Source organism: Tachypleus tridentatus, chromosome 6, assembly GCF_004210375.1.
Source record: "Tachypleus tridentatus isolate NWPU-2018 chromosome 6, ASM421037v1, whole genome shotgun sequence".
NCBI lineage: Eukaryota > Metazoa > Arthropoda > Merostomata > Xiphosura > Limulidae > Tachypleus > Tachypleus tridentatus.
The window spans coordinates 45,883,634-46,171,991 of NC_134830.1; the positions used below are offsets into that span (position 1 = coordinate 45,883,634).

The 288,358-nt window shown below is 32.6% G+C and overlaps 7 protein-coding genes and 1 pseudogene across 21 annotated transcripts in view; 4 read left to right on the top strand and 4 right to left on the bottom strand.

Moving 5' to 3' along the window:
• LOC143252382 (serpin B6-like) overlaps positions 1-731 on the bottom strand; it is a 10,731-nt gene extending 10,000 nt beyond the window's left edge. Inside the window, exon 1 of the mRNA XM_076504391.1 lies at positions 1-731. This exon is cut by the window's left edge and continues 477 nt beyond it. Within this exon, the coding sequence (XP_076360506.1) occupies positions 1-603 (603 nt within the window). The 5' untranslated portion in view covers positions 604-731.
• A 6,541-nt stretch (positions 732-7,272) lies between these two features.
• Atg2 (Autophagy-related 2) lies at positions 7,273-120,248 on the bottom strand. Of its 2 annotated transcripts, XM_076504392.1 has the most exons (43): positions 119,945-120,248; positions 112,608-112,776; positions 106,147-106,299; positions 102,658-102,760; positions 101,224-101,428; positions 100,436-100,627; positions 99,144-99,240; positions 98,305-98,472; positions 97,926-98,075; positions 95,642-95,701; positions 92,187-92,472; positions 91,273-91,444; positions 90,717-90,824; positions 90,315-90,479; positions 89,383-89,462; positions 81,034-81,206; positions 76,516-76,618; positions 74,856-75,087; positions 71,276-71,418; positions 66,401-66,573; positions 63,583-63,758; positions 63,186-63,336; positions 60,233-60,432; positions 58,223-58,410; positions 57,337-57,429; positions 55,673-55,743; positions 53,089-53,156; positions 52,613-52,762; positions 49,485-49,611; positions 48,607-48,824; positions 46,892-47,108; positions 46,262-46,295; positions 43,577-43,823; positions 42,597-42,764; positions 42,126-42,227; positions 36,414-36,480; positions 33,495-33,729; positions 27,702-27,771; positions 24,904-24,986; positions 12,928-13,049; positions 12,367-12,521; positions 11,367-11,504; positions 7,273-9,792 (listed from the first exon to the last, which is right to left on the bottom strand). In XM_076504392.1, exons 1-43 carry the CDS (start codon positions 120,110-120,112, stop codon positions 9,553-9,555), a joined length of 6,420 nt encoding a protein of 2,139 aa, XP_076360507.1. In that variant the 5' UTR covers positions 120,113-120,248; the 3' UTR covers positions 7,273-9,552. The 2 variants fall into 2 exon arrangements, with proteins under 2 accessions (XP_076360507.1, XP_076360508.1); XM_076504393.1 differs by lacking the exon at positions 106,147-106,299 and having other exon boundaries at positions 119,945-120,242.
• A 2,587-nt stretch (positions 120,249-122,835) lies between these two features.
• On the top strand, positions 122,836-129,850 carry LOC143252384 (cholinesterase-like). 2 transcript variants are annotated; one of them, XR_013028972.1, is made up of 4 exons: positions 122,836-122,915; positions 125,595-127,127; positions 127,365-128,500; positions 129,741-129,850. XR_013028972.1 is itself a non-coding variant. In XM_076504394.1 (3 exons), the coding sequence occupies exons 1-3, from the start codon at positions 122,836-122,838 to the stop codon at positions 127,510-127,512; spliced, it is 1,761 nt and encodes a 586-aa protein (XP_076360509.1). In that variant the 3' UTR covers positions 127,513-129,850. The 2 variants fall into 2 exon arrangements, 1 of the variants encoding a protein (XP_076360509.1); XM_076504394.1 differs by having other exon boundaries at positions 127,365-129,850.
• Positions 129,851-132,900: 3,050 nt separating this feature from the next.
• On the top strand, positions 132,901-168,569 carry LOC143252385 (syntaxin-5-like). 4 transcript variants are annotated; one of them, XM_076504398.1, is made up of 10 exons: positions 132,901-132,978; positions 143,938-144,194; positions 145,436-145,515; positions 154,373-154,428; positions 156,254-156,366; positions 157,183-157,257; positions 158,218-158,274; positions 159,126-159,329; positions 166,529-166,650; positions 166,832-168,569. In XM_076504398.1, the coding sequence occupies exons 2-10, from the start codon at positions 144,132-144,134 to the stop codon at positions 166,989-166,991; spliced, it is 930 nt and encodes a 309-aa protein (XP_076360513.1). In that variant the 5' UTR covers positions 132,901-132,978; positions 143,938-144,131; the 3' UTR covers positions 166,992-168,569. The 4 variants fall into 4 exon arrangements, with proteins under 4 accessions (XP_076360513.1, XP_076360512.1, XP_076360511.1 ...); XM_076504397.1 differs by having other exon boundaries at positions 132,907-133,038; positions 143,935-144,194; XM_076504396.1 differs by having other exon boundaries at positions 132,914-133,038.
• A 6,387-nt stretch (positions 168,570-174,956) lies between these two features.
• LOC143252386 (uncharacterized) lies at positions 174,957-187,191 on the top strand. Of its 2 annotated transcripts, none has more exons than XM_076504400.1 (9): positions 174,957-175,661; positions 176,087-176,143; positions 177,362-177,436; positions 178,850-178,898; positions 180,089-180,291; positions 180,719-181,138; positions 183,208-183,316; positions 184,034-184,207; positions 185,223-187,191. In XM_076504400.1, exons 1-9 carry the CDS (start codon positions 175,518-175,520, stop codon positions 185,405-185,407), a joined length of 1,416 nt encoding a protein of 471 aa, XP_076360515.1. In that variant the 5' UTR covers positions 174,957-175,517; the 3' UTR covers positions 185,408-187,191. The 2 variants fall into 2 exon arrangements, with proteins under 2 accessions (XP_076360515.1, XP_076360516.1); XM_076504401.1 differs by having other exon boundaries at positions 185,227-185,413.
• Positions 187,192-195,402: 8,211 nt separating this feature from the next.
• On the top strand, positions 195,403-236,865 carry LOC143252387 (thioredoxin domain-containing protein 16-like). The gene is made up of 20 exons (XM_076504402.1): positions 195,403-195,840; positions 198,344-198,432; positions 198,867-198,937; positions 201,253-201,324; positions 205,050-205,171; positions 208,329-208,419; positions 209,547-209,733; positions 209,853-210,019; positions 212,161-212,248; positions 214,368-214,503; positions 218,525-218,671; positions 220,697-220,922; positions 223,484-223,620; positions 226,565-226,649; positions 227,256-227,400; positions 230,196-230,359; positions 231,797-231,887; positions 233,233-233,326; positions 233,996-234,181; positions 235,312-236,865. Exons 1-20 carry the CDS (start codon positions 195,642-195,644, stop codon positions 235,419-235,421), a joined length of 2,607 nt encoding a protein of 868 aa, XP_076360517.1. The 5' UTR covers positions 195,403-195,641; the 3' UTR covers positions 235,422-236,865.
• A 5,947-nt stretch (positions 236,866-242,812) lies between these two features.
• On the bottom strand, positions 242,813-243,355 carry LOC143251603 (mitochondrial basic amino acids transporter pseudogene; annotated as a pseudogene).
• A 12,592-nt stretch (positions 243,356-255,947) lies between these two features.
• LOC143252388 (striatin-3-like) overlaps positions 255,948-288,358 on the bottom strand; it is an 83,066-nt gene continuing 50,655 nt past the window's right edge. For 4 of the 9 annotated variants that reach the window (XM_076504404.1, XM_076504403.1, XM_076504408.1 and 1 more), the window contains 12 exons: positions 280,373-280,480; positions 279,147-279,428; positions 276,748-276,896; positions 274,527-274,585; positions 272,761-272,877; positions 272,398-272,445; positions 269,998-270,119; positions 269,408-269,575; positions 266,401-266,541; positions 265,849-265,959; positions 260,553-260,639; positions 255,948-258,450 (listed from right to left, as the gene is read on the bottom strand). In XM_076504404.1, the coding sequence (XP_076360519.1) occupies positions 258,281-258,450; positions 260,553-260,639; positions 265,849-265,959; positions 266,401-266,541; positions 269,408-269,575; positions 269,998-270,119; positions 272,398-272,445; positions 272,761-272,877; positions 274,527-274,585; positions 276,748-276,896; positions 279,147-279,428; positions 280,373-280,480 (1,562 nt within the window). In that variant the 3' untranslated portion in view covers positions 255,948-258,280. The remainder of the gene's footprint in view (positions 258,451-260,552; positions 260,640-265,848; positions 265,960-266,400; positions 266,542-269,407; positions 269,576-269,997; positions 270,120-272,397; positions 272,446-272,760; positions 272,878-274,526; positions 274,586-276,747; positions 276,897-279,146; positions 279,429-280,372; positions 280,481-288,358) is intronic. The other 5 variants (XM_076504410.1, XM_076504409.1, XM_076504412.1 and 2 more) reach the window with 3 other exon arrangements.

Genomic DNA, 288,358 nt, shown 5'->3' on the forward strand with positions numbered 1-288,358 from the left:
TTCGTAATTTTGTTTCAACTGATCATTAAACTTAGAAGTAATCTCGAAGTTTTTCTGAATAAATATGTTTCCTCCTATGTATAATTTAGTGTATATGTCTGTCTTTCGATTCAAATCTCGCAGCAAGAAACCTAAGCCATTCTGGATTTCGAATGCTGATGCAGGATTCCAATTAAGAACAGAACAAATTTCTTCAGCAGTGTGCCCTTTGGATCCTTCTAATATCATTGACAAACCAATAACCAAACTTAAAGGGCTAAATATTATGTTGGCATTATTCTCAGCCATTAAGGGCAAGAGCTTAAAGGCAAGTTTCGATGTCCCTAACTGGACTTCCTGTGTTTCTGGAACATCCTGGAGAGAGCCATGGCTCGCAGTGAACAGATTCCACCCCAGAAGGATTACTAAAAAGGACAGAAAAAATAGTATATGTAAGCCTGCGATAATCCAAATATTAACAGCACTGAGAGCCCAAAAAGGGGCGGCGTTAAAGGCTGAGGTTTGTTTATCAGAAAGTTTAATTTCAACACCCCAGTCAACATCTCTATTTAAATCATCTTCTTTCTTCTCAGATTTCTTTTGGGTAGTTATCGGTGGTTTCATGATGGAAAGCGTGCGAGATTTTGGAAGAAAACTTGATTTAAATAAGGGTATATATCTATCTTATTTATTCCGTGGTGTAACAGCTTTGACGCAGTGGGTTTGTCTTTCTAACTAACAACAGGTGTATTAGGGAGAAAGACTATCGTTGAATATTGGCACGTGAAAGAGTGTGTTATATAATTTCTATTGGCTGTTCACCACCTGTTGGTTCTATGCGTATTTCATGGGCTTACCACCTGTTCTGTGTTGTATATGTATTTGTTTACATGTGGATCAAATACTTGTTTGTTTCTGTACCGCTGTGTGTGAGATTTTAGTCTTAAACTAATCTGTTAGTATCGTAAATAACGTTCTAAAACAATCAACTGAATTGCAAACTAATCGTATTAATAGCTATGAGAAAACAACAACAAAAGGAAAATCGTTACTGAACAAATAATTATTTTTGATAAGTCATAATTACCAAAGAACAACAGCCATTTATTGATTTTGTTGCAAAAATCCAACCACACAACTTTATAGAATTTCACCTCAAATTAAACCAAACTACAACAATAATAATTTAGTTACAATTCATATCTATTTTTTGTAATACCATATGCCTTTATATTAAATTTTTAGTGTATACTTTTTATCACAAGCTTTTGGTGAAAAATGTCTGCCGTGAATCAAAATATGAAATCATATTGTCAAGGGCATGGCATGGCCAAGCGTGTTAAGGTGTGCGACTCGTAATCTGAGGGTCGCGGGTTCGCATCCCCGTCGCGCCAAACATGCTCGCCCTTTTAGCCGTGGGAACGTTATAATGTGACGGTCAATCCACTATTCGTTGGTAAAAGAGTAGCCCAAGAATTGGCGGTGGGTGGTGATGACTAGCTGCCTTCCCTGTAGTCTTACATTGCTAAATTAGGGACGGCTGGCACAAATAGCCCTCGAGTAGCTTTGTGCGAAATTCAAAAACAAACAAACAAACATATTATCAGAGCGTTGCTGGCAAGACTGTTGTGCGTGTTCGTTAGTGAGAAGCAGTTACAAATACGCACTAATATCAGAATAATGTAGGTTGAGTTGTCTCAATCTGTGGTTTAGCAAGATGAGTAACAATTCTACATTTTAATGAGCATGCGTGCAACTTTGTGTCAACTTGTCAGTTATAGTGCCAATGCGTATTACATCTAGATCGTTAGCAGTAAAAAACACAACGTCGAGCAAACTAGGTTATCTCAACAAAAAGCGTTTGCTCTTATTTCAATATTTATAAGAAAAAATAACAAACTATAATAGCCTCACTGTAGACAACTGATGCTTTAAGTTACAACGAATGAAAACTTTCCAGATCCAAATCACAGTTTACGGTGTGCATTTTGTGTTTATGATGTATATTAATTGGGCCATATTGTTGAATTTAAAGTACATAACTGAATATAAACATTACTAGTCAAATTTTGATTTAAAGGAACCTATATTTCACAAAGCATTTCATAATGTTATAATTAAATGCGTAGGTTTGTAGAACCAACCTCCTAGCATTACACAAAGGTTGGTACAAGCAAGGTAGAAAACACAAAAATATATGATTATAAGCTACGAATTCTTATTTGTATTATTGCATGGTTAGAGGGAAGGTTGATGTCTCTTGGATTAAGGCCTGGAATTACTTTTAAAGTGTTTAGAATAGTTTGAGCAGCATAAAACCCGAATTAGGCTAAAAAAGATGATTACTGAGCACATTAGTTCGTTGCATTGAATCTAAAGTTGCGAGATAATATTTGATCGAACTTGTTTATCTAATGTTGCGACTCTGAGAGTCGGTAAAATGATCAATATGTTTTACACAGCAAAAAAAATTAACCAGTCAGCGGAATTGGTATATTAGCGTCTAATGTAAACTCAAACCTATCAGTAAACACTAGTTAAGCAAACTTGTAACAAATAAAACGCTTTTGTTATCATTAAGTACAACGGTTTGTTTGTTTGTTTTAATTTTGCGCAAAGCTACTCGAGCACTATCTGCACTAGCCGTCCCTAATTTAGCAGTGTAAAACGAGAGGGAAGGCAGCTAGTCATCACCACCCACCGCCAACACTTGGACTATTCTTTTATTAACGAATAGTGGGATTGACCATAAGTTTATAACGCCTCCACGGCTGAAAGGGGCGAGCATGTATGGTGCGACCGGGATTCTTCTTTTTACAGATTAATTCACAAGAACCGACCAACAACAATAATCGTTACTACAACATAACTAATAAAATAGTGGATGTGTCATGCATTATGAAATGTGACGCATATATTTCCAAGGGCATTTTGTAAGGACATCGTTTGGCATTTAAGTTATGTTGATGCATGAACATAGCTTTAAAACTGTAGAAAGCGGGACTAAGTTTTAAGCACTTTGAATACACGTATAGTTTAAATAATTATCAACTCGGATAAACTTATAATTTTTAAAAATTACATTTACAGGTTATTTTAGTTAAAAATTTGTTAGAAATATTGATTTTATTTCCGTAAATTATTTTAAAAGCCCCATAGCTAGCGACATCTATGTGATGTTTCCCAATCCAGAATATTTCCAAAATAAGGAAATATGTTCGAAAAAATCCGTTAACTAATTTTTGAATTAAAGTACAAGTTCTACGAACTCATATAAAAAGTAAATATTCCTACCTGAACAGTGACAAGGTACCGAAGCATAAAATTAATTCCAGGAAACTACAGCTGCTTAGCTGCTTTTATACCAAGTCTTACATAGGTTTCAAGCTGATTTAGGGTTAGAAGTGTAACCATTAACATTACACAGCATTTTAGCTTATCTGCTGAAGTTCAGCAAGCTTAGTTTTGGAATTATTAAAAGAATGTAAAAAAAAAAGTAAATATTTGTCTGTTCTTTACATTTATTTTTAACTTTCTTAGACTTAAGCCGCTATGCGTGGGCAGTTTTCTGGTATGTATGACAGTTTGGGCCAATTGCAAACGCATTCCATTAAATATGTATATATAAATATTTGTGTGTTTGGATTATTTAAGTAGTGCTATTCGTTTACCTTTTAAAAAATAATATATATATGCCCTACTTCTCTGTAAACCTATTGTAGGTGGAATAGAACAGAATACCGAAAGATGAAATTATGCCCATGAAAAAATTAACTCACCTGAAAAATAAGATTTTAATGTTTTTGTTTCTGCTGGCCTCCACATCATGTTGAAATTAATATATATTAATTATACAAAACTTATTGAAAGTAATTATAAATAACACCACAAGAGTTCATTAGTTTAGAAATATAAAACTGCGAACCTCCTGGTGACGTAAGATCTCTGCCTTTTCTCAGACATTTATGTTACCAGGTTGTAAATAAGTTATTTTTTAATTATTTATTTAGATCATGAATATTGTTGTTTATGTAATAAAGAATTATATTCAGATTGTTACGTAGTTTAAGTGAAAGGTTTTATAACCAAAGCCCATATTATTGTTGTGTCTAATAATAGTTAGTGGCCAAGATTGCTGTGTATTCTTTTACGAAATTTTTTAAAACGCTTTGTTTGTTTGTTTGGAAATTTCGCACAAAGCTACTTGAGGGCTATCTGTACTAGCCGTCCCTAATTTAGCAGTGTAAGACTAGAGGGAAGGCAGCTAGTCATCACCACCCACCGCCAACTCTTGGGCTACTCTTTACCAACGAATAGTGGGATTGACCGTAACATTATACACCCCCACGGTTGGGAGGGCGAGCATGTTTAGCGCGACGCGGGCGCGAACCCGCGACCCTCGGATTACGAGTCGCACACCTTACGCGCTAGGCCATGCCGGGCCTTTTAAAACGCCAAAGAAATCTTACACACGGTTATTAATCATGTAAAGAAACGCAAATTGAAAAGTAAAAATGTATGACGCATCGTTCAAGAATATTATAAGCTAGTATAAACTGAATTAAAAGTATGCATTGAAACAATTTTGTTTTCTTGGCGGCTTTATTTTTGAATTTTCAGGTATATCTTGTGTAGTGGATTTTATTATTATTTTTTTTACTAACGGGAATGGTAGGGTGAACCACACTTTATGAAAAACAATGCTTCGAGTTCTTTACTGTCCCTGAAACAACTTATGGCATCATGGTTATTTCTCAGTTGGACAGTTGTGCGAGTTCGAATTCCAATCACACCAAACATGCTCGTACTTTCAGCCGTGGGGGCGTTATAAAGTTAGTATAAATCCTACTCTTCGTTGGTAAAAAGAGTAGCCCAAGAGTTTGCGGTGGGTGGTGATGACCAGCTGCTTTCCTTTTAGTCTTACACTGCTAAATTAGGGACGGCTAGTACAGATAGTCCTCGTGCAGTTTTGCGCGAAATTAAAAATAAACCAAATCTGAACATTTTAAACCCAATTCATCTAATGCATCAGGTTAATCCGTAAAGTAATTTTTCTCACGTTCTCCGTTCCGACTTGCCCTGTTCTCTCATTAATGCCACGGTTAAGTTAGACATTAAATTTGACTGGAGTTGAATGTTGGTTTTTGGCTCCAAGCTACTAGGAAACTCTGAAATAACCATCTCTAATGTTAACACAACGGGTTAGGAGGGAAGATAGCTGGTCAACGTCATCCACTCGTAGGTTACCGATTGCTGTTCAAATACTACAATCTGACCGTCATTTAGGGTCCAAAAGTGCTGATATTTTTTGTTGTTATTTCGATCACGGGGAGAGAGTAAATGTAAAACATCTAGTACAATGCAAAAATAATGTTTAAATTTATTAATCACACTCGGAAAGTCGGTATAATTGGTTTAAAGGAGCATGAATCTTCACTTTGTATAACATACTCTAAATTGTAGAGCGTTGGTCTTGATACAGCGCTATGTTCCTTACACTTGAATGGTCTGTCAAGTAGGGAGAAAAAATACAAAAGCTGTTAATCGTCTTATACTGTATCTATTTATGGAAAATTAAAACAACGAAACTGTAAACTTAAACGAGTTTTGTGATACAAAACCAATAGAATGACTTCTGCCTGTCTAGAATATTTGTAAAAGAAGTAACAAAATATTTGGATTACCTCTTCCCTTCAACTTTAGAAGTCTACGTGATCTTAAAAAAAAAAGATACGTGTTTAGAGCTGAAAAATATAGGAACGCCGAAAAGGGTGGAAGGGGATAGTAGGAAGTTGCCTCGGATCTCGTTAAAAATGGACAAAAAACAACGCCCGGTAGAAAGGGTCATAAAATATTACGAGTGGGCCCCAGGGCCATAATCAGTTTTTGGCAACCCCGATTGTGAGAACACTTTTTAAAAGTTTTTTTATGCGCCGTTTGGGGTCAGTGTCATGATAACACACGGGCAGCAGTAATTAGGTGCTGTACAAAGGGAGGAAAGGTCTTACATTATTAAGATAATGTATCTCTTCATTACAGTTGTAATTATGCCAGTAATCACTTAGACTAAAAAAATTATATCGTAAAGTTTTGCAATAAATAAGCAAGTGAAAAGACGTGATTTTAAATACAAACAATGAGAGATCCTTTAAGTCTTCACGACAAAGTATGATTATAAACTTAGTAACAATTTTATTAACATCAACCCCCAATGTTATATTGACTAAATACTAACTTCAACTCCCAATGTCATAATTACCATTTACCACAGAAATGAGATTGATTTTCTTGAACATCTAAGATCTAAATTTCTACAACTCAAAAAAATACTTTTTGACTTCTGTAGGGCTATCGTATAAGGATATACTGATCCTTAGCACAAACAGAAAATGAGTTGTATTTGAATAAGACTGAAACACAGGCATCAACTTCCTCAAACATGTACACAGAACAGCACATTGTAAGCCAACTTATTGACTTTAGTTGTGTGTGTATAAACACACCCACTGAAACTGGAAAAAAAAAGCAAATACGTAATATAATGACTATTTTTGCAGAGATTTGGTAGTCTTGTGTTGGAACCTCAGCTGATGACACAAACTAGTCAGATAAAGTTTAATGGAAAGTAGGGATGTGTACACAAATTGTTCATAAACTTCTCACAATGTACAACAAATTTGTATTGAAAACATTAAGCACTATTAATTACAAACTGTACATGTTTCTGACATTTTGGAAAGCAAAATGAACATTAGAAATAATAACTTTGGGCAAAACAAATGCTACAATTTGGTATTTGAATTGAAGGAAACAATGTCAGTTAACCAGTGCAAAACAATTTCTTCCAACTTAAAGGCTCTTTTTCTCTTTAAACTTGTTAAAGTAACATAACACACCATGTTGTCCATAGTGTCCTACTAGTTCTGACTGTAAGAAACAGTTGTGGCCTTCTACGGTTTTACCTGAAAATGATTTTCCACTCAAGTAATTTCCTGAATACAAGCTGTGAAATATATTTCAGACTAAACAATGCAGTCTATTACTAAAGTAAAACTTGTGAAACTTATAGCCAATCTCTGCCAAATTCAGTATCTTTTAAAACCTTTTCCTGTACTCATGTACTATATCTCATACAGGAAGCTTTGTCCAGTAAAGGAATATCTTCATTGTGAAACATATAACAAGATAAAGTGTAAGCACAAACATTAGTATATGTCTCCAAGGATCTGTAATATCATATAACCATTAGATGTGAACATACACACAAGTGGTTCAAGAAATACTCCACAAACATTTATTTTATTTAAAAACCTTTATTAAATATAAATACTGTAATCTAAAGTGTGCACACACATATATATAATAATAATAATAGCTCATACAATAAAAAATTGACTTTGCTTAACATCTCATGAAGAACACAACTGACCATGTAAATATTAAACTTTGTCCCAAAGTAATTTGTTAATAATATTGATACATGTCAAGCTTCAGTTAACTGATGTTACTCACTATAAAACAGAAACCTGTCCAAGCATCTGAATATCTTTGCAGTTTAATCATAAAATGGGTTATTGTTTTTACATTTATTTCACTTAACTAAACATTACTTACCATGAAGCATTAGAAACTCATGTCCAAACATCTGAATATATTTGTAGTTCAATCATAAGATGGGTTATTGTTTTCACATTTATTTTATTTCTTACAGAAAAAACATAACTATAGTGGTATTTTGTGTTCATACAATCTACAAATACAAATACTAAACACTGAAAAAGAGTTTGTTACCACACTAACAAGTTTTTATACTTATGTCTATGTTGATGTTTATACAATTTTAGTTGTTTAACAGAGCATTAAAGAAGATAATGATACATAAAATAAATACCATCTTTCTTCTTGTACAAGAACTAATGACCTTATGTTTGTTTATATATTAGTAAAATTACAAAGGCTACTTGATAAAAATCTTCCTAGCAGTAACTTACACCAAATGTTTAACCTAATACTCCTAGTTTATAAAGCAACAGTGATGACCTGCTTAGAACACAAAGGGAACAAAGACCTTATATATGCTGTTATATGTTCCATATGAGTTCTAATTTGATAAAATGTAGGACAATATGATAATGCTGTTTCAATGTATGGGTTAGCAAAAGAAAAAAAAAAAAGCAGAGTCAAATAAAGCTTGCATACTTAATTATATATGCATTGTCTGAATTGTCTTTTATTCACCACAGTGAGCCTATATTTGGGTGAACTGAATGACAGAGATTGGGTTTCATAAGTATTTTTTTTTATGCCAAATAGTTTCTATTTCTGAAAGTGTAATAATAGCAAAAACGTTTTGTTCTTTATCCACCAATGATGATACAACTAAGAATGGTTATCTTCAAATGAAAATGCTTTCTTTTAAAAACACCTGCTGGTTCTTAAAAGTAAAGTTCAATTTCATATCTAACATAAAAAAAAGAAAAAAAAAGTCAGCAGATATACCATTACTTGGGAAATGTAATAACACTCTTTATATATATACATATAGGCTTCACATTCACATATCAATTCAAAACACTAACTTTTCTAGCTACCTAGTTTAATGCATGTAGATTTAAAGAAAGGACGAGTCAGTTGAAATTTCTACTTTCCTTTCTCCAACATGAAAAGTATGGTAATGAACCAAAAAAATATCTTGAAAACTTTCAGCATGTAAGTAACTGTACATTCTCAAAAGTTAAGGTTTGAAAAGGTTATTATATGTGTATATATATATAATACAAACTTTTGGTATTTACAATTGACTTCAATACTTCACATTTAGCACCCTTCACTCAACAGTTTTATTTCACCAAATCTTAAAACGAAACATATAACCAACATCACCAAAGAAGTTTCCATTATACTCCAACCCAAACAAAATGTAATAACCTTAATACTGCATACAATGTAGCATGCTTTAAACCACTCATAAAGGAGCTTTCTGCTTATCAGATAATGTTTTAACAAGTGAGGTGAAGGTTAGAAACAAAAACTGAATGGTACTGGTTCCAGTTCAAATTAAATTTTGAATAATCACTTTCAAAATATCTAAGGAATACGTTTCAAAAACTATGACATACCAAAGGCACATAACTATTTCACTTTAAAATACAGATGCAGACAGAAATTAATTATACATTTATTATTTTATACTATAAATTACAATGTGTACTAAACACAATGCCATTCATGTATGCTTCACACTTTTTGATCAAACTGATCTCATTAACACTGAATGTTCAGTAACATATATTGAAATCTGTCTCACAATTTTGGTATTAATCCAGAGTCAAATTTTTGGATTTTTCTAAATTGTTAAAGAATATTTATTAAAATTTGTTTTATCCAAGAAATAGGGTGACTGTATACTGAACAGATCCAATATTATATATCACTTTATTGTATAATAAATTTACTTTCACAGACCTGAATAAGCATTTGAAGGGAAAAAAAAAAGGGTGGGGGTAACTGCTTATTGGCAAAATGATATGTGTTTGATGACTCCACCTACCTAAAACACAGATAAACAACTTTCTATATTATTACATGTTCTCGTTTCCTCCACTTTTCTTCAGCTTCTTTTCGAGCATCTGGCACAAGCTGGTTTCTCATCCCACCAAGAACATTGGAGGTAGCTTGTGTGGCAAGGATCACAGGTTTTACCACAGTTGGTGGAAGCTGTCGAAGAACTCCACCAACAGCTCCTGAGACTCCTTTGTGTTCGTGCTCTTCTGAAGCCACTTTCATGATCATTCGAGCAGCATCTCCGATACCCTGAAGGTTATGAACAGATCAAAACACATATACAAACTAGCATATAAAACAAAAGTAATTTAAAATAAGTAGTCAAAACTAACATACAGTAATAATAAAAAGCCAAATTAAAGCAACAGTTATGCACTTTAGGCAAGATTGCAGTGATTAGATATCAACTCTACTCATGGTAAATCTAATTAGTAGTTGTTTTTTTTCTAAACATTATTATTAGATACTAATTAGAAATTAGCATGTGTGTGTATGTATGTTTTCTCATAGCAAAGCCACATCAGGCTATCTGCTAAGTCCACCGAAGGGAATCGAATCCCCGATTTTTAGCATTGTAAATCTGTAGACTTAATGTATAGCAGGGACTACAAATTAGTTTGCATCCTATATTTAGCTCTTCCACTCAAGATATATAAGTAGTTACTGAATACTTAGACACTGAAATGACTGTAATGCAACGGGGTAGATAACACACACACATACAATTAGAAGAGGAATAGCCTGCAACACAAATGTAGGTATAAAACTAGCAGGAAATATAAACACAGGTGTTAACTAGGTTCTGTATTTCTTTTACCATATTTTGAAATGTTTTTCTCAACAAAATAACATTCTTACACTGCAAAAAATACAATTACTTTAATAAATTTGCATTTGAAAGAGCTTAATATATTTAATTTTATTAAGTATTCTCTCTAAATGCATAAATAATCAGAAGATAAAAGATGCTACATATGAGAATTAAAATCCAGCACTCAATGAGATCTTGAAATAGCTACCTACAAAAGTTGAAAATTGAGTTTTTTATAGCTTGAAGAGGCAGATACATGTGACACTTCCTGAGTTAGACTCACCTTTAAAAGTCAACAAACTGCTGTCTTAGATGGTCTTCATGTGTTACTTCAGCAAGCTATATGAATGTTATAACTACAGTTCTATTGATCATCTCACAATTTATCAAAGTGATCTTACCCAGGTTCTTACTCTAAATATTTTCAAGACTTAATAGATAATCTTCTTTCGCCAGGCAGCCCTGCTAGTGTGAAACTAACAAACAGAATTATGGATATTTATTTTGTAATATTTCTTACGAAGATGTTCGTTTGTCTACTTAATCTGGCAATCTTTTGAACAGTCTGTATTGTTCTTCAGTGATGTCGTTTCATTAACCAACAGCTATTTAAATCTGTACCATACCTGTACATCTTTCATTTGAACTATTAAGCTATTTCACAAAACTTTAATGTTTAAGTGTCCTATCTACTTTTCTCTCTATGTATTTTGAGCATTAACACATGAACAATCTACAATATGATTTTAGCTAAATTACTTTTACAAATACACTGCCACTCCCAACCACTTCAGTTAAGATGAAAGCAGCAGTTTGGTAAAGCTAGGTAAATGGAAGCTTTATCTCATTCAATTTCTTTAGTATATTTAGACCTCTTTGATACCTAGAATGATACTTTCTGACAAATGAGAAAGAACAAAATTAGTGAAACCCTATTTTAAATATTTTAAACTAGAACAGAATTTTATGACAAAATATATTACTTATCAATGAATAACACAATATCAAGTACCTCTCGAACAACATGAAATGCACTTGTCATGCCCTCTCTCAAGTCTGCAGGATGTGTTCCTCGTCTACGAAATCCTCGATGGTGCATCTTAACGCTAGGCCCAGGAGAAACCATGTCATAGGTAAATTCTGCTGCACTCTGTAAAAAGAGATTTGTGGTTTGAATTGGAAAAGTACAAGAAAGTTGTTCAAAATCAATAATATAGATAAAATAGAAAATATAATAAGAATGAAGAGAAATTATAACAGAGAAGTTAATAAGTAATAACAATATTTATAACAGAGAAGTTAATAAGTAATAACAATATTTATAACAGAGAAGTTAATAAGTAATAACAATATTTATAACAGAGAAGTTAATAAGTAATAACAATATTTATAACAGAGAAGTTAATAAGTAATAACAATATTTATAACAGAGAAGTTAATAAGTAATAACAATATTTATAACAGAGAAGTTAATAAGTAATAACAATATTTATAACAGAGAAGTTAATAAGTAATAACAATATTTATAACAGAGAAGTTAATAAGTAATAACAATATTTATAACAGAGAAGTTAATAAGTAATAACAATATTTATAACAGAGAAGTTAATAAGTAATAACAATATTTATAACAGAGAAGTTAATAAGTAATAACAATATTTATAACAGAGAAGTTAATAAGTAATAACAATATTTATAACAGAGAACTTTGTAAGAATTAACAGTAATTATATCATGCTTCTATATCAGTGACTAACAATTAAAGTTTGCAATATGAAACTAAATTATGCTCAGTCTAAAATAGGAGAAATAGTAACTAGTGAAGAAATGAAATTTCATTTATTAAAACATCAAGGTTTACAATGTTTACATGTAATAAAATGTAACTTAAAATGAAATAAAGTTAACAAACTTCAAATGTTACGTAAGAGGTATATTTAATGTATAAGAATTCAATTGGGTAGCTAACACTAAGCAGTGCATCTAAGTTATAATAACCCATCTAAACAAACCTGAATTGTTTCTACAAATCGACTTGTCAATTCCAAACAAGCCATTGCTGTAGAAGTTGTAAAGGAGCTGGCTCCTCGCTGAAGACCTCGAACAATGCGACCATCTCGTCTGTACTGTTCCACTGGAAGCCAGAAGAGGTCTCTAATACCTTGAACTGAAGATGCAACAGGAGTAAAGATAATGCAATCTGCTGTAAAACTGCAAGCTTTAAATAACTTAAAGTTAATAAATTTAATAACGTGTTTATACATCTTATAATTAGATATTTATTTAGTTATACCATATCAGTTGTACATATCTTAAGGTTATAAATTTGTTTTATAAGTAAATCATTATTCTATTTTTGAATTAATTATTAAGTCAAGTATTTTCCTTACTAAGCATTAAAACTAAGTCACTTTCAGTCTCACTTTGCTCACAAAACTTTGAAATAGTTTACATTTTACATAAACCAATGTTACACAAAACGAGAAAATTTCTTTCCATTTCAGAGAAACAGCTTGAGAGTTATTAAGTAACAACACCAACTACTTAATAACTAATACTTCATTTCTACTCACACAGTTGCACAATGGAGTGCATTGGGCCAACTCCACCAAGAAGACTGGGTAGTTGATTTTTCTTGATGTCTGTTAACCACTCAGACAAAGCATATGCTAAGAGTTTATCCACTCCCAACAATCTGGAAAACAAAATGGCCAGTCATTCTGCTGAAGACATTTAAAATAAATGTTTGACAATCATTGTCAGATTTGTTGATAGAATTAGTTGAAATGAGTAAAGAAGAAATTAAGTGCACGAATTCAATTATAAAATTGAAAAAAAATATTTGAGGATTTCCTAAAAATTAAACAGAACTCAAGATAAAAGGACAAAAAGGAAAGAAGATTGGCTGGTTGATTGCTTGATATTTACTGGTGTAAAACAAATAGGCTATCTGCATCAAATAACTGGTAAAAAATAGAAGTGAAAGTAAAATTATTAAAATATGTAAAAAGGAATCATGTTAAAACAAAATAAAATTAAAAAGACAAATGGCCTTTAAAAGTTTGAAAACACAATTAAGGTGTACAGTGTCACCATCTCCAATAACACTATCTAATGTCAGGGGTAAACCCAAAGCAAAAACATGTCTAAAATATTGCCGTCATTCAGGGTTGTAATGACAACATGACAGCTTTTCTGAATTGAGTGTCACACAAACTACACACTGATTTTATCAGTGTCTGATAAAAAAAACAATGAGTTAAAACTATGACCCATGCATAGTTTAGTCAGGACAACTTCCTCCTTCAGATCCTTATGGAAGCAAGACAGCTAAAAAGTAACAGAAGGTTTGACCTGGAAAAGCTTGTTATCACTTTTCTCACTGCAAGTCGACTGCCAACTAGCACAGGGCAGAGCCTTGAATACAGGGCCACAGTCCATGTATGAAACAGGGATGGCTGTGATAGCACCAGAGCAGATGGACTTAGCTGTGGTGTTAATGAGCTTGTTCTCTCGAATACCAATGTGTCCCAGTATCCAGAAGAACTGGATAAAAATGGATAATAAAGAGAGAAGGGCCACTTGGTTCTGAATATCAATGAGAACAGGATGAAAACTAACCTGAAGTGATTCCAGGGTGAGTCAAAAGCTAAGTGAGTCGGTATAAATAGTATAACTACTGTACTGCATAGCTTCTACATGAACCAGGGAAAGAGAAATGGTGTACAATTTGGCAGTGATAACAGAAACTGTCTGCAACCACCAAACCATGGCAGAGCCTACAGCATTACCTGATTTCAAACAATTGGCATAACTGGAAATAGAAGGATGATTTGAAAGATTTTCAGGAAACAGAAGATGGTACTCCCAATCAGGAGCAATTGCCTTCCTCAGATGACTCAAGGAAAGATCACAGGTGGGGATAGTAATAAGCCATGGTGGGATGGAGACAGTAGAGACATCAACGTCATCCAAGGACAGACCCAATTCAGCCAGCTGTATATCGACATGAAGGCCAAAAGGAACAACTGCAGACTGTCTATTCTGATAAAGCATGGCCCACTGAGGATGAAAAACACAACCCCAGGTGAGATACTGTGGTAAGGATCAAAATTTTAAGGTATACAATAAATACAGTTGCAAACAACAGAAGTGTAGAGAAAGTTCATAAGACTCAGTGTATACACTCTGAACTGAAGAAATGTAGAAAGCCCTGTGCAGAGATGAAGTCCAAGATGGTGAACAGGGTCCAACATCTTTAAGGCAAGGTCCTAGCAGAGTCATAAACCAGAGATCTATAGTCCAGTTTTGATCAAATGAGGGCACAATAGATCCTAAGCATAGAACATTGCTCCACTCCCCAAGAGGTGGAAGAGAGGACATGGAAGATGTTCAGTGCCCTTGATGTGCAGAATCAAAGTCAGCTTACAGTAAAATATAAGTCACAAGAATTTTACCTCAGTACCATAGGAAGAACAGTTTTACTGAGACAGATCTTGGGATTGAGGTGAATAAACCACTGGTGGCAAAAGTGAATGCAGTAAACAACCAAGGGCACTCTGTAGCCGCTGCTCAATAAATCTCATGCTTGATGACTAACACAACATGTAGAAGTTTTTGACATACGAGGGCTGTTCAAAAAATATGCGAACTGACGTCATAAAACAAAATGTACTTTATTTAGAAGTTACAGGTCTGGGACCCCTTCAAAGTACTCTCCTCCCCAACGCACACACTTATCCCAACGGCATTTCCACTTGTTGAAACAGTCCTGGTATGCTTCTTTTGTAATGTCCTCCAGCTCCTTCATCGCATTTGCCTTAATCTCGGAAATCGTCCCAAATCTTCTTCCTTTCAAGGGTCTTTTGAGTTTGGGGAACAAGAAAAAATCGCAAGGAGCAAGGGCAGGTGAGTAGGGGGGGTGGGGAAGAACAGTGATCGAGTGTTTGGCCAAAAACTCACGAGTTCTGAGGCACAAATTTCGCAGCAACGCGGTGCATCTTCAATTTTTCGGTCAAAATTTCGTAACAAGATCCAACTGACACCCCACACTCTTCAGCAAGCTCCCTGACAGTGAGACGTCGATTTGCCCGCACCAGGGTGTTGATTTTGTCGACGTGTAGGTCGTCAGTTGATGTGGAAGGACGTCCAGGACGCTCATCATCTTCAATAAACTGTCGACCATCATTAAAACGTTCATGCAACTTGAAACATGCCGTACGCTTCATAGCAACATCACCGTAAGCCGTGTTAAGCATAGCAAAAGTTTCAGTCGCAAATTTTCCAAGTTTAACACAAAATTTCACAGCAAGTCATTGCTCCTTCAGGTAATTCATTCTGAAATCTGCCAAACGAAAAAATCGCACTTCACTTAAAACTGCATAGCTAATACACAAATGAAGATATCTGAAATCGGGAAATGGCGTCGTAATCAGCTAATCTGTGCGAACCTAGCGACACCAAGCGGATTCCGCTGGAACCAACTGGAGCCGCGCAATTCAAACAGTCCGCGTATTTTTTGAACAGACCTCGTAGAGTCTGTTTGCAACTACAGGAGGAAGTAGTCCAACGATGGCATTAATGTTTATAATGAAAAGTGTGACAATCAAGACAGAGCCCTGAGGAACTCCAAGTTTCACACATCCCACGCTAGTGAAGGTCTCACAGAATGCCATACCTGCACATGGTATCACAAGCGATCTCAAGATAAAATATTACAGAAACAAAATGCTGTTGCTTGAGAAAGGCTTCCTTGATTGATGTTTCAAGTTGAATCAAGTGGCCCACAGTGGAGTGCTGTCATTGTAACTCACACTGGGTAAGCAAGAGGAGACAGTTTGATTTGAGGAACCAAACAAGATAAGCATTATTCATCCTCTCCAAGATCTTACAGATGGCTTGTCAAAGCAATTAGGCAGTAGTTTGAAGGAATTTTGGGATCCTTCCCAGGCTTAGGAAAAAAAAAGGGGAAGAAAATATCCTGATGCCAAGCATCAGGAAAATTATTCTCCTGCCAGATCTGGTTAGAAACAACCAGAAGAATAGCAGGAGAGAGAGCGCAATATCTCAAAGTGAATATTATCAGATCTGACCGATGCACTGCCAAAACAACAAACAGCAAGCTTGAATTCCATCAGTGTAAAGGGGTGATTACAGTCAAAGAGATGATTAGCCTAAAAGGAAAGAGACGATCACTCTGCTTGAGTCTCGATGGCTGAAAAGGTGGGGGATAAAGCAGAAGTGCTAGATACTTGAGAAAAGCTTTTGTTGAGAGCATCAAAGATTCTCTGGGCATTAGCAACTTCACAGCCATCAGACAGTAAGACAGAAAGAAGGGTGGAAGTATACCTTCCAAATCTTGTCCCATATGACTTTGGAACTGGTGGTAGAAGAGATGCTAGTTGTGAAAGTAATCCAAGATTCCTTCTGGTTTTGAAGTGAAAGAGCTTGCTAAAAAGTAATGTGGTTTGAAAGTGTGGAATAGCTATGAAAAGTATCCCAGGCCTGTGTTTAAGCCTTCCGTGCCATGTGACAGGGAGGATTCCACCATAGACGAGGACACCGTGGGAAATGTGTCAAGGTTTTAGGAATATATTAAGCAAATGCCTGGATAATAAAGTCAGTTGCTGCTGCCACACAGTCATCTATCGATGGTAGGTTCAAGTTCCAAGAAAGCAGGTAAAGAGGGCCAGCTTCCATCAAGGCAAGTGGATAGGGTGGCATCAATAACAGCCAGTCTCCCTCAAAATGATCACTTCCCTTTGAGTTGCTGTCAACCCTCTAAGAAAAAAAAGAGATAAGTTAAGGGGTCAGATAGAGAGATCAAATAGCAGTGAAAGTTTGACTAGGTGCATCAAAGTAAGTTTAAAAATCAGTATTGAAGAGAGAAAGGTTGTGATCCAAGAGCATATGCTCAATGGAACAATCCAACCCATCAATTTCAGCACCACCCCAAAGAGGATTATGTCCATTAAAATCCCCCTGGATTAAAAAGGGAGACAGCAAATGTTAAATAAGAGCATCAAGGTCTGATTAACCATAGGTCTCTCCAGGAGACAGGTAGAAAGAACAAACAGTGATGATACAACCCAAGAAAATATGAATGGCTACAACCTCCAAAGAGTCACCACGTACGGCAAACACGACAGTGGATGTTCAAATTCCAGAGGAGGTACAGAACCTTCTCTGAGAGATCCCCTCACCATGTACAGGAATTCATCTTGAGGGAAGAAAGAAGATTTAAAAAATCTGTCACTAAACACTATGATCAATAACAAATATGGAAGGTTTAACTGGAAGGTACTCAGGCAAAAGACAAATCCTTAAAAAGACATTAATGATACCCAGAAAAAGGTAAGTGAAAAACATTCTGAATATTTCATTATTTAAGAAACATACTTAGATTTTTTTTTTAAAGAAAGAAATACTGTATTTTGGAGAAGACTTTTCCAGAAAATGTTATATAAATAATAGAAAAAGGCAGTTCAAGATCTTCCCATTGACCACTTTCACATTTTGTGAAACAATTAATGAGGTTATTTGCAATAAGGAACAAGGTACTAGAACAAGACTATTGGTGGAAATATTGAGAACTGAAATTGAAGTTTGGCAGTTAGAGTGGAAAGTCAAAATATAAAATGAATGAAAAATGATTTGAAAATGTGAAATTTTATTTAACAAAAACTTAAAATGAAAATGAACTTTTGAAGTTTGGATGGAATAACCTATGTAGTATGATTGAAAATTCTTATAAAGGGAAGGAAAGAATCTTAAAAGATTAGAAGCAGAAAAGAATAAAGGCATTTTTACTACATACAAAAAAGATGACAGATATAATAGCAACAAAAATATGTAATTGAAGAGATGCTTCTATAAGAAATAATTATGTTCAGAGACACTTCAAGACAGAAAAATAAAAGATTTACACAGAAAAACTTTGGTGGCATGAAAGACATGGTACAGAGAGAGAAAGATATTTCACAAAAAAATCCATGATTCCAAAAATTTTGTCATATTCCAAAAACATTTAGATGACCAGGATCAGTAATTTTTTGAAGTCACAATTTTATTATACTGAAAATGTATTTCCAATAGGTACCTACCTCCATTCACCTTAGTGAGAATCTCATACTAAGAAGAAGAAAGGACTGGTACAAGGGAATAAGAGATACACTCACAAGTGTCTGAAGGGTACCCCTGACAATGAAAAAAATTAGATTCAAAGATAAGAAGAGGGGAACACCACTTCTGAGTCAGGTATGTTCTTTGCCCGTGTGTATAACATGTAAAACACAAGAGCAGAGGTGTAGGTTGGTTAGGGCACATCAGCAGGCCAACTACATCCAAAAACCTTCTTGCAGGGTGCCAACTTCTACTTGAGGATAGGATGAGTCTCATACCAACTTCAACACAAACCCAGTAATTGGGGATTAAGTCTCACACTAATACTGGCAATGACACAAGAATCATCATTACTTCATCAATCTGGGAATTGTCATTTGGCATTGAGAAGATGGTATCAATTCATGTGAACACTTATGTTGATTGTTTCACTCAAATCTAAAACCTCAATGCTAGGAACCAACATCCATGCAAAAGTAGAATAAGGAGTTCCAATCAAAGGGGTGAACTGCATAGGCAACAGATCAACTCATGTGTATTGAATGTTTAACAAGAAGCCACATCACCCAGCAAGGTGATAGATCAACTCTACTGTTTAAGTAAAATAATAGAAGAGGTTCAAGTCTATCAATCTGGTAGCAGATCAACTACAAGATACTGTAAAGGGTATAAGGAGGCTACATCCTCACAGATGGAGAAGGATCAACTCCAGTGGTTGGGGAAATTGTAACAGCAGGCCACAATATCCTTTAAGAACACAGACCAACTTCATATATTGTGATCAGGAGGCCAAATTTAGTGGTAAGGGGACAGATCAGCTTCTGTGGAAGCTGCTTTGCATATATGCTAGCAGAACACCACTGCCATATTCGCGACTTAATAGTTAGAGTTAACATTTTTGTGGAACTAATTTAGGACAGTGCCTACATGGCCAACCACCCTAGCAGTTTGCAAATGGAAAATGGTATGACTCCCATACTCAACTTGAGGAAGGAGGGTAAGAATACAGCGGAGAGCCTTAAAGAACATCATAAATGGAAACAGTGCAATGGGTGACTAAAAAACTCTATTTTGAAAAGCAGAACATACCAAGTTATTCACTAAAGAAATGGCAAGTATGGGCAACTGTCCCATTCTGCTTTATCCATGCAGTCAGTGGGTGGTATGATCTGAAACAGACATGTTTATGAAGCAGATAACCTTCCAGAGATCTTGTGGTACACCCCTTCTTGATGGGGAATGTGCAAACCCATGGATAAGACACAGCTCAAGTCAACATGAATTACAGTGCAGATTTGAAGTTAAAGAATATCTAGTCAAGCACCACTCATTATAGAGCAAGATCCACATGGTAAAAAAAGAGAGGAAAAATGAATAAAACTCTACAGTTAAAGTTGCATTAAAGTCTGGAGCATAGCCAAAGGTGGAATATCTCAACATGGATAAAAATGCTATGCAATGAAGATAGTGGGAGACGAACATACTGGGCATGGTCCACATGCCAGATTGTAGAATCTCCTCCAACGGACGAAGACGAAAAGCGAAAGTCTCTGAAAATAAGCCAATCTAATAATAACTCTGTGAGATAGATTCAGTGCAGTTGTGGAAGACAATTGATCCATTACTAGATTGAAAGCACCTGGCTCATGACATATGGTAAGATAAATGTAATATATATGGGCTCAACAGAAAAGATCCAATGTCCAAAAACACAGATCTGTGAAGTGGGTACCCCTTGGTAGTTGATATAAACCACAACTGAAGAGCTGTCTTAATGAACCATTACCATAGGGTTGTAGGAAAGAGAAAGGAAGTGACATAATGTCCAATAAATCACTAGAAATTTTAGAACATTGATATGCAAGGTAGTTTCATCTGAAGACCAACAGCTCAAAGCTTTGTGGTTATTGACCAAAGCCCCTATTCCTGAAGCATTCATGAAAAGATGTATATGCAAATACACGGAAGGAAGTGGCATGCCCATTAATGCATGGACTTTGTCTAGCCACCACTGCAGATTGTCTCTCATGGAAGAAGAAAGGGAAATTGTGGAGGAAAGAGGATCCTGTGCAAGGTTTTATTGTTTATGGTGTGTACATTGCAAGAATTTGATATGAGCATGACTAAGTGGGACCCAATGTGGTCACAAATGATCACATCCCCAAAAAGCAACATTAGAGATGTCAGTGGGAGATGTTGACAATGCTAACGCTTGAACACAAATGACTAAATTTTGTTATGTGTTTACTGATTAACACTTCGTTTCAGTATGGTCTTAAACTTTTGACCAGCTAGTATTTAGGCTAATTTTATAGTGTTCACATTTTCCCTATTAAATGCTAAAAACGTTTTTTATTTTTATTATCCCTTTTCTTATTTTCATCTTTTGAAGCTATACTCAAATAAGTGGTTGAGTCTAACAATGCAAAATGCATATTTTTTCTTTATGTTCATTGGCCTTAAGATTTTGGCCAGCAGTGTATGTACTACGAGCACAGAGATAGATATATGGGCTAATGTGGATGAAAGAAAGTGAAAAGCATCAGTAACAAATTCATCAGTATCTCTTTGTAGAGCCTCCAAGAGCAAATGTATGAAGAAATATACCTGAGAAGGTTACTAAGGGTAAGATAAAGGCAAGAATATTGGGCACATGCAAGACAAACAAGAATCAGGAACCACTCCCAAAGGGATAATAAGGAACCCAACAACTGTTGATCCAAAAGTGGATGGTTCACTCAATGGTAAGAGAAGGTGTACTTGGGGACAAAACACTGATCATTGGTGTGGCTTCCAAAGTAGTAACATTGACTTCTGAATCCACAACTCAAAAAATCTGCACAAAATTGTTTAGTGCACAAATAGTGACAATAACAAACTTGGAGAAAATGTTTCAAGGTATGGAGAAAAAGAACCACTTCATGCACAAATTATGTGCCATATGGGAAGCACTAAGCACAAAAGAAAATGTCTGTTCTCAAAAGCTACAAAACGAGAAGTGAAGGTTTGGTAGAGAAGTGCAAAGGGAGTCAGTCACACATACATCATGTGAACATGCTATGCTAGTATTGGTTAATAGATGACACATGATGATCTTCATGGGAGACACATTGAAATGGACTAATTTACAAGGAGGGAGTGCAAGTTTCATGGCATTTGTAAAGAAAAGTTTGCACAGAAGGACAGCAGTGAATAAGAATATATATGAAAATAAAACATGATAGTAACAAAAGTATTAGTGTTTATTCTCACAAATAAGCCTGCCAAAATACCATTGGTAAAAGACGTACAAATTTATTAAGAAATTAGAACATGAAGAATAATTTATATTTCAAATATAAATGAATCCCCAGTAAGAGTAAAATCAGATCTTTACAACAGCAAAGAACAAAACAAAATAACATATATAGTTACTGAAAAACAATGAAGGATAATTTTAAATTAATGGAAAGCATTTAAAGAAACTTAGAGATTTTAATTTGATATTCCAAAAAGTTATCAAACGTTTTTTACTTTTATTATCCCTTTTCTTATTTTCATCTTTTGAAGATCTACTCAAATATGGTTAATTATGACAAAATGATTCTATAATAAAACAGTTTATGAAAATTTAAACAATAAAAAAGTCTGTTAAAAATGGAAGGTTTAAATCGAAAGAGTTGCATAAATTCCATTTAAGCGAAATTAGTGAATCCTGTTAGTTTAATGTGAGAAAAAGAAAGAGAGAAATAAAGATTCTATTTTGTGGATATCAGAAACTGGTAACTGAAAACATAAGCATGAAGGTCACTCCAATTTAAACTAATATCAGTATATGTTTCTGAAGTATAATTATTTAACACATTACTTAATTATTTGGAAGAGATTATTTTATGATATGGAAGGATATTGAAGGTATTAGCAAGTTTACAGAATTTGATAAATAAGGAGATTAATTTTACTTTTGAATGTAATAAGGATACCTTATTATTTGTAGATTTGCTTGTCCAAGTTTCACCAAAAAAAAGAGATTGTATTTGTTTCTTCTGAATTTTTACATAAAGCTACTCAAGGGCTATCTATCTAGCCATCCCTAATCTAGCAGCGATAGACTAGAGTAAAGGCAGCTAACCAATACCACCCACTACCAACTTTTGGACGACCCTTAACCAATGAATAGTGGGATTGACCATCACTCTATAACAGGTATTTAAATGTGTGACCCTAAGATGGTCAGTTAAGCCCCCTAAGCACCAGTCCATGAGATTGTGACTAATATTTTTTTTTTTACAAATGCATACACTCATATAAATATGTGGTGTTTTTTTTTTAACAAAGGAGAAACAAGAGTCAACAGACTACTATAGCTAATACAACTGTAATTCAGTATCACTATCTGGAAAATGTCATTACTAAGTTTTAAAATTGCTAACAATAATTCCTTCATAATAAAAGTATTTTGGAAAACAAAGATAAGTAAATCTAAATAGAAAGTTCTAACTTTTGTGGTGATTCAATGTTCAAGTATTTCATTTGTTATCGCTCAAATAAAAGTTGTTTTCAAATATAATAAGTTTATAAAGACAATAATCTAAACATATATACAGATTATTCAACTGGTTTAAAAAAAAGATGTTACTAAGAATGTTTTTCAGTTATGAAAAAACTGTGCCTTATTCAATTTATATCAGAATAAAAAATACGAGAAATTTTGCTTTTCATTAATAATTTCTTTAATTGCAGTTCAAAAAATAGACCTCTTAGAATGTGCAAACAAACTATAGTGAATTCTATGTTGGTGAAACAAATAATTTAAGATACAAAATAAATGTATTTAATTAAATATTATAATTAACAAGAAAAAAGCCCAATATATGCCAGCAAACATTTTAACAGTTGTATTATGAATCAATTTAAAAATTCTGAAAGATCCATTTTCTCATGTGTTCACTTTTAGGGACATCTAATGCAAAACGTTGAAGCTTATTTTTTGAAAAATATTTCATAAATGTTTTTGGCATTTTAAACAGAATAAAGAAGAATAAAGTAATAATAGTTGAATAAGGTTAATTTTGAATTGGAAATTGTTGAAAATGCTACTGAGTATTATAGAAATGACACTAAAGTGTTTGTTTTTGAATTTCATGCAAAGCTATATGAGGTCTATCTGTGCTAGATGGACCTAATTAAGCAGTGTAAGACGAGAGGGAAAGCATCTGGTTATTACCACCCACTGCCAACTCTTGGGCTACTCTTTTGCCGAAGAATAGTAGGGTTGACTGTCACACTATAATGCCTCCATGGTTGAAATGGCATGTTTGGTCAGATTATGAGTCGATCGCCTTAACTACCTGGCCATGCTGGGCCAATACTAAAGTGAGAAAAAATATTTTAAACATACTGCTAAAGCCTATGGGAATAAACTGCTTTCTACAATGTCAGGAGAAAGTATAATGAGAAAAAGTTTATTCTAAAGAAACAAATGATAAAACAAGAAATGATGGAATAGAAAAAGGTTTACTTTATAAGTTAAAAAATTAATTTACATTTGAAGGTACTTTAACATAGTTTCTAAAAGGATTTTTTGTGTGTGTATACTTTCAAAATGTATTTAATTAATGTTATTTATTTTAGTTGAAAAAACTATATATAAATAAATGAAAATACTCTCTTTATAATTATATTCTGAGAAGTAATCTTGTAAAGTAGGTTGCAAAACACAAAGAAAATAATAAAAAAGATAAAATACAGAAGAGTTCAAGTATTGTTGTATTTTAATATATATTAGTATAGATAAAATCATACCAAAACCACCAAATTTTTAATGCTTTAAACATATAATACCATTACTTAAAGACTAGTAAATTACAAATAGATTACAAAAATACAATTCTTTACTTATAACTTACATTTCATATCACAGCCTTAAGTATTTTTCTACACATGTTGAGTTAAGGTTGCTTGTTGTTTATAAACAAATCATATTGGTCATATCTGATACAGAACTAGGTTTAGCAAAATTAAATATAATTGAATGACAATCTTTACTTTCTTATATAATAAATAAATAAAGGCCTTAGTAACATGAAGTTAAATAAAAAAACTAAAGAGGGCATATTGTTTGTATTCCTATAATGGGCACATGAAGTTAAAGTTCAAACAGTGTAAAAAGAAACATATCATTCCAAAACTATTACTGGATTTTTCTAAAAGTGTTTTTTAGATGGATTTTTACATTATCAGCTATTTACCAGAGGATTATACTGAAATGTTTCATGTTAAAGTGCTTACATACTAAACCGAATAAAATACATATTGGTTGCAACTGCTTAAAATAGAAATTTTTCCAATATTCATAGCCTTCACACAAAAACATGCATTTTCCAAGACTTTTCATACATATTATATGAAAAACTTAAATCCAGAAGCACTTGCTACATAAATCTTACCCTAGTCTGTAGCACAATCTCTTTAATCTCAGCTCAGAACAATTCAGTTGTCCAAGTCCCATCAACAGTCCTGCTAGAGCACCCTAAAAAAGATTCAATAAAAAAAATTAAAATCATAAACAACAATTCAGAATATTATCATAAAAATATTGTAAAAAGTATTCAAACATGCAGCACCTTACAGAAATATATAATCAAGTGATCCTTTACAGAATTTTAATACTCTTGTAGTCACTCTGTCACTTGTGACTTTAATGTATTCTGAAATGAGAATTTAATAATTCACATTCCTCTTTTCAAATACTCTTAAACAAACATGTTATTCATCAACTACTAACCTTGTTACATTTTGCAAAGGTAAATTATTAACAACAGAAATTCTTGGGCATAATTTCAAAAACCTTTGTGAATCACACTTTGTCTGTAAAAACTTACAATAAGGTTTAAATATTTGTTAAACAAGTATGATACAGAAAATTTAATCAAATAAATACCTTGTTTGTATAACATATGCAACAACTTGTATACCAAGCTTGCTTGATTTTGTTATGGCCTCTACTTGTGACTGACCAATGACTAGCTTTAGAGCAAGCTCTAGCTTTAGTTATTAAAACATTTCAGCCCATGGTATTGAGGCGACATCACGAAAGAGTTATATTGAAGAGAATGTTTGAGTGTAACTTACCTGATGGTGACCTAATTCTGTATGTCAAAACATTGTAATTATTAAAATTGGAAATTGCCAAGTGTAAAAAAATGCTGTTATTGTATTTTTAAATCAACTAACCAGTTCAGTAGGTTCCTCACTAAACATTAACCTAATAGTTTAAGGACATTTAATAAAAAGCATTTATAATTATGGAAGTGGCACTGTATCCCTGGTGAAAGTAATTTTGTTCTACTAGTTAAGTAGTGCAGTTGTTGTACTTCATTATAACTGCTCTGAAAATTGTTCATTATAGTGTTATAAAGTAACCCTACACATGACATCCAGGAAGATTACAGTATTCTTGGAGAAAAGACAGTTAACTTTACAAGAAGCTGCCATTCAATGTCACCATCAAAGAGAATAAGGAGAGACAAAAGAGCCTACAGGAGCATCTGAAATTGACAGTGATGACAAACCTGTAGCAGTTTCCATTGCAACCTTTTTTGTTTGTTTGTATAGGCTATATAGGGTTCACATACTTACCAATGATTTAACCATTGATAAGCATGCAAAAACCATACATCCTATTCTTTCAGCAAATAAGATTAAGGTAGAACCTGTAACGTTTTAATATATTTTTCTTCAGTATGTCAAACAAAAGAGATGGTATATTAATTAAAGTACAAGGATTACATGGACCAAAGAAAAAGGTATTCCAACTCTATGTGACATCTAGGATGTGTAGATATTCAATGGTAGATGCATTTGTTTGATGACATGATTGTATGATGGAAGTTAAGTGCACTAAATAAAGAGTCATCAACAATCAATGATGACAGAAGTGCAAAGAGAGTTGAAAACGTAAGTGAATAGATAAAGCTCACACTCTTGATTCTGATGTTATTTATTACAAGTGAAATGCAACCCTTCTCTGCAAGCAGTGAGCTGACAGTGGACTGTGCCACTTCTCTTATGGAAACTATAACCATAAATCTAGTAAAATTAAGAAATGATGATGGATTTGATCCAGTATGACACAGCAAGCTGGTGTGTACAAGCTGAAATACCAGGAAAACATGATTGATGAACATTTGCACAGCATCAGAGATACTTAACACCTTACCAACATAGGAAATTATTATGTAAACTATATATGCTATTCTAGATTTCTCTGCTCTCCATCCTTATTCAAACATTTTACTGGTGTATGAATGAATCATTCCTCTTGTAAGTGCAATGTGCATTGACTCTTCAACACTGAACAGGATGTGTGTGTGTGTTTTATGTGTTTTTCTTATAGCAAAGCCACATCGGATTATCTGCTGAGCCAACCGAGGGGAACTGAACCACTGGACAGGATAAGAAATGTACATATGACCTATCATGACACAGGTCCACTTGAACAATCTAGTACTAAAAACCACAGAACTAACAACCTCAAGAATTTGAAATAAGATACAGTTATAGATATTTATATTATTATGCATTGTGGAAGACTAATATTAAGTTGAATAGATTGTATACTAAGTTCTAAGCAAAATGAACATTTATTAATAATGTTATTACAACTGCTATTTTGACCAGAGATGTTAATCTTTACAGACAAATATAAGAACATTAATATATTATTAATTGTGCCTTTCATTTTTACACACATTGTAGTTCTTAAAATTTAAGTATTAAGTCATGAGACATCAACCAAATGTATATGGTTAGAATTGCCACTATACAAACTTGCTTGCAACAAAGAGAAGTAAACTGAGAAGCAACATTTTATGTTTCAGTAAAAAAATTCTGTTTTTATATTTAAAAAATGCAACAAACAACCTACTGGCTTAAAATACATCTTAACTGTTCATCTGGGTACACCATGAAGGAGAGCAAACATAGTTGTTCTTTAACAAACCAAATATGATACCAACATATGGTAAAGTTACAAAAAATTAAAATCTTAAGTGAATTGTATACAACTGCTCATTTAAGATTTAAATTAATGCCAATGATAAAGAAAGCTTCTATATAAAAAGAGTTTATGCATTCATAAGCAAAAGATACAACTACATTAATTTAATATGTTTCTCTTTATATTATAAAAGTATCAAACTGTATGTATAAACACAATGTTCATATACAACAATTAATTCCTTGCCTGTTCCATATCAACTCTCTTCCCATGATAGTCAAGCCGAATGGGAACATCAGGGGTTAAAATGAAAGACCTATAAAACAAACAAAAACATGCTTTAGACTTTAAGCTTTCCAGTCTGGTGACATTATCTTTTTCTGCTTGTAAACCTGCATCCATAGATATTAATGATGCATAGTTGAAACACAGGCACTTCATATGTAAAGCTTGATGGGCTTGTTTCATAAATTTACAACTTATCCTGAAGAAAAGTGCCCATGTGACAATTTTTCATTACACCATTATGTAACAAGCAAGTTGCACTGACCTAAAGCCAGGATTCATAAACACTTGAAAGTGAAATACAATCAAAAGATCTAATGATGTAAAGTGTAAATCTATTTTGCTGAAGAAATTCTGCAATTCAATGTTTTATATACCATTGAAGCTAATATAAATAATAACACATTACATTTTATTTTTTACATTTCCCCCAGTAATCCTTTTAGAATGATGTAGAACTGCTTTAAAAAGCTTCTCCTGTCATTTAAGCTAACGAAAGAATGAAGAACTGTTTGAAATTACAGACATGAGTTTTTATAAAACAAAAAAGAATTTCCAAAGTAACTACAAAATTATCAAACATATAGAAAAACCAAATAATAATGTATTTTATACTTTACTACTTTTATATAACAAAAAAATACAAAATTATGATACAGTTAAATAACTTTAGCAGTATATGGCTAAATAATATTCCTGACTTAGTAATTAAATGTTAGATATTTAGAATCAACATTGGGAAGAGAGGGAGAATTCTTGCACCTGAGGTTGAGACATCATACCATTCTAACAACAAATCTTCCTAACTGTAAAAGCTGTATCTTGTAACAAAATAATACTTAATCTGTCAGCAAACTCAAAATGAAACTAGTAATACAAACTACAGCATAAACTGAGTTTTGTTTGGATAATTTTGTTCTTTTTTGTGTCTAACGTCCAACCTTCCTAAAATCATACCTGTGATTCTAATGTCTTACCATTCTCAACACTCAAAACAAAACTATTAATTCAGGTACTTTGTTTAGAAATAAAATCATGCCATTAAATAATTTCATACAAGTATTTCTACCTTCAATCTAGTTTCAATGATGACATTTCAGGATCTGTATTAAGTTCTTCCTCAGGTTTGAGGAGTTAATTAAAAAGGGTTCTATAGATACGAAAGTGGCATGGTCCAGAGAGAAAGCTGGGAAAGAAAGGTTACATATGTGAGGCAGTAAGGTTCAATCTGTTCTTCCTAACTAGTGATTGAAACAGTGAACCTTGGTAGTGAGGCCTTGAGAATGTACTCTATTATTAATGTTGAGTTCTGATTAAAGTTAAGTCATTCTTAATCCAGTTTTACCTTTCCTTATAAAACAGTGTTCAATATTCTGATGGTTTCCAGTCTTTTCTCTAATAAACTTTCTTATAATATCATTTTGAGATTATCTAGCATTATTTAATGTCTAATGTGTTCTTCCTATTGCATTTTATGACCCACATTGTACACCTGCTCAGCTATGGCTGATTTTTCAGGTTGTAATTCCTATTACGTCTTTCTGTAATGCAGTCTTCACAATAGCTCTCCTCATTTCTATATATATATATATATATATATATATATATATATTTAAATATTGAAGTTTGTTTTGGCTAAATATATCTTTAGAAATGCATGTAACTTATAATGTTAAATCAGCATTGTGAAATTCCCACCTACTCAGTAAAGTTGTAATATATTCTCGACTGTAAGAGTCAACAATGTAATGTGTGTATATGTAAATGGTAGTGTATTGTCAATATTGTTGCCTTAACTGAAATTTCTAAAAACACTCCTCTCAAGCTTATAAAATTAACCTACACAACATGCCAAGAGACAGCATATATTGTTGTTTTGCTACAGTTGGTATACTATAAACCTCATAAACTATAGCTGAGATTAATGCTTATTAACTCGAAAGCTATAGATATTTGGCCAAGAACATTTCAAACTTTACAAACTGTTTAGCTTCAGTGGATTAATATCAGATGTAAGCATCTTTACGAATACATTACATAATGTCAGCAGAGAAAAATTCATGTTATCAATGAAGAACTAGCTAGCATCCCATTAAGTGAATTGCACCTATGTGAACTCTAAATTAATTTGCTCATTGTGAACCCTTGATAAGATACTAAGGAAGTTCTGGATTGGGTGGAAGATCCAATATTGTTTGTAAGTTTGTAAAACATTTGTATCTAAACTATTATTTATATATTAAAATATATTTAAGAAAAAAAACCTTGCATTAAAATCTTGTTGGCATAAAATCAATACATCTCTAGATTTAATAAACTTCTGCATTGAAATTACAATTTAACTCACTTGAAATCATCACACACAATATATTTTACAGTAACTGCATGCTACAATGCTACACTTTTAGTAGTGTTATACTGTTCCATCTAACATCCACTTTTTAAAAAGTATAATGCAAGCATAAAAACATTTTCATAATTTGTTTTCAAGCCACACTATCTGTTTATGCTCAATATAACCAGAAAATTTGTTTTCATGCCACACTATCTGTTTATGCTCAATATAACCAGAAAATTTGTTTTCAAGCCACACTACCTCTTTATGCTCAATATAACCAGAAAATTTGTTTTCAAGCCACACTATCTCTTTATGCTCAATATAACCAGAAAATTTGTTTTCAAGCCACACTATCTGTTTATGCTCAATATAACCAGAAAATTTGTTTTCATGCCACACTATCTGTTTATGCTCAATATAACCAGAAAATTTGTTTTCAAGCCACACTATCTCTTTATGCTCAATATAACCAGAAAATTTGTTTTCAAGCCACACTATCTGTTTATGCTCAATATAACCAGAAAATTTGTTTTCAAGCCACACTATCTGTTTATGCTCAATATAACCAGAAAACTTTTTAAAGAGACTATTTTCACTGTAGTGAGATGTTTAGATAGTCACATATAGTTTCAATAACTAAAATTACAGAAAAATTATTTATAATATACTGCAAGCTCTTGGTGAAGAAATGAGGCGATATTACAGTATGGTTCTAGATTTAGTGTGCTCATCAAATATAAGTTTAATTGCATAGCTTTAAGATAAGAGGTCAGAAGCTGAAATGATAAAAAACTCACAACAATAACAAATGAAATACCCGTGTTTTGGAAATACATTTTTCAGCTATGGTTTTTCAGAGAAAGACGATTTATTTTTTATTTGAGCAAACTTAAGTATGGGCTATCCACACTAGCCATCCCTTATTTAGTGGTGACAGACTAAAAGAGAGAGAGCTAGTCAACACCACCCAATACTAACTCTTGGGTACTCTCTTACTAATAAATACTGGGATTGACTCTCACATTTATAGAAAGGGTGAGTATGTTCTATGATGGAATTTTGAGCTTACATCCCCCAGTTTACAAAAGAGAAAAAACTATTTACAAATTCACAGTACATAAGACTTTTTACTATAAAGACTGACAACAAAATACTTTGTCACAAGCTGTATTTTGATGTAAACAATGTAATAGTAAAAAATGATACCTATAAATGTTAAGTATTTTAATAATGTACAATATTTTAACTAAATGCACCTTTACATAAAACAATAACTTATAAAGTATGCATTGTTTTCATTCAGTGATAATTTTTTTTTTAAATATATATACAGTGAACCTATGTTTATTTCATTATTAACTACACAAGAAGGAGGATCCACTGTAATATAATTGAAGGGATTTTCTACTAATATTTGAAAATATACAATTTACTGGTTCTATAAATGATAAGGTGACCACATACAATCTCTCAAGACAGGAACAAAGTAAACAAACACAGGGACCAGCTGCTAAATCACTGTGTGGTAGCAAACTAGAATATTTCTATATACAGTAAAAAGAGGGGAATATTTTCAATAAACACAGTGTTTTCATTCTTTCAATCAAAATTTGCCTGTAAGAACTCTAATGGTATCAAAATTCAGACATATTTTATATATTGGTTATTTACTGATTATGGCAAGAAAACAAGAGGACAGTTTCAGATTCTCATAAAATGACAATTCATAGTTTTATTGTCTTTAAAGTTGCTAAAATTAAACCAACCATCAATAAGGATAGAGGTAAAAGAGAAACCTGCTTATCTCTGAGTACCAACTTTTCTAAATGTTTGCATCTGTTGTATTTCATACAGTTTCTGTTCTCTTATTGCTTCCAGTGCTTTTATTAGATTGTATTGTGCAGATGTTCTGAAAATGAAACGGCACTTTTGATTTCTTTTGTTCTTTAATATTTTTGGACTCGAGAGGTGTCATTAACACCTTCTACTCAACAGAGCTGAAAGAAACTTAGTTTAAACTTACCTTAAAGTATCAAAGTTTCAGTTTAATTTTTTTTCTGTATAATTTTACTTAGTTTGTAAAATTTACAAAATATTGTTGTGAGATACTAGTTTGAAAATGTATTAAAATATTTCATCTTAGAATTTTAAATTTATATTGTTAATCAGAAAGTTACTTTTGTAATATATATTTCATTTTAATTTGCATTCACCAACATTTATTTTGACACTTATTTTGCCAACTGCAGTAGCTGACACTTCCAGCCATAAACCGTAAAAGCATAAAAAAATTAAAATACAAAGATTTATCAGTGACACAAGTAGCATCATCATTAAGCTAGGATATTTTTGATAAAAATATTTCTGCTTGAGATCAGGTTATACCCAATAAATATAAATTACTTTCAAAAGATAAGTTATTTTATTTGTGTATATTACTTGAAGGCAATAAACCAAATAACATAACATTATTAAGGACTTGAATCATCAGAAATTTTGCATTGCCAACTGCACTTGCTTTATCTTACTCAGTGTACTCAATATCATGTAATATAAGAACATTTCTGTAGATTTCAAACAAATATAATTTTACTCAAAAACAGGATAGAGTAAATGTCTACAGAAACTCTAAAAAATTTGCTAAGATTTGTGGTTTGTTCTTAAATGTTCTAAACTTCCCATCAGATATTAAACACTTCAGTTAGACACTATATCAAGAAACCATAAATTACCATTCAGATCACTTAACACACTTGAAATTGACACAGTTCTACCTAAACACATATACAAGAACTACTGTCAACTGCACTTCAGTAATAACTGTTCAGACCACATGCTGTGGCATCATATATGTATTCTTCTGTACAACATATTTATAGAACTAACAATTTAGCAATCATTATTATCAGTGTGAGAAAATAATTTAAAATGTATAATAAACCTACTTCAATATACACTGACCAACTGGATGAAGCAAGAATTTTCCAATCAAGCCTTTTACCTAAATGTACATTAAGTTAAAACTGTGCCTTATAAAATAAAGCATTTATTGTTTTCATTCACAGATAAAACTTATATAGTCTCACTGAATAACACAATTTTTGGAATTGTCTTAGGGTGAATGTATGTTCATCCATTTCATTATTAATTACATAAACAAGGGGACTGACTCTAACATAATTGGAGGGAATAGCACCAACAGCTGATTAATGGTTTCAACATTTATATTTAAAATTTTACACTTTATAACTTTAAATTATTTTGAGCAGCCTATAAATTACGTACACATAAACTATAGAAATCTGCAATAACAAAAAGGACACGTTCATACTTCTTAATGGGATGTTTTGGTATAGTGGCGGAGACATATAAACTTAAATTTAATTGGTTTAAAATTAAAGAGCAAGTTAGTTGACCTGAAGAATGTGGGACGTGATGGTACAGAGGCTGGAGTCGAAGCAGAAATTGAATTGTTTTTTTGGACATAAATGTCTTGAATCAAGTCTTGGGCTTCTTCAGTTGTTTCTTGAAGGAGGATCAAAAAATGGTCTGGTTCTGTTGGAGTAAGACCAGAAGAAGCAGGTGGAGCCATTCCCATTACAGGACTCTGATGATCGCTGGTTGATAAAGGATGCCTGGACACGTTACTATCTGAGTAATGATAAAATGTATTTATTAATTACAATATGACATATATCAAATTAATTAAAAACCTAATGATGGCATAAACATATGTAGTGAGTTAAAAACTGATGAATTATAAAATCTAGTCAAATTAATTAATCACTATCAACTATTACAAAAAACAAAAAAAACCTACCAAGCTTTAAAAAATAACCAAAAAACAATAAAGTTGCTTAAATAAATAAATAAATATATAATGAAATAACTTTATTAATACAAAACAGCAAGAGGTAGACTGTATATTCAACTATAATTAGAAAATCATTTTAACTATGCAAGTTCGAAGAATTTGGTATTTTAATGTTTGATCACAAACTGCCTTTTGGAGAGTTTTGTCCAAAATGATTCTTTGGTTTTGCCTGGACAAGTTGCATATAAATAACCATATGTAAATCCAACAAAGGCTGCTGAAGAAATTTTAAGCTTTTGTTTCAGTAACATTTTGAGTATGTCAGTCAACAAATTCTGCTGTAAAGGTTATTTGACTGTTTGTTGCAAGGTTTCCTTTACTTACCAAGAAGAAGTGCTGATAAATCTGTCTACAAATGCAATATATTACTTGATTTGAAATATACAGAAACCAATCTCTTGAATTTTAAATTTAAAATTTACAGCTTCCACTTTGTTGAGCACCATACCTACTTGAACTTGTTTCTAATACATATACGATGTGAAATAAATAAAAACCAAGTACAAAACATTATTATATTGCTACAGTAACGTTTTACTGAATTTTAAAGCATTCAAATATATACAATTATCTCACAAAGCCTAAAACATTTTATTAAAAATTCCACCAACAGTTTTTATTACAGTAGCAACTGATTATAACAACAATAACAAAGGTAGCAATTACTCCTAAAACTAATAATGGATATAATTACATGCACACCTTTAGGTCTTTATATAACCTCAAATGTTACTTCTCTCTATATATTACATTGAAACCAAAGGAAGATAAGTCACAACAAGTATAAAACATTAAGGTGTTTTAAAGTTTATTCTTAAAAATATTTGCTGCATGAATCACATTTTATGATCTAACACTTTCCACACAAAAGAAAACTCATACTGTAATTCCAGAACAAAGTTTAAGTTCTAGCACATGTTTACAACCAAAGAAACTCATAAATTGAACACATTACTGTAAAATAGCTATTTCATGATTTTCTTTCCAGTCTTAATAATCCACATTTATAAACAAGAACTGCTAACCAACACTTTGATAGACTTATTGACTTACCATAGCTAACAATTATCTCTGTTTATTTCAGAATTTTTTTAAATTCCATGATTAGTGTCAAGACTTAAAAAAAAGTTCATAATATTTAAACTGCAAAAAACAACATTAGCACATTTTGTATTCAATCATAAGTTTAAAAATAACAGATGTAAATGGTAACACCATAATGGAATGTTTGATAAACCATGTGGCACACTCATTTGATAAATAACATCGTCAAGAGAAACTATTACAGAGAAAGGCTGAAATATAACAATAAACATTATATTTTTAAAATAATAAATATCAACTTAAAAAAACTGAGAATCTGAATGTTAAAAAATAACATTAATTACATCAGCAAAAAGTTGATATTATTTAGTGTTGGGTGATTATTGAGAGGCTTTCTTTTAAAAACGTTTGCAATCTGTAGTTCCAGACTCTAAAAATGTTAAATGTTCTATATGTATGGGGTAGTCATTTTTCTCACTGAACAACTGGATACAAAACTTGAATGAATTACTTAGCTTACACCTTTCTTCCAAAACTTCCCATGTTCTCGTGTGCATGTAGATCTAAGGTGACATTTAGTTTTACTAATACAGGTAGCTTTAAAGTTACCATAATTGTATTTACATATAACCCACAAGTGCACAAGGAATGGATATAGAGTCTCTTTGGTTTTAAACATTTCTAATCGTAAGTGTTGATGTAAATACAAAAAACAGCTTAATTTGAGGGTAATATGTTTTGTATACATTATACACAAAAGATGGAAAAAAAACAATAACTCAGTTTTTTAGATGTTCAAATAAGCAAAATAAAATTCACAATCTATTACAAAGTAATGGTTATCTCTTTAATTTCTTACATTCTATCACACAAAAATATTTAGCAAATAAAACAGAACCTCCTAAAAAGTTGCAAACTGCCTCAAAATACTTATAAATTCTTATTCCTTTCATGGGCAGAAAAAGTTATAAATTCAAATACAAAATTCAAAAATAATCAAATCACATTACTTACAAATTCAGCTATGTTCAATATTTACATCAACATTTAGAATTATGTTTAACTCTCTCACCTCTGGGTATCTTTCACTACATGACTTTCCCTATAATAGCAATTCTTAAGAATGTTACTTTTTAAATGTGCATGCCACTCATTTTATTGTACATTCCAATATATTGTTACCATTTAAATCTGTTATTTCTAAACTTTCAACTGAATACAAAAACTCACTCAATGCTAATGTTTTACGTAGTTTGAATATTATGAACTAATTTTTTTTACATGTTAATGCTGATTATGGAATTTAAAAAAGTTTCAAAACATATGTATTAAAGATATTTTTTGGTATTACTATGTTTTTAATATTCATTACAAAACTTTGTTTTCCACATGATGAATAAGATAAAGATACACTTACAATGTCCAGTTTTAGAAGACACTCCAGCAATCTCAGAAAAAAAGTTCTGAATGAACAACAAAGCATCCTATAAAAAATTAGAAGGAATAATGCTTATGAAAAAGGAAAGACAATCTGTACCTTATAAGAGTCACGTTCAAAAGTTTACATTTTAAACTATGATGTTCATGACAAAAATATTATCCTACATATTTTGGCTTAATCAGTACCTATTAATATGATAATCCTACACAGCAAATAATAAACCCACTTGATTAATATCGAACACCTAAGAAACAAAAAAAACAAAACAACTAATAACAGAAAAAGAAAATAAATTATGATGCATGTGTTAAGCCTAATGAACTATTTTTCTTCCAATGGTTTGGAATTCATTATACTTTATAAACAACTTTAGGTCTTATTATAAGTGATAAATAACTGCAGTGATTTACCAGCTAAGTTCTTTCAGTGATCATGGTTCTATAGTATAAAAATGAGTTATGATTTAATGAAATATTTCTATTATTTAACGTAATCTTAAAATCACACTGAATACAATTAATGGCCTCAGAAACTGTGACTACATCACTGCATGACTGTTACACTAAAAAAGTTTTCAAGTAGGCTATATTTTATGTTCCTAACCCTGGAGGTTATCTAATACATGTAGGTAAAAGATTTCAAAGACACATAAATTCAAGGTTAGTATAAATTATATGGACATTAACCCTGGTTTTAGTATTTCTTTACAGAAAAGCTATTAAATCAAAAACAGTGATTTTAAAAATTTAGAAATGACACACAAAAAGTGTGATGTTTCATCATGACATAATATTACAACTAATCATCCAATTATGTAAGAGGAGAATAATGCACAACTCTTGCAAAGTTCCAGATGTCATGCCTTGCAAAAGGATTAAATATATTTATATATACTAACACTATGTATAATTTCAACACAAATTTTAAGTGCTTATGAAATTACAGTTTTGAACTTAGGAGGTCAAACCATTTTGATTAATGTATTTGACCACACCCAAGGTCTCACAGATTAATTTACTCTAATCCCACCTAAAAGAATTTTAATTTGATGAAAGCTGGTAGAGACCTTGATAAGTAATAAAATCAAATCAGGTATATGTACCCCACAATTCTTATTAATTGGTTGGCTAGTTGATTTTGTGTTTTATGGCACAAAACAGCAAGGCTATCTGCGCCAAACACCGGTAAAAAGTTAAAATTAAAGTAAATTCAGTAAAATTCATAAACAGAAATTAAGGTAAAATACAGTTTAAAAAACAACAAAAATAACATAAAACCAATGTTTACATCTATTCTACTTTAAGAGAAAAACTACAGTAATACAAGTTGTAAAGGAATTACTGTAGCATAATTCTAATTATCATAACTCGTCAGGAAGACTAACAGGTAAGTACAAAAACCACCATCAGTCACCTGAAGTTGGTCTTTCCAGTCCTGGTTTCAAATTACTTGATGTTATGGTCATTTTATAATTTCAAATCGAACTAGATGGACTGTGATTCTTAAAAGGGAATCACATTAAAAAAGGTATAATTTATAAATTAAAAAACTTTAATGACATTAAAAAGAGAGGGAGTTGTTCAGTGATGGCATTAATCTTTATACTGAAAAGTGTGACACTCAAAACACAGTCATGAGGGACTTCAAGTTCCCGTAGGAAAGAATGGAAAAGTGTCAAACCCACAAGAATTTGGAATCTCCTGTCCATGAAAAAGTTTTAATAAAAATGGGCAAATGGCCATGTAACCCATATATATGGAGGTCTCACAAAATGCCATACCTCCATGTTGTATCATAAGCCTTCTCAATGTCAAAGAATATTGATGCATGATGTTGTCATTTTAGAAATGCTTATCTGATCAATGTTTCAAGTCGAATCAGATGGTCCATGGTGGAGCATTGTCATTGGAACCCACACTGGATGGACGAGAGGAGGTTGTTCGATTTGAGGAAGCAAACAAGATGAGCACTAACCATCCTCTCTAAAGCCTTACAGACAGCTCGTCAAAGCAACTGGACTGTAGTTTGAAAGAATCTTTGGATCCTTCCTAGGGTTAGAGAACGTAAGGACAATAGCCTGGCACCAGGCATCAGAAAAAACATTCTCCTGCCAGATCTGGTTAAAAACAATCAGAAGAATAACAAGAGAAGCAGGAGATAGATGATGCAGCATTTCATAATGTACATCATTAAGTTTGATTGATGTACTGTCAGACTCATGAAGGGCCAGTTTGAATTCCACCAGTGAAAATGAATGATTATAGTCATAGAAATAATCAGCTCAAAAGGAAAGTGGAAATCATTCTGCTCGAGTCTTGATGGCTAAGTAGGTGGAGGAAGAAGCAGAAGTGCTAGATACCCGGCAAAAGTTTTCACCTAGAGTATCAGCGATGTTTCGGGTATCAGCTACTTCCTGGCCATCAGAGAGAAAGATCGAGAGGGGGGACAGAATTATATTTGCCCACTGACCAAATATTGTCCCATATCAATTTGGAACCGGTGGTAGAAGATATGCTGATTGTAAACTTAATCCAAGATTCCTTCTGGTTTTGATGTCTTACCCACATAGCTGGAAAGTGATGTGGTTCGAGAGTGTGGGTTATCTATGGAAAGTATCCCAGGCCCGTTTTTTAGGTTTCCATGTCATGTGGCAGGCAGGATTCCACTACAAATGAGGATATCATGGAAAACGTGTCGAGGTTTTAGGAATACATTGAGTAGCTGCTTGTATAATACAGTCAGTTACTGCTGCCATACAGTCATCTACTGATGGCTTCAAGACAATGGCAGGATCAAGTTCTGCAAGAGCAGTGAAAGAGGGCCAGTTTGCCTGATTCAACTTCCACCTGGGCATGTGGGTCGTGTGGCATCAACCACAGCCAGTCTCTCTCAAAATTATAGGAAAATGATCACAACCTCATGGGTTATTGTCAATTCTCCATGAAAAATGGGAGAATAGTGAAGGGTAGCAAATTGAGAGATCAATAGCAGTAAAGGACAGATTAGATGCATCAAAATAAGTAGAAGAACCAGTATTGAAAAGGGAAAGGTTGTGATCAGAGAGCATACACTCTAGAGAGCAACCCCTCCTATCAATATCATCACTTCCCCAGAAGGGATGATGTCCATTAAAGCCCCCCAGGATTAAAAAGGGAGATAGCAACTGTTCAATGAGAGCATCAAGATCTGATTGATCATATATCTTTCCAGACAACAGGTAGAGAGAACAAACAGTGATGGTATGACCCCAGGAAACACGGATGGCTTTGGCCTCCAAGGGTGTGTCAAGTGGCAAAGATAGGGTGGGCACATGCTGATCAACCAACAGTGCCACCCCTCCACGCATTCGTCCATCACACAACCTGTCATTTATGTGCAAAGAAAACTGCTGAAAGGTGACTGTATTGGTAGGTTTTAGAAAGAGTTCCTGTAAGGAAAGACATACAGGATGGTAGGAAGCAATCAGTATTTTGATGTGATCCAGAATAGAACATAAACCTTGACAGTTCCATTGTATCAAGGTGGCCATTTTTTATTTATGTGTAGGAGAACTGGGTGGAGAACCCTTCTGTTTATGACCATGTCTTTTTTCTTTACTGTCTTTATTCGAGGGAGGTCTATTAACCTCCATGGATCCTTCCCTGGGTCGATTCAGCAGGTCTTTGCTGTTGGAAGAGGATTTCAGTGACTGAGGAAGTGAAGGAATGATTGTTTTGTATCTGGGGTGGGATTCTTTTAGAGGCATTGAGAGATCTATCTGCACTCCCACTGTAGTAGTGGAATAAAGTGTAGCAGTATACTTCCAAGATGAAGTGGTGGACAACAACTTTCAAGCCTCAGGATAAGTAATGTTATGAATTGTTTTCAAATGCTGCACCTATTTCTCTCCAACCATTTAGGGCAAGAACAAAAGTAGGACAGGTGAGAGCCATTGCAATTGATGCAATGAGGGTCCTTTTTGACACTCATAGGCATCATGGTCCTTGCTACCACAACAAGCACACATCAAGGAAACACAACATGACATCTTTGAGTGACCAAACCACTGACACTGGAAATATTGTAGAGGGTTTGGAATGTATGGTTGTACCTTGCAATTTAGATAACCTGCCTTGATGGTGGCAGGTGGATGTGGTGATGTATATATCAGAATGAGGATACTGGTCGGCATTGTAATTCCATCTTTCCGAGTGGAGATATGCCTCACTGCAGAAACTCTTTGAGTGGAGAAACCAGCGAGAATCTCTGACTCAGGAATATTCTTCAAATCCCTCTCAACAACAACTCCTCATAATGAATTCAAAGTAGCATGAGGTGTAACCTTAATAGGTATATCCCCAACTGCCTTTGAATGCAAGAGGAGTTCACTGTGTTGAGATGTGGATGTTTCCACCAATATGTCACCAGATCAAAGCTTCTTTACTGAATTTGGAGAGCCAGCAAGTTCCTCTAGTCCCTTCTGAATGAAAAAGGGAGACATTTGCCCTAAAGGTTTGTCTGAAAAAAAATATAGGATAAGAAAATGAGGTATAACAGGTGTTACAGATGTTGAAGATTGCTGTTCAGAATCTTCAAGATTTTGTCATTTACCTATAGACTGTTTTTCTACTAGTTTATTTAAGTTTTAATGTGGAGGATCCATAATAAAAAAAAGGAAATTTTGGTGCCCACTGACCCTATCCACCATGGAGCCTACTAGGGGATGCACTACAGTGTCAAACAAGGACACTGCAGCAATGCCAGTGTTTTTGAGCACTATACCCAACTGCCAGCATCAGATACAATATCTGATGAGAACATCCAACACTGGTACTTGGTTGAACCGAGCTCAAGTGGACCAGCTGATTGGCCAAAGGGGAACACCCCAAGACCGCCCATCTACAGGAATTCAAGGCCAAAGTGGTGTGTTAGGGTTGGACCCCTTAACCACCAGGATCCTCTCATCCCCTTCATGGGTTGCCATGCACAGCAAACATGTGGGTGGATGCTTAGATCCCAGAGGAGGTAAACTGAAAGAACAGAATCTTCCCTGGGAGGTCCCCTCACCACATACACAAATCCACACCAAGAGGAATTCTTAATACAGGCAGAGAAAAATGTAACTTATAAAAGGGAAAGAAATGTCTCATAGATTAATTTACTCTAATCCTACCTGAAATAATTTTAATTTGATATAAGCTGGTAGGGATCTTAATGAGTAATAAAATCAAATCAGGTATATGTACCACACAATTCTTAATACTGGCACAGAAAAATGTAACTTATAAAAAGGAAAGAAAGGTCTCATAGATTAATTTACACCAATCCTACCTAAAAGAATTTAAAGTGCTGCAGCTATTTAGGATTCCCTATTGCTTAAATTTAGAGATTTTATGTAATCTGAATATCACATTTTGAAACTTGATCATTACAATTTTCCCCATACACACTTTTCATCAATAAGTTTCAATGTGCAGCACAACTATTATTTGTTTTGATATGAGAATCCTATTCTGAAAAAAATTTTACTATAAAAACTTATTATTAGCTGAACTAAAAAAAACCAAAAACCTTTGAATCCTGTTTTGGTAGTTTTCAGAAAGAAAAACAAAATCCAAAACATGTAAGCTTTTTGATGGTTTTGTACATATATTTAACTAGATATATAAAACAAAAAATTTTAAAAGCACAGGTTCAACAATAACTTACCTGGTCAATGTTTAATCTAAGAGGTTTAATTGACACCCTTAAGGAACATTCTTCAGTTTGAAGATTTAGATCTGGATGAATGTGAACTGCTTTAATCTCTACCTATAGAAATAGTTTGGAATACTTAGAATAGCATGCTTATTAAACAGACACTTCAAAATTATGCTTACCTAATAAAAGGACATTATTTAACAATTCCAAAACAAGACAAAAAAGAAACATTTATAATCATATTTGCTGTAAAATATTTCAACCTATTTTTGTTAACACTGTAGGTCACTGTTTGCTAAAAAAATTAACATTTATTTAATTCATGTGTATGTGTTTAAGAGTTTTGACTATACTTCGTTATCCAATAATACTAATTCAGTAAGTATAATTGTTAGTTTTCCTTCATAGTAATAAAATAAAAATTTTAGAAACACTTCATTAATAGTTATTTTAACATAGCAAAAAACCTAATAAATTTACCATATTGGCATGAGATTGTTTTGGCATAGCTTCAGATGTGTATTGATACAAAAATTTGTTAATTTGTGAACTAGCTAGACGGTCCCTTATCTCAACATCATGGATTAACAACACGTGACGTGAAGCTTGTTCACAATTCTCAGGGTATACTTCATATTGGAACCGCACCTGAAAAATATTAGCAAACATAAAACTAGAGATATTTCTACTTTTAAAGAGCATAAAGAGAATTTTAATTTCTATTCAACATAACTCCAGAACCAAGATTTTTTTTCTTTCACTTAAAAAACTAAAAATATTTTCAATGCTATTTATACTAATGAATACTTCAACTGCAAATGACCTACTTCATAATGGGAAAGTATATATTTCCCTGAAAGTGGACAGAAGGCCACCTGGAGAGATCATTTATTTTAATCACAGTAGTATGTTGTCTATCATTCAGTCAGTAGATGCTAAAATGGCATCGTGCAAGGGAAATTTAAGATTGCAATTTGTATCATTGTAATGCCAGTAAAACATGAGCATGCCATGAGTTACAAAAGAATCATGTACTGTGTAGGCCACAACACAGTGTGACGTATGAACTTCAAAAGTAAGAAACAGAAATAGTTATTACTTCTAACCTGGATTTTGTTTACCCTTAAAACAGAAAACCTTTGGGAACCCTGCAAAAGTACATCCAGTATTTATATGCATTCACAACCATATCTTATATATAATAAATGTTCATTTTATTTACCCATGAAATATTTAAATTGCTTATTGTTTTTTTAGTCGCAGCCAAAAAGTTTAAATGTTTCACTTTGTTTTCTTTTATTGTTTAAACCTACACCTATTCTATTCACTCTAATCACTTGGTGTTTTATATCAATAATTGTCTTTATTTTCTCTGCTATTTTAGGCCATTTCTACTTCTTGATTTCAATTAAAAGTCTGTTTTCTTTATTGGCCAATTTATATTCAGTTTGTCAGCTTACTTTATTCATTCGAAGTTCCATGTGGACATCATGACGGCGACCAGGCCCTCCATCAGTCAACCAACTTTTACCAGAATGACGAGAATGTCTTGGAGAGGCTTGAGAGTAAGTTTCCAAAGTAGGAGAATCAGTTCTACTTAATTTGCTAAATGAAACACCCATTCCTTGTGGATGAAAATGAATAGTTGGCCCCTTGTTTCTGGAAGTAATGGGTGAGTCTGGCTGGTCTTTACCTTTGTCAGATAACCTGAGGCATAAACAAATTTGTTTAACCTCGGAGGTAAATAATATCAAAGCTGTCAAGGTAATAATCTTTTAACATAAGTAACACAATGAAATATCGAAATAAAATTATAAATATTTTTGAGCACTTTTCTTTATAAACTGTTTGTAACTTTAAATTCTATAAATTACAAAAAATTACCTTGTCTTTGACAGATAAAAAAAAGGTACAAAATAATATTACAGTCTGACCAGGAAAAGGAAACTTATTTTAATTAGTGGCAATTTAAATGCATTAAAACAAACAACTCATCTAAATCACAGGAGTTGTTTTTACTATTTTATCTCTTTTTAACTAATGTGTCACTTGGTATGAACCTTTATATGTATGTAAGAACTTAACAGCTGATGAATTTTATTGAAAATCAGTTTTCATCTTACTTGGGAACTTTACAAAAAACCACAAAAAACTGAATATCAAGAAATACCCATAGGACAGAAATTATCTTATCACAGATCTTTAGTTGTGTGATGTTAAATCTGCACACTTAAAACACTATCTTATCATTACAAGGAAAACTACATCACAGGTCTTTTGTTCAAGTAATTGTATAAAGCAAGAAATTTATTTTGCATTTAATAAAAAATATTAATATTGTTTATTTGTGAAATAAATCTATATTATGCCAAAATACTTTGACAAAACCTACATCTATTAATAGCTGATACACAACTTTTCTTTCTGAATTATATCTCTACTGTTGACACATTTATATGCTTGTTTGTTTTTGAATTTCGCACAAAGCTACTCGAGGGCTATCTGTGCTAGCTGTCCCTAATTTAGCAGTGTAAGACTAGAGGAAAGGCAGCTAGTCATCACCACCCACCGCCATCTCTTGGGCTACTCTTTTACCAACGAATAGTGGGATTGACCGTCACATTATAACGCCCCCACGGCTGAAAGGGCAAGCATGTTTGGCGCGACAGAGATGTGAACCCGCAACTCTCAGATTACGAGTTGCATGCCTTAACACACTTGGCCATGCCACATCCATTTATATGCAAACAAACAATTTAAGGACAACAAAGATATATTTAGGTCCATTTTGGCCAGCCCATGTGCTAAACTAAACTCTCAAATGAAACACACACTAAAAGTCAGTCTTATATATATATATATATATCAAGCTTTCCTCATGAATTAACTACATCTGTAGTCTGAAGGTAACCCATTACAAAGACAATCCCACCTTGTAGAAATTAAAACTGTCTTAGATGAAGATGATCCCTACTTTTACAAGATCTATATTTGTGTTCAATGATCCTACCATACTTAATACCCATTATTAAGAAAAAAAAGATGGTGGATCAACACTGTAAATTCCATATCAGTCTTAAACACCTCAACCAAACCCCTCTAGCTTCCTTTTTTCAGTGGAAAACAATTTGAGAGATGTCAGCTTATTACTATATGACAACCTTTTTGTCCTAGGTTGTTTTTTGTTTTTTTTTAAATTTCGCAAAAAGTTACTCAAAGGCTATCTGTGCTAGCTGTCTCGAATTTAGAAGTATAATACTAGAGGCAGCTAGTCATCACAACCCACTGCCAACTCTTGGGGTACTCTTTTACAAACAGTGGGATTGACCATCATATTATAATGCCCCCATGGCTAAAACGGGGAGCATGTTTGGTGTGACAGGGATGTGAACCAGCAACCCCTTAACTCACCTGGCCATGTCAGGCCTTCTGTCCCAGGTATCATCATAGTAACCTTCCTCTTACCCTTTTTCAACAATTCAAATTTTGTTGTTCTTTCAATACAAAGTAAGAAAGGGTATTTTTTCCAGCTGTATTTTTATTCCATACATATTTCTATTTTCATGACAGTTTACTGTGCAATATGTTTTTGTAAGTCCTATAGGAAAATAACTCTAAAATGATAATAATTACAGGATACCATACTGCCCCTGGGGGCATTGCAAACTTCAAGAAGGGATGCAGTGCTTTGTTGACTTCAATGCTTATAAGTTTTTCTTTTCTTTTTTTTCCACAATCCCAATTACAGTATCAAAAGTGGATTGTATGTTAGATTACCATTACAGTCAAAATTACAGTAATAAAGAGGATTATATGTTGTATTACATTTGCTGTCACAAGATAAGCTTTATAAAAATATCAAGGGAGTGATAATTAGAGAGAGGGCTTAAATTAGAAGCAATACAGATATCTCACTTCAAAGATTATAACAGAATAAATATTTGTCAACAATTTCAAAAGTGTCTATTTTGGAGCTATGAATATTTCAGAAACATGTTGACAAATTTTGCAAAATATGTGAAATATCAATAATCATGTTTAGTACATCATTTTTATAACTTCTACATTTTTATTTTTCTCCTGTGCTTACAATATTTTTGCTCATACTTTGAAAGACAATTTTATGCAAATTAAGAAGATCTTACCGGTCTATGCTCTCTTGGCTACTTGTTTTCTTGGCTGAAACAAAATAAATTATATAAAATTTTTACAGTAAAAATGTAAAACTAACATTTATAATTACAGTTTTCTCAGAAAAAGTGTCATTCTTACTACATGCTGAAACAAATATTTTCTACAGTAAAAGTAATCAAAATGCCCTATACTTTCCACAATGTTTAAGACCATCTTAAATATGTATAAAGCATGTGCTAGAAGGTTAAATAACTGTTTATTATTATTATGTAATTTAAACATGATCTCATACTCAAAACATTATTGTTCCTAGAAAGAAACTGTAGTGAAGAAAACAACACAAAAGCAAGATTTAAATGAAACAATGTTTATTTTTTGATGATATCTTCCTGACTATACACAATTATTAGTTTATAGAATTATTTTGAGATACATTACAGACTAAGAAATATGCTGCAAGTGAAAAAGTTCCAGTCATTAAATATAATAAAAGTTCTTCTACTCTCTCATGTTCATACAATTCTTTGAACATTCACAACTGTTTTACAATACTTAAACAACAAACACTTTCAGAAAAATCATATACATTTAGAAGCTGTATGCAAAAACTAGTTTACAGAAGATGTATTAATGCCAAACACCTGTTTCTTTTCCTGAAATAGATGTGTCAAAGTCTTTTCCTCCATACATGTGCCACACTATTGACATTTCCCTCAGGGTATATCGCCACACTGCTGGTGGAAAATGTTTAGGAGCTCGTAATTGATCACTTTTACCCAATGGAACAGAAAAATGACTCTCCACCAATTTAACTGGTTCAGTTGTTAAACAACGTACTTGAGGCTCTCCACTTTTAGGCTGTTAAAAAGTAAAATAATGAATGTTTTCTTTTAATCAAAAGTTGTAATAAAAATTAGCTTAAAAATGCATTATGAAATTCACAGATTATTAATAATAAAATACAAACATCACTTTTAAATTGTGAATATTTTTTAAAAATCCAGTTCTCATGTATGAAAGACATTCTTTGCAAAATGTTAGGGAAACTAGAAATATATAATTAATGCAAGTATCTTACAAAACGTAACCGATAACACAGCTAAATAAATTAAGCAAATTAAAATGTGCTTACCCACTGATTCAGTTATCTATTAATCTTGGGATTCATAAAAATATCCTGCTGCATAAATGAGTTGTTTTTTTAAATAAATATGAATGAGATATAATTCCAATGCTTTTGAAAAGAAAGAACTACAAAATTTCATCTGTAATGTTGTAATGAAAACTACTAGACTTTTGGTATATGAAAATTTAGGTGTCAACAAGAAATTCTTACTCTGAAAGAAATACTTTAAATCAGTAAGAAAAGGTGCAAATTAGATATATTTATAAGATAAACATATCTTGCAACATATATCATAGCTACAGGATAACTTTAAATATCTGAATAAAAAACTAAAAATTTCTCTGCTCGCTTGCTTGTTTGTCTGCCACGTTCACTGTCCAGGTAATGTGAGGGTGTGGAAATTTTTTTTTTTAATACATGCATCTATTTGTTATCAGATCTGGTAATTTTATCACTAACATATACATTACACAAATAAATTCATTACAGACTTGAGAAATTTTTTGGCAAGTTTAAGTTAACATTTAATTTAAAATATAGCATTACACACCAATTTAGCTTTAGATCATTAACTATACATCTACTAATACATTATATATTTAACTTCACACCAAAGAAATGTATGCAGAATTAGAATGTTGTGTGTAAAAAAGTAAGCAGTAGACTTAGCCTATAAAATAAAATAATGCTGTATACCAAAAGATAGACTAGGTGAAAAGAGTCAGGCTTACATTACAATACTTAGAAACAGAACATAGAGAGAGAATAATTTTTATTTTAAAACCAAGGTAATGCTGCTAGTTATCTGTAAAACTTACTGTACAGCACACTAAACTTAAAAGTGGTATTAATGCAAAATGGAGAAATTTGTGAAGTTATTATTAAATATTAAAAAATCAATACTTTTATACTTTATGAACAACTGAAAGAAGACTCAGAAGATAAGAATTATAAGGGTAAAGACATCCAGACTTGTTCACTCAACTAACTACAATAATTTTTAGTTTAGTGATTTACTTCCTTACTACTCTGATTTTCAAAACTAGGAGGAAAATTATGAAATATTATAGTGTTAGGTACTGACGTTTATATGATAATATGATCTGTTTAATAATTATAACCTGGCTCTAAGATAAGTAACAGCTGTTGGGTTTATAAACAACAATAATAATGTTCTCCATTTTCATTTAATTTGATTTTGTTTTCCAATGAACTAAAGAAAGGATGTACCGTGATACCAATCCCTGGGTCATTTTCTAAAATACAGAATTCTTCATCAGCACCATTAGTTTCATCTTCTTCACACCTATCATCCTCATCAGCTACTTCTGTTTCATCTTGAAAATGATCCAGATTTACATCTACCACAATTCCTGTACCAGAATCTGCAAGTTTCTTTCCCTTAGTTCTGGTTCCATCATTACTTGCAGTGCTAGTTGGAGATTCTTCTGTGAACCATAAATTTGTATATCAACAGCACTGTTAAGAATAGCTAAAAACATCTGAACAGAAAATGTTAAACTGCTACATTTTAGTGTATCCACAATATGTAATGTAGTAAAACTTCACATATTGAGATGTCTTGTTTGGGGTAAGTGGTAACCAGCTAGGAAATCATTTTATTTAGCTTAAAATAACAGGTGAAAAATGTAGGGAGAAAACTCCAACATAGTTACTTGAAGAAAATATTTATTAAAGATACTTTCTGCAATGGTTAAAAACATGACTGATCATGAAAATAACATTTCTGATCTCTCATAAGTGTAACAGTTGTACATAGTCAATTCTGATTGAAGTTAATTTTAAGGATTTTATAGTTTAAATGAAAAAGGGCAATACCTATAAAAATAAAACTCATTAAAGGTCCCAACAAATTATCCACAAATCAATGATTAAGTGGCAAAAAAAAACTGTTCAGCATGTACAATGGTTATCAAAAAGAGTAGAAAAGAAATACAAGGCAGAGGGTATAAAGAAGTAACCTGAATTATTTTGTTCACAGACATATCCAGTAAATAAATATAGAACCTTTGAGAGAATTTTTCCAATTTCATTTCAACACCAAGCAGATAATTCTACATTATATAAATAACACCTCCAATATTTACCTGAACTACAGATGGAACCACTGGACTCTTCCATTGCTTCAACCATTAAATCATGAACTTTTTCAGCTTGGGTTTTAGTTACATTATTAGGACTTTCTGTGGAAGGCTTGGTAAACAGTACAGGAACCTGCAAAAATCAATGTTACCACAAAAACTACAGCAAAACTAAATATTTTCAAAGCCTTAAGTACAAATGACTGTTTAAAAATGTTTAGTTCTAAATTTTTTGTTTCTTCAAATTACTTAACCAGTAACTCTTTCAAAATTACTTGTACAAGATGTATTTTCTTCACACACTGAACATAAAAGGAAACAGCCATTTTGTTACAACAACTTTAGAAATTGTATATGAAAGAAAAAGAAATGCATCATCTACGTTACACAAAAACTTTGCTAATTTTCAAATGTCAAAGATCAGAAGAAAATAACATGGCAGAATCCACAAATATTGTACATGTAAATCATGTTGATCACAATTATCATCTCAAGTGTACAAAGTGTCCTGTTCTTTTAGCACTTTATTCTCATAATAGAACACTCAAATGTTGCAGTTTAAAATACACTGGCATTCTGTTTGAAAGATTCCCTACATGGAGGTTGGTTCTCTGAAACAAATATAAAGTTTGTATTTCTAGTCAATTTCTTAAGTTTAGTTCTTCATTTTTTACTCTTTTGCTATGGAAAGTTAAGAAGTATGAAAACTTATTTTGTTATAACTATGAATTAATTATTTAATATGCTACAAGTCTTTCATACTTTCATTATATTTGTTTCAGCAGTCATATTATTATACTGGTACACTATAACTTGTTTCCAAGTGAAATATATTAAATAATACTTGTTTTCAGTAATAACTGTAGATGGCTTGTAAAAAAGTATTTTGGTACATTTCAATGACTCTTGGAGAATAACAGTAGGTACATATTAAAATATTTTATCCAATCATGTATAAATTGAAGAGAAAAAAACCACCTGAACTTGAATTAAGTTGCATTAACCCTTCCACTACAGATTAGGTAGCATCTACCCAAAACATAACCACAAAAGTATCTATGAAAATAATTACACTATGGTTTTTGATAACGTACCCACGTTTAGATATTTTGTAGGTTACTGGTAAATGTAACACAAGGTGGTATTTGTACACAAAATATCAGGTTTTCAAATTAAGTATCAAGATATTTTAATTAAAATATTCAAATTTTTCTTTCAGAATGCTTAATATCCAACATACAGAGTAATTTTCATTGTAAGAATAAAAATACTTTTATGAAACAAAATGTTCAAATTTTGTGAAATCTCTATAACCTCCAAATAATTATCAAATATTTTTGAAGAAAACATTATATTTTATCTGTTATTTTCACTATCAAATAGGAATCTCTATGTATTTGGTAGATCTGACCAATCTCAATACCAAGATAAAAAATTAGGAAATGAACATAAATTACACTTTTTTAAAAAATCAGGATGACTACAAATAACTTAAAAACACAAATGTTTAGTCTAAATAGCTTAAATGTCATAATGTACATTTATATATGTTTATTCTTTTTAATAAAGTGTACATTTATATATATTTATTCTTTTTAATAAAGTGTACATTTATATATATTTATTCTTTTTATTATATTTACCTTACAGCAATTGCTAGCTAGCACCATAGAAGTTATGACACAGCACATATGCACTCATGTTACCGTATCCAAGAATATAAAACTGACCTTTACAAAGTGACTTGTTTGGGCTGTGTTTCAATGGACTAGTATTTTGTAAAATACAGCCACTTTTCAGTTATAATACATTTTGTGTGTGTGTGTGTGTGTGTGTGTATTATTACTGTTTACAAATAAGTTTTAAACTTATTTTTTTGAACATAGAACAGTAAATAAAGAATTAAAGCAAACAATTATATATTCTACTCATGACCTTGTACTCAGTTTGTGATAGGTTGCTAAGACTTAAGAAATCTTGTGGAGGATGTGAAATGAAACAACTTTAAGTTTTGTTTATACAGTTGAATAATCAAAAAAATCTTAAATTACTATATCAATACCATAGAAGTCTATTATAAATTATCATGTTTTAGTCTAAAATATGAAATTTCAAACAGATTAAAGGCTCAAATTACCAGTATGAAAATTTGTCTTTAAAGAGAGACACATCTGTTATTTTTGAAAAGGGTTAAGAAAACCACTTGTAAAATATTCTGAACTTTTGAATTGGTTATTCAAATGGCATATATAAAAATAAGCATATATAACAAACTGTTTCCAAAAATGGAAAGAGGTGAATGGAGCCACTGCATTTGATTCAGTAAATGAGAAATGACTCAGCAAACATAAAATTTAAGAGGTTCTGATTTTGCATTATAGTTGTTAAATATGAGTAATTTGAGATCCCAATTCATACAAAATTATTGACTTTGTACTTTGGGATCACAAATATCTAATCTGAACCAGTGTTTCATTCAGCATACCACAATACACAAATTCAATATCTAGGTGTGTTTTTAAATTATTTACTTTTAAATTAAGAAATAAAATAATGCACAAAAGAAAATTTCAATTATAATCACAACTTGATCCCAAAATTAACAACATAAATTCATGAAATAATTCAATATAATTTTCAATACGAGTCAACAAACATGATGACATGGCCTTTGGCTAGTATGAGTATTAAAACTTTAAATAAAATAAATTACAGAAAAATGTTTCAGCCTTCTTAGGTCATCTTCAAGTTAATAGATTATATTTAGAAGATAACATTTTTTACAAATACTACACCAGATCATGTATTTTCTAAAAAGGTAACTTATACTATTTAGAAAGGTTGTTATCAACGTTCATGACAATTTGATTCAATATTTTCTATTCATATATTCCATTTATTGTGTGCATTCATCACCCAGAAGATACAAGATGTGCGATTTTTGTATATGAAAACACATCATACTCCATTTTTAATTAAAATTCTGGTACCCCAACATCAGTTTTCTAATGGAATTATCCCAAGCATGAAGGAGATTGTAAATTTTGAAGAATAATACAGAAATCCTGGGAATATTATGAGCTTCATTGTGTAATTGATTTTTAAAATTATTATAAATATTACTTAAAACTCACCTCGCTAGGTCTTGATGAAAACACATCATCAGAAAGATCACCATCACTAGCAAAGTACGTGAGCAGACTCTGAAGAGCTTGGCATGAATCTGCACAGGTTCTGATGTAAACAACATTGTTTGATGCTCGAAGGTCTAGCCTTGGTTGAGGCTGGAGAGAGGATTGTATTTTACATCTCACAAATAAACAATCAAAAGAAAAAAATACACTTTAATCAAAATCATTATTGTAAATGTAATTAAATATATAACTAATTAAAACTAAACAACAGTTCTCTTTAAACTTTATAAACCATTCAAAATGCAACAATAAACAATGAAGCAACTGAAACCAAACATGCAGCAACTGTAATTTAGAAAAACAGAACTATGCTAGTCACATAACATTGTATAAAAGACTTCCTATTCAAGAAAAATTAACTTTAAAGATAAAAACCAATAAAAAACATTATTATCATCCTCAGATGACTAACTTACCATATCCATTCCATCAGTCATTCTCAACGACAGGTCAAACAATCCACTTTCCACCACACAAGTATAATCTAATAAAAAATATTTAAAAGAAATAATAAATTAAAAGTAACTAAACACTACTTGGAACAGAAGGTAACCATGAAACAAAAGAACTAAAATACAAAAATTAATATTCATCTCTTTAGAAATTTTTTTACACTTCTAAACAATTTGAGTAACTTGAATATTTGATTGATTTATCCAAATACTACCCAATACTAGTCAATAAACTACTTTAGAACAATATAGTATCTGCTACATATATACGTGTTCAATCTCATAAAATATTTGTACTAGATAATGTATCAAATTAAAAATGTTATGTATGTGCCTTTTTCTTTATTAAATCTAAAATAAGTGTAAATGTTAAGTGTGTACTCACTAATATTGTTCTACACATAAATAATACTGTAGCTGTGACCTTTTTTTTATAATCACCATGAGAAAAACCTATACAAGAGATAGGTGAAGAAAACTGTCAATGGCCATTGCTCAGTTCTTCACATTTCAAACACGAGAACAAAATGCACCCAAAACTACTATAATTTAACTATTTGTCTATTTAATGTTTAAATAGGTTGAAAAACTCTATTATTGCTCATAGCAATGACTTCACTCAACACAATTGTGTACTCCAGAATATGCTTTTCCTATTAATTATAAACAAGTTAAAATAAAAAATTTTCTAAAAATTAAGTATGATGTATGGATTGTTTTATCTCTTTCTTTAGAATTAAGCACAAAACTACTCAATGGGTTATCTGTGCTCTGCCAACTACAGGTATCAAAACATGGTTTCTAGTGGTGCAAGTATACAGACGTACTGCTGTGCTACCAGAGGGAATGTAAGAATATCAATGCTACAAAGCACAGAAACAAGGTAATACAAAAACTATACAAAACTCTCCAATAATAACTTTTATATACAACTAAACGTGAATTCCTGTAAGTTGTAAGAATTTAGGTATGAATAAAAGTATTCTAAATAAATAGTGCTTCACTCAATAACAATTATCTTGTATGACTGACTCAGTACTTGCCATCTCCTTATGTAGGGATTTTTGTATAGTTTTGTGTATTCATCCCTACCCTTATTCTCTACTTTTTTGGCACTTCTTGTTTTTGGTTTTTTTTTAAACAATTTCAGTGGAGTAGGTTGATAAGTGTACATCTGATTTATTTTTATAATTAAGTAGTAATATGTATCATTAACATCACATCAGTTTTGTTTGTTTATTGTATTTTGGATTACACTGTAACCAGTGAAGCTGGAATGATTTCTCCTAGATGGAACAAGTATGCTGGAGTGCTGGACCAATGTTAAAGGAATATTTACAGAATCTGTACTCAGTAATTTCATCCCAACTCACTACATGTGTATACAATGAATTCCACCACATGTGGGTCATGTCAATTAAAAATGAAGACATCATACAAATAACTAGACAATGAAGTATGAAACCACATGTGTGTGTGCTTGGTCTCACTGAAAACTTGAAGAAAAGTAGAATGTTATACAATGTATTGTTTGATTATCAAGAAACTGGCATAAAATCCACACAAATCTGTCTATTACACAAGTTCTTGATAACTTGAATATTAATTTAGATTCATTCTTTATTTATCTTTACTGAAACTGTTTTTCCAGATACCATTTTTGTTTAATGAAAAGTTATAAACAGTTATTATATAATAAGTCTGTACTTCCATCTCATGACCAGAAATGAAACCTTTTTTCTGAAATATAGAAATAATATTCGTTTATAAACTGAACTCGTTGCTAAGTAGTTTTCCTTTCATTATTTCTCCACAAAAATACGTGTGATACATAAACAGAATAATTTTAATATTATAGAAGCTGTGAAACATTCCATAATCTCTGACAATTAGGTGTTCAAATAATGTTATAACTCAACCTTAGCATTTATTTGAAAGCATCACACAGTAATAGAGTGAATGCAATAGCCATGTTTTTCACAACCCGTCCATATATACTAAACACTGCATGCATAAATATGTGGCTTAAAATGAATGACACAAAAGAAGGGGCTTCTGGAGCAAGTTTTACATATTAATTAAATAAAATAAAGGTGGTTTAAATTTTCTATACTTTGTTGTTAATATGTAAAGTTCATGTTTCTAATTGCTTCTGCACCACAGAAGCTGTACTGTTAAAGTAAAATGGGAGAGATCTGAACACAGGCATGTCAAGTGACAGAAGATAGTTATTTTAAATATAGCTTTTTCAAATTAGGGAACTAAAACTTAGGTAATATTAAAAGGTAGGTCAGAAACTAAGTTTTGATGCCAAGTTTATTAACATACAATGATAATAACTGTTTAATTAATGTTAAATGTAACTTTGTTAATATCCCAATAAAATAAATATCACTTCATTTATTTGTTATTAACTGTTATATTCATGTATGTTGCATTCAACAATATATTTGTAAATTCATATGTGCATTTTTTTGCTACACTTCTACTAACAAAAAGGTAACTTTTAAATCTTTTGTCATATAATATCAAGTCAGAGTTCACTTACTCTTTTTGAGATCTATTGCATCAGTTTCACCTTTATCAGAAATAAACAGACACATTTCTTCAGCTATGATTCTGTAAGATAATAAGAGTATTTCAAACACAATATACATAAAATAAATTCTATTCCAATTGATATTGTATTTACAAAGCACTTTCTTCCTTTAACAACATTTATATTCCAAATTTCACTCTAAACGTTTAAAATCACATGTAAAATGATAACTGGTAGTACCAATCAATTTCCAATTCTTCAGCACCCAGAAAAAGATTTTAGAAATTCTTGTATTTAAACGTTTATGATGAGATATTTCAAGTTTCCAAATTATTCAGCAAATAAAATGTTTAGAAACTTCTTTTTTTGAGAGTAAAAAATATACAGAACATCTTGATGCTAAAGACAGCAATTGTTTACTGCATGTCCTACATTTTAACTAAACAAGCTCCTTACAATATCCTGATTTTAAAAACTATTGAAAATAACAATTCCAGTTTCAAAAAGTTCCTCTAGTATTCCTCATGTTTAAAGAAAAAAATTAAGATCGAAACATAAGACATTATGTAACTTCAATTTACTGAATTCAGCCCAAAACATCACAGTAAAAATGTGAAATTCCACCATAGTTAAATATTTTTATACCAAAAAAGAATCATCAATGAACAGAAGGAGTTAGTTTTACTTTTGTAATTAAAACTGAAAACAACAATATTTATAACCACAAGACATGGTCAACATGGTGTTTATCTTGAAAAAAAAGTTCCTATTATTATCTAACAATCTGATTATCAAGCATGAAGTTTATTTGTTAAGTGTTGAAAAATTGGTTATACAGTGAATAACTTAAAAAGTAAACTGTGACTTCTAAAATAAAACTTGGTTTTATCAACATATTCTAATTCTATAGTTACAGAATTCATTCAAATTTTGCCCATTTCAATTTCAACTCCTTTATAAAGTTTACAATAATTATATCAAACAGTACAAAAATGAAGATATGCAACTTCTAACATTAAAAAAGTGTACTAAGGTACATGGATCAGCTGAGAAGACACTAATAAAGAGGTAATACATGAAGGTTTGAGCTTTAAGGTGAAAATATAAACCAAACACCACCAATGCTTGTAACTCTCAAGCCCAAAACATTCTTTAGTTTGAACGCAAGCAGATAGGATGTGAATTCAAGATTTTATCAATATGTATGTAAAAAAAATGTAATTAATAAATAAGTAAGAAAAGGCTAAACATAACCTTTTCTTTCTTTAGTGATTTGGTTATTGTTTTCATTACTTAAATTTTACAATGATGCAGAATTCATCATCTTCTCTTGAGTATTATTTATATGTCATCAGAAGTCAAAATCACTATTTTAGTGCACCTAGATTAAATAATTAAAAAGTGAAATCTCTTTAAATGCTATAACACATTATTTAGTTTTACTGCTAATATAATCAAGCACTGAACTGCAGGTGAGAGAAGCATATACACCTTTTTGAATAATTTATTATAAAAAAATAAAAATATATCAAACTGTATATTTCTATTTGATTTTATATGATTGTAAAAAAATGTAATTTTCTCAGAATGTTTCAAAAATAAGGATCTTTCAATGTAGAAAAACACTACCTATCAGTATGTAGTGAAATACAGAATAAATAATAGTTCCAAACCTCAAAACTGATGTTGTTGTGTGAGCAACAATATTACTAGAAATGCTGAAGTTCTCCATTGTTACCATTGCTCGTAAAGGTAAGTAGAGTGGCCTAAACAAAACAAAAATGAAACTCTGAGGACATATATGTAAAAACTGCTTAAAAGTGGAAATGTCCATGATATAAAGAAATCCACATTAAAATTTTCATCTTATTGAATAAACTCCGATATTATAGTATAACTTTGTCAACAAAGTTTACAGTGTATACTGAAAACATACTAAAACAACAAAAGTTATAAAACATAGTTTTTATATTGAGAAACAAAGTAACAAAGTTTAAGGAGAAAAAATCAAATAAAGAAGAATCTCATGTATGCCAACATTAAAAAAAAAATTATAATAAATCATCTTTAAATCAATAGTGTTGTTTAAAAGTCTCTATGCCTCACACTAAAGACAATATAATAATTAAAGCTACTATTAGAAGTTAAGGAAAAGCACAGACTGAAATTTATCTTTATCACGAAATATTCCAATCAACAAAATTTTAAAGGTTTTTCCATAATTATTACATTATCACTGAGCAAAATCATAAGTAAGGTTTAGAAGTTCTTGACAGTGTTGTCATCAAAGAAGTTTTAAGACAGATGTTCAGTGATCTGTATATTTGAAGAAATATGCAAAAACAGGACACAACTGAAACATGCTTGCACTTTTAATTATTCATGAAAAGTATTTAAACCAAGCAACTTTTCTTATTTATCCCACTGCTTTCAAGGATTCAGTTATTACACTAAATTTATTTTAATTTTATGAAAAAAAAAAGCTTCAATGCAAGACGATCTGTATTAGTTCTATGGTGAATAAATTAGAATTACATTTATAATTATATAATTCCTAACCTGTAATCTATAGCACAGCTCCACAAATGCAAATGTAGTTCTGTAACAATAGTTGGAGGCACATAGCCAGCAACAGGGTAGTCAACTACATCAAAGAAGTCAATGCACTGAGTCAGCCAACTTTCTGGAGTAGATGTCATTCTGTGACGTAGCGTAGCTCCTTGTATCCCCAAGGCCACTTTCAGAGTCTGAGAATAATACAGAATAACATCCCACAAAGTCTTGATAAATCTTCATAATAAACAATACATAAAAATTAAAACAATTCAACATTTTGATTTTAGAGATTGTTGCAGTTACTTAGGCTGGTGATTCTTGTTTTAAAATTTAAACTTAACTTGTAAAAATCTTATTAACTATCTCATCTATATACCAGCCTGATAAAAGCTAATGTGTGTTACATCACTTCATGCTCAATTTCTCGATACAGGAATAATAAAAACCACAATGCATTTATCCAGATAAAATAGTTCAATTACTATCTGCCCATTATGATTTTAGTGAGGGAGGTTCAAGAGGGCCAAGAAATCTTATAAGCACAGTGAGTATTGGTGTAATAAGCCTACAGCCAAGTGCAAAAATGTATCATGAAAATAAAAATATTGGTTCAGTTTTAAACTTAAATTGTTTCTAAAATAAGGTATTTTCTGCTATGTTCCCAATGTTTTTAAATGAAAAATAAATCTCTTTACTCAATGGAGATTCTAAGTTAAGTAAACAACAAATATTTCTCTAATTTTGTTGTTTATAGATATTTTATAAGTTCATTACATGGACTAACAACAATATTAGGTTATATTTTTACTGTTAAGCAGCATGACATAAAAGCTATTGTTGAAGCATAGTGTTACCAAAATGCACTGGCTTTTTTATATATTAGTTGTTAATCCAACTGATTTATACCGGTAATTATTCTATGAACATACCACAAATTTATTCCATAAATTATTTTATTTTTGATTGGTTCATAAATGAATATACCAATCTCTGACTACCTTGACTGCACTTTTCTTCCTTTTAATTATTGGTAACTTTTATTATTATGGGCTATTTAATATTTGAATATAAATATTTTTTTTTCTCATAAAAACGTTTCTACAGTAGGACATGACTGTATTTCACCTTAAATTAATTTAAACTTTTTATGGTATTAAGGTTTTGCTGTATAGGTTTTCTTAGATGCTGCAATATAACATAGCGGAGATGCAATCTCAAACACAAATTGGACATTGTATGTATATACATACTAAAATTTAGCAGCAAAAAATTTTACAAATAATAAAAGTTTACTTCTTAGATACACTTTTGGGCAAGATACTCAATGTTTTATTGGTGTATAATATCAAAGCTAAAAAGTATGATATTTATTAGAGTAATAAACATGGTGAGGCACCAAAATCAGATTGAAGATAATATTAAATATTACACTCTTTCAAATATTAATGACATTTTACATATTAGGTTTATCTATATATATTGTTAAAATCTCAGTAATTTAAGTTATATAATACCTATTTCAAAAAATTAATTGGTGTATAATCCAATTAAAGTTTAATTAATCCATTAAGGTTTAAGAAAATAAAACCTTTATATCAAAGGAAAGAAACCAATACCTTTGTGCTGCAGATGTTTCTTTGATCATTATTTTGAAGTTAAGCATACATTAAGCAGACCACAGTAATCGTTATTATTACAATAAACGCATTAAAAAGATGAAGTTGTTTTTTATACATGGCAAGATTAATATCCAGGTTTTATGCAGTAAAGTCGTTAAAGTAACATTATGCAGTAAACAAATGAAATACAAACTTTTATGATTCATTTTTTCTAGTAATAACCAAGAGAAATGTTTGTTGAGGAGAAAACTGCTCTTTATTTCTGTAAAAGTTCCTCAATAAATTAAAATAACACAAGATGCAATTTCTGTTTATATGAGTTCAAAAATATTCTACACCATATCTACGACACCTCATAACTAGTCTATCCAATATAGTTATACTTTCAACTTACTTTTATGGCCTGAGCTTCATCTAAGTTGATTCCTATTGATAATGTCATCATGTCCAAGCTGTCCCCACCAACACCAATTACACTGTTCTGTGACATAAGCACACCTGGTTCTGAACGATACACTGTAGAGTAGAGGTGAGAGGGAATCACTAACTGTGCAGGTTTCAACTTTCCACGTTCAGGGCTGGTTGATAACATTCCTGCAATAAATAAACCTCAACTGTTGTATAAATATTTTTACAAAACAAACTCAATTCAAACATTACCCCAGTTGATGTGTGTGTTTGTGTGTTTTCTTATAACAAAGCCACATCGGGTTATCTGCTGAGTACACCGAGGGGAATTGACCCTCAGTTGATAAAGCATCATGTAGTCACTTTACAATTATGTGAAATATGTACAAGCTTAACCTATGTAAACTAGATGATAAAAAAATATTCTTTGGAAATCTAAAATGTCTAACTTTATTTTGACACTACCTAGAGTAGCAGTTTTTTTTTGACATTCCTGAAATTAATAACTGAATGATAACTTACTGGAAGGTACAGAATAATAAATTTGAAATAATTTATTTAAATCATGCTAACTAATCCTTTTCCAGTTTTTCAGTGATATACTTCAGACACATGAAGACTCCTTGTTTCACCTGTACAAGTTCCAGTGGAGATCATCTTGGAAAAGTACGCATGTGATCCATCATTTACAGTGACCCTTTTGCTATGGGTCATGCGTCAATGACTATGTTATCACATTTGTTGATTTGCATTAACAATTTTATAAAACTACTATTTTATGAATTTATGTCAATAAGTTTGAAATCAAATTGTAGATTATAATTCAAATTTTAATTTTATATACAGGAGTTAATTTCTTAATTTAAAAGTAAATATCAAAATAACACACCTATATGCAGATTTTAGTGAGTCATGTGGTATGTTGAATGCAACACTGTTTAAAATTAGATGTTTGTGATGTCAAAATTCTAAGAATATAATTTTGTACAAATTAGGAACTTGTAATATTTACAACCTAGAATATAAAATAAGAACCTCATGTCATTATATTTTGTTGAGATATGGTTTATGTAATAAATCAAACACTATGGCCCCATTCAACTATTTCAATTTTTGAAATAGTCCTTTATATATTCTTACTACAGTATATGATACGTAAATAACCAATCAACAGCATAGAATGTCCCCAGAGAGGTATCTTCAGCCATTTTAATCGTTAAATGGCTACCACATTCTTTTGATCAAAGTTTTCAAGGAGGTAGGTTGTGTCTTTAGTATGTTCAAAATTCCATATTTTTTAAAATCTAAATATATCTTAGTTACTAAGCTTAATAAATTATAGTGGAATTTTATGGTATCAATGTAGTTATTAATGATTTTTTGGTTATTCAACTGTATAAATAAAACCTAAAAATATTGTTTGATATTCTCCATGTGTGAAATTTTAAAAGGCTTAAAAACCCATGTCCAGCAGCAACAAAGTACAAAGATTGTAGCAAGATGAGATAATTTTTTGCTTTACGTTTTGATTTATTGTTCTACATTTTGAGAAAAATAAGTTTAATAATTTATTTCTAAATAGTAATAATCTATATACATATATGTGATGTAAAATATTGAAATGTGACTCCATATTACAAAATACTAGTCCACTAAAACACAGTTAAGATAGAAAAGACTAAAGGTCATTTTTATATCACTGGATACATAACAAGAGTGCACATGCACTGCATCAATGCAAGATATGTAATGTTAGCAAGGCATGACTGGAAGGTTAATATATAGCATTATGAAACTTGAGCTACTTAGACTAAAATTTGTATTTTTTGTGTTATAATATGTAGTCATTCTAGCATGATAAAAGCATAATTTATATTTATTTTCTAACTTTTTTATATGATGGTTGTGAGGTTGGTCAAGTGACAAACCCCGAATAGTTAAGGTATAGAAAATAACATAAAACAAAGTCTTACTGACAACAAATGTCTGAAATGTATTTAGGATGTTTTACAGATTATGCAAATAATATTTTAGATTTTTAAGATGAAGATTTTTTAAAATCATAACATGTAATAACTTTTCAGTCAGACTAGTAAGGGAAAAAACTATATTTACAAACAAATCTTTATTAAAAACATTTCAGTAAAAAATCTGATTTTCTGTGTACAAAATACTTGTAATCTTCACTAAAAGTCTACCAACTTTTGTGAAGATACACATGCTGTTTCAAAAGTTAAAGTGTAAATACTTAACATGTGCAAATGTGTAAAAGAACTTGTGTATGTTATACTGAGCCCATAGCAAAAGGGTTAAAGTAAGAGCAAATAAAAATCAACAAAGTAAATTATACAGACCTGCATATTTATACTTCATAAAAATTATTTTGGTTCCAATAATGGATTTTCCATAATTCAACTATGAAAATTTTGAAAATAATGTTCATTTTTTTCTATCACATAAAGATTTCTTTACAGATTGGAAAGAAACAAAACTCTTACACAGAAGCAATCATTACTTTGTTTACCACAAAGAACATTTTTTATTATTATGTTTGGGTTATAGAACAACTGATAAGGCTCTCACTTTGCAATTGGTCTAGAGAAACCTATATTCACTGGTTGCCAACATTTTAAGCATAACAAAACATGACTTGATTTCTAGTAAAAGTATGTATGATATTTTGTGAAACATCTTTATACAACTGAGAAATAATGGGTATTTTTGGATTTACTGTACAGGAATTACTGTGGAACATGTAAAAATTTTAAGCCAGTAAAACCAGTGCAGGCCTGTGGTATCATAATAAAAAGCCTGACAAATTATTTTCAACAAATCTGTGCTTTTTTTAGGAGAAATTCTGTATTAGTCAGTAGTTTCAAGTGGTAACAACAGCATTCTTTACTACAACATTTTTATGGTACACAACTGTGTCATGTTACCTTTATGAAACAAGGTTGCTTTGTTCGACTGTACACACAAGTAACCTACATCTGGGTCTCCAAGGTAACGAGATACAACAAATAACATAGCATCTTCTGAATGGAGCTGAAACTCTCCCTGCTGACCAGGAACAACATTGTGACTGGCATCCTACAGCATTAGAATAAAGTATTAACTCTTCAAGTATATAATCTACTAGACTCTAAACAGACAATTAAAAAGTACATAAGAATGATGAAGTAGCCAAAAAAAATACAAAATGAAGAAATAAAAAATAAAGTGCAAAAATATCCACATTTTGAACTTAAAAATGTAAAGAAAAAATTTTTAAAATATATAAAAGTCAAATTCAAACCAAACTCTTCGATTTAAGTGTCTATATTTATAACAACATACCCTCAAAGGTGAATGAAAGGAGATGAGACCTTTATTAATATTCAGTGAAAGACACAGGTAGCTTTGACCTCTCTGTTTGTAATTTTGTTCCTTTAACTGCTTTCGTTTTTGTCGTTGTCTGTGTTCATACACTGAGTAGTACATTCCAGTACCTTCCTCAGAGTCAGAACTTGAATCTTAAAAAAAACAAACAAACCACAAAGCAGCAACTAAATAAATATTTTTATATTAACAATACAGAAAAAATTTGTAATTCTCTGCTGACAAAAAGCATAAACATTTCCTATAAGAATCAACAATTTAAATATTAGAAATTACATACTACAAAATAATGTAATGACCACAATATATTTAAGTACACATATTATACTATGAATTAATTTTGTCTTCTGAAAACAATGACTACTTATTTATTTAATTGAATTAACATAAGTATTTTATGAGTTAAAAAAATCAATACATTGAAAGACTAGTTTTACAGAGAAAGAACTGAAACCAAGCTTACCCAATATAATATTACTACATCTAGAAAAACAGACATTCCAAACATGTAGCTCATTCAATCAAAATTAGAAAAAAGTTAATTTATAAAATGATTTTTATAAATTTAAAAATTAAACATTTTATGTTACAAAAACTTTCAGTTTTTTTTTTTCATTTTCAGAGGAATTCAGAATTTATTTTATTGTTTAACCATGTCTGCAAAGGCCTGTCACTGGAGAGAACTTGTATCAAAAAATTAATTTTTACTATAATTCCAAATTTACTAGGTTTATCTTTAGGAAATTTGGTGAACTTTTAGTAATTATTACAAGTATGCTGCACCTAAGAAACAGATATTTTAATGAAGTACTTCTATTAAAGATTTGTCTGAAATTACCAAGTCATTTTGACTAGTTTGAGTGCAAGATAGTTTCATTTCCAGAATAAAAATACTTTCTTCCTTCATACAGTTTTCATGTTTCATTTTTATAATCTATGGAAACCCTACATGTAAAATAATTTTTTTCTCTACAACATTATATTTTCTCTGCCTAACACTGACTGTAGTGAACTCAGCAACACAGGGTAAATACAAAATAAACTGAAAGTATACATTTTTCTTTGTAGAATGACTGTATATTACAACAGAAAATTACAATTGTTTATATTAAACAGCCTAAGATTTGAAACACTTTACATCTGTTTTCATTTCATTTTATTTATTGCTCTTTGAATCATGTCTATGTAGCATTACAAAGCATTAAATCAAGCAGAGAACTTGTTCAAATTACAATTAACAAAATATTCAATTACATCATGAATGAAAACTGGTATGCATTTCTTGTGAAGAAATTTCCTGAAGTTTTTTTACCTAACGAGTTTTTAATTTTTACAACTTAGTTATTTTTACAACAACAACATAAAAGTATACATAGGAAACAAGAACTTTTCTACTGATGTATAGGCTCACCTTTGTGCCCTTAGAAGCTTAAAAGATGTAACCTTATATTTTTGTAAAATGTTTTTTATATATTTCAAATATGCAAGTTGGAAAACAAAATATTATCATGCACAATAAATAATGTCCTAAATCTATTATAATTTAACTGGCTCAGGACTGTCTCAATTGCTGACAGTGCCCTGCACAAGATAAAAATTCCATGGCTCTCCTGAAAAAACAAATTTTACAGAACATGCACTTACCTTGCCTTCAAAGATGCAAAATCTTACCTGTCCATAGATCGGTACACTGTATTCACACATCACTTACACTACCGTTGGTATGGCCCTGACCTGACTTTACAACTTAATTATAAATGGATTAATAAAATACCTTGAACTGGTCAAGTCAATCTTCACAATAGAAAAAAATGACACTGAAGCCAAGTATTCCAAAACCTATAACAAGAATAAGCTAGCCTTGTACAGAATTTAGTATATTAGAATTATTCTGTTGTTTATAAATCATCCAACTGCTATTGTTAGAGAGAACTATCACATTTTTTTATGAGATAGAATGCGTTAGTAGAGTGTGGTATGTGGATTTGACTTTCATGTTTGTAACTAAATAATACAAAAATATTATAGGCTAAAATCTTATATTATGGCTTTGCAATATCTATAACTGTAATTTGTAACAAATTTAGAAGTGGAAGAAAGAAAACCTAAAATTTGCACCTCTGAACAAAGAAAAATCCTCAGTAGAGAAGTGAATACTGAGAATTTTCTTTTGACATTAATAAAGCTAAAATTTCAATTACAAACTACATTTTCATGCCTAGTTTATTGGCATCCATTAATAACAACATTTTTAAATTAAATTTTAAATGAAACTGTGTATAAAGAGTGTGGCATGTGCAGCCAACCTACACACATACAGTTAACTACAAGGTTATATAAATGGGCTAACTATGCTGTGCCCACAATGGGTATCAAAATCTAACTTTTAGTGTTATAAAGTCTCATACCTAACACTGAGTCATCTATTGGCAGAAATAACAAAGGCAGTTTTTATCATAGCAGTATTTTGACTGTGAAACCAAAACACACAAATCAGTTATATATATATTCAAACAAGATACATCATTTCATGAACCCTCTTAGAGAACTGACTTTTACAAGCTAATTCGATCTTAAAATAACTGCATAAAAGTAGAAAATGCTTATTAACATTAACACTTTAAAATACATAATAACAAAAGTTTGTTATTAACTTACTACATTATTACACTGACACACAAGAAATGCTAACATACCTTATTACAAGGCTGGCTTCCTTGAGTAGAATGCTGTAAACATGTATTCAACACATGACAATCAACAAATCTATACCTACCATAGTGTAGAGCTGACTTGCACATAGAGAAGGTTTGCAGTCCTCCATCATTATCCCTAGCTAGTTGAGTGGTCAAATCTGTAGCAATGAACTGAGGCTGACCCATGTTAAGTTCAGAAGAGCAAACAGACTGAGATGCCACTGGTTCCCAAAGAAGTAGGTCAGTGCTAAATCTACCAGTAATAAAAAAAAAAAAAAGTTTTATAAACGTGACAAATTTTTACAGTCTAGTTATTTTTATAATAATAAGTAAAAAATATAGAGGAAACAAGAAATTTTGTACTTATGTTTGGATTCATCTTTTGTGCCCTCAGAAAGCTGAGGAAGAGTAACTCTCCCTTTTTTGTAAAATGTTAAGTGTTGACTAAAATGTGGGTTGCACAAATTACTAAATCAAACTTTCTAAAAATTATGTAGTTTCTGTGTTAAAAAAAGCACTTATTACATTTAATATTTCAAGGAATTTGTGGTTTCTGAAAGCTACACACATACAAAATGATAAAATCCCTGTAACCTAAGCACTTTCAAAAATACTCTGGTTACAAGGTTTTCGGTTACCTGTTCTGATCCTGTGGCCTGAAGCTTACATTTCAAGCACTCTAACTACCAACAATATGATATATGAACTTGCATTAGTTAAAATGATAGGCAATTAGCTGTTCTATTAATAAAGAAAGAAAACCAGATTTTAACAATTTTTCTAATCCATTTGGAACTAGGTCTGTTAAATTCATTCTGTGAGCTGCAAAAATTATTAAGTTAAATATCATAAAATTTAACATGAGCTTTCTAAAAATTATATAATTTCTGTGCACAATAAAAACATTTATTATATTATGTATTTGTAGGATTTTTTAGTTCTGAAATTTTAAATTTTGTTTTGAAATCTTGTTTTATCAAAAACAGTTTCTTTCACTTTATACTTTGATTTTGTTTTTGTGTCTGTAAGTGCATCTAATGAAGATTTGGTTTCAAGAACACTACAAATTTTTTGATGAGACTCTGTAGAATGGATGGCAACTGCCTGTTGTGAAGACACAAGTGTAGAGAATGACGTTTCAAAAATCTTCCACCTTTCTACCATTCTACCATTAAACAAAATGGTTACACTTCCTCCTTCATCAAAAACTCTTTGAAGACCACCATGACTGAAAGAAAAGATCAGAAAGTCACCACCACTACCACCATTTACCTACCATACCTGCAACATTTCAGTGAAAAACTAAACGCATAACCAAGAAATTCAACATAGAAATCCGGTTGAAATCCTACAATACCTTAAGGTCTATTCTGGTAAAAAACAAACAGTGACCTACCAAAGAGAATCTCAAAAACGTCATCTATGAAATTCCACGTTTCTGCAACGATACATACAATAGAGAAACAGGAAGAAAACTTGCAACAAGAATAAAAGAACAAAGATAGTACAAGACTCTTGGAAAACACAAAATTCAGCCATTGCAGAGCATGCCATGTCAACTGGACATAGAATAAACTGGAAGAAAACTAAAACCATCAACAAAAACAAATTCTGGAAGACAAGAAAAATCAAAGAATCATTTTATATTAATACTATTAAGCCTTCAATAAACAGAGATTCTGGATTAGAAGTGAGTAGTCTATGGTTACCATTAGTTGAATCTACAGGAAGTTTCTCCTCCAATCAGAAACAGTGATAATCCAAACATTCATAACATGGTCTCCACAATCCACCAGGACACAATAAAAGACTGACAACATCTTACACATCTTATGAAAGGCAGAAGACTTTTGAAACTTTATCCTCTACACTTGTGTCTCAACAACAGGCAGTTGCTGTCCATTCTACAAAGTTTCATCAATGAATACTCTGCCTAAACAATTTATCAAAGAATACAAATTTTTTATTTGAAGTAAATTAACACCAAATAAAATCTAGAAAAACTTACATATACAATCACTAACATACAAAACTGATAAAACAATATTTTATTATATTTATATGCAAAAACGGCTCGTTTGGGTTGAGAAAATATTTTACATAGAAGAGCAAACAACGTTTCGACCTTCTTCGGTCATCGTCAGGTTCACAAAGAAAGATGTAACTGACCGGAAGCTGACCACATGTTTGAAAGGGGTTGTGTAACTGTGTGTCGAAATGTAGAGGGCGGTATTAGATGTTTGAATATATAATTTTATTATATTAATATAGGAATAAAGGCGTTCCTTTATATTGGTTTATTTTGGGTTTAAGTTGTTGTATAAGTAAGGCTTCTTTAATTTTGCATTTGTTTATGTTTGTTTCTTTATTTAGTATTTGAGTGTTTTCTGTGGTTATGTTGTGTAAGACAGATCAGTATCTGGTGGTACATGTACTGGTCCATTGTTCTACCTATGTTGCTAATATCTCCTGCCGTCTCAGCAGAAAAACATTTCCAAACTATCACACTGCCTCCCCCATGCTTCATGGTAGATATTATGCATTGAAGTAAGTATCTTTCACCTTTCTCCCACTCAATGTACAACTTATGCTTTCAATCAAATATTTCAAACTTGGACTCATCTGTCTATCACATCCTTTTACAATTATCAACAGTCCTGTTTTTGTATTTTTAGCAAATTTAAGTCTCTTTACAATATTTGGAAACTGAAGTAAAGGTTTTTTAACTGATATACAACCAAGTATTCCATTCTCATTAAGTATCCTTGATACTGTAGACCTGGACACTTTGATACATGGTTGTTTATCTCATACTTGAGACCAGTGAGTCTTTCTTCTGTCCCAAAGGCTACATAAATGAAAAACATAATATCAGTATTAATGAGTTTAGGTATTCTGCCTCTTCCTTTCCTATTTTCAAATTTATCTGTCTTGGTCTCACAATCTGGGATGTAGTCGACAGTGTTTGGGGTGCATTTCAAGTCTGCAGCAATTTGTCAAAAAGTCCAACCAGCATCATAAAGATTTTATGTGAACTCTCTTCTCTATTGACAGTTCTCTATGACAACAAAACTTAATATATAATGTTAAACAATTTCTTTTATCAAGGTTTATTTGTGGAGTGTTATTAAACTAATTTCTTCTAGCATATACTGGTACTACATGGTAGCTTCTTTATGTATAGTATAACCACTACATGGGTTATCATGACAGTTATTGCAGAACATAAATTTGATCAGTATGTTCAATCAAGCAGAACCTCTATGACATGCCCTCGGTACAAGTATATTGGAATTCTAAAGAATGATAAGTATTCTGAGCTTGATCATTCAGTTGCCAACAGGGATCAGCATTGAAATTTATATTCTGTAATGGCATGGAAGAATTAGCCCCATAAAATAGAAAGAATGACAAAATATTCACTTATCATAACATTTTGCACATTACTGTATCTATCAAAGTCCAGTTGGGTGTTATTTGTAACACCAATATTCAAGTTTGACATGTGTAATTATCAGATTACTTCTTCAAAACTGGTAAAGGTTAAACCAGTAAAGCAAGGAATGATTATCAATTTTTTCTAGATGTTTTAAAGTTTAACATCTCACCGTTTAACAGTTTTTAGCATGAGGATTATGTATTTTTAAACCTGATTGAATTCAGGATGTAAAATATGATAGATTATGTTATAGTATCTTATATTCTTTACTGGTAGTAAGAAAATAAAAGCACAGTTCAGATGCCTATAAATATTTTTAAAGAATGATATTAAAATATTTTTTTAAATATTTATTTACAAAATTAACTAGATTATGTAATATTTGTTCTAAGAGGATTAACTGATGTCTTAATATTGACTAATTAAAATTTTATGCTTGAAGATTTTAATTTTTCCTAAAACATTAAGCAGCCATTTTAAAAAATCAGTTTTTGTAGGATTAACACTTTTGAATGCTATTCTTTTGATGTTTGCTTTGTAAACAGAATTAAATCTTAAAATAGTTACAAGTGCCTTGCATGCTGTCCTGTTGTGCAATTTTTTACACAGTCCAACAGGACAAAAGTTGTAGGCTAAAACTGTTTACCTTGAATCACTAGCTAAGTCCAAATTTGTTCATTAAAATTTAACTTTCATTGAGGAAGGATGTTTATGTCTCTTCACTGGAAGTGTGCTGAAGCTGAGACAGTTGTTGTCATTTTTTTCACTTATTTAATACAGAACAAATTTACAAGGTTTCTTTAAGACCAAGAAGGAAAACAGAATTATCTTTCTAACTTTTTAAGTTAGAACTAACTGTGAAGACTCTTCTTTCAAAACAGAGTAATTACATTTCAGCCAGAAATTATTTGGTGAATAGAATAGGAATGAGACATAATATTTCTAGGGAAAAGCAAAGAATGCACCTACAACTTGCACAAAATAAATTGAGTTTTTCAGCAAGATACTTTCTGCATGATGTCAACTAAAATACACTACACACACAATTATATATGTATTTAAACAACATATCATATGAAACAGCATTTATTCAAACTTTTAATGATATATTGTTGCAAAAATATTTGAATTTCCATATTAACACATTGTCATAAGTGATATTTAAAAGACTGGAAGTTATATCTTAGAAAGTTCTAAACCATGAGGATTGTGATTTATTTCCTTGGCCCAACAATTATAATCTACCTATCTCACTGAACATGACTTTCACAATTATTCAAGAAAAATATTTTCTAAAAATCACGAGTGAAGACTTGCTAAAATTCCAGTTATTTATTAAACATTTATAAATAAAGCTTGTGGTTAAAGTCATCAATACAATCTCACCAGCATAAAACTGAGTACAACATGACAAGAAGGTAAAAATAAAATCCATACAGCTGGCATTTTGATGTACAGCATCAAAAACTGCAGTTATTTTTAACTGCCATCTTTAGAACAAAATTAAAGTCTTTACCTGTTATACAACACTTCATAGAAATGTTTGCTGGGAAAGAAAAGACTAATGGTTGGAAGTGTGAATTCAAGAGAAATCTGAGTATTGTTCAAAGTCTTCTCAATAAAATCAGCAAGCTGGGCTTTGTCTGCAGGCATAATAACCTACAGAAAATACAAGGAAATAACAACAAATGACTTTCCCGCAGTATACCCTACATACTGAGAATGAAGAAATTAAAATTATAATTACAGAACATAGTCATCTTTTCCCCAAAAAGCAGATAAAACTAAATTTTTTCACTTTTTAACTACAGTGGAGAAAATATAATTGTTTCTTACTCTTAAATATGTTTTCTAGGAATAAATAACATAACACTTTATTCTTTTGTTTTTCCACATGGTAAAATTCCATGTGTTTCATCATTACTGTTGACACCAGGAGGAGGGTGGAATGTATGAAAACTGTTTTTCTACAGACTTTTGAATCTTCTCTTCCCTCAGAGACAATGTGAGATTTTATGCTGATTTCCCCCTCTCTACCCATATATTCAGATCACAATTTCATGTGCATAAAAATGTCATGGTAACATAAATGCAAAATATTACACAGATTCATTCAACGGCTATAAGTAATCTTTTCAAATAACTGTAGCTTTGCTTTGTTGGAGGCACTTGCCAATATCAGTTCCAACATGTTGAGAAAAGTAGAGAGTACTGAACCACTTTGAGATAAACAATGTTTCTAGTTTGTAACATCATTGGAACCATTCCTTAATACTAATGCAAAATTGATAAATCTCTATTTTGGAGGCACTTGCCAATATCAGTTCCAACATGTTGAGAAAAGTAGAGAGTACTGAACCACTTTGAGATAAACAATGTTTCTAGTTTGTAACAACATTGGAACCATTCCTTAATACTAATGCAAAATTGATAAATCTTCTATTTTAACCTTACGTAGTGGGTTATAGCATGATGAAAGGAAACAAAGCTAGATTAGAATTGTGGTCTTCAACTTGTATATTTACAAAGTAATCTTTCAGGTCCTCTCTTCAAAACTGACTTATCTCTATGTGCATTAAATATTGTTGGAAAAATTAATTTAAATTCCTTTCATCTATTTTACTTCTGCTGTAATGACAGATCTATTATTATTATCTCATAAACACGTTGTTCACCATTAATGGATACAGCATTTTTTAAATTTTGTTTTTATAAGCATAAAGATGGTTTTATAAAAGCAATAAAAACTTGTTGAAAAACTATTATAATTTTTTATCACTGTCAAGTTTTACATTACCATTTTCTGTTATTGCTTTTTATTCTTATATAAAATATTCAGTGACCCTTGGAACAATTTCCCTACCTATTTCTATAAAATATAAAAAAGGCTTAAAATTAGTAGCCTTTATACTGATACATATAACAACTTATAGATGCAACTCAGTTTCTCTAGAAACTATACATTAAACTTCCAAATCCTAAAATCAACTGCTACCAATATTAAATTTGAATCAAATATTTATAATTTTGTGGCTTACTCTTCTGAAAGCTGGAACTTTGAATTTAAATTGACTCAAAAATGTAAAAAAATGTATAGCAGAAAAGGAGTGTATAAAAAATTTCAGTTTAAAGAATTAATGTTTACATGAAGATATGCCAATAAAAGTTTATCTTAAGTTAAAATGAGTAACCTATTTCTATTTAGTTAGAAACATGCACATCAAAGCTTTTATGGACTACTGTCAGCAAGTTTGCACATTAAAACATTAAAAAAAACTTTACTAACTACAAGGTAGTAGCTGAGAGTTGCACAGTTAGTGAAATTTAATAACCAATTAACTGTTGGACTCATTAATAAATCACATTCAACTAACTGATTACACTATGTAACAAAATTTTTATTTTTTCTTGTTCCTGGGCACAAAGTGTTATTTCACAATTGCTTATGCCTAAAGTAAATGGAAAAGGCCTATTTTTTCTCTTCAAACTTTGCTTTTGTAACCTGGGAGCGTATAACGAAAACATGATGGGAGACTATATTTGAGGGCTGATACGTGAAAGTAATTTACATTAGAGTCACAAATCTAAAAAAAAAACAACTCACTTCTAAACATTTTTGTATAACTTTAGTATAAATACATGTAAATCTTGATTCATATGTTGTTTTATTCAGACCTTATGTAAATGAAAATGTGCAAATTTGCCCGTTTTAACATAGAAAATAGGCTAATTTCTAAATCTCATTATCCAGGTCACAAAAGCAAAGTCTAAAGGGAATAATGGCCATTTTCTGTACTTTTAGAACATAAGCAACTAAGAAATAACACACATTAACCAGGAACAAAATTTGTGTTACATACTGTTATTTTCATGAGACTTGTATAATTGGAATAATCAAAAATCAGTAATAACTGGAAACACTAATTTTGGTTAGTTGATTATTTTTGTAAGTTGTTGCACTAACCAATTAAGCTGAGCAAACTTGAATCAATCAAAAACAAATTTCAGTTAACCATTTTGCAACAAATTCAGTATCATATATACAAATTTGTCTTTATGTTTGCACTATAACTTTTGATACAGCACATGTATCTTCACAAAATGAAGTAAACTTTTAGTAAAGATTACAAGTATTTTTTTTATAAAAAAATCAAATTTGTAATAAAATATTTTTACAAAAAATTTGTTTGTGAAAATAAAGTTTACTTCGTTACTAGTCTGAGGGCAAAGTGATTTGATGTTTTGGTTAAAAAACTATTCAATGTCCACAGAACCTCAAATATTATTTATGTAACCTCTAAAACCTCCTAAATACATTTCAGACATTTGTTTTTGGTAAGACTTTATATTTTACGTTATTTATTATGGCATAATTAAGTGGGGTCTGTCACTTGACCAACCTCACAACCATCATATAAAAAAATTAGAAAATAAATATAAATTATGCTTTTATCATGCCATAATTACTACATATTATAAAACAAAAATACAAATGTTTAGTCTAAGTAGCTCAAGTTTCATAATGCCATGTATGAACATATATTATTATATTAACTCCAGTCATGCCTATCTAGCATCACATAATTTGCATTTATGCAGTGCATGTGTGCTCATTACATATCCTATGATATAAAACTAATTTTTAGTTTTGGTTGTGTTTTAGTGAACTAGTCTTTTGTAATATACAGTCATATTTCATTTATTATACATTATACAAATGTATACAGATTATTACTATTTAGAAATAAATTAAACTTTTTTTCTAAAAATATAGAATGATAAATAAAGTAATGCAAACAAATTATCTTTTCTAGCTATGACCTTTGAACTTTGTTGCTAGACATAAGTTGCTATGCCTTTGCAGAGAAAAAAAGAATACTAATTTGTTTATTCAATATAAACATACACCAACCTGATCAGTTGCAGAGAAAAAAAGAATACTAATTTGTTTATTCAATATAAACATACACCAACCTGATCAGTTGCAGAGAAAAAAAGAATACTAATTTGTTTATTCAATATAAACATACACCAACCTGATAAGTTGTAGAGAAAAAAAATACTAATTTGTTTATTCAATATAAACATACACCAACCTGATCAGTTTCAGACCCTGAATCTTGTCTTTGCTTTTCTTTGGTTTCTCCATGATCATAATGATTTGTCTCATACACAACCTGTCGTGAAGCAAAAGGAGATGGTTCTGCTGCATCCACTTGACAGATGAAAGAGTCAAAGGAGTTGCTGTTGTATGGTTCTTCCTTGTCAGAAAGGACCTCTGTCTCTAGTACAGACACAGACTGGAGGGGACTAACCTTAATCACAAGCCTATATATTTAACAAGATCACTCAAATTACAAAACCTGACATTCAAATGAGCATTTAGAACAGTTTCAAGATTGAAACATAAACTAGTTTAAGAAACATTACAAAGAAAGAGGTTATTTTAAATTTCAAGATCAATATTTCATTTTCAGTTTGGCTTATGAATTGGATATATTAACACTTGTTCTTGAAGTGACAAATAATAATAATTTTATGATTTGGTTTCCTTTTTCTTTATACTTATGTGAAATGATTTATGAATTCTTGAAATACAATTCTAAAAATGTATTTTTCACTGAAAGTTCTGGAATATAATTGTTTTAACTTAAAAAGTTAAAAAATAAACCACATAATCCAGTGTATATGTGTGTGTTCATAATCACTCTAATACATACAAAATAAAGTTTTCCAAGAGGATTTTTACTTTTAACTTTAAATTAAATCCTGATATATAGTCTAATGCCTGCCTCATTATAAAAATATTAACCCTACCCTACTTGTTATCTCAGGTTATTACAGAAAGAAAATGACTTCACCTTAAATAATCCCCTCAAATCAGCTCTGAAATAAAATTCTGAAATTTTTTTCTGATAACTTTTATTAACATTTGTTCTGGATGAAGTTATTACAGAAAAATAGAAACTTCTATCTTTATCCCTTGTTGTAATTTATACAAGGTGGTTGAAAACATTTAATTTCCTATGTGTGCAAATACAGAAAACTAACATATAACAATTCATAACTGTTGTTACCCAAATACTTGTTATCAGCAGACTAACCTAAATGAGAAATCTGGTAACTTTACATTCATTTAAATCATATTTTTAGTTAAATAATTTTAAAACTGTAAAAGTTTGAAGATTGTGCTATTAAAAGCTGCAAAATTCAACTACTCACATTTGTGTTTTCCAATTTACAAGTTTCTGAAGCCAACAAAATCATATGTATATCACATCTAAGATACAGAAATATTTTACTTCTCACAATCTACTTTTAGTCTTTCCTTTCTTACATAGTTACACTAGATTTGTTCCAAGGTATCTTGAAATTGAGACTTTTGTCTTTGTTTATAAGAACTCAAGTTTTGCAAATCAAAGTCATCAATTTGATTGCCACTTGGATCACATTTTGTTCTCAGTCCAAGGTAAAGGTAAGTTACATTTTTTTAACACATGTACACAAACTGGTATATTCTATGTTGAAAATAGTGTAAGATAAAATGAAGTTTACCCCAATTTTTACAATAACTGAGATGATTTTTCTATGACACCATTTTTTCCAACAGTATTCTAGCACATGATTTCGTGGGCCTACTATGGTACATGTCTGAAAAACTGACTTTTAAGCCAACATTTACATGAGTCATGCACATAAGTATAGTAAAACTATTTTTATTTTTTGCATATTTACAGTAATTAGATATATAAGTACCTTGGCCAATCAAATCCATCATCTCTGATACTTCCTTCACCTGATTCTGCACTAACCCTAAGAAAGGAAATTGGAGGCTCTGTTGGATTTTCCTGAAAAAGACCTTCAAACAAATATGCTTTAATATTTTATTTTTTCTATCAAGATGTATTACAAGTTATAATTCACCTTTGAATAATAATGAAAAGCATTTAAAAATATATATAAACCAAGTAGACATTATGAATGTACTTAACATATTTAGCTATAATAAAATAACCAAAGTAATGATATCTGAATAACTTGTTTTGATGAACTAATAGAATAGAAGAGAAATTACACTCTTTCACAAAACTTAAGCATTGAGACATAATAACCTTCTAGTACTCAAAAGGACATGCACCCTCTCTTTGAGAACCTTCAATGTTTCACGAAACATTTTTTACAACAAGCAATGAAGTTCCAGATCACACAGTGCACTTAGTCATATGTACATTCTGAACACATAATATCTATAATGCACAAAACTGGCATAATTCATACACTTTTACAAAATACTGTAAAGATGAAACAATTTTTTTTTAATCTGTGTATGATGTCCTCTTACACAGATCTGATACATTCTGGATCATAGCTTCAGTTTAATCTGTGTGTGACTTTCCCTGACACAGATCTGATACATTCTGGATCATAGCTTCAGTTTAATCTGTGTGTGACTTTCCCTGACACAGATCTGATACATTCTGGATCATAGCTTCAGTTTCAGTTTAATCTGTGTGTGACTTTCCCTGACACAGATCTGATACATTCTGGATCATAGCTTCAGTTTCAGTTTAATCTGTGTGTGACTTTCCCTGACACAGATCTGACACATTCTGGATCATAGCTTCAGTTTAATCTGTGTGTGACTTTCCCTGACACAGATCTGATACATTCTGGATCATAGCTTCAGTTTAATCTGTGTGTGACTTTCCCTGACACAGATCTGATACATTCTGGATCATAGCTTCAGTTTCAGTTTAATCTGTGTGTGACTTTCCCTGACACAGATCTGACATACTATGGATTATAGGTTCAGTTTCAGTTTAATTTATATACAACCTTCCCTGACACAGATCTGATACATTCTGGATCATAGCTTCAGTTTCAGTTTAATCTGTGTGTGACTTTCCCTGACACAGATCTGACATACTATGGATTATAAGTTCAGTTTCAGTTTAATTTATATACAACCTTCCCTGACACAGATCTGATATATTCTGGATCTTCACTTCAATTTCAGTTCAATCTGTGTTTGACAACTCCAGTGGATCATGACTTCAGTTAAATCAAAGTGCTACCATTCATACATGAGTGCAGTCTTAAGTTTCTGAAAGTTTTATGATTGCATTAATTATTAACACACAGTTGTCAATATCATATATCACAGATGAGTTAAAGTGGATTTAAACGAGATAAGATCACATGATACTCCTTTTTCAAGATATTCTAATTCCACTATCATACTATCCTCTGATACAACAGCCATCAGGATGAAAGATGAGTCATATGCACCTGCATATGGCCTCACAATAACCTGACAAAATCCTATTTATGCTTTCAATCAATCACTGTTTGTTTCTACAAGACATTTAAGTAGTAGAACTGTGTTAGCTAATGCTAACTCATGATTAGATCATCTTTAAAAAGCAGAAATTTTGTGTGTGTAGCATTCTATAGAATTATTCAATGTGGTTAACATATCACTGTGGTATGCTAAAAATAACATAAAGGCGTACTGGTCCACTGTCAATTTCACATATCCAAATACCCAAACTAGTCCATGGATTCAATGTCTTAAAGTCAAAGGTGGACACATGAATAGTCCCCTGCTAGTACAGGAGTAAGTCTGTGGACTTACAATGCTAAAATCAGGGGTTCGATTCCCCTCAGCAGACTTAGCAGATAGCCTGATGTGACTTTGCTATAAGAAAACACACACATATGAATAGCCTCATGGCATGTAAAAAAGTGATGTCTAGGTGCCCTCCACTTGTTTTTCCAAGAATATTAACTCTGTATATCTGCTAAAATGATTCCTGCAGACTTTGAGTATTGATAAACATATATTGCATAGTATTAATTGTAAGATGTTCATCCTGTACTACTGTTGTCAATCTAGACCTGCCATCTCCACATCTTCTTCGGTTCTATACATTATAAAGGTCCAGATAACATTTCAGGTTCTAATAATTGGGAAAACATCAATGACAACTATCACACAGAGACAGGATACTCCACTTTCAACAAGTTTAATAGGTCTTTTCACATTTTTGACTTTTTTTTGTTCTTGATGCTATAGCTTCACATGTGATAACTATCTTTAGCCAACAGTGCAGAGTATTATCAGAATGTTATGGTAACACTGAAATACCATGATTACCGTATTTTGTATTGTTTTACTAGTTTTATGGTTGTTCTGCATGACCTTATAGAACTACATCAGTGTATCGTGACCCAAAAACTGAAGAAAGGTGGGAAGTCTATACAACACAAAATGCTGGACCCCCTAGAAAAATGGGTTATGCTAGAGCACTCAGGGTTCTGTCTTAATACTGTAATTAAAATCTTAAACACAGATTTTGAATTTGAAAAAAAGAGGTTTTGAAGACAAATTGCAGAAAACAAGAACAAAGCATAAAAGATACAAGTCCACTTTCTCATTTGAAAAGTGAATGTTTGTTGTTATGAGGCATAGATGTATTCAAGCAACTACACCATGAAGTGGAAACCTAAAACATACAAAAAGACAAAGAGGGGAACAAGGTCTATCTATCCAGTCACGTAGAAAAGCAGTAAATTTCACAGCACAAACCAGGAATATCAAGCTAAGGAGGAAAAACTAAACAGTCCTCCTCACACACCTTTCCACCAACAAGAGAGGATCAGATTCAAAGTGCATAAATGAAACCCCCAAATGATTAATTAGAGAAAAGAAGTAGGAGGTGTGTGATCTAAGTTGGACTCATGAAAAGCCAACTTAGTAAAGAAAGCTGTCATAACAACAAAAGTCGAAATTCTCTCCAGAATAATCAGTATCAACAAAGGAAAGCAACTTTAGAAGACCCAAGAGAAAACACTCCCTGGCTGACTGAATGAATAGGGAAGGTTAGATTCGCTGCTGTGCTGACAATTGTAACATAGGAATTCACACCTGCAAACATCACATTCAATTTATTTTTTTAAAGAGGAAACTTTAATTATAAAGATATACACAACGTGACACAAAAATTGTAATCAATAATGAAATGACTTGTAGCACTTCAGAAAAAACTGTGACCAACACTTTGTTGAAAAAAAAGTGACTACATTATCTGAGTGAGTGCTAATATACAGTACCAGGAGAGAGGGTGCATTGGCATGGATAGAAAACTTTGTAAATTACATATTTCTAAGGGCATTTAAGTTGGATATAAAAGACTAAAGCAAGCAAAACCAATGCTCAGACAAGCAAAAACTAACATCAAGGAATAGCTATAGTGGCATCAGATGGTAAGTATGTTTTAGAAAACACCATACAAATATAGATTCATTGCCAGCACAAAATGTTCATGACCAAAGAATTATTTATCATGACAAGTAATGGTCTAAACTACAGTAAAGAGCATTTAAAAAAATACTGCTGTATTATCAAAGAAAGAACAAATACTAATCTGGATACAGTTATTATCAATTCCATCAAATGTAAAGAGATAGTTAAAGATTTGAAGCTATAACAGTGGAAATATTTGATTTCAGTAATCTTCACATGTCCTCCTTTTGATGGAGTTAAAAATTCTTTCATTAACCATTTCATGATTATTAAACAGTTCAAGTATATTAATTTTTTTCACTGATAAATACAGAACTTTCTACAACAATCTTAGTCACAAAAGTTAGAACTACTACACATTAAATGTATTATTACAGGTTATTAATGTTTTACTTAATAATACATTTGTGCAATGTGGTCAATATGTTTTCAAACAGAATTCCAACTGGAGGTAGCTTTAGCCTGTACTTTGCTAATCTGTATTTATCTGAACTAGAATTTTCATACATTACAAACCTTACTAAGGCAGACTAGGGTACAATTTTACTGGGTAGACAAACCTGCAGATATATTTATAGATGATATTCTAACAACAAGTTACAAAGATTTTTGACAGTCTTACAAATATATCCATCATACATCAGAACTCACTCTATAAAAAGTTTTTTCACTTCAAATAAAGCAAATGATTCAGATTTACACATCACCATTATCATTTGTCTTCAGTAAAACAAACATTTTTAACTCCAACCTAAGAATATTTTAAACAAGTTATTGTTTATTATCAGTGTTCTTGATACAACAGAATATGCTCAGCATTCTAAGATTTTGTGGATGGAGCTCATAAACTCACCTATATTTTTCAAAATTAAGATTTCTTGTTGCAAGAATTTCTCTTTGAAATAGCTATTAAATCTATATGTAAAGAAAATGTACTTCTATAAGTCTAACTTTTTAGATACTCTTACCATGAGCATCAAAACACTGTAACTCCCACTTGACCTGAGGATCTGTAGAGCTAATTGTAGTGGACAATGTTGCTTCACTGAGTTCTGCTATAAATAGATCTTTACGAAGATTATGCTGCCACCAAGGGACTCTGTCCATGTCATGTAAGGGACGCAAGTCTGGAATTGGAAACCTGATAATGATAAAAAGAATTATGTTGCATATTTTCATAGTATTGTATATTTCAAAAGCTGGTGACTTTTCCCTTAAAACCAAACAAAGTCTTCATGATTTCAAATATAAAGTATAAAACTAATAAATTCTTGAACTTGTAAGATTTCTGTAGTTCAAGTTAACTAGCAGATAATATGACAACTAACAATTTTTTTCAGCCATACCCTAATATAAATCAGGAATAATAATATTATTCAAGTACTTTTTAATACAGGCTCATCAATAGGAATATGGCAATCTGTCTAATAATAAGTGATATGCCTTAGAATTGGTTAATCAGAATTAGACTAAACCATATTAATCTAAATCAGATGTTCTCAGACTATAAATTGCAAACTCCCTGCAGATGGTTTGGGGAAATGAAAAATTTGTATATTCTAGAGAAAATGTGATGCTTGAGACCATGAACGTTCAATTATACAAGCAAGAAGAAAAGTTATAAATCACGTGGAAAAGTATAATACTCTCATTTATATAGCTTTTGAGTTTGAAAATATATGCTTTACTTGCAAGTTTTAATGCACTGCATAACAACTTTTGTACTGATTTCTTTATTAAAGAAAAGCACAGTTGTTTTTGTAATGAAATATTAATGCAACACTAAAAAAATAACTAAGAGTTTTGGATTCAATGAATTGGGCAGTACAAAGACTCACAGACAAAGCTTTTCATTTTCTGATACGATTTATTATAATGTACTTGTGCAAGACAGGATTTTAATCCATGTGGCCAGAAGATGTAAACAAAAACAGGATTAATGATTACCTGGCCTCATGCTAAAGCTGAAAAACATTACATACAACTTCACATAACTTTGTTCACAAGATCTGGATCACCTGTCACACTAAAACACAGAAATTTAAGTCTGTTGTTAATAAATTAATACAAGTTTTTATGCACTTATTGTGTGTCTTAATGTTATTTTCTTATTATGTGGTCTGCAAACATATAATTTGCTGGGTAGAAACAATAGAGCTGATGAATTTTTATTTCTACCTAAACCAAAACATGAAGAAAAAGAGTTGACAGACCAAAATACTGTTTTAGACATCTGTTTTCAAAAAAAATATGAAAATTTTTCAAACACTTTTGAAAAATATCTATCTCCTAGGCCTCACCAGCCAACTACAAATCACAAGACAGTGTCTAGAGTCCCTTATCATTCTGCTTGGGAATTTCAAAGAGCCAATAATGAAGTTAAAATTCCCTTCAAATCTCTCAATCTAGATTTAAACAATTTTCTACATGTGTAACCAGTGGTCTGTCAATTTCCTGTATCAAAACTATTTTAGGATCTAATTAAAAAAACCAAAAAACTTCAAAATTTGGTATGCTTTGAACTTTGTGAAAAGCTACATGAGAGTCATCTGCACTACTAATCTTTAATTTAGCAGTGACAGTCTAGAGAGAGCATGCTTGGTGTTGAAGAATCAACCCTGCAACCTGCGGATTGTGATCCAAGTGCCCTAACCACTAGGTCATACTAGTATAACACTGAATTGTTCTAACAAATTACAGGAATTAGTACATTGTATTATATACTGATTGTTATATGTTACACATTCAGCCCAAGTATAATTACATCTTAACTGATCATATTCAGTTTCATTCCTATTATACTTCACCAGAAGTAAGAATAACAATGCTTGACTGTAAAAACATTCAATATACGAGTATATATTTTCACGAAATATGATAGATATGGATATTTCAGAAGTTATTCCATAATTGGATTCGTTAATCAGTTGTTTGTTTTATAACACAAATTGCCAAAGATACCTGTGCTTGAAAAATAGACAAGTTAATCAAATATCAGTTTTTTTTTAGTAGCTTGTGTAGGTGCCCTCCCCTCAAAACTCTAGCACCCATGGATCAACTCAAAATTATCAATAAGAGGATTAAAGTGTTCACAAATTGTAAAAAAAATGATGACTTTTTCATGACTGGCCATTATTATTTTAAAAAAAAAAGGAAGTATAAATTCCAAGATGTAGCCTAACAAGTAACAATTTATACTTTATGGTGTGTCCAAAAATATTGGAACCATAGGTGATTAGCAAATTCTATTTATTTCAGATACATGACAAGTTATGGCCCTGTCGAAACACAAGAAGGTTGAATTGATCCTGTTGTGTGGCAGAGAAGGATGGCCCCAGCAGAAAACTGCTGCAAAGTTAAGGCACTTTATCCAGAAAAAGAAACAAATACAATTCTCATGTGGAAAGCTGCTAGGTGTTTAGGAAGACTCGCAGTGTGAACCAATGACAATGATATGAGCATGCTTCACAGCATTCAAAGATGATGGAAATATTGTCTCAAACTTGTTGTGAATTATAACATATGGAATATATTCTGTAAACTTTGTTGAAGTGTTTACAGTTCAATACTTTTTAGACACCTCATACTTTACCAAACAGTTTATACAATAAATGTTAATTATTTTTTACTCTAAAATAATAAGAAACTTCGTGAAAATCTTTTTCTTGTCCATGTCCATGGATGCTGCCCTGGGTCAACTGGGCAGGTCTTTGCTATTCAAAGAGAATTCCAGCACCTGAGGATGTGAGCAAATGATTGTTTTGCATCTTGGGGTGAGACTAGAAGATGTACCCAAGAAAATGCTCGTACCTGTAAACAAATGAAGTGGATCTTTGGATTTGCTGGAATGTATACTACAGACAGAGATGGGTGTTGAAGTTGATTCATGAAATTTTTTTAACCATGGAGGTCAAAATGCTTTTCATTTGGTTTGAGAACAATTCTTTTGGAGAGATTCATTTGCACTCCCACTATAGAAGTTGAATGAAGTGCAGCAGTATACGTCCGTAATGATGCGGTAGATAGCAACTTTCAAGCCTCAGGGTAAGTAATGTTTTGAATAATTTTCAAATACTGCATCTCTTTTTCTTCTGACTATTTTGGGCAAGAATGAAAATAGAATGGGTCAGAGCCATTGCAATTGATGCAATGAGGATCCATTTCTCACTCATAGGCATTATGGTACTTGCCACCACAACATGCATACTTCAAGGAACCATGACATGACATCTTTGAGTGACTCAACTGCTGACACTGGAAACATCTGAAAGGGTTTGGAATGTATGGCCATATCCTGCAATTAAGATAAACCACCTTGATAGTAGCAGAAGGATGTGGTGATGTAAATGTTAAAATTAGGACATTGATCGGCATCCTAATTCCATCTTTGCAAGTGGAGATATGCTTCACTGCAGAAAATCCTTGGGTGGAGAAACCAGCGAGAAACTGACTCAGGGATGGTCTTCAAATCTCTCTCAACAATAACATCTTGTGATTATTTCAAAGTAGCATGAGATGTAACCTCAATGGGTATATCCCTAATCCCCTTTGAATGCAAGAGGAGTTCACTGTTCACTGTGTTGAGATGTAGATGTTTCCACCAATATATCACCAAAACGAAGCTTCTTTACTGACTTTGGAGAACTAGCAAGTCCCTCTAGTCCCTTCTGAATGAAAAAGGGAGACATCTGCACTAAAGGTTTGTCTGAAAGAGAATGCAGTATAAGAAAAAGAGGTACAACAGGTTTTACAGATGTTAAAAATTGCTGCTCATAATCTTCAAGATGTGGTGTTTTTACCTATGGGCTGTTTTCTTCACTGTTTTAATTAAGATTTTATTTGGAGGATCCATAATTAAAAAAGGAATATTTCAGTGCTCACTGATTCCACCCCTCAAGAAACCTTACAAGGGAATGCACTACAATGCCTTACTAGGACACTGCACTAATGCCAGGATTTTGTGAGCACTATACCCAAACACCAGCATCACCTGTTAAGAACATGCAACACTGGTACTTGGTTGACCCTAGCCCAGGTGTACCAGCCGACTGACCCAAGGGACCTGTTTGCTGGAATTCAAGGCCCTTCACCATGCACAACAAACATGTAGGTAGAGGTGTAGATCCCAGAGGAGGTAAACTGAAAGAATAGAACCTTCCCTGAGAGGTCCCCTCACCACGTACAGGAATCCATACCAAGGGGAGTATTTCCTGATTTCAATTTTATTATATATTACTGTCAACTCCATAATAAATAAGTACCCAGTTTTTGCAAACATGTGGATTACTGAGATTTTTAAAAAACATAGCTTGAGATTACAAATCTAGAAATACTTCTGTAGTGACCTAATATGAACCTTTTAATTCTCTTCTTTAGACATTTTTGTAAGTTGTGATAATGTTTTAAACAGAATATTTGTTGTTACAACAATGAGCTAATTTGTGCTATACCCACTCTGAGAATCACAAAATGGGTTTTTAGCATTATAAGCCTTTACACTTACGACTGAGCCCTGTTATAAAATGAGTTGGAAAAACTTTTTTTATTTTATAAGTTTCTTCTTCAAGTTCAAGGTTATAGTATTAATGAATTATTACAAGCATGTATATGCAAACAGTATACCATATGCACATAGATTCTGGAAAATAATTCTTGCAGTCATGTTGTACAGAAGTGTGTCTTACTAGAAAGTTTATACTGTTTTTTTGCTGCTGTTTTATGATGCTTGGAAAAAAACACTTACGAAAATAAGTCATGCAACTTGTCACACTGCAGTTAAGGTCACTGGAATTTTTTATAGCTAAAGATATATGTGTATACCTAATAATCAAGACAGTTGCAAGGCTACAAAGCAAAAATTCACAAACAAAACAAATACAAAACAAACAAGAAATGATTCACAAACTACACATTTGATTTCAATTTAAAAGAAAACCACATAAAAAAATTTTAAAAATTATTGATTTTTACAACTTCTAGTTTTATTGGTAATTTATCGATTTCCAAAGTCTGGAAAATTTTCCATGATTTTTTAAGACTGTGCAAACAACAGATAAGGTAACAGTAACTAACAGATATTAACAACACAATATCCTGACAAACTTGTTATTGGCAACCGATTAACATTTTCTGGACTAAACGATTATAACTGATATTTCTTGATTTCTTTCCTTCTCACTGTGGAAATATTTAACTAAACACAACATACATTTAATTTTTCTATAATTTTTAATGTTGTGAAGTTCCCACCAGTTCTATTCTTAGTCATTACTAAAAAAAAATCCTTTTATCTTCATTTTTTTTTTTTTTTTATAGTAGTGTCTTACAAATTTAAACATCACAAAAAATTGTTTTGGTTTCAGTAATGTCTTCTCCATAATTCAGCCATACAGATTTCAAATATAACATTTTTTTTCTATCATATAAGATTTTTTAGCAGATCTGGAAGAAAAAAACTCTTACTTTAATCAAGTTATTTTGTTTAACACATCGAATATGTTTTCTTATTATTGTTTGTTAACAAAAATACACAAATCTTTATTCATCCTGATTTTGTTTGTGAAATTTATATCTTTTAGATTCAAAACTATGTGTTTTACATATTGTGTATGGAGCATCTTGTTTTAATGACCAGCACTAATACTTATGTTCCATCTTCCCTCTACATTTCCATGATGTCTTGATGAAACTTCTCTCCTTCTTCTCCAGTGATGGCACCAAAATTTTGAAGAAAATAGTTAATATGCAAGTGTAAGAAATAAACTTTCAAATTCATGTTACAACCCAACTCTGAATTTATTAAGCATGTTATTGACAATTTCTTGTAATCTGGATCCTCATTGTTTCCTAAACATTTATCAATAACATCTTTAAAGGCAAACAATGCATTTTAACTTCTTCATTGTCCTTTTGAACTGTTTATCCAAAGACAATTTTCGTTATTTAAGGCCCAACAAAAATCCCCTTTAAGTTTTACTTATGAAAGAGCTGAGAATTGCCCATATAGATACTTGAAACAGTTGCAACTTTTGTCTAAAGCCTTTACAAACTGTTTCATCAAGTCAGTGAAGTGAAGATGTCAACCAAACTTTCATGTTCAACGTTTTTCAGTCATGGTGTCAGACTGCAACATTGCTTCTTTAGTGAGTGCTGGTTTCATGCTCTACTATCCTATTCACACAAAAAACATGGAAACTTTATATAACCAGATATTTACTCAACAACATACAAAGAACTGTAACTCTCCATAAAGTACCAGCCATGTTCTTTGTATTTGACATTATTAAGAAGTTTGAGATTTTAGTACATTTCCTTCAAGTGAAACAAATGAGCAGTAGGAACAGATGTATATATGTTACCATTCTGATGGAGAATACCATTTAGACTTCTTATTGGAAGAATCAATGAATAACTGCCTCTCACTTGATTCACAAACTGCAGCTCTAACTCCGTTATTAACTCAGCAATATTGTTGCAATAAACCAGTGAACTTTCTTGCAAAAAGTATGATTTAAACTCTTTCTCACAATTTCTGTACTAGCAAATGATATCACTGGGGAAAGTATGTTCTTAACCAAAAATCTCTCAAAAATCCCTTGGAAGACCGAAACTCCCACCATATCACTTAGTTCACCTTCTGTAAAAGGTTTATTCCAAAATACACATAATACAATTTTTGATGAATTCTGTATGTTCTGCCTCTGTTTCTTTACAACAAATTTATCACAAATATGAGAAAAGATGTTTGATCATTCACGCAACCTCCTGTTGCCATAGCATTGAATAAATAATATTGAAAAGAAACAAAATAATGTCAAAGTGCATGCACAAACAAATACTATCCATTAATGACACATCATGCAGCCTATTAACTGTTTATATACTAGCAGTCTGTTTCTTATGGGTTCTAGAATGATTGATCAGGCTCATGTCTAGAGAAATAAGTGGCTGTTAACATTTTAAGCATAACAAAACTCAATTTCATGAAAATTATTCATTCATGTAAAAGTACATGCCATTTTGTGGAAAACATCTGTACATGATACAGAAAAATAGATATTTCACACTCAACATACATGAATTACTGAAGAACATATAAACATTTTAAATAATAAAACCTGTGTAATCGTTAACACATTTCCTTTTGTACTTTATTTTGTTGTTACATGAATCACCAATTCTGACAATGACTCATTAAAAACCACTAAAACTGACAAAGTTTAATTGGTGACGAGGAACCTGACTTTTCAAAATGGTGTTAGAGGCCAAGTTAAGCAAAATGTACTTTGTCGACATCACATTATATTATTTAAATATAGTTTCTGTACTATCACTTACCATACAAAGAATATCTAAGCTTAGCTGATGTCTTATCCTAGACACCTATTATAGTAACTTTCAAATGAATATAGTTTAATTTGTACAAAAATATTCTGGAGTAAAAATACATTTAACGGTGTTACAGATTGATATTAAAAACTGTTCCCAAATCTATGGTTTGTTCAGAAATCTCATCTTTCCATCAGACTATACTGTTTCTCTTGAGTAATTTATTGACTCTATATTGATGTAAACAGTTTATAATCTGCCTATCCAGTGGTAGCAAAACTAAACTGTGCCTGAAACTATTTTAAAAGTTAAGTTTAATTAGTAGTTATTTAGGTTGCACAATATAAGATCATAAAAGAGTGGGAATTAAAGGCCATACTAATAAACCCATGTTCGGACACAGGTGGAAAATTCTAAAACATCAATAAATTTATTGTTTATAGGGAAGCTGCAAAGATATGCAAGTTTCAACCTTTTTCATTTTTCTTTGCATAATGTAAAAACATGAATTAAAAACTATTTCTGAGTTAAATAATTTTGAAATAGTTATAATTGATATTTCAACTTAAATTTTGAAATTTGATATGAATATGTGTGTGCATGACATCTGAGAGCTAAGCACTTTGTGGCCCAAAAACAGTTAGCTAGTAATAAAAATATTTTCAGACCAATTCTTATTGAGTAAAATGTGAATAATGTTTTTTTTCATAAAAACATTAAAAAATAAAAATACCAAAATGAAAACTGCAAGATATCAGACTACTTGTGAAGCAAAAATAAAACAATATCATATTCACAAGCACAACTGTATGTAATTATTCTCAGTATTTTTGCTAAATATTGAAATTCTCTGTTGTAAATACTGTTAAGATAACAAATTAATGTAATCTGTAACAAAAAAGTTAAAGCAAAATGGCTTGTAAACTATCAAAAGATTAGTTCTATTCCTTGGTCCCTTTATACAAACACTATGTTCAAGATTGGCTTACCTATATTTTAGAATCACAAAAGGACTTGTAAAGTGAAGGAACGTTCTTTCACCTGGTGTAAGTGAATGGTCATCATCTTTCTATAATGATGCAGATATTAAATAGGAAATTTTCAGTAAAACGTCTTTACATGCTTCTGTTACATTACACCTAAAGTTTCAATATACATGTATATAATACATGTATGCAATAAACAGTATACTCATTTTAACGAAGATCTAAAATTTAATAAAGATGTAAAACAATAAAAGCAACCAGTAATTATGAAATTTATTTTTGTTTTTTGAACACATTATACTATAAAGTGTAACAAAAACTTTGCAAGTGCTAAAAATATTTTATACGTAATAGATAAAAAAATGGTAATTCAAATTCTATAAAGACTTTTGGAAATCAATGTGAAATAACAATGTCGTCTTGATACTTTATGTACCATTGTAAAACATTTCAATACTACAGGTATTTTGATTATAGCCTTTCACTTTTTATACATGTACACATACAAAAATACATTATTCACAACACTTTCTGAAAGCCTCTAAATGAGATTCTGATACCACATATCTAGTAAAAGTTACTTGTAGATTTTAATATATAAAAGATAATTGTAAATGAAAACTAAAAACTAATTAAAATCACAGAAAATAGTGTAAAAGTTAACTCTCTTTATTTTCAATTAATTCTTTCTACAATTAGTTTAATGATTCATATTGCTCCTTTAAATATTACAATATTTAAATACATAAATCTCATTAAATAAAATACCATAATTTTTTAAAAATTACACTACCATCAAATACAACTGTGAATTTAATCAAATAACACATTTTCTTTCTTACAAAGTTTACACTTCTATAATTACCAGGTGTAATACAAGAATAACACATTATTTGTCTTATTATTTAGTTACTGAAGATTAAATGTGTTCTTACCCAAACCTGGGAGGTTGGCTCTTCTTGTTGTTTCTCTACAACCTGACAGAGGGGTTGGGGGTTAAGAAGAGCATTGATTCTGTCCACTATGGAGATGTCTATCTCTGAATGAAAAGGTCCCATATGGATGCTAATACTGGTATGGGGATTCTTTACCTTGTGAGACTATAAATTAAAAACTAATTTCAGTAATGTAAACAACATTATTTTTATAGATATATACTGTTTCTTCAGTATGATTAAATAATTAATAGCTGATTATTTATATACACACAACCACAGTTTGATCAATCATAAATTATTTTATATGGATACAATTAATGACAAACTTTAACTGAAAAAAATCCACAATTTATGTATCACAATATTAACTTATTCAACATATCTGATAGATAAAGATACCTGAAATGCTTTTTCCACTTGTTCAAATTTCATTTTAAAACTGGGATCAGTCCATCCAGGTAAATTAATTCCAAGTGATTTCAGAGGCTCTTTGGAGAATGAAAGCAGCTACAAAATTTCACATACATTTATTATAGACACACATACACATCTTTCAAGCTGGGGCAAGTCATATGCTGTTACTGTTATGTGCAGTTGACTTTTTATATATATATACTCTGCAAATGTCACATTCTTTTCCACAAATTTTAGACCTTGGCCATTTATTATGCAATACCATTCTGTATAAGCATTATTATTAAAAATATTTTTCAAACCAAAACATGAAATGAATTATTTTGAGAGAAAAACAACTTACCTCCAGAGTTTTAATGCCTAAAATTTAAGCTAATAGTCCCATTTTTATAATGGAAAGTAAAGGCTATATATATATATATATATATATATATTCAAAATTGTCTGAATTTGAGGTTATAAAATAATACACTTGACAGTTAATTCACATATTACATTCTTTCAAACAGGCAAAATCTTACTAGATATATTAATCTGTTACCTCACTGTATTCCACACTCATGGTGTCTTTATTTGGATCAGTTAGGTTACTTTTTTTTTCAAACAGACACTCCACAACCTCTAAGTTTGCTACTGTTATTGACATTGAAAGAAGCCACTGTAATAATGAAGACTTTTCACTCCCTTCTAGTGTAACAGGAGCAGCCATTAATCTGTGTTGAAAAATTGTTAAATAACTGGAGTATTAAAATGTTTAATATTTATAAAACGCTTTTTGATAACAGGGACAAATATTCATTTATGTATATTTGTTGCACAAATACAGAAACATATATATACAATAAAACAAGTTAAATCATTTTCTTGCTGTGATATTTTTAATAGTAAAAAGAACACAAAAAATAAAAGTTCAATTTAAGTACTATAGCTACATGTAGACAGTTACGTACATCAATGTCAGCTAAACATACAAAAATATTTCATATATTTATAAACACTACTCTTATTGATAATTTAAATACAAATACAATACAACTATACCACGTTTTACCAATAGAGACAGAAGACAAAACATTGACAGGAATTATATCACAGATGAAGTCAGTTAGAAAATATTAGTAATGTTACAATTCATAGGTATTACTACACATCTGAAATTCTGTGCAATTTAAGTCTCTGTAATAAAATTTCAGGTAATTTTAAAACGTTTCCCATTTTACCACAGCTTAAACAGGTCTACAAAGCTTGTACTATTTTGTTTCACAATAATAACAATTCTTGTACATCTCAGATATCAGATTATAGTAATATCACTCAAAATACATAGTTTCTTTTTCTTATACATAGACAGAAAAATTATGATGAACTGACTTTCAACTGAAAATGAAGATGATCTCATCTATTACATGAACATTGCAGATTTTATAAAAACAAGCTAAAGATTAAAAAGCTTACCTCAAATGATTTATCTGACAAATCTGAGACAATTGATCTCTCATATCTTGAAAGTCTCTGAAGCTGTGTCCAGCCATAGTGACAGCTGCTAGGTCAGTGAAAAACTTATCTGCCATCATTTTCATTTGGGATACTGTCTGAGGGGAAGGAGTCATGGATCCACTGACAAGACTAGAAGATAGTGTCAAGATGTCATCATGGAGAATTATTAAGCACAAACTACCACACTGGCCTCGAAACTGTGTGAGTTCACAAACAGGGTCTTCAAGAAGACCTTGCACTGAACCTGCAAATATATGACACACAACTGGTCAATATTATGTTGACATTGTTCAATTCTACTGACACTCCATTCAAAAGTTTAAAAAGAACAGTTACAGTACATAAAATACTATACATATTTTCATACAAAGACTACATTTTAAGAATTACTAAAATACTCTTCCAATATACAAAATAATAAATCTGCATTTCATAGATTACTTTTTATACTTCACATGTCCAGATAACCAATTCTCTCAGTTTGTTGTTATTTGAATGTATATTCCTGGCTCTAATACATTCATAAATTAGGACACAAATGACCTACAATACATTTGTTCTACATCCCATAAACCTTAACTGAATAAGTTTTACATTCTAGAATTACTTTTTCATTGAAGAATAGATCTTTCATCCAAATTCTTTATACTGACAAATACCTTTTGTTTTGCATTTCTAAAATCCCTATACCAATAAAACATGATTCAAAATATCTCAAGAACTTGGAATGTTTCTTCGCAGTCACATAGTTACAGGTACAGAATAACTATTTACTATCTTATACAAGCAGTTACATTTCAGATCACTGATATACACATAAATATTAATATATTTGGACTTTTACAGACTATATTAAGCACATTATGCATTCATTGATCCACCTGGTGATAACTGTATTACAATCACATGCAATAACAGTTCTTTTGTTTGCAGAATTAACTGTAATTAAAATTTATTTGGAAGTTTGTTATGAAAGCACTATGGAAGTCATAACATTAAGATGGTATTAGGCTTAACTATGTGAATATGTAACAGCACTGGTGACTTATCAAAATGAGAGTAAAACAAATTTATACATTAAAAAAAACATTTGAGTATGGCATTACTTTATAAAATTATTTTAATATGGATATGGTACCTTACTTTATATAAAACAAATTGTTGTAAAAGTTAAATTGCTGGATTGGCTACCAAAGCAATTTAGAAGCTGCTCTGTTTTCAATATAAGTACACCCAAATAAAGTGGATAAAGATGAAAAATATTACACTGCTGTGTCAAATTATCATAACTAAACAAAATTTGATGAGTAATCTTCATGTTACACTTTTTTTAATTTTTTGAAATGAGAAGACAGTAGAAATACTGGATATCCTAATCTTTGTGCATTTATGTAACAACCAGCAACAAGTAAAGTGCAAACAACCTTCCCTTAAATAATTTTCCAGACTACAAGATAAGAACAGGAAATGTAGTGTTACAACTTGTTTCTTTGTTGTTAACTCTTTCTCAAAGATATCACATAAAATACATGACCCAGTATTGGGAATGATACAAGTGCAACAATACACACTACTATAACTCTGAGACTTCTTAAAGTATCCTCACAAATAACCTCAGATTAAGGTACGAGTTTACATAGCTGAAGCCCAGGGCCTCAAGCTATGACTATAAATGTATTGCATGTAGAGGTTCTTTCTCAAAGAGGTCTCTAAGTTGAGAAGCCTAAGGCCAATAAAACCCTTTATTTGGTCTTGCTCACAAAAATTGGAAATATGTTGTCAAAAATTACAAGTACCTCGTACACAAAGAATGATATTATTTTTTCTAACTATTTCTGATAAAAATGTTATTTATTTATTTACTTATTCTACTTATTTGCACTGAAGCTCTTAATAGTTTGCATGCAAGTTAATTTTCATTTTAAGTATAAAGACACTTTTCTTCACCTTATAGTTTGAGTTTAATTTGCATAACCTCCTAAATAACAACATTTTTTAAGATAAATTTTTACATTTCATTTTTCATTTTCTCTACAATATCACTATCTCTATATTATAAAAAAACATACCAGGTATTAAGAAATATAAAAAAATGTGCATATCTTTAAAGTTTTTCATAGAATATCTCAAAAAATCTTCTGGTCATAATTTCAGGTCATTTCCTTTTTAAATATAGTTAATTTTCAATGTTTTCCTTTCCTTTCCTGCTCATTTCCATTTATTACTCATATTGGCACAAATTAATGGTGCCCTTGGGGTATAATTACAGTATCTTCAGCAAAGATGCACAAGCCTTCAGCAAAATTATCTTACCCTCGTGCAAGATCTTAAGCATTAAGAATTGACACATAGTATGATGCGTATATTTAAAAAAATATTTAAATCTTTCAATTATGCATTTTAAAACAAATAATATAAAAGTAACTAAAATTTGTAAAAGTAAGACATAAGTATAATCTAACTGTCTTTCTAACTACAACATAGTTAGCTAAGAAAAACTCTAAGTGCTATTGTGGATAAAGCAACCAACAATATCATAAGCAGTTATATCTAAGTGATGATAACATTTGTGTGTCATTTCAAAATTACTGTCGTTGGATTATAGTGTAAAATGAGCTTTTTCTAACAACTATGTACATGTACATATTGTAACCATATATATTTTATAAAGTTCAAGTAAACGTATAGGTGGGTACGGCACAAATAAGGGATTGGCCAACGTACACATTTTTTCAACCATAATCAGCCAGAGAACTATGAAACTTACGTTTCAGTAGAAAATCTACACATACTTATTATATATATGTACATCTGCAGGACTTGCATTATCTTAAACAAGACTGAGAGTGAGAAAGTTGAGATTTTTCATCTCTTGTGGGTCATATGAAAACAAAACCCAAAGTTTCAAGTATTTCTCAAAGGATTCTTTATAAATGAATGACTTGAAACTTATATGACAAAAATTTGAATCATAACACACATTATGTAAATTTTATTGACATACATTGACAGTGAAGATAGTTTATTACATTTTAAAATTAATTCAGTGACTTGTGCATAAAAGTGTTTGAAACAATAGGTAAGTTAGAAGAGTTAATCATAAAACAAAATAATGGACTGGGTTATGCCCACCACAGGAACAGAAACCCAACTGTTTAAATTATAAGCCCTCAGGCTTATTGCTGAGATGCAAGAGGATGATTTTATATATAAAATTTAAAACAATGCCATAACTCATTCATTACAACTGAACAATTAGCCAGGTAGGTAAAGTTACAAAACCTTGTTTGGTTAACTTGTAATTACAAAAAAGAAAGCCATAGTGAAAATTACAGTGGCTTATAGATCTCCACTGGGGGTAGGAGTGAAACAGAAAAAAAATATATTAAAAATGAAAACATTTTTATTCTGACCTCTAGATTTTGTCGGTCTTGTTTTTCTCTTAGGTGCTGTTGATTTTTGTGAAAATGTTCCTAAAAATAAACAAACATATTTTAAGAGTATATCTTCTTGAATGAATACATCACAAATGCTTAATTGGTTTTTAATTCTGAAAACTTGCTTTAAAAATTAATATATCATTTATCAAAATTTCACCACTTAAGTGTTAACTTTCCTGAAATATATCATATTAATTATATTAACATGTTTTTCTCAGGATATGATATATTAAAGTAGAAATTAACTTATTTCAAATTTTACTTTCATAAATGTTTAGTTTTACTGTTAGTCAGTATCTTCAGTTACAAGCTTCTGTCAAGTGTAATTAAAACAATAGTGCTTATGACATAACTTTGTGTACAAAGTGCTAGTTTTAAAATTGAGAACTCTGAGCACCAATTAATTACTTGGAAGCCCAATTTATTGAATCAGAATCTTGCTATATATAAGTATCTAAACCATGTTTTAAATTCTTGGTGAAAGAGAGGATATGATATTTCTGAATAATGTAAGATGGTAATCAGTAAGTACTAACCTTAACACTTCTACAAAAAGTGGGGTCTAATAGGCCCCAGAGCAACTTGAAAGGTTATTAATATTAGGCTAATAATTTTGTATTTAAATTAAATTGCCATTTAAATCCATTAATGAATGGATTAACGAGATTCCCACTGTCCCTATCTACTATCTAGCGAAACCACAGCCAGGGGAACGGGCTTGGAGAAATCAGGACTAGAAATGTCTTTTCGTAAGAGTGTTAATTTTGAAAATGTTAAATAAGATAAACTGCTTTATGAGACAGTAACAAGGTATATTTTTAAACTTTCAAATTACAAACTTGTTTTATAGAATTTACTATTAGTGTATCATATTAAGCAACTTTATGAACATATCTGTTACAGTAATTAGTATAAAAATCTGACTAAAACACTGTGTAAATCATTAATGTTCTACATGAAATACGTGATAGACTTCATCATCAATCAGTGGAATTAATTACATGTAAAGTATATTTATTTTGAATTATTTTGTGTGACATATACATTATTATGGTATGCAACCAGTAAAATCACAGAGCCACAACCAATTTGATGCATAAACAGTTTAGGCAAATGTGTTTAAAAAAATCAACAAAGTCTATATGAACCTCTTAGTAATTCTGAAGTTGATGATGTAGTGTGCACATATACAACACAGTTCAAGACACTGTTGTAATAATGATGTCAGCCTGGGATTTTTCATTTTAAAATTTAATTATATTAAAGCTTAATTTGATGAGCAAAAAAACACAAATATAAATATAAGGAACTGAAAGTAAACGTATATTTTGTTGAAAAGCTTTTGGTATATTTGGAAGTTATATGGCATGTACTTGTTAATGGTTTTATGGATCAAATGTAAGTACTAAGTTTGGTGAGGACTTATCAGTGTAATAAGTTTATTGCTGAATTAGAAATACCAATATGAGACTGTTCATACCATGCCAGCAAACAAAAATGCATAACTGTACTTTTTTAAATTTCCAAAAGACTGTCATAAGATATATGTGATACTGTAGACTTAATACAATTGTATTAACATATATAATAATTCACATCAAAAGGCTACTGAGTTTAAAGCAACAAATCCATACAGAATGATAGGAGTTGACAAAGATAAGTCAACATCCACAATAATTAAGGTAACCAAAGGCCAATCCACATAAACAATAGTTAGGGTGAGCAAAGACAAAACCTTTGATTAATTTGCAACTCACAACTATTCTTAATCTTTAGAGCACTGAAAAAGTAAATTATAGCATCAGAAAACATTTTAATGACATGGACAATAAGTGCTTGTCATAAAATGTTCTTAAATTTTATAAATGAAACTGACTTCAATATTATACCTTCATGAAAAGCCATTTTAAAAATGTCTAGTGAGCTTTTATAAAATACAAACAATATCAGTGCCTAAACAGACATATACACACACACAAAAAAAAATTCATTAATATTACATCTGAAACTGATTTACGCATACACAAAACATTCTTTGTAAATAGTTTTATTAGATAAATATATGTATTAAAAACTAATAGAATTCTACTTCAACATGTAGCATATTCCAACTGTGGATTAATATAACATCAGCTGACATCTTAAATTTCCAAAGAGGACACATTTCCTCATTCATATTTTTGAAAACCAATATCAGTCTAAAATACTCTCTTTCATCAACTAAAGAAATCAGATATATTTTAACACAGATACCAACCAGCAGATGCAGAAGACTTAATAGTACCACTACTAGTACTACTACACTGAGAAGATTCCATTTCTGAAGCTATTGTTCCCTTATCAGATACTCCACTGCTACCCATTATACCACCTGTTGTCATTGGTAAAAATTCTTCATCTGAGTCATCTAAAATTCAAAAAAGTGTCTAATTAATTCTCAAACTAACATAAACATAATCAAATGCCTTTCTGAATAACTAATAATATTCAACAGTGCTGCATATACAGTTATAATCTTAATTTCAACATTGCATAAATTCTTTTAAATTACATATTTTTCTGCATTTTACAGACTTAAATAAAGGGCTATATTTTAATACTGTATTTATCCTAAAAATCTGTATTTGACAATTTACCAAGTGAATGAGTAGACCAGCCTTTCTGAGGAAAGAGTGCATGTGTTGGAAAACATGGCTGTTTCAGCTGCCGTTGAAGCTCTTGTTCGACAAGAACATAGTCTGCTGGGGCCATTGGCTTGCTTTGACTTTTATTGTTTGGTAAAACATTCGAAGTATCTTCAGTGTCTAACAGATAGAAAAGATATTACTTCATACTACAATATTTCAATTTTACTTCCACTCTACCCAATGTATTTAACAGCCAAATTAAGTACACACAAAGAAAATACATTTGTTTGAAGTTAAGCACAAAGCTACACAATGAATTATCTGTGCTGTGCCTACCATAAGTATCAGTTCTTAGCATTACAAACCTTCAAACTTACCAATAAACCACAGAGGAGGCAAAGGAAAAACATCCATTATGAACATTTCTCTTTACAACAGAATAACTAGAAATATAAACAGGCTAAAGTGATTACACATATGAAAGATATTAAATGTCAAATAACTGGTGTGCCAAGGAGAATAAAAATGTTCATTCTTGTGAAAGAATCTGATAAAATTGTTTTATTCCTGTATTATGGAACTCTCATATTGTGAAAGATTTAGTAACATATTAGTAACTCTCATGCTAACAATGAACTAAACTGTTTTCCTAAATATTAAGTTCTTTAATACAGTGTAGGTTATAATCTTCAAAGTATACCTCTGACTACTACTGCTGCAGAGTGAAAAGTACAAAGAATTTGAAAAAAAGAAAGATGTATGTCACATTGTAATGGAACTGTTAGGCTAATTTAGAAGTAATCATTCAACCTCTGAAAATCTACAAAATGTATTTCAGGTAAACATACCAGGCCTAGCAAGTCCTTTCATCAACTCAAACAGTATGTAAACTTGACGAGGCGTGAGTAATGCTGCCACTGGGCCAAAATGAAATTCAACTTCCACCTGAAATAATAAAATGCAAAAACTAATAGTAAAAAAACAAAACTAATACAAAGCATTGGCCCACAGGATGTATAATTTTGGCCACAGGTAAATTAAAGTGACTTCAAAGCTGAAGCACTTAACAGTCATGTGCATATACCAATAAATGTTATATCCTGGAACTCAGGTGCCTGATGTGAGCTTCTGAAGGATATCCTATTAAATATAACACAATACAGTAGCTTAAGAGATTAATGAAACAACTGCAAGTTCTAAAAATGTCCTCTGAGTATAGAAGTGTGAATGTGTAAAGATATTGAATATTTCAAGATTATCATTCGTGTTTGATGAAATAGGTTTTAATGATTGAGGATTGAGATGCAGAGAAGAAAATATAAGAACATAGCATTATTGATAATATTACAGTTTACTTATAAAAATATTTACCCTTTATCAAGTTACTTGACTTTTTTTTTATCAATGTTTACATGTAAATATTAATTATTTTAAAAATATTTTCACTCTTCCCTAATTTTGTAAATAACACACATATATTATTGTGTGTATTGCTCATCCTGATGTCCAGTAATTGTGACAACATAGTATCACTCAACAGCTGGAAATTTATTTGTTGTGAATAGCAATTATTACCTGTACATAAAGAAAGCCATTTCTTACTGCCTGTACTTACCAATGATTCACTATTAGACATGACCACATTTGAAATTAGCAAATTTGTAGGCTAAAGCATCCAAGTATCAATGCATCCAGTGCATACATGTATTTAAGACATATTGTAGGTGTGTCAGTGAAACACTTTAAACATTTATAATATTTTTCCACCTCTGTAGTGACAGCCTAAAATAATCCATATAATAATTAATTCTTTGCTTATGTCCACACATCAAAGTATATTCTTCATAATGAATCATTTTATATTATTCTGTAAAAATACTATTCAATTATTCAAAATACTTTTGACAGTTTCAAAAACAGATTGCATTTTACTGTCCTACACAGGATCACAGCTACTCTAGTCATGAGATTTGTAAGCATATTAAGAGTCATCAACTACAGATGTTTCATGATTTTGATGTTACTTTTCACATTAGTTTTGTTTTATTAACTGAGTTGTACAAACAGCCTTTACATTAAACTTGGTTTCATATTACAAGACTCAAGATAAAAATGTTTACAAAAATCCAAATAAAAGCACCTTTGGTCCTGAAGTTGTCTCATGATGTCGTAGAGTAAGTTTAATCTGCTGCCGACCAGACAATCTGGAGATAAGAATTGGATCAGAGTTAGATTCGGGTTCAGTCTCTGGGGATACCTTTTCATTACTAAGTTCTGAATGAGAAGGTGGCATCTCAGGTGAACTGGGGATGTTTGTAGTACCTTCAGACAACTAAAATAAGTCAAAATTTGACACCATTTTAAGCAAAATACTGAACAGGTAAAATATGCATTACACTCTTACAGATCTTATTAAGACACACAATACACTGAAAATTAAACCTTATTTATGTGAAAAGATGTACAAAATGATTGATAAAGTAATGCAATTAATCATTTGGTGGGCTTAAAAATCTACCACTCTGAACATACAAAAGTTTTAGGATAAGTGACAGTAACAAACAATCATAAAAGTTACAACTGAGGTATATATACAGTTTATAACTATATTGTATGGATTTCAACTTTGGGGATATACAAAGATATACACTTAAACAAAATGTTACACCATCACCCATACATTTTAGTGTCTATGTGCCAGAAAATAAATAATGAACAATTTATGAGTTATACAAAAAAATGGCATTTCTTGAAATAAGTCATTTTGTACAAGTCCTTTAACCAATATTTAGTAGAATACAGAACATTAGCAGAACTTTTGTGCTTATTTAAAATATAACATGTACTGCCTCATAAAGATGCAATGTAATAAATACATCTGGGTTTTTTATGCAGTAAATACACATCATTTTCTAAAACTGGACTAACCTTACATTCTGGAGAAGATCTATTTGATGTGGACATAGAACGAGCATAAGTCCGAGACTTGGAAGGGAATTCATCTGTGAAGATACTGGAGCCTTCCAGATAAAACCTCTTGACTGAATAAGCTGCTGGTTCATACACATTTCTTTGAGAAAAACTATCAGGGGAAGTACTTTCTTCTACCCCAGCCTCATCAAAGTAGTCAATCCTAGTAATACAAAACAGAAAATTACTGATCTGCTAATAGCACTTTTCTCAATACTAAGCAAAATCCTTTGTGATAAACAAGTAATATATACAAGTTCTTAACTCTATAATCAGCCTTTAAAATATTGAATGTGAGTGCAATTAGTCAAGTATAATATTTTTTGTGTGGTGATATTGGATGAAATATTTTGGTATGACAGATATGTTAATATATCAAGAGTTTTCTTGTGATTTTCATGTATTCAACAGTGAAACACTTATTTTAATAAAAGATTCAAATTCTTTGTGTGTTTTAAAAATTGGTAAAGGAACTACAAATACAAAGCTTAAAAAGTACTTCAAGTCTCAAACACTTTCATTAATTAATAAGTTTTTTCTTCCTACCTCCTTATCCTTACTGATAATGAAGCATTATAAAAAGAAAGTCCACATTTGCATGAAACTTTTAGTTATGTTTAACAATGTTCTATTTTACAATTATTTAAGACAATTCACTATGATTTAACCAGATATGAATAATCAAAGAAATTAGTTATTTATACTTACAGTAAAATGGGGGAAGGTCTTTAGCATTTCATGATTTTTTTTACCCTGCTCACAGTGAAAATACTTAACTAAATTGTATGAATCTTAGAGAAACAAAGTCTGGTGTTGGTTTAAAACATAAAATATTTTGATTTATGTGTATGATTTCTACCATATATTATGTAGTGAAATTCTCAAAAAGTTTAAGAGAATGTTTTGAAGTAAACATTAAAAACACTTCCTTTCATGTCATAATTTCAAAAAGTTAATTTAATATATATAATTAGTTTAAATTTTATTAATATACCATTAATATATTTCTTTCAATACTTATTTTGCCAGTTGCAGCAGTCATCATTTCCACATAAAATACACAGCAAAAACTGGAAAAGGTTTACTGGTGAAACTACAACATGATCTGTCAGTTCAGGCCACACAACAATATTTTTGCTAACTATTGTCTTGGTTGAGATAGATTTACCTATAACACACACAGAGTGGTACAAAAGACAAAAATTACTGCACAGTTAGGCCAAAAAACAGAAAACCTTACGATGGCAACAGAACCAAAATAATTATTGTCTGTTTCAGAGCAAGACACCAGAAATTAATCTGTTTTCTAAATAAAACAATTGTGTAATCACATCTGTCCATCCTATAGGAAAAAAAAAGAGAATTTATTTAGAAGAGATAGATAAGACATACTTTTTCACATGAACTTCAAGGGCTACTCCTGATTTGCTTTCTTGTGGAACATGTTCAAGCCGTATAACTGTATCAACAAACTGAACTTTGATCCGACAGAGGACTGAAATAAAAATAAATACAAAACGTTGTTCCACATAAGCAACAAGATACTTCATACAGCTGAAGCACAACTTAGAATAAAAAAACAATGAACTGTTTTCGATACCGATTTGTTTCTTTCTGCCACACTAATTCCATGCATCCATGATGATGAGAAACACATTTGAAGTGATAATGTATCTCAGAATGGCTGATATGGATATTAATACTTTTATTAATACAGCAGAGAACAATGTTTTGGCCTTCTTAGGCCATCTTCAGATTAACAAAGAGTTAATGTTGTTCTCTGCTTTATTAGTAAAAGCGTTAATACCCATATCAGCTGTTCTGAGATACATAAGGCTATGCATGATTTTTACTTTTTGACACTGGCATGAGCTCACTAGGAACTGTTAGTAATTCAGTATGTGATCTAGTAAAAACTAATCTTTTACAAAATTGAAATTAATGAACATTATAACAAATGATGAATTGAAAACACATTTGGGTACAATTCTAAATACTGTTTTTACTTAAAAGAGGAGTTAATCTTTATTAACTATGTGTGTGTGCATACAAAAGTTTAGAGAATTATCCTTGTAATATATTTCCCTTCACCTTTCATCCTTAAAAATGTTATGAATTTTAGATTCAATACAATACATGGACATGAAAAACATTACTGATATCATAAATGATACAACATGAAACAGGAATTTTTGACTGAATAGTGTCCTAAAAATTTAACCAGCTGCTTGGTTCATGGTTGATGGACAGTTTTAAGATTTTTTCTCAACATTTAGAAGAACATAAACAAAAATTATAATAATAACTTTAGTACTGTATATGTACAAGTAAATTATGAAACTTACAATTTCTAAAATGAACTTTATTTCTAACTCCTTCATGTCCAGGTGAGTTGATTCAATGGAACTGTTATACAGTTTGTTTTATTGCATTATACAAACCAAATGAATGAAATAGTTTGAAACTTCAGATAAATTTTCAATGTATTATATAGCTACTGCAAATCTACTTCTTAATTGTGCATCCCTTTGAAAACTGTACTCAATGATATACATGCCATTCTAATCTCTCCAACCTGTAAAAGGCAAATTTTCACAAGAAGGACTATGTTTTACTGAACAAGTCTTTCTTATGAGTACATTTCAAACAATAAATATTATATTTATTTTACATTTGCAAAATCAAAGGGTCATAAGCATGGAATTCCATGAAAGAAAGCTAGAGATTGGCCTATCATCTTGGCAATCCCACCTTTATTGTAAGTAACTAATTGTTATTAAATGCATAACAATTTATATATTTCTCTGTTATTCATGACTGAGTATTATAAGTTTATCTAAATAAGAAAGAATGAACATCTGCAGAAATTCTTCTGGGGGGTGGGAGAAGAAAAGTAGTGCGAAATTGCAAAGTGAGTAAAAAAACATTAGAATACATTCTGAATGATATAAAGAAGGATGTATGTTCCTCATTTTCTATGGTAGAGCAAGTACCCTCTCTAGCCCTCCAACACATACATCCATGAAAAAAATTAAATACAGAATAAAAGCAATTGTAGCATGATTAACCTTACTGATAACTAATAATGTACACACAAAATTACTATTCTAATACTACCTGAAAAAGCTTGTAAATTGTTTCTTACTATGTCAATATCAATGCACAAGTGATGCAGCCACCAATGAAATTATGTCTGTTGTGCCACATACACACATATTTAAGACTTTGCTCTGGAAATTTGCTGTAGAATTGTAGTAAGAACTTCTTTAATATGAGAGTCACTAATAAAACAGTGTTAACACAATCTTATTTCATCAATATATATATATATATATGTAATACTTTTCAATCCAAAGAAAAAAAAATTATTAAAGTGTCCCTCAAAATTTTCACTGTGTACCATTAATGTTGATACAAAACAACTTGACTGTAGAATTTAGAACTTGGAAACAACACAGATTTTATTTTATACATGATAGTTATATGAAGTTGTAGCTCTGGAAATTAAAAAAGATTTAATTTTGATTTTTTTAAAGAAATAATTAAAAATTGGGAAAATTACTGAACATATCTTTGGAAGTTAAAAAATATTTCATTATGATTTTTTTATTATAAAAACTAATAAAAATGCCTTCCTTTGTTGATTTTAATTGCTTATTTCATGTCTTCCTACTGACTTGTAACACTTTCCTATAAAGGTTTTACTTGATAGAACCAAATTTTACCATGTTTTGATTTAAAACACAACACACTTTCAGTGTTTGCAGTCACTGGTGTACAGTAAAAGTAACTTTTTACCATGCTTATGTGTAAGCAGTTTTCTCTTTAAATCATTAAAGAGTGTTTTATTTAATACAATTTATATTTTTATATTTCATTTAGATTATTTTAGTTGCCTCTTCAAGCAATTGCTTTGATAATGTAAACACAGCAGCTTTGTCAGCAAAACAAAACATTTTGTTGAGAGCAAAATGAGTTAACTAAGCCCACCTCATCCTGTTAAACAAAAAATTTATTTTTCTTTCAAAATAAATATCATAACTCAAATGAATTATAAAATTATAAAGCAAGTATTTTTGTAAGCTTAAACAAAATTCAGCAACATATAATTAAGCTAAGCTTTTATCACCTACTTCTGATTGCTACATGGAATCTTTGTTGAATCAGAAGCCATATATGCTTACTGACTTAACATTAAAAAGAACTAATAAAAGGTCTTTAATATGATCATGAGCCTATGGCTTCTTACAAAAACTGTGATTTGGGCAATTACATCATGCCATATCAACCAAGGCTGCAACAATAAGTTTGATAAAAGTAGACTTTTGTTGAAGTTACAAAATTCAAGTCAAATACTCTTTTGTTCAAAACTATTTTAAATTTCCTTTTAGAGGTTACAGAAAAAAAAATCAGAATATTCATGTCAGTAACATTTTTGTTTCAAGTGTGCTGAAGTCAACACAAAATCAAAATCAGTGATTTAAAAAATATTTTTATGTAAACAATTAAATATATAAAACTTTTTTATTGAATAAATTTATTCTTTAATTTATAAAAGAACAACTACAAATCTTTTTTCCTATAATTTTGGTAACTTAATGTTGCAATTTTATCTTTGATGTAGGTTGTGCAAATTGAAACATGACAGAATTATAAGAAATAAACCAAGCATTTACTTCTCAATACAAATTTGAAATATATCTATATACACTTAAATAATATACTTCTTACTATCTCTAAGTAAAAGATGAGTTGTTATGAAGTCTTAACACAGGTGCAGATTGTTGATAACATGTACACTGTCTTTTTTTATACATCTTTTACAAATGTTGGTTTGCTATATAATGTTACAGCCCCTGCAGAATGTGTAAACAGTTTTACCTGTTTCAATAGTTTGAGCAAACAGTTCTAGGCCCTCAAAAGGTTGAGAACTTTCAGCCTCTTTTTCACTTTCTGATGATTGCTGTTTTAAGCATTCTTCTGCAAGTTGCATACTGCTAGTCATACTTCCCCACATTGAGTCAAACATTGATACTGAAAAGACCCACCAAAATAAAGGGTTGAACAAAGTAGGAAACTGATATATGTATGTTCTAACCTATTATAAAAGGTGTGAAACAAATATAACTCCAAACACACTTAACAGAGAAAACTATTTTGTCACATTTAAATCTTCTGATAAAGTGTATAATAAGAAAATTTCAGTAGTATGGTTCTTCAGTACTCTTCTATATGATATATGGAGTTTAATGCACGAACTGATTCAATGATAACCCATAAAAACCCAAGCCAACACTCTGCAAAACTGTAGCTGAAATATAAACAAAAAATCCTAAATACCACACTTATTTAACAGGTACATGTCTTTCACATATTGAGGTCATCAATACCAAATCACTTTCTAAGACTACAAGTTCTCATATTTTACCTGTTGCCCTATACATTTTTAAATAGTCTTCCAAAAATACAAATCAATACCATGTTCTGAAAAAAATAACAAAAACAGAGGACATTTATATGAATTTCAGAAAACTGTTAAGATTTCTAAACCATTTTAAAGTGTTTTTTTGCAATAGCTGTTGTCATGTATGTAGAATATTACAGAAAGTCCCTTTCTTTGTCAACTATGGGTATCAAAACCCATATTTTATAATTATAAGTCTTTGGATTTACTACTGAGTTACTAGGGGGTAAAACAGGAAAGAGAAAGAACAGTAAACAATTTAAAAGCATTCAGACCTAAGTAGTTCATGACAACTTTATAAGGAAGAAAAATACATAATTTTGCTAAATTCATTATTTTTTTTATTCTTCAGTAATACCACTGTTTATTTCAAGTCAATAATTATCAAGATGAGCCACAATTCTGTTTATTATTTAATTCTGATACACATGTTTAGTCTAGGAAATGCCAAAATAAAGTTCAAAATTTCCAAAAAGTTTTAATTTTTTGAAATATTCTTCCTCTCAGTTTCTCATGGAGCTTAAAAATATTCTTAATACATTTTATTTGTTCATTAGCTTAAAAATAATACATGCATCTTCAAGCTTTGAAAGAAAATTACTGCAAAGCAAGTTGTTGTAAAGAAAAAGAAACGAACAAATCAAATAACTTATACTAGGAGAGTTGGTAAAAATTTAAGAAATATTTTATAATCAGTAAGTGGAATTCAGTTAAAGGCTCAGCCAATAACAGGTTATTTCTAAGCTAATGTAAATGTAAATTAAATGTTGCTGTGGTAAATGTTCTTGCCTTGACTTTTTCTAGATACCCCAACAGCATGTCTAGATCTTAGAAACTTTTCATCAAGGTTAGTATTGTTTGGATCACCTGCAGGTCTTACAACATATTTGTTACATAATCAATTCTTCAATGTTTCAAAATTTTAATTATCAGGAGATTTTTTTGTATTGTTAATGTCAAAAATAAGTGAAAATGGAAGTGGTATGATAAACAAGTAATTACTTTTTAAAGAAATTTTGAAAATAAGTAGGTATCTCCTTTACCAATGCTTTTTTCATACATAAGTATCATTATAAATAATTATAGTTCAAAATGCTTGTTTCTTGTATTTTTCATACCAGTTCCATTACTAGAAAAAAAAGTATAAGCCTCAAAATTGCTGGGTTATAGCCTAACTGAGCTGATAACTTACCTTAAGAAGACAAACAATGCTCTGTCAAAATGCAGAGTATGGATTAATAATTTTTATTATGCTTACAGCACAATTTGTTTCCATACACAAATACAAATAATCATTTGCAGACTTATTTAAGTTACTTTAGGTTTATATGATCCAGTATCATGAGTGGAACTGTACACAAGTGATTATCACTATAGGCCAGCCCTGACCAAATAGCCAAGGTTACACTATTTGAGGCTGGAATTAAGGGGTCTTGGTTTCCATGTCCCATGTTATTGGTCAGGGATATTGGACCACAATATCATAGATATATATACTTTTGACTGAATCCCAACTTGTAACCATGGAGTGATGTGTCACACCATTGGAATCACAACAAGTGAGCAACATAAAAGAGGACAAACCTTTTCTTCCACCTTAAAGAGACTGAAAGACAATATCTCAGGCTTGAAATGGCAAGACCACGTATGTCTTATTCAACCACAGCCACAGAACTCTTCCAGTATGGAATTATGAACATCCATCCTCACTCCCAATCAATTAGGCAGGGAGACTTCCATTTACCTCTAGAATTATGGGGAGGATGTGAAACAACCATGCTCAATCAAGAGCCCAGAATTGGACTACTTCACATTCAAAATTATGAATAGATAGTGTACATTCCATGAATAAATAATCTGAACCGATACTGATCAAAAAGAAAGGCAGTACACACCCAACCAAGCAAAAAATCTAAATTGATATGATAAGTAGGCTCATGCATAGGTTGGTGTCACTCCTACTAACATCTTGAAAAAAAGTCCAGGGATCAGGATAGGAGGGCCCCCAACTTCACCCTCTTCTCCAAAAGTGGAGGAATTCATCCAAACATTCTGGAGGAAAAGCCTCTATCCACCACCTCAGTGATCAGAAACTGTAAAATCTAAGAAGTACTGCATGTTGGAGAGTCCTGAGGAACTATGCAATAGATGAACAAAGTTCTCTAAATTTTAAAAAACAATCCAACCCTGATTTATTCAATCTAATAATCAGCAGGGATAGGAAGAATCCTTTTAGCTTGACTCATGATAGACAACTCATTTCAAGTCCAGCATAGTATAGAAGTACCACCTGGTTAGGTCCTAGGTGGTCTTATGAAACACCTTATTTCTATAAAGAGTGTTGTAGCCGGTCGTAATTATAGTGAAATAGTTTGTTGTATCTTGGGATTTATTATTGTTTGCTGCTGATTATGTTGTTGATCTAGATGTGTGAATACAATATTTTCAAAGGTTTCTGGGGGAAATTTGTTGATGTTGATGAAGTGTTGTTTTATCTTGTTGATTTCATCATCACTTTTATCAGGTGAACATAGTTTTATGGCTGTGTTTATTTGGTTTCTTAGTATGTTCATTTTTTATTTTGTTTCATGTGTTAAGTCTCAGGGAATATATAGTCCAGTATGGGTGATCTTTCTGTGGATTTCCGTTTTGAATTGTGTATTGGTTCTTGTGATCTTGAGATTGATAAATGCTAGTTGGTTAGTTTTTTCTTTTCACAGGTGAACCTAATGTTGGGGTGTATCAAGTTAACGTGTTTCAAAAAACGAAGTGTGTGTTCTGTAGATGTGAATCCTGCAATTGTATCATCAACATACCTGTACCACTACAGTGGTAGGTGTAAAGCTAAATTGATCACTTGAGATTCAATCTGTGTCATAAAAATGTTGGCTAGAACTGGTGACATGGGATTCACCACACTAAGACTATTTATTTGTAGGTAGTGAATTCTATTAGAGTTGCTAATTGGATGAGTATCAATGAGTTAGGATCTTGGATATAAAGTTCTAAAGCTATCTTGCAGACTTCAGTGGTTAGAACTTCTGTGAAGAGGGAGATTACATCAAAACTGGGTATTAAGATTTTATAATTTATTTAAGAATAGATCTAAAGTTAAAAGAGTCTTTGAAAAAGGAGCTGGCTGATGTTACTTATTTAGAAAATGTCCACATCATGTATATATTTACTGAGGTTCAAGTTAAATGATTCATTGGCCAATATTATGGGTCATAACAGACAACTGGGTTTGTGAGGTTTTGGGGTGCTGTATAGTTGTGGTGTGTGTGAATTGATCCTGTGTAGGTAAGAATAAAGGTTTACTGAGATTGTGATGGTTTTTTTACCATTTGTAATAGTATTTATTTTAACTGGTTTTCATGTGTTTTTGTTGTATTTGTGTGTATTAGTTTACATTTGTTTGTATCTGATAAGATGTTCAATTTTTGAATGTATTCATTTGTGTTCATTATAACTATAGCATTGCCTTTATCTGCTTTAAGAATTTTGATGTTGTTGTCTTGTTTAAGGTTGTTTATAGAATTAATATCTTTTCATGCGAGGTTGTTTTTTATGTTTCCTTTTCTGTAAACACTGCAAATCATATACACACAACATAACCACAGAAAACACCCAGATACTAAGTAGGGAAACAAATGTAAACAAATGCAAAATCAAAGAAGCCCTACTTATACAACAACTAAAACCAAAGGTAAACCAATAAATACCTATACTAATTAATAACCTAACATCTAATTGCAATGCCTCCTACAATGTTATCCTTAAGACATGTACATGCTGATGGTCAGTTGCAAACTTTCTCTTTTTGTATTCCTGATGACGACCTAAAAAGGTCGAAATGTTGTTCTCCGCTTTATTTTGGTAAAAGTGTTAAAACCCATACCGGCTGTCCTAAGATACATTTTTACTTCAAGTGGGTTCTTGTCACGAAATTTGAAGTTAAAGGCATACATGAGTGGGGTGACAAACAGGTTTAGATAAAGAGCATGTGACCTAGGATTTCACCACTGAGGCAAAGTGTAGATAGGACCCAATGACAACCAAATTGGGCATCTGTGATCCCAGTGAAAAAATAACACAGATTAAGAAACTATTAATATGTGAATGCTAGAGAATCTAGACACTGATATGAACAAAGACCAATGACTGGATACCAGCATCCTATTTTAATTGACTTAACTTCTAATACACCTAGACCAACCAGGCTCAGAGAGCTCTAGAACTAACTTCCAAATTGCACAAATAGCCCTCATGTAGCTTTGTGTAAAGTTTAAAAAAAATCCAAATCCTGATGAACTGCAGGAGACAGAAAACCTACAGATTAGGTGGATAGTGGTGGGGATATGAAATGAACGACCAACTTTGACCCAAGGATTTAGAGGTTTTCAACAAATGTTTAAAATTACCAAACATCCAAAAAATCTTGGAACTGAGTCCACACAACTCCTGAAGGTTTACAATAATCATTGACACTACTGGCAATACAACTAAGCAGTGGAAACCTTGGATACAGACTGAATCTATTCTGAGTAACCATGTACTGAGGAACTGATGTTGGGGATCACCTCTCATGAATAGGGGTGGAACTATGACTCCTCAGTAGAAGCCACTGAAAGTCAAAACTCCAACAATAATGGGGAAAAATGCAGAAGTAAAAAGTTGAATCAACATACATGCTGACAATGGATCCAGCTCATCCTCAATGATCGTGAGAGTCATCAAACAAAGTGAAGAAAAAGGAAACAAAATTATGAATTTGAATTGTGAGTCTGTTGATTTACTGTCACATCAGGTAAAATAGACCAATATAGGTGAATTATAAACGTTGCCTTAAAACCCCTGAAATTCAAGGAGCAAATATTATTTGAGAATTGGAAAAATATCTCCACCTGGTAATGGTAGGCAAAATCACAAAGCTCCAACAGTGTGTCAGATAAGGCCTAACTATCCCTTCATGTAACTAAGAAGTAAACCTTCCAGCAAGAGCAACAATTTCCATAAATGGAGAAAAAAAAATTTAATTTCCAGAACTTTCAGTCATCAGTTGGAGACTCAAAAGTAACCAAGAAAAAGCCCAAAACATCACACACTCAAAAACCCAATAGAAGAAAAATAAATCACACACAACTTATCCCAAATGGCTTCCTTTTTTGTTTTTCCATAGGACATTTAAAGACTGTGGTAAAGAAAGTTGTTTTGCTAGAGCAAAGCAACTACAGGCCATCTGCTGTGTCTACTCTAGGGAATCAAACCACAGACACTGACATTGCAAGTCCATAAACTTATCACTGGCCTGAAGGAGGGCTGAATATCTAACGAACTAAAAGAATGCACAGGAAAAAGTGAATTTAGCATCTGTTCAAATTGTCAAGGATTGCTTCAAATGCAGTCTCAGAGCCCCCACTCCAGCCCCAAAGGATCACCACAAATTCAAATACGTCTCCATCTCACTATGAATAAGATTATTGACAGTCTCAACCAAGAGTGACTAATGCTTAGATGGGTAAAGAAGAAACCCCAGAGGTCGAATAATGTGATAAGTGGAGGTAAGTATATTTTGTAAACATTACTTCAACAAAATTTTTAAACATTACTGCAATCTAAGAAAATATTATGTGCATAAAAATTAAATTAAATTTCAAGAATTTTTTAGACTGAAACTATACAGTATTTAAATGTTTGATGAACTGATTTCATTATGAGAATGTAAGAGACTGGTGGAGTACTTATGGCATCCCCAAGGTACAGAAATAGTTAAACAATTGAAAATGTAGCACATACTATGTATTCAATACAATATTAACTGTAAACCTACTTCTAAAATCAGAGAGAAAATTGTAGATGTAACACAACACAAACATACCATCTTCAGATCGCTGCTTGGGTTGGATTGTCATCATCAAACCAGTGACAACAACAACACTATTCTCTGTAAGCAATGCTGACCATGGTATGGACACTGATATAGAATTTATATATCCATCAACAAATTCAAGAGGTAAATTGTATGTTTCTCCAAGCTCATTTAAGGCCTGAAAGTAAAAAATTAAAGTTTTATTTCCAAGACATACACACACACAGAAAATTTTCTATTCCATTTTTTTTTTTAAATTGTAGGAACATTTTCTATGAATACTTGTACATTTTATAAACAATGTATGAGTAAGTAATAATACATAGTTATTGTACATACTTTTATATGTTAGTAACATAAATATGAAGAAGGAAAGATTGAATGAAAAATATTTACAATTAACATATGTAATAACCACATATTGTGTTTTAACTTGTTCTTTTTTTTGCAGGTTCTTTTATATGACCAGGTGAAAATAATTCAACATCCAGCCTGATAACAGTTGTAAACTCTCTACTCTGAAAATCTCTAACTGTTACCACTCAAAGCTTCATTGACCTGTTTATAAAACTAAGTCATATTCTAGAGAGTTTTAGAACTAATGTGAACTTAATGTCACATTACAGCTTCCTATAACTAACAGATTACAACATTGAAAATATAACTTGCAAAAGTAGGCCATTCCTAGATTGTGAAATCCTTTAAATAATCCTATTATAAAAACAAACTAATAGCAATAATATGAAAAATTGTGCCACACTATGTTGTCCATTAACCCAAATATTTGTGGTGGTTTTTCTCTTCTGAGGCCAATGGTAAATGGATGGAATGACATCTTGTCCCTTCTTGGTGGTGGAAAAGTTCTTTAAATGGGTGGTTGATGAATTCACTTCTGGGTCCACCCTTGATCTTTAGTTGTCCAAACAGAAATGTTTGGCTCTTCAACAGGTTATGTCCCATTGAGAAGCTTATTCTGGAATTAGCAGTTTGGTTGCTCTCTCACTGATATACTTCGAAAGATGATTCCTGCATGTGGCTTTCAATTTGGGCTGCCCCTCCTCTTAAACACCTGCTGTGGAGTTTGTTCTCTCTTGAAACAAAGAACTGATCAACCATTTCATGTCACCACAGTGAAATCCACCTTTATCAGCATTTACATAAAAACAATCTGCTGTTTTAACATATACTGATTAAGTCATCATTATTGCTCAAATCTACAATTTGTCCAACCAAAAACTCCTCAAAACTTGTCAAAGTATTCAGTGCTACTCTGTCCCAATGACTATTAAAATAATAATTCGTGGCTTCAGTGTTTCAACTCTCAGATAAGCAATGACCATTGTCCCTGTGTTCACTCAAAGTTGCATTCTGGGATAGCAATTGCTGTATAGTACAGAGAGATTTTCTAGTCACCAACTGTGAAACGTATGAAGTTAGCCAAAACATGTATTCATGTTATGTTTGAAACACCTATTTTGTGGTGGTTTATTTCCTATTTTCTGTTTAACTAAGTATCTGATTAATTCTTTCAGTTATTCTGTACTATCTTCAGGGAGAGCTGATGATTTAGTACCACAAAATTTGATATTCCTTAAAGTTCTTGTTCATTAAGTCATTATGGAGTCTACAAATTGGTCAAGTATCAAAAAGTGTTTGAGTAGTACAGCTGAATAAGCCTTTCCATGTCTCCTATGAGTTCAGCTAAGATACTTCCTTTTTCAATAACCTGTTGTATAACTCTGCTTTATATATTTTGTTTTGGTATAACGACTCCAAAACTGTTGTATCAGGAATCTACCAGTACTTGATAGTTGTTATGACTGTTAGCTTGAAGGCTGGTTTATTAATGTTGTCAAAGCTGGTTCTTTTAAATGGACAGTTTATGGTTCATTAATCTATCCATTTTCTCTGAAAGAGATTTCCAAATGAACTTGGTATAATTCACAGGGTACTTTCCCATCCTACTCTGTTGCTTGCTCAATTGGCCAATGTTAATTTAGCCAATTAAATTCTGATACTAAGCATTCCAGAAGGATCTTTTAGTAACATATAGTACAGTAGTAGTGGTAAGAGGCATAAGCGAAGTGTAACTCCTCTCCTATTTTATCTCTTGTTCTTGGTTGGAGTTCCTGAGCAAATTCAGAAGGTGTGGTTGAGTTATCTTTCAATTTAATAATTTATTCTTCTAGATGCCTTATTCTGTCACCAATATTTTTTTCTACCTAACTAAAAATTTTATATCATTCACGTTCTCTATGCTTCATTTCTGACTTCATCAATATACTCTATCACTTCTTCAATCAAGTTGTTGGAATATCTCTGTCTTCTATGGCTTCATTAATCTTGTCTTCAATTAGACTTATTTTATCTTCAATTTTTTTCTTTTAATATTATCTCTCTTTTAATTTTCTATCTCTTCTTGATTTTCTTTTATGGTGTATTATTTCAGGTCTTTTTTTATTTTGCTTTACAGTTGTTCCTTATTTTATTTTAATAATTTCATCATATCAAGCAAAGATTAATTTTACCTCTTTGTTCACATAGTAGTAATCTTCAGTTAAAATTCACAGTTTTTTTTCCTCCAAATAAATGCCACTTCTGAAACCAACTGTTGTAACTTAGTTCTTTTTTGTAGTTTATTTTAAATTATCATATGAAAATAATTCAGTGTCCAATCCAGTAACAGCCACAAATTAGTGGCTTTCTCCTTTAATTTTATTACAAGCTTGAACAACATTACAAGTTATAGGCCTATGTTTATAGCCACAGTAACTATGCTACACAACGTGAAAAACTTGTACAACTTAACATGATACCAAACAATGATAACAATTCTATATTCTGAAATAACTCTATTATGTGTATTATCTCTACTATTACTCAAAACTTCACTGATCCATGTACATAACTAAGCCTTGTTCTAGAAAATTTTAAGATTAATGTGAACTTGGTATCACATATTATTAACAAACTCATAGCTCCCTCTAGTTAACAAACAAATTTTAAAATTAAAAACACAGCTTTCAATAATACCATAAACTACAATATATACTGAAGTAGGAATATTAATTAAAAACTACAACTATAATTTTCTGAAGACATAATTTCATTAGAAGAGATTCACTTAAGCACAAAATTGAACTCTTTTCAATCAGTCCAATATAGCTTAATAAGTAAAATACATACATCTAAGTATAAACCCTAAACAAATACATATTATTATTCAGGTTTATTAGAAATGGCTCACAGCAGCAAAGCAACTGTAAATTTACCAGCTGGGATTGATAATATATAATTTGAAATAGATCAAAGCTTGAAAATTCTATCTACTAAACCCTGTTTTTGTAAATACATGCAACATTTACAACTGTATTTTTGAAAATACTGCTCTTTAATGATAAAAACTACATTAATGTTAGCATACATTTATTCAAAAATGTAGCTGCTTAAAAGTTAAAAATATACTCAAACACATTAATGAACCTAATTTTAAAAGCATACGATGGCTGTTCAAAAAATATGCGGACTGTTTGAATTGCGCGGCTCCAGGTGGTTCCAGGGGAATCCGCTTGGTGTCGCTAGGTTCGCACAGATCAGCTGATTACGATGCCATTTCCCGATTGCAGATATCTTCATTTGTGTATTAGCTACGCAGTTTTAAGTGAAGTGCGATTTTTTCGTTTGACGGATTTCAGAATGAATTACCTGAAGGAGCAACGACTTGCTGTGAAATTTTGTGTTAAACTTGGAAAATCTGCGACTGAAACTTTTGCTATGCTTAACACGGCTTATGGTGATGTTGCTATGAAGTGTATGGCATGTTTCAAGTGGCATGAACGTTTTAAGGATGGTCGACAGTCCATTGAAGATGATGAGCATCCTGGACGTCCCTCCATGTCAACTGACGACCCACACGTCGACAAAATCAACACCCTGGTGCGGGCAAATTGACGTCTGACTGTCAGGGAGCTTGCTGAAGAGTGTGGGATATCAGTTGGATCTTGTTACGAGATTTTGACCGAAAAATTGAAGATGCACCCCGTTGCTGCGAAATTTGGCCCTCAGAACTCGTGAGTTTTTGGCCAAACACTCGATCACTGTTCTTCCCCACCCCCCCTACTCACCTGACCATGTTCCTTGCGATTGTTTCTTGTTCCCCAAACTCAAAAGAACCTTGAAAGGAAGAAGATTTGGGACAATTTCCGAGATTAAGGCAAATACGACGAAGGAGCTGGAGGACATTACAAAAGAAGCGTACCAGGACTGTTTCAACAAGTGGAAACGCCGTTGGGATACGTGTGTGAGTTGGGGAGGAGAGTACTTTGAAGGAGTCCCAGACCTGTAACTTCTAAATAAAGTACATTTTGTTTTATGACGTCAGTCCGCGTATTTTTTGAACAGACCTCGTACTTTATATATACATGTAAAGCACTCTATTAGGATATACTTGAAACATGTTGTAAAAGTTATGCTTGAAACTGGATTCACATAAAAGCATGTACCAACATAAACAAAAAGCAGATTTACATACATTGTGCACAGCAATTCTGTTAAAAAAAATTAACATAACTAAAATATGGTGATACTTATTTTCAGTACTGTTATATCCAATTTTAAGAATTCGTTTCTACAAACTAACTGGCATTGATACTATTTTGGGCAGCTCAGTATATTATAAATTAATAATTTTCTGGAAAGTTTACTACAGAAAGTTTGTATCTGTCTCTTTTACTGATTCCATCCAGATAATGATTCTTTTCATCATTTTTAAATCTAATATTACATATTATAATCCAAAAGTTTAAAGTTTTAATATAAAGAAGTTTATATTATAAACTTCTCATTATAATCCAAAAAGCAAACCATTAGGTTTTATCCTCATCATTCAGAGATTCTTATATACTGTATTTCTCGATCCCATTCTCTTAAATCTTATAAGAAAGTTTTTACTACATCTAGTTCACAGTGTTCATGAACTTGTATGGCACATCTATCAAAGTTTATGTTTAAATCTTTTGAAACTTCTGCATCAGGGTATACCATGTGCATGCCTGGCATGCTTTTCAAAGTTTATGTTTATTAAGATGTCAAAACATATGTAATTTTACAATAATTGAATAAAAAATTTTCTAATGTGATTTATTTTGAAAATAATAACTATAGCATAATACATCAATGAACATATCGGTGATTAATCTGTGTCATGTAAACTAACTGGTAAAACAAGACAATGATTTAAGTCGATTGTCATAAAAATGATCAACTAATCAAAATTAGAATTTCTAATTGTTACTATTGTTCCACAATCCAAGTAATCAAAATACTGCTATCATGATTATTTCTTGTTGAGCATAAACCTACATAACAGATAAATCTGTGCTTTGTCTTATGAGTGGTGTTTCTTTTTTACTTCAAGCTTGTTTAGCTTTGGTGACTGCAACAGGAGGATGGAACTCTTGATTCAAGGGTTGGGTTTGTTTCCTATTGCTACTAAAACTAATCACCCTGTCTTTGTTATGTCAAAGTTGCTATGACCATCTGCCACAAGAACTTGTTCTGAACCACCAATTAGATAGAAAGCAACTGTTTTGCAGTACCCAGTGCCAACATTTCTTTGTATGTGTGCTTGTAGGTACCATGGTTTAAAAAAACTCTGTACTGATAAATTAATCAAATGCAATCTATTTATTGATTAGCAAATATCACTTATTGCCAACAATATTAGTAAAAAATAAACTAACATGTTACAGAGTGCTAAATGAGTGATAATAAGTATATATTTTATTATCAACCATCATATTATGAAAAGTAGCAATGAATTCAGTGTTTTAAGTTACCAGTAAACAGAAGTGAAAATACAAAAGAAAACAATAGCATCTTATTGTAAGGAATGAAATGTGAAAATAACAATTAATTGTACACCAGATATTATTATTATGATACTTCAAATATACTAATGCCATAATATTGTATGCCATACAATCTCACACAAACAGCAACCTTGTTCAACAGTAAACCTGAATATGTTGCATGTAAATTTTAACAATTTACTTATTGTATGAGTTTATATGATAAAAACAACAGCATAAACATTAATCAACAAAAGATAACACAAGTAAACTGTACAGAGATTAAAAAGATAAAAATAAAGCATCTTATCTTGCACTATATCAGCTATTTTTGATTAAATGTCTAAAGTATTTATAACAAGAATATAAAATTATATTCAATACTGCTTATGCATAAATTAGAGATAGCTTTGAATAATACTGTAAGATTAAATGGGAAAATATCTGAGATTTGACAATTAAAAAGCTAATGACAACACTATTCCATAAAATCCCCCCAGTTACTAAGTTGTAAGACTGTGGGCTTGTAACCGTAGAACATATAAACAGGTAAACAAAAAAATGATCACCTATGAAGGCCAAAACATTGTTTTGTATTTTAACTAATGTTTAAATACCCATACCAGCAGTCTTTAGAATACATTTTTAACACTACTTTTTGCAGTGAGACTGATACTAACTAACATTGATGTATTTCTTCAGAACAATGCCAACCAAAATGTTTGAGGATTAGTTTGTCACATTATGTGAACAATCTAATCAGTTTTTCTGCAAACAATCAAAAGTAGGAAGGTGGTGAATTATTTTGTCATTGGTTAGAAAATAAAAGTATAAAATAAAGAGTATTGAAGCCAAAAAGAGATTATAAAACTATAAACTATTTAAATTACTTGTTTAAATTATTGCAAGTTGTAACTAAGAAAATGAATAGCATATTTTTTCTTCCTGCTTCTTTTCCATAACTTCCCTTATGCCAATGTCATATTCTTCAGTCAAGGTTATTTGATTAACGGTTATGAAACTACAGATGTCTTCTTTAAAAGTCTGATCTTGGTATTATTTTTTGTTTGTAGACACATATTCCATTTTATGGTTTTAATAAATATTTGTTTAACCCTGATTGTAATGTTTTAATTTTTCTTATCCAGATTAAACAAATTGTTAAACTGTAACTGCTTACCTAATTATAAGTTGCCAAATGATCTAAATTAAATTACAACATAAATATATTAACTGATTTACTACACAAATGCAGACGAATGTAGAAACAGAAATAATAGTAAACTGGGGTCAATACGTAAACAAGGTTTATGATATGAAACAGTTATTTTAGAAATATCAAAACAAATAGTATAAACTTTGTTCGAATTTATATAAAATATAATTGCATTACACTTAGTTACTTTACTTCTCAAGAACAAGATACAAGAATATATGAGAAAAATAACATACGAAATTAAAATAAAATAAATAAAAGTTTAACACCTAACAACATACCTCCACATCCAAATACAAATCTGTAATAGTTCCTTTTCCACTATACAAATCAACACTAAGCTGGTCTAAAGAAAGCTTTTCATTCAAGAACTGACCAAGATATCGTTGAAGAAGATAACGACATGCCCTTTTTTTTATTGCATCCGACCACGGAAAATACCAGGGCATCTTGATAAATGTTTTTTTTTTATTCTTTCCTTGTAACAATTAAGTTAATGTGAGAGAAAAACTACAAACAAGAAAGAACGAAATCAGCTGATTATATCATAACAATCTTACGACGCCATTGCAGCTACTATTTGTGATGTAATTGGCATAAGTAAAGTACCTTTAGCCCCCACCAGAGGCATTAAGAATATTATTTCCTTCTGGTGCATCGTTACCCTCCAGTCTTTTCTTTTTTACTTGTTTTTGTTATATTTGAGTATTAAAACATTTTAATGTTACTTTTTTCGTGCTCTTTAGATAAAAACATGAGTTTAATATAAAATTTCATTAACACAAATAGTAACAATTATAATAGCATTGTTATTAAAAAACTAAAATTGCAAAAATGCTCAAATCGGTAGAAAAACTGTAGAAAAGTAAAAATATCCAAGTATTTGTTATATGATCTTTATTGAGCTGGTTTGAATAAAAACTGCTCGAGTGAAACGATTGTGCTTGTTATTTCATAACATTGATTTCGACCATCCCTGCTGCACGAACTATAAATCAATAGGTACAAAGTTCAGACCACAGTATACTAACGCACAATCTCTGCAATCTCAACAATCAGACGTTAAAACTGTAGCAATCTAAACTGTTGCTAACTTGTTAAGAGTAGCCAACTAGTAAGTAGCATGATTCAAGAGAGAATGTTTCTGTCTAAATCCTAAGGATCTCTGCGTTATGTGTTTTGTAAATGTTTTCATATCTGTCCTGTTAATTTCTTAAAAGTAGCCAATTAATAAGTATCATGATCCAAACTTGGAGTATTTCTGCCTGAAACCTGAGGTTATTTGTGTTACGTGTTTTATAAAGGTTTTCATATAGTCCTCTTTGATTATAAAAGTAGTAGTCTTCACGTAACATCTGAGCCGTCAATAACAAAGATCACCATCCATTTTACATAATTTGTTCTGCTTTACAACAATCATTCCCTCGATAAAACGCACCTGATACCATAGAACAATGACCTACAACGAAAGGCAACCAGGATAAATGGAATCTCACCACTTCCCTAACCAATGTTCTACTCTATGCCTACATACACGTGTATGCATAAAAATATTTAAATAAACTTAATATTTAAATAAAGTGGCAGAAAATATTCTTGTATAATATTATGTTAATAGTCGTATGAAATAACGAAAGTATTGAAAGGAAAGGAAAGGCTTTATTAGCTAGATAATAAAGATTTCTTTGGGTTGTGGAATTTCACGCAAAACTATTCGAGTGTTATTTACACTATATGTCCCTAATTTGGAAGTAATAGACAAGAAGGAAGGCAGCTAGCTTACATCACTCACCGCCAAATGTCAGGCTACTCTTTCAGTAATGGTTAGTGGGATTGGCCATTACATCATAACACATTAGAAAGCTTGTTTTTTAGTTTCTCGCAAAGCTACTCGAGGGCTATCTGCGCTAGCTGTCCCTAATTTAGCAGTGTAAGACTAGAGGGAAGGTAGCTAATCATCACCACTCATCGCCAACTCTTGGGCTACTCTTTTACCAACGAATAGTGAGTAGATCGTCACATTATAACATCCCCATGGCTGCAAGGGCAAACATGTTTAGTGGGACGGAGATTTGAATCTTTGACCTTCGGATTACGAGTGAAATGTCTTAACACCTAGCCATGCCGGGCGTCACAATGGAAAGAAAGAAAACTTATGTCTTTTAATGGGTTAGAATTTAGAACATTCTGTTGTTATTTTCATATCTGAGTGGTTGGTATGACACAGATTGCCCATTATGAAGCTTTTTGCTTATTTAAAACAAACAGTCTGACTAAAGTTTTGAAAAGTAAAATGTTTTGCATAAGATTTTCATGGCAATTACTCAGATGTGAAAATAACATACCGAAGACTTACCGCTGTGGCACTTGGGGGCTGGTCAGCTTGTAATGCAAAGCTTTTCTGCTACTCTGTCTGCGATAAAATTAATGATATGATGTAAATATGAGCATTTTAAGTTATTTTTTATTTCATTAATTTAATGTGAAACTGGCCGAATATTCACTTATTTTGTTATGAATGTGTGTATTTCTTTCTGTTTTTCTATTTTAGTTGCGCAGATATAGTAACTAAAGATTAAACAACACATCTATGCACAAAATAATTTTTTAATAATAGGTATTTCAACATGTGTTCCACCCATCCTTTCAAACAATCTAATTTTTGAACTTATCCTACCTACAAAACAAGTTTCAAACTTGGTCCTTATAGTTTGGCCAAAACTGGATAGAAAGCTCATTTTTCCTGTCACTTTGTTTTAACTTTCTCTTTGTTGAACAGTTTACTAGATTGAGTGATATGCAAACAATGACTCTTTTCATAGCGTTCAGAACTTTTTACCAATTATCACACGAGCTGTAAAAGTTTATTCAATGAGATTGAATGACCTTGGCAAAAATAATTAACTTTTCTCATAACTTCCTTTATCGTCGTAATAACCTATAAACCACAATTTCCGTAGAAAAATCTCTGTAGTTTTTATATACTATCTATGAACAATTGAGGCTAATGGTCACGTTCTGAATGTTGATAGAAACCTTTCATCTGTTTTTACAAACATTAATGCCTTCCGTATAATGTTTGTTATACATTTACATCCACCTGGTGGGTCACCTTCAAACTAAGACTATATAAATACGATGTATTTGTAAGTCGTATTTCAAAATTGCTTGGATGTTAGAAATATACAATTTTTATTTCTTTTCAGAGCTTTCCTTACAGCGCAAACTTGCTAAGAAATCCGAAAAAAAAAGGTAAATTCAAACCATATATACTTATACGATAATAAAACTTAAAAGACTTAAATGTGCATAACGTAAAAAACCATAATTTGAAATTAATTCGTGTTTCGTGTGAGTTTTGACAATCTACAATATCATATTTAGATTTTAATATGAAGTGTTTTTTAGGGGAAAAGAGGAAGTAAAAACTATTATTTGAAGCCGAAATTATATTTTATTTTTGAAACATTACTTCAAAATATTTTGATTACACCTGTTACAACTCATACATGAATAAAATTAAAAAAAGATAAAATTATAACAGAACGTAATATAGTAATTAATACGTATAACATTTTGAGTTTAATATGTACATACAGAACTGTAGCTTACTCTAAAAGTCTAAATGGATGAAAATATAAATCTATATAGTCTAGATATTTTGCACAAATTAATCTATATAAATACAACATACAATCGATTCATATTTTCTCATTTCTAGTTTTGGCTCTATCTTTCTTGAGTTCATTTAGCTATTGTAACTTTTTGACACTTGAGAAAATAAAAATATTATAGTTTGTAATAATGAAATGTACGACAAGGAAAAGATTAAACTTCAAACTTAGAAATATAAAATTTAAGTTATTTATATGTATAGCTTTGGAACAAAATATTAAAGATTTTTTTCTTTTTCATTTGAACGACAACTTATACTTAAATGGCCAAGTTGTTAAAAGCCATTCTAAAGGAAAATCTTTATTCTTCCCAGTAGAAAACTTCGGGTATTAAAGATCATAAGTTCAGAACTTAATTTACAGGTGATACTTCGGCCTAGCATGGCCAAGTGGTTAAGGCATTCGACCTGTAATCCGAAGGTGGCGGGTTCGAATCCCTGTCGCACCAAACATGCTCGCCCTTTCAGCGTTATAATGTGACGGTCAATTCCATTATTCGTTGGTAAAAAAGTAGCCCAAGAGTTGGCGGTAGGTGGTGATGACTAGCTGCCTTCCCTTTAATCTTACACTGCTAAATTAGGAACGGCTAGCGCAGATATCCCTCATGTAGCTTTGCGCGAAATTCAAAAACAAACAAACCGAAATATTATAGACTTAGTTGTTTTTACAACGAAACACTTCGCGTGATATTCAGGTCTTTGTTACTATTATTAGATATGTTACATATAAAGTTATACGTTTTTTCAGGCTGATTTAAATGTAATTATACACGTATTAACTTTGTAAACGTTAAAGAGTATAACGATACCGTCTCGGATTTATTACTGACATTGTTACGGTCAGTGCCATTATTCGTTGATTAAAGAGTAGCCCAAAGTTGGCGGTGGGCGGTAATGACTAGCTTCCTTCCTTTTAATCTTACGTTGCTAAATTAGGGAAGGCTAGCGCAGACAGCCCTCGAGTAACTTTGCGCGAAATTCAAAAACAGACACATGATACTTTATAAGTAACTAAAATGTTATTAGACACCGAAGGAAATTTTAGGCATTTTTATTGTTGTGCTTCTACTTCAACGTCTTTACTTCAAAACTATAACTGAAGTGAATTTTTTTAATTTACCCTTGAGCCTTATAAACTTATCTGTTAATTTAAGATTTGAAAAATTACTTAATTTTCAGTATTGAAAACAGAAAAAAAGCCTTTTAACTGGCTGTGTTGGTTTTGTAATTATGTATATTGTTTTAAAGTACATTTATTGTTTACGTGTTGAAAGCTCTTCACAAACAAGTGTAAGTTTCGTAACGTGCAATAATATTATTTGGTGTCGCAATAAAGGTTGTTAAAAATATTTTAAAAATGGAAAAAAATACAGAATTAGTTATTGATGAGTTTACGTTTGTTTCTGTAATTTTCTCCCAAAGCTTAATTCTGTAAAATAAAATTTTAAAAACTGTTTCATAAACTTTTAAATCCGAATAATATTTTAAATGCTGTAAATGATAACATTGCTTGGCATTAATAAATAATGAATAAATTTATCATACTATAAAATAAATATATTTTAATGGTGTAATGTCATAGTTTGAATATTTTTAAAAACAACATTTTAAATGACTTCAACTGCAATACACTTTTGGAACAAAATACACGTCTAAGATTACGATCAAGCTATACGATCTTGCCGTACTTCGAAAAAATTATAAGACTGCCTTTTTTAGCTATTTTTATGTTATTTTAGGTATATTTATTGTTTTGGCTGAAAACAATTATAGAGTTGGCTTTTTTATCAAGTGGGTTGAGCTTTGCACCATTTCGACCGAATAATAAAAATAAAAAACCTGCCCAATGATAGAAACTGGTACAACACCCGATCAAACACCTAATACAATTTTTATAAAATTGTTAAATTTATAGTGTGGTTTTTTATTATTTTAAGTTGTAAATTGATGTTTTGTTGAAACACACGTTTTTGTTTGTTTAGGTATTCATATAATGGGGATATTATGTATCTTTTCATTGCCAAAATATATGAACTTATATGAAGCTTGCATTAAAAGTAAAATGACAAAATTCGTCAAATGTGCAGTTAACTAACTAACTACTAAATATAAAACTGTATTTTTCAGTAAGTAATTATATTTGCTATACTATCGAATCATGTTTTATGTTGTTTTTTTGTGTAATTTCTCTTACATTCCTTTCAGCCATATATTTTCTGCTTTTAAATGCTAAAAGTAATTTTTGTTGTTTTAAACAGGCAACCTGGCCAACAACTAAATATGAAATATTATCTGTTCATGAGTGTAGTGGTTACCTTGTTATATAATGTTTCAGCTGGAAACATTGACGTCACAACTAATAGTGGTGAAGTTATGGGCTATGAACATATAACCATTTTTGGTGGAAAAGTCTTTGTTTTCACCGGAATTCCATATGCAAAACCCCCTATTGGTGAATTACGATTCAAGAAGCCGAAACCTATAGAAAAGTGGAAGGGAAAATTAAATGCTACATCAAAGCCCAATGCCTGTTTTCAAAAGACACTTCAGAAAGAAGAAAACAACAACAACCCTATACAAAACTTATGGAAGATGAAAAGCCAGATCAGTGAAGATTGTCTTTACCTCAACATATTTGTACCTGAGAATTCAACCTTGAGTAAAGGCTCAATGGATAAAAAAAAACCTGGTAATCTCCTGCCAGTTATGTTTTTCATCCATGGTGGAAACTTCCAAACTACTTCAGGATCTCTAGATATCTTTGATGGATCCATTCTGGCAGATAGGATGACCGTTATAGTAGTCACCATGAATTATCGTCTGGGTCCATTTGGTTTCATGTACAATAATGAAGACCTGCAAATGGCACCTGGTAACCAGGGCTTGATGGACCAACAGATGGCATTAGCATGGGTTAAAGACAATGTTATTAATTTTGGTGGCGATCCTAAAATAATAACCCTGTTTGGAGATAGCACTGGAGCTGCTAGCGTTGGTCTTCATTTAATGATGAAAGGAAGTAAAGGATTGTTTGCAAGAGCCATTATGGAAAGCATGAGTCCTTTATATCCAGGTATATCTCATAGCGAGGAAGAAGCAGTGAAAATTACTAGTATTTTCTCTAAAAAAGCAGGTTGTTACACTAAAACATCAGAAGATACGATGACATGTCTTCGCCGCATGGACCCAGAAAAATTGATTGTAGCAGCAGAAGAAGTAATGAAAGAAGGATATGAAACTCCTTTTCTACCGACGTATGGTTCTAAGAATAATATGATACCTAAACCTCCACTAGAACTGGCAGAAGAAAAGATGTTCAACACAGAAGAATTACTGATTGGATCTAATCAAGAAGAAGGATCAAGAGCTTTGACAACTATTATACCTGAAAAGGTTAATGGCATCACTCGTGAAAAAGCAACTTCCATTCTCCAGAAAGTTCTTCCAGTCAATAAGATTAATTTTGCTCCTAAGGTGGTTGAGCTTTACATGAAAAATATTGAATCTAGTGAAGATATGAACTTAGAAGCACTCAGTTACGCTCTTGGAGATTACTTTTTCTACTGTCCAACACTATTTTTTGCCGAGAAATTTAGTAAAAGTGAGAAAAAAGTTTACTACTACATGTTCAATTATCTTCCCAAACGATTTCACTCAACAAATGAATTTAGTCATGGTGATGAAGTTGAGTTCGTGTTTGGTGTACCGTTGAAGTTAAATGAATATACTTTTTCTGAAAACGAACTTAGTTTGCGACTGATGTTACATTTCACGACATTCGCAAAACAAGGGTAAGCTATAAAATCTCCATCTTTATATCTGATATACAACCGTAAAATATTTGTAAAAAAAAAACAAAAACGTTTTAACAGGTTGAAAATTTCATATATTTCTGCCAATCAAAAATCAGATATTTATATTATAGTACAAGTCTTCTTATCTATCTATAAAAGCGCGGAGGTGAACTATATTTGGTTACAAATTTATCTGACAGACATATTTAAGTAAAGCTTTTCTTTATTTTACAGTAATCCTTCTTTGGCGAGTGATGAGTGGCCTAGATTTCAGGAAGAATGGCCTGCATACCAAGAACTTAACACTCTCGTTCCAAATTTTAAGTTTGTCTATAACCATTTAAATTGTGACATATGGAGAGAAATTATCGATTTGAACTGAAAAATGTAACGAAGTGTTGATTTAGTTTTCTGTAGTGTCTTGCTTTGTATCAAATATAATACTGTCTAGCTGTATGCGTCTTTTGAAATTTTTGTTTTCTTTTTCATTATAATATTAAGAAGTGTAAATTTATAATAATAATAAAAATTATAAAGATGTAGCTTTTTAACTATTTGTCGTTTTTTACTCCTCATCAATATATAAATATATTTGAGTTATCTGTTTTCACTAAAGTATCAAATTTGAGATACAATTTTTGATTGAATGTTTAGCGTGTTTACTTTACTTTAATTTTTAAGGACATCCATTCATGTATATTTACTGAGCAATGACTTTATCAATGGTAAAAGCATTATTAAAGATGATACAAAGTGTATGAGTATTTTGTAAGTTAACTCTTTGCATTACTAAGAGCATTACACTTTGTTTAATTGCTCTGATATAGTTTATCAAATTACAATTGTTTCAAGCATTCTGTATTACTCTCCACAATTCAACTAAGTTGTTTGGTTGCGTTTTGACCTTCCCAGTTCCTACGTAAGTTAATACACTCTCAACAGTTTTCCTATTGGGACTTTGTACATAGTAAGCTGCAAATTGTTGTTGGTGTTCCTTTGGCCTCTTTTCTGTCAATATATTGTTTCTCCATACTTGTGTGTACTTGAACTCATTTTCTCGATGAAAGATGAATTTTCATCCAATAGATGTGTTGTGTTACTAAAGAAAGAACCTCGATGACAGGAAACCCACTTGAAATAAAAATGTATCTCAGAACGGATGGTATGGGCGTTTTTCTTGCCCTATTACCTACTAACCTGGACCATTCAACTAGAGTAGTACATGACTTTTCTCATGAAAAAGATTAGTGTAAAGTGAAACATACTATATTGAAATACAGAATGATGTTTTTCTATTTTCAGGTCAGATTATACCACAACTGAAAATGACTCCATGGGGTGGGCATTGTAGTACACAACCTTTAAGTAGGGTAAATGATTAGTGCAAGTTTACGACCCTCGTACATCCACTTTACAGTCAGAACACCCAAATAAAAATTTAAAAAAATATATATAAATATACAGAATAAATCTGTGCTCTGTACTATTTACGAAACAGGTGAAATTTAGTTTTTTCAACTAAGACAAAATTAAGGCGATAAATTTCAAATTCAATTTCTTTCGGATGGTAATTTACACACGTTTCTGTTTATTTCAGACAGAGTAAGAGGAAGTTTTTCATTCAAACATTTAACGCAAAGCAAATTTAATTTAATGATTTAAGCTTGGATATGAGTGAATATACATGTTATAAACAAGTAAGAGTATAAATAAATGAAAACAGTACTTTACATACAATCCTGATAAAATAAATGCATTTTACAAAAACGTATTGAAAATTTTCGAGAAACAAATGTTGTTTATTGAGACGAAACATTTGTATTTACTGTCAAACTGCTCGTAAATTATTTCTAACAAATTTCAAAAAAGAAACTTGTCGGTTTTAACCTACACACATTTTCCTAAATTTAAATATTTATCGTCTTGTAAGTGATAGCAAAGCCACATGGGGCTATCTGCTTTGTCCATTGAGGTGACTCGAACCCCTGATTTTAACATTGTAAATCTGTAAATTTACCGTTGTCCCACCAGGGGACCGTTTTGTAAGTAACTACAAATACAGTATTTACTTAATGCAATATCTTCGAGTAACAGTCAATTAACATTATTAGGGAAAGATTACTCAGTGTGTTTTTTGTGTTAAAATGGTAGGTTTTAACCATTTACTTTTCCAGTAATTAATAGGATCTGACAGTTCAATTAAACACAGTTATACTTATCAGGTGCTTTATATATATTATTGTCGTAATTGAAAGAACTGTTAATTTCACCCTTCCATAACAAGTAAGGAATACATCTTTTTCACTATTTCTTTTTTTCAGGTAAAATATTCTAAACTTTTGCGTAGATGTTCTGCACGTAATTAGTGACAATTCTGTAAAGCTCGAGTAAAAAGGTCATGAGCTCGCGCTAGTCCTGTAGCTTATTGGGACAAAAATTACATATCACAATGATTGGTCAATGGAGCTCATAGTTAAGTTTTATCTCCATCATACATAAGTAACGAGAACTCTTAAATGCAACAGTAGGATTTTGGTCTGACCCAATATTATGTTGTTGTTGTTTTTTTAAATTCCCATTTTCGACTGATGTAAACTTACTTTTCTCCAGCCCCAGTTGCCAGAGTTCAACACCGACAGACTATAAGAGCTTGCTGGTATGGGAGAAGCCCCGGTAATACATTGTATTGCACGAATAAAGATTTTTGTTCTGTTCTTGAACATGTATTTGCTTGTCTTCTTTTTCTTGCCAACGTTCATGTTACTTTCTGTCTAAAATTTCCTAGATCTGTTATGTAAAATGTGGTTCAGTAGCGAGAATACCAGGATTGTCAGTCGGAATTTCATAATTCGCATCCAGTCGTAGTAAAACAATTATGCTGCAGGCAGTAATTGCTTAAGATTTGTCAGTGGGTGCTCTATACTAACAGCCTTTCTTCTATTCTACCAGTTTGAAATTAACTTCCTCTCATTTTTGAAGAAAAATGAAAAAAAAAACAAACCAAACCGAAGCCTGCTGCAATGCTGATTGTAGACAATTTTCTATTTGTCTTGGCGAGGTGGTTAGGGAATTTTAGTTATGCTGGTCAACTGATCGAAACCCATTTCTGAATATGTTCAACGTGAGAACGTTATACTGTTAGAGTTGGTAAAAGAGTAGTCCAAAAGTTGGTGGTTGCTTTCCCTCTGGTCAATAGTTCAAGATTAGGGACAACGGCAAACAGTCTTAGAGCTTTTGTCATAAACAAAGTAAACAAACAAACTATGTGAAACCAATGTATCTAATACCTCATTTTTTAATTGCCAAAAAATCATGGTTTACGAACATGTTGATAATCAGAATGTTTTTACGAAAATAAACTGCAATGTTATAAATGATTAATCATGTAATAATTTGTTTAATTAGTTAAAGGTGCGGTACGGATAACTAAGATTTATGTGAAAGTGCAGTTGTAAGGATAATACACCAAAGTTAGTGTGAATATAGCCTTAGTACTATTAAAATTTTGTTTTACCAACATGTAATGCTAATGTTGTAGTAGAAAACAAACAATATGTTATGCAAATTATAATTTATGTCATTTTAACTTTTGAACCGATAAGTTTCTCGTATTTCCTATATGGATATGGATGAAACATAAAATTAGTTCATGACATATTTATTCTGTATATTTGAATGATTAAATAGATAATATATATATACAGATAAAGTGTAAAATATATTATCCCTGAGTCCCTTTTTGAAGTAAAACTGACGTAATTCAATAATGTCGCAAGCACTGTTGCTAACTTAGCGATTTTATCTCTATATTTAGCAACTTGTTTATTATTTTAGTGACAAAAGTATATCAAGCGACTTAATATAATATTCAGAAAAAGAAATCACTACTTTGTATAGTCAGAAAATCTCTCTTTCTCTCGATGTTTGGGTATTGTATGTTCGTACCCTGGAGGGTCAGGTTCTCTTTGACCTCTTCCTCCTCCTCGTACTGGCCCGGCATGGCCAAGCGCGTTAAGGCGTGCGACTCGTAATCTGAGGGTCGCGGGTTTGCATCCCCGTCGCGCCAAACATGCTCGCCTTTTCAGCCGTGGGTGCGTAATAACGTGTCGGTCAATCCCACTATACGTTGGTAAAAGAGTAGCCCAAGAGTTGGCGGTGGGTGGTGATGACTAGCTGCCTTCCCTCTAGTCTTACACTGCAAAATTAGGGGCGACTAGCACAGATAGCCCTCGAGTAGCTTTGTGCGAAATTAAAAAAACACAAAAAAACCTCCTCGTACTAATGTGGTCTTGCAGTATTTAATAGTGATAGTTACTTCATTTTTGAGTCAGAGTGAACTGAATATTACTCCGATCCTTTTCAGGGCAATGTCCATGTATTGTGGTACATATATGGTTATTATTTTGCCCTATCAGCTGGATGTCAAGTTTGTTGGTGGCACTTTTTTTTAAAAATGTTTTTTATCAATTATATATATATATATATATACATACATTTTTATTATTTTATTTATTTATTTTATTTTATTTATAGTTATTTATTTTTTATGTTTAAAATATATATTGACCAGGGAGAGATGTTTAGGACTAACTTCATCATTTATGAGGTACCTATCTAGTTCGCATAGTAATTCGTTTTTCATCCAATTTTTATCGAGTACGTCATTGTACTATGTAGGAGTCTATCCGGTGTGGTTGGTATGTTCGAATATTTGTGTACGAATTGATGTAGTTCTTGGAGCTCTGTATGCTGTTGTGAGGAGTGTGTTTTGGATTGTTTGTAGTTTGGTTTAAATTATTTTGTCGCTTACAGTTATCCATGCTGGAGCTGCGTAGTCTATTACTGATCTAATATATGTTTTGTAAATTTTTAGTATGTTGTCTGTAGATGCTTCACTGTTTTTGCCAGTTAGACTCCTAGCATAGCTGGTTCTTCTCCAGACTTTATTTTTAATTTCGTTGAGATGGTTAATCCAAGTTAATTTTGAATCATAGGTTAGACCTAAAAATTTTGCCGATGTGGAAGTCTGAAGCAGTGTTCCATTCATATATATTTCTGGCTGTAGTTTTTTTGTGTTTTGTTAATTTCGTAAAGACCACGAGTAGTGTTTTTGCTGTGTTTATTTTTATTTTTGATAGTATTCACTTATTCTATTTAGTTGCGGTTGTATGTTGGTGTTGCGGCACTTTTCCAGACTGCCACATCATCAGCGAACTGTCAAAAAATCTCTCATAATGATTGTTTGTTTTTTAATTTCGCGCAAAGATACACGTCCCTAATTTTACCAACGAATCGTGAGATTGACATTATAACGCCTCCGCAGCTGAAAAGGCGAGCATATTCGGTGCGCCGGAGATTCGAACCCGCCACCCTCAGATTACGAATCAAGTGCATTAACTACTTATCCAGCTGAATTTTTCACAAGCACCTCAGTGGCGTAAATAAAACAAATTTTCGGTGTTAGTTAACTCTTGAATATAATAATTCTATCATGTAATGAATTTTTCAGCAGCGTCTCCTCATTGTTTCGGAAATTTTTCATCTTTTGTACACGTATAGAATTACTTATAAATTCTTTAATATGTGTGTGTGTGTTTCTTTTAGCAAAGTCACATCGGGCTATCTGCTTTGTCCACCGAGGGGAATCGACTCCCTGATTTTAACGTTATAATTCTATAGACTAACCGCTATACCAGAGGCAGACTTTTATTATTTAGAATTTTTTAAAAATTTGTTTAGTGATTTTTTTAAGCAATTCAAATCTCTAAACAACGGCACCTAGCGAGTTACGAAGGTTTTTTGGCGAGTTCCTGGTTTGTGGAGTTGGCAATAGTGATTAACATTTACCGTGAGAGTTTTTATGTTCTGTTCTTGTATATCAAAAGGTTTATCTTTAATCGCAACAAATGTAAGAGTTTGCTTTTTAAATAATTTCTAATATATTTGGTTAAAAGTTGTAAGTATAGAATAAAAATAAGTAAACCGGAGTGTTTTTAGACATTTTATTTTATATATGGCAGATTCAATTTGTATTGTTGATTGTAGTTTGTTAGTGTAGCTTTACTGTCTTTAATAAGACTGTTGTATTCTCATTACTCATCAGCATCATTGAGTAAGTAGGTCTAGTACTGGTACTATTAGAAGTAGTAATACTAAGAAAGAACTATATTTTTAGTGTGTACGAATAACATCTAGTAATAATACGAGTATCATATATCATATAGTAGTTAGTACTAAAATAATAGTGATTTAAAACTTAAATGTTTATAATTATAAAAGCATTTAAAAAGTAAAAGCTGAGTTTTTAAATAAGTGTACAATAAACAGTAAAAGTCCCTTTTTGTGTAAACGATTGTTACACTTAAACTAATGTAAGTTAAGTTCGTATAGTATATACATTTTAAACATTACGATTTGAACACTTGTTTTAATCATGAGATCCATGTTTTTGTATTCTGTTTTGATAGATGATCAATGTGTTGGTTGTGATGGGGATTTTCTCATTTTATATCAAGACTTATTGAACTTGCATGTTTTTCTCACATCACAAATATTAATTGTAATGTACCTAAATTTTAGAGGCTGAAGCTATTTAGATAATTATTGTGTATATAACTTATTATCAGATGAAAATAACTATATGGCCATTGTTTATACAATTTAAACTTTTGCCCATATGCATGATCATGTTGGAATTCTAGGTATATTACTGATTAAAATTTTTCAAAGTTATCTATTTGAAGTACATGGTAATATACATATCACTTTCCACTGTATGTTTTGAGAAAAGTTGTGTATGTGTATGTTTGTGGTCTTTTAATTCTACCAACAGGTGCATGGCTGTAGTGTATATGGTCTTGAAAATAAACATAACTACAGGACTGCTATGAAAGTGATTCATAGTTTTGACAATATACATGACCATTTTAGATAATTAGAAAATTTTCAGTTGTAAATAAATGAGTTACATCCTAACCTAAAGTAAAAAAAAAAATTCCTGTCACAACTTAAACTAGCATAATCTGATTAAACCTAACCTGAATGACTTAGGAAGTGCATAAAGTATCTAGTATGCCTGTCTTTTTCTAATTATAATTCTTTGTGCAATCAGGTAAAGATAGATAAGAATTAATATTTCTACACTGTTACTTATACAAAAGAATAAAATGAAAAAACACATTACATCTTACAAGAGAGACACATCAGAAACAAAAGGTAGCTCTTGATTAGAAAACCCACATTATGCATTAGATTTGAATGCCCAACCCTGGTACTGTAAAGCCTTCTGTGCCACTGATTTTTCACACGTAAAAATCATTACTTTACTATTTCAGTAACAGATAAAGTATGATAGGAAATGAGATTTATCCCTGATAATATAATATGAAAATAATAATAACATTATTGTTATTTACAAAAACATAAACGATTTTTAAATAATAACCTTGGGCTACTGCTTTGTAATCAAATCACTTGTTATTATACACAACAGCTAAGGTATTTTTATATGATCTCATTACAGTTCATATAAAAGTCAACTACATTTGAAATTTAGAGTAATCATTTTACTTAACATATAACATTTTTTTCGAACATTATTACAATACTGTTAAGTTTGGCTTAGTTAATGTGTTGAAAATCAGTTAATAAATATAATATGAATTAACTAATAACAAGTCTATTTTCACACTTATGTGTGAAAGCTAACCAACTTGCTAGCCTCAGACTTTAATTGTCTTTAGTCTAACAATTAAACCATAAGTTTTAGTATGATATATTTACTTCTAATAGCATGTCATGGGTTTAATGAATTACGTGAAATTTATCATAAGATGATATTTTTGTGGCTTCTGAAGAATGTTTGCCAAGGCATCAAATAACTTGTAGTTTAGTATTAAATATTCTCTGTAAAGTATGTTGATTGATGTATAACATGCAGACAACAAAGAACCATTTAGTCAGTCTTTCAAGACTATACACAGCTGTGTTTAAAAAAATGTAAAACTTTGAGAGAAACAACATAAACATTTCTTTTATTACAACTATGGTTTCACTAGCAAAGGTGAAGTGATAATACCATTTCTGTTAAACACATCATAATAAGAGAAATATTATGTACATTATTTTTGTTTTACTCAGTTCTGTAATTATGAAATTTTCCTCTGAGTACCAATGTACATAAAATATAGGAATTCAGTCTCATACTTTATCCTTCATAGAGTTTTCAGCTCTCTTTTTAAACTCTTGTAAAGTTCTAGCCTCCTCTACTTCTGATGAAAACATTTTATAAGTCAGTCACGTAGTTAAGAAAATAAATATCCTAAGTGGAGTCTAGTCAGTATTTTTCATATATTTACTTGTGTCCTCTGATCTGTTTTTTCCATTATGTATATAATTTAAGGACAACAGTGGACTTGTTTAGATATCTACATCATCCCATCCATTAAACTAAATATGAGAACAAAAATAAAACACTAATCATTAAAGTATTTGTCAAACCTTCCTTTAAACTTTCTTAAATTTACTGCATCCACCATTAAGAATAAAACTTTTATTTGAAGATGAATTCTTTCCTGCTGAAATTTATATTTACATCCCATAATTCCACTGTTTTTCCATTAAATATGAAGAAACTATGATACATCAACACTGTCAATCCCATTAATGATCTTATTAAAGAAATCAGTCAAATCCTCCTTTTTTCATGAGAAAATAATTTCAGAGATTTTAATTTATTCTTGTATGACAACCTTTCTATACCATGTATCATCATAGTAACCCTTCCTGGAACTCTTTCCAAAAATTTCAATTTCATTGTTTTTCATAAGGTAAGGAAAACAAAGAAATCAGGGGTCTTATTATTAATAATTACAAGTTAAAAGATAAATTACTTATATTTTGCTTAGTAGTATTCTGAGATTGCTAGTCTTACAGTAAATGTTTGTTTTTAAATAGCTGATTATAAGTATTCGTATTCATAGTACTTTAGGATACTGAAGTTTTAAGATTGAAATAAGTTTAAAAAAGTGTTAGCTGAATATAATTTATTTAAATCAAGACTTAAAGGTATTAGGCTTGCTGTTATTTGCAGTTATTTTGTCACTAGTAAATTCTTTAGATAGTTAAGTGTAAGTAAATAGAAACATCTGTAGTTGCTGTACTAGTAATTAATTTAATATATATCTTCACAAAACACAACCAGTGAAACAGCAGTATGACTGTGAGCTTACAATACTAGAAACCAGGTTTTGATATACCCATGGTGGGCAGAACACATATAGTCCATTGTGTAGCTCTGTGCTAAACAGAGAAAACAAAGCATAACAAGCTTTTAGTAAAATGTATAAGTCTGTTGTACAAAACATCTGCACCAGACTGACAAGTTGGAATACAAGGTAATGTTCAAATGAAGAATAAAAATATATTTGTCCACCATAAATTTTCAAGTTATATTCTCCTAATGTTTACAACCTTCTGAATTCAACAGTTTTGTTGATTATCCTGTACATTGTATCTGTTGTTTACTCTAGTCTAGCACGAACAGTTTCAAAAGTCAGCAATGTAAGGTAATATGACACTTTTAACTCTGATATTAAAATGCATAATACCATGTTGGATGGTACTGCACGTACACTTTGATCCCCACCCATGCATATAGGGTTAATAATATCAGTTACAATAAATATAAATAGTGTATTCTGCAGTAACTTAATGATAGTTAAATTTACAAATATTATGTAGCTAGATTGATAATACTAATAACAGTGAATAGGTCTAATATTGACTTTAGTATTCTTAGTAGTTCAGGTGGAGTTTGTGTAGAGCTCTGGTTTACCAGGACTGTGTTATGTTTGAAAAATCTTATGAGATCAGTGTTGTTACTACTTGGAACATCAATGCAATAATTGTAAAAAATTTAAATTTTAGTTATATGAATTGGGATTGTATGGAATCGAGTTGTGAAGAGAGAGAGGTTTTGTATATCTAATTTTCAGATAGCCAGCCAAAATAAGATGCAATTATATATTTATCATTAACTACTGATGATGATGTCATTATTAGAGTTGAAGTGTGTGCATGAGGGATATTTGAGTGAATAATTTGTATTATTGGGTTTGATGTGTTTTTACATATTGAAAACAAAAATATATTTAGTTCCTAGTTCTTAGAAAGCTGATTTTGAGGTGAAAACACAAGAATTTTGATTAATGAATCTGGATGAGTTCAAAGATGGAAGAAGGTTCAAGTAGCTAATAAATAAATTTGTTTTAATTTAAGACAAGTATTTTACAAACAGGATGATAAACTAATAGATATCAAACTTAATTGGCATACTAAGGAAATACACCTGAAAATCAGGACAGGTACTCTAAGTTTATGTGGAAACTATGAAGTTTGAATTTACAGTTGAGGGGTAGAAGATATTTAGAATTAGAAGAAATGTGTGAATTTTATTAAAACAGAAAGAAAAATAGCTGTCTGATAGTATTAAAACTAACAGCAGTGAATTTTTAAAAAAAATATGGTATAGGTAAATAAACTTATATTGGGCCCTTAAAGGATGATAACAGGATATCTGTCAGCCAAGAATTTTTATTTTATGAGTTCAGATGATTGGGCATTCTGGTTTTGTTTAACTGTTATGTTATTTATTACAAGTGAAGATTTTAGCACTGTTCCTTATTCTGAACATTCTTTGGGAAATAATTGACAAGAATCATGTTGTAAGTATTAATCCACTGATATAAAGTTCAACTATTTGAGAGGGTTAAAAGATAAAGCATCACAACCAGTTTATTTAAAAATCCTGCAAAAAAAAAAAATCAAAGTTCAGTTATCTGTCTTCCTTGCTTTTTGTGGGTCAACAGACAGTGGGTGGCTACCCAAGGTTTGGGTAAGAGTAAGTATTGTCCTTATTTTTACAGGAAGTGATTAATGTGGACCTGGAAATTTCAAGTTAAACTTTTATAGCTGGAAAATTTTCTTGGAAAACTTGTAAAAGAAGTTTTGTAAAATTTAGTGAAATATAAAAGAAAACCAACATGGATTCACAAAAATTAAACCTAGCCTTAAGTGATCTGGTAACTTTCTGAGAATATTACTTGTTAGCTGGATGATGTAAATGGTTTGATTTTAGTATGCTTGGATTTCCAGAATGTATTTTATAAGTTGCCACAAAGAATAGGGGCGTAGATGATTTACACTTGATGGGGGGGATGATTTTTGCAACCAGTTACGTGGACTGTTCAATTTGCAAATTGGTAATCTCTGATTACATGAACCTGAAAGCTGTAAACATTCAGTCACAGAGTAATCTTGTTGCCACAATACTTGCATGTATACTTAGGCCAACTGACTGATACTTACAAACTATAACTTAGATCAAAAAGCTTAGAAGCACGCCTATATTAGAGATGTACATTTCGGCTACTGAAAAAGCCTGCATCTAGGCTTAATTATGTAATTAGATTGGTAAGAACACGAGAATCACAAGAACAAACACAATTTGTAGGCCTGTGATGCAATAAAACAATTCAACAGACCAAACTGTAGGGGGGGATAATTGTATGCACCATACCCCCCACCTAAAATGAAGGGAGGATGTATGCCACCCATTCCCCCAAGATCTATTCCCTGACAATGAAGATTAGTCAGGAAAATCATTGGTGATGAAATAATGGAAATAACTAAATCTTGTATAAATTTAGATAATTTTGATATTACAATTCAGGGTTATAGGCTAGTTAATAAGGATAGAGCACTAAAAAAGATGGGGTAGATTAGTTTTGTGTAAAATCTGAATTACGTTTTATTAAAGTTGAAGATGTAATAGTTGAAACTATTTGGATTTCTATCAGTGGTTATAAGGGGGAAGGCATTTAGTTGGAATTTGTTACACATTACTCGGTGAAACTGGTGAAATGAATGAGAAACTCAGCAGTGAGTTAACCATTTTGTAACAGGTCACAGGTCATTTCACATTTGCTGACTTGCATTCAAAATTTTGTTTAACTACTATTTCACGAATTTATGTCAATAACTTTGGAATTAAATTGTAGATTATAATTCAAATGTTAACATATGTGAGTTAATTTCTTAATTTAAAGTAAATATTAAAATAACACACCAAAATATAGATTATAGTGAGTCGTGATATGTTGAATGCAGCACTGTTTAAAATTAGATGTATGTGATGTCAAAATACTAAATCTGTAGTTTCATACAAAGTAGGAACTCCAATTACCAGTATTAACAATCTGGAATATAAAATGAGAACCTCATATCTTTTTATTTTGCTGAGATATGTCTTATGTATTGAATCACACACAGTGACCCCATTCACCTCCTCCTTACATATACTTACTTCAATATACGACATGTGAATAACCAATTGACAGCTCACAATGTGCCCCTAGAGGTTTCCTCAGCCATTTTAATCTATGAAAAGGTTGCCATGTTCTTTTAAACCAAGATTTTAAGAAGCTAGATTGTTTTTAAAGTGCTTGAAGTTTCATGTTTAAAATCTAAATACATCTTAGATACTAAGTTTAATAAATTATAGTGAAACTCTGTGGTGTTAGTGTAGTTGTGCATGATTTTTTAGTTATTCAACTGTATATATAAAACCTAAAAAAAAATTTGTTTCGTATCATCCACGCATGAAATTTTAAAAGGCTTAGTAATGTATGTTCAGCAGCAACTGAGTCCAAAGGCTATAGCTAGAAGAGATAACTGTTTGCTTTACTTTACTTATTGTTCTGTATTTTAAGAAAAAATAAGTTTAAAGATTTATTTTGAAATAGTAATTTATGTACATATATAATGTATAGTAATTGAAATGTGACTGTATATTACAAAATACTAGTACATTAAAACTCAGCCAAGACAGGGAAGCCAAAAGTCAGTTTTATATTATAGGATATGTATCATGAGTGCTCATGCACTGCATCAATGCAAGTTAAGTAACGTTAGCTAAGCATAAGTAGAAGGTCAATATAATAAAATAATAAATATATAAATCTATAGTATTATGAAACTTGAGCTATTTAGAATACACATTTGTATTTTTGTTTTATAACATGTAGTCATTCTAGCACAAAAAATACAATTTATTTCCAAATTTGTTTGTGATGGTTAAAAGGTTGGTCAAGTGAAAGACTTCATAGTTAGGGTATAGAAAGTAACAAACTGTAAAGTCTTGCTGAAAACAAACATTTGAAATGTGTGTAGAAGATTTCAGAGTTTACTCAAATAATATTTTAAATTTTGGAATAAAAATAGTTTTTTTAATCATAACACGAAATCAATTTGCACTCAGACTAGCAATAAAACAGATTCAATATTTTCACAAACAAATCTTTCAGAAAATATTTTATTAAAAAATCTGATTTTTTGTGCTCATAATTTTATGAAGATACATATGCTGTATCAAAATCTATAGTGCAAATACTTAGTGTGCAAATGTGTAGACAAACTTGTGTATATTTTACTGAGCCCTTTGCAAAAGAGTTAAGTGATTCATTTATTAATGAGGGCACATTTATGGGAATTTTAATTTCAGCAGATGAATTAGAAAATGTTCAGAGTCAAACCATAAAGAAAGTTCTTTTACAAACAGTAAGATTGTTTTGTTCACCAGTTGGTCAGGTAATTTACTGGAAACGATATTTTGATTTATTGTTAACAGCTAATAGAGAAATTGTCAATAGGGTTAAGGTTGGAGGACATTTGGGAAAAAGTGATCATTGCTGTATCAGATCTTATATTTTATATAGTATCAATTGACCCAATTTAAAAAAGTCGGGTCCTAAGTTGCTGATAAATCTTTGTTTCTGCAGTGCTACTGTAGTCAACAAAATAGTATGAAAGTAAACTTGTTAATGAATATCAATAGTTAAAACTGATTGGATGTATAAAATGCAAGTTCCTGATCTATATTTAAAAATTTGAAATTTGAAACTTAAATGAGTAGCTTAGTTTTATCGAAACACTGTTTCAAAAAAATATGGAAATTATGAAATTTCACAACATAAAAACTAAATCAGTCAATATGACGTTTTTTGAATGATAAAAAAATTGTTGTATGCTTCATGTAAGAATGAAAAAAACCAAGGGACATCAGTAACTTGTCCAAGTTCAGAAAGGGTTATTATTTTCAGTATTTTCATCAGTATTGAGGATGTTTAGTTAGGTACTAAAGAACAATTTAAATTGGATAGTAAATTAGACAAATAATTGTAAATTGATTTTTGACTAAGTTCAAGGTAATGCATTTGGGTTATTGTAATTTAGGTCACACATTTAATATAGATGCATACTGATAGAAATATCTGTCATTGCAACTAGATATCTACATTCCTGAAAGCTGAGAGCAAATCCTACTTGCATAGAAATGTGTAGTGTTATGTAATCCACAATTGTGGCTTAAAATATTTATTATTAGAGTTTTATTTAATGATTAGCCTGGTAGAAAAGCTGGTTATTACTTGTGATATTGTTCATAATCAGTTTTCCTATACCTTGGATGCACTTAATGATAGTTAGTTTACTTGTGGTTTTTTCCAAATAAAGTTTTACTGGAAATAGTTACTTGTATGGGAAAACAATATGGTTGCATTGTGCAGTCATATGTTGAGTGAGCAGTTGATATTTATATTTTAATATTTAACATGTTACTCAATTGAGTAACATGGTGAGTTCATATTTTCTGATGCATGTTGAAATAATTCAGTGATAATTTTCATAACAGTAATGTTGCATAAATATAAAATCAAATTCCTTGTATCATAATTATCTGGTGGGTTGTTTACAATTATATTTTGTCATTTCATGAGTTATTTGAATAAAGAGAATTGTACTGCATTTGCTTTTAAAAAGTAGAGACTGACTGCAGTGCATTATTGGTAAAAATATTTGGGTTTTGATGCACTGGATGCATCAAGCAGAATATAGTTCTCAGGTTTGCTAAGTAGCTGTGGGAATTTTTTCCTTTGGATGCCATCATTCCTTGTAATTTTACTGAGTGAAGAAAAGACATTTACTGAAATGAGTGTTTTTTGACAGTTATCATTTCTGTGAGAAGTATCAAAAGGGAAATATTTAATTCAAGGAAATGTTTTTGACATGGTACAAAAAGTTGTGAATTTATGCAATACCAATATTATAAAAATATATATATATATATATATATAAACCAAACAGTAACAAATATTCTCAACCATGTGTTCTCTTATGCATTTTTTTTCCTCTGTTCATTCTTCTATTCAATTAATGGAAAAAGGCCTATTTTTGTAAAATCTGCTTTTCATAAGTTTTACTTATTGAACCTTCAACACATACAAAGATTAATGTATTAATATGAATACGAAGCTTTAGAATTGCAAAAGTGAATAATTTTTTTGTGATGTATCTTGAAAAATAAGCATTTGGATGTATACTTTTTTTCCATGATTAATTGTTCAAAAGATAAAGCATGACTGACAGGTATTTGGATGTGTGTGTGTGTGTGTATATATATATAGAGAGAGAGAGAGAGAGAGAGAGATTGATGTTTCAAAAGGCTAGACTAATATATGAAATTGTTACTTTTTAAAATGCTTTCGTAGATCATGGTGTCCTGTAGGTAAATAACAGTTCTATCTACACAGTAAAATTTTAAATAGTTTAAGGTAAAATTTAGTTTAGTGAGTGCTTTGAATTACATTTTCCCACAGAACTGAAAAGAATAAGGGTGTTTTATGTCAATAATCTAAATATTTTGTTACTGTATTCAGAATTTTGTGTTTGCTAGTATTTTGATATTAACTGCAGAATATATCGTAATGAAAACAGGGCTTTATTCTGTTGTTGAAAATAAATGTTGTGAACTTCAATAAGATTACCCTTTCCCTTATTTTTTCAATAAAAGATAATTTAAGAAATTTTAACATATATCTGTAAGATGACCCTTCCTTCCTTAGAATCATCCTTGTAGCCCATCAGTCAGCCCTTTCCAGTAAGTCAACATCCTTTCTTAGGAAATGAGTTCAAGGCTATATACAGTTTTTAAGTGAGGCCTAAATGTGATTTGTATAAAATAATTAGTTCTTTTGTAGCAACAAAGTGATAACTTGAGTGATTTATCTTCTAATACTCCAAGGTTGTTTTCTTCAGCCATAATAAATTGTACTCCAGTATTGTAGAAATTGTTAAACTATTAAAACTGTGAAAAAGATTACATTTTCTCCTTATGTCCATTACATTTTATCACATTTCACTTGATCACCTGGAAACGCATCACGACCCCTTGGATTTATAGTGAGTAGTTGATTATCAGGGGGTTTTAAGCTGGAAATTTATAATTGGCTTATTACATTTATCTCATTTGAAAGGAACTGCCACAGTTGGGTTTGGCAATTTCAAGTATTTTTCATTTCCTGGTTTAATTAAAAATCAAGTGTATACTTTATTTTGAAGCAAAATACTGCACTCTTTTGTGTTATGTATGTAATAGTTACAACAAATTAAAATTCATTTCAAAGCTGAGAACAAATGTGCCTAACCTCTGGCATATGTAGTACAATACATGTGTATGTATAATACAATAGAAACTTCTGAGACCTAATTGTCAAAAAGTTTTAATAACATTAAAAAAAATATCATTTGACTTCTAGTATCAAACATCTTTTAAGTGTTTCATACTCTTATTTTTGGTTAATTCAGTGGGCAATTTGTAGTTTTATTCCTTGTTTAGAAGATTATTTTTTTCTTTAACACACTGCATTATTAATGCATACATTTTTTCATGTAAATTCTTCTTAACAAGTAGGCTCTCTGAAACCTTCTCGGCTTTTACTCCTGATGATTACAAGAAGTAGACAAACTGGATCAGAGAATTGGAAAAAAAGAGGCTCAGAATTGAATGTGTCTTCTGCAGTTATTTCTTCTACAAAACCACATAACTGATTTAGAACCTGTTGGGACTGTTTGCATTTTAACAGTGCCAAACCATAAGAACTGGAAATGACGAGTAGAGATAGAACGGCAGAATTTATTTCCACTGTGAAACTAATGCAAAGCAGAGTGGTAAGATATTGAATTACCTTTATGTGATATATACAAACCTATTGAAAACTTTGATTTTATGCTTTAGCAAATAGCATAAATAACTGAAAATTTGTTGACTCAAAAAATTTATCTTGAACGGGTTATTTTAAAGGTGTGCAGATAATGATTTATTATTGAAATCCAAGTCTTAAGAAATCCTTCAAGTGTACATTAGCTTGTCTCTTGTTTAAAATCAGATGTTTTACATTTGTGTTGGCAGTTTTGACAGTTCTCTTCAGGATGTAATAACTGTTCTAATTTTCTTGTGAACAAAACTATGGATTTCTAATCTTTCAGAAGGTACCCTTGTTCTTGTGGCTGTATATTTCAAGAGGACTTTGACCTTAGTTTTTAGGGATCCAACTTTTTTTTTAAAGCACTTTTATTTTGGATGTCAGACTGTGATGAATATGTTGTACTGGAGTAGATGGGTCCTACACTTTGATATGATTCCATAAGAAGCACTGTGTGAGGAAAACTGTTATGCATTAGTGAAGACAGGATGGGACTTATCACTGAGAACTCTCTCCCTCTCCTAATTCTCAGGTTGCTAGAAATGTCACAAGAAAACCTAGCAGATCATTGTGAAGCACTATACTCACATTTCCATTTATTACAGACACTTCACATTATGGATGATTTTTTTTTCTTTGAGATGTTAAATTTTTCAGCTGCCTACAATTGAGGCCTTCAGTTTGAATCTCATTTTTCTTCACCAAAGTACTCTTGGTTGTTTGCAACAATTTGCTGTTAATGAACCATTTTAGTACTCAAAATGAAGTTAATGAATCCTGAGATTTGTAGTAATTATAAGATTTTAATATTGAGCATTTATTACATGCAACAAAAAGAACTGTATATAATATTATACTAATCGAACTAATAAATTACAACTTCTGATATTGTAAATTTCAGCACAGATTTCCAAATTGTGTGCTTGGGGGGGCATACTTGTATATTAATAAAAGAAATTAAAAACCTACTACCAACATTTCAAGCACACTCATGAGAGGATTGAACAGAAAGCATTAATGAGATCTTTTTGTAAGATTTCATGACATTCAAGTACTATCTCTTGGACCTTACTAAATTGAAAACTTTGGGAAAGATTCATTTATATCAAAATTTGTTGCAGTATAATATTTAGTTCTTGAAAAATAGTATGGAAAACATGGTAATAGTGTAACAGGTAATGCAATCCTTTTACATTATGTTTTTAGGGTAATGGATACATTCAGCCACAGCAAAACAAACATCCAAGGGACCTCCAAGAGTGGAAGAATTTCATGAAAGTTGCAAAGTAAGTCATCTTTTTGTTTTTATTACTTAAATTGTTTATTGTTAGTCAGTCTTCCTGAAAAAAGATTTTTTGTTTGTTTTTTATGTTTGTGATATATTATGTGAGATATATAATTCCTATGACAGGATGCCAATTGCTATTCTGATTAGTTGTCTATAAAATCATACAAATCAAATGATGTTTCGATCACTAATTAGCATTTAATTTTTACTTTGTGTTATGGCTGCTAATCTACTGCTACTTTTTGAGAGGTGAGAGTCCTGATATGGATTGAATGTAGTGTGCTGTCCATATGTCTGAGATATTCACTTGCCTTCAACATAGCATCAGCTTAGTTGAAACATTCTTATTAGTAATTAATGGGTACAATAAAAACATGTGTCCAGTTACAAATTAGATTTTGGTCATTTTGTAGGCTACTATGGTTTGTGTCTGAAATTTTGTCAGCTAGGTTTGATACTCGTATCTTTCTTTCTACAACTATAAACACTCAGAATTAAAGATTATAAAAGTTTGCATATAATCATAGCCCAAAATAAGCCATCATATACTTCATATAGCATATAAATAGACCTTGAAACTAATTTTTAGGTAACTAAAATGTATTTGCTATTTAGTTGTGTGAGTGTCTCATTGACACAAAAGAAAGTAGTTGCATGAGTTGCTTGCCCTTAGTAGATATAACTAATCATCTGATTTCAATTTTCAGGAATCATTGCATATTTGATTTTATATTTTTAATATTTTATCAAATTTGTGTTTGTGATAATAATAACATTTCCTAATATAATATACATTTTTAAAAAGTGTTTATTTGGTTATTTGAAAAGTCTTGTATATTCATTGTTATGTGGTTTTACCCATATGTATTGTGCTGGCAACTTTTTATTGTTTTAATAATTTTTACTATTGTTTACAACCAGTCTGAATAATCATAATTGTGTCTGGATTGTAAACTAGGGAAATAATACAATTGCCCTTTGTTAGTCATTGGCTGTCCCTTAAGTTCAACCCAGTGACATTTTGCCAGCAAGCTACCACTGACTTTGAGCTCTGATGTAAAACATGACTTTGTTGGGCAGTAAATTTTTAGCATTGATAATTAGTAGATGAACTGATGAGATTTGATATTTCTTAACTGTAGTTTTCTGTCAGCTCTGGCATTACATTTTGTTACTTAATCTGAGGTAGAAAGTTTGTGCCCTATACAACTGTGTGATGAATGAAATCATTTATAGTGAGAAAGTATAATAAAACAAATTATTTGCCATTCTGAATTCACTCAAGATTTTTTTAATCTTTTTTTTTTACATGTTATCTCTAAAAAAACTTCAGTTTATTAAGGTAATGGTAATTGTAATTGTAACATTTTCTCTTGAATTTTAAGTATGTCTGTGATGTTAATACAATAAAATCACTTGTTGAATGGAGTATATAAAAATTTTCCTGAAGGTTGACTCAAATCACTAATTAGTGGCTATTTATTTACCAGATTTTTCTTTTCTGCTACTGCCTTCTGTCTCTTTATCATGTTATGTTTCTGATTTTGTTTGTCACTTTAGGCTAATTTGTAATTAAAGTAACTATTTTGTACATGGTTCCTGATTCCATCCAGCAGTAAATGAACATTGAAAACTAGAATGAATGGGGTTGCTATTTTTTGTAAATTTATTTGGTAAAATTTTTTATTTGTTCATTGTCATTCAGTTTAAGGTAGTTATTAAAAATGTTTGTTTTAATACAGTCATCAATTTTTGTGATTGTTTAAACCCAGCTCCTTGTCCAAAGTGGAAATTGTGATCCTACTTAGTATTAAACTTCAACAGTTGTTTAGACGCAAATGCTGTTTACAATATCTTGATATACTGAATGTTGCATTCTGATACAGTACTTACCTCCTCTTACAATATTAGATATTCTTGTTCAGTGCTGCCCTGTATGCATTGCTTTTCTTGTGCATGCTATAAGACTTGCTCTTCCTTTTGTTGGAATTATTATATGTTGTAAATCAGCATTCTTCATCTCTCAACTAGTAGTAGCATGACATGCTCACATTTTGCTTATGATTTCCTTTACATTTCTCTACTAAACCTTCACTTCTCATTAGGCAGCAATTGAATGCAAGAGTCTTATTTTGTGTTAATGCTTCCTTTGTGACAGTAACTTTGATTTTTTAATAGAAGTGATTCTATTTATTTTATTTGAGTCCATTTGTCCCAGTTTATTACTGTTACTATATTTCTGCACTCAATAATTTTGAGCAGATTTTTGAGTTATGAATTCCAAAGTTCACATTACCACTTTGGAGGACACACCAATGACAAGTGTATTGTCTAAAGCAGTGGTGCACAAAGTCCGGCCTGAGACGAGTCGCCAAGTGGCCTGCTATGTCCAATGGGAAAGTCAAACATAAAGAGTTTGTGCCTGTGTGAAGATTAAGTGCTATAGAAGAATATGCATTAGATTAGATACTGGATGGCTCCATATTTGTGTTGAGCAATTAAGAAAATTTAATAAGCAAATCTTGTTAATGCAAAGGCATTTAATCATTGGCGCAATGACGTAATATTTCCGTATTTACGAAGTCTCACGTATTCCAGTTGTTTTTGAGATTTACTTACGAGCCCTATTTTGATATTATTTCGTAACAAAAATGGCAGTAAATCGTAAAAGAAAAGTTGATGATGAAAACCAGCAGTTTCATGATGATTGGACTGCACAATACTGTTTTGTTCAACAACAGAAGAATGTGATTTGTCTGCTGTGTCATTCGACAGTAGCAATGGCAAAGGTATCCAATATAAAGCGTTATTATGAGACGAAGCATAAAGATTTCCACAACATTGTCGGTGATGAATGAACAGCTCGAATTGAATCTCTGCAGCAGTCACTAAATTACCAGCAGAATGTTTTCTCAAAGCAGTCAGCAGATTTAGGTGCAGCATGTGAGGTCAGTTAGGATATTTCGTTGATGATAGTGAAATCTGGCAAACCGTTCACTGATGGTAATTTTGTCAAGCAACGTATGATTACTGCATCAGAAAAGTTGTGTCTGGAAGCAATTTGCAAGCTACAGATGGTAACTTTGAATCGTATGACAGTTCAACGAAGAATTTCACATCTCTAAGCAGATATGACAAGACAGCTTACAAATAAAGCAGCCAACTTTGTCTACTTCTCTTTGGCAGCAGACGAGTCGACTGACATCAGTTCAACAGCACAGCTACTAGTTTTTGTTTGTGGTGTGTCGTCATCGTTTGATATCACAGAGGGACTAATTGGCATGGGTTCCATGAAGGGTCAGACAACTGGGTCTGCTCAATTCGAGGAGACAGTATGACTGTGTAGTAGAGTTTCATTGGATTTCACAAAAATGATATGTGTGACAACTGATGGAGCATCAGCCATGACCAGAGAAAGTTGCAGGCTGGTAGCACTGTTGATGAAGCATTGAGGAAAGCAGAACAGACAGTTAGTGAAGTTGCACTGTATTATTCACCAACAGAACCTATGCAGTAAAGAACTTGGTTTTCAGGCACTGATGGCATTAGTGATGAAAAACAATAATTTTATCAAATCACGAGGGCTCAATCACTGTCAGTTTTGAAGTCTTCTTGAAGAAATTGATTCAGGCTATGGTGACCTTGTGTATCACTGTGAAGTACGCTAGCTGAGTTGAGGGAAGATGCTTAGAAGATTCTGGGAGTTGATTGATGAGGTGATAGAATTCCTCAGAAGCAAGAACAAAGACACAGAAGTGATTTCCATGACTGATCCAGCATGGCAAGGTGATTTGACCTTTCTGGTCGATATGACACAACACTTGAATGATCTGAATTTGAAGTTGCAAGGCAAAAATCAGCTTGTCTGTCAGCTTTCAAATCACGTCTCAGCTTTCAGGACAAAGTTGCAGCTGTTCCGGCAGTAAGCAGCATCAGGTAAATTTGTGCATTTTCCCACTTTTCAGTCACAGCTACAGAAGAATCGGGACATTGACACACAAGTTCATGTTGGGAAGCTAGATACCTTGATTCAATCCTTCAACTCACGGTTTCATGTCTTTGACCAATTCAGATTGTTGATAAAACTTTTTGCTGATCCATTCAGTGTGTCAGTGGATGACTTGTCAGCAGAATATCAGCTCGAACTTACTGATCTCCAGGCATCTAATGAACTGAGTGTTAATTACTGAGAAAACAGTTTGCTTGACTTCTACAAAACATTTGCTAATCTGAAAGAGAACGCACTTGTCCACACCAGCATGTTTGGCAGCACGTACTGCTTCGAACAGGCTTTCTCGCATATGAAACTGAACAAAAACAACACTTGCAATCAGCTGACTGATGATCATCTGGAAGCAGTCTTGCGTTTTTTAGCGTCAAACATCAAGCCGGTCATTTCTAAGCTCGTAGGTGACATGCAGCACCATCCATTGCACTAACTTTATGACAGTTGATGTATAATAACATTTTTTAGAATAATGTGCAAACTCTTTGATGTAATCATTATTTTTGTGTTCTTAAATGTGATGTCCATCTTGTGTGAAACAACTGTGGGACGATTTTAATCTTCTCTTTTATGTGGCCCATGACTCAAAAGTTTGTGCACCACTGGTCTAAAGCCTCAATTATGAAGATTTTGATCATCTTTTCTCTCCTCCAGAATTTGGTATTCCTTCCCATTTCTAGTTTGAGGGATCATCTAGGCCTGACTCAGTCTTCACAGAACTTGTGTACTGTGTTTGTGATGTTTTATCCATTTCTCATATTTTTTACTCCCCTTGCCCCTTTCTTGTTGCATGAGCAATCTTCTCTCCTAGTTTTGATATTTCCTTCCTCCCTTGATATTTGGGTTCATACATCAGCTATTGGAAGCTGCCCACAGAAATCCTGAGGGACTTTATGTCGATACTCTTCAAATTCTCTCCTGAAACATTATCCTGCATTTTGTCCTTGGCTCTAGTATCACATACATGGTTTCTTTGATGTTGGGACCTTATGGGTAGGGACTCAGTTTTGGCTCAGATCAGTTCAACCTCCTATTATTTCAGGGACATACATCTTACTCCTTTTCTGAGATGTTAAGTTTTTAATACAGTCCCTGAGAATATTGAATTTTGGGTGATGTTACCCCTCCATCAATCAACCCTTACAATATTTTGTGATCCATATGTCTTTGTCAGGGCTTGACATGCTATCATTCCCATTTTCCATCCTTCATCCTCACATCCCTTACCTTTTCCTTTTAATTGGGGTGTTTCTTTTCATCAGTTTCCTTGATGATGTAAGATCCATCATCACAGTACCAGTGACTATTTTGTATGTTTGTGTTCTGTTGGAGTTTTTTCCTCACCTGCTTCCCTTTGTTGAAGATAATTGTGTTATACAGGTTCTATCAGAAGGTTTCATTATCCAGTTTCTTTCCCCACTTCCCTTTTTTTCTTACCTCTTATCCTTTTCTCTTTTCTGAGATCCCATGACATGCCAGTGTCTCTCAGGAGCAGTTTGAGATTTACTTTTGTAATGAATCATTAAACCTGTTCACTGTCCTTCGAAGAGTTTTTTTCTCATTTTTTATTGTCCTCAAGAAGACAAGGGATTGGAAGCTGGCCATCAATTTATCTTGTCCCCAATTTTGCCATGGAGTCTTTCCTCACCCTGAAATGGGCATTATCCCCAGGGTTGTGAATGACTGAAATGGATGTCTCCATTATTTACCTCTACTTCCTCATTGCACTTCAGCCTCAACCTTATCTTCAGTTTGTCTATCTTGGGGTAGTTTACAGGCATTTCAGACTTGCCTCAGCTCCATAGGTGTTTTGTTACATCAAACAGGCTTTTGCTTAACATCTTCATGCTCTGCAGCTGCATTTTTATTATTACATGGATGATTGACAACTTCTATCTAATTCTGAGCAAGAGTTGACCACTTATACTCACCAAATCCTTTTTGTGACAGCTCGAGTGGGCTGGGTGATTAAATGGAAAAGTCAGCCCTCCAACCCACCCAGTATTTGGTGCCTTTAGAGGTCTTTTTTGGACACCAATATCAATCACACTCTGCCTACCCCTTTGCATTTGTGGTCCATGGAACTTTTAGTTCACTGTGTTCTCTCAGCCCACTTACATACTACTAAAAGTTGTGTTGCTTTTGAGCCCTCTTTGTCACAGTTGTGTGACTCATTAGATGCCTGCAGTGGGCCCTTAACAAACGATGGAACCTAGCTCATGATTCTCTTTTCACAAACTTTACTTTTCTTCCCTTTGAGATGATTTGCTGTAATGACAAGACAAAGCCCATACATTAGTGGGTGTGCCACTTCCTCCCTTGCATTTTATTAAACATCTGTTCATGGACACATCCCTTCAGGAAAGGGAGCCTTGGGTCAGTCACCAGGAAACTTCTGGCTGTTGGTTTGCAGACAAAACTTTCCTGCAATGATCTCAAAATTCTAGCTATCTGTCAGGCATTACACCACTTCCTTATTTTCATCTGTCATTGTCTGATGATAGCTAATTTGGACAAATCTACATTGGTGGCACATATCAACCTTTTGAGAGGTATGTTTTTTGACATTGGATCTTTCATGTTGGGCACATCATACACATCATATTGGTCTCATCACTATTATTACTGCATCTACAGGCTTTGGTGATTGATGCTTTCAGTCAGGATTGGTCACACAAATACCTTTATGTGTACTCTTCTGTCCTATTACTTTATCAGGTGATTTCCTGGGGTCCACTCTAATCCTGATTGTGCCATATTGGCCAGCACAAACTTGGTTTCCAATCACAACCTATCCCTCTTCCACTTTCTCCCTCCCTCCTTTGTGAACCTCTGTTCTCACTAGGCTACGCATTGGTCACAGTTTTTTAACTCATCATTTTCTTTTATCTGGAACTGATGCACCAATGTGTAGTTTGTGTAACACTCAAATCACTATCAGCCACGTTTTACTTTCTTGCCATCGCTACAATTCTCAATGACGGCAATATTTTAAACATATTTTTTCCCAGGGTCAATCTGTAACATTGGACAGAGTTATTGGTGATGGTGACTCTGTCCACCTTGATAATGTTTTTAATTTTTTAATGGCCATTAATCTTTTTAATCTCATTTAAGTGTTGCATATTTATTCATTACACCTTTTTAATTGTGGTTCCTTTTTTACAGTTTTAGTCTCTCTCCTTCAATTTGACATTAGACAATGGCCAGAACATTAAATAACTTCGACACCGGACTGGAAAGGCCAATTTCAGGTGACTAACGCTACTGTTTGAACTATCCGTTTGAACTACTCGTTAGTCGTCCTGGCGAAGTTGTTATTATACTTTTGCTGCATATCATTTCACACTTTTACTAAACTTTTTAGTACTGGCCATATTGACTCATAACCCGGAACCAGGACTGGAAAGACCAACTTCAGGTGACTGACGGTGGTTTTTATACTTACCTGTTAGTCTTCCTGGCGGTTACGATCATTACCATTCTGCTACAGGTAGTTCTTTACAACTTTGTTGACTGGAAGTCAACATTGGTTTTACGCCATTTTCTGTTTTAATTGCCGCTTTGCTTTTATCTTCAATTACTTTTACAAATTTTACTCCATTTACTTGACTTTTATCTTTTTACTGGACATTTGGCTACTCATTATTACGATTTTGCGGAGTGTCTTTTAAAACTTTTATTCTTTTACATTTTGATAATAGCTGCTATGACACATAACCTGGAACCAGGACTGGAAAGGCCAACATCAGGTGATTGACGGTGGTTCTTGAACTTACCTGTTAGTCTTCCTGGCGGGTTATGATCATTACCATTTTGCTAGAGTAAATATTTTACAACTTTGAAGACTGGATGTCACCATTGGTTTTTACACCATTTTCTGTTTTAATTGCTGTTTTGTTTTTACCTTCATTTACTTTTACAAATTTTACTCCATTTACTTGACTTTATCTTTTTACTGGACATTTGGCTACTCATTATTACGATTTTGTGGAGTGTCTTTTAAAACTTTTATTCTTTTACATTTTGATAATAGCTGCTATGACACATAACCCGGAACCAGGACTGGAAAGGCCAACTTCAGGTGATTGACGGTGGTTCTTGAACTTACCTGTTAATCTTCTTGGCGGGTTATGATCATTACCTTTTTGCTAGAGTAAATACCTTACAACTTCTTATACTCTGCCTTCTATCTTAACATTGTAGACTAGGTGTCAACATTGGTTTTATACTTTTTTGTTTTACCTTCATTTCCATTTGTGTCTATTACTACATTTATTTATTTATTTTTATTTTTTTTACATTTTTACCGAATGTCTGGCGCAGATAGTCTCGCTGCTTTGTGCCATAAAACACTAAATCAATCCATCAATTAATTGTGAACCTTGATTCCATGTTCTACATCCCAACAAAAGATGAATGTAAGGAAGTAGCTAACAAGGAAGTGACTCAATGTATAAAACCAGATCTTCTTGCCAATGACTGGACATGAAGATTCCACTACTCAAACCAAGGAATTTATTATCTAGCTCTTTTACTACAGATTTTCAATCTCTCCACTTTCTCATTATTGTGTGGCACCCTTTTATACCTTCCATTTTTCCAGATGCCATATGTTTTCACTTTTTTTGTTTTTACTGTGCCAAATTTTGTACCAATGGTGTAGCAACTTTTTAAACATTTCCCTACAGTTTGAAGATGATGCTATATTGAGGCTGTAGAATGTTTATTTTTGCATTAAGTCTGCATCTAAGAAAAGTAATATATATGTATGTATATAGAGACAATATATAAAGTGTTTGTTAACAATGGCTAATGTTTTTCTTTTTATTGGTTTGTTTTTATTTAGGCAGATTGGAAAAGACATTAGCAACACCTTTACAAAGCTGGAAAAACTAACATTATGTAAGTTTACAAAGTGTAGATTCCAATATAATGAATAAAGTAGACAGGAACTTTTGAATCTAGCATTTCTGTTGATCTGTGAGAAAAGAATACATTTGTACATCATGCAGGTTATGGTTAAGTGCTCTGTGTGAATAAGTTTGAACAGCATGCAGGTTGAAATTAAGTGCTATGTATAAACAAGTTTGAACATCATGGAGGTTGTAGTTAAGTGCTCTATGTGACAGCTAAACAACTGGTCATTCAAACAAAGTTTGATGATTTAGTAAACATTGAAAAGAAACTGTATGTGCAAAGTGCTAACAAAGTAAATTATTTAATGAAAAAAAGTGTAATTAACATTCTATTTTCCAAAAAGTAATAGTGTATTTAATATACCACTATTATTGTTTAAATCTTCATAGGGGTACAATGTGATGTTAAAACTAAATACAACTGATGTAAAATTAGAATAACACACACAGCATTGTATTCGATCTTATGTAAATTTTGTCATTTATGAAAATATAATAATAACAAAGGATTTTAACATTTTTTTTATGTTCATGTGTTGTGATAATATACATGAAACTTTTTACATCTACCATTACACAACAAAACATAATGTTAAAACTAATGTACCCATGGGTCCATGACCCACATTTACAGGGTTACTATAATGTACATTTAATGTTTGAACTACTTTTTTTGGGTTAATGATCATTGCCACTATGATGCAAACCAATTTACAAACGGTAATCAGTAGACTCACTTATTTACATTCTTTAATGTAAATCAGTGTGAAATTTCAGGTGTTGATAAAGCCTTACTTGGAATATTGTTTTAAATTTTACTGTAGAAAAAAGCTTATTTTTTTTTTTTTTTAAATTGAGACATGGGTAAGTTTGAAAGTTATAAAAGTGATACTTAAATATATGAAATAATTTCTCTGGAATGCAGAAGAACCAGAGATGTCTTGATTCAGGTGTTTAAAAAATTAATAAACTGTGTACTGGGGTGTTGAAAAAGTAAGGCTAGAAATAACATCTTAGTATAACAAGAAATAAGTATATGCAATAATAGCCCAGATTGATAAGTGTTAGCAAGCCTTTCTGTTGTTAGTGTTATTAACTTGTCAAATGGTTACCATATAATGTGATGTGTGCTGGTAGTTTAAGTTTTGTTGTGTAGTTTATTGGTTGAAAGGTTGTGTTTTAAGTTAAGCAATAGTTTCTTTCACTGAGGTTTTTTTTTGTATATTTTGGTGTTTTGAAATTTTGTCTAAATCCACTGTTGTAAGGTTTTTGTAGCTTATTCTATTTTATTATGTCTGGTTTCTTTTTGATGCCAGGTTTTGTTCATTATGAAAAATAGTCAGCTAATGATTCAGTTTTATTCTGAATATAATAAGCAACTCTAATAACTTTTTAAAGAAGGGACAACCTTCTGTTTAGTAACAGTTCATCAGAAATATGAAACATCGTGTGTAGAGTGTTTGACAGGGCTGCTAATGTCTTACAAAATATTTCCATGTTATGAAAACTGAGGTATTAGTCTTTTTTGACGTGCATGACTTGAATGTGGATACTGTAATTTCCCTTTTCTTACTTCCATTCGTGATTTTTGAAATACAAAAGTTCTGTTTAAACATGTTAAAATTTTATAATGTCATTTCTGTGAACTTAACTCTTTGATTTTTGAGAAATGTAAACTTTGATATAAATTCAGTTACAAAGTTTGAGATGCTTTACATGGATTATATCAAATACCAAGTTTGTAATATTTGTTCATGTTATAAACATTTTATATCAAAGTACCAATATCTCATATATAAGTTTATCCATAGTGGCCAAACGGAAGTCTCTGTTTGATGATAAACCTGTGGAAATTCAAGAGCTGACCTATATAATTAAGCAAGACATAAACAGTTTAAACAAACAAATAGCACACTTACAAGAGGTAAGTCTAAACGTTTAATGAATTATTTCTATTATAAGCAAGTAGATTTTATTTTATATGTATGTATGTATATATATAACTTGAAGGTTAGTTAATCTGCATTGTAATAAAATTTTGCTGAAGTTAACATTTTGAAAAGTTTCTAATGTATGATGCTGTTTTTCAACAAGATTGATAACGTTTTGATAATTACAGCATTTGTAAATATGTTTTGGAATCTGTGGAATCTACACACAAGTTACCTGCACGTACATGTAATTCCTAAACATCATTGCCCATTAATTACTAATTGAAGTGTTTCTTTGTGATGTTTATGTAATAGATATAAACATTCCCAAACATTTTTGTATTAACTATATATGTATTTATTTGATGTTTGTAAATTTCTATGTTTGAGTGTATGTGAGTCTGGTATATTGTTATATATTGTAAGATGAGAGTGCACTAACTTTTCTGTTTTTAGATTTTATTACTTATTTTGTATGTTTGTAATTGAATTGATAAGTAAGAATATAACTTGTATGTATACTACAATTTTCACACAAAAATGTTTGCTTTGTAGAATATACAGAATAAAAAGCTGTACATTGTTTTCCAAATATCAGGCAACTATAACAAGTATTTATTATGTTTCAAGAAAATTGTTTTTAAAGTAAAATCAATATAAATGACAAAAATTACAAATTATAGGCCTTTGCACAATTTGCTTAATTTCATGTGTTGCGATGTCCTCAACTTTGTGACTCATTTGATGTTACAAAGATCTCAGATATAATTATGTTAAACTTGTAAAAACTGATTATCTTTTTGTTATAGTTATCAAAAACAAGAAGTTACAGGAATGGAAAACACATGCAGTCACATTCAAACTCTGTTATTGTTACATTACAGGTAAGTAATAATCTGGTGTATGATTATTTAACATTTTTTTTCATTCCTTTTGAACACTGTTTGACACAACAAGCAGGGATTTTTGTTACAAATTAAGAAATTTTTATATTACTGAGAACAGTATAACAGTTATGCATAATAAAATTTTCAAGCATTTTGAACAAGTAATATAATCAGATATAAAGCAGGATTAACATCAGTTTAAAGGTTGTTGAAATAACTCACTTTGGGCCAGTTATGTTCCAAAATATCCTGAGAAGATAAGCAGGGGTTAGAATTTTAATTCAGTTTTTTAAAAACAAGGTAAACTGGAACTTTATTAATCCATAAGTATAAAAATTGATATTATCTCTGTGAACATATAGTGTTTAAACCACCAATATGTCCATCATATCCCAGTCAACCTGATAAGCTCTGGTATTGGGAGATCTTATTGTCACAGGATGTTGCAGACGTAGTGTGGTCAACATATTATAACATACGACCCTTTGATTTCACCCATGAATTCTTAAAATAATCATTAACCAAGACAAGAGACTTTCTTTATGGTTTTCATGCAGTACTAGTTTGTGTATTTTAAAAGCTGAAAGGAGCTTCATTTTTGTAATTATTCCAAAACATTTTTCCAGTTCATTGATTTTGGGGGATTATTAAGGAATGTTTCAAAAATAGAAATATTAAGTTTATTTCTGACCACCAGTTTTGAAATACAATTCTTAATACTCAGAGTAATCTATGCTGAACAGTTAAGCTTCTTAATTTAAAGAAAAAAAAATTATAAGTTTCAGTATTTTTGCAAGTTCATTGCTAATCATATTTCATTGTAATTATTGCTGAATGAAACTTAACAAATCAGTTCTTATGGTTAACTGTGATTTTTTTAATATTGTGCTGTAGTTGTATTGTGCTGTTACGTGTGTGTTAAAATGTATTTTGGTTGTTGTGTTTGTTTTTTTTCAGTCAAAACTGGCTTCAATGTCAAATAACTTCAAACAAGTTTTAGAAGTTCGAACAGAGGTGAGAGTATTTTAGAAATAGTAATCACTACAGTTGTTAGTGAACAGCCTAATTAAATAGTAATACATACATACATCTTTTCCAACTTTTTTTATTGTTATATGGAATCATGGTTATACTTCAAAAAATTATCTGACAATTTGCAAATTTACAATCCTAAATAATGTATTGTTTGAGAAACTCTGGCAATGTTGTTCTTAGTAAACTGGAAAGTTTTTACTTCATGTAATTTTGATTTTAGAAACATTTATCTAGTCATAGTTATAATAATTCCCAGATGGGAGTACATTATATGTTTAGCAGCATATCACAGTTTGGATCTTAGACTCCTGATCTACGTCATGCCATCAAGACCACATCTAATCTCTACATCAGTGAAAACTCACTTTCGTAGATGTAGGGAAAGGACAAGTGGATAGTTGGATAAAGTGTTTGTTACCTTTACATTAATGTTGCGAAGTATATGAACTATTTTGTCGAGTGCGAGATGAAATTAAAGTTGAGTATAATATTAGATGTTTGATTTAATTTCAGCATGCTTACAGTTATTCACTGTGAAACAATCAACTGTGCATTGTGGTGAAACATATGGTAAAAAAGTTACTTGTAGCAACAAATTTTGTAATTATCTTTGTATAGTTACAAAGAATTGTTTTATACAAAACCCTTTGAAAAGGTTTTCAGGGGCAAAATAAAATATTTTTCAGATTGCTTATAGTAAATTTTCTTTAATAATAAAGATAATTATTTAAATATAATTGATTGCAGGAGTTTTTAATCTCCATATTTACTGTTGTATGCTTTATGTGCAGTTTTTCAATTTCTTTAAAACTTTGTTTAACTTGCTGCAGAACTTAAAGCATCAAAAAAATCGAAGGGAACAGTTTACTCAAGGAACTGTTGCAGCTACTCTTCCACCATCTGCTGTGGCAGGTCACACAGGTTCAATTCTGTTGGCAGATGAAAGAGCAAGCTCTCTGAATACTGAGGTTGCTATCAATATGGACCACTCGAAGAATTACTATCAACAACAGATGGAACTTATTGATGAACAGGTAACAATAGATCAAGGTTTTACAGTCTTAGACAGTAGGTATGGGATCGTATTTAACGTCATGCCTATTGGCACAATTTGCTTTGGGGGTAGGGAACATGCTTTCCTTTAACACTTTTAAAACTTCACAGAATTTGTTTGGGGTGGGACATGGTTTCCTTTAACATTTTGAAAATCATTTTCCACAGCCTATATTTTTCAAACAACCACATCAACAGAAATGAGATGATAGGAGTGTAACAGTATTTGGATTTACATTATATATTTTATTTTTCTGCACTTCATGTGTGATACCTCAGTTTTTAACACCTTTTTTTATCCAGTGACATTGTTTTCTCTATCAGTCAACTAGTCAACAATTTTTTTTTAATATACTGAATTAATAATTAACAGAGGGATCATTACACATGAATGACCATTTATCACATACTGCTGACCATATGATGTGCATTATATACATTATGCTTTCATTTCTCAGTTAAAAAACAATCAAAATGATTTTAAAATGATTTCAAAACATCTTTTTTTGTGTCAAATACTCAAAGATTGCAGTTAGTATGACAATGGTGACAGTTTATTGAGGATAAAAAAAATGTTGAAAAAAAGGTCATATACAAAACTAAAGTAGTTGGGGATATAAGATGTAGTTAACCAAAGTGTGTCAGATGGTGATTTACCAATACCTAATAAAATTTCTGGTTATGTAATAGTTATAACTGTCAAATGTTTTAGGTTTGGTTTACCATTTATGTAATAGTAATAGTTTCCTTATTATTTGATTTATGATATCAAAAATAGTTAAAATATGCTGTGGAATTAAATTTGAAAGTTGTTTAGATGAAACAAAAATTTACAGCATTCACAGAAATAGAAAAATTCAGTTTTCATTTGTTTAAAACAGTGAAATGATTAAAAGTAAATATGAACAGAAACAAAACTACAAAAATCAAGGAAGAGTTCAATCTTATTTCTTTGTTTTCCTGTACTTTAAATAGTTAACTTTTGTTAATTTATGTGGTTTAACTTATGTTCCATTGTATAAATTCAGTATTCATTAGAATATTTTTCATATTATTTTATTATTTTAGTAGTTTGCATATTTCTTATGGTAAAGCCAATTTATTCTTTCCTATGTTTTTGTTGAGTACATTACTAAAAACACTCAAGTACTTTAGTTATTTCCATGTTGAAGGAGAATTGCTGAAAATTCCAGTAATTTAATCCTTTCCAAATAGGAGTGTATCACTGATAACTAAAGTACTTTAATTCTGATTGGGAGAAATAATTATAAGCTCAGAACTACCATTAGCATAAAAACTAGAAGTGTAGTGTGTAATAATCAGACACCTGATAAATATGATGGAAAGTTTGCAGACATCAGGGCTGAAATATACTATGTCTTTATGTAAAGCAGATATTGATGGTTTTCAATATGGATTTCTTTTTTTAATAGCAATTACTTGCACATAAAAATTATCAGGAATAATAATAATAGTGTGTGTGTCGTGAGATTTTATTCATAGTAGAAATAGAGAGCATGTGTGAGTGTGTATGTGATGTAATGAACTGGATGTGTTCATTCATGATATTAGCTTCAACTTGTACTTCAATTGTGGGGGAATATTTTAAGGACCCTAAATTTACTTACTTTGTTCCAAATGTAAAAGTATTTTAGCCACATTAGTTTGATACTACAACTACCAAATACTGCTTGGATTATTGCAATTGAGAAATTGGGGGAGTATAGCATGAAACTTTTCAGAACAAAACACTGCTTGGATCATTCCTGTTGAGGGATTGGAACAGTATCATAAAATATCTCAGTATCAGACACTGCTTGGGTCGTTCCTGTTGAGGGGTGATGAGGGGACCTCCCAGGGAAGGTTATGTTCTTTCAGGTTACCTCCTCTGGGATCTAAACATCCACCCACGTGTTTGCTGTGCATGTCAACCCGTGAAGGGGATGAGAGGATCCTGGTGGTTATGGGGTCCAACCCTAACACACCACTTTGGCCTTGAATTCCTGTATACGGGCAGCCTTTGGGTGGCCTCCCTTGGGTTAATTGGCTGATCCACTTGAGCTAGGGTCAACCAAGTACCAGTGTTAGAAGTTCTCAATGGGTGTTGTGAACATTGTGTCTGATGCTGGTGTTTGGGTATAGTGCTCATGAAACCCTGGCATTGCTGCAGTGTTCTTATTTGACATTGTAGTGCATCCCCTTGTAGGCTCCATGGTGGGTGAGGTCAGTGGGCACCAAAATTTCCTTTTTTATTATGGATCCTCCACATTAAAACTTAAATAAAATAGTGAAAAAACAGTCCATAGGTAAACGACTACATCTTGAAGATTCTGAGCAGCAATCTTCAATATCTGTAACACCTGTTGTACCTCATTTTCTTATCCTACATCCTCTTTCAGACATATTTTTAGGGCAAATGTCTCCCTCTTTCATTCAGAAGGGACTAGAGGAACTTGCTGGCTCTCCATATTCAGTAAAGAAGCTTTGATCTGGTGACGTATTGGTGGAAACATCCACATCTCAACACAGTGAACTCCTCTTGCATTCAAAGGCAATTGGAGATATACTTATTTAGGTTACACCTCATGCTACTTTGAATTCATCACGAGGAATTATTGTTGAGAGGGATATGAAGAACATCCCTGAGTCGGAGATTCTTGCTGGTTTCTCGACTCAAGGAGTTTCTGCAGTGAGGCATATCTCCACTCAAAAATGGAATTATAGTGCCGACCAGTATTCTCATTCTGACATTTACATCACCACATCCACCTGCCACCATCAAGGTAGGTTATCTTAATCCATGTATGGCTGTACATTCCAAATCCTCTTCGATGTTTCCAGTGTCAGAGGTTTGGTCACTCAAAGACGTCATGTCGTGGTTCCCTGACGTCCTCATTGTGGTGGCAAGGACCATGATGCTTATGAGTGTGAAACGGACCCATATTGTGTCAATTGCAATAGTTCTTACTTTTCCTACTTTCGTTCTTGCCCTAAATGGTTGGAGGAAAAAGAGGTGCAGCATTTGAAAATGACTCATATCATTACTTAACCTGAGGCTTGAAAGTTGCTGTCCACCACTTCATCTCGGACATATGCTGCTGCCCTTCATTCCGATACTACAGTGGGAGTGTAGACGGATCTCTCTGTGCTCTAAAAGAATCATTTTCAAATCATATGAAAAGTCTTTTGACCTTCATGAATAAAAAATGTTAATGAACACCCATGTCTGTCTCTGACATTCATTCCAGCAAAACCCCAAGATCCGTTTCCTTTTTTTCTTGGTATGAGCATTTTTTTTAGGTACATTTTCCACCCCAAGTTGCAAAATGATCACTTGTTCATGTCCTCAATTGCTGGAATCCTCTTCCAACGACAAATACCTGCTCAATCAACTCAGGGCAAGGATCCATAGAGGTTGACAAACCTCCCTCGAATAAAGAAAAAAGACTTGGTCGAAAACAGAAGGACTCTCCATCCAATTCGCATACACATAAATAAAAATGGCCACCTTGATATAATGGAACTGATGACGTTTACATTATGATCTGGATGACATCAAAGCACTGATTGCTTCCTACCATCCTGTATGTCTTTCCTTACAGGAAACATTTCTGAAACCTGCCAATACAGTGATCTTTTAGCAGCTTTCTTTGTACAGACATGACAGGCTGTGTGATGGATGAGTGCATGGAGGGGTGGCACTATTGGTTGATCAACATGTGCCCACTCTGTCTTTGCCACTCGACACACATTTGGAGACTGTAGCCATCCGTACGTCCTAGTGTCATACCATCATGATTTGTTTCTTCTACCTGTCTCTTGAAGAGACCTGTGATCAATCAGACATTGATGCTCTTGTTGAACAGTTGCCATTTACATTTTTAATTCTGGGAGACTTTAATTGACATAATCCCCTCTGACGAGGTACTGATATTGATGGGAGGGGTCACTTTGTAGAGCATATGCTCTCTGATCACAACCTTTCTCTTTTCAATAGTGGGTTTTACAGTTATTTTCATGCACCTAGTCAGTCCTTTACTGCTATTGATCTCTCAATTTGCTCCCCTTCACTATTCTCCCACTTTTCATGGGGGGTTGACAATAACCCATGAGGCAGTGATAATTTTTCTATAATTTTGAGAGAGATTGGCCGTGTCAATTCCATTCAAACCTCATGCCTCGGTGGAAGGTGGATCAAGCAAACTGGCTCTCTTTCACTGCTCTCTCAGAACTTCGATCTTGCCATCAGTAGACGACTGCATGGCAGCAGTGACTGACTGTATTATACTAAGGTAGCTGCTCAATGTATTCCTAAAACATCAGCATATTTTCCATGATGTCCTTGTCCATGGTGGAATCCTGTATGCCACATGGCACAGAAGGCTCACAAACGGGCCTGGGATACTTTTCATAGGTATCCCACACTCTTGAAATTCATTGCTTTTCAGCAGGCCCGTGCACATGTGTGGTGGGTAAGATGTCAAAGCCAGAAGGAGTCTTGGATTAAGTTCACAACCAGCATATCTTTTACCACCAGTTTCAAAGTCTTATGGGAACAAGATTCAAAAGGTTAGTGGGTAATATAATTCTGTCCCCCTCTCAATCTTGCTTTTAGATGGCGAGAAAATGGCTGATACCCAGAGCAGTGCCAATACTCTAGATGAAAGCTTTTGTCTGGTACCTTGCACTTCTGCTTTTTCCTCCACTTTCTTAGCCATCAAGACTCAAGCAGAGCGATCATCTCTTTACTTTCGAGCTGATTGTTTTCATGACTACAATAGCTCCTTTATATTGGTGGAACTCAAACTGACCATTCATCGGTCTGGCAGTACACTGATTGGACCTGATGATGTACACTATGAAATACTGTACCATCTACCTCCTGCTTTTCTTGCTATTCTTCTGACTGTTTTTAACTAGATCTGGCAGGAGAATGTTTTTTCTGATGCCTGGTGCCAGGCTATTGTTCTACCTTTCTCTAACCCTGGGAAGGATCCCAAGATTCCTTCAAACTACTATCCAATTGCTTTGATGAGCTGTCTTTGTAAGAGTTCAGAGAGGATGGTTAATACTCGTTGTGTTTGGTTCATCGAATCAAACAACCTCCTCTCACCCACCCAGTGTGGGTTCTGAAGGCTGAGATCTACCATGGTCCACTTGATTCGACTTGAAAGATCAATCCTGAACTGTGTATCGGTGAAATTATGCTACCTTTGGTCCCTGAAGAAAAATTCTTGGGGCTCATCTTTGACTGTAAGCTCATCTTTATACCACACATCAAGCAGCTATGAGTTAAATGTACAAGAACACTGAACATCCTCCATGTCCTCTCTTCCACCACTTGGAGAGTGGATTGATGTTCTGTGCAAAAGATATATCGTGCTCTTATTCAATGAAAACTAGACTATGGGTCACTGGTCTGTGGCTCTGCCAGGACCTCGGCCTTAAAGATGCTGGACCCCATTCATCATCAAAAACTTCGGCTCTGCATGGGGGCTTTCCACATTTCCCTAGTCCAGAGCTTATACACAGACTCTCATGAACCTCCTTTACACCTCTGTTGTTTGCAACTGTCTTTACTGTATACATTGAAACTTCAGTCCTTAACACAGCATCCCACCTGGAGTTGTGTTTTCCTTCCTGGTGGGCCATGCTTTTTCAGAATAGATGATCTGCCATTGTTGCATTTGGCCTTCTATCCAGTTTTTCTGGATACCAGGCCATGTTGGTATTTGTGGGAACAAGCTTGCCAACACTACAGCTAAGTCTATCTGCTCTGGCACTATCACTGCTGTGTCTGTTCCATACATAGAATATGGTCCTGTATTCAAGGCTCAACTTTGTGCCAGTTGGCAGTCAACTTGGAGTGAACAACATGAAAACAAGCTTTTTCAAATAAAACCCTCTATTGTATTTTGGCTGTCTTATTTCCATAAGGATCAAAAAGAGGAAGTTGTCCTAACTGGACTATGCAATGGTCACAGTTTTTTAACTCATCATTTTCTGTGTGACACTCAGCCATATTTTAAACATTTTGTTCTGAGGTTCATTCATAATGTTTGACAGTGTCATTGACAATGGTGACACTGTTCTCCTTACAAATGGTTCTTGTTTTTTAATGGCCATTAATTTTTTTTTTTAATTTATAAATTAGATTTTCTAATGTGATTGCTTTTTAACAATTAAAGTACAGCAAGTTTGATTTGAAATTAGAAAATGGCCATAATGCCAAATAACTCGAAAGCAGGACTGGAAAGTCCAACTTCAGGTGTCTAATGCTGATGTTTGAACTACCAGTTAGTCATCCTGGCAAGTTATAATAATTAAAATTATGCTACAGAAGGTCTTTTAAAATGTAGTAATTTACTTTCTTAAAATAGCTGTGACATCAAATAACTCAAAACCAGGCCTGGAAAGGCCAACTTCAGGTGGTGACTAATGCTAATGTTTGAACTTACCCATTAGTCATCCTGGCAAGTTATAATAATTAAAATTATGCTACAGAAAGGCCTCTACAACTTGTATTACTGTAGTTTTTCTCATATTGCTGTAAACTACACATAAAAATTGTATTTAATGTTATTTAAGTTTTTAATTCAAAAATTAAACTTTGTTTTGTTTTACTTTAATTTCTTTTTACAAATTTTAATAATTTTACTTCAATTTTAACTTTTTACCAAATGTTTGGCTCAGATACCCGAGTTGCTTTGCGTCATAAAATGCCAAACTGACCAACGTAGGTCTCTGAAGGTGGAATTTTGAATGTTTCAAACTTTTTAATGAATGCTTCATATTGTTACATTCATGTTTTGCTTTATTATCAGGATATATTTTTGCTTTCTAAAACTTTCCATTAGGAAGTGTTAAAACCTTAAATGAACTGTTTTTATTCTCATGTAGAACCAGTACAGTTCATTATACTTTATTTAAAGTTTGAACATTTGATTTACTTAAAACCACTCACACTTTGATGAGTCAATACATTCTGCATCTGTTGCAAAGAAAGCCACATGTTAAGTAGCTGTGCAAACTGACACAAGAAAATATTGTGTATAGCTGAATACAGTTCTTCAAGTCCAGTATTGTAATACTTTGCCTTACATGACTTTGAATTTTGAAGAACACTTTTGTTATGATTCACCAAAGAATATTGAATACTTTTTTTTATTCTGAAACATAGGATGCCTACATCCAGAGTAGAGCTGATACAATGCAAAACATAGAGTCTACCATTGTTGAATTGGGTTCCATATTCCAGCAGCTAGCTCAAATGGTTAAAGAGCAAGAGGAAATGGTTCAAAGGTTAGAGTAGCAAATTTTTTGAATAATTTATATTTCATCATCAATAAATTTTAGTTTAATTTAAATTAACTTTTGTACCTACATTAATAAGACAATTATATCATTAGATGGATCCCTGAATTTTTCCTGTGTCCTTTGAAGAAAAGGTTTATAACTTATACTATGATTTTATTGTCTACAGAATTGATACAAATGTTGAAGACACCCAACTGAATGTTGAAGCAGCTCATTCAGAGATATTGAAGTACTTCCAGTCTGTCACATCAAATCGCTGGTTAATGATCAAAATATTTGCAGTTTTGATCTTTTTTTTTATTGTATTTGTTGTGTTTATTGCATAGTGAAACTTGCAGAATCAGCACTGTAAGGAACACCAGCAGAATTATCTTTTGATTTGCTGAGAGGTTTGATTAATTTCTGTCTTTGTCTTTAATCCTGAAATGGGGAAGCACTTAATCATAGTGGATAATAGCATGTGGAATGTGAAGTAAGAGGGACAATTTCTGTACACTGTTAGCTACTGTTATCTGCATAACTGTAAGGAAAATATAATATCTTTGAACTTTCTGTACAGTGTATTATTATTTCCATAATTTTTCCATCCTATATTCACAAGATGCACCTGATGTAAATATACCTGATTGTATATGTCACTCATTGTTTATATCTGTTGATGGGAAATGTATATAAGTTTATTGTAAAAAATATGCTGCTTAAGAAATTTTACCATTCATGTTAGTTATTGTTGTCGTAAACCCCAATTGATTTTCACAAACAGTATTTAAGTGAATGAAACATTTGGTATCATATGGGAAGAACTGTTACAAAAAACATTTACACTGTCTCATAATTACAGATCAAGCTAACATTGTCTTATTTATTTAATGATTTATTTTAGTAATCAAATCATTTTTTTGGAAAATTTAATATAGTAATAAAGTAAAATAAAAACATAATTACATGGATCATTTATTGTTTTACAACCTTACATCCAGATTACTGAAGATGAAATGTTAAAGTTTCTGAAGTATTTGATAAATGCTTTGTTATTTTGTTTGTTTTTTCCTTATTATTTATTATGTTTGTCTATGTGCAGGATAATGTAGATTTAAAAATTCATTAAAATATATTGATTCAAAGAAATGACATCTTCATCAACTTTTACAGGCATTTTTGACTTCATGAAACGTTAGTCAAAGTTATACTTTCTTGTAAATGTTCCTTACGTGCATGCAGAAATCAGTTTTTAGACATTTAGTATTGAAATAAATTGTTTGTGCTACATTGTATCTTTTGATATTTAATATTAAACATTATTTATAAAAACCAAAAGTGGTGAATTTATTTATAGTATAAATTGTATTGTGTTAAATATACAGGCTTAGCTAAATTGTTTTTTAATTCAAATGTAAATGTAACAATGACATTTAATTTTTCTCTGTCCCTGTTGATCTGTGGTCAAATATAAGCTGTAGTTTTACAAGTATGTTTTACAAGGTTAGGGAAATTTGAAAATTAACTGTTTGTAAGCAAAAACGTGAGGGGGGTGATCTTAGTTATTTTGGAGCCTTGGACAGAATTCAGTAAATGTGGCTCCTATAATGATAAGTAAACTCAGAAGTAGATTAAAGGCCCTGGCCACTTGCCTAATTGGTAAAACTACTTGTGCTGCTAAGAATATGAAATAGTAAAAATTGTCATAATTTATGCATCAAGATTATACACTAAAGATTTGTTTATATCACTTGAATTTATTTACATTTTTTGTGAAGAAGATAAACTTTCATTAAAATTAAAGTTTTAAGGTAATTTATTGTTTATGGTTTAAGCAGTCATTCACAAAGAATGGTTTCTTGTGTTGTTATTCTTATGGGTATTGTATATTACAAACTTGGAATAAAGCTTACATAAAATAGAAACAACTCCATTACTAGAATATTCTGTACCACACACTTTTATGTTATCAGAAATATTTCAGTTTTAACACATATATCAAAAGTAGTTTGTTTGGGGCATTTTACATTGGCCAGTTTTATGGATTGCTGTTGAAACACTTCATAAGTGTGCAAAAGTTGGTTTAACAGATAATTCATTTAAGCATAATAATTTGAAAATATATATTTTGTTAATGAAGGATTTATGTAAATGCTCTTAAAATTTCTTTTTGTAAATATATTTTCATTTTGATGTTTGTTTGTAACTGTTCAGCTCTTAAATATTTAGTGTCAGAAACTTGGTTAAGAGACACTACAGCAGCCCTCACTAACAAATATATTTGTTCATATTATACATATCTTACTTATAGATGTAATCACAGATGGTACACGAAATTATCCTCAATAAGTATTTATAGTAATTTGTACTGAATTAAAATAGGTTACTAATTTACATGCCACAATTTGTTGAGATTATTTAATGAAATATTTTTGAGGTATACATTCAGTATCATGTAGTACTGAGTTTGTTCAATGAGGAAAAATATTAATAAAGTTAAGACCTTATCAGGTGTGCAGAATGTAGTAATTTTTATTTTATGAATATCTAAACCCCAAATTATTCATGTGCAATTACTTAAAAGGTATCTGTTCGTATAAACAGATTATAAATTATAAAAAATTATAAACTATTTTTGTTATCCTGTTCTAATTAGATATTTACAGTTTGTTTTTTCTGTGGGCCTTTTTTGTGACAGACAATAGTGTATAATAAACCTGGTTAAATTAACTTACATAATTACAGTCTGAATGAATAAATATATAAAACACATCATTTCACAAATCAAATGCCTGAGTGTGGCCCAGTAGTTAGTATGCTAGGAATGTAACATAAGGGTTCATCGTTTACGCTACGTTTCCAAAAATTAGCACGTAAATATGAAATCATGCTGTTTACTTTACACCAAATTATAATCATTAATTTAGTTTTCTGCGAATAATGAAAAAACAAACTTTAAAAAAACAAAAACATTAGATGTAATAAATATTTTCTTTCATTTGAAATGACAAGTACTAATAATTTACAAATCGCGTAATTCATGGACATCCAAGTTACCACGACTTTGGACATAAAACCACGTCTCTCGCTTGGTGTGGTGGACACCATAAAGCAACGTGTTTCTCTAAAGAAAGACACCACATACGAATATTCCAGTAAAGGACATATATATATATATATATATGTATGTAAATATATTATTTTTATGCATTCAAAAGCAAGAAAGAAAGAGAAAAAAAAACATAAAGCTGTCTCTCACCGTGTGGTCTATTCTAATGACTAAAACTTTACTGAACAAACTACATCTCGATATTCCATACCACATTATTTACTTGTCTTGAAATCTCGTCTTGTGTATTCTATATTTATGTACCTGATTAAAAGAAGTAGTCTGTATAAATATGACATTTCTGTACCTGTGGATGAAGTCTGTCTCAATGTTACATGCTAATCAATGTATTTTTGTGCTACGTTAGATCGCTAAGGCTAGTCCCAGATCCTTTTCTGTTTTGATATGTGTAAGAAATAAATATATTTTGCAATTTGTTTTACGATTAGCCTTGTTTCTGAATTTCGCGCAAAGCTACTCGAGGGTTATCTACGCTAGCCGTCCCTAATTTTGCAGTGTGAGACAAGAGGGAAGGCAGCTAGTCATCACCACCCACTGCCAACTCTTGGGCGACTCTTTTACCAACGAATAGTGCGATTGACCATACATTATAACACCCCCACGGCTGAAAGGGCGAGCATGTTTAGTGCGACCGGGATTCGAACCCGCGACCCTCGGATTATGAGTCGAACGCCTTAACCCACCTGACCATGCCGGGCTGGTTTATTATAGCAAAGCCACAATGGGCTATCTCTACCGAGGGGAATCGAACCCCTGATTTTAGCGTTGTAAATCCGTAGATTTACCGCTGTACTAGCAGGGGACTATGATTAGCCTTTCAATTATTATTTTTTATGAGCCTGACATGGTCTTGTAGTTAAGAATACTTGACTCATTTTAGGTCGGGGATTCGAATCTTGTCACCGACCATGCCTTTACGACAATATGAGCATTATAATGTATTGGTCAATCCCCTTATTCGTTGGAAAAAGAATAGCTCAAGAGTTGACGGTGCTCAACAGATGGTTTCTCGAGTGTCTGTGCGCAAAATTCAAACTGGCTATTTATGCCGTTTGTAGATTTGCATTATGAGAAACCGGGTATCGATACTCGTCGTGGACAGAACACAGGTAGCTCATTGTGCAGCTTTGTGATTAACTACAAATAACAATATTTTTTTATTATTTTGCTGTTTATGTTCGATTATTTGCCTAACAATAAAAGGTTATGAATTATTCTATTATGGATTTCTTACGTACCTACTGGCAAAGAATACTGTGTTATTTATCAGTACACAAATAACATTTCCTGGTGTAAAATTAATCTAATCATAATGCTATTTTGTACAGCGCTACATCCTGTGCTACGTGACTGGCTATAAATAGATCAAGTAACAGACGACAAGGCCTGGCATGGCCAAGTGGTTTAGGCACTCGATTCGTAATCCGAGGGTTGCGGGTCCGAATCCCCGTCGCATCAAACATGCACGCCATTTCAGCCGTGGGGGCATTATAATGTGACGGTAAATCCCACTATTCGTTGATAAAAGTATTCCAAGAGTTGGCGGTGGGTGGTGGTGACTAGCTGCCTTCCTTCTAGTCTTACACTGCTAAATTAGGGACGGCTAGCACAGATAGCCCTTGTGTAGCTTTTCGCGAAATTCAAAAAAACAACCAAGCAGAGGGTAATTTTAAACTAATTATACAACTCGCCTTTGAAGTATCCGGTTATCTCATAAGTAATGTCGTTTGCAACATTAATATTTAAAAGGAGAAAAATAACTTAAATAATAATTTGAATCAATTATGTAGTTTCTATCACTTTCAATAACAGTTTGCCAAAATCTCAACAAATTTTCAATACCACGCTTATGGTTTTGAAACAGCTTCGTTTTTCATTCAGATGATGTTGCAAGCTTCTGAAAAGATGGTAATTTGAAGGAGAATAAGGGGTATGAGGAAGTTTCTCCCAATCAAGCTCTTCCATTTTTCTGGAAATGTTTCTGGCGGTGTGAGGACGTGCATTATTATGGTGGAAAACAACTTCTTTTTTTTTTTTTTTTTCCAATTCACCAAAGCAGGACTCTTTTCTTTCTTTTTTTTTTTCTTTTTAGCGCAGTGTTCAGTCGATCCAGTTGCTGACAGTATCTCTCAGCAGTGATTTTCTGGTTTGATTGTAACAGTTCAAAGGGTATTATACCACCTTTATCCTACCAAACACTAAGCAAAATCTTCCTTGAGTGTAGGTTCGTTTTTGGTTGTGATGTAGCTGATTTTCCTGCATTAACTCACTGTCAGCTGCGCTTAATGTCCAGTCACTAGGCGGTTCAAAAACGAAGCTTAAAATTCACAAGAGCGTAGAGATGTCTAATTGTTCTCTCAGAGTATCAGCTCACAACTCATGTGATACCCATTTTCCCAATTCTAAACTCTGCCAAGTAGTAGCAAATATCTATGGACAGTGGAAGGAGATGAACTGAGTTTCTGGGCTAATTCTTCAACAATCTTCCTCAAGTGTTGCTAGAAGCAGGTCATTATCAAACTCAATAGGGAGCCCACTGCAAGCTGCATTTGTCAAACTGCAGTCACCGGTTCTAAATTATTGAACCATCTTTGACACTTCCTCACATTCAGAATGTCATTGCCGTACACCTCTCGAATGCTTCGCGTAGCATCGGTAGCACTTTTCTGAGCTCGTAAAATATTATATGCCTTATGTACTCCTCTGACATCTCCATGATAATTGGGGCTTTTAAAATAAATAAAACAAAAACTAGTAAGGTAATGAACTGGCTTACAGTTAATGCTATTAAATTATCCCATACAACTTATATGACTTTGAGAATAATTTCATTTATCCAAGGCCCCTCCGCTAGTACAGCGGTAAGTCTACGGATTAAATACAGAATTCTCGTGATATAATTACATCTATATTATCAAAAACTTAGTGAAAATCGTAATTATTCTAGAAAAAGGATTTTAACAATATACAAGAGTTTTGCGGTCATTGAATTCTCGTGTACACACAGCGATAATGTGAAGTAAAGGAAAATATAGTAGTAAAAGTTATTTAAAGTGTTTTTTTTTTCTTTTTGGTGAAAAAATAGATAATGTTGGACTTATTCTTTAAATTTCAAACAAAAGATCATGTAAACTTTGTTATATTGAGAAAGTTATTTCACGAATTACGATTTATGGATCACATGTATCTGGTAGCCAGAGTTTTAACACATACGACTAATTTCTCACCATTGAAGCATATAACTTTACAATTTATGGTTCGATCACCGCAGCGGACACAGTATGTATGTACGTTTCAGAGCAAAGCCACCGAATTTTAGCCTTGTAATTCCGTAAACGTACTGTTGTCTCACCATAAGGACAAGCGGAGACAATACAGTCCAGTAAGTTACTTTGCACTAAAACAAACAAGCGTTCTTCACAAGTATGCGAACTTAATTCTGTAGACGTGCACTGTAGGCCCTCAGCAATTTTAACTTAAAACTAAACGTAATAAGGAGGAAATAGAAATATGAAAAATCTAATAAAATTAAAACAGCGATAATAAATAACGAACGTTCAGTTCATAATAACATGCAAACCTGATGAAGTGTTTTTTTAATGATATGCAAATACGGATCAAGATAAAATACCCACTTTGAAATGAAACGCCAGCAAGGGAAAGTGCAACAGAAACGATAAAATACTATAGTAAAAAATAAAATAAGTAGCTGGAGGAAAACGGTTTTATAGCAAACAAAATGGAAATGCTTAGAAATAAAAGGTAGGTCATTAACCATAGAAAGTGTTACATTAAGTTAATAATAGTGCCTGGCCTGGCATGGCCAAGCGCGTAAGGCGTGCGACTCGTAATCCGAGGGTTGCGGGTTCGCATCCGCGTCGCGCCAAACATGCTCGCCCTCCCAGCCGTGAGGGCATTATAATGTGACGGTAAATCCCACTATTCGTTGGTAAAAGAGTAGCCCAAGAGTTGGCGGTGGGTGGTGATGACTAGCTACCTTCCCTCTAGTCTTACACTGCAAAATTAGGGACGGCTAGCACAGATAGCCCTCGAGTAGCTTTGTGCGAAATTCCAAAAACATACAAAAACAATAATAGTGCCTCAAAATAAAGGTTACATTCTTATAAACTATTATAATGGTCTAGACGGGAAAAAATCCTTCTATTACATAGAATTCGAGAATAGTTTATTCTCGAAACCAAACAGCAAAATGAGACTTAACATTTACCGAAAAATGGTTATTATATATTTCCTGGCTGCAAGTCAAAATCATATTACAAATTTCCTGCCACGAGAATAAAATGTTCCCTAGAGCAAAACTTTCAGACAAAAGGAATGTAGAGACCACCTCCTGTAATCCGAAACTTGCTGTTATAACAAAACATGTTGAACATTTTCTTTTATTTAAAAGAAGAAGAAAAAAGCACTTGCTGTGAATACTAGGAAACAGCTCGCTGGAAAATTAATAGTTTTTGTAATGTCTCCTTCTGAAATTGTAACATTGTCTTTCATTCACTGATCCTATTTGCAAGTTTTGTAATTCTATAGCGACTACAGTGTAGAAAACCGACACGTTAAAGTAACCCTAACAAAAAGGTTTAGTTTTCGTCGTACGCTCCATTATGTTTGGGCTTCTCTTCTTACGCCTGAGAAACCATAATTCGAGGGGTCGCTCGTAATAAAACATTTTTGGAAAAAAAAAATGTAATCAAACAATAATGAACATTTTTCCAGCGTTATGTGTTTGTAATTATTATAATATATACATACATATATATTCATCAGGTAGAATAAGATGTGAGTTTTACATCATTTGGTAGAAGTTTCAAGTAACGTTATAAAATGTGTCATGAGTTGCGAGTTTCCAAGATTATCTACCACAAGCAAAAGCAAAATTAGCGATTATACACGTTTCAGGAATGCGCTCTGTGTTGAAGAGGAACAAGAAATAGGGCAGAAACTTCTATTCCGCTGTAATGTAATTTTAAATTTAATTGTAAGGTCAAGACCAGAATATCTGCTATAGAGAAATGGTCCCCGGGATAAGTTGAGATGGGTGGAGCTGTGGGAGGTATTACACATCAATGAAAGCCACCAGATGGCTAGCGGAAAATTTGCTCCCGTGTTGTTTCCCCTTGAGTACCAATAATTGACTGTTTGTTGTTCGAGGATGACGTTCGAAATAGTTTTTATTGACCTTGTAGTCAGCTGAAGATTAGTCGCTGGTGAGCTCCTATTGCTGCAGTTAATAAAGCACGTGATCTTATAGTCTAGGATTAGTCTGCTTCTTTTGAATTCTCTCTTGTGGACACTTCTTATACATCCTACGGAAAAATAGCCGGTAGTATCGCAGTATCATTTTTAGTAGCAAATGGAACTTCAAAACAGATAATTCTCAGATCGTATCTGACAAATAGCCTGACAGTGTTTCACTGATATCGTTGATGAATTATTATAATAGGATGGGAAACATGCTTAGTGAGTATACAAGAAAGGGATATTGGCAGTTTTTGCGTCATTGGATCACAGTACCAGTTTAAGGGGAAATAAGCTGTCAAGGCGGTGCTGATTTAAACGTCAGATCGGGTTCGTGGCTGCCAGTAGAGACTAGCTTGGTAGTGTGAGAGGACCTCTACCTTGTCTTGATAAACAAAACGCTGTTAGATTATCGTAATTCAACATCATAAGATTTAAATAAATTAACAGGTCTGTTTTATATTGTTTTAGCTGAGTTAAAGTTGACATGCCAATCATTTCGAGGATCCTTTACGTAGTAGTTTCCGTAAATCTGTTACTGAATAGTATTCAATGTATGTACACCTCAGACAAGGACAAATTGAAGTTGCAGTTGAGGATCGCACAGTGCCGAGCCACGTGCCTTGATCAGGTATGATATCGACTTTCGACTGAGTGTAAGATCCCTGTACTAACCTACAAAAATGACCAAATAAATTTACCAAAATCAACAGTATTGAATTTTTACTCCAGTACTGGATAAAATGTTTTCAAATTTTCAAAACACGTTTGTGATATGAATGTTCGAACTTGTTACCCTGTGTTCACAGAACTTTGTATCTGCAGCTCACTCATTTTACACTCTGACACGCTGTCGCATGATAATGTGTACTGTAGCTAAATGGAGGGAAGGTGTTAAACAAAAATAAAGTAAACAACAAAGGAATTGTTCATAATTAAAAACTAAGCAGATTAACAACAAGAACTTTTAACCAATACTGTAACAAATATTAAGTAATTGAACTAGAGGACTTACTGTTGTTTTCTACTTATATATACATATTATTTCTTGTTTAGTTTAGCCTAAATACCAAGCCTGTGCTAACTTGTCACGAAACACCAGAATGTAACATGGTAAGTAGTACTTACATTTGTATAGATTACATTTATTTTATATTAAAGTGACGAATAATGACATTCTAATCAAAAGCATAATTAAATGTAACTGCCGCTCTAGGCCCATAACTATAGATACGACTCTTCTCTTTCGAATGATTCAGTGATAAAATTATCCATCAACATAAGAACAACAGTAAATTAAAATGCAATAAAATTTATGGAAATTAATTTTTATTATAAAAAAATCTATATTAAATTTATTTTGAAAAAAAATGGATTTTTCTCCCCTAAGACGAGCTTCTCAAATTGTCGCTCCCTGGTACGAAGCTTTGAAAGTTAATTGAAGCCTATTAGTTAATACGCCCCTGACTAATGTATATGCCATACTGACGTCAAATATATTAGCACCAGTCACTACCAACGCATTTGCTCTTACTCCTGCAAGTTTTCAAATATATAACACTAAAATCACCAAACGAACATTTAAAAACAACACTACAAGGAATGTTTGCTGTTTTGAATAAACTGCACAATTCCAGCGGTTATGAAATATGACAAAACATAAATACATTTTATCAGCAGTTGCAGTGAGCACGTGATTTCAGGAGCAGAATAATCAGTTTAACTGAAGTATTATAGCATGTTATTTAATATTAATGTAAGGTTTTCTGTTTATCCGGGGTTCCTATAGACAGGTGTAATAGAATATAAAAACTTTGGTTGGTGAAGACATTTCATAGATCTCAAATTAACAACATATAATATATGTTTTGCAAATTATAAGTTTTGGAAATCTATATTGTATGGATTTTGGATAAAACAAAGATGATACATTTAGCCTTCTGTGTCTCCTGCCTTCATGTCAAAGGGGTAAAAGAAAAACAAATAATTTAATACTTCTATTTTGGTTACTTCTCTGCCTACGACCAATACCGACATCAAACCATCGGGGAGCGTTTGTTTGCTTGTTCGAAATTGATCACAAAGCTATACAATGTGATATCTTTGCACTGCCCCTCACGGGTATCGAAACCCTGTTTATAGCGTTGTAAGTCCGCAGATATACCAGTGTGCACTGGTAGGAGGGCGACTCTGAGGTACAAGAAACAATAAATAGTAATTATTTCCAGGTCCTCTATAATTTTCACCCTCAATAAAGTTTTGACCTCTTAATTTGATATCTGAATTTATGAGTTTTGTAGATTTAACAGTTTTGTTGCCTTTTTTATCCAGTGTTGGGAAACATGTGAACTTCTGCATAAAAACTTCGATGTCTGGGGCCCCATGTGCAATGTTTCAGATATCTGTGTAAGTAACTGTTTCTGTCGGTTTCTTAAGTTAAACAGATCCTATAATTCCTTTTCTCGATCTACTTTAGTAACCAGTTTTTTATTTCTTTGTAATGCAAAATTACATTCTACAAAGTACTTAAATACTTTATTTATATTTACGAATAAGATAATAAATACGGTTGTATTATATTATGAACTGTGATAGGGATGTAGTGTGGCTTGAGGGGAAAGGTTCCACTTTTATAGTATGAAATGAAACCTACAATTAGCCACAGAGGTCAGGAAATAACTAGTCAGGAAGAATGTTGAAATTATATAGATAGAAAATATATGTCAAGTAACCAAAAGAAAGGGGGTTGAAAATATGATTTATACGAACGCGGTGGACCAACTTCAGCCATGTGCTACGAACTAAACTATTATCTAACGCTTAAAGCTGTCTCGAGGGTACAATAATGACCCAGAACACGGCCTCACTAGTTTAGGCTAAATATGCCAGGCAAAGGCAGAAAGAAATGCTAGATTAGTTTCTAGTTTTCGACCTAAGGTTCTCGTGCTTGTCAATTTCGCTATTGTACAGTTTATTCGAAAACGCTTTTCATTTGAGATTCGTCATGACGAGAAATCCACTTGAAGTAAAAATGTATTATCAAGTCGGCTGGTATGGGTATTAAAACGTTAGTTAAAATAAAGTAGAGAACAACGTTTCGACCCTCTTACGTCATCTTCAGGTTAACAACCTGAGTACCACCGTATATCGTGGGTTTGTCTTAAGGAGATCTGTTTAGAACGTTGGAATGATATATTTGTTTGTTCATTTTTTAATTTCGCGCAAAGTCTCACGAGGGCTATCTGCGCTAGCCGTCCCTAATTTAGCAATGTAAGACCAGAGGGAGAGCAGCTAGTCATCACCACCCACCATCAACTCTTGGGCTACTCTTTTACCAACTAATATTGGGATTGACAGTAACATTATAATCCCCCATGGCTGAAAGGGCGAGCATGTTCGGTGTGAAGGGGGTCGAACCCACGACTCTCAGATTACGAGTCTAGCGTTCTAACCACGTGGCCATGCCTGGCCGGACTTATATGCTATACAAATTTAATACGGTAGTATTATTAATACAGAAAAATAAAAAGTCTATGTTCTGCCATTTGGTTCTCTGCCTCAGATTATTTTGTGTTTTATTAACTGTCGAAAATTAAATTGTAAATATATCTATTTAAGGATATTCAGTTTCAGTGAGAAATCGTTAGTGCTTGTGGGTTTTGGTTCTGTTCCAAGTGAAAATATCGTATTTTAATTATTGTACCCACACTATCTGTTACCACAGTTGAAGTAAAATAAGTATCTTTTACTACTATTCACTGATTTAAAAAATATATTGTCTTAACAGTATCGTTTGTTTCTTCTTTTTTCCCATTCAAGTTTCCCGGATGTAAAACATCGTGTTTTTTCTATCTACAAGGGAATAACAGTAAGTATACACAAACCTTTTCACTAGAAATTTCCGTTATGTAGCATGATTTTCAATAGTTGTTTATAAATCATTACTTCGACCTCATTCACTATAAGTTCATATTATTCTAAACACCTGTCGTTTAGCACACCGATAAGTTTGCAGACTTACAACACAAAAATTCAGGTTTCGGTAACTGTGGTGAGCAGAGCACAGACAGCCCGTTGTGTAACTTTTTGTTGAACAACAACAACAACCTTTCCTTTAATAAGTTGGTAAAATTTTATTTATTTATTTGTTGTTCTTAAACGCAAAGCTACACAATGGGTTATTTTTGCTCTGCCCATCACGGGTATCTAAAACCGGTTTCTTGCGTTATAAGCCTACATACCTACCAATTCGTCAGTTACGACAAAATATTGTTTTTTCAAATGACCAAACTTCAGTTGAATGATTGTCATATGCGGCTCGGCTTGGCCAAGCGTGTTAAGGCGTGAGACTCCTAATCTGAGGGTCAAGGGTTCGCATCCCCATCGTGCCAAACATGCTCGCCCTTTCAGCCGTGGGAGCGTTATAATATGACGGTCAATCCCAATATTCGTTGGTAAAAGAGTATTCCAAGAGTTGGCGGTGGGTGGTGATGACTAGCTGCCTTCCCTCTAGTCTTACACTGCTAAATTAGGGACGGATAGCACAGATAGCCCTCGAGTAGCTTTGTGCGAAATTCAAAAACAAACAAACAAACTTGTCACTTGCCATTATAATCTCTCATAATTTGCCACAATAAAAGGAATTCCTCAATAGTTTTCTTGTGCGTTAGATAGATTGATTACTTTAGATTTCCATTGGCTGTTTATTTGTTTTAGAGTTTTCGCGCAAGGCCACACAAAAGGCTATCTTCGCGAGTCTTCTCTCATTTTGAACTTACAAATAAGAAGAAATGCAGCTAATGAACATCATTTGCTGCCAACTCTTAGGCCACTTTAGTCTAACCGAACAGTGAGATTTAAGTATCACGCTTAGAGCGTACCTATGGTTCAACCATGGGACACGAGTCACAGATCTTTAGCTTCATCAACAGGGAACGCTAATCCTTAGGCTACATCTGAACTGTAGTTGTTTCTAGATAAATAAATTACTTTTTGGGTAAAAACAACTTGAAGTTGTAATAAATTGCTAGATATGTTTTTCTTTCTTCTATTCATCAGGTAATTTTATCCCGCATGCAGAAAAGCGATGGATATTTCCAAAGCCAATTGAGTTTATATACCTTCCAAAAATGAACTGTATGAAGCTGTATTGGGCTGCTCCAGTTTCCTGGAAACCATCTGATCCAGGACACATCGTTTACGTCGTTATGGTGAAAGATAAAATGACGAAAAGTAACTCCTCATGGAAACAAATATTTCAGGCAAGTTAGTGTAATAAAAAATATCATATCTAACATACATATGTGTTTGTATTCTAACCTATTCACAGCATTTTTTCATCTGTGGCAAAACAAACAGTTCAGGGGCCTTGGGGTAAATAAATTATCGGGACCCCTTTTTTAGCAGAAAAGACCAGACCAGGCTCGTCTGCCTCGCGTTAGGTCCATCTCTGTCTACATAAAACTGTATTTCATGGTTATGTTTACACATTTTCAAACCATCCTTTACTCATTAACTAAATTTGGTTGCATTATTGTTGTGTTTTTTTATATAGTAAACAAAGAGTAAACTTTTGGGGAAGATTTGGAACCAAGATGGGGGGAGGGAGAGACGACTTCCATGTTGTCGGATGTTACTTCAGTTCATTAAATGAACAAAAACATTCACTTTTGTATTATTTTTTTCCAGACCTACAGAAGAACATTGTGTATCAAAGTTGGTTGGATGAGTAGAGCTACAGAGGTTGAAGTTATTGCCATAACAGCTAGAGGGATCCTTGCAGAAAAGCTGGAACCGTATGTCACAGATCACAAAGAAACTGCTGTTCAGGACGAAGCTAAAACAGTTTCTGAGTCAAATTATTCTGTGGCGATGACAGAAAATGAAGATTTTATATGGAGACCTACTTTATTATCCATGGAATTTAGTAGAAATATCTTTGGAGTTGAGGCCACTGTAACGTGGCCAGCTCTTCGATCAACAGGAGCCGCAAAGTATGAAGTCACATGGAAAGTCCTGGATGAATCCATGGAAATCACTGGACACTTGTATACGCCTAATAATATTGTTAAATTGAGCCTGTGGCCTGAAGCCCTATATTCCATTCAGGTTGGTCAGTCAGTATCTAAGATTAAAGAGAAAAACGGTTTTTAAATTACTTGAAATCCTATCGTGTTTTAAACTTGTGGTTTAGTTATATGAGGAAATATTTTGAAGCATACGTTGAAATGAAATATCAATCTTAAATTTGAATGGTTGGTTACAACAGAATGTTTAGAACTTATGCATCAATGTAATTGAACACTGATCTGTTTAATGTGTTTATAAATCAAATAGAAAAATGTAACTGATAGTAATATCCTGTCCCAAAGATTTAAGACCAAATTATCTTCGTTACTCACAAGACGTGTTTAAAAAGAAGTGTGGGAAGTTTCGCTTATACGCAGCTATACTAATGGTAACTTATTCAATGAATAATAAATACACAACGGTAGCTAAGCTAACAATTAGTATTTGTGTGTTCCGTAGGTAAAGTATGCTCTGTTATGTCTTAATTGTTTGCTTCATTAATATTGTTAGTTAGAACTAGCCGATCACCCGTGAAGACAGTGCATTAGATCCGCGTGTGACGTATTCGTGACGTCATATCTGCATCCTGTGTGTTTGTAAACAAATAGTACCGCTTCGAGAACATTTTCCCAAGTTTCTCTCAATTTCCGGTCGCAAATCACAGTTTTTCGCTTGTTTTGCTTTTTTTTTATTTCGCGCAAAGCAACACGAGGGCTATCTACGCTAGCCGTCCCTAACTTTGTAGTGTAAGACTGAAGGGAGACAGCTAGTCATTATTACCAACCACTAACTCTTGGGCTACTCTTTTAGCAACGAATAATGGGATTGACACGTCACATTATAACGCCCCCACGGGTGAAATGGCCAACATGTTTGGTGCGATGGGGATTTGAACCCGCGACCCTCAGATTAAGAGTCGAACGCTTTAACACACCTAGCCATTCCGGGCCGTTTTTCGCTTGAATACTCGGTAGATGCTTGAGAAATTGATAATACAGAACTGTTTCTGACGCTATTTATCGCTTTATAACTTCATAAGCGTCAAATATGCGTGTTACCACTTCACCTTCGTTTTGCTCCACTACGCGCAGTAAATTCAGCTGTCCAATTTTTTTCTGTACATTCGAATAGGAGAAAATAAAGTTCTCAGTGACGGTAAACGGAGGTAAAACGGGAAAATCATGACCCCTATTGCAAATCTACATTCACACAGGATAAAAATTTCGCGAAGTTAGGGGTTGCACATTGCATAATAAAAACGTTTTTCCAGTATCATATATGTAAGCAAGACTTTCATTATTATGTGATATGCAATACGCCTACTTTTATTATTTTTAGTTATTTTATTATTATTATTACAATTTCTTAATGTGGAGGTTGTTTTACATTGTTTACTTTGTGTATGGATTTAAAACTAACATCTAAGCTGAACGAACCTCATGAGATACTGGTGGACAAGTTAATACTGATTCGGATATACAAGAATTCCTTATGAAAATCATACCATAATCAGAACATGTCTAATTTCTATGTGTTATGCACATTTTGAAAGAAATTTTCGAAAATGAAATGTACTGATCATATGTATTAATCGAACTTAAATTCGTGTTAACATAATGCTGTTATTTTCGGCTACATTCATATTTAATTTCATTTTGATATTATTTTAAACATTTATTTACCGCCGCGAGTTACGCTCTAAACTCGCTAAAACTATTTGCTATGTATAATATTTATAAGATTTTAAATGGTATTAAAATTTTAATTTTTAACTTTTTTTTCCCCCCGGAATCACAAAGCAGCACTGCAGGCTCTGAGGAAACTTTAGATAATGTATGTAGTCCTCCGCTGGAACAGCGGTAAGTCTTCGGATTTACAACGCTAAAATCAGGGGGTTCGATTCTTCTCGGTGGACGCGGCAGATAGCCTGATGTGACTTTGCTACAAGAAAACACACAACACACACAGATAATATATAAAATAGTTTTCAATATTGCATGCTGTTTTAATTTTAACACTACTCCTATAATTTAGTATTTCAGGCCTAGTAATATTCAAATCTTATTGTTTATATTTATCCTAATTTACTAATGATTTATTTTGTTCAGGTTAAATGTTACGCTGACTTTAACAAAGGAGTTCCTGTCAGTGAAGATTTGACAGTGAACACTAGGGCAATTGTAACTTCCGCTTCATTGTTTCTAAAGGAATACTCAGGTATGTTACATTGTTACAATCGAGGCTTTGTATATGTGTGTGTGAGTGCTTAGAATGTTTTTGTTGTTGTTTGTTTCGTTATATTCATTCTACTTCAACCTCTTGAAGTATGCCTACGAAATTTCAGACATATTAGTTTCTGTGAACTTTTAGTTCGTTTGGAATTTCACGCAGAGCTACACGAGAGCCATTTGCAATAGCCGTTTTTAATTCATTAGCATCCAAATTACTAGCTTGTAAAATTATGTTTGTAGACTTTTAAAACAACTATATAAGCACAAAATTAATCTTGCTGATTGGCGAGTGAATTACTAATAGGTAAGATAAGTACGATAAATTTTAATTATGACACAGCTGAGAGTCTCTCTAAAATAAATTGATTTAACTTTAAATTGTTATTTTTAAATTACATTACTGCACTAAGTGACGTATCACCAGTATTTCCTCCCCTGTAATGTTATACCTTCCTAAACCTCAGTTTTCATAATTAGTATGCGTTGAGTTTTATACGATAATTTGATTTATTGACCAAATATAATAAGGAACAGATTTTTTACCCAGCTTTGAGAACAGTAACTTAAGTGACAGTTTACAGAAATACTTCTTGCAAAAACTGTATATAATGTAAGCTAGTAATAAAACTTAAAATATTAAAAACAATTTTATTCTTATTTTAAATATTCTTATTACTGTGTTATTTCTTTATTGTTCTGATAGATTGTTTAAAAGTAGAAATAATTGCTGGATGCGCAGTGGGCGTTTTCTTGGTGTTGGCACTTTCAGTTATCGTGTGGTTGTGCAAAAAAGCTCTCCAATCTCAGATTCGCTTACGGAATATCCAGAGAATTCCCACTATTCGTATAAAAAGCAGCCGTGAACCTTCTTCAAAAGGTAAGAATATTAAATGTCTTTACCACTTTATTTTGGTCATTTTAAATTAATATTAAATGTTTTTTCCTCCATAGAAATGCTTTATTATAAACACATGAACAGTTCTTCTAAATTATGCGGAAAATCTTATTTTTATGTTTTCAGTCACACGTTTTAATTTTTTTTTTTACTGTTACTACTGCTATTTTTTTCATTCATTTTAAAGTATGCCTGATGACATTAATATGTTAAAAGAAACGACACATAATAATTCTAAATATTTTCCCGAAATACAAGTAGGCCCCGGCATGGCCTAGTGGGTTAAGGCGTTTGACTCGTAATCCGAGGGTTTCGGGTTCGAATCCCGGTCACACCAAACATGCTCCCGCTTTAGCCGTGGGGACGTTATAATGTTACCGTCAATCCCACTATTCCTTGGTAAAAGAGTAACCCAAGAGTTGGCGGTGGGTGGTGATGACTAGTTGCCTTCCCTCTTACACTGCTAAATTAGGACGACTAGCGCAGATAGCCCTCGAGTAGCTTTGCGCGAAATTCAAAACAAACGAAATACAAGTAAATATATATATTATAATTAGGGACTATATTTATACTATATTTCTTCATTATTTTGTGTTTTTTTAATATCTATTTACATGCATATATAAATTTTAACAGGTCTTTAATTAAGCAAAATCAAAATGACTAGAATAGTTTAAATATGTTGGATATTTTGCCTTTATCATTTTGAAAAAAATCATATAATTTTCTCCCATTGAAAGCTGTTTATTATTAATATTAGGCCTAGCCTTCGGAGAATTACGACTTTCGTCCCAATATTCTTTATCCCATACCATATTTAACTTTTTATGATTGTATCGCAGGTTATTTATCTTAACTCTACTATTTAGATCTAATTACATACATAAGTAGATTGTTTACTGAGGCTTGTATGAGCCGACCTGTTATAAAACTTGGCGTCAACCGTTGGTTTCTATTTACTGTTGAAGAAATCCATCCGGTTTTTCTTTTGTTGAAGGCAGAACTTCACACGAAGACAATGGTCACGTGGTACCTGTTGGCACAGGTCCTCTGAGTCCTACTATCGGCGAGTCACGAGAAGATCTCGTAGAAGCCGGTGAATTACTGTCAAATTATTTCGCCTTCGAGTTTCCTCTGCAGCTTGAAAACAATCCTTGCAAATTGCCGGTGACCAACATCTGACATACGATTTTTGATTGCTACTTGTAGTTCTTTCTTTTGTGTGTGTTTTTTTTTATCTAAACGTTCTTCAACCATAAAATTCAAACGTATTGATATCAATAAATTACTTAATTAAACTCGAGTCTGCAAAAGAACGCCGCAAAATAGTACATAAGAACGTGATATTTTTGTTTTATTTTGTGAGATTACAAATAATATATTTTTTGGTGTTGCTCTTAAGACACACTGATTTAACTTAAACATGTGATTTTTTTCTCAACTGGGTTTTTTAACAAATGTGTGTGTGCAGCAAAAATAGAGTATTTTTAATAGAAAATTCTGGTTTATTATATGAGCCTTTCTGACACGTTATTAACGTCGACAACTGTAAAAAAATAATAGCGCATGTTGTCAGAGTGTATTGGAGGTGTAAATACTAGTGTTTTTCATCTTGTAAATAAAGAAAACTATTTATTTATGTAACATAACATAATTATGTGTCATAAGCTATATATACAAATAAAGAATCAGAAATTTAAATGATGTACGTCTTTTTGAATCGTTCAACCTCATGTTGCTCCACTGACATATATCCTGCTTTAAATGTATAAAGATTTCCAAAATATGGGTCTCGGCAAAGATGGTTTATTTGATAACTTAACTCTGACTTACATATCATACAGCTAGTTTGACTGTATTCATATTACCAGACAAATTACTCACTTGGCGTCATCTCAGATTGTAGAACCTGACACAAAAGTTGTTCATTTCTAACTTCATTTCGAACCGCTGATTTGTAAATGTGTAGGGACGCACACAAAAAATATAAGGAGAAAATGTAATATCATGGCTATGACCTGATATTGATTATCCGCCTCAGTTTATTTCTGTACAAGTCTGGCATCTGTTGATCACACGTGTGAATGAAGTTTAGTGATACACATCTGTTGATCACATGCGTGATTGAAATTTATTGCTTTACAAGTCTGACATCTGTTGATCACGTGTATGAATGATGTTTACTGTTACACATCTATTGATCAAGTCAATGATGTTTACTGTTAAGCATCTGTTGATCACGTGTATGAATGATGTTTACTGTTACACATCTATTAATCAAGTGAATGATGTTTACTGTTAAGCATCTGTTGATCACGTGTGTGATTGAAGTTTATTGTTATACAAGTCTGACATCTGTTGATCACGTGTGAGTGATGTTTACTGTTACACATCTATTGATCAAATGTGTGAATGATGTTTATTGTTACATATCTGTTGATCGTGTTTGTGAATGAAGTTTATTGCTAGACATCTGTTGATCACGTCTGTGAATGGTTGATCATTCAACTAATGCTACTACATACATCATGGGACAAAGTTGTTATATAGTTGCACATAGTTAAATAGTTTTACTCTTGTAGAAAGGTTTAGATATTCGATTTTCTTTGTCTTATTTATTATGATAGATGTCAGACATGAGTTAACGCTGATGGTCGACAATTCTAACACTTAAGTTGAAGAACAACATAAGAATATGTCCAGTTCATATCTGTAGTTAACAGAAATAGCTTATTTTGTGTTTCAGTTTTCTTTGTGTTCAAATAATTGTGGAACTGTATAGTGACTTTTGCTCGTATATATAGTAACGTAAATGTCACTTAAAATGAATAACAGAGTTTAATGTGCTCTATATCTTTAAGAACTATTGTTATCCCTCAAAAAAGGATGCTCTATCAATGTGGAGATCAATTGAAAGAAGGGAAACCAGTCAATTACAGTTGGTTTTAAATAAAAGTTCAGATGTACAACTCTTGAGTGGATTATTTATTTATTTTTTTATCTTTATTTCAAAGTTTCAATCTCTCGTGTGATCATTATCAGGTAACTGTGTATATTATGTGAAATACTGCGCAAGCATTTTGTTCCAGTATAGAAGACATAAGGTAGCCCTGTCTTTTGATTTAAATTACGTTTTAGTTCGTGAATAATTAACGCTTGCTTTATTTATCCTGTATATCCTGCATATTATACAGTTTCTAACGTTAATGGGATGTTTATTTATTGTGCTGTATTTGTAAATGTCCTTTGATCCTAACGTTTACGTCACGTCCCATTTCACCCATGTAAGTGTTATCGTATCGATCGCGTAGATATTTGTAAATATTTCTGTTGTTGAAATTTTCAGAATAAACCTTTCTAGATGACCTTTGGTTTTAGTGGTTGGTTTTGGAATGAAAATATCCGTACTAATTATATTGTATTTTTTGATACACGTTTCCAATAGTTTATGACGTTTTTAGTTACATAGCCACATTTACCAACGTGTAACTGTCTCGACTACACTTCTTTGCCTCTTTGTTGGTCAAGCTTCTGCTAGCTATGAGGTTAGGGTTAGTATGAGGTTATTCCGTCATGTGATCAGTGGCAAAAAATGGAGGTAGTCAACGATTGTGCAGGCTAATATACTAATATGTAGTTCATGAGTGACTCACCAGAGTTATATTTTTACTTCAAAATGTATTTATTCAATAATAAACAAAATATATGAATATATAGAATTAATAATATATATTTAATTCATTATAATTTATCTCTTTGTTTATGCTTCATAAATTACGCGATTGTCCACATATTTTAGTTGAATTTAAAATTGTACGTAAATAATCCTAAGAAAAGGACTGTTTTATGTTGATTTATAGATAAAACATTCAAACTCCAGACGTTTAACCTATGTATCATACTAACTAAAAGTAACACATTGTGTTTAAACGAAAATAGACAATAATAGTGTTGTATCCAATTTCTAAGGGCCTATGTACTCCTCAGAAGGGCTGGCTTCATTGGAAAGTTCTGTCTGATTTTGCCCAAAGGCTATTAAACTACGTATCTTCTAATACGTATTATAATTTATTTAGGATAAGTCTCCGATTTATTATTTTACTTACATTACGTATTAAGATTTCAAATAGTCGGAAACTTTAATTTAGAAATTAGTTGATTGTCAATATGTATCAAATGTATAATTTTTGCCAACAAGATTAATACACACAGTTTTCTTTTTTAACACAAATGGCCCGGCATGACCAGGTGGGTCGCGGGTTCGAATCTCCGTCACACCAAACATGCTCGCCCTTTCAGCCGTGCGGGCGTTATAATGTTACGGTCAATCCCACTATTCGTTGGTAAAAGAGTAGCCCAAGAATTGGCGGTGGGTAGTGACGACTAGTCACCTTCCCTCTGGTCTTACACTGCTAAATTAGTGACGGCTAGCGCAAACAGTCCTCTTGTAGCTTTGCGCGAAATTCAAAAACAAACACAAATGTATATTTTAAATTACAAATTATAATAACGTTTTTTTTTTTTTCAAATAATTATTACAAATATTGGTTTGAATACAAGAGTTTTACACACTATACTGAATTTTCTCTCTGGCCTAGAATTGAATATTTTATCGACGATCTAGGTCCACGGCGAGAAAAATAACTCTAAGTTGATATTGTTACATCTCGCTTAAGCTAATGCTATCATTTCTTGGCTGGCTTCACACTCTTACAAACTGACGTTTTACTTATGAAGATACTTAATGTTCTCGTAGAAATGCCAACGTCCGAAGTTAATTTACTGAAGTTGAATAGTTTGTAGTGTTCGAAATCTATAAACGTTTCTGGTCAAATATCTGTAGTTTACCTATTAATAAGCGTTAATCACAATTACAGCCTCCAAAGTTTATTGCTTACTCACTGTAGCGACCAAATAATTTTCTGTTACTATCTCTCGACTAGCTTTTATACCAGTTAAGCGAGATTCTCGAACGTTCAAGAATATTCGATAATATTTTCGTAAAACATACATTGTTGATTCTTACTCTCGAGAATCTTCTACAAATTTAGAGAACAGGCGGGACTCGTGTAATACACTTCCAAACAATATACGCCACATGGATAAAGAATTATACTGAAAGAAACGTTAATAATAAAATAAATGTATAACAGTAAATCCGTTACAATTCTTTACCGAACATTATGTTCTACTTAAAGTGACCCCCCCCAGTGGCTTAGCGGTATATCTGCGGACTTACAACCCTAAAATCCGGGTTTCGATACCCGTGGTGGGCAGAGCACAGATAGCCCATTGTGTAGCTTTATGCTTAATTCAAAACAACTTAAAGTGAATAATATGAAGCTTTCAAAATGAAAAATATAAAACACTTTTCTTAACTTTTTAATGAAATTAAGTGACACAATGAGCACTTAATAAAGTGTTTGAGCACTATCACATTGGATAACTGGTATACATAAAGCTATATATTTTTTCCTCTTAATGATTCCAATCCCAAATATAACACTCTTGAAATATATTTTTCCGTTATATGTATAGAAATGACTAAGTGAAATAAATAGAAACACCATTTTATGTTTTGTCAGAAATGTTGCATCTGAGAGTATAACACAAACTCTACGCTGTTGTTGTTTTTAATCAAAGGGTTTTTTGAAGAGGAAGAGCATTTGGAGTTCACTTTTAAATACAATTACGAAGGACTAAACTTTTCTAGAACATTTAAATATCTAGTCATTAAAACTTTCTGTGCTAAGACACAAATCATTCATTACACAAGTTTTTTAATTTTCCAGTTTAATTATTTTGACCTCAACAGTTAACTTCCCTTAAAATTACCTAAAACACAAACTTATTTAAATAGAAATCATTTCAATAAGTAAAACCACAGGTTAAATATATCTGGTATCACACATGTTGAAAAATGTTTTGAGATTTTATATTTTGTTTGTGTAGTAACAGCTGCATTTCACGGCTTGTTTAATACAAAATTTATTGTCAGACAATACAATGCTTTCGTTCACTAATGAAAGTACCACGTGAAACAGCTACACCGTTACACGAACTGAGAATAATATTTTAATACCAGGATGAATTTCTGCATTTATATTCCACTAGTAGAGTGGTTGGAAGTTTGTGAGATGTTTAATGTGATCCGATTGTTTCAGAGTCTTGCAACTGCTCTTAAGGAAATACTTTATGAGCTCTTAGCAGACGATAGTAGCATGAATCGATGTGGAAAGCCAGTCTTAGTCCGATTGTTATATCACATTCTACACATAACAGCATTGATTAAGTTTTTGTTGTTTATATAACATAAAATCAAATATTTTTCTTTTTTTTTAGAAATTTATAAGATTTGTTGGATTTTTTGTCGTGAAGGTTTTCTTGAGGAGTTCATAGAAGAAACATCGGGTTAGACCTCCTTTTGCCACAATCACACTCTAAACTAAGAACGACATGAGCTTCACAATATACCGGAATGTGTTATCTTGGTCATCTAGAATTATGCTTATAGATTAAATGATTAAAAGATTGAAATTATATGATCAATTTCAGACAATACAATGGAGGGGAATTTTATTATATTTTTGGAAAGGATTTTTTCCATCAGTTTGTTTGTTTTTTAATTTCGCACGAAGCTACTAAAGGGCTATCTGTGCTAGTCGTCCATAATTTAGCAGTGTAAGACTAAAAGGAAGGCAGCTAGTCATCACCGCCAACTCTTGGGCTACTCTTTTACCAACGAATAGTGAGATTGATCATAACATTATAATGCCCCCACGGCTGAAACAGCGAGCATGTTTGGTGTGACCCTCAGATTACGAGTCAAACGCTTTAACCCACCTGGCCATGCCTGCAGCATTTCACCATCAAGGTTAACGCTTAGCAGTGTGTGATGTATGTAATCAGCAACAGAATTTTATGAATGTTACTAACTCTTCTAAGCGATCTATTCATTTAATTCATGGACAAAGGCTGATATTACCATTATAAGAACCTTTGAGTGATTTGAAAAACAAATTCTTCCTTAATATTCAAAGGTGCAGCTAAAGAGGACTTTGATCATTTCCAGAAAGTAACAAGTTGGAATGCCTGAAGTCAGTGACAACTAGTGAAATACCAAATACTGAGTTTAGTTAACTTGGCAGTTGACTCAACTGAGCACTTATGTGAGGAGAGACTTGGTGACTTGTGTACTATTATGGTTTAGTTGCGTCTGTGTTTCAACCAGATGAAAAAAAAAAAACAGAGCTAGCCATCAAAATGATTTCAAGGCCTAATAAAAGGTGTCCCATAAAGAATATGGCTGCTGATGTGGACAGTCTATGCCATTTATACAAAAGGAATATCCTACTATGACACTGAAAGGTCACGAGAATATTCTCATTGATATATTCATTGAGGGGCTGCCAAGTTAGAATATTTGACATTACAAGGTGTGCAAAACATTCTCGCTCCAGTCGGGGCAGTATCTGCATCAGCTAGATTCGAAGTTATAATTTTAAATAGGTTTTAAGAGAGGAATTATATCGCACCTGAAGTGGCTGCATATTCTCTAGACCACTCTCCTGAAATGCTTGTATCGTTTAGAGTTCGTATTCTTCTGAGGGTGAGTCAGCAGCTGATACACTGTGGTGCCATGACAAAACTTCTGGATACCAATAAGCAGACAGGGATTTCCAGGCCTTCTGATGATGCCAAATGATCTTTTACCCAGATATCACTCTGAAGATTAATGATTCGAGTATGTACTTTGGTTGGAGGCCAATGAATCACTTTCAAGTAAACGATCCACATTTTGCTTAAAACAAGATATGTGACTTCACTCATTCTATCTAAATACTCATCAGATAGTGTACTATGGATGTACATTGTCACCATGTAATGTGGTGATGGAAATTATCCACGAAATGTTTTGTTTCTTGTCGAGAAAGCAAGTAGCACAAGATCAAATAGTTGTATTTCCAGGAGAACTTTGTGCTACTCTGTAACTATACATATTTGGCTATTCAACTTTATAACCATGAAAATAAAATAAGTAGATCATCAAGGACCTAACCCACACTGAAATATAGCGAATGTTAAATGATAAAAATCACACAGCCTTTGGTGAGTGTTTGGTCAGTTCTAGTAGTTATTGCTTGAAAGATGAATAGTATGGCTATATTCTCTGTATTGATTTTGCATGGATGAATGTTGAACCTTGTTTTCATTATTTTACACTCCTGCAAAAAATATTAATGTTTGAAAGGTGTCTTTTGGTTCATAATTATAAGTCTGGCTTCTGGATACTGAATAGTTGAGACGGATGATAAGAGAAGAGTTAAAACTGGTTCTGGTAGTCAAGATTATTTTAAATATTCTGTGTTATGCCATTCGGCCTGTGTAATATGCACATAACTTTCAAGAGGCTAATGGAACCTTCAATGAGAAGGCTATTATTTGAGAGATGTCTGATCTATGTCGATGATCCCTTGTTGTGTAATCATATTTTCAAGTCTACTGCTGGTTAACACTTGTGTGGGCTATAAATTGTTGCAAGTACTCCTGAACTTTAAAAAATCCAGAAAAAAGTGATACTACACTGGATCTCAAGAGTATGATTTCATTGTACATCCCTACACAGGCCTTTTTCATGGAAGCTCATTTATTGAACACTATTTGGAAATTAAAGTTGCTACTGCAATACTACAACAGTAATGCCAAATGATACTGTAGGAAATTTCATTAGCTCTGAGAAAATTAACTGAAGGACAAAAATCCAGCATGGGTGCTATTTGCCGTGCAAATGAAGTAAAAAATAGCCAGTACGGAATGAAGGATGTAGTGGCTGTATGGGCAGATAACAGTCCAGGAAATGTAATACATCATTGTTATAAATCTACGACACGTGTTTTTCAAGCTGTTTTGCATCTAGTGGTCTCCAAAGCTTTCAGGCTTTGCATAATGCAAGGACAAGAGGCTACTAAAGCATTACCTGTGCTAATATGGTACAGTTTTCTACTGGATACATAGAAGTTTAAATGATGAATGGTGATGTAAACATTAAATGGTTGATGTGCTGCCCAGAGGAAAACTGGCTAAGACAGGAAAATTCTGGCAGAATGTTATTTGTTCTCCATTGCAAAGAATAGCCATGGATATCACTAGTCTTGTCCTGGAGAGTGAACAAGGTAACTGGTATGTACTGATTGTTGTTTTTTACTTTGCTTAGTGAACTGAAAGCTATTCACCGACCATTTGTCAGTGTCCGTTGATGATGTGCTGATGATGTACTGGATATTATGATTTGATACGAATGAAGAAATTCACATGTAGCAATTATATAAAGAGTTGAGTGTACTGAAGATGCACTGTTCATCTTATCACACTTAGTCTGATGGTTTAGTAGAATGGATAATACAAACTATCAAGAGGATGCTTGTAAAGAGTGTTAATACAAACAGAACTAATCCGGTTGAATATTCGCTATATATCATGATGAAATGTCATGCCAAAGAACAGAAGCTGACTTATTCGCCAAACGTACCCATGCGAATGTAATTTATGGCCCACATCCAATACAGATGTGTCATAGCTCTACAAAAATACATGTAGTGGTTAAGGTCTGTTTTAGTTGATACACATGAATTTGTGCACCAACAGCTAGGAAAGACTGCTCTAGAGCAGAGTGAATGCTATCATAAAACAGTTAAGGAATGGATGGTTAAGTTGCAGGCAGGGCATGACTTTGGTACATCTTAGAAGCATTGAAGCAACTCAGTTCTGGCTGGACAGAAGACTCTATACTTTTCTCCAAAAATACGACCCGTTAATCATCAGTCTATAAGGTGATACAAGTAAGAATGTTAAACATGTTGACAAGCTAAAGCTGTACACTGCTGATGAACCTCTTGTACACTTGTTAAAGAAGATTGATGAACCAAAGGATAGTGGAATTACTATTTCAAGTCATTTTATCTCGGATAATGATGAGGGTGCCTCTGGAAGTATTTATCTCCCTGTTGAGAGGAGACAAGTGAGGAAGTGCCAGCAGAGCAGCTGCATGGCAGTTTCGAAAGTGGCTAAACTGGTGATGATGACTCCTTATAGATCTGATTGTGGTTAACTACCAGATGAACAGTTAGGACAACCAATGTTTGTAAAATCAATTACTTAAACGAAGTGGTCTTTCTTACTATTCGAATTTTAAAAGACGTTTCATTTTGAATTATCGATATTGTGTGATCACTACGTGATTGTTTATAAAGATAGGACAGTTTGTTAATTTAAAGACTAAGGACATTGCAAACCTTGTTTAATAAGTCATGGAGCAAGCTTCAATGGTGAGATTTTATATAACATGTGGCAAGAATCACCTGATAGTGTGCACAGAATAATTTGATACACACGTTATTGTTTGTGATATCTAGAAGATTTACAGCTGGCAGAACTGTGTGTGATCACCAAGATTACTAAAATGAAGACTAAAATGATATCGTGATCATTGATTTTCAAGCACTGAGATGGTAGTTTTTGTGGTGAACATTCATAGAATGGTTTGAGTGAAAAACCTTATGAGCTTGTAAAGTTATTTCCAAAGGAACTTTTTGGTAGTGTTTTAGAGACATTTGGAGTAAAATCCTAAAGGACATGTTGATTAAATGTGTTATAACAATACCTGCAAGACTGTGTGCAGTTACTTAAGCAAAAAGGAGGAGACACAAAATAAATTGTTTGCTGAACTCAAGCACTTCCACCAAGTTTCTGTTGTACTAAATATGAGGATTAATAACATTTTGATGTTTCATCTCTGATTTACCTTCCATTGTTTTTTAAAAGTAGCCTGAAATATATTTGTTAATTTTGTCCAAATACTTTTGCATAGTAATGTACATATACTGTTAAAGATTTGTCAATTTAATTGTGCTATGCATTATCCTGAAACTAAACCTAAGATTTAGTAATAGTGAAAGATAGAACACTTTATATATCTCTTGATAATCTTTGAAGACGTACCTAACAAGATAGTGCTGCCATCTATAGCCTTGTAGATGTATAAATACGAGTAAGATAACTCGTATATATAAGTTGAAATACCTGGCCTTTTTTTTACTAATTTTTAAAATCAAGTACCTACTTCAATTACTTTAATTCAAAATGCTTACCTGAAAGTATCATTGTATTAAGACGTAATGTCGTGTTAAAAAACTATTTTCAGCAAAAATTATATTTGATTCAATCTGTTGTACTTACCTGCATCATTGAACTTCTGAATCGATCAAGGAAAATTCCTTCTTGCGTGGGTTCCTCTCGTTGCTACTGGTAACCGGTCTGTGAGCCTACGTCATCAACGTTTTCTATTGAAAACAATGCGGGACTTCATTTTCTCATATCATGAATGACCGATAGCCTCACAAGAAAGAAATTGTGAAGTATGGAGAGGTTATCACTGTTTTGGAAAATAGTGATTCTTTTTGTGGTGGTGATTGGTTTTACTCTTGTCAGTCCACAGCGTATTCCACCATCACGGTCAAACGTAGATACATCCAATCTCCTAGATATAAAACCACACGAGCTCCAGAAATTTGTCTCGAGTGGTTCGGGGCTTAAACTCCTTTATTTCTATACGAATGGTAAGTAACTTCAAAAGCTGCTTGATTCATTTTGTAAATATAAATTGTTCTATTATGACAAGTTTGATATATCTAAGTGCTTACTAATACTTCTCTATTTTTCTGTTGTTTCGTAAAATGTCGCGTTTAATTCGATTCTTTCTTTTACGTTCTGTAGAAATATTTAGAATTTTAGTATTAAAGAAATCCAGTAGTTTTAGGATGGCAATTTTTTTTTTGGTCCTGAAAAATTAAGCTTGAATACAGAACATTTAGAAGGACAAAAGTCCATCAAAAGTTATTCAGGTTCAAGGGAATTTCGAAACAATAACTACCATTTGATTAGTGACGTCTATTACCTCTAATAACTTATTTTGTTCTATTCCACGATAAAAAACAACAACTATACAATTATACGAAATATAATAATCGTTTTACTCTAGATTTCCTGATGTAGAATGACAAACAAAGTGTAATAACTTTTAGAAGGAAGAAAGAGAGTACTTTAGCTATGAAACATTATCCATATGGTTTTGTTTTCGTCTGTCTTTCGTTAATTTATCGAGTAAATTACAAGCGCTATGAAAACGTAGCAGTTCATAACTAGTTACACCAACCGACATAGAAATAATGTAGAATATCAAATAAAGCTAATTATAAAATTGTAATAGATTACGTCGCAACGTTACTATTATTTAAAGATACACCCAGTAGAGGGCAATGTGAAAATTTTCACAACTGAAACAACGGGTGGGAGGTTAAAGTCGATGGAGTTTTGTTTAGGAGACTATAATTTTATATTTTTTATTTGTTTTACCACCTTAAACATTTTATTTTTTATGTGGTGTTTGGTTATACTCATATAAGAAACACAAACAATATATATGTATGTAAAACCTAAAACTATGTTATTAATGCAACAAATGTATATGGTTTCTTGAAATACGATTAGTACAAGAGTAATAATATTATCAGACTGATTGTCCTTGTTGGAGTCAGTAATATTTTGATCTTTAATGTTCACTAGAAACGTATCACCATTTGTATATTCTCTCCTCCCATTAACGTTTGTCTGTTTGAAATTAAGCACAAAGCTACATAATGAGCTATCTATGCTCTGCCTACCACGGGTATTGAAAACCGGTTACTATTAGTGTGAGTCCGCAGATATACCGCTGTGCCACTGGGAGAGGGGGTGCATTAATGGCACAACAGTATGCTTACGAACTTATAACGCTAGAAACCGGGTTTCTATACCTGAGATGGGCAGAGCACAGATAGTTCATTGTGTAGCATTGTGCTTAACTAAAAACAAATAAACAAATTTAGCCTCTGCTATGATTTCCATCTCTTCGCTATGATGATATTATAAGCTCCGTTGCTTTAATAATACACCAGGCCGACGTTCCCATACACATCCAAACCACTCTTCTATTAACTCTGATGTCATCAAAGCATTTTTTTTGTGCATTAACTATTACATTTTTGCAAAAATTTTCTTTCAGCAATGTTTCCTTGTTTAATATGACATACAGTAGTAATTTATTTCCATTTACAGATATACGTAGCATGACACTAACTCTTAACTTTTCATAACCAGTGGTTTTGATTGTCACCTGTTTTTCTCCTGTAGCATTTACAGGAGGCATATCAGTAAAAACTGCTGTTTCATCTCCGTTACCGATTTGGTTTAGAGAATATTGATCCCTTTGGGGTAGACCAATAACGTAATATTGATATTCGGTAAGTTTTGTTTCAAAATCTAACAGCAATGTTTGACTAATTATTGTCCTTCGTCGAATTGATAAACCTTTTTTTTTCATATATTTCTCTCACCAGCCATGACTAGCCTTGAACGAAATACCGTTATTTCCTGCACATTCTTTTGTTTTTAACATTAAGACAGGCGGTCCTTTATTTCGTAACTCTCTAAAATACGTTAAAACAGCGCAATCAATTTAAGGATGTATTTCTTTTCTTGAGCCAGAAAATGACTGTGTACTTTTCTTGCAAGAAAACTACTTGGTTTTCGTACCACGCTAACGACGTACATTTGTCTTACTCAGTGTATACGTTTTAACGGCTGCACGATTCCCAATCTGTTCGGTACACAAAATAAATTTTATTTTAAATCCGGTATCGTACGTAAAACGCTTTTCCTTGGATAGAAAACGCAATAAAAAAAACACACAATAAAATAGCGTATGAACAACAGGAAAGTCGGGCAAAGAGTGAGGACAGTAATATGCAACTATACCGCTAGAGGCGCTGACATCGGCAATTTTGACGTTTTGTACGTGTTTTTTTAGCGTTTCTAAGCTAGGTTCTTTTTAAAATATCTGTTTGTTAATGCATGATTTTTTCGAAAATCTTTGTTGTTCGAAGAAAATAATTTTTCGAGACTTTCAAAGAGTGAAAAATAATACCTAGAATTTAAGACACACCGTAATTTTCAGTTTGGAAAAATGTGAAAAAAGGTGCGCTCAAAGGCTTTACTAAAGTTTCTAACTTTCACATGTTTCAGAAAGGCCTACAAATCCAGAGTTTGTTGAAGAACTCAATAAAGCCGCCGCTCATCTCCACACTCAAAAGTATGGGGTCAAAGTTGCCAAGGTGAGGTCAAGGTCTTCAAAAAATATTACATCTAGTGAAAATTAACTCTGAAACGTTTGATGTGTATAAATCCGCGCAATTTACAAACCTGTCGAATTCTTTTCTTTGTGCTTGGCTAAACTGAAAAAAAAAATCACTAAAATGTATTTCATGAGACATCGAACTGCATATAACTGTGAAGAGGAAGAAAACTCGGTTGTAAAGTAAAGGCGTTTGAGCAAGCTACTTTCAGCAATTAAAATAGTATAACTGTAAATTTTTATACGTTAAAATGTTCTATGAATAGATACACACTGAACTATGTTGAATTACATGAAACTTCACTGAAAATATGGGAATATTGCTATGAAATACAAAATGTTAGCGTTAAGTACAAGAAAGTTGTATTATCCCAAGGTAATACAGGTTATAACACTAACTTTTATTCCACACAGGTAGACTGCCGAGAACATGGATTGTCTTTCTGCAAAGAAAAATCAATACAGAGCAATGTATTTGCACTCAGGTATGTAATGACGTAATGTTTCGCATCAAAAGCGAGCCTTTTCACACTCGTGCAAGTTTCACATGAAAAACGAATCTTTTCACACTCGAACAAGTTTCACATCAAAAGCGAACCTTTTCATACTGGTGCAGGTCTCACGTCAAAAGCGAATCTTTTCGTGCAAGTTTTATATCAAAAGCTGGTCTTTCCACACTCATGTAAACTGTTACGAGATTTTTGTCTCTTTCTAAACTACTTTGCTAGGTTTGCATTTAATTTTACAATGTGCGGCTTCTTGAAAAATGTAGTCTTACACACGAAACACGAAAATAAAGTTTTAAGTTTGCAAAATAAAATAAAAGATGGAGTAACTCACTTAAAAATGTTTCTCTGTGTTATATTCGTAAATTGAGTCTCCTTGTTTTCAATTTTTGATTAACAGTTAATTATGAACGAAAGAAATGGACATTGAAAACGTTTGCAACTAGGAGTTTATCATAAATAACAATAAAGACAATACCGATATAGTACATAAGAAAACTAATAAAATTCACGAAGACACCTATATTTAATCAAATTATTCTACCATGATGTATGCTCAGTGAATATGTCTTGCCTGACGTGAAAGTATATAGATGGACATATAATAGTAAGTTTGATGCAGTTTTAAGAGCGAAATGACTTAACTGTGAGTCATTGGCCACATTTGTTAATTAAAAATTTATATGTCGAAAATTTTGTTAACTGTCTTTAAGATTTAATCTCTTGTGCAAATAAAATAGTATTAACGGCTTTCCTAATACTTGAGGTTAAAACCGTGACTTTGTTAAAATAAAGGAACTACAATATTTGCATATATTCACCAAAGTTCTATGCCACATCTGTTCTCGTCATAAACTTTTTTTCTTTAAACTTGAAAACCCTAAGATAACTCAGTGAAACATCGTGTTCTTTCTTTGTTTATCAAAATCTTTAAAACTGTCTCATTTCTGACTTCTGGTTTACTGTTTTATGTTGTTTTTTATTTCCAGAACAGGTTTACTGTAGCCTATTTTGTGTTGTCTTATTTCTAGAACAGGTCTACTGTAGCCTATTTTGTGTTGCCTTATTTCTAAAACAGGTTTACTGTAGCTTATTTTGTGTTATCTTATTTCCAGAACAGATTTACTCTAGCTTATTTTGTGTTGTCTTATTTCTAGAACAGGTCTACTGTAGACTATTTTGTGTTGTCTTATTTCCAGAACAGATTTACTGTAGCTTATTTTGTGTTGTCTTATTTCCAGAACAGATTTACTGTAGCTTATTTTGTGTTGTCTTATTTCTAGAACAGGTCTACTGTAACCTATTTTGTGTTGCCTTATTTCTAAAACAGGTTTACAGTAGCTTATTTTGTGTTATCTTATTTCTAAAACAGGTTTACTGTAGCTTATTTTGTGTTATCTTATTTCCAGAACAGATTTACTCTAGCTTATTTTGTGTTGTCTTATTTCTAGAACAGGTCTACTGTAGCCTATTTTGTGTTGTCTTATTTCCAGAACAGATTTACTGTAGCTTATTTTGTGTTGTCTTATTTCCAGAACAGATTTACTGTAGCTTATTTTGTGTTGTCTTATTTCTAGAACAGGTCTACTGTAACCTATTTTGTGTTGCCTTATTTCTAAAACAGGTTTACAGTAGCTTATTTTGTGTTATCTTATTTCCAGAACAGATTTACTCTAGCTTATTTTGTGTTGTCTTATTTCTAGAACAGGTTTACTGTAGCCTATTTTGTGTTGTCTTATTTCCAGAACAGGTTTACTGTAGCTTATTTTGTGTTGTCTTATTTCTAGAACAGATCTACTGTAGCCTATTTTGTGTTGCCTTATTTCTAAAACAGGTTTACTGTAGCTTATTTTGTGTTGTCTTATTTCTAGAACAGGTCTACTGTAGCCTATTTTGTGTTGTTTTATTTCTAAAACAGGTTTACTGTAGCTTATTTTGTGTTATCTTATTTCCAGAACAGATTTACTCTAGCTTATTTTGTGTTGTCTTATTTCTAGAACAGGTCTACTGTAGCCTATTTTGTGTTGTCTTATTTCCAGAACAGATTTACTGTAGCTTATTTTGTGTTGTCTTATTTCCAGAACAGATTTACTGTAGCTTATTTTGTGTTGTCTTATTTCTAGAACAGGTCTACTGTAACCTATTTTGTGTTGCCTTATTTCTAAAACAGGTTTACAGTAGCTTATTTTGTGTTGTCTTATTTCCAGAACAGGTTTACTGTAGCTTATTTTGTGTTGTCTTATTTCCAGAACAGATTTACTGTAGCCTATTTAGTGTTGTCTTCTTATTTCCAGAGCAGGAAAAAAGATTTCCCTTCCGATGGATACTCTACAGGATCGTCATGGAATTATTGCAAGTGTTTTACAGTAAGTTACAATCATATATTGTTAATGTACTTGTAGTTATAAACCAAAGTGATAAAAGCTTAAGAAATATTTACTACTCACTGTCCACAATATATTTTATAATTATTTGGTAATAATATTTTCTCACATTATAGCCCTCATCTCTAGTAGCTCAGCAAAGTCTGATGCTTTATAATGGTAAAAAAAAATTTCAATAACCTTGGTAGGCGGAGCACAGATAGCTCATTGTGTAGCTTTGTGATTAACAACAGACAAACTGACACTACACGCACTTGAAACTCCGTAAAATGATTTAGAAGTGTGCACTGCATAATGTGCAAAATATTAGCCACATTAGGGATTAGAAGAAGCCATTCTGTGTGGTCGGTATCATAATATCGCCACAGAAGTGCATGTAACATTCATTTTACTAGACCACTAACTGAATGTTCTTTCAAAGGCATTCAAGATTCGTTGAGAGCGAAAACTAAGATGGTTGAGTTGCCGAATTGCTGATGCGCTGCACTGTATTTATATACATTTTACAGATCAGGAACCAACGACCCAGTTTCCTGATTTTGTCTTTTATTTGCGTAGAGTTCATAATCAGTGGTTATCTCACGAAATAATGCTAAGGAAATTACAGAAATTAATATGCAGAATTTCAACAAAACAAGGGCATTGAATTATCTAGCACAGAGAAATATGTATTAAAGCCAACTTAGTAAGACATCTTAAAGATAAGGTTACATATGGACTGATTCTTATCTTTTTAAATCTCATTGATATCACTATGTAACAAAAATTTTGTTCCTAGATAGTATGTGTTATTTCTTAATTGCTTATGTTGTAAAAGTACAGAAAATGGCCATTATTCCTTTCAAACTTTGCTTTTGTGACTTGGATAAAGAAATTTAAAAATTAACCTATTTTCTATGTAAAAACGGACAAATTTGCACATTTTCATTTACATAAGGTCTGAATAAAAGATCATATGAATCAAGATTTACATGTATTTATACTAAAATTATAGAAAAATGAACAAAAATGTTTAGAAGTGAGTAGTTTTTCGAGATTTGCGACTGTAATATAAATCACTTTCACGTATCAGCCTCCAAATATAGTCTCCCATCATGTTTCCGTTATACGCTCCTTGATAGCGGCGTTAAAAGTTCAGTATATCTTGGTGGAAGCGCTCGCCTTGCTTCTCTGAGTATACTTCCATGTTATCCTTGAATTTATCAAGATGAGCGTGAAGAATATGGACTTTCAGGGACATCCTGTAGCCCATTTTGCTGTAGTTCTTTACCAGAGTCTCAACCAATTCCACACAATTTTCGGCCTTGTGATTGCCCAAGAAGCCCCGAACCACTGTGACAAAGCTGCCCCAAGCTTTTTTCCTTGCTATTGAGCTTCTTGGGGAATTCTGTGCACTCCAGGATTTTCTTTAATTGTGGTCCAACGAAGACACCAGCTTTGACCTGTGCCTCAGACAGCTTAGGGGAGAAATCTCGAAGGTACCTGAAGGCTGCAAACTCTTTATCAAGAGCTGTGAGAAATTGTTTCACAATAACCGATTTTATGTGCAGTGGTGGGAACAACACCTTCTGAAGGTCCAATAGTGGCTCACACTTGACATTGTGTCTCCTCGGTCTGTTGTGGCTAGTGCTTTCTGTTGTAGTGTGCTGCGGTGTCCCTGTTGTATAATATAAAATCTTACCATTCAAGCAAGCAAAAATTGTCCGTCTTACCTTCTAGAGTTTTTTGCAATGCTCGCAGGTAAAACGAGGTGCTCAGGGTTTGTCTTGATCTCCGACAGGCATGCTGAAATATGCCTTGTAGGCTTCACACATTTTAGCAGATGCTGTCACAGAGTGCTTTTTCGCTCTTGTCTTGATAAATTGGTCACATACATAGCAGAATACTTGCAGCTTCTTGATGCCATCTTTGATAAAATCAGACAGGTCTATGTGTTCACTTAGGCAGCTAGAACTAAACTGAAGTGGTGAGTGGTGAGCCCCTGTATATATATTACTATGGAAAGTTCTAGAATATTCTAAAAGGTTCTTGAAAATTCTTGTAAGTTCGAGAAAATTTTCTATCAGCTACTCAGCACCTGAATCTATCTGGAATGTTCTGAAAAATGGGTAAATTTGTATATTTCATTACCCAGGTCACAAAAGTAAAGTTTGAAGAGAAAAATAGGTCTTTTTTATTTACTTTAGGCATAAGCAAATGGGAAATAACACTTTCTGCTCAGTAACAAGAAAAAAGTAAAATTTTTTTACATAGTGTATTCTTTGTTTTTGGAAGAGGCATAAATTTAGTTTGTGAGAAGAAAAACGTTTAATGGTCAGATACAAGTCAGTAATATAGATACGAAAAAACTAATTAAGGTTGTAATACTTATATTCTAAGATTAATTTGTCATGTGTCCATTATTGTTTGTTTGTTTGTTTTTGAAGTTCGCGCAAAGCTACTCGAGGGCTATCTGCGCTAGCCGTTCCTAATTTAGGTGTGTAAGACTAGAGGGAAGGCAGCTTGTCATCACCACCCACTGCTGACTCTTTGGCTACTCTTTTATCAACGAATAGTGGGATTGACCGTAACATTATAACGCCCCCACGGCTGGGAGGGCGAGCATGTTTGGTGCTACGGGTATTCGAACCCGCAACACTCAGATTACGATTCGAACGCTTTAACCCAACTGGCCATGCCGGGTCCATGTGTAACGTATTACTAGAGTAAAAGTAAACTATTATACAGATATATATACAAATAATTATTAGTGATATAACAACAATTAATAAGCATAAATGATCAGTTTTTTTTCACTAAATCAGACAATTATAAGATGGGACACAATTCATTATATCTTTACAAAACTTATATCACCTACAGTTAACACCCATACAAATAGTTAAATATCGTTTCACAGCGACTCCTGGTGGCTCAGTGAGTTTATAGTTCGTAACAACAAACAAATAAGGTTTTATAATCAAACGCCATATTAACAGTATTAATATTTTCTTTTAACTATTTTATGGTTGGTCTGCATTTTTGTAAACCAGGCGGTTTACAGACTGAACATCAATGGTCACAGAGATTCGAACACGTGACCCTGAAACAGCCACGATAGGTCCATTATATGTGAAAGTTTACACCTCGCTTAGAGATTGTAATTTCAAATTGAAGGATTCTGCATCACAATAATATACAAATAAATTAAACAATTTTGATACCAGTTTTTGTTTTCAAACTATAGGAGTTAGGAATTTTTTGTTTATGTTTTGTTTTTTGAGTGCAAAGTTTAACAATGGATTATCTATGCTGTACTCACTGCAGGTATCGAACCCCCTTTTTTAGTGTAATAAAATCTCCTTACCATTGAATCACTGAATAGGGGTGACACTCTGATTTTTACTGAGATGCATTGTTTACAAACTAATACAGGCAATTAAAGGTAGCACACATGAAAAACAAGGGAGCAAACTAAAAGGTGTTTTAGTGATAAAGATTATAGTACAATATAATAAGGAAAGACATGTTAACCTATATTGTTTATTTTACAACAATAAGGATCAGGTCTCTAATAACAGCATTTATCTCGCAAGAATAAAGAGTAAACTTTAAATAGTTATGTTTATTTTACAAAATGTATGTAGTAATCATGAATAATAGTGTTTACCTTTCATGATATAGGTACTATTAAGGTCCACAAGATGTATCTTTTTCTGTCTTCTTAGCATTGCAATGATAGATAAAATTCCAATTTTGAAGAGTGTTACAGAACGGCAGGATTTGGAAGACAAGTGTAAAGGAAGGTGTAATATCCTTTTCATGTTTCTGAAGGAGTTGGGATCTTATGGTAAGCCTCTTCTGTATTCAGTTAGAAAAAATAAGCTTTTAACTGGCGTAGTAGAGCTAATAGCACTAAGTCGAGGACAGGTTAAACTATATGAGTACTGTAACATGTCTGAACTAAGTAAAGTAGAAATAAACATCAAAAAATAATGTCCTCGTTTAGAATCACAAAACAAAACATTATTTCATGTCGATGTGAGCAAGTACAGTCTTTGCACTTTGTGTAATAAAATCATACTATAATGGAACTCTTGCTTTTCTAATGCTAGAAAACCTTTTCTATTATGCGATGTGCAACCCTCAACTTCGCGAAATTTTTATCCAGTGTGCATGTAGATTTACAAAAGGTGTCTCGATTTCACTGTTTCGCCTCCGCTTCCCGTCACAGAGAACTTTTTCTCTCCATTTTCAGGGCGCAGATATGACGTCATGAATACGTCACATGTTGATCTCCTGTGCTGGCGTCATCCATGTAAATGTAATAGTACTGTCTATTTTATGTACATGTAAATACTTCGCAGGGTGTCGATGGATCTTCACCAGAATTGGTATCGAGGCTCATTAAGTCTATGCGGAAATACACACACATTTTCAATTTTGCCTTTTGCGGTTTTTATGAGTGTTTTTTTTCGCACTTTTTTATCTTTACTTTGTCCCTCTTCATAGATCTTCACTAAATTCGGCATGCAGGTTTGTTGGGTTCATGAGGAGATACATACAAAGTTACGGTTTCACATTTTCTGTTTTACTGTTTTATGGACGTTTTGGTTTTGCTTTTTTTTTTAAATTATATATGAATGAAACAACTTTTCATTTCCTAACCTTTCATTCATCATGAATTTAAACAACTTCAGTCTAAGGTTGGGTGGTAATAATAATAATACAGATGATGATTTGATACGGTATATTAAAACGCACTAGAATATGCGAAATAGTAAGTCACATAAAATTGTGGTGGAACAGAGTATATCAGTACTACATTATGACATTGTTTGGTGTTCATAGGTAGTGTGATGCCAGCGAAAACTGGTTGTTTTTGGAAAGGATGTCTAAAAGCACTTTATTTCATACATCCAGATCATAAAGGTATGTTCAGGTCGGGGATTAAAATTTTCCAAGAAGGGGCATTTCTTGTGCATAATGGTATTGGAAAACAAAACCATATCGGCCAACTTGGGAGATTGTCCAAAAAGAGACTTGTAAGAAGTTGTACACCAAGTAAAGGGAATCTGCGAACACAAATACCAAAGACAAAAGCTGTTCACATGTCCCAAGCAAACAGTACACAACGTTATAAAGAAGGATGTCTGTGTGGTGAAGAGACATTTGCCTGTTTTTGCACTATAAAATTGTACAACCCCTGTTTTTGCACTATAAAATTGTACAACCGTCGCATACGTCAGTCAGATGGAGAATAAAATGGGTTGTTATATATTAAAAAGTACTTGTCGAGTCGCTGGATGTAGCACGTATGGATTTCTGTGCGATTGGATTATTAAAATGAGTGATAGAAACCTATCGTCCTCATATTCTAGATGTATTACGGAAAACATATAGGAGGATGATTGTACTTTGAACATGACAGCCTACAAAGTACTTTGCAACGGATTTGTTTTGAATTTTGCTCAAAGCTACACGAGGGCTATCTGCACTAACCGTCCCTAATTTAACAGTGTAAGACTAAAGGGAAGGCAGCTAGTCATCACCACCCACCACCAACTCTTGGGCTACTCTTTTACCAACGAATAGTGGGATTGTCCGTCACATTATAACGCCCACACGGCTGAAAGGGCGAGCATGTTTGGTGCGACGGGGATTCGAACCCGCGACCCTTAGATTACGAGTTGAGTGCCTTAACCATGTGGTCATGCCGGACCTTTGTAATGGAACCTATGCTGCAGGTCTGTATGTGAACCTGACGACGACAGAAGAAGGTCGAAACTTTGTTCGCTCTTCTACGTAAAATATGTTCTCAACCCAAACGAGCCGTTTTTACATATATAAAATGTATGGTTGTCGAATAGAGAGTCATTGAACGTGGAAATAAAGAATACAGCACGTGTTAAAGTTTCAAAATAATTTTGATTTAAAGTACTCAATCCGTTTATAACCAAAATTAAGCTGTTCATATTTGTCAGTTTCTACATTGATTTCAAGATATTCCTGATCTGTTGTCGAGTTTGTGCCTCTAATCATCTGCATTGAAAATAAATAAAAATCAGATTGGATGTAAAGATTAGACATACATTTAAATTTTATTACTCTGATTTGTTTGTCCTTTTTTTTAAATGACATTTTCAGTATATCAAAAATCAGTAGTTTTTTTTGTTGTTTTTTTTGCAGGTGAATAGGAAATTAACAGGTTTTGTCAATGTGCGTCCGCAGAAATGTTAACGAGGGAGAGAGTTATGTGTAATCGTGAAATGAATAAACAAATCACATACATCCGCTAAATGAAATTTTGTTTTTGATTTTCCAGTTATGGGGACAATTACCTCTTGTCATTCTCTCGAGGGACGCCCATGGTTTTGTCTATTTCTTAGTTTGTTTGTTTGTTTGTTTTGGAATTTCGCACAAAGCTACTCGAGGGCTATCTGTGCTAGCCGTCCCTAATTTTGCAGTGTAAGACTAGAGGGAAGGCAGCTAGTCATCACCATCCACCGCCAACTCTTGGGCTACTCTTTTACCAACGAATAGTGGGATTGACCGTCACATTATACGCCCCCACGGCTGGGAGGGCGAGCATGTTTAGCGCGACAAGGGCGCGAACCCGCGACCCTCGGATTACGAGTCGCACGCCTTACGCGCTTGGCCCTATTTCTTAGAACACAGTGTTTTTGCAATTGTACATGCGATAATCAGGTTTTATTTTTATTTTATAAAACTGTTTTCGTAACTGCATGTGCCATAATAAGATTTTTATTTGCTTTATCTTTTATAAAACAATGTTTCCACAATTGTATATGCGATAATTAGGTCTTGTTTTATTTGTGTTTCATAAAACAATGTTTTTGCAACTATACATGTGATAATAAATTTTGTTTTATTTTACTTTTATAAAACTGTTTTCGTAACTGCATATGCAATAATCAGGTTTTGTATTATAAAACAGTGTTTTTGTAACTGATTAGATAATTAGCACGCTCTTTTCTGTACCTTAGAACACAGAGTATTCATGGAGACAGCCATGAGGGTTTCCGATAAGTACCTTTGTGCTTTAACCACAGACTATGACACAACTCTAGGACTATCGTAAGTTCAAATCCATCAACGATCTTGAATTATTTCTCTAATCGTACATATATTTTACAGTTTTTAATGAACATATCACCTTAGATCTCCTTACGTTTCACAGTTTTCAATGAACATATCACCTTAGATCTCCTTACGTTTCACAGTTTCCAATGACCATAGATCTTAGATGGTACTTATGTTTGCAGTATCCAACGATCTTGCATTCAAACCTTACTTATGTTTCACAATTTCCAATGGCTTTAGACGGTACTTATGTTTACCGTGTACAACTATAATGCACTTAGGTTAGTTATGTTTCACAGTTTTCGTTTTAAGATCTTTAACAATATAATTTAAAGTTACGAATAGCCATTTTTCAACTATTAAACTGACATTAAAAACTACCGGATAACGTTACAAACTACCTATAAAAATAAAAACTACAGTATATAGACACTATAAGGTAATTTATATGACATATAAAATTAATGGAAGTGGCGATACATAAAATATTTTCTTCATATTAATTGCTAGAAACAGAAGTATCAACTAAAAACAGGAGAAGCAACACTCTCGCCTTATGCCTTTGTTTTTATATTCATTATGTTTGTTTGAATTTCGCGCAAAGCTACATAAGAGCAATCTGCGCTAGCCGTCCTTAATTTAGCAGCGTAAGACTAGAGAGAAGGCAGCTAGTCATCACCACCCACCGCCAACTCTTGGGTTACTCTTTTACCAACGAATATCGTCACATTATAACGCCCCCAGGGCTGAAAGGGCGAGCATGTCTGGTGCGACCGGGATTCAAACCCGCGACCCTCAGATTAGGAGTCGAGCGCCTTAACCCACCTGGCCATGCCGGGCCGACATTCACTCTATCTATGCATGCAATATATGTAAAACTAGAAGACGTTTTAACACGTGAGATATTATATTTTTTATCAAAAAGAAAACTACAGTTTTCTTCTAAACTAGAACAAGTACTTTGGTATTATTTCTAGCATTTTCTTAGTCACACCTGTTCCTTATATTGTACTTATTATTTGGAGCTTTCTTTGTCACGGTACGTTTAACCTTGAGAATACTAGGGTTGTGGGATTTTTTAAATGGTACCTTCAAAATAGTCATGATTTATCATGATTTAGAGAACCAGACCTCCAAAATGATGGAGAAAATCATGGGAAAACAGAGAAGGAGCCGAAATTATGGGCACTACAGTGTAGCAACGTGGAACCACAATCTGGACACTCCTGTTTACAAGCTGTACACTGGATGAGAATTGACCTTACCAGCGTCAACGTCTTTCTGCAAGCTGTTGATATGGAACCATGGGTAAATCAGTCAGCTAGTTCTATATTTTTTTTATATTTCATATAAAATTATATTTTCACTCTAGCGTTTCACGTGTGTGTACATATAGATGCAGTTGTTGTTGTTGTTGCTCTTTGTAGGTTGAGGTCAAACCTTCCTCAGATAGAATTCGTACAGAATACGATAATCTAGAACTACCAAAGGTTTTTCTTACATATGATAAGAATGAAAAAGAACAAGTCATCAACATAGCCAATCAACTGAATACTCTTTACCGTGGAGCACTTGGAATATGTATTATTGACAGGTAGGTACTGTAAACTGACCAAAATACTTTTTACCGTGGAGCACTAGAAATGTGTTATTGGCAGATAGAATCAGTATGAACCGTTGACTATGTATTTACCACTGTAGAATGTAATACATTTATATTGTAAATTATACATTATTATAGTTTAGATTTGAACTGTTTTCTCAAAATTCTTTACTTTTTTCATCACAGTTTGAGCCTGTAACGCACGTATGTATTGAACTTTCACAGGTGTGACCTTTATATTTTTTCACCTCGTTAACGCACGTGCTTATTTGAGAATAAATTAAGATGTATCTGTTGGAAAACAAGCCGAAGGGTGAATCCGAAAGTCCATGGTTTGTATCCAGCTGATATTCTATCCTATTGTGAAAGTAATGTATACTCCACTATCTATTGTTGACGACCTATCAGGTACTTGTGGAAGTAATGTATGCCCCACTACCTATTGCTGATGTTCTATGAAGTACTTGTGGAAGTACTCTATGCTCTACCCACTGCTGATGTCCTATTAGGCACTTGTGGAAGCACTCTATGCTCTACTCATTGATGTCATATCAGCTACTTGTGGAAGTAATGTATGCTCCACTACCTATTGCTGATGTTCTATGTAATTTAAGTAGATCAATAGCAACTGCTGAGACAGCTAATCATCTAAAGAATCCAGCTCAAACGTTACCAACATACACATAGTCCATCACATCTACACACTGAGAGTTGAAAAATTGAAACAAGAAAATAGTTTCCACTTAAATAAATTACCACTTACCCCCAGTATGAAGTTTTTAGTTTACATGTAAATCTTCACTCTGTGACAACCATCCACCAATGGGGATAATTAACACGAGTTGCAGTAGTTTTGCTACCTTCTCAGAGTTGTCATGGAAATGCATTAGCGCAACATATAGTTCTAGAGGTCCACAGTTGAAGGCAACACTGATTCATCACAAGTCGAAAACTTATCAATGGGTTATACTTGTATCTTTATTGCTTTAGTATTGACGTTTTTGGAAAGTATGTAAAAGAGACGTTACAACAGATTTTGATCATGTCCCCTGACTTGAGTTCCAGATCTATTACACGTTAAAGTAATCTGTGCTGCCCCTTTTTGTTTGCACAATGAAAAATTAGGTTCCGTTTAACCTGGCTACTCCTTTTCTTTGTACCAATTTGTGTTTTTCTCTAACATCACTGAGTCAATACGATGCATCTTCTCAATGATTCGAAACACGAGAGGACCCGGCATGGCCAGGTGGTTAAAGCACTCGTTTCGTAATCTGAGGGTCGCGGGTTCGAATTCCCGTCACCCAAAACATGCTCGCCCTTTCAGCCGTGGGGGCGTTATAATATTACAGTCAATCCCACTATTCGTCAGTAAAAGAGTAGTACAAGAGTTGGCGGTTGGTGGTGATGACTAATTGCTTTCCTCTAGTCTTACACTGCTAAATTAGGGACGGCTAGCGCAGATAACCCTCATGTAGCCTTGCGCGAAATTCAAAACAAATCTAACCAAGCACGAGAGACCCATCAAACTCTCTGTCAGTGTTAGCTTCAATTCAAACTTCAATTCCAATGTGAAATAACTAGGTGGATGGATCGCTCAGTCCTTCAGCTAATACTTTCAGTTATTAGCGTTATCACTAATGAGGGTAGGTACATCATGACAGTAATGCATGTATGCAGCTGCTGTCAGGCTTAGACAGCAAGATGGATGATGATCCATGACTTTCTTTTGTATAAAAGAACAGGAATAAAACACTGAAACAATCCAGAGCAGCTAAGAAAATTCTTCATCAAGCCAGAGAAAAACTGAGTCAAGTAAAAGGAAACCTACTTAGTATTTGCAGGAATACATCGTGGACGGACGGGCCACTGTAAGCTCCTGATGTGAGCCATTAACTGGGTACTTTCTACCACAAAGCACTAAGTGTATGTATTATTTACATGTAACTTAAGTGAATCAGTTAGCCTTATTCTCTTCTGTCTCTATTAAAAACCGTATCAAATAATACTGAACTAATTATTGCACCCATGAAATATGATTTATGTTATATACAAAATGTACTAGAATTTCCAATTTATTGAAAACAAAGGTGTACAAACTTTCCACAATAGTTTTTCTTCATATTTGATTGCAGAACTCTTATTAATAAAAATCACCTGAAGAGCTTAGGACTAAATGAGATTATTTATCCTCCAGGCGTCATGTTTTTACAACCGGATGATGTAAGTACTATTTGTTTTAAGATTTTAATAAAATCACACTCCTAATCTCCAGATAAAACCACATTCTTAATGTATAGTTAAAACTACACTCTTAATATACAGAGAAAAACCACATTCTTAATATACAGTTAACCTACACTTCATAATATACAGATAAAACCACACTGTTATTTTACAAATAAAATCACATTCTTAATATACAGTTAAAACAACACTCTTAATTTGCAGATAAAAACCACATTCTTAAGATACAGTTAAAACTCCACTCTTAACATGCGGATAAAAACCACATTCTCAATATACAGTTAAAACTCCACTCTTAATCTGCAGATTAAAACCACATTCTTAATATACATTTAAAACTACACTCTTAATATAGAGATAAAAACCACACTTTAATCTACATATAAAAACACAATCTTAATATACAGATAAAACCACACTCATAATATACTCTTCAAAAAAAGAAACGCAAAAAGAAAAATTTGAGACATATTGTTAACAAGTTTATTCCGGGTAGTTCTGTATGACATGTGTGAAACTTTGCACATTCACTGCTGAACATTCAAAGTCTGCAAAGGCGAAGTCCACGCTCACTAGTTGACGTTTAACGTCACTCAACGTCAATAACGAGTATGCCCCCCGTGAGCATCAATAACTGCTTGGCATCTCCTGTCCATGGAAGCGATGAGATGACGAATCACATCCTGTGGAATGGCTGTCCATTCAGCCTGCAAAGCTGCTGCAAGCTGAGGTAGAGTCCGCGGTTTAGGTTGTCGCCGTCGCAGACGTCGGTCCAACTCGTCCCAAAGATGTTCGATGGGGTTTAAATCTGGTGATCTGGAGGGCCAGGGAAGAACGTTGATGTTGTGGTGTCTCAAGAAGACAGTGGTGAGTTGGGCTGTGTGAGGACGGGCGTTGTCATGTTGAAAAACGTCGTTGACGTTCACCATGATGGGTTGCACATGGGGCCTAAAAATCTCGTCGACGGTTGCGTATGGTCTGATCGGAAGTCCTACGCAGCCCTGGTATGGTTGAGGCAGTAGACGTCGCAGTGGTGGTCCTATCCCGAAGATGACGTAACCGGATGTAGCGGGCGTGGTCACACGAGGTCTGCCAGATCGTGGACGGTCACAAGTTGATCCATGTTGTTGGTGACGATTCCATAGCCTTGTGATGGTGCTTGGGTGGACATTCACAGCTCTGGCAACATCTGATCGAGATTCGCCTGCTTCCAAGCGACCAATGGCGTTGTTGCATTGTGCTTCAGTCAGTCTTGGCGTAACTGTATTGCGTGTCGGTGGCTTAACACTGAGCTATGGAAACCGAAAACCCGTCACTTTTATAGGGATTTTGCACATGTTGCATTTGCAGAACATGCAGATCTCTCAAACAAATTTATTGGACACGAATGCGTTTTGGCGAAAAATCCGATGTTTTCCTCCGTTTTCAATGAGCACAACTTTTATTGTCATTTTGGTCTGACAATCAGTGCCTTAACATATGTAACATCACATACTCTGAGCTTGTAACGTTATTACATATATTTCTCTTTAAAATAACAAAAATATCCCTTTTGCGTTTCTTTTTTTGAAGAGTATATACAGTTAAAACCACACCTCTTAATCTACAGATAAAACCATATTCTTAATTTACAAATAAAACCACATTCTTGCTAAACCGTTAAAACTACACTCTTAATCTGCAAATAAAACCCACATTATTAATGTACAGTTAAAAGTCCACCCTTAGCATACATATAAAAAACACTTTAATCCACAGATAAAACCATATTCTTAATATATGGTTAAAACCATACTCTTAACATACTGTTAAAACAACATTCTTAATATATAGATAAAAACCACATTCTTAATATACAGTTGAAACTGCACTCTTAATATACAAATACAACCAGACTTTTCATCTACAGATAAAACCACATTTTTAATATACAGTTAAAATTACACTCTTAATCTACAAATAAAACCACACTCTTAATCTACAAATAAAACCATTATCTCAATACATAGAGAAAGCCATTATCTCTGTCTATTCTTAGTCTGTAGATAAAATCACTTATGATAGAGATATGATAATGATTTTGTTCTATATCTAGACAAGGGTAGCAGTGTTAAGTGGCTATCAAGATAGTTTTAACTTCATCCGAGAACAACTACAACAATACTACACTGGTGTCTTGAACAACATGAACAGTGCGACTTATGATGAAGAGTCGTTTGATGAAGAATATTGTAAGTAGTAGCACCGTTTCTTTAGTAACTTCTAGAATAAAACACTTGAGCACTTGCGTGTACTACGACTACGAACTTAAGTTAATGAGCAACATTTAACAATATCTCGTTATGCAATTAAAAAACGCTCTATACGCTTCTTGTAAAGAAAAATGTTCCTGTTTGGAAGTTTAATAGTAGTATGTTGGAGTAGAACAGCTATTCAACTTACAGTGTCCTAATCTTTATGGTACAGTTGTTGAGTAATGGCTTTAAACTATACTGTAACATCAAGTACTATACACATGTTAGTCGTACCTTTGTGTATCTTTTTTCTGATTCTGAGACAACATGAGTCTCAGAATCACGAGCAACTACATTGGGGGTAGGGAGTTGAAAAGAAAGGCATGTCATAGAATACATCGATGTTATGTTTTCAGTAAATTTTAACGACTGGTTTTCGGGTGTTATGTAAGTGTGGTGTTGATAAATCAGTGTTTTCAACAAGCACTCGGGCGAAAGGTTTAAGACTTTTGTCATGAAAAATTAGTGTTTAAGAGCAGAGCTTTAAAAGATAAATATAGGTTAACCTGTCTTATGAAATGTGTTTAGTTTTAGTTCTAAACGATAGTTATTAAATCAATGAGAAATAAAGTGCTTTCAATCAGCTTATATCCGTGTAAAACGCAAACGAACTTGGTAGGGGTTTAGTTTAGAGAGAGAGAAGTCTGAGGAATTCTCTCCCCCACAGGGGTGGTCAGGAACGTTGTGGTTCCTCTTTGTCCCCGCTCATGGAAAATTATTTACTTTTACGTGGAAGTTTTCTTGTATTTTATTTGACTTGTTTAAGGTCATGAAGTGAGATGGGGCATTATGAAAATGACGGGTGAGAAAGGGGACGAGACAAAGGCGGCACAAGGGAAGCAGGCCAGGCCGGAGACCGTAGTCCAAAAAGCCGACGAGACATCGACTCAAACGGCACGATTCGGGGCCGGGCAAGAATATATCCTTATATATCCGTGTGAAATTTAGTTAATACATTTATATAGAAACATCGTATACTCTGAATACATGGTGTTTTGAGTTGTCTTTCACACAAACAAACAAACTAACAAAATACTGACTGTTATGTCGGTTTAAAATTCTCCATCCCCAGAGGAGATAGAGATAACCGGGGGCGTTCATAAAGATAAACTTTCTCTTCCCTCCACTCTTGATTTGAGAGTTTGATCGAGCAACCCGAAAAAACCAAAAAAAAAAATGACGTAAAACGAGATCATCCTGATAGTAATGATATTAAGTTCGAGATCATGAGCAGGCAAGAAAGACGAAAAACCGACAACTCGGCACCCGCTATGCGTGAATATCACAAAATCAACGGCCGATATATGACTTAGGGTTCATCAGGGCTGCTGGGATCTATAAATCCAATGCCACAATTTTGATGTGGGGAAACGGGAGAACCCCGAGAAAAGCCACTTTCACTGGCTGGTCCCAATAATCCAGCTAGTGCCTGTTTGGTTGACTTGAGGAAGAAGGAAGGTCTGAGTCGAAGTTCCAGTTGAGGTAAAGGGCTATGTCACTGAAATGTCTTACATGTTTGATTAGCGAGATAGGGTTAAAGGGAAGTGGTAAGTCCGCTTCCCTGTTCGGCTGGACTGCAGGTAATGGGGTCTGGTTGATCTGGTGGTTATTGGTTTGTCTGAGTAATCGGTAGTAGGTTACGAGCACGTGTGCATGAAGAGCATAGGTTGCGCTCCCTGAATGATTTGTTGTCTGGACTGATTTGTGTCTTCTTCTTGTCCTAGTTTGTATCTTGGGAGTGTTAGTAGTCTTGAAATCAGTCTGAACTAGTGCGTTTGTAGCTTCGGTTCGTGTGGTTTGCGCCTGGCTTGAGGTTATTGTGCTTGAAATTATAGCTGTGGTATGGCAAGATTTGTCATGTGTTTTCATCGGGTCGGGAAGTCCGGACATGTTGCTGGTATGGGGGCTTGAGGGCATCAATATAGCCCTGGTAGAGGATGCTTGGATGTTATTCCTGCTTGAATCTGGGTTAGGTGATGAGTCGATACTTGACTGCTGAAAGTCGCCTCTAGGTTGCCTATTTCGTCTGGGAGTGTTACATGACTGCGGATGGGTGGAACGGCGACGTGCGCTGTAGTAGAAGATATAGTGGTAACACTCATTGTGCAAGATGTAGTCAGCACTATGTTACTATCTTGATAAAGTGGGTGGGCCGGTTAGTATGCTTAGAGAAAATACGATGAACTGCGTGTAGCCTGGTTTGGGTGTGGCTTTCCATGGCTTATTTGATTTCGTCTGATTCGATACTTGGGTAAACGCCTATAAGAAACACTGAGAAAAGGCTAACTGGACTTTTTGTGGAGGAACAACTGATGTTGAATATAATATTCTATGGTCGGCAAAAGTATTCTGAATCCGCGGGTGTAGAGGGCTGGATGAAAATGCCGCCTCGGCGAAGGACACGAGTCCTGGACGGGTCGATAGTTGGGTTTGACCTAGCGTGGGCGATGAACGTGGCTACTTGAAACGGCGAGAGGTTGGGCGGTAGGGCGTCGACGATAACAGGGGAGACCCGAGGGGTCACTGGCGTAACAGGTCCTGACACCTTAACAAGCATGGTCTTTCACCCACTACAGTGAACCTATATTTATATAGAAGTTAAAAAGTACATAGAAATGATGGTACTAATTTATTCTTCTGAATTATTTAGCAGATAAGCTATTCAACATACTTATAATAATTGATGAGAACAAATTAAATGATAACCGAATATATATATAAGTGTATATATATATATCCCTCATACCATATATTCCATATATTCGCTGTGACGAGTAAAAAAACCAGCTCAAAGAACGTGTCATGACCTGATGATTATGGTGCTCAACTCACAATGTAACAGTCGCGAGTTCAAATCTTCGTGGCTGACTAGGCTCCTTCCGTATGATTGCCACCTGATCCTGGCCCCCTCCCCTTTGCGTTAAAACATATCCTGGCTTACAAAATTACGGGCCGACCCCAGACCAGATAGGATTAAGTTCATTACGGAGAAGAAAAAGCAAAAATCCTAAAATACTAGAAATATAATATACTCTCTACATATGTGTGAAGCCTTGTTGAGGGTTACTGATACTGGGTGGAATTCACCTAAACCACTGGCGAAACGAATAATAGATTAGGATTCATTTTATATATTAAAGTAAGTATATGGGTGTGTTGGGCTAAGGACTTTTCTCAGTAGGTGTCTGTAACTTGTTGGCGATATATTTGATAATGAATGAAAGCACCGCACTTGACATATTTTTAGCTTTTTGTAATAACATATATGTTAAAAACAAGTTAAAAGCTGAACTATTTTTCTCTCTTTCATATCGCTATAGTGTCCGTGTATGGTTCACTTATTGTCTTTGAGTTATTGCAGTTGTAACCTGAACTTCAGAAAAAAAAAATCGTCTGCATTTTCGTCAAAGTCCACAAGACGAGACAAATTATTCTCCTTATCTCTTTCAAAATGTTAATTTCAGTCCAACACACCAACTCTTAGACCTTTCCTCCAACGACGGACTTTACTTTTAATTTATCACTGACCGATTTTCTCTTTTATGTGACTGTAATTTTTGTTCTTTATATTCTTGTTTCCGCTGGTCTGAACACAGCTATTTATACGTTCCTGATTTAGGCCTTCTAGAAATTTCGATAATCTTGGCATCATTGAGTTATAAACACAAAATAAATAAATTAATAATACCTATAGTAAATAGTCTATAACATCTGACAGTCAGCAAGATATTGTTTTGTTTAAATCATTATTTGATCTGAAGGGGGTCCTGAAATTATTTTAATTGAGCAGTCCGATGCTTCAAAAATTAGGATAAACTCAGACAGTGATTTGTGTTACATTGTCAGTCGAAAGTGGCTCTTTCTCAAATATTAAAATTTAGTTTAATAACATTTGCGGAAAGAAACCACAATTATCATAAAAGTAATTCATTTGAAAACTTCCTTTATTTCTCCATAGTTCTGCTCAACCAAGATGATCCTGTTGCTTTAACCCTCAGACGTATCGGGGATCCTAACGTCACCAACATCAGAGCCTTCACCGACAAAACGATGCCAAATCTACTAGAAGATTTACCCGTTGCTATGGTGATATTTTACGTGGATTGTAAGTTCTTACGTAAAGAATTAACGCTTTCGTGGAAGGATAACTATTTTAAGCAGTTGTTTTAAAATCCTAGACACGCTCTTTTGAAATATAATTTAAAAAAGTCTAAAACTATAAATTATTAAATACATGTTTGAATTCAACAAATTCATAATTGACGGTATTTTCGTTTTCTTATTCGCTTACGCTTTCGTGTCTCGTTTTCGATTTTATCCAAAGACAAAGTACAGTGCTTTGTCATATAATAAGTCATATTTATTGTTTAAATACGTAAACTCGTAATATGATCCATTTGGAACTCAACACAGAAATTAAAATTTGAATTAATTCGAACTGCTGTAGCAACCAACTTTTAATTTGACATATGTCAAACATCGACTCTGTTCAGAAATCATTTCGTAGTCGAAATTCCCTTTCTGGCCTGATTATATAAAGTCAGAAAGAAAATATTTTAATCGAATCATTATTTGAACTTTAGGGAATCCTGGAATTATTGTAAATAAACAGTCCCATGCGTCACTATTAACATGACAGTACGTTGTCCTTCTGAATTATCTCTACATTCTGTCGGAACCTATTAACTTACCACCAGCTAACGTTTGAAGCTAGTATAATCTGTAATGACGAGAAAACCCACGGGATTCACAATTACAGAACACACACTTAATTTTTTCAATAACATTAACTCTATACATCCCAACATTAACTTCACGTGTAAACAGGAAGAAAACAATCAAATATCATTTCTTAACCTCAAAATTACAAGAACCGATACGCAATTTAAAACAGAATCCACCGAAAAATCACCCATACTGGACTATACATTCCTTGGGACTCAACACATGAAACAAAATAAAAACTCAACACACTAATAAACCAAATAAACACAGCCATAAAACTATGTTGAAACAAAACAAAAACTCGACATACTAATAAAACCAAATAAACACAGCCATAAAACTATGCTCACCAGATAAAATTAACGACGAATTAAACAAAATAAAACAATACTTCATCAACATCAACAAGTTTCCTCCATAAACCGTAGAAAACATTATACGCACACACCTAAACAAAAAGCAAAATCAACCAACAAAAGTAAATATACACCGTCATTTAAAAAATCACGAAACCATATACTGCTACATACCATATATTCCCGACATTAGCAGTAAAATAACCAACATTTGGCAAAAACTTGCAACAAATCGCAACATTCCGATTAATACCAAATTTATTCAAAAACCAGGCACAAAATTAAGGTCTATACTATGTAAAAACTATGCTGATAAACACCACACCAACATTATTTATAAAATACAATGTGATAACTGCCACGACTTCTATATTGGAGAAACAAGTAGAAAAATGGAAACCAGATTCAAAGAACACAAAAAGTCACCTTCACACGTTTTCGAACACTTCAAATCAAATAAACACAACATAACCATATAAAACACCCAAATACTAAATAAAGAAACAAATATAAACAAACGCAAAATTAAAGAAATCTTACTCATTCAACAACTCAAGTCCAAAATAAACCAATACAAAGAAACACCTTTATACCAATATTAATAATCCAACATCTAAGCACGCCCTCTACATTCCTACACTCAATTACACAACCGCCTTCAAACATGTAGTCAGTAACCATTTCTTTCTTTGTGAGCCTGACGATGACCGAAGAAGGTTGAAACGTTGTTCGCTCCTCTACATAGTGCTTTCTCTACTCATACCAGCCGCTTTTAAATATATAAACAATATAAACGCTTACAAAATATTATTGTGTTTTAAATAACGTATAGAAATGCTTTAATTGTAGTACATCGGTATAAGTACACATACCACAAATAAATATTCAAAACCTAATTGCACTTAAACGTCTATACCCAGACATCTGAGAGAGGTTTGGTCAAGAAGGTTAATCTTAATTTTCATTTCCAACTTTATGACGGGCAGGGAAAAAGTTAGAGTATGAATAATGGAAGCTAAGTATGATGGTTCTTTTTTATCTTTTGCAAGGGGATCCAGAAAGCTTGATTGTTCTACATATGTTTGCTCGTCTCGCTGTTAGATTTGAGGGAGAACTCAACCTCCTCGCTAGGGTAAACTGTTTTGATTGGACGGATATTTGCCACAATCACAACATTACCCAATATCCAACGATTCGACTCTACCAGAAAGAAAAACAGCCAATCACTTATAAAGGAATGTTTGATGAGAATATGCTATGGAACACGCTGCTGATGTAGGAATTCTTTATTTATCATAACATTCTATAGAATATAGTACTGGAGAAGGAATTGTTTATTTATCATAACATTCTATAGAATACAGTACTGGGGAAGGAATTGTTTATTTATCATAACATTCTATAGAATACAGTACTGGAGAAGAAATCGTTTATTTATCATAACATATTGTTGAATTACCAGCTGGAGAAGGAATTGTTTATTTATTATAGCATATTGTTGAATTCACAGCTGGTGTAGGAGTTGTTTATTTATTAGAACATATTGTTGAATTTACAGCTGGTGAAGGAGTTGTTTAGTTATTAGAACATATTGTTGAATTCCTAGCTGGTGTAGGAATTGTTTATTTATTAGAACATTGTTGAATTCATAGCTGGTGTAGAAATTGTTTATTTATTAGAACATTGTTGAATTCATAGCTGGTGTAGAAGTTGTTTATTTATTAGAATATATCGTTGAATTCACAGCTGATGTAGGAGTTGTTTATGTATTAGAATATATTGTTGAATTCACAGCTAATGTAAGAATTGTTTATGTATTAGAATATATTGTTGAATTTACAGCTGGTGTAGGAATTGTTTATTTATTAGAACATATTGTTGAATTCACAGCTGGTAAAGGAGTTCTTTAGTTATTAGAACATATTGTTGAATTCACAGCTGGTGTAAGAATTGTTTATTTATTAGAACATATTGTTGAATTCACAGCTGATGTAGGAGTTGTTTATGTATTAGAATATATTGTTGAATTCACAGCTGGTGTAGGAATTGTTTATGTATTAGAATATATTGTTGAATTCACAGCTGGTGTAGGAATTGTTTATTTATTAGAACATTGTTGAATTCATAGCTGGTGTAGAAGTTGTTTATTTATTGGAATATATTGTTGAATTCACAGCAGATGTAGGAGATATTTATGTATTAGAATATATTGTTGAATTCACAGCTGATGTAGGAGTTGTTTATTTATTAGAATATGTTGTTGAATTCACAGCTGGTGTGGGAGTTTATATATTAGAATATATTGTTGAATTCACAGCTGGTGTAGGAAATGTTTATTTATTAGAAGATATTGTTGAATTCATAGCTGGTGTAGGAGTTGTTTATTCATTAGAACATGTTGTTGAATTCACAGCTGGTGAAGGAGTTGTTTAGTTATTAGAACATATTGTTGAATTCACAGCTGGTGAAGGAGTTGTTTAGTTATTAGAACATATTGTTGAATTCACAGCTGGTGTAAGAATTGTTTATTTATTAGAACATTGTTGAATTCCTAGCTGGTGTAGAAGTTGTTTATTTATTAGAATATATTGTTGAATTCACAGCTGATGTAGGAGTTGTTTATGTATTAGAATATATTGTTGAATTCACAGCTGATGTAGGAGTTGCTTATATATTAGAATATATTGTTGAATTCACAGCTGGTGTAGGAGTTGTGTATTTATTAGAACATATTGTTGAATTCATAGCTGGTGTAGGAGTTGTTTATTTATTAGAATATGTTGTTGAATTCACAGCTGGTGTAAGAATTGTTTATTTATTAGAATATATTGTTGAATTCACAGTTGATGTAGGAGTTGCTTATGTATTAGAATATATTGTTGAATTCACAGCTGGTGTAGGAATTGTTTATGTATTAGAATATATTGTTGAATTCACAGCTGGTGTAGGAATTGTTTATTTATTAGAAGATATTGTTGAATTCATAGCTGGTGTAAGAGTTGTTTATTTATTAGAACATATTGTTGAATTCACAGCTGGTGTAAGAATTGTTTATTTATTAGAACATATTGTTGAATTCACAGCTGATGTAGGAGTTGTTTATTTATTATAATATATTGTTGAATTCACAGCTGATGTAGGAGTTGTTTATGTATTAGAATATTTTGTTGAATTCACAGCTGGTGTAAAAGTTGTTTATTTATCAGAGCATATTGTTGAATTCACAGCTGGAGTAATAGTTGTTTATTTATTGGAGCATATTGTTGAATTCACAGCTGGTGTAGGAATTGCCTATTTAGTAGAACATATTGTTGAATTCACAGCTGGTGTAAGAGTTGTTTTTTCGATAGATTGATAGATAAACGAGAGGGTAGTAAAAAAAGATACATAGATAGGTACTTGTAAGAAAAGAATACAAGTAACTGTGGTTGATGTGGTTTAACTCCTACGGTTGAAAAGCGATATTTCTTTCTACCTGATTTGTATTTACTGCGCAACGTTTTAGTTTTATTCTTATGCGTCAAAGTGTGCTGTCTTATTGCTTACTTAATGTGTCAACCATCTCACCAGGCCATCACTTTATGAGTCAGACTTCTTAGTCTTGATGTTACTGAAAGTTTTCACTGTTATTTGACTCATAAGGTCAAATCTGGTAGAAATCTAATTTAAAGTACATTTATCAAAAGTTTTTATGTAAACACTTTTAATAATTGAAACCATAAGTTCTAAGAATGGTAAATGTTGTCTGAAATAGTCGGTATTACATAATCTGTTTATAACAGTGGATTTATGATTATAATTATTCATTTTGACATTTTTTTCATGTGCATTTGTAGCTTCAAACAAGGAAGTTCCGTCAAGTTAGAAACAGATAAAGAAGTTGAGACATTTATGAAAGGAGAAGAACCATTTCAGTTCACCAGGAACTTGAATGTGATTATTTTGGGAGGATTTTCAAACTATTCGTGTGAAGGTAATGTTTTCTGAAGTATTACTGTTTATTGGCATATTGCAAATAAATGAAAAATGGAATTTTCTTATTATTAATTAATTTTTATTCATCATTTAAATTGTAAAGCCCCTGCCGGTGGATCGCTACCCGCAGTAAGCAGAACACAAATGGTGTGACTTTGTGGATTGGTTCGTTTTGAATTTTGCGCAACGCTATTCGAGGGCTATCTGCGCTAGCCGTCCCTCATTTAGCAGTGTAAGATTAAAGAGAAAGTAGCTAGTCATCAACACCCGCCGCCAACTCTTGGGCTACTCTTTTACCAACGAATAGTGGGATTGATCGTAGGATTATCACGGCTTAAAGGGCGAGCATGTTTGGTGTGACGGGAATTCGAACCCACAACCCACGGTTGTGTAGTACCTCAACTACCAGGCCATGCCGGGCCGTGGCTTTGTGTTTAACAACAAATAAACAAAAGAGAAAAAGGTAAGGAGTGAATGAAGCTTGAATGTCGAAGTGATAATATGTAATCTTGAAAACCTTTTCAGTGATTGAAAGTAAGTTTTAAATTAGTTTTTCCTTTTGATATCGTAATTGCACCTCAGACGTGTACAAAGTCACAGCTAAGAAATTTACGTGATTAGTGAGTCAAAACCCGAACGTTTATGTCAATAGTAAGTCAGAATTGAGACATGTACGTACTTAGTAAGCTGAAACACTTACGTGAACAGTGAGTCTCTTTATTTTGAATTTCGCGCGAAGCTACATGAGGACAACCTACGCTAACCGTCTCTAATTTGGCCCGGCATGGCCAAGCGCGTAAGGCGTGCGACTCGTAATCCGAGGGTTGCGGGTTCGCATCCACGTCGCGCCAAACATGCTCGCCCTACCAGCCGTGGGGGCGTTATAATGTGACGGTCAATCCCACTATTTGTTGGTAAAAGAGTAGCCCAAGAGTTGGCGGTGAGTGTTGATGACTAGCTGCCTTCCCTCTAATCTTACACTGCTAAATTAGGGACGGCTAGCACAGATAGCCCTCGAGTAGCTTTGTGCGAAATTCGAAAACAAACAAACAAACAAAGTCTAATTTAGCCGTGAAAGACTAGAGGGAAGGCAGCTAGTCATCAACACTCACCGCCAACTCTTGGGCTACTCTTTTACCAACGAATAGTGGGGTGACGGTAAAAAGTGGCTTAAATAGAGTAAATCAGTCTGAAGTCAGAACTGTGGAGAAAAAATATATATTCACTGTTTGAGAGCGTGTTTTACAATATTTATTTACTTCGCATCTAATTATGCAACCACGCGCTTGAATGTTTGTTTATAGCTATGCACAAAGTTATACAAAGGGATATATGTGCCAATATCGGGTATCGAAACTCGGCTTTTATCATCTTAAGCCACTAGACTTACCGCTAAGCCACTGGGGAATATTGTTTAATGGAGTTTTATATATATTAATAATTTTATTATTGTTTCCAAATGTAAATTGCTTGCCTTCGAATCAACCGAGTGCAGAATTATAAGGACACCAACAGACTATAAAAAGGGTATTACGAAACAATGCGTCCGGCATAGCCAGGTTGGTTAAGGCGTTCGACTCGTAATCTGAGGGTCGCAGGTTCCAATCCCCGTCGCACCAAACATACTCGTCCTTTCAGCCGTGGGGACGTTATAATGTTACGGTCAATCCCACTATTCGTTAATTAAAGAGTAGCTCAAGAGTTGGTGGTGGGTGGTGATGACTAGTTGCCTTCTCTCTAGTCTTCTTACACTGCTAAACTATTGTCGGCTAACACAGATAGCCCTCGAGTAGCTTTGCGCGAAATTCAAAAACAAAACAAACGAAACAATGCTATAAACTGTTAATTGTTGAAGGTTACTTAATACTGTCTTTCTTCGTGCCGAGTAAATGATAATAATGAACGTATTGTTGTTTTGGTTACACGCTTTCGAGGAAGAAAACTTTTTATTTCAAATTTGTTCATTGACATTAAAAAAAACTCACTGGCCCCGAACTGGTTTTCTTACCCACACACATCCAGGGAACTATCAGTTATTTATATAAATATTTAGAAACTCCTCATCGTGAGATTGACGTCACAAAATACTTAAGAGATACATATACCTTTATATGTATATAGGAATTTTTTTAGGACTATTTATTAAACTTTAGAGGCTTATTTGAACGGTTTAAAAATTAGAAACTTTAGGGCTCGTGAAGATAGAATTACCAAGTCTTTCAGACGGAATTTCGCTTAAGGCTGTAAATCTAAAGGCCCAAGGTCCGAACGGCTAAATACTGCTGAACAGGTTCCGAATTTACATATGCGGAAGATATTGCTCACTAAGACAATAATCTCCCTCCCAGTGGCACAGCGAAGTGTCTGCGGACTTATAACGATAGAAACTGGGTTTCGATGCCTATGTTGGGCAGAGTACAGATAGACCATTGTATACTTTGTGCTTAAGTATAAACAACAATTTGCTGTTCGATTAATAGTAGTGAGGTAGTCGGTGAGTGTTGTCCGCTGGCTGCCCGTCACTAGTGAGCAACTAGCCCATGTGTCACAAACTTTTCATTAGTTTCCCTTCTCTGAAGAGTCGTTAGCCCTCTTCTGGTGAACAGTTAACACACATGTCGTATGTTGCTCACATTGAAAATACCAGATATCAACTTTCAACAGAATATGGTCAGTTACATTGATCGAAAGTATTTTGATCGGATTAGAATATTTCAATAATAGACTGAACAAATTACTGAGTCATTAGTTTATGTATAAGGAAGAACAAAATAACTTATAACTATATTGAAGTTGTTTTTGTGTTTTAATTTTTTTAAGAGCTTAAATTAGCAAATACCAGTTCTACACCATAGTTAAACACATTTTTGAAATAAATTTACGTTTACCTCAGGCTATTGTAATATGATTCAGGTTTGGAATGATATTTTGATAATTTATAGCCCTCGGGATCTACAGACAGGTTGGTGAGGAGCTTCGGGGACAGTTTCCGTTTGCCAGTGTAGTAGGTGATGTTGCAGAAGCTGTGTAAGTACACAAAATTGTTAATCTTTACAAACTATTGGTGTTTCGTGTGCCTTGTATGATTCTTTTATAATCACGGAAATACTTTTGACGTGCAGCTGAAATAGCGCGCATGTTGCTTGGCAATATGGCCAAAACCTCGTGTTTGTGAAAATCAAACTTTACGGTCTGTGCATGCTAGCTATTGAAAAGGGTGAAATCATTTTAAAGTGTGGTAAGAATCCTGTCTTTTCATAATTCGTTCGTCAAAACACTGATGGTTAACTTTTGTTTCTCCAGTTAAATTGTCTGGACATTTTTAAATAAAAATTATTAAAGTAACAAACGATTAATGGAAGTTTAACGAAAATATTGATTCGCATCTTGTAGGTTTTTTGACAATATTTTATTTCTCCATGTTTGATGTATGCACGTATTTCAATTTAATTGTGCTATTTTAATATTTCTCACTTCATTGTTTTGTGGCTACTAACGTTTGTACACTTACACATTGTAATAGGTATGCACGTTTACTGCTACTATAGGTTTATACAAACCAATGAAATATATCACTTTTAAAATGTAGAAACAACACTCCGGAAAATGCTTAATGTTTATTTTACCATCTAGGGGAAGGAAGTATAGTGTAAGTATTCCTTTTGTCATGGTGACCAGAAGAAACGACAAACAGAAGAACGTCACCGTCGTCTCATGGGACTTCAGTGATTGTACTAGTTTAGAGAAGTTTATACAAGAAGAAAGTGTGCCTATTTTTGTAAGTTGCTTGTTTGTGTATACACGATGAATTTCACTCGGAAACATCTTTGTAATTATTTAAGTTCGTTAATAAACGAGAAGGGACTTAGGATGATTTTCAGTACGTCTTTGAAAGTTTCTTTTCATTGTTGTAAATGACACTTCAAAATATAATCTCAAAAACACTTAACATAAAACAGGCTTAACATTGACCCAAGTTTATAGCCGAGTTTTTTTTAATTTTATGGCTGTTTTTTATTAAGTATATCAAAAAGTCAGAATTTCAAAAGTGTAATAATTTGTATCACAATATATACCCCTGTTTCAAGCTTTCACAAATACACCTGAGCAAATGGTGAATACTAAACAAACCAAACACCGTCATGTAGCTAATGTGGAAAATTAAAAGGGTTTTTTGTTTGGTTTGGTTTTTCTTATGAAAATTAAAGTATTTTGAAACAATAAAACATCGATATTAGTTTGGTCTTAGTTGTAAATATAGTAGAGTTTTACTTATATTCACATAGTGAATACGAGTGTAAACCTCAAGCTAATTTACGCACTGTTGTTTTCGTTTTATTTCAAGGTCAATATAAAGTTTGTAAAATCTTTAAAAGTTCTATTTTTAAAATAGAAGAATAAAATAGATAGTTGTAACCATCACGAATTATTTCTGTTCGTTTTTTTTCAGTTTAGATTCAGAGATTCATACAACCAAAGTAAAAATGAGAGAGAATAGAACTTTCACTTTCGTACAGTCAGAGTAAGAATAAAACTTTGATATTTACGATTAGAGTAAGAATACAGTCGTAAACATGATGTGGAAATCGTTCAACTCGTTTTTCCCCCATTTAAGCATATTGTGAGTTTTTAACGTTTGATTTAAGCATTATTTAAAAATGTACAAAACGGTATTAGTATTTAAACTCACTTTTGTTAATTATTGTAGAGAAACATCGCTATTATTTAAAGAACATTGTATGAATCTCGTAAAATTATCCATGCGATCTTTTCGCAAACCTAAATATAAACAGCTAGTTAATTGTCTTCTCTTAAATCATTTGTTTTCCCTTATATGTTGTATTCTGAGCTTATTTGTAACGTTTTTACATTATGTATTCTGAGCTTATCTGTCACGTTTTTACATTATGTATTCTGAGCTTATCTGTCCCGTTTTTACATTTTGTTTTCTGAGCTTATCTGTCACGTTTTTACATTATGTATTCTGAGCTTATCTGTCACGTTTTTACATTATGTTTTTTGAGCTTATCTGTCACGTTTTTACATTATGTATTATGAGCATGTCTGTCACGTTTTTACATTATGTATTCTGAGCTTATCTGTCACGTTTTTACATTATGTATTCTGAGCTTATCTGTCACGTTTTTACATTTTGTTTTCTGAGCTTATCTGTGAGCTTATCTGTCACGTTTTTACATTATGTATTCTGAGCATGTCTGTCACGTTTTTACATTATGTATTCTGAGCTTATCTGTCACGTTTTTACATTTTGTTTTCTGAGCTTATCTGTCACGTTTTTACATTATATATTCTGAGCATGTCTGTCACGTTTTTACATTATGTATTCTGAGCTTATCTGTCACGTTTTTACATTATGTATTCTGAGCTTATCTGTCACGTTTTTACATTATGTATTCTGAGCTTATCTGTCACGTTTTTACATTATGGAAGGAAACGCGAAATTTATTGTGCTTCTCAATAAACAAGCACTGAACCAGGAATTTCAGTTTCCACTGTTTGTAGGCATATTGATTCAGAGTAAACTTCTTATTTGGCATTGTTATTCTACTTTCTTTGAAAAACGAACAAACAACATTGCTGTAAGTTAGACACTATTGTTTGTATGATAGAAAGAATAATTCAAATGTATTTCAGTTCAGTTCAGTTTTTTTTTAATTGCCACTAAATACGGCGTAAATTTTGGTGTGTTTTTTTTCAGTTGGACCTAACATCAAAGAAATTATAAACAGAAAAGTTTTATATTTAGCCGAAATGTTTTAGGCCCGACATGGCCGAGAGTCGCGGGTTCGAATCCTCGTTGTACTAAACATGCTCGCCCTTTCAGCTGAGGGGACGTTATAATGTTACTGTCAATCCCACTATTCGTTGATAAAAGAGTGGCCCAAGAGTTGGTGGTGGGTGATGATGACTAGCTGCCTTCCCTTTAGTCTTACACTGCTAAATTAGGGACGGCTAGCGCAGATATCCCTTGTGTAGCTTTGCGCGAAATTCAAGAACAAACCGAAATGCTTTAGGCTCAGTTGTTTTTACAACGGAACACTTCGCATGATATTCAGGTCTTTGTTACTATTATCAGATATGCTACATATAAAGTTATACGTTTCTCCAGGCTGATTTAAATGTAGTCATATTCGTATTCACTTTGATAAGTGTTAAAGAGTATAACAATACTCTCTCGAATTTATTACTAACATTTCAATTGGTTAAATTCGGTTTTTGGCCCGGCTTCGCCAGGTGGTTAGGACTCTCGACTTGCAATCTGAGGGTCACAAGTTCGAATCCCCGTCCCACCAAATATGCTCCTCCTTTCAGCCGCGGATGGTTATAAAGTGCGGTCAATCCCGCTATTCGTTGGTAAAAGAGTAGCCCAAGAGTTGGCAGTGGGTGGTGATGACTAGCTGCCTTCCCTTTAGTCTTACACTGCTAAATTATGGACGACTAGTACAGATAGCCCTCTTGTAGCTTTGCACGAAATTCAAAACAAAAAATTCAGCTTTCTTTCACCCTGTTTTTGCGCGTGTGAGTTGATTGATTTGTTTGTTCACTCTACAGCCAGAGGTGAACGACTTGACTTATGTGGCTTTACGTCAGCTAAACAGACCACTCGCTATCTTGGTTGGGTCTACAGCACAGATATTACGAGAAGAACAGATATTTTCAAAGTTGGCATTCGAACAGCGACAACTAAAGCAGATATCTTTATCCTGGCTGGACAGGTAAAAAAACAAAAGTTTTTCTTGTGTTCCTCCTGTAAGGAATGTTTACTGAAATAGTAAACACTTGTTTACAGCATTTTACTTCTTGAAATTGTCTTTCTTGTATAGTTTTGCGTGAAATACGAGAGAAAAATTATAAAACGAATCATAATCACTGACTTTCGTTCTTTTTTTTAGAAAGTTTAAATATTTGTCAAATCCTGCGTCTTATTATTTTTTTAAAGTTAAGCCCAAAGCTACACAATGGGTTATGAGGGCTCTGACCACCACGGATATCGAAACCAGGTTTTTAGCGTTATAAGCCCGCAGACATAACCGCTGTGCTAGAGGTGGGACATGCGTCTTAACTAAGTGACATTCTGTAATACGTACGTAACACATTAAGGTATAAATATTAACTTAGCTATACTTCAGAATTGCAGAATTGAACGTGAATTTCTCCTATAATAAATAGTGGTTAACGTACAGTCTTCGAGATTTAGCCTACGTTTGTATACCGTAAATAAATTATAATTTATTCTGATCTACAAAAAATAATTGAAATTTCAGTGTTAACTTTAATTTGAAGAGAAATGCAACAAGATAATTAGAGAAATCTATGAAATAATCAAATGTTACTCGTGTTTAAATTGTTGGATGCACAAAGCCTTCGTTATCGTGTTATTACGAGTGCTTATTGTTCTATAAAAGTAGCCTTGTGTAAGGTTAAGTTCAGTGGTTGGTTGGTTGGTTTGGTGTTTTAATGGCGCAAAACAACTAGGCTATTCAACGGACGGAAATGTTAGATATCTTACAATCGGAGCTGACAAGAGGGTTCTGGCATAAATAAATAACAGAAGTAGAGCAACAGAATGTTGGTTTATGGTTAAATATTCAGAAAATATGATCTAACAGTTGTATGACCGTACAATATTCAGAAAATATGATCTCATAGTTGTATGACCGTACTGTTGATTTCTGTGTCGAATAAAAATATGTTAGACATTTTATAATAGGAATTAACAAAAGGCTGAGTACTGGAAACAACGTGAGACACTTTGTAGGATGTCAGTGACATACTATAAACCATAACGATTACTGCTGTTCTATACTCAAAACTACTACTACACAATGGACTTAGTGCTCTCTGTCCACCGTGAGGAACTGAGCCACGTATTTCAGCGTTGTAAGACTTCAACGTTACAGCTGACCCTCCGGAGGTCAGAATCTTAACGAAAAAACAACTTGCGGTACTGCGATAATTTAAGGTACTAGAAGAAAACAACAAATGATTTCTTTATATCTGAACCCATCTTTACTGCATTATTATTGCTATAATATTAGAACATAATTTAACATTTTGAGATAATTATTAACACGTTTAGTATTAAAGCATTGGTTGTTGTTAATGTTGTATTCAAATAGATATGACAAGGTTTTTGTATTTTACCCCCTTAGTGAATCTGATGTTGGTGTCGCCTTCCTGAAGAACTATAATGTGACACAAAAAGAAATATTGCCAGTCCTAACTGTCATCAATTACAAAGAGGTGAGGAGTCTATAAACATAAGTGCCACCCCTTAGTAATAACAGTTCTCAGGTATCCGTTTGTAAACCTTAAAACCGTAATATGAACAAGTCTGTGTCCTTAGTCACTGCACTGATATTTATTCAGTAAAAGTGAAAGCTTTGTCTAGACGTTTAACGAAATATTTTGTAGTAAAACGATCGAAAATATTAATATATATGTTATGCAACTATATATATAAGTTTCACCTTTTAATATCTAAATAGATTTTAACACCATTCATGATTAATTAGGTTTTGTAACAAGTTTTGGTTATTTTGTCTTTGCACGTTTTAGATTACATTTTAAGATATTTTTACCTCATTGTTTTGTGGATGCTCTCAACGTTCAGCTGATGTTAATTTCTCATATATACTGTTACTACTACGTTTTTATCTTATATAGATTTTACTTTATCCATTTTTAAACTTTCTGTTTTAACATACTATCTTTCACCATTTTTATTCGCCGAATACACAGTAATCATTACAAGTAGCATTCTGCTACTGGTTTATGTGCTACATCATGAGAATTGCTACCAGTCTTTAAGTTTGTTACGTATTATAATTTATTCCGACGAGTTTCCGACTTATTATGTTACGTACGCTACATATTACAGGAAATTTTAATTTAGAAGTTAATTAAATGTCAATATTTATTCAGTTTATTATATTTGCCAACAAGATTTACACGCACAATTTCCTTTCTTAACACAAAAATATTTTAATATTAAAAAAAAAACAATTTATAATAACTATTATCAATAGTTATAACAAATATTTGTAGTTTTTCGATTAATAAACGTTTATCACAATTACGGATTATGAGGCTTATAGTATACTGACTGTAGTAAATTAACAGTATTCTAAAACTGTCTTTTACCGCGTCGATTTATAAACTTTAGACGAAGTTCTAGAAAGCTCAGTTGGCCCGACAATATTCGAAGGTAAGCTTGTGCTTTCGTAAAACGTATATTGTTGATTCTTACTCTCGAGAATCTTCTACAGATTTAGAGAATAGGCAGGATTTACGTAATGCACATTTAGCAGTGTAAGTTACATACATTTCTAAATATATATTAAATTGAAACAAAGAAACTGATTTATGTGCTACATTCAAAAGAACTGCTAGTGGTATATGTACTACACTCATAAGAACTGGTACTGATCTATGAACTACACTCATAAGAACTGCTATTCCTTAAATTTATATTTCTCAGTTAGTTATATTGTAAATCTTGATAAGTGTTCCTTGTATTTTTAATAAAACTATAAACTTCTCTATTACAAAACAAATATTTATAAAGTGTTTGTTTTTTCGTGTATAGAATGTATTCTACATGCACCCTAACAACTCCTATAGTAACGAAGAATTAGAAAACTGGTTTTCTCTTGTGAGCAATAGTCAGATTGAAATTACAGGTAAGGGTATAAACATTTCATATCAGACTTCTCTCTGTCGTGTTTTTTTTATGTTTGATTAAAACAAAATTATCGGTAATTAACAGGTCGTGTTGTTTTGTGTGTGTGTTTTTTTTTCTTTCGGTACCTGTACTCTGTATGGTAGGTATTGTTTTCTAATTATTATCACCCTAGTAGAATATATGATTGTGTGCTTTGTTATACCCCTTATTTTTCGATCAGTGGTTGAACAGAAAAGTTAAATGTTTGAACATTTCAATGTTTTAGGAAGTCGTCATTTGTCCCGATACATTTTACTTGTAACAAAAAAAATTCAATGACACCAAAATGTTTTTATTCAGACACGCGTAAATAAAAAACACACAAAAACACAAAACCATATAAATCAAGCGCATTTGGAAGATGGACATTTCTTCATCATGGATAAAATGAGAACAACTAAGTGAAGTGTAAGAAAAGGTTAGAGTGATATCCGCAGCTAAGAAGAAAAAGTCCTAGAATTACCAGACGTTCTAGTTTGTTGTGTTCCCATAAGAAATAGTAAGTTTCAAAGAAAAGTTGGAGAAATTTACTGTTAAGTTGTTTACATTTATCATTATAAGGCTTAAATGTTCGAACTTTTAATCTTCTGTTAATGACTTTACGTGTTTATATTCACGTTGTAATCAGGACATCTACCGGAAGGGAAATGGAAACCTTTGCAACCAGACTTTAACTACCTGAAGCGCATGGAACAAGAAGCCGTCAACATCCGGGAACATACAGGAATGGATAAGTACGAACGTCGCGAGGACAGCATGGAAGCGAAGGACGACAGTTATTCATCGGCTCGAGTTCAGGTTTCTGATGATACAGGTTTGTTGAGTATTCTATAAACCAGTTAATTTTGTTGCTATTTGTAAGTAAATAGATATAAATTACTGAAATTCGGTGTTGTTGTCGCTTGATTACAACAACAAAACCTTATTGAGTGTGAATAAAATTTCATATTTTATTTACGAAATGATTATGAAATTATTATTAAAGCCATTCAAGAGTATAATTTGGTTGCCTGAATTTAGTTCTGTTATTTCACAACGTAACCTATCTGCATCACAATAGACCCAAACCAGGATAAATATTATTTTAGTATTATAAAAATTGTTAATAAAATAATAAGTGACATATATAGAGTTAAGTTATATATATATATTCTATTTTATAGTAGTTTTTATTGAAATTCCGTTAATGGACTATAATTAGTATACATCCATTTGAAAAAGTCAACAAATAACGGTTAAAATATTTCTTTGATCCTTGATGACGAGAAACTCACTTGCAATAAAAATGTATCTCAGAACGACTGGTATGGATATTAACACTTTCATTGATAAGGAGAGAACAACATTTCAACTTTCCTAGGACATCTTCTTAGGAAAGACCTAGGAAGGTGTTGTTCTCTCCTTATCAGTAAAAATGTTAATACCCAAAACAGCTGTTCTGAACGTTAAAATATTTATATGAGGTTATCCTCCTCAATGGCTTAGGAATAACTCTGGGGACTTATGTCATTAAAAACATGGTTTCGACACCCACGATGTGTAGAGCACAGATAACACATGTGTGGCGTGGCAAAATAACGAACTAAATTTATTTAAATCACCGAGATAAGAATATGAAGCTATAATTAATTTACGTGAAAGTGCGAATGAATTATTTAAAATAATACACTTTTCGTATGTCCAAGACAGGGTGGATTATAGGGGCACACACGATTATCTGTGTGATAATTTTAAAGTGAAATTATTTTACATATTTGTTTGTATCAGTTATGTTGGAACTGAAGAACTCTTTAAGTGTGATAATCTAAATTTACACCCGTCTTTTAACACATGTATACTGATTATTAATCAATTGATTTTATTTCATTTTTACGTGTTTACATGTTAAATGCTTTCATCAACTTTTTCTCCTTGCTTAACAACTTTCCCTGCCTTATATTCCAGACATCTTCCTGCAACAGACTCCGGATCCAGTCACTGAAACATTTACCACTTCCAGACAGGCCCAGGAAACAGAAGGACCTACGGATTTCTCATCCCACATGGAACTCTAATCTTTTAAACTTGTTTGATGAGGAACTAAACGTTAGCTAATTCGTACAGCGTTTAAATAAACATTGATAGTTACCCCCTTCCCACACCCGAAAAAAAATAGAAAACTAATTTTTAATGTTAACTCCGAAGGAGATTATGAAATTTTTCATTTTTATCAATTCAGAAGTTTACAGTTTTAGTGAAATGAGACAAAACTAAAGTGGGCAATCTTTGGAAAGCCTTTGTAGATTTTAAACCTTTTCTGCAATTGTCATCCTGATTCAGATAGTTATTACTCTAATCCAAGCAGTTGTTACCTGGATCCAAACAGTTGTTGCTCATTTTCGTTTCGTTTCATTGTGAATTATTTGCCTAAATCATCTATAAAAATATTTATTCAGAATATATATGTGTGTGTTTGTATGTTTTACTTATAATTTGTAACGATTCAATTTAAGTATAATTAATTATTCAGTAACGTTGTATACTTTAAATAAATAAATATACGTGTACACCTAGAGCCCCAGACCATGTAGTTTGGTTGCTATTATTTTGTCTACCCTCTTGCAGTAATGACATGAGATATTAGTTAATGACCAGCAAATATAAACACAGTGCTGTGGCATCCGCAGATAAGAAAGCCATTTATTTTGTCTGTTTGTAATCCCAGAGGGCCAATGGTAAGTTTGCCGGCTTAGAACGCAAAAATCCGATGTTCAATTTCCCTTGGTAGGCAGAGAGCAGATAATCAACTTAATTTTGTGGTAAAAGCACAACATAACCTTGTGTTTTTACTGCAGTTTATTATGTGACTTTCAACTTTCAGAAGAGAACTAGTAATTAAGTAGAATAACAGGCATTTGTGTATTTTCACTTTTCTTTGACGAAGAACATCTTTTTAACTATTCAAATAATTTTGATTAAATTCACTCTGTGACCTTCTGCAACAAGGTTTTATCAGGTTGTTACTTGCTATTGAAAGGAAGATAGCTTCTACGTCATTTACTGTAACTTATATTCTTATTCATCATGAATCGCGTGTCTTTAATTATTCTAATATTACTTTTATCGTTATTGACCTGTTCTATGATTGTAAACAACATAATCAAATAAATAACTTTGGGCAAACACGAATGCAGAAACAACATTCAGTAACTGTTCGCATTTTGTTTTGTTTAATTTTTTTATAATTTTATACTTTCTTTGTTTGGAATTATACACAAAGTTGCACAATGTGCTTTCTTGTACTCTGCTCACCACAGATATCAGAAGCCGGTTTCTAGCGATGTGAGTCCGTAGACGTTCCAATGTGCTAATGGGGGCTAATTTTACACTATTTTACAGAATATGTTTTATTCGAGTCAAATTTATGATAACCATTCGAGGTATAAAACATAATTTTTCAGCGTCATGTAATTTACATATCTTTTGTGACCAATAAATTTATTGATATTGTAAACTATCTATTATTGTAATTTATTTATATAGCGGTTCCAGTACTGTGGTCATATGACTTTGATTGTTCCATTACCACTTATATACACACACTACAGCATGCCTTGAATTTGTGAGAATAATAATATATATTTTACTCTAACACATTTTATTCAAAGGCAAGAAAATCTAGTCACAAATAGCACATTTTGACGATAAAAAGACTTACATAACAATGCATTAGTTTGGATCATATCAACAATACATTATGATAGTGAAGATGCTTACATAACAATGCATTAGTTTGGATCATATCAACAATACACTATGATAGTAAAGATACTTACATAACAATGCATTAGTTTGGATCATATCAACAATACATTATGATAGTAAAAATACTTACATAACAATGCATTAGTTTGGATCATATCAACAATACATTGTGATAGTAAAGATACTTACATAACAATGCATTATTTTGGAGCATATGAACAATACATTGTGATAGTAAAGATACTTACATATCAATGCATTAGTTTGGAGCATATGAACAATACATTGTGATAGTAAAGATACTTACATAACAATGCATTAGTTTGGAGCATATGAACAATATATTTGGATAATAGAGACCTAAATAAAAATATATTAGTTTGCATTTGTAAGATAGCTAAAACGTATTCATGTCCGGTGTTAAGGAAACAATTGGTTCATGTTTTCGAAAGTTACAAAAATCACGTAATTCGTGAAATAATTAGCATGTAATTTTCAATGCCATAACACAAAAAATGGTAGAATATTTCTTTTTTAACTTCGCACAATATAAAGTTGTTACTGCTATACTACATGTATACGTCCGGTTCTTTAGATTCGGATTTTAGATACGATTTTGTTATATCTCTGTTGTGACCTTTTTCTCGTAAGTTACTTTGGTTTAATAATAATGAATGTTAAAGATAACTGAATATTTAATATTCAACAACTTAGAACTGTACAGTGTTTCGGTCTCGTTAATGGTCTTTAACCTGCGCTCCCTAGTGGCACAATAGCATACCTATGAACTTACACTAGAAACCGAATGTCGATACGCGTGGTGGGCAGAGCACAGAAAACCTAGTGTGTAGCTTTGTGCTTAATTACCAAACAAACATTTTCAAAATTGAATTAATAAGTTACCCAGTTTTGGATTTTAAGTAGGAAATAATACATCCATCATCAGTTGATGTTGCTACCTGCAACATTCTGGTGTTAAACCAGAGAAACGTAAATTAATGACAATCAAACTAACCCTCTGTTGTAACGTATAGACCAGGGGTTCCCAACCGGTGGGTCGCGACCCCCAGGAAGTCACGAAGCCTTGGCAGGGGGGTCGCAAAGCCTTGGCAGGGGAGTCGCGTAGCCTTGTTAGAAGTAGCTTGGGATAACATTAATTTTATTTCATCAATTACATTTTCCTGCTCTTACATTTTTTTTGTTTCGGTGCAAAGCAAAACGTGTGCTACGTTAGTTCAATGTCATTCGGTGCTATTATGGGTGTATGTATGCGTGCCTGTGAGTGAATATGCCTTGTGAATGTGTATGTGTCTGCAACTGTATGTATGTGTGTACTAGTGAGTGCACGCGCATGTACGTATGCTTGTGTGTCTGTTTAGCTGTGATTAAGTGTGTGTGTGCTCGCTGTCGACACGTGAGTCACATGTCCGTTGCTGATTGGTGGATGACGAATCGCGCGACTGGCCACGCTCCCTTCCCTCCCAATACTTACCCCATCATTACTCTACCTGCACCCCCCACAAGTAGTCACTGTAAGATCTATAGTTGCCAAAGCGTTCATTATTTAACATTTTTATTTTATTTTAACAAGGAGATAAGTAAGCAGTAGAGGTGAGTTGTGTCCATGGCTAAACGGCGCAGATACTCAGAATGCTACCTCAACATTGGCTTCACCACTGTGCTCGCCAACGACGGCATCGAGAAACCACAGTGTGTTTTGTGCCATGTTGTCCTGAGTGCAGGGTCAATGAAACCATCAAAACTCAAGCGTCATCTCGAGACGAAACATCCAGAACACGCAAAGAAGGGTTTGGATTTCTTCAAACGGCATGAACGGTGTCTTAAAAGCCAAAGAATCGATAGAAGTGGGTCGTTTCAGCAGCAGAGTGCAGCCGTAGTGGAAGCTTCATATGAGATTGCATTCGAAATTGCTAAACAAAAAAAGCCTCAAACGATTGGAGAAACACTTCTTAAACCATGCATGATGAAAGCAATAAATCTTATTCTTGGAGAAGCCAGTGCAAAGAAGATGCAGCAAGTATCCCTGTCAAATAATACTATACAGAGGCGCATTTCTAAAATGTCTATGGATGTGAAGGAACAGGTTTTGACTGAAATCAAGGGATCCCCTTTGTTCTCCTTTCAGCTCGACGAGTCAACAGATGTAAGTTCATGTTCTCAGTTGCTTGTTTTCGTGAGATACATTAATTCAGGTGACATCAAAGACGAATTCTTATTTTGCAGTGCACTTGAAACCACAACAAAAGCTGATGAAGTCATGGAAAAAGTTTCAACTTTTTTTCAAGATGAAAATCTTTAATGGAAAAACGTGTGTGGGGTTTGTACGGATGGGGCACCGGCTATGCTGGGATCAAAATCAGGATTCCAGTCGAGAGTGAAGAAGCTAGCACCTCAAGCAAAGGGCATCCACTGCATGATTCACCGATATGCTCTCGCCAGTAAGACTCTTCCTGCCTCTCTGCAGGAAGTGCTTGAATCTGTAATCAAAATTGTAAATTATGTGAAGACTCAAGCACTCAACACTCGCCTATTCAAAGAACTATGCAAAGACATGAATGCTGACCACGAAGTCCTTCTCTTCTATACAGCAGTACGTTGGTTGTCGAAAGGAAACGTTATTAATCGTGTCTTTGAAATGAAAGATGAAATAAAGCTATTCCTGGAGACTCAAGAAAGGAAAGATCTTGTAGCTCACTTCGAAGATGAAGCATGGAATAAAAGGGTTGCGTACCTAGCCGACATTTTTGACCAGCTGAACAAGCTCAATTTGAAGCTTCAAGGAAGGGAAACAAATGTTCTCCTTTTCAAGATAGTCTTCGGGCCTTTGTTTCCAAACTGCAGAACTGGCGTCGGAAAACCAATCTTGGAAACATCGTTATGTTTGAAAAACTTTGTGGAGTGACGGATGAGTCTCAGATTCAACTGGATCAGTTCCTCAAGGATGAGATTACCGAACATCTTCAGTCTCTAGAAAAGGAAGTCGAGCGTTACTTCCCTGAGCTATCACAGGAACAGGAGGCCCTGGTAAGGAACCCATTTTGTACTGAACTTGATGTATCCAGCACCCCAGATGATATCCAAGATGAATTTCTGGATCTAAGGAACGACTCTTCAGCTCGTAATCTCTTCAAGGTGAAATCCGTGACTCAGTTCTGGTGCGCTATGTATCAGTCATACTCCAAAGTCAGCATGATAGCTTTACGTGTCCTTGTTCCATTTGCTTCTATCTACTTGTGTAAGGCAGGATTTTCCACTCTTGTCAATATAAAAACAAAGAACAGGAACAGATTGGATGTTGGAGATGACATGAGACTGGCTCTAACAAACGCTCGGCCACGAATTTCAAAGCTTGCTGCTAAAATGCAACATCAGGCATCTCACTAGTTGGGTTGGATAGCTGTTCAAATCTGTGTTAATATTATTTTAAAAAATATATGTTCTTTTTTGTGAATTCAGGTTGGACCAATGTGATTTAATTTGCTAATAAATAATTACAGAATTTTTAAATATATTTTTTAGATGTTTTTTTCCCTCTCCTTCACAGAAAATAAAAGAAAAATTAAGCTGCTGATAGTAAGCCCTAAGTAGGGGGTCACATGGGTTTCAAACTTTTAGGTAAGGGGTCGCGAGTGCCAAAAGGTTGGGAACCCCTGGTATAGACTAACCTCACTTGAGTAAAGTAGACAGTGACATAGTACACAAATGTACTGAGTTACGTTTGTTGTTGACATTCTTGTGGTTGTTACTGCTGTTTTCTTATTCAAACCTACACAGTGGTCTAAATTCATGCCGTCCATCGAAGGGAATCGATATTTTATTGTTGTAAGTCTGAGAAAGACATGTAAATCTGGGTAAACTCAGCGGAGGGATCATTCGCATGGTGCGACCAGGTAAGAAGGAATAACAAACCTTTACCAACTTGTCTTTTTGAATGCAATTATTCAAATATTAAATAACATCTTACATCTATTACTGTTATATATTTCAATTAACACTAAAATGGTCAACACTCTCGTTTGAAGCAAATTTACCCGTACGAAAAAAGCAAACTGCGCTGTTAAAAAACAAACATTTAGGCTGTTAACTGAGTTTTTGAGTCTTGCTCAAAGCATTAGCGAGGACTGAGCAAATAGAAGTCAAAAGCTTTTACCTGATGTCAAGTTTTTGGTATATATTCTAGGTATTACAGGCACGTACTTTAACGTAACTTGCTTGTACAAAGGAAAGGTACGATAATTAAAATGTCTTACTAACTGTCTAAACAATCGAACGTTTGTTGCGAAAATAAGAACGGCACCAGTTACTACCACGTGTTCAAACAACGAATTAAATTTTTGGCGATTTTAATTTCACAAAATAGAAATATTTACGTTCCCTTCCTTATGTCAATTCATTCGAATTCTGATCGAATAGAATCCATAGGACTTAATTTATACACTTGTTTTCCTATGCTGTTGGTAACTCATGAGTGATATTTGTATATTATTAACAATTACAATGGTATTTTGGATCACGCTTCTCATTAGCAGTTAACACAGAACTTTAACTTTTATCACGTTGCATTTAAATTTGACGTCATTTCTTTTCATTTTTTAAACAAGATAAATAAAGGTAGATGACACACATACAAGTTGGGCGTGTCCTTTGAATGTATGCTAGTTTTAAATGAAATCCAATACAAAGGGTTGAATACTTTATATTGAAACAGTTTTTACTATATAAACCAATAAGTCATGTGACAAACACAGCTGACAGAGAGTCGCAGTGGAATGTATCATACCTGTATTTTGGCGTTATTCAGCGTTACGCAGTCAATACGACACCATCAGGTCCGGCATGGCCAGGTGGGTTAAGGCGTTCGACTCGTAATCTGAGGGTCGTGGGTTCCAATCCCCGTTGCACCAAACATGTTTGCCCTCTCAGCCGTGGGGACGTTATAAGTGTTGGTCAATCCCACTATTCGTTGGTAAAAGAGTAACTCAAGAGTTGGCAGTGACTGTCACATTATAACGTCTTCATGGCTAAAAGTGTGAGCATGTTTGGTGTGACGGGGATTCGAGCCTGCGATCCTCAGCTTACCAGTCGAGCGCCATAAAAAGAAGTCTTAAAATTGGTATTTGCGTTTTCAACTTGTAAATACAAGTAGCAGCTGCAAAAAAAAAAAAAAAAAAAAAAAAAATCGTGTGTAAGCGGTAAGTCTGCAGACACACGACGCATAAAATCTGGTTTCGATATCCATGGTGGGCACAGTGCAGGTAGCCTATTTTCAGTTTAAAATTATTAACACATTTGGTGTGTGTGTGCTTTTTTTTCTTATAGCAAAGCCACATTGGGCTATCTGCTGAGTCCTCCGAGGGGAATCAAATGCATTTGGTATCCCGTTAAAACGAAAATTTTCAGATCAGTTAATAGAACAAGATACTAAAACGCTCTGCTAGAAGGTCAAGAAGGTTTTATTTGCTCCAATAACAGAGTTTTGGTCAGTTTTTGTCACTTGTCTGAAGAGAATAACAGAGTTTTGGTCAGTTTTAGTAACAACTGAAGAATCAAACCTATCCTTGGCGTTTTCATAGAGCTTAGTAACTCAAAAAACTGTGAAAAATATGGTAGCATTGGTTGGAAACGCCCTTAGGATCGTGAAGTTTAAGCCCTGGGTGAACGCTCTCAAACCTTCCCGACGCTAGGTCGTCGTTATACAGTCCATGATGCCACTGAACTGGTATGGTCCAGTTGTTTCGTCGACTTGTAGTCTATACTTCACTACATCCAGCGGATAAACTGAAACCCAAGAAAAGATACCAGCTGAACCTCCAGCCATCATTATAACGTCTTCAGTGTTTGAAAAGAGGTGAATAATAAGCCCAAAATAAGCCCCAAATCCTGGGCTGTCTCTAAGAATTGTGTAACTAAAGCCCCTAAAGATCCTGAGTGTGCCTTCCGTTCGAATCAACTTCATCAGGCAGTCAATCGAACCTTTATAGCAGTTTGAAAGTTTTGTGGAAGGAAGAATACGTGTCGTTACGGCGTGTTGACCTGGAAGCTGCGTCCGGGTCTTAGCCAACTCTTTTGGACTTGTTATTACACTTTGTACTGCACCCGCTACCGCTTCGGCTGTCATGTGGCTAGTTATAGAATTGGGGTCAGAAAAAGACCGTTGGACGTTGCCTTGGACACCAAGAAGGATGGCGATGATAACGGCAAGACTAAACATTGCAGAATACATTCTTTTGTGCAGACCACCTGTCTAAAGTATATATAAGAATTTAATGCTGCAATACCATAACTGATTTATATTTACATAATAACGCCCCCACGGCTGAAAGAGAGAGCGTGTTTGATGGGATGATGGGGATTCGAATGCGCGACTCTCAAATTGCGAGTAAAGCTCTCTGCGGGAACAACTGCTGTTACATTTGACAAACTGTGGTTGATACTAAATCAAAAGGATGAAGAAGCACAAGTACCTTAGAAATGCGGTTTTCAGACTTTACAGACTAGCGTATTATGTTTTTATATGATATACAACCCAGGCCTGTTACAAAACGAAAAAAAAAAAACATAGTAGGAAAATTAATCTTTTTAACATTGACCCATTAAATACGAAGGATGTGATAGATTCTTTTGTGGCTCAATTGAATAATATGTGGTGTAATTATTGTCAAGAAAACACTGGCGATTCAAGAAGTTTATTTATTTATTTTAGAGCAAACTTACACTGGACTACATGCGGTGTTGAATCGAATCTCATATTTTAACATTGTAAGTTTGTAAGCTTACCGCTGTCCTTTCGGGAGATATCTAAAAGTGAGGAAAGCAGTGTGTAAATGTTCACGGAAGACACAGTTGGGGCTCATTTCAAAACGTTACCACTTATTGCGTGTCGCTCTCCAGTGGCACAGCGAAATGTCTGGGAAAGTATATAGCTGAAAACTAGGTTTCGATATCCGTGTTGGGAAATGCACTGATTGCCCACTCTGTAGTTTTGTGCTCAACTACAAAAAAAACAACAAAATTTATTCCTTTATAAAGATATTATTAATCTATGTTACAACAAAATTCAGTCCGTTAACTTAACCCACCCCCAGTGACTCAATGGCAAATCTGGGGTTAAGAACGCTAAAAAGTCAGGTTTTTGATACCCGCGGTAAGCAAAGTTCAGATAATCCTAGGTGTAGCTTTTGCTAAACAACAAACACATTACTTAATTTCTGTATTGCATATTAATAATAGGAATAAACGATCTTATTAGACCAAAACGTTTTTATTTTATCTATAATAGAAATACATAAAACAGGCCCGGCATGGCCAGATAGTTAAGGCACTCGACTCCTAATCCGAGGGTCACAAATTCGAATCCTCGTCACACCAAACATGCTTGCCCTTTAATCCCTGATAATGTGACGGTCAATCCCACTATTCGTTGGCAAACGAGTAGCCCAAGAGTTGGCGATGGGTGGTGATGACCGTCTGCCTTTCCCTAATCTTACACGGCTAAATTAGGGACGGCTAGCGCAGATAGCCCTCGTGTAGCCTTCCACAAAATTCTAAAACAAACAAACAATACATAAAACTATAATGATTACTAGAACAAGAAATTCACAAACAAGTTTGTAAATATTAAAGAATGCTAAATTAAATCGACGATTAGAAATATTTATGGTTTCGTGAGCTGAGAATCAACGGTGTAAAGTTGGTTCTGGATAACTTCGTATGAAAACAGTTTACGTTTTCCTTGAAACCCACTTGAAACAAAAATGTATCTCAGAACGGCTGGTATGGGTATCAACACTTTTATTGCAAAGCAGAGAACAACGTTTCGATCTTCCTAGGTCATCTTCAGGTTAACAAACAGTTCACGTTTTAAAATTCCATATTGCACCTGCTATAACTAATTAGTTTTATGAAGTCTGTTTTCTCTAACAAAACAAGATAATTATTTTAATTACTTGAGTTAGCAAATAAGCGAAAAACTCAATATAATTAATTCTTCCAAGTAAAGTTAAAAGCTTACTAACAATTGTTTTGTTGTTTTTTTTTAGAATGATCTATCTGCGCTCTTTCCACCGGTAAGAAACTAAACGGGACGTTTATTAACGTAGAATATGCTTATGATTCTATTTTAAAATATATTACAAAGTTAGTAACTCAACTCCAAAACAACCCGCCACGAAATCCAAAGCCGTCAAAGATATTTCGTAATCAATAGACAAATATGATAACTTATAAATAATTATATTTTATAACAGACGTATTTTAGTTTAATTTAAACTTATAAATACCATCTTAAGTCTCAAAATCTTAACATATAAACTATTATTTAAGATCTGACCACAATAAGAATATCTTTTTATAGTTACAACTATACAATCACATGAAATAATGAGGAAGCTATAATTTTCAGTTCGAAACTGTGATAGAACGCTGTTACAACGACAACTTAGAGGTAAGCAACTTAGGTGGAAAACGTAGTGATGAAACCTTAAATTTTTATTGTCGAAAATGTTATTGGGCGAACACTGAGGAGAGTCGTGTGCAAAATATTTGAGGATAATTTTTAATTTCTTATACCACAAGCTCTTAGATTCTTCACTAACAAGTATCAAACGTTTTTATGCTACATTGATTAAAAATCCTTTTTTTAAACACTGTGAAAGGAATCTTTGTTTGATTTGAATTTTACGCAAAGCTGCACGTAAGCTATCTGAACTAACCGTCCCTAATTTAGCAGTGTAAGACTAGAGAAGGCAGCTAATCATCACCACCCACCGCCAACTCTCGGGCTGCTCTTTTACTGACGAATAGTGTGATTGACTGATGCATTATAACGCCCCCACGGCTGAAAGAGCTAACATATTTGGTGTGACGGGGATTCGAACCCGTGACCCCTAGAGTAGGAGTTGAGTGCCTTAACCACCTGGCCATGCCGGGCCCGAAAAAATATTGAGTTAATAAAGAAAAATGATAATGATTTAATAATATATAGAAGCTTGTTCTTGTATGATCGAAAACTCAATAATTATTAAACTTTTCTATGTAAAGATGCCAAACACTCTCTTTTCCTCGTGGTCAGGAGGTAAGTCTACGGACTTACAACGTTAAAATTCGGGACTCAATTCATTGCGGTGGACACAACCAAAAATCTTCTTGTAACTTTCAGTTAGATCTCATTTTTTCCCTCGATTTTGACCTGGAATCATCTGGTGATAAGGGCATTCAACTCACAGACTGGTCTCGGTTTCGGACTCCTTCATCGAACACGTTCGGCCTTCTAGTCCAATAAGGTGACAGTGAACCCCATTATTTGTTGGAAAAGGGTATTCTAAAAAGTTGGCAATAGGTGGTGTTGACTAGTCTATCATTTCAAAATTAGGGATGGCTAGTACAGACAAACCTACTAGTACCAACACAGTCGCCGCTCTCCACATGTAGCGAATCAGCAAACTGATGCTTTACTTCTACCACGTATTTTTTGCAATAGAATTAATTTTGTCAATAAATAATTGAAAACATTATTGTGTATTTTTCTTCTCCTCTGTATCTTTAAAAACACAACTTTTTTTTTTCATGTAGTGAAAATGTTAACACATTCTCCACAATTTTGGCGATTATGAAAAAAACTGTTGGACGTCTCTGCTTTAATAACTTTCTATGACAAACATTTTCAGTGTTCAACGAGGTCAAATTTTTCTCTTGGTTTCACGAGTGGAAGCTTAGCTTAAAATATCCACTTAAATAATCATACGTGTTGACGGCTCCAAGGTTACGACAAGGTTTGCAAGTAATAAATAGAGATATCATTAAATACATTCTGTTATTTATGTGTATTTAATTATTAATAATAGTCAGAATAGAAAAGCTCCAGAAGAAAGTGCATACGAAAAGCTATTACATGTACAGTTTCAGTGTTTATTTGAAGGAAGATGGTTTAACCATTGATAGCTTACCATTAGTTAAAACATAAATAAGCAGCGATATCGAATACTAAAAACTACAATTTTGTAAGAAAATTTGTATGATTTATATCATTAAAAGTACTTGAAAACTACGGTCATAAATATGTACTTGAAATATTTTCTGTTTTTGTTACATGATACAGGATGCTAATTGATTAAGGAGAAATTATCATCAACAGGCAGTTTTATCGAATTCTCGTATCTCTTGTATATCCACTCTCTATCTCCTCGATGGCGGCTCAACAATGACTAAGGTAGTTTATAGCGGCAAAATTGAGATTTTCGATACCTGAGGTAAAGGGAGCGCAGATTACGTAATTTTGTGTTTAAAGTAAACAACTTATTATTTTTCAGAAAAGCATGTTTCATCATTGACAAGAAATATGCCTTGTAGTCTTATGTGCCTAAAGTAAAATAAAAATCAATAATATACTTAAGCTAATTTTCTATACATTTAACAATGAAAAACAAGAGGCGTGTTAAGCCAAATTCCAATATAAAATAAATTAGAAATAATTCACATTTGATTTGCAATTATTTAAATTTTAACTCGCTGTTTATTAATGAAAGTACATCTTTAACTAAAAAAAAAAAAACAAACAATCCTATTATACTTAGGCCCGGCATGGCCAAGTTGTTAAGGCACTGAACTCGTAATCCGAGGGTCTCGGGTTTGAATTCCCGTCATTCCAAACATGTTCGCCCTGATTATGTGATGGCCACTCACACTATTCATTAGCAAAAGAGTAGCCCAAGATTCTAATCTTACACTCCTCAATTAGAGTCGTGAAATTTAAGCCAAATCTAATATTCCTAACTGTAAACAAATAATTACTTCTGGAGTGGTACACTGTCTAGTTTGTTTGGAACATAAAGATAAATTTATCACTTCTGTTAAGTGCTCTTATAAACTATATAATTTTATTTGTTAAGACTATAACTATTTGTCCACACTATTACCACTTTTATCACACTACGTGACAGCTCGCTCATTCAGGTTATTTAGAATGTTAAACAAGATATAATTCATTTATTGAATAGTTGCAAATTTGATATTAATTATTTTAATAGAATTCTGTAATGTTCGTAACTTATCTGACATCTTGTTCATCACTCCTTGAACAATACTTTATCTAATATTCTTTGGGAATAGCAGTTTTAACACCCAAAATGTCTTCCACATCATCAGTTTGTACATTTCTTTATAATTATTCACAGGTCTTCTCTAAGGGGATGGTGATAATATTTTACAATTCTTCTTCACCTTTTGTTATCATGTTTCTCCATCATTCTTTTATAAGACACTTCAGTGTTTTTAGTCTTGTTATTGGTTTGGTTCTTTCATTTATCCAGTACTTCTTCACATTTCTATTCATGTCTTATTTTGTATCTCTTTCCAAATCTCTCTACCACTGTTGATCATCTCCAACTTCGTAGAGCTGTAACAGTTTTAGTTGTTTCAACTCATTCTTTGTTACAAAGTGTTCTGTATCGGGATTTCAGACTATACATATTTATACAAAGTATTCTGTAGTGGGTTTAATCTATACATATTTATATAAAGTGTTCTATAGCAAGCTTTAATCTGTACATGTATATACAAAACGTCCTGTAGTGGGCTTTTAATCTATACATATTTATACAAAGTGTCCTGTGATAGACTTTCAGACTACTCATGTTTATCAGGTTAATAGACCTTTCCTATGATTATTAAAAATAATACCTTAAAAGTTAAACTGCTTGTATTTTTTTTACCCCTGTTATTAATAACAGAAGATAATTCTTGCTAATAGTTTGTATGTGTTTTTCTTATAGCAAAGCCACAAAGGGCTATCTGCTCAGCCCACCGAGGGGAATCGAACCCCTGATTTTAGCGTTGTAAATCCGGAGACATACCGCTGTACTGGCGGGGGGCGCTAATAGTTTGTAACTAAGCACAATTAGTAACTGAGCTGTGACTAACTGTGAAACTTGATCATTAGCGTTATAACTCCACTGAATTATTGTTGGGCGGCCAAGTGAGCGTGATGATTGGGGAGGGATAAACCCTAGCTCTGGATAAGGGGTATAAATGTAGATACTTAATACTTCTATGAGTAAGGCGGGCCACCTTTTGTGGTTACGTCACTAACGTAAATTTATTTTTAAAATAAATTATTATTGTCCAAAGTTTTAATTGGTTTTATTTTTATATTTTGCGTTTCATGTTAAAATGTTGTCAATCTGTGCTGAAAATGTTTTTTATATTATGTTTTAAAGGTTTTTTTGTGTGATATAAAGCTTTGTTTCAATTTATTTCGTTCTTTGTGTGTTTCTCTCTTTTCCTATATTCCTACCTAAATTTTAAACATTTTTGATATTTTTGTATTTAAAAGCATTTACTTTGAGATGTTTTAAGACGTCATTGTAAATAAAGGATTCACTTGTATTTCGCGAGAGTTAATATATTTCCTATCCACAAGATGATTTTTGTTTTGCGTTTAGTTCTTCCTCTTCAAGGGTATTATTATGTGCAATTGGTTTAGTTAGCACATATTAGTTGAGGACGTTTGTGTCACATGAGAGTCTCGAGCACGTGATCGTTTGGTGTGTTGTCGTGTTATCCCATTGTACTACATTCAAAATTAACGTGTACTTTAAGACAAGCCTGAGACAGGGTGGCACGTAGATTGTGGTGTGAAGATGCTACACATCTTCCTCTCCCATATATTTTTTTTTTTTTAAACTACTGACTGTGGAACTTTCCAAATCCAGGTAAGGTGATGTGATAAATGTGAAAACTTACATCATGAAGTGGTGGCGAACCTATGGCACGCGAAAAAAAGTTGCTGGAACGCGGCATGGAGTGCCTCCTCTTTCTTCTTTAAATCCTTACGCTAATCCATAATAAATAAATATATAACGATTAGCATTGTTGCCAAATGCAACAGCAAATGATTTTTCCAACCCGAAAGCGGTGAGATATATTCACAGGAGACGTTTCACGCCTTTTTGGCGCAATTTTTGCGATTGCGAGAACACGTTTTGAATTCCTCGCAGACCCGGTGAACACATCAGTATTTGAATGAAAATAGAAGCAAACTGTTGATATTGGCTTCGCTTTGCTTATATTTTTCTTCTGTTGTTTGTAAGTGAATATTGGGTATTTAGTAATAATAATGGTAAACATGTCTTTAATATTTTGCAGTAAATATGTAAATTATATTGTTAAAATTATGTTATTTGACGTGGCATGCGTATATTTTTAACAGTTAATTAATTATAGATTTATTTTTGTATTAATGGCATAAATTTTTACCTGTTGTTATGTCACGGTAAGTTAAACTATCGTATTTAAGTTAATTGACGAGATATTTTAAAATTATATTTACCATTTTCACCTTGTGAGAATGTCAGCTCAATCAGCAAAGAAACAAAAACGTTCAAATGGAAGGAGCAGCAGCAGATATTTTCAAGAATCGTGGACTGAAAGATTTGTCACGATCAAAAAGGGCGATAAAGCATTATGTATCTTATGTTCTGAAACAGTGGTGTGCAAGATTTTCTTTGTATTATGAAACTGTTCATAAATGGCTTTGCGATAATAGTGAGCAACAAGAAGAAAACATGACTCTTGAAGTCAGCAACAAGAACATATGTCAAATGTTTTGATTAAATATGTTTCAGGTAGTTCCAAGTTAGTTACTGCTAGTTTTGAGACTTTAAAGATTATTGCTCAATATGAAAATCCACTTAGTGATGGGGAGTATATTAAAGAATCATGCCTAGAATGTGCTCCTTTTGTTTTTGACGATTTTCAGAAAAAGAAAAAATATTCAGCGCATCAAGAAATTGGCAGTGAGTAGAAACACAGTAAAAGATATAATATTAATGATGGAAACAAACATAGAAGAAACAGGTAACAAAAGTATTTGGTTAATGTAAACTCCTTTCCATTTGTCTTGATGAGAGCGATGATGTTACATAATCAGCTACGTTAGCCGTTATTGCTCGATTCTGTAGGGGTGATGAAATCTGTGAAGGGCTGGTTCACTTGGTATCGCTACCTGAACATACTACAAGAGCTGAATTATCCAATCGACAGATTGACTTTTCAAAAACAGTTTCCGTGACAACTGATGGTGCGCCTAGTATGATTGGTAAAGAAGCAAATTTTATAAATCTGTTTACAAAAATATATTGGACATAAACTGGTAGGCTTTCATTGTATAAATATATTGGAAATTGTGAAAAGTGACGGAAATTGTAACTAAGGTAATTAATTTTATTTCTGCGCATGCTTTGAAAAAAATTTTCAGAATTTACTGAGAGGAGAATTCGGTGTACACAGGAAGGATTACTTATGTGCGACAATATTCATTGACTAAGCAGAGATTCTGTTGTTTGTTTTGAATTGAGCACAAAGCTACACAATGGGCTATCTGTGCTCTGCCCACCACGAGTATCAAAACCTGGATTTTAACGTTATGAGTCCGTAGACATGCCGCTGAGCCACCGGCGGCAGAGGTTCTGTCCTTAAACGATTTCTCGAGTGTTTGGATGAAATTCGTCTCTTTTTGATCAATGAAATCTTATCGAGAATTATCTGCTGTTCGCAGATTTGTAGAGTGATATTTTTACATATTTCTCCTCACATTTAAATGACTTGAACACTAAATTACACGGATCTGGCAAAACACTTGATGTTATGTTTGCTAACATAAAGGTTTTTGAAACCAAACTGAAAAATTTTAAACGTGACGTTTACAATGACACTTTTAAATATTTCCGAAACCTAAAAAAAAAACACGACCTATTTTGAAATACACGAGAAAATATATTGGGTTGAGGAATAATTCGTGAGCGTTTTTCCAAGTTAAAAAAATATATTCATAAATGAAACGCTTTCGCAAAATATTTCATGTCATTTGGTAGATAATTTTTTGCTCTAATAGATGGTGTGTTTGATTTTCATATGTCTTTAATTTTTGCTTTCATTTTCAGCTCATTAAATGGAATGTCAAGTGGACAAAATCGAGCATTTTCGACACCATCTGCTTTTCGCATTTAATTTCTTGCAATTTCGTTTGAAACAATGCATACTATATACCTAGGTATCACATGAAATAAAGTATCATAATAAATGTTTTGGGTGTAATGTGTTCATGCATTGAAGTATTGTATAGTCTTGCATGTAATGCTTGAATGAAATTATTTAAAAACGCTCACGAATTATTCCTCAACCTAATACATTCGAAGTTTGCAAATGTAATTTTACAGCACCATTAATTCAACTTTTGAACAATTTTCTTTAAGAGTTGATAAGTTCAGGCTATTTGAAGAAACTTCAAAATTCTTAAAGTATGCAAACAGTGTAACGATAAACAAACTGAATTTGGAAATGTTGCAGTGGATAGACTTGAATAATTTTGAAATTGATTTACAAAGCAGCTCAATTTGGAGGCAAAAATTTGTCGACTTATGAGCTGAACTAGAAAATATTGAAAGATATCAGTTCGTGACTAGAATAACGCAGAAAAATTGCAGAAAATAAGGTTCTGAAACTCTGGAATTCTATTCCTGAAACTTTTGACTGTCTGAAAAATGTCTCAATGGCAGTATTAACAGTATTTTCATCAACATATTTATGTGAGTCATCACTTTCAGTGATGAACTTTGTAAAGTGTAATTACAGGAACAGACTTGTTGATGAAACTAGTGCTGCATGCATTGCTCTCAACATAACCAAACACAAGCCTGATACAAAATATCTGTCACTGTTGGTGCAGCAGCAAAAGTCTCACTAACAGTAAAATATGTTTATTTTCCTTTCCTTGTTTTTTATTTTACATAATATGAACCAAAGCTTATCATTTCACAAAATGCTTTCTGTTAATAGTAAAACAATGAACAAATATGAATAAGCACAAGGATTCCTTTTACTTAAAGAAAATCCATTATTATTGTTACAAATTCATTTATTTTATTTATTGTGAATTACTATAGTTATTAATAACAAGTAACTTCTAAAGCCGTTTCATTTAAAATAATTCAGAATAATCATCATTGATAATCTAATGCTAAAAATTACCATGGGCACGTGAGAGAATGTTTTAGAAGATTATCCCAAATTTGGGCACACACTCTCAAAAAGGTTCGCTATCCAGGGACTTTAACCGAACAACAAGCTTGCTGGTTTTCCAATTTTTCTGAATGATAGTGAAATTAATTCAAGATTGAAAAGTAATGGCAGTAATAGTTGGTATAATACTAAATAATTAAATTTCACTTAGATTTCTGTTCACATTACAATAATTATAGTTTATGAAACTGATGATATAAACTGTGTCTTGTGCCCTAGCCAGTCTGATGAGACCTTGTATCTGGGACAAAACCTTGCACTAGATACAGTATGGTTGAGGTACTTATCATCAGGTCATCCCATAAGAATTGTCCGAAAATTTAATACAAAAAGTGCATCATCATTTCGGTCTTTGTAGAAGGCTTTAATGATTAAAATATGTAGTAGGATGTGTATAAAAATGTTCAGACAAATAAAAGAAACTAACCCAGCTCCACATTTTGAGATCATTAATCAAGTAAACCCTTATGAAGATGGATGTGTCTGAGGAGCACATCAGACATAATGCTTTACAAGTTTAGAAAAGGCAATAGTGCAGCAGAAACTACACAAAACATTCAAGATGTTTATGGTGCAGTCTCTCAATGAAAGAAAATGTCGAAGATGATTTCAGACGTTCAGATCAGGTGACTACAGTTTAAGCGATGCACCACGTTCAGGTCGTCCTATTGAGTTTAATGATGACTTGCTGCTGCCTGCACTTGATGAAGATTGTGCTGCAACAGTTGAAGAACTAGCACAGAAGCTTAATTCAACCCATTCAACAGTTCACAGTCATCTGCAATAGCTTGGAAAGGTGTCAAAACTCGGAAAATGGATCACCCATGATTTGACAGAAGCCAACAATGGCTCAGTGCATATAAACTGGCTAAAGCACAGCCCAAAATGTACCTCCACCCTATGAAAGTCTTGTTGTTGGTATGATCCACTTTAAGTTGCTGTCACTCAATGTAACAATTGCATCAGACTTATACTGTCAACAGTTAGGGCTTATTGCACTGAAAGAAAAGAAGCCTTCTTTTATCAATCGTAAAGATGTTTTGTTACACCAGGATAATGCACGGCACCATACAGCAAGGATCACATTTGCAAAGATTGAAGAACTAGACTGGGAAAACTTCCATATCCTCCTTATTCTCCAGACCTTGCCCCATCTGATTATAATCTATTCTGAAGTTTGCAGAACTATCTTGATGGAAAAGAGCTTAGAACACATAAAGATGTCAAAACTACCCTTTCTACATTCTTTTCCTCCAAACCCCAAGAATTTTAAAGAAGTGGTATTCAGAAACTTATGAATAGTTGGCAGGAAGTAATTAATAACAATGGAACATACATTATTGATTAAATAACATTAAAAGCATTTGAAATCCTTTCTCTTTTTCCGAACCTGAATTACTTAAGGGATGACCTGATACATACTTTTCTTGGCTTTCATTCGAAGCTTCTCAGAATTGATAGTTGCACCATTGTATTCTGCCTAACTTTGTGTTTGGTGGATATCTCGTGACTGTCACATGGACCAGATATATTTCAGTGTCCTTTTTCGGTTTAGGTAGTTATAAAAAAAAATGTGCTTTGTACATGCAGTTTTTGCACTTTAAAAGAAATTTGCTTGAAGAAAGCAGTTTGTCTATTTTATTTGTAATTGTTTTTGAAATAATCAAGATTTGTCGGTTAACAATTTATCCATTTCTTCTGTTGGTCAAGCAAGTTACAACCTTTACAGTGTTTTATTTTACTTCATCTTCTCAACTCGAAAACCATATAACACGGTTGTACACAAAACATTAGATAAAGTGCACTCAGCTGTGTCAGTGAAACTTATTCATTAACTCTTTTCTGCATTTGTTTTCTCGTTAATATTCCATCAATCCAGATATTTAAAATTGTTATACAGTGTTAGTTTACCTGTATGCTGTTATTCCTCTAAACCAGGAAACTGTACAGCTTTTAACAAAATGTACCTCTGTACTACTAATTGTCTACTACAAGCAGTATGTTTACTGTTCAGTAATTTGTTTCTTCATAAATAACAACACTTACATACACAATTTGTATAATTTGTTGTCCTTTTACTTAAAACAGGTCAGATTTTAAATTATTACATTGTATGCTTTTATTCCTTGCTGTTGCATGCAGCAATATAATTATTTTTAAGATTAGTTGGTTGTCCTTATTTTATAGAGAATAAAGGTGGTAGCAAAATAACCAAATACCCAAAAGTTACAATGTGCTGGTATACTGGGACTTGTTACAAGTGAAAGGAAATTTCTTTTGCTCTAGTTCTTCTATTAATTATTTTGTTTTTAGAACTGGTGACATGGTTACACTTTCAAATTGGAATAAGGGTTAAATACCAAAATGAACTATGAATGATTCCAACATGTTATCTGCATCTTATATGAAAATGGAATATTGCTGCAACAGTTGCTTAACAAATGTTACCTTCTTTTTGTTTCAACTTTCTTGATAAAGCTTTGGAAAGGGACAATTATTTTTCTGCCCTAATATTCATATTTACTTCCTAAACATGTGAATTATCAAATACAGATCTTACAGTCTAACTGAAAATCTCAAGCAAATGTATAAGATAGCTAAAAACATAATATTAAGTGTTGAGTGAAAAAACAACAACACATTTTTCACATAATCTACAATGTAAACAACCAATAATTAGAATCCTAGTGCAAACCCTGTTAAAATGTTATAGCTATCTTACCAATGGAAATACTCTGTTGTTTCCAAATACCAGACTAGTAGTTTTATTTCAGTTATCTTTCAATATCTATACATTACATATAATAATAATCCAAATCCCTTTATAGTGATTTCACATTGCAAAAGAACTCCTTTCTCTATCACTCTTTTAAAATTGAACACAAAACATCTCTGTCCTTGATCACCAAGAATGCATATTTTTTTAATGTAAATGTATAAACATCTAGTTCACAAAAAACTGAAGGTGTATAATCATATTACACCAAGTGGTGACTAATATGCAGAGTTTGTTAAAATAAGGAAGCACTCAGCTTTTAATTTTAGCTGTGAACAAACCTTTACCCTGTGTGTGTGTGTGTGTATTTTTACCAATTTCATATTCTCTTCCATTTGGAAAAAAATACAAATTGATTTAAAAACATGTTCTATTTTACAATTTCAAAAGAAAAAATATCAGCACATCATTCAATCAAGTTTTTAAAATGGTTCCACTGGCTGACAGTGCACATGTAGTCCATTCATGTTTTAAACAGAAGTGTCTTCAAAATACAACTGTTTTACATTTATGTCCCAAATGAGACTCCCCATATTTAAAATAAATCAATGATGTTCAAAACAGAAACAGTGTATCAAACACTGGTTCACAACTGACATTAATATATGATCAATGTCAAAATGAACACAGAGAAAACATAACTTGTTAGATCCTTAAGGAGGTTAACTTGCTAGGGACTAAATACAAACCCTGAAAGTTTTAGAAAACAGAAATCTTACCTTGTTAAACATGTTTTGAGATTCAACAACCCCAAAAAAAGCTCTTTAATACTGAATTTAAAAAAATCATTTTGAATAATATCTAAAAGTAAATTATTTAAGTTTATTAACAAAAAATAGAAGAAAGCAGTTTGGGATTTCCAAAAAACATGAACCATTTTAAATAGCCAGGTTATATTATTTATTTTTGATGGTGATAGGTGGGGCATGCATGCACCATGTAAGGCATTCTATCAGTTCCTACAGACACTGAATTATTACAATCAAAATATCCAACCAAACAAGGGTAATTTTATATTATAAAAGTTACCACAAGCACTTTGTCCAAATAGGAAAACAATACCAAGAGCACTTTTTTTTGCTGCCTTTAGACTTTGTCGTATAGAGAAAACCAAGGAAGGTGGAAACCAAATAATCTTACAGCATTCCATCTGAAGGAATACTCCTTCTACATAGGAGTCTGTACACTATACAAACAAAACATAGAAAACCAAAACAAACTTCACTGTCTGTTCATATGAAAAAGTAAACTTCTACTTAACACAGTGACAAGTGTATGACAAGAAAATTGGTATTTTCTTACTGGTGAATTAAGATTAAATGGTATGGAAAAAGTGTTTGGAAAACTTAACTAAAAGCTCTGCCAGTGGTTATCACAAGCACTGAACCAAATACTTCTATGTGTCACTTAATTAACAACCCTGCCAGAGATCATGAACATCTTTTGAAAACAGAACCAAATCAGGAATTAGTATAGGTTTTTTTCTCATGCTTTTTTTACAATAAATTTTCTTCATTCTTAATGGTATTAAAAATAATTACCCAAGAACACTGTAGTTCTTAAAAAACTTCTTACAAATAAACTACAGAAAATAATCTCATTTATTTTACTTGTTTTCTTTTTCAATTTGATGATTTTATATGATGAAGCAGAAAATATTTATATGTTCAGTTATTATTAATGTCTAAATAATAGGACTCTGTTTAATTTTTGCAAAAGCTTCCATTTAGATGAAAATGTGCTTAATTTTCTCAAAAGACTTCCAAGCTACTTACTTAATGAAGACACCAGTGGAATGAAAAAAAAACAAAACAACAACTTCTGAAAACTGCTACTTCAACTACATTAAACCAGAACTCTAAGGTAAACTTTTAGAGTACAATTCAAATGAAACATTTGTAAAGGTTTCGATTATGCTTTATCACATGATTTAGAAAGAACAATATTTCAGAGTAAAATTTAAAAAAAACAGTTTATAACTATAAAAAAACTGTTTCTAGACAGACAACAATCATATTAAAAGTAAATATTGATAGATTTAAAATTAATGCTTTAAACCATTCCAGTATAACTGAATTATGTCCATAAATAACCAGTAGTGTTTTAGTTACCAATATCATTTCCTCTAATGTTATCACGGATGAGGACACAAGATTTTACAGTAATTACTGATGTATTCAGTCAGTTTACATTTACTTCCTATAATCATTGTCCCAAAACAAAAGTTGTCACCACCAAACAAGTTCAATCCATGCAAGTGAAACTCAAAACTTTGCTACTATGATGTCTCAATTCACATCACACAAATACTTTTGCCAGGGCATCAGCACCAGCACTAGCGATGTATGGCTTTGAAGGATGGAAAGCCACATCGTAGATAGATTCATCAAATTTTTTTCTATGGGAAGTGATTTCTTGAACACAGGTCTTGTTGTCCATGTTCCAGAGCCGTATAGAACAGTCATGACCTGAAACACATGAAGCATTATTATTTTACAGTGCACTACACACTGCACGATATATGGGATAACTGTTACTATACAGTGGATGTGGATCTAAAGGCTTCATACACATTAACAAAATATTTTCAAAAGAAATTAATAAATGCAAGGTCTTTCAGCAAAGATGAACTTATATGACATTAGGAACTCACGTTAAATCCCTAAAAGCTGATTTTAATGATTTTGATAATCTTTAGTTAAGAACGGATAGAAGCTAATCTTAGACGAATAATAATTCTTCTCATAAAAGCCATAAAAAGCTGACTTTAAAGAAACAATATTTGCAAAAAATATTCTTCACATGGTTTTAAAATTTCTCTAGAATGAATCACAATTAGAATTTGTAAACACTAATCTTTACCTGGTGTAGTGTCATTTTACTACTATGTAAACCTATTTGCACTAACCAACCATTACTAAAGAAATAATAAACAAGAGGAAAGGCAGTTAACTGATATCACCCACTGCCAGTTCTTTTATCAATAAATGTTGGAATTGACTGTACATTATAATGACCCTACAGCTGAAAGGGCAAATATGTTCGAACATTACATAAAAAGAGTAAAAAAATATACTTAGTTGTTTTTATTTTGTTAGGAGGTAAATCAAACAAATTGTTCATCTGTCTGTTCACCAGTTCATCTTCCATCCACACAAACAAAAGAACAACTATAGATGATTGTAACAAATCAATCATACGTCAACCATTATACTAATCATCATTATGAACTGGTGGTTATGATTCTAAATAGTAAAAACAAAAAATGTCTACACCTTAAAGAACTGCTAATTATACAGAAAATGTGAAGTTTGTAGATCACTTTGTATCTTTCTGGTCACTCAGTGTCCCAATATTTCTAGCTCTATTTTTTAAATGTGCAGACTTACTTTAGTCAATATGAACATAAGAGATTACATGAAGCTTTTGAGCTAAGCCTTAATATCTACAGAAATTTTGAACTGTAATGGCCTTCCTGTAGAAGAGCCATTACTTAACATAAACAAGGTGTTATACATCAAGAATCATTCACTTATGAAAAATATTCAAATAAAAGAGAAACAAAAACACTTGAAATGTTTAAAGTTTCTTTCTTCCCTTAAAAACAGGAATATTTGGCCTGACGTAACATTGATACTGAAATAAGGAAACTTTGTCTACAAAGACTTATACCAACAACATGCATTGAAAGCTCAATAATTAACTGCATAATGCTTGAAGTGAGAACAGTTTTTTCAAAAATTTTATTAAACTTCATGGGTAAATAGTCCATATAAACCTCAGTGAATAGCTCAGTTCTATTAGCATAATTCTTTTTTATTTTTTAGTTTACAGTCATGAAATAAACAACACACTGGACATTTCATTAGTAACTCTACTAAGTTTTTCTCAAACTTTAGACTGTCTTAAGGAAATGCAAGTTATCATAGACCACAAGTCCATGTCAACATAAAATATTTGTTTTTCAGTAACATTGTATGATTTATTAAAATTGTCTTTTATAATGTTACAGTAGCTTTAAAAATTCTGTATGTTAAACAATCTGATTAACTTGTTTACGTGTAATACAGCATAAGGCTATCAATGTGCTGTTTATACTGTGCCCACTGCAAGTACTGAAACCCAAATGTTTAGTGCTATAAGCCCTCATACAACTGAGCTACCAGAGGGCTCTTACTACCAAACATTAATTCTTTAAGTACATAACAATTACACTGGAACAAGAGAGTTTAAGTAATAGCCACAATCAGTATTATGTGAGCAAAAGATTCAAGTACGACAAAAAACTAGCAGATATCCAGGGCAAAGAAGTAGTCTGATATGGAACATGTACAACTAAAACAAAAGTAAGAATGTATCATAAAGAATATCTAATCTGTTACTGAAAAAAACTTGTCTTTATGATAAAAAAAATCAAATTAATCTGAGGGTGAACTGATTGTTATGGAATATCAAAAACTTCATAAGTATTTCTTTATTTTCCTTTAGTTAGTACTTAGATTTTTTTTAAATTAAATTTTCTAAGAAAACACAGCTAATATACCAGACCATCAATATGTATTTTACTTACTTCCAGAAAGTAGGTACAGTCCATTAGGATCTATTGCCAGACAGGTGACTGCATCCAGATGAGCAACCATAGAGTGAACCATTTTTCCTAAAATCACAGACATTATTTCATAGATAGACAACTTAAAAACACAGGCAACAAAACAATATATTGTTCACAGCTCCAGCAAAGAACAAAAAGTGTATGTCTCTATGAAATAATTATTTTTCACAGACAACATTTATTGGGATTAAAAACACAACTCTAAGTTTGTATCCATTTACATTTTTACTTGCATGTTATCAAGAAACTTGAACTCAATATTGCAGATGATGAGCATTTTCAAATTGTGCTGAATAAACTGTAGTAAAATTAGAAGTAAAACAGCTTACATTTATTTTGTATAAACAAACTCAACAACAAAAACAGCACCATATGTTACTCTATCACTATTGTGAAGAAAAAAAAACTATTTTAAGAAATTATTGGTTATCTAACAACCAATAGACATTGTAATAACTCATTCACATTCTTAATATGTGATTGTAGTATAAAACATCAGACCATTGGCTGAAATCTGTAATGTGAGAACAACATATTCTTCAACTAGGTTAAAAAGATGCTATGATAAGATAAATTATCCAATAAAGTTGTTATTTTTGTTTCTGCATTAATCTAGATGCTCTTATCAAGTGTGAGACTGATTGATTGTAATATGAAATATTTTAATATCAAAACAATAATATTTTAGAAATTAATAAAAAAAAAGTTGCATTAAATTATATTGAGTGATATTTTTATAAATATCAACCTATTTAAAGCTGAAGAGAGCTATTATAAAGTGAGTTGGGGATATTATATCAAAATTATTTTGGAGCCTCATCATGTCATAATACAGTCTGTGTCACTAAATCTAGTTCCATTTTGTTTCAATGACTGTGCACTTTGACAGTTGCCTAGCAGTTTCCATTGCAAGAGGCACCATCATAAAGGTTTAATGCCTAAAGCATATTACTCCTACCTGCAGATTTTCCATAATCCAACTAATATACAAAGAAAACAGCTTCTCAGGACCCATTTTAACTTTCCAGTCACACAGAAATCCATAAATGCTGCATCTAGTGACAAGACAGGCATGTCTTTGTATGGAACAGCATGAAAACCTGTTTCATGTAACAACTGACTGAATCAATACTTGTCCTTCTTTCCAGGTGAACTTTTTTTTCATTATGTTGCATACTGTTGCTTTGATCAAGAGGATGGGTTTTGACACTAGCCTTCATGTTCAAAGATTCTTATCCATTACAAGACACAATATTTTGTTTATCATGGCTGGGATGCAACTTGTAATGAATCTCTTTCCCAATGGTCCTGGTGCACTCCAAGTCTTTCATTACTATTAACTGCAAGAGAATCTTGTCCTTGTAATTCTAAATCTCTATTCTGAATATTTATTTATGATCTGAATATACAAATATTTTCCATGGAAGAAATTTGTACAAAAACCTCACCAAAAGAAATAAAGTTTCAGTTGCATCATATACCAATAAAATGCAAAACAATATAAAAATGTAGTCCTGTTACATTCCATTCCAGTGAAACTTTGTATCTGTTGTGGTTGTCATGTGAATTGACAATTCTCCTTCAAAAATAATGTGATTCACCCTATATAAATTTAAACTAATCATACTGGTCATAGTATTATGATCATGTTTCACATTAGAATTTACACAGCTAATATATGCTACAATCAGCTAGAAAATCTGAAAAATCTTTGTGCATCAAGTTATATTATTTCTTAAAATAATGATTAAAATAAGAAATAACTAAATGTAGAAATTAATGATTTAGATTTTTTTTAGGTTTCTTCTTGTAATTTATTTTCTTATTTTTGAAGTATGAGAACCTTTTTAAATGCTTCAGCTGATTGGACCTAAAAGTTTAATTAGCATGCATAAATTATGCTTTGATTAAGGAGGCCAGGTTTGATAGCAAACGTTTTCAGTAATGCACGACGTAGGTTTCATTATAATTATGCAACGAGTGTTCGTGAAACTTTACAAGCATTTAAAACATCATAATATCAACAACAAGAACAAAACTTTAACTAGGGTGTTTCGATATTTTGTTAAATTTTATTACATGAACTAAAACTACATTTTGCCAAAAACATCAGACAAATAACAATAACTTTTAATATTTTCACATCTTCAAATACAAGGCTTTTAGGAATACATGTGGCTAACAGGGATGCTAAGTTATGTATACCATAATAACCTGAGAAATTACACTACCTTTTCAAGAAAGATTTGTAGAGAACAACTCATCTACAAAGCAACAGACCAATTCAGTCTGGAACACAAACACAAAAATAGTTTAACAGCTACAGTGTTGCAAATGTTTTTTAATACCACCTTTGCAGCAGCTATTCTATAGCTTCTGGAAACTATATTATGGTCTACACACATGCATAATTTATTACTCTCATACAAGCTTGGTTTCTACATTCACATACTGCATGTTGGTATCATATTGTTGAGATATAATCTCGTTACAAAAACCATGCACACTGTAAAGTCGTCCTTACAACTGTTGTTTACTTTCATGATGCTAGAAAAACAAGTAGCTTTAAGAAGTTTTTATAGAAATTAATAAAAACCCTACAACCCAGAAACTTTCAAAATTGTAACTATAACTTAGTATAAATGCAAAGTAAGATTTGACTGAAATAAGTAAGTTAAGGTAAGTATCATACTAACAGGTGAAATGGCTGAACTTGTTAAGTAAAACTTAATCAGAAACAAAGAAGACCAACACATGTACAACAAGCTTATTGATAATTGTGGTACTGCAAAGGTAAGTATCCTTATCACTTTTGTAGCAGTTACTCTGTAGCTTATGGATTCTAGATAATAACTTTCATAAAATTTCTGATTATTCTAATTATTTTATCCTAAATATGGAACAAGAAACAGATCTTGCTCCCCTTGGAATATATATTTTAATTCCAAGCTTTACAAGTCTTCTACAACTCCCTAGTAACACTGTTATCTGACTGTTGAACATTATGTTAATGGAATTCAGCACTCCTATTCACTCACTGAATTATCTAGTGCCAATCATTTCCAAAACCAATTTAAATAGATCATATTACCCACAAGAGCTGGGTATAAAGACACGAGATCTTAACCAAGTTTAAAGAGTCATTCTTAATGTAATGTAATACAAAGCTGAAGATCTAATTTGTTACACCCTTCCCACTAACACATACACAGAATATTTTCAAATTTAGCTAATTTACAATATATTCCATAGCTAAGTCCCAAAACAAAGAAACTGATGACAGGACATGCTATGTTAATTCCACCAATACATAACAAGCTTATTGATAAATGTGGTGTTGCAAAGGTAAGTAAGTATCTTTGCCACTTTTGTAGCAGTTACTCTGTGGCTTGTGGATACGAAACACTTTGTTTTTATTCTCAGAAAGACTGCCTTATGCTACATATGGTGGGGATAAAAAGTTAAATGCCTGAATGTATGCCTTGAAAAGGTTTGAGAAGAATTACCTTGCTTTGCCCTGGTTTTGAAATTTTAACAACCACACTAACAATAAGTTTTCATCTACTAAGATAATTAATTATATTATTATGGAATATCTCAATCAAAATACTGTAAAGTAATTTATATCATGGCTAACCAAAACCTAAACCTCAGTTACTTATTGCTTTTTTTTTTTGACAGACTTCAATTTTATTTTTAACATGCAGCATTCAACAGTGAGCTTTTACTGAAACTCTGTAAATGGTAAAAAGTATGGTTTATACAACAGAGGAATTCCAAAAACATTATCAAAAGACACAATTTAAAGTTACCTTGCAGGACTTATTTGTTAACTCACGGTGTTGGCCAATTCAAACAAAAACAGAGAAAGTACCAAATTTGTGTGTTATTTACATGTTACACCTGTGCCAAGTTGCTAAAAGTGAAAATTAGTAATATAACATGAAATATTTATTGCCATTCATACTATGTGGTTTATTTATATAGATGTTCTAAGTTGATCTCTAATTTCCCACTGTCATCAAGAAAACATTTCTATAATGCGATACAGTAACATTCTGTGGAGAGTTGTATACTGTATTAAAAAAATGAGTTTTTAACTGTCATTTCCTGTTGATTACTTGTAGTTTAAATCTTAAATAAATACATAAAAAAAGTACTGTAAAACTGGGAGAAGGATTTATTGTATGTTCCCACAATACACTAAATATGATTTTGTTTTCAATTTTGTTATGTACATATTTAATGTTGGTCTTGTTAAAATGCTTAGATACACACTTGGTTGCTGTCATAAAAATTTGTAAAGAAAAACAACAATAAAAATGCAGTAACTTAAAATTAGAGACTTAAAAGTTTAAAAATCAACACTAACTAATGAATAAAGAAATAAAAAAAGTTTCTCCAAGTTGAATAGAAATAGAAAACAACAGTCTGTGTTTTCGTTCATTATAATTTGAATTAGACAAACATTAAAGTCTTAATAAGAGAACAGATGCCGATAGAAATTCAAGAATCACTAATTATTACAAACCCAAACCTCACATTCATTAAATTATACATTATAATTTATTTGGTGATTAATTCTTTCCTGGTCATTCCCAGAAAAGTGTCCATTTCATTGCACCAAAGTATAATTTATTGTTGTTGTTAGTACTAAAAAAGTAAATACAATGATTTTACAATTAAAAAGTTTTCTAAATTGTGCAAATATTATGAAATATTTGTCATATAAAAAGTTAAAATTAATTTTTCAATGAAAATTTTTAAGCCAATGTATTTCTTGAAGCAAATTACATTATAGAAAGTAAAAAGAAATGTTATAGTGTGCTACATGTAATAAGAAAATAACAAATGATGTTATTAATTAATAAGAAACAATATACTAACTTACCTGCTTTAAAAACTGGACAAGTTTTATATTTGCATTTTTGATAAGTCTAGTAAATACCTGCCACCATCACTATTTTTGAACTACTGACCAATCAGCAGCATCCTACCACTCAAATTAAAGGATTAATTACCACTTACAGCTTAAGTGTGTGGAGTATTTTGTGATAATGTACACAAGTTATTTCATTTACTACAAAAATAATTTAAAAAACATGTTTGGATAGCAGCATTAGATAAAAACAAACCTTTATTTAGAATAAACAGAGGCTTTGCTGTTTAATCATCCACTGAGCTATTCAAACCTAAACAGCAAGTTGTGCATTTTCATTAGTCCAAACCACATTATATAGCAAAATACACCTACCAGTGGTTGTGTCAAAGAATCGTATGTGCCTGTCTTCATAAGCTGCAATTGCAAGAGGTAAAGTAGGATGGCAAACAACATGGTTGATCTGTTTACTTAGGGGACTTGCACCTATTAAATTAGATCTTGTTTTTTTTAAATACAAACAACTACATGCTAGTATTAAAGTCAAACTTACAAAAAAAAACTAATACACAGATTTTCAGATCCATGAACTCCACAAAATAAATAAATAAACACTCAAGAAACTATGTAGTTCTTTACGAACTTGAAAACACCGAACAACTTCCAATATGACAAGAATCCTATTTGAAATAAATAACAGCCTTTATCTAGAAAAACATGGATTTATCTTTGAATAACTGTTTTTATGCTTAATACAAAGTTTCCTGTACAAAACAATTCCTACATTATTAAAACTTCACTTACTAATTTGGTAACAAGTTTTCTTTTATCCTAAACCTTTGCCACATGATTTATGAAGATGTAAAGAAGGAAACGGTATAGAGATAGAAAGAGCAATTCCCAATTCATACACACAGATAAGCTTACTTGGTGTTTGATTGCTGTCTAAACGTAGAACTATTTTTCCTGTTTCCAAATCAAAGATTAATGCATTGGAAGAGGTGTACGCTACCACCATTTGTGCAGGGTCACAACGAACAAAGTCAGCTGAAGCAGGATGACCATCATCTGAAAAACAGAGGATCCAGCAACACAAGTTAATAAACTTTTTATTACCTGAGGTTACGTACACATAATATGATAGAAATAAACATAACAATTGCACACACACAAATACATTTATAGAGTAGTTTCAAACACAAAAGTTGCACTAGCAAGGCAACAATTATAAACCAGAGATAAACACAACGTATACAAATTCTGTCATAAAGTGTGAGTATATAACAATACATGTAATTTTTATAAACCTCAAAGTTCTTATGGTAAAAAGGAAAAAAGAGAGGCCTACTGAGAATAAAGAGGCAATCTGATATTGATAGTTAACCCTCAAAATATACAAAAATGTTTAGAAGTGAGTAGTTTTTAGAGATTTGCAACTGTAATGTAAATCCCTTTCACGTATCAGCTCCTAAATATAGTCTCCCATCATGTTTTCATTATATGCTCCCAGGTCACAAAAGCAAAGTTTGAAGAGAAAAATAGGTCTTTTCCATTTACTTTAGGCATAAGCAATTATGGAAATAACACTTTTTTGCCCATGAACAAGGAAAAGTGAAAATTTTGTTACATAGTGTTATTTCTTTGCAATATCTACAAGTTTGTAATTTACAGGAACTCAAAAGCTCAAATAGGGAGAGAAAGGTTTGGTTTCTTTGGAATTAAGCAAAAAACTACACAATGAGCTACCTGTACTCTGCCCACCATGGGCATTGAAACCTGGTTTCAAGCAGTGCGAGTTTGCAGACATACTGCTGTGCTACTGAGGGGACAGAATGGAAAGAATGACTAACACTTGCAGTTTGGAGTGAACATGTGTCATGTGAAACAGAAGTGGAGACTAAAAAATCATGAATATTGTCTTTAGAAATTATGAAATGAATACTTATATAACATTACAATTTGTATTATTGACTACATTTTGATGCCAAGTTCATTCGTATACATTGATAATAAAGTAACTTAATTATGTTTTGAATGTAACTCTTGTAAAAGATTATGACTTGCACATTTTGAGCTACCTGTAGTGAGAGAATTAATACGATTGTTTTGTCATCTCATTCATAACCAATATAAAGGATAGTGGATGAAAGAAGCAATTCATTACCACTTAATTCAATACATATATTCTAGGCTTGCCAGTTTCCTTGATGGCTGTATTTGCAGCAGAATGCCAAAAAGCAAGGACCTTAACTTGCTTTTGATAAACTATTTACAAAATATATTTACCTAAACTGCAATTCACAGTCTACTGCTGAGTGGGAAGAAAATGTAATTAGCATGTAGATCTACAAAGCCAAAAAGGCATCAAATCAACCTCTTTCTAACTGATAGACTCTACATGTAAATAATGTTAAAGACTTATACTTCCCAACTGTAACCTATCAATGGTTCCCAGCCTACAGAAAATCTCCACTGGGAGTGTGCCAAACATGAGAGGACCCCTTCCCATATCAGGCTTGGGTCCCTGCAAGGTTAGATGGTTTCAGTCAATGCCATTATTAATATAACACTAGACAGATTTTCAAGCCCAGTGTTCTCACTAAATGGTCTATTTTTACATTGTAGACAAACGTATATAAATAAATTTGTGTGCATGTGCGTGCATGTTTATATACACTAGCTCGGGTACCCATATGTTTGGCAGAAGTTATATAACTTCATAATTAATGAAAGATTACATTAGGACATGAAAAGTTGTTTCCTTTATATATAATTAAAAAAAAAACAAAAAAAAAAAAACACCCATAAAAACAGCAAAGCATAAAATGTGAAACCATAAATTTACATGTATCTCCTCAGAGATCCAACAAATATTCATGTCAAATTTGGTGGAGATCCATCAATAGAGGCAAAGTAGTGGTAAAAAAAACTTAACAAAATGCAAAACTGAAAATTTATGTGCATTTCCCCATGGACCTAATGAACCAACATACCAATTTTGGTGAAGATCCACCTATACCCTGAGAAATATTCACATGAACATACAACAGACAGTACTATTATATTTATATAGAAGGTGCCAATGCATAAGATCTGCATGTAATATGTTCATGATGTCATATCTGCACCCTGAGAATGGATAAAAATAAAATTCTCCGTGACAGGAAATGGAGGCAAAATGGGAAAACTGAGACCCCTACTCCAAATCTACATGCATACAGGATAAAAAATTTTGTAAAGTTGGGAGTTGTAAATAGTGTAATAAAAACGTTTTTCCAGTTTTATTCAACCAAGAGTACCATTATAGTATGATAAGTTAACACTTCTAATACTATAAACACACACATACACAAAAAATACATGAATATGTGGGAAGGAGCACATGATACACAGTATACATGAAGAGGCTTCAGGCCAAAACGTTCAGGAACCACTTACCTATGCCATTAGCTTCATTGACAAAGTTTAAATTTTTTTTCAAAGTTACATTCAAAGTGCAGGAAAAGAAACTTGCATATGTTTTAAACTACAAATAATGTTAAATTGATTTAAATATATACATCTTATGTCTCTTACTGTATACTTCTGGACCCTCAAAAAGAGTTATAGTTTAAGTGAAAATAGCAAGATTAAATATTCTCCACAATCACAAGGCTGCTTAAACTTCAGCATTACCCACACAAGTCATTATCCTTTGCAAGTTGTTTCTTGCTGGCTATGCAATATAGAAGGATAATTTTATTGTCCTCAATAATTAATTTGTGAATAATAGGAGAACACAGACTTCTGATTATATTTGGGTCTTGTTTCATCAATACTTTTAATTAATTAAGTGACATGATAGGCAAAACACTAGTATAAATTTTATTATCCAATGTCACACGATTAAACATGTAACTTTGTAGTAACAGTTTATTCTGACAACCACACTGACCTTTTTCAGCATGATAAGTGTGAAGAAGTGGTGCTTTGATCTGCGGGGACCAAAGTCGAACTGTTCCATCAGCTGAGCAGGACAATAACTGTAATTTAGAACTATGAATAGACAACCCCCACACTGCATCTGAATGGCCCTTAAGAGTTGTGGTTAGTATTCCTGGATCTAAATAGTATATAAAAATGGCACATATCACATACACATGAGAGAGACACACATGTACGTATAGACAAACAATGGATAAATGTAAAACTCCCATACTACCTTCTGCTGACATTATTAATCTAGTATCTAACAAATATTTCAACTCATTAATTTCTTAACGTTTCTAAATATTTTTATTCCCAAGTGAATGTTATTATCATAACAATGAAATTATCATCATTAAAAAGCTTCTATTTCTTGATCATTACAACTTCAAATGTCTGTATTTACTACTCGGTGAAAGTGGATTAATAAGCACAACTACACTTTTGTTTACAGATAATATTTTCACAATTTTAGCTAGTAACACACACAAAATCACAAATAACATTCTCCAATAACCTTAATTAAATTAAAAAGTATTAATTTAAGGCAGTACCCACCATAAGAATCATATGGATCGATGTTAGAATTTGGCAAGTTCCAACATTTGATTGTCGAGTCTAGACCACCACTAAAGCACTGTTCTCCTGTGGCATTCATGGTCACACATAAAACAGCTCCGCTAAAAGTGAGGGGACAGACTAAATAATATTATGATATCCACCCTTTAGCAGCTATTCAAGAAAATCTATATGAATAATGTAATATGTGTATGTCTTTGTTCCATATCAGATTCCAACGTCAAAGTTGACATAATGTTACAGAATGACATGAGAATGGTTATGAAAGTGTTGGACCCCCATCTAATTTCATATTTGATAGAATTCTTTAAAACAGTGTGTTTCTTTTCAGTATTAGTGCATACATGTATTTCTGTTGTAATTTTAATGTTTATTAAATTAAGAAAAAAAAAAACTGAAGCAGAATTTTCTATCCTTTGTTAGAAACAAGTTTTTACATCACCTGTCCAACAGACAAGTATTCCAGCCAGTAGTGTATCAAATTGAGCTATAGATGGTGAGCTTTAAACTAAAATACTATTTTAAACTTAAATTTTTCTATGACTCTAGATCTGCTATAAAACAGAAGGTCAATGACCAGACACTGTCACTTTCAAAACTATCAAATCTCAGCTTTTTTTTTTTTTTATCATTAATCTTGCAAGTTAACTATTGTTGAACAATACAGTAACACTACTCTAAATTACCTCTACCCAAACTTCTTAATATGTTGGAATAACAATTTTAATATTTCTTAAAACAGTTTTAATTTATCATTGGTTACTATATATGAGACAAAGGTGAAAACTAATATCAAACATATGGAGAACAACTTATTTTTCCAATTGTATACCATACAGTATAATTCTGGGTCCTACAATCATTATCCCATTTTATTCTTTTTCACACATACAGCATTCATATGTGGTTACTGCTGAGACACTGATGCTCTCAGAACAATAAAGCTTACAGAATACTCAGACAATTTGTGCACCAGAGGATTCAGTTGGAAACCAAAAATTTTCATTGTAAAACCAACAGAAGCATTCTCGTGTCTTCCATCCCACACCATAATTTTCCATAAATCGCCAGCATGACAGCTGTGATATATGTAGAATAAATTGTGATTTACCAACTATTATCATTAACAAAACTTCTTCTTTGAAACATTTTATTCAAGGAGATAGAGGTTTTGTACTTTATTTTCCATTATAGCAAACCATGAGCCAGAGGAACTCGACACTATATCTATTACAGACTTGATTATGTTTGTTTTTTGAATTTCGCATAAAGCTACTCGAGAGCTATCTGTGCTAGCCATTCCTAATTTAGTAGTGTAAGACTAGAGGGAAGGCAGCTAGTCATCACCACCAACTGCCAACTCTTGGGCTACTCTTTAACTGATGAATACCGTCACATTATAAAGGGCGAGCATGTTTGGCACGACAGGGATGCGAACCCACAATCCTCAGATTATGAGTCGCACGCCTTAACACACTTGGCCATGCGGGGCCCGAGACTTGATTAAAACAAGTTCTATTCCTGTTACACATTTATAAATCCTTAATTCTCCCAATCTACACAAGGTGCTCTGACAATTTTAGACATTCTGCTTCCCTGCTGACACCTATAGCACTAATATGTTTAACTTACTTATCAAATTACTGATGTAATCTCCTATTAACTTTCCATATATATTACTCCCTACTACAATACTACTAATTTAAATGTCATTTGGTATTAAACATTGTGAGTATGGAAGCTTAAGGACCATAAAACAATTATTTAATTCTCAAAATGTAACTGTTTAAATTATATCAGACAATATTGCATCTTGTAAAGTGACTTATTCTATATATATATATATATATTTTTTCAAAACTGATACATTCCTACCATAAAAATTTGTGGAACTGATCAAATGAATGTAGTGAAATATTTTGGATTATTTAAAATGCAAATAAATCGTTAATTTCTTTCTCATTACTTTTTGTTTGCTATAAAATCTGTAAAGCTGTTGAAGTTTGCTTCCCTAAAGGCTTCAGATGCACAACTGTTTATTATCAGTAAATCTTAACATTTAGAAAAATTTGTTTCTTAAGTCAAAGTGCAAATCAAAAATCTATTGTTTATATTTATCAACTCTTATCCTGAGCTTATTTTAACAAGTTTATTTCCCCCACCTCCATTCAGAAATTTTTTCTAGTACCAATCATTTCTTTGAATGAGTACAAAATAAAAATAAATTTCTGTGTAACAAACATTACTTCCAGAAGTATAGCAATCCATATAAATTTAAACATTACTTTATTTACTTAAAACAGAAGGAGTGATGAAACTAGAGCAACCTGCCAAAAACTTCTTGTGTTTACAGGTTAGAATCTTTCGAATGATACTTACGCATGTCCTCTAAATGTATATATTGGTTCCACATCAAGAGATACTGCCCTGCAAATGTAATTATAAATGAGATTTTTAATACACTAAACTCTTATAAGGTTATTCTTTAACACCACTCCTATTATACACAAAACATTCAAACCTGACTTATCAGATTTATTATATTATTATAGCTATAATAACCTAGAAAGTTTGTCAATACCTTCCCTTTCACTACATACCATCATAAATAACAAACAAGATTATTTGTAAGTTACTGTCTACATCTTCTTACAGATGTATGTAACAATGAAAACCACATACACATTGTAGGAAAGTTTAGATTTTAAAATACTTTCATATTCCACAATCTGAATAGCTTACTTCTTGGCTGGAACAGTCTTCTGAAGGTTCCAAAGCTTAAGAGTGTGATCTTCTGAAGCAGTTACTAAGACTGGCTCTTCAGGATGGAATGCTAATGCCCGGACACCATCAAAGTGACTAGAAAATATATTAAGTGCAAAATGGTATGATAAATAAATTGTCAATACCATAGGAACTCACTGAATTATTATTTAACCATAATAGCTTCTCTTATGGGTGTTCTATAATAGATTTACAGCTACTGTACATATTAAGGTGAGAAAAGTTAAATATGTTTATTTGGTATTGTAAGAACAGATGTAATAAGTACTGACCATTAAATCTCAAAGATTTAAGAATATAAAAATAAAATAAAAAATTATATACAAAATAATGGTAAGTTTGGTTTGATTTCTTTAAAGTAATGAGAATTATCAGCCAGTCTAATTACTGTTTCAAAGGTTGTTTCTTTGTGCTAGTTAAGGGAAATAGCCCAAACATAATCATAAGCTAGAAACAACATAAAACTGAATTATACAATGCAAACTAATTAACATGTTATTAGAATTCATGATATTTCAGCCTTGTCAAGACAATAACACTTTTATACAACATACAATGACATTTTAGGGAATTGTGTGCTTCCAACTTTGTGGCAACAGTTTGAGGAAGGCCCATTTTTGTTTCAACATGACAATGCCCCCTTTCCAAAGGCAAGGTCCATAAAGACATGGTTTGCTGAGTTTGGTGTGGAAGAACTTGACTGGCCTGCATAGAGACTTGACCTCAATTCCATCAAACACGTTTGGGATAAACTGGAACACCGACTGCAGGTCAGGTCTTTTTGCCCAACATCAGTGCCAAATCTCACTTATGATCTTGTGCTGAATAGGAGTGAATCCATGCAGCCATTTTCCAAAATCTAGTGAAAAGCCTTCCCAGAAAAGTGGAGGCATTTATAGCAGCAAATGGGGAACCAACTCCATATTAATGCTCATGGTTTTGGAATGAGATGTTCAACAAGCACATATGAGTGTGATGATCAGGTATCCACATACTTTTGATTATGTAGCATAGTTGTTTATACAAACAATACTGCAGCTAAATTTATCAAAGTGTCATCAAGCTCATATTAATTTTAAAATATTACAGTATTCCCAAACTACAAATTAGATGATGGTGTAACTTCTAACTTAATCGTATTTTACTTATAATAAGAACAATGTATATTAAGTATATAACAGATAATTTTACACAATTACTATAACTAATACATGAAGTTAAACAACAAATAACAACTTATTTTTATAAAAGTTTTTTTTTTCATACATTCTACAAGCAAATCACATAAGTGTCTTTAACTGTTTTTATAAGAAACTAAGAAAAACATTTTGTCAATATTTTTCATTATAATATTTCTTATTGCATTTGCAAATGTTTCTGCTAAAGTGTCCTGGAACTTTCAAGTGAAAAAAATTAAATAATCTGTGTAGTTGTTTATTAGATCTAAAACTGGATTACAAAGTGGTATCAACTGTATACTAGCCTGAAATCAGTCTAGAATGTCAGATAAGTTTTGGTGGCTAGTTTTTCGTTTTTTACTTACAATCATTTTTGTTTCTTTAGTTTAAAAAAGTCTAATATTCTTTCTAATTTTCATTTCAGAAATTTAAATCGAGATTGTTTCTTGCATTAGTTTGTATGTTTTGTTTGATAACCCGATATAACCTAAATAAGCTTCACTTGCTATAAAAAAGTGAAATATTTATTCAGTTTATTCTACTTACCTTCGAAGTGTGTATTTTGCATTCCAGGTTTTCCTAAAAACTTCTTTACTCGCAGAAATCTTAAAAAGAAAAATTAATTACTTAAAACACAGTGGTTTCTAAACCATGTTATTGATCCTAACTTAACTGTTTAATGAAATATTTTGATACATCCAAACACACACATTTGTTATATTTCATCAAATTATTAAACTTTCATGAAGAACAAGTATGATGTGTTGTTGAATAAACACAATACTGTTACTTTCCTGAAAAAAAAATTATTATACATAATACTATAGTCAGATTTTAAGAGCAGTTGCTGCTATTACAAAATTTAACTGACAGTTATGTATTGCTTGCAACTTCAATCAAAGCATAATTAACATTTAAATACAAAGAAGCTCATAAACTAAATTTTAATAAACCAGCTGCACAACAGCCTCATTTTTACTCACAATCACCAGTGAATTTCATTATGCTGAACAAGAAATTTTATTTTGAGAGGCCTATAAAGTCCAATAAATACCACAGAAAGCTAACCATAATAGCAATACATATATCATCTCTTCTCTGAATCCTTTACTTATCAAACAAGTTGATGCACAACAAAAGAATAATGGAACTGTTTTTACAGGATTTACATCCATTAACTTGCCCACAAATGTTTCATTCCTTTCTATAAACAACTTTCTATTTTACATTACTATTCCTAAAAAACACCAAGTCTATTCTACATAATCAGTTTCTATGTCCCTAGAAAATATAGATCTCTTAATATGCTAACATTTTTGCATAAAAACCTTGCTAATTGTTTCTGTCCAGAACAATGGGTAAAAACACCGAAATTATTGAAAAACAGGATTTCCAAACTTAAGTTAATTGTGCATTTTAGAGATGACAGCAAAAGTAAACCAAGCATGTGTCTGAAGTGATTTTTTTTTTAATATCATCAAATGTAATAACTAAGTGAGAAGTCTCAATTTATATTTTAGCAACATTAGTTTTCAGACATATTACAATTACATTTATGTTTACTAAAAAAAGATTTCTCTCTAGCATCAACCACTGCTGGTTCTACAAGTTTCAACTTAAAATTTTTCAGCACAATTATTACCATGTTTGGGATAGTCATGGAGTCAGATTTTTAAACAAACTACTAAAATTATTCAAAATCAGGTAAGAACAAGACATAAAATTTGAGTTTGCTTCAGAGATTTTGTTTTTGGGTAATTCACAATTTTTTGAGTTAAGCAACTGTGTTATTTACATTTTTTTATCTTTTGTAAAAGAAGAGAGTTTTCCTTGCTGGTCAAGTAGATTCCCACACAACAAATATGAATTGAACATTAGGTAGAAGCAAAATTAACATACAAGTCCAGAACAAATTGTACATTTATGCACTACTACTTTTGAGGACTAACTTCTATTGTTGAACTGACAACTACTGCAAGTACTTTGACAGTGATATATTTCACTTCCTGGTGATCTTTTGAGTTTTACAAGGTTGGTTCAGATTCAATTTGTCCAAAAACTAAGCTACAAGACTATCTTGAATTGGAGATCAATTGTGATATCTGGGATCAATACATCTCTCTTTCTCTCTATCTACACTCAATGTCCTCATTCAAAACTGTTACATTTTGGATTAGAATTTCAATGTCATATGTCTACAACTGGTGCATCACCAAAATAATCACCATTCCCAACATGGAGGAGCAGAGGGTCTGCATATATGAAATTATTAAAGTGCACTGACAATTAAAAGAGAAACATTCTACATCAGTAAGTAGCTGAATGTGGCTAGAATCTGGAATCACTCACTGGTGGTGATTTAAGTTTAACCAACTGTTGCTTAAAACTATAGTGTTAATTATCATTAAAAATGGAATACAAAGATACAGAATTATAAAATAAATTGGAACTGGGAAAATGATGACAACAGTCTTTTTTGTTTATTTCTGTACTTTTTAATCACTTGATTTTCTGAATTGAAAATCATACAAAAATACAAAATTTTACATTGTTTTAGGAACCCTGACTACCAAACTTACATATTTTGAGCAAATAAAATCCCATTAATCAATACCAGCTACTAATATTTTCATTAAAGAAAGTGCAAACACATTCAAACATGTTTCTTAGTATTTAGCTCTCTATAATAAATAATATATGAAAATATTTAACTGAAAACTTATCAACCATAGTTAATAAAAATTTAAAAGATCAAAATTCCACTTACATCATAATTAGATTCAGCCTCATTGCTGACTGTTATTCCTGCTAATTCACCAAGTCCTAAACCAGTGTCCATACTCTCCTCATTACCTTCTGAACTCATAAGAAGATACCTTGAACTCGCCCCAAAAGCCAATGGTCCTCCTTGCATACCTAAATACCAAAGCTTTTGGGTAAAGTTTGCTAAAAGGCTTTCTGTTTGTACTTTGTAAATACATACATAGTTACTGTATACATTTTGTTAATTTTTCTCAAATATAACCAATAAATAATAAGAACATGGTCACTTAATTATGGTGACAATCACTAAAAACATCATTTTAAATACAAAATGTCAAAATGCAGCAATGTAAATAGGACATATCTTTCTTTCACAGGCATTAAAAGTCCCTTCCCTCATCTAAGTGATGGTAAGTGTTTAGGAAAACAACAAAGGGTTACTATAAAGTTTGAAGACAATTTGACTAAGTAATGAAGAAAATGTTATAACTTGTTTAATACAAGTGTTTAAACTATAGGTACCTGAGGATGATAAAAACCTTGTTGAAACATTGTACATCTGTTTTATGTTAAATTTGTAACAAAAGTTTTCTTCATTACACATCCAAGCAGTTTTCAGGATTAATATATAACACAAATTCAATGTTCAAAGACTGTCAATATGGAACAGAAAAATAACAGTCTTTTACACTGGTGTTTTATACCTCTATTACACATTGTATTAGTTAAACTAAAGTACCAGAATAAAACCAAACCTGTAGAATATCGTTAAAGACAGTTTCACACTAATAAAAAGACAGGCACAATACTGAGGAATATATCGTTTGTTTGAGGAAAGGTTTTGAAATTCTCTTATAGTTCCATATACTTTACAGAGTCACTGACTATTAGTCACTACATACATTGTGTGTGCTGAGGACTGTCTGTGATAACTCTTCCTAATTTAGCAGTGAAAGAATACAGAAAAGGGAGATAGTCATCACCACCTATCAAAATCTCTTGGGCTTCTCTTTTATCAAAGTATAGTGGTACTAACTGTCACATTATAATGCTCTCATGGCTGAAAGGACAAGAATGTTTGATGGGACTGGGAGTCAAACCCACAACCCTCAGACTGTAAATTAGGCACCCTAACCACCTGGTCATGCCAGGCTTCTACATACATGAAGATAAACATCAGGTGATAAAGAGGTTGAGTGGATGTGGAGAACAGAATGCTCTTAAATTGCTCAACTAGTTCAGTGCTCATAATTAACATTTAAAATATTTTGTGTTTACTTCAATGGCTTTAGGAAGGCTACAAAAATTTTAAAAATAGGTACAACTACCAAGACCAATTGTACATGTACAAATTTCTACATCAGATTAAATAAAATACCTTACTGTATAAAAGCTAAGTGTCTATGCCTAGTGGATGTACTTGTACTGAAAAAGTAGGATAACTGTAGCACTTTTAAGAAAGGTTTATTTACACATTAATTATTCAAAACTTTACTGCTGAATGACATGGATGTAACAAAATATTAACTTTTTACAGTTTCATAAAATATATAAAATTATGGGTTTCAATTACTTCACTGAAATTATCAGTTGTTTTTAGTTATTACACTCAAACAATTTGTTTCTTCATCTTAGTTGAAAATATATTTAAAAAGATATACAGTTAGGGAAAAAAAGTTGTACAAAACAACAAAATCTAGTATAAAGTAGTTTGCAAATGCTACATTTACTTTTTTTACTGTTATTCAAACAGGTCAAAACAGTGTCACATTTTCTGTTTAGCAATTTCCTGATGAAAAATAATGAATTTTTTAACATTAGTCTTGAAATGGTCAAATATCCTAATACCAAGCTTATATACATCTTCATGGTTGTAGCTGGGCATAAGGAAAGAAGTTTAAAAGTATGCAAAACTGTGTTTACAAAACACATGACCACAGATCTTTTATCCTCATTAATAATTCACACAAGACACACTTAATAACTGAATCTACGAGTATATTAAGTAAATAAGTATAATTTCAATTACAACATATATATTTATATTGTGTTCTGTATTAGTTTATAAGACTATAATACAGTATGCTATATTCACAAAAATGAAAGCAACTAAAAGAAAAAGGCAACAAAAAGGTCAAACAGTTATAGCAAATTAATCAAAATTGGCTTATTTTGAAACAAGATCAAATTAAAAAGAAGCATAGTTTTAGTAATAGTAAAAGGTTATACAAGTGCATTTCTGGAAAACCTTAACAGTGCACATAAAAGGAAGTTGGTGAAAAAAGCATGTGTATCTTGAATGTGATATTATAAATGAAACAGACATGCAAATAATGTTTTTAAAAAACAAAATAAGTTTGTGTTAGGAAAGAAACCTCTTACTTCTGCTTTCCTCATACATACCATTGTTATCCACCTCTGGTGGAAGAGTGCTGTTAAGAGTGGTCTCAAATCCAAGAATTGGATTAAAGTTGGCAAGCGAGCGCAACCCCTCCCCAAACCCGTTGTCTCCATTGAGAATATTGGAGGAGACCTCTGTGCCAGCATGTGCTGGAACAGGTAACAACATGGATGACGATGGTGTAAAAGATGAGCTACCACCAAGTACAGTTGACAGGTTGTTTTCCTCATTGCTATCACTCGATAAAGTGGCTAGCATGGCTTGCAAAGTGGACCTCGTGGGCCCTAAAGGACATGTTTAGTTAGAAAGTAAAAGAAATAGTGCAATTTAAATTAAAACAATGACATGCATGGGACAAAAAAAAAAAGTGCACTATCAACAACAGTAGCAAAATAAAATAAAAGAAGCATGCCATGCAACATAAGAACATAACTTATGAAAACAACTTTCTCAATTTAACATCAACTGACATTTTTGTGATGCTAGACAAAGTAACTAGAAGAACAGAAAAATTGTAAATACACAGAAATACATAAAACCATTTTCATCATTAGTTTTGAAAAGATTTTGTAACAATAAATATTAAAATGAAAACAAATGCAATATACAGAAATGAATCTTTGTTAGTAACTTTGAGTATTGTGATGCATTACCAATTTAATTGCGATGAATCCTTTCACTCTTGTTTCTACTGAATAAAACAAATTGTAAAAACTTAAAAATTTAGAACAAAATCTTATTTCAAGTAGAAGCATCTGGAAACAATGTGGTCATCAGTGCATTTAAGTGTTTAATCTAATAATTTATCTTTTCATTACTGGAGAAGATTCATTTATTTTAAACACATTGATGACTATAATGGTTCCTGATGCCATGTCCAGTCATGATGTACAAAACACAAAATGCTCCAAAGGATAAGAAATGTAAAGATATTTAGTAGCCACAAGCAGAAATTATTAAAAGCTAGCAGAGAAATTATACTTTTAAAATGATTAAAAGCACTGAGAAAAAAAAGCAAAAACAAAACAAAGGCAGAATTAATGTTATTAGTAGAAACAAAACTCCACCACACTGAGTTGTCACAGCAACAAGAATCCATGCTCTTGCTATTACTTCCCATTAATGTATTTTATGACAAAGGCACCTAAAGCAGAGGAGGTTAATGACTAAACACAGGCCAAACTCACTGCTGCTGCATGAAGAATGCACCCCAAGCAAGGCCACTTACTCTGGGAGGTACCTTTCCTGTTCCTCTCCCTTCGAAACTCTTCCATCATTTTAGAGATGGCTTGGGGGTTTGTGCCCCATTCTTCCTTGCAGCTACCCTCTGACCTCTCTGTGCACAGACCAACAATGTCACATAGTCAACCAAAACAAAGTGCAGGGAAGAGAAATCGAATACTGTTAAAATATGCACTTTTTTAAATGTGTGAATATTATTACGATTGCATATACTTATGTTTCAGGACTGTTGAAAAATTTATTTATTTTACTTTATAATTATACTATAGTTTTCTTAAATGTATCACAAACTAGCTTTCTAATCTCATTATGACAGAATTATGTTTTTCACTGTGTTTTTTTGTCCCATTTCTTTCTTATATTTACTTTACGTAACTCAGCTTATCCAGTAAATTAACTACTTGAATCAAAAGAAAAATATAATGTGTCATTGAATAATAACAGCTACCAAATACATTACACACAAAACTCCTTGCTGACAACTTGAGATGTCCACTAACTCCGTACAAACAAGTATATTAAGTGAAGTTATATTATGCTAAAGAAATGCCCGTTTATACAAATGAAGATATACTACACTAAAATTGCCTTTTTATATACGAAATTAAGTAACAGACATTTGAAAATACCGGTTATCAGTGACTATAAAATTTCTATCTAACTCATATTTGAAACTAGAACTTTACTAAAAACATAACATTGTCACCTAATCTAAACAGGAATTTATTAAAGAAATAATTAAAATGTATACTGTGCAATAACAGAAAAATCAAACTGAGAAATCATATAATGTGTTTCTCTTTTCTCTATCTCTCTCCCACACACACACACATGGGAGAAGTACTAGTGTAATGTACATGCAACAAAACCATGCATAGTAGAGATATTTCAATGTTTTTGGAATGATACATGCTAATACATGTGAAATTGTCTAATATATTAACCAATGTTCTCAAAGTATATAGACATATGAACCACTGAAAGAATATTAAGTAGCAGTGGCAATTAAACTCCTCTTAATTCTGTAAAATAGAACTTTTGTATTTAACTCACAAGATTAAAAGGTAAAACAATTCTTGAGGTAACAATGCAAAATATGCATAGTTAAAAACAACTGTATTATCATGCTAATAAGAAAACAGAACATAAATATCAACCAATTCATGTGAATGAAGAGTTCACTGAATTGTCTAAAATAAATAATAAGCAACTGATGTAGAGAGGTAAACATCTAATAATAATTTATTGTTATTATTGTTGTTTTATTTATCACTATCCTAATTCTGGCTAATTAAATAAAATTATACTTCACTAACTTTATCTATTCCACAACATAACAGCTGTTATTCTGCAATTTTATATTATAAATAGCATTTGCACCACTACAAAAGAATCCTAGTTATGGGCAAAAAAAATTTCACTGGAACTGGATATGGCAGATAAAGTGGTTGACATACTGTTATACATTTTTATTTACTCTCAGCCATAGCTACTTAGAAATACTAATGTAGTCTCAGCCTTTTTGATGCTATAGTTGCCCAACTCTTCTTGGAACAAAAAGACAAGCTTGCTGGTTCAACTATTCTTCTGAATAATAAGTAAAGTTATAAAAAGATAAAGAAATAATGGATGTTAAATAATAAATGTGTTATTAATTTTACTCTAATTCTGATCTTTAAATGACTTAATGAATAAATAAAAATTACATTTCATGAAATTCGAGTTCGTACAATAAGAATTGTTATTCTCGAACTCCGATTATATAAACAGCATCACAACATCACTATGTCCATTTTATCTCAGCTAAATTGATGAGCTCTGATATTGGGCAAAAGGCTTCATAACCATTGAATGCAACAAAACACTGTGTGGTTGACATATGTCCCTCTTTATGCTTACTCGTATGTTTTTACAATATAAGAAACCAAATATTGAACTAAATGCTTTTAAAAAGGTACACCTTTCCCCTGAAATCACAGAGGTTATCACAATACCCTACTATAAAAAATGGACTATTTTTTATACCTTTAAATTACTAAAATGTTTTTCATCATTTAAAAGAGAGATATTAAATACTTTTCTGAAACATGTAAATATATATTCACTCTAACTACTGGTGCTATTTACAGTCTACATGGTATGTTCTTTATTTGAAGTAAATGTTTTTACAGTTAGTTAACGATGGTCTTTAATAAATGATAATTGTTGTTAAGGCCAGAGAATTATCAATGAAATCCCCTACATTCCCCCCCCTCTCATGATGGAAATGATTAATCAAATTACAAAAAATTTAGTACAAACCTATTAAATCATTATCATGTTACTTTGGTTTTAAGAAATTGATATAATAATTAGACTTGTATTTCTACAATTTTAGGTTGCAAAATTTTTGAAGTTTTACTGTGAGACATTGTTTTGATGAAGAAATCATAAAACAAACTTCCTGTCATCTCATAATTTAAACCTATGTTATAGTCTATTAGAAAGTTTCATTTTATACACCCAGTTATTTTCAACTTTGTTTACATTCATCAACATATTTTTTTTAACAGTTTACTTTTCCACTGCAGTAGAATCACTACTTCTAGCTATAAAAAACAATCAAAAGTGATAAAAAAAACAAATGAAAAATGATAAAGATTTTTTGGTGATCTACAACATTATCTTACAATTGAGAATTACCATTATCTTCATCAAGCTAGGTATTGTGGGTTTTTTGCTTAGAATATTCTTGATAACAATTTATACTTTAGAAACATACTTTTCTTTCAATAAGTGACAAGTTCTCACATTTATGCTCATTGTTTGAATATAATAAGCTTAACAATAATCTAAACAAATTTCCAGACCTATAATAAGTTCCAAAGTCTTCTGAATTTTTTATTAAGTTTGATTGTTCATATCTACAGAAGTAGTAGATAGTTAGATTCTGGGAAAACTATAAATTACTACTCTTACCACTTTAGCTACTCTACACTAGCAAACATTTTATAATCTGCTCTGTCTAATGGTATTTGTATGTTGAAAAACAAAGCTTGGAAAATAGCTGTTACTAGTAAATGTCCACACCAAATGTTGCAATACCATAAAAGAGAGAAATATATATTAAAAAAAAAAAGAGTTGTAGTAAACAATTCATTAACTGAGAACAAAAATCACATGACTTGTTTATTTATTAAGTTAAAAGCTAAACTGTGGGTATCATGGTTGTGCCCATCATGGGTATCAAGTCCCAGTTTTTAGCATTACAAGGCTTCACACTTAATCCACTGAAGGGAGGGAGGCAAAAATTGCGTTAAAAAAACATTACATTTATAATCTCAGAACAACATAATTTGAAATTTGGAGCTTCCCCCCTCATTCTTCTTTGCAAAATGAAAAAAATAATACAAATTCAAAAATTCTAAGCCAAAAATTGTTGAAAAATTTTAAATTATTACTTTCACTTAGAGCTCTTAACTTGACTTACAAGCATGCACTCAACACCTGAAAAATGTTTACCAAATATTATAGGGTTAACATACAAAATAACAAAAAGTCCATAATTACTACAGAGTTAAGTTTACATTGTATCTCTTTTTCTTTCTTTGATCCCATGCATAACAATGCAATACAACCAATGAGTACTTGAAAAAAAGCAAATATGTAACCAACTGGGTAAGCTATATTTATAGCATAACACTACAATGTAGTGTTTTGTAAGTTAACTTTCACTTTTTTTTAATTGGTTGGTTTGGTGTTTTATGGCACAAAGCAACAAGGCTATCTGTGCTAAACATCCAGTAAAAAGTTAAAATTAAAGTAAAATTAGTAAAATTCATAAAAGGAAATTAAGGTAAAACAAAACAAGTTTAAAAAACATAAAACCAATTTTTACATCTAGTCTACAACAGTAAGAGAAAAACTACAGAAAAAAAAGTTATAAAGGACTTTCTGTAGCATAATTGTAATTATGCTAACTTGACAGGAAGACTAACAGGTAAGTTGAAAAACAACCATTAGTCACCTGAAGTTGGCTTTTCCAGTTCTGGTTTTGAGTTATATGACATTATGGCCATTTTCTAATTTTAAATCGAACTAGATGATTCTTAAAAGGGAATCACATTAAAAAAAGGTCTAATGTATAAATTAAAAAAACTTAAACAGCATTAAAAAAAATTAATGGCCTTTAAAAAACTAAAAACATTTCCAAGGTGGACAGTGTTGCCATCACCAACAACACTGTCTAATGTTACAGATAAACCTTGGGACAGAACATGTTTAAAATGATGCTGTCGTTGAGAGTCATAACAAGGGCAAGACAGCAAAATTTGGCTTATTGTGACCTGAGAGTTACACAGACAACACATTGCTGAATTAATCCCTGATAAAAGAAAACAATGAGTTAAAAAGCTGTGCCCAATGCTTAGTCAGAACAACTTCCTCTTTCTGATCCTTATGGAAGCAAGATGACCAAAGTCAAATAGAGGGTTTTATTTGGAAAACCTTGTTTTCATGTTACTCATTTCAAGTCGACTGCCAACTTGCACAGAGCTGAGCCTTGAATACAGGACCATAGTCCACGTATGGAACAGGCACAGCAGTGATAGTGCCAGAGCAGATAGATTTAGCTGCAGTGTCAGCAAGCTTGTTCCTGAAAATATCCAGAAAAACTGGAGAGAAGTGGATGTTAAAGAGAAATGGACCAGTCAGTTTTGAATATGTAAACTAACATGAAGCGATTCCAGGTCCAGTAGATAACTAAGCGAATCAGTATAAATAGTGCAATTTGAATACTGCTTAGCTTCAATGTGATCCAAGGCAAGAGAAATGGCATACAGTTCAGCAGCAAACACAGAAGCTGGAGAGGGGATTCTGCATGCAACCAGCAAACCACAACAAACCATGGTAGAGCCCACACAGTCATCTGATGTTCAGCAAATAACAGACAGTATTTCCAATCATGAGTGTCTGCTTTTCTCAGATGACTTGAAGATAGGTCACATTTGGGAAATGTAAGAAGTCATGGCAGGATGGGCTGACCAGTGAAAACAGCAATGTTATCCAATGCACCCAGATACAAAGGCAAAAATGAGCAATGGCAGATCCTCTGTTCTAAAAAAAGTATGGTCCACCAAGGAAGAAAAACACAACCCCAGGTAGGATGCACTGGTAAGGCATGAAGTTTCAAGGCATATAGTAAAGACAGCTGCAAACAGCAGAGGGGCAAAGAAGGTTCATGAGACTCTACGTATAAGCTCTGGACTGGAAAAGTGCAAAAAGCCCCAGTGTAGAACCAAAGTCCTTGGTGATGAATGGGGTCCAGCATCTTTAAAGCCGAGGTCCTGGTAGAGCCACAGACCAGTAATCCACAGTCAAGTTTCGATCGAATAAGAGCACAATATATCTGTAGCATAGAACATTGACCTGCTCCCAAAGTGGTGGAAGAGAGGACATAGAGGATGTTCAGTGCTCTTGTACATTTAACCAGTAGCTGTTTAATATGTGGTATAAAGATCAGCTTACAATCAAAGATAAACCCAAAGAACTTTGTCTCAGGGACCACAGGCAACACAACTTCACCAATATGGAGTTCAGGATCAGGGTGAATACCCCATGGGCAGCAAAAGTGCATGCAAATGGTTTTAGAGACATGGAGAGAAGTAAAAGCCGTTTGCTCTGGTCCACTTAAGTAAATAACTGAGAGCAGTCTGTAGCTGCCGCACAACATACCTCATGTTTGATGACTGACACGAGATGTGAAAGTTGTTGACATAGAGCCCGTTTACAAGAGTAAGAAAGAGTTGTTCAGTGATGGCATTAATCTTTGTACTGAAAAGTGCAACATTCAAAACACAACCCTGAGAGACTCCAAGTTCCTGTAGAAAGGAACAGGAAAGTGTCAAACCACACAAACTTGGAATCACCTGCTCATATATCACATGTCACCTGTAAAATATGCTGGTTGTGAACTTAAAATCCAAGACTCCTTCTGGCTTTGGCATCTTACCCACTGAGCATTTGCATGGGCCTGATGGAAAGCAATGTGGTGCGAGATTGTGGAATATCTACTAAAAGTATCCCAAGCCTGTTTTAGAGCCTTCTGTGCCATGGGGCAGGCAGGATTCCACCAGGGACGAGGATATTGTGAAAACGTAGAGGTTTTAGGAACACACTGAGCAGCTGCCCGTATAATGTAGTCAGTTACTGCTGCCACACAGTCATATATTGATGGCTTACAGATGATGATAGGATCAAGTTCTGCAAGAGCAGTGAAAGAGGGCCATTTTGTTTGATCCAGCTTCCACTGGAGCATGCAGGTCAGGTGGCATCAACAACGACTAGTTTCTTTGAAAATTATAGGAAAATGATCACTGCCTCCTGGGTTATAGTCAACCCTACATGAAAAGTGGGGAAATAGTGAAGGAAAGCAAAATGAGAGATCAATAGCAGTAAAGGACTGATTAGGTGCATGAAAATAATTATAAGAACCAGTATTGAAAGGAGAAAGGTGGTGATCAGAGAGCATACACTATACAGAGCGACCCCTCCCATCAATATTAGCACTTCCCTAGGATTATGAAGGGAAATAGCAACTGTTCAAAGAGAGCATCAAGGTCTGATTGATCATAGGTCTCATCATGAGACGGGTAGAGAGAACAAATTGTGATGGTATGACCTGAGGAAACACGGATGGCTACAGCATCCAAGGGTGTGTCGAGTGGCAAAGACAAGGTGGGCACATGCTGATCAATCAACAGTGCCAACCCCCTCCATGCACTCATCCATCACACAACTTGTAATTTCTGTGCAAAGAAAACTGCTGAAATGTGACTGTATCAGCAGTTTTCAGAAATGTTTTCTGTAAGGTAAGACATACAGGTTGGTAGGAAGCAATCAGTGCTTTGATGTGATCTAGATTAGAAAGTAAACTTAGTTCCATTGTATCAAAGTAGCCATTTTTATTTATGTGTAGACAAATTGGGTGAAGAGCCCTTTTGTTTATGACCACATCTTTTTATTTGCTTTATTCAAGGGAGGTCTATCAACCTCCATGGATACTGCCCTGGATTAAATTGGATTCCAGCAACTGAAAACATGAACAAATGATTATTTTGCATGTTGAGGCAGGAGAAAAAGATGTACCTGAGGAAATGCCTGTACCAAGAACAAAAGGAAGTGGATCATGGGATGTGCTGGAATGTGTGTTAGGGACTGAGATGGGTGTTGACATTGATTTGTCAACTTTGTTAACCATGGAGGTCAAAAGACTTTTCATATGGTTTGAGAATGATTCTTTTGGAGGCACAGAGAGATTCGTCTGCACTCCCACTGTAGTAGTGGAACAAAGTACAGCAGCATACATCCAAGATTAAGTGATGGACAGCAACTTTCAAGCCTCAGGTTAAGTAATGTTTTGAATTGTCTTCAAATGCTGCAACTCTTTTTTTCCCAACCACTTCAGGCAAGACTGAAAGTAGGATGAGCGAGAGCTATTGCAATTAATGCAATGAGGGTATGTTTCACACTCATAGGCATTGTGGTCCTTGCCACCTCAACGAGCACACATTAAGGAACCATGCTATGATATCTTCAAGTGACCAAAACAACTGACACTGGAAACATTTGAGAGGGTTTGGAATATATGGCTGTACCTTGAAATTAAGACAACCTGCCTTGATGGTGGTAGGTGGATGCAGTGATGCAAATCTTAAAATGAGGACATTGGTCAGCATCATAAGTCCATCTTTGTGAGTGGAGGTACGCCTCACTGCAAAAACTCCTTGGGTGGCAAAAACCAGCAAGAACCTCCAACTGAGGGTTGTTCTTCAAATCACTCTCAAAAATAGCTACTCATGATAAATTCAAAGTAGCATGGGGCATAACCTCAATGGGTATATCCCCAATTACCTTTGTATGTAAGAGTTCACTGTGTTTAGATGTGGACGTTTCCACCAATATGTCACCAGAGCTAAGCTTTAAGACTGACTTT

Excerpts from the sequence above, each read along its gene's own strand:
- Atg2 (XM_076504392.1), bottom strand. The coding sequence starts at position 120,112 with ATGCCCTGGTATTTTCCGTGGTCGGATGCAATAAAAAAAAGGGCATGT. Across the intron at positions 106,300-112,607 it reads CAAGCAGCGATCTGAAGATG|TATCAATGTTTGACTCAATG; the intron begins GTATGTTTGTGT and ends GGGTCTTTTCAG. Across the intron at positions 27,772-33,494 it reads TCACGTCCCACATTCTTCAG|GTCTTTCATTTTAACCCCTG; the intron begins GTCAACTAACTT and ends TTTGTTTTATAG.
- LOC143252384 (XM_076504394.1), top strand. The coding sequence starts at position 122,836 with ATGTTAGAAATATACAATTTTTATTTCTTTTCAGAGCTTTCCTTACAG. Across the intron at positions 122,916-125,594 it reads AAGAAATCCGAAAAAAAAAG|GCAACCTGGCCAACAACTAA; the intron begins GTAAATTCAAAC and ends TGTTTTAAACAG. Across the intron at positions 127,128-127,364 it reads ACGACATTCGCAAAACAAGG|TAATCCTTCTTTGGCGAGTG; the intron begins GTAAGCTATAAA and ends TTTATTTTACAG.
- LOC143252385 (XM_076504398.1), top strand. The coding sequence starts at position 144,132 with ATGACGAGTAGAGATAGAACGGCAGAATTTATTTCCACTGTGAAACTA. Across the intron at positions 154,429-156,253 it reads GCTGGAAAAACTAACATTAT|TGGCCAAACGGAAGTCTCTG; the intron begins GTAAGTTTACAA and ends GTTTATCCATAG. Across the intron at positions 166,651-166,831 it reads CAAGAGGAAATGGTTCAAAG|AATTGATACAAATGTTGAAG; the intron begins GTTAGAGTAGCA and ends TATTGTCTACAG.
- LOC143252386 (XM_076504400.1), top strand. The coding sequence starts at position 175,518 with ATGCCAATCATTTCGAGGATCCTTTACGTAGTAGTTTCCGTAAATCTG. Across the intron at positions 175,662-176,086 it reads GAGCCACGTGCCTTGATCAG|TTTAGCCTAAATACCAAGCC; the intron begins GTATGATATCGA and ends TTTCTTGTTTAG. Across the intron at positions 183,317-184,033 it reads GTTTCTAAAGGAATACTCAG|ATTGTTTAAAAGTAGAAATA; the intron begins GTATGTTACATT and ends TTGTTCTGATAG.
- LOC143252387 (XM_076504402.1), top strand. The coding sequence starts at position 195,642 with ATGGAGAGGTTATCACTGTTTTGGAAAATAGTGATTCTTTTTGTGGTG. Across the intron at positions 205,172-208,328 it reads GAAGGAGTTGGGATCTTATG|AACACAGAGTATTCATGGAG; the intron begins GTAAGCCTCTTC and ends TCTGTACCTTAG. Across the intron at positions 220,923-223,483 it reads CTATGGAACACGCTGCTGAT|CTTCAAACAAGGAAGTTCCG; the intron begins GTAGGAATTCTT and ends GTGCATTTGTAG.